This window comes from Haliotis rufescens, unplaced genomic scaffold (genome assembly GCF_023055435.1).
Source record: "Haliotis rufescens isolate VD_foot unplaced genomic scaffold, xgHalRufe1.0.p SCAF_16, whole genome shotgun sequence".
Lineage (NCBI taxonomy): Eukaryota > Metazoa > Mollusca > Gastropoda > Lepetellida > Haliotidae > Haliotis > Haliotis rufescens.
Genome location: NW_025963846.1, coordinates 18,158,216 through 18,446,573, shown reverse-complemented (window position 1 = coordinate 18,446,573; position 288,358 = coordinate 18,158,216). Strand labels below are relative to the sequence as shown.

The window sequence follows — 288,358 nt, the reverse complement described above, 5'->3', positions numbered from 1 at the left end:
GGCACGTAGGCTTCTGCATTTTTCCGATTACGACACACATGAGTTCATGGTCAGATCTAACATTTAACGAATCAAAATGAGGTATTGTGACATTTGACAAAGACAGGCCGGGCCCGAACCCTTTAAAATGATACCTTCAACATTAGGATAGGAGAGCGCGGTTTACAATCGATCGAGTCGAATCCCGATCGTTCTAAGTTTTCCCCAGTTAGTGACGAGTCTGGCCGGTCTGATCCTGTCGTGTATTGATAGCTTGGCTGAGAGTAAGTAAAACTATGTGAGTATAAAGCTGGTGTTGCGTTTCTATATCATGCGAGTATGAATGTTGATAGAGACAACTTGGAGTAAGCGTCGTTAGACCAATACACCTTGACGGAGCCGAGCCGTTGCGGACAAGGCGAGGGGCAAAGTCATGGCGTAATTGACCATGATGACCAGGAACAGCAATACATTTAGTAACTGTAGTAGGGTCGCACTTGACGCCCGAAAGCAGTTGCGACAATTCTGATTAGTTGACTTTGGTCACGTGTTATTGCATTCATTTCCCATGAATGAAAAAAATTAAGCCACGCCCACCGAAGCAGACTACTGAATGTCGGGGAATCCAATAGGACAGTCGAGGGAATTCACACTCTGCTCACGTGTATCGTCATGCACAGGACATTTAGCGAAATTCATGCATAATCATCGTCCATACAACCCTTTGGGACCGAAGGCCGAGAAAGAATGAAACAGCAAAAGTGCAGGCTCGCTCGACTGTTTTTCCCCCGCTCGCCTCGGTTCCACAACTGTCATGTCTTCGGATTTCATTAAATATTCTAACTAGCATTTTTCCAACTGTGTCTTCCCGTTCTCAGGGAACAAATTTCGAATCTGTGGGCTTACTGACCATGTCATTTGAAACAGCCGCCTTCTCCCGGACATATTTCTTCCGGTTCGTTACAGTCTGACTGCTGCAGACAGTATGTATTCCTACACCTGGAATGTTTATCAATCTCGTCATTTTTGACTGCTTTGATATAAACAACTGTTTTTGGTTAAACTATTGTATGTTTTCGTTGCCGAATGTCATCATAAGTTTTGACTGTGTACTTATTTCGGTTCATTGAGGTATGAATCGAGAAAATGATGTGCAAACTTTTGTAAGAATCAGCATACGGTTTGCACATCGGTTTTCGATTCATACCTCAATGAACCGAAAAAAATACACAGTCAGTACTTAAGTAAAATAAGTATCTGCTGAACCATTAATTTGTGGTAGTAGGCACAAGGAAGGGAAAAGCTGAGCTAGAAACCTTGTAACCTGATGCTACTGACCATATTTAACCCCCAGGCTTAGGCCATGGACTTTGGACCAGCTCTCGGTGATGCCGTAAGCTCCGCACCCACCGAAGTGTAGCTCCCCGTCGAAGAAGTAGTCGTCTGGAAGCAAACCTTGAGCGGAATGTATCATCCGGGCACCTGAGGTCCACTCTGACGTCACCTGATGGGTCTCCCATCCACGCTTTTGAGGCTGGTAGTTACTCGGGTTAGCATAGAACGTGAACTGAGAGTTTGGACCTTCGTCACAGTTGTGGAACGACTTGTCCATGCCATTAGCTTGATACCCATTGATGAAACTTTTGGAAATCAGGACTTGAGGAAGAAAACCAACAAATAGATAAGGTTGAAGATTCAAATTCATGGGTGCTGTGTAGACGGTGTGTTCATTTGCCGTGATACCAAGGGGTAAGAAGGAGTATCGGGACAGTTGGGCGAGTTTGGACACGGTCTGAGTCTCATTACTCCACTTTGCGACAACGTCGACTTCGGACTTTGTATTGTAGTGGTGACTTAGCTCTTCTGTTGTCAAACCGTCTGCAGCAGATTTGGAGAAGTAGGTGGTGATAACGCCGTTGCTGAAGCGGCAATACACTCTCCGGTTGCTGAACAACGTATACTCTCCGCTCTGGCTGGAAGGGTTGTGCAGGTAGATGTCGCGACAGGCTGGAAATATAGTAATGACTGTAAAAAAAGTACCATTCTAGGAATATTAGCTTCCGCGGTAATACGGCCGTCAGCTGTTTCAATCAGAGGGGTTTATGGTGATTTAATATCCTCTGATTGACCAATCAGCATCGTGTAATTTCCAAATTCATGGTAGAATTGTTAAATGATTCAGTGCGCACGCTAAAAACACGTTGTTTGATAGCGATAAGAGAAGGTTAGGCTCAGCTAATTCCAAGCAATTTGATTTACATCCCTTACATGACATTTTCTTCTGTTAGTTCAGCGTGTTCAAATTGTACGTCAAATTAGCAGACAACGATTACCATTATTACACCTAGCCATTAATTACAATGTCTAGACCAAAGGAATAAGCACAAGACCGTGTAGCACAGTCTACAGGTTTGACGCCGCTTTAAACAGTATTCCAGTTTTATAGACCTAATGTGTGAGGAAAGCCCGAAGTGATGCATGTCTCAGACGCTGGCCACTTTGATGAAACCAGATCAGCGAAGAGACACAGCGAATTGCGGCGCCTTGAACGACTGGACCACTCGTTCCACCCTCCCTTTAGTAGACACATGAGACGTCAATTAGACAGTAGAAAACGCGTATGTCCAGTCTAACATACATAATCTTATGCCAAATCCTAATTGGGGCGGTCGGGTGGCCTAGTGGTTAAGACGTTCGCTCGTCACGCCGAAGATCAAGGTTCGATTCCCGACATGGGTACAATGTGTAAAGCCAATTTATGGTGTCCCCCGCCGTGATATTGCTGGAATATTGCTAAAAGCGGCGTAAAACCAAACTCACTCACCCAAATCCTAATTAGCATCCTCAAACAAAAGGGGCGGTCGGGTAGCCTAGTGCTTAAAGCGTTCGCTTGTCACGACGAATACCCGTGTTCGATTCCCGACACGGGTACAATGTGTGAAGCACATTTCTGGTGTCCCCCGCTGGAATATTGCTAAAAGCGGCGTAAAATCAAACTCACTCACTCACTCACTCTAAGAAAATACTGTCGACAAACATACAAATACACAAGCAAATCTGCCGAGAAATGACTCCACAGCAACCTGCTGAATGAGGCTGGCGGTTCATTCACAGATATAGTTAAAATTTGTTTATTTTTGTTTGTTGAACGCCGCACTCAGCAATATTCCAGCTATATGACGACGGTCTGTAAATAATCGAGTCTAGACCAGACAATCCAGTGATTGACATCGTGAGCATCGATCCACGCAATTGGGATACGATGACACGTATCAACCAAGTCACGTTAAATTCTCGAATGAAGGTTTGCGATGAGGAAATATGACATACTGCGGACTTGAGTCTTTTCCAAGAGTCTATTGCCACAAACATTACCCTGCACAGAAAAAAAGCATTTGAATATCACAAAAATGATTAAGGAGCATATAAATAATAATTGATTGTTTCATGAGTTCATGGCAATATAGAAGCTTGGTATAATAATTACCCGTGGTGACTGGTATGCGCACGTCTGGTCCGGTTGACCACACCCTGAACAAACCACAACACCCTGTTGCTGACAGCCAAATGCGGTGGGACAAGGGTTCTGGCACTTCGTCTGCACACAGCACAGTACAAGAACTATGCAAGTGACAGCTAGTCTGGTGTACATCGTGGGGATAGTTGATCATCTGCAGAATGGCAACTAAAGCATTATATATATTATATATATTCACAAAACGTGTTGGGCCGTAGGCCTATTACACAGAACTATTTACAAAGAGAGGGAGAAAAAAGAATTACCACTATTTTACATATATATCCCTATCCATACGCATTCATACACATACACATGTATATAAACAAAAAAAATAAAAAAATATTTAGACTGTATGCAATGAACGAAGTCGAAAAGCTTTGTAAACGTAGACTGCTAGATTTCGTATGATTTTAAAGTAAGTGGATGACATAAGAGCATGAAATTTATTTTTAGAAGGGGTTGTAAAATATTTAGGAGGAATGTATTCAGCTCTTAAATCACTATAAGCATTGCATACAAGCATGAAATGATTACCCGTCAAGCCTTCTATAATGCTACCAGTTATCAACAACTTGGTCTACTTCAGTATATATTTATATATATATATATATATACTTGTTTTTGTGTTCATGCTCGCGTGGTACTACATTCCTTTTATCTCACCGCGGGTGTTTTCATTGATATACAATGACCACACAAACTAGTAGTTGATATTGTGAAAAACATCCCCTCCATCGGGGAGCCAAGTCACCGAGCCAACCGATCCAATGAGTCGCCTCTTACGACAAGTACAGGGTTTCAGGGAACCTCTTCTGACCCAGAATTTACATGGGTTCAAGAAGAGAGAAATAATAAATAAAGTTGAGGTCACAACCAATTGGTTGAATCTGTTTAGCTTATATTAAACAGGGATCACCGGTACACCCCGCTTTTGTCTGTCAGCACAATGCTCCTGCTCGTGGCTAACGTCAAAGACCCGGACCACAATCAGATGCTCACAAATCACACGGACACACTGTCAATAACGTCTTCGCTGATCTGTTTCTTTATGCACATGAATTTCTGCTTGGATTGGCAAAGGCAAAACAAGATATTTTGGCCAAGAAGTTTAACTTAGGCTTCAGGTATATCGGCGATCTGATATAGCTCAATAACCATCCATTTCCCTTTCATTTGATTTATCACCTGACCTAGAAATATAGGAGACCAGTGTAGGAGACACTTATATGACTGGGGTGAGTGAGTATGGTTTTACGCCGCTTTTAGCAAAATTCCAGCAATATCACGGCAGGGGACGCCAGAACTGGGCTTCACACATTGTACCCATGTCGGGAATCGAACCCGGGTCTTCGGCGTGACGAGCGAACGCTTTAACCACTAGGCTACCCGACCGCCTTGAATATGACTAGGTATAGATTTATGAAGAATAAGATGGAACGCATATAGTGTTATTATACGTGCAAAGAGCCTTTTCGACATAGCTTCTGGCAAGGTATGTTAGCTGAACCCAAATTAATCCCTCAACACGATAAGCACTATGCATGGATACTTTTTATAACAGCTTATTATTAAGAATGAATAATAATTCCATCAACATATACACGTTTGCGTCATTATGATTGTACAAAATGTTAGATACCCATGAAGATCCGGGTTAGAATTGATCTTCAGAAGCCCGTGTCTTTTTTAAGAGCCGACTAAGGGGATAGGTTGTCAGGCTCGCTCATTGGCACCTTATCCCAATTGCGTAGACTGACGCTCATGATCTCAGTCACTAGATTTTCTGGACCGCCTCCGTGGTCTAATGGTAGAGCGTCCGCCCGGAGAGCGGAAGGTCCGGGGTTCGATCCCCAGCCGCGCCATACCAAAAGATGTCAAAAGATGGTACTTTTTGTTACCCTGTCTGGTGCACGGCATTAAGGGGCTAAAACAAGGACTGGTCGGCTCTGAGTCAGTATACTGTGTCTGAGTGGGGTATTCATGTTAAACTGCGACATGGTATCTCAGTGGTCTAGCACTATAAATCGGCATCTGCCCGGACTAGTACAAGCAGCCAAACACACACATACACGTGCATGCACGTCGCTATATACGTAAGTGCAATATTCTTGGACGCGACGTTAAACCCCATTTCACCTCACTAGATTTTTTGGTCCAGGTTATTTAGGTGGAATATTGCTGAGTGCGATATTAAACAACAAACAATTAAAAAAAAGTGTGGGAATGTATAATGTATTTTCCTCGCACTCGCTTTAGAAACGATTTCATAACTTAAAAGAACACTCGTCTCTACACGGATGCGTCATGATCTCTTTCCGTTGAGGATGTCATGTTGCAACACCCAATGTCCGAATCCACTTTGTTCCTTAAGAGTGTTGTTGTGTCTGAATTGTGTATTTAGTATGTGAACATGTGATTGCAATGGGTGTAATGATAATAATAATAACTACAGATTTATATAGCGCTGGTATCCAGTTCGAAGAACTGCTCAAAAGCGCTTCATTTGCGTCTACACAAAAAAGAGACATTACACAGCTAGAAAAACACAAAGCCTCAATACTCCAAGAAAGATTTGGTGAAAAGATAGGTTTAGAGTCTGAGGGTGTGATGGAAAAAAGACCATGTTGATTTGGTTTGGTTTGGTTTTTAACGCAGCACTCAGCAATATTCCAGCTATATGACGGCGGTCTGTAAATAATCGAGTCTGGACCAGACAATCCAGTGATAGAAATCATGAGCATCGATCCACAAAATTGGGATATGATGACATGCATCAACCATCAAGACCTATTCTACCCCGGATCTTCACGGGTCCTTTTGAGGTGAGGACGAGACACAAAGAATCCTTAAAGACGTATTTCGCAGGTTTTATATTGTCATTAAAACAGCAATGAGATAGAATGTGAAAAACACAATAGCGATATTTGTCAAGGTATTTAGAGCTTTTAGGTATCTAGGTATTTAAATCCTAGATTCCGACTATATCATAAACGTGTTTAAGAATACCCATCAAATAATGAGAGTATCGTGCCCCACCCGTGGCAACAGTCACAAGGAGTCTAGTTTATTAGTTCAAAAAGGTACAGTACATATGTGTAGATAGAATATTTGAGGGCATCACAGAGCAGTTTGTTAATTCTGCAGAAGGTTGAGTCATGGTTGCCGTATCCCCTGCCAGTAAGGCTCAGTTGGGGACATACGGGAAAGGCGTCTCCGCAACGGAGGGTGAACTCGCCTGCTGTGTGAGGGGACGCAACTGATTGAGGGCATGCATACAGAACATCTAAAATACCCGTATGTCAGGTATATTCCCATGTCCTTGAGAGTGTTAAGTAGTTTCTGCCGACCAGACTGTCGACTCCCACGTTTGATGCAGGCGGATTCTGCAGAACTTACTGCATACTTATCTCTATTAATGAGAAAAAACAACGTAGATTTATTAGAATCTGATAGTCTTTGAAATGAAGGCCAACATAGGTCCTGTTGGTTGACTTCAAAAGATTACCTATGACCACTTACCTTTTTGGTTGAATTTTGATACAAACCTTTCGTCTACAATTGCATGTATGATGTGTATGTTCAATTTATTGGGCTCTTTCATTGAATATCCCCAGGAATCATATATGTTATTTGTTTAAAGACGTATCTGTGTCATGATTTGCAAAGGGAGTAATCTACATACATAGCATACAATCTTAAACAGATAATTTTCATCTCTTTCCCCTAACACATTTAGTGACCTAGATGCCGCCATTGACCTGATATTGGCCGTTCGAATGCTGAAATCGATGTATGTTTGACCGTTTTGTTTGTCGTGACCACTGCACATTCGACTAACAAAATGAAAGACTACCTGATTAGTATATTTGCAAGGGCGTTAACTGACTATAAAAGTCCAGTTTCCACCCTTGAAGATCCGGGGTAGAATAGGTCTCCAGCAACCCATGCCGTAAAAGGCGACTATGCTTGTCGTAAGAGGCGACTAACGGGATCGGGTGGTCAGGCTCGCTGACTTGGTTGATGCAGGTCATCGATCCCAATTGCGTGGATCGATGTTCATGATATCAATCACTGGATTGTCTGGTCCAGACTCGACTATTTACAGACCGCCGTCATATAGCTGGAATATTGCTGAGTGCGGCGTAAAACAACCAACCAACCAATAATCGATCGCAAGTGATATAAATCACTGGATTGTCTGGTCCAGACTCGATTATTTACAGAGCGCATCATCATGATCATATAGCTTGAATTTTGTTGAGTGCGGCGTTAAACAACAAACCAACCAACCTGTTTCCACCGTTGCCGAACTAGGCTGGAATTTCCAGGCTCGATCTTAGCGCCACCAGTTTGTACGAGTTATGTCCCTTCTATGTTCCTCCTGTTGACTAATCAGATGTCATCTCTCATATATCATTGGCTTTTGCTTCAAATAAAATGGCGGCGCCTAGTCAAGACGACCTACTCGATGATCAGGATCTATATTGTAATAAAACGGGTCCTACTCCCACGCGAAGAGCATCAAATAACCTGAGCAACTTAATTAAAAGCATGAAAGAATTTGCAAAATATCTGTCGACGCCAAGATGGCGGTACACATGTTTTGCAAATCATGCAGTCGACCGAAATCCGCACGTTGAAATCCATTTTGTTTACGAACCGGATTACGCGATTTTGATTGGACTATGCATAGACTCGTTAGTCCAGCCAGAATGTAACTCCATAATTGCAGCCTAGTTCGGCAAGGATGGAAACTGGACTTTTATAGTCAGTTAACTCCCTTGCCACAAATATTTGGTGTGTGTGTGTGTGGTGTTTGTTGTAGAACGTCGCACTCAACCCTACTTTAGCTATATATGATGTTGACCTGCACAGAATCGAGGCTGGACCAGACCATTCAATAATTGATATTATGAGCACGATCGAAGCCTCACAAGCCGACCTATTTAGTTTCCACGTGCACTTTTGACAAACATTGAGACCTATTCTAACATATCACAAATTAATCAATAACATTTAATAGTAGACACACGCAGTAACATGTACATTCATCAAGTTACATATAACGCGTAAATTTTCCTGGGAGGACCTATATGTGGTCTCTGACATGTCGCTTCTTCTTCGTTTTTAAACCCTGCACCTGTGTATTTGCCGTTATTCACTTGAAGCTCAGTTAATGACTTTATATATAGTCATATATACATGTGATGAATGTATTACATGTTATGTACTATGCACGTGGCAGCGCAGCAAGAGAGGAATTGTTAGTGGAGTTGCCAAAAATATCGATCAAAGGATTAACTGACAATATGTTGATTGATTAATCACTGTTACCTGGCACAGTGGATTTGTCAAAAGTAAATGTTTGCATATGTAGGTTTAATAAAGCAGACGGGATACACCTATATTTGGCCGATAATACGTCAATTGAGTGTTCATTATTATCCAACTCAATGGATTTTGTTAAAGTACCGTGGACAACATAGTTGTCACGTGTGCTGACCAATCAGACATATGCATGGTGTTTATTCAAGTCAAAAAGGCCACTGGCCCACAGGACATACATTGTCAATATTAAAACAAAATAGATAGTTACAATATACACGAGAGGATTAAAACAATATATATATACATAACAACAAGCAATTATTGATGAAGTGTAGGATACAGTTTAAAGGCGAAAAATATGTATTTACTTAAATTTAACAGTGTTTGAGGGCATTTGGAATTAATTAGCTTTACAAATGTTGTAACAGAAGGATGTTTATAATAAATAGGTTGAATATAAGATTCCCGGAGTTGAGAGGAGGCTTTGCAGAAAAGTAAAAAATGATATTCGTTTTCAATTACATCTATTCCATAACGGCTACAGTATGAACATAATCTGATTTCTTCATCCAATCCCATTCTTCGTCCAAGTTCAATCATAAAATTGAGGCATCCGCATCTAAATCTTGATAGTGCTTGTCTGTAAGTCCGTAAATTGATATGTGTATGATAAAGTTCGACATTTAAAACAGGTTTATAAGTAGAGTAGGAAGATAGTTTAGAGTTGCCTGTAATGTCTGCTTGCCATTGTTGAATATCTACGTTGATGATACGTTGTTTTATTTCTGATAATAATACTGATTTATTTCCAGAGTCCTGCATGATCCAAGTGTATCCAAATCCATATCTAAATAAAGTTTCTTTAACATATGACACCAACCCACGATGTAACGTTTACACTGTCCAGCCCATGTAACATTATGTACGTTTGCTTTGGAAGTCGCTTGTTGTTCATTGAGAAATCAGACATATGACACCTATGTGAAACACCTGAAACAAACTAAAGTGATCAGTTGAGAGTCGAAGACAGGTAATAATATCCTCAAATGCTAAATATATTTTAAAATATTACATTGTTACAAACACACGTGACATCCAACAATGTTCTTTGTGCAGCCTCAGACAAGGGGATACAGGCCCAATATGTGGATATTGACGGATATTATACATTCTTCGAACAAGGTAACTGACTAATATTTTCATATAACTTTTATCGGTTGCAATTACGATATTTGCATTTTGTTTTTCCTTCATTTGCTGTAGCAGGAACGCGGGAGGCCTCAACGGTGACTGATCAAATTGTTCCATACCTAAACCATATCAGTTGTTCCAAAGTGCAACGCTTATGGTTATTATTTAAATATATACGGTAACAGTTGCAACTAACATAACTCGATATTAAAATAAAGAATTTCCGATAAAATAATAGTTTCAGATACAATTCATCCGATCATTACATCAACATTCTTTGAAGTTATATTTATTGGGTATTTTTTAACCGAATCATCGGTAGATTCGTAGAAAATGTGCATACTGCAGATTGCTATTTCCAGCTTAGTTTACGAGAAAAATACGCACGGTAATAATTATGTCTGCATATAAAACAATGCCTAACAGAACAGAACAAAGTCATACAATTTAAAGAGTAAATCATCATGTCTACTCATAATGTCTCTCAAATTTCATATTGTTCTTGACCAAGTTTGTTATCGCCTGTTCGTTTACCTAAATTCTCTGAAGGGATAGTGTGTAGTTTTCTATTGTACATAATATGGTGTTGACGGATAGCGTCTCCTTTCAAGTCGTGTATGCATTAATCAACAACCAAAACACATGTCAGTTTGGATCAAGCTCTATTGTATACCTTTGTTATGATATACGGCTTCTCATTCTCCGATCCTCCGATAGGTGTCGCTTCGCGCATTCCGCTGTTAAACGTTGGGCAGCTATGGTTAAGGCAGGCACCATTCCACTTCCCCGGCACCAAACAAATTCAAGTCTTCAAGATCAGTGAAGAAAGTTGTGGCCACTGTATTCTGGGGTGCAAAGGGTGTAATCCTTGTCGATTACTTAGAAAGTTTTTGGTTTTGGTTTGGTTTGTTGTTTAACGCCGCACTTGGAAATTATCCAGCTATATGACGGCGGTCTGTAAATAATCGAGTCTGGACCAGACAATCCGGTGGTTGACATCATGAGTATCGATCCACAAAATTGGGACCGATGAAATGCATCAACCAAGTCAGCGAGCCTGACCACCCGATCCCGTTAGTCGCCTTTTACGACAAGCATAGTCACCTTTTACGGCAAGCATGGGTTGCTGAAGACCTATTCTATCCCGGAATCTTCACGGGTCTACTTAGAAAGTAAAAAAGACGATTACCTGTGCCTACTATGCTGATTTGCTTCATCGCCTGAGTGATTCTATTTTAGAAAAGCAGCGGGGAATGCTGACTGCTGGAGTTCTACTTTTTCATGACAATGCCTCTTCTCACACATCTCGACCTGCAAAGGCTGTTGTGCGACAATGTGGGTTCGAAGAGCTTACTCACCCTCCATACTCGCCAGACCTGGCACCAAACGGTTCCTAAACTGAAAGAACACCTTCGTGGAAAGCGCTATGATGACAACGATGACCTCAAAGTTGGTGTGAATGGGTTTTTTAGGATGGCTTCAGAAAACTTCTTCCTGACTGGTATTGAAAAGCCCTACTATCGATATGAGTAGTGTATTGAAAAGCAGGGATAGTATGTTGTAAAATATAATTAAAAACAATTTCACAACTGTTGTTTTGTTTGTTAGGCTTAGACCTTTTTGACCAGCCCTCGTATATTTCAAGACTTCCAAACTTGGCGTGTTGTTTCCCTTTAAAGCGCTCCCTTTTACGCGGGCTGCTTAGTACACTGTTAGTACCCGTTATTAATTATCCATGTGCAAGAACGATTAATTGCATTGAATGTATTTTATTTAACAGTTTTCATCAATCACTGGATTGTCTGGTCCAGACTCAATTACTTACAGACCGTCGCCATACAGCTGGACTATAGCAGAGTGAGGCTTTAACAACAAACCATTAAGACAAGAAAGGGACCCACAGAATGTGAGTAAGTAGGTATTTTCTAAAGTGGCTTTTAGCAATATTCCAGCCATATTACGGCATAGAACATCAAGAATGAGCTTCACTCATATTAGACGAACACTGGTCTTCGACCGTCCATCAATATCCATCTCCATATTTAAAAAGAGACAATGAAACGAGGCGGATAACCGAGTGATCTTCATAAGCTTGGTACAATTGCAGTTTACATTTTTACTGCGCCCTTTAATTTACTTAAAGGGCATTCTGAGCTCCAAAAACATATATACATGTAAAACTGCTCGACTGATGAAACTGGAATACTTCAAAGGATGACTCATAAGACCACATCATTCAAATCTTGTCGTTCCTACCGTAGTTTTTAATCGTAAAATATTTATGAATTTTAATTGATGTCTAAATTGACTACAACCAAAAGCAGCTGAAGCGATGGTGTAAATCCTGCTGTGGAACCGTGCAGGTAGCAGAAGTACCTACGGTCCCTGGTATGGTGGCTTTGGTTGCTGGTGATCTATAGCCCGTTTTTTATAATGTGACGTCTGTTGTAATCTGATCATTTTATTGTGGTGAGGTGAAATTGGGTTAAACGTCGCGTCCAAGATTATTGCACTGTGTGTGTGGCTGCTTGTACAAGTCCGGACTGATGCCGATTTATAGTGCTAGCCCACTGAGATACCATGCCGCAGTTTAACATGAATACCCCATTTAGACACAGTATACTGACTCCGAGCCGACCAGTCCTTGTTTTAGCCCCTTAATGCCGTGCACCAGACAGGGTAACAACAAGTATCATCTTTTAACGTCTTTTGGTATGACGCGGCCGGGGATCGAACCCCGGACCTTCCGCTCTCCGGGCGTACGCTCTACCACTAGACCACGGAGGCGGTCGGTCATTTTATTGTTGTAAAACTAGTTTTATAATCATAGTCTGTGATATATTGCCAGTTGTTGTACTGTCCTTCGACGACAGTTTTTATAATTATAATGCAAATGTATGACTTGGCCAAGTCACGATATGGCTGAAACATTGCCGATGTGACTTTAACTATTAACTCACTCACTCACTCACTTCAAAGGATGACAGCTTGTTCTAATCATTGTAATTTTGTTGTTTATGACAAATATATTTGAAAAATCAAATTGCACGAAGGGATCGGGTGGTCAGGCTCACTGACTAGGCTGATGCATGTCTTCGATCCCAATTGTGGGAATCGATGCTCATGATATTAATCACTGGTTTGTCTGGTCCAGACTCGATTATTTACAGACCGCCGTCATATAGCTGGAATATTGCTGAGTGCGGTGTTAAACAACAAACAAACCATTATAAATTAGTATTATTACAAGAACTTGTTTGGGGGCAAGCAAGGCAGGTCATTCATGTTATTCATGGACCATGTCAAAAGTACACAATTAAAGTCTATGCAAGCTTAGCTGGACTCCGGGGTAGAATCGATGCTCATGATATTAACCACTGGTTTGTCTGGTCCAGACTCGATTATTTACAGACCGCCGCCATTTAGCTGAAATATTGCTGAGTGCAGCGTTAAAAAACCAACCAACCAACCAACCAACGTTGGCTGAGTTTAGACATGTGTACCAAATGATAGCGTTTATTAACTGTCTATATAAATATGACTTTGTCAGACATTGCTCTGGGGTATATATCTAATGCATAGCAGTTAGCACTGACCTATAAAGAGACAATCCACTTCTATTACTAGTGCTGATGTTTAATTTGCTTTATTAGCATAGTAAAGGGTGGATTTGTGCAGATGGATTACAAATATCAAAATTAGTGAATATGTCTTGTGAAAACTCTTGCATAAAAGGAAGCTGTGCAGAAATTGTTATGCCATGCATAAACCAAGTCAGGGAACCTGACCCCCGATCCCGTTTATCGCTACTTACAACACGTATAGTCGCCATTTACGGCAAGCATGAGTTGCTGAAGATCTATTCTATTGAAATAGTTCTCGTGTTCGCAAATAAGGACACTTTCGAGGTGAGGTGGAATGGGCTTCAACGTCGCGGCCAAGATTATTGCGCTTATGTAGCGACGTACATGCATGTGTATGTGTGGCTGCTTGTACTATTCCGGACTAACAGTTCACTGAGGTACTATGCCACAGTTTGACATGAATACCCAACTCCGAGCCGACCAGTCCTTGTTTTAGCCCCTTAATGCCGAGCGTTAGGCAGGGTAACAACAAGTACCATATTTTGGTATGGTATGACGCGACCGGGGATCGAACCCCGGACCTTATGCTTTCTGGGCGGACGCTCTACCACTTGATCACGGAGGCGAGAGGGGCACGAGTCTACATTCGGCTTGTTCCGGAATGGAACGAGTTGGTCACGAATGTTCTTGGACAAGCTGTTCGAGTATCGCGAGAACATCATGCAGCACGTATGAGTTAGGGATTGGGTTAAAAGTAGCGATTGCATAGTCAAATTCAAACTGAAAACGTGTGAAATGTCCGATTGGTTTGCTTTTTCTTTGAAATATTACAAGATATATGGAAATAGTTCGCTTAGATTATATAGAGGGGGGTGTTTGATGGTAATAGGCATACATTTTCATTAGTTTAATCAGGACTCCATAAAACCGATGAGAACCGAACCTAGGTAGCGTTCAGATGTTAGGTGTCTAACAGGAGGAGGTAACTCTATTTTGCATTTGCTTATGCACCAATATTAGAGGAAAAAGTAAGACCGAAAAGACGGAACCGTTAAACATAAGGAATCACATTTTTGTGTGTGTGTGTGCTTTAACAGGGATACCCCACTCAAACACAGTAAACTTGTTTTATAAGATCCTTTATCCAATTGATAGATCTTAAGACGGCGCCAAACATCATGATAAGATTCTTCAACCAATTGATAGATCCTAAGACGGCGCCAAATATCTAGATGATTTCCTTCAACCAATTGATTAATCTTAAGACGGCGCAAAATATAATTATATGATCCTTCAACCAATTCATAGATCCTTAGACGGCACCAAACAACGTGATATGATCCTTCGTCCAACTGATAGATCTTTAGACGGCGCCAAACCTCGTGGTAGGACCCTTCAACTTATGATATTCATCCCTGTTAAAATGTGTAACGAAGATTAATAGGAAACCCGACTGGGTACAGCCAGAAAGCACTGGTTATTATTCAGATCAGAATGGCCATACTGGGGAAAGAAGGATAAGCACAAATACATACAGAAGTCTCCACTAACCAGACATCCTCACAGTATGATCAATAAACAGCAATGAAACATGCACTATTATTCCGACTCTTGCTTAAAATATGTTTGATCAGCGTCACAACACTCAAAGCCTCAGCAAATTTTTCAAAAAAACCTTAAAGGTACTTCATTTCTATCACAGACATAATGTTCCCCGTCCCCTGAAGTTCCCTATTCTGACCCAGTACACCATGGGTCAGTACCTCGGGTTGACCACGGTAGGAAACAACCCCCAGCTCTAAAAATGCTTATTGATAGAGGCAACCTAATTGAAGAATGACTTAGTTGTTTTGTGTCAGCGTATCCCGGCGGCTTGGGACGTTGCTCAAATATCAATCACTGGTTTATCTGGTCCAGAGTCGATTGTTTTTAGGCCATAAAACAAGAATATTACTGACTGCAAAGTCGGTTAAACATAACAATGTGGAGATTGACTGATGTGTAGAGACTTCTGTTATTTCTGTTGATTCGTCTCTATTACCCTCGTATGTTCTTGCATGTGTTCCTGAAAAGATCAGGTGAGCTACAAAGCCTTGTGGATCTTTTTGTTTCAGTCTCTGTATTACGACCAGGCTTCATCGATTGACCGAAAGGATGGAAATAAAAGGTAATAAGGATGTACGTGCACAGGGATTGCAGTTCAAGGTTGTATCCACAGTCTTCACGATCAACGCCTTCATTACTGCATATCATTCTCGCTAACAAAAATTTCCAGGGTTGTGAAACATAAAATCCCAATCCCGGAAGTACGGTTTTTTTTGCTCGCACAGTAAATGTAGTTTGAGGGATAGAGAGACTGACAAGTGTGATGAGGTGAGAAAAACAGGATGCTAGGTTAAACTTAAAAACTAAAACAGAAAACCATAAGAGTATTACATAAGAGTATTTATGGCCTAAGAGTGTCGTATAGCATTTCTTTTTTTTGAATATACTTCCTGATATTGTGAGTAAGCGTTGCCCAAGCCCTGCAATGTTATAAGTTTCCTTCTTTAGCCGCCATAGACACCTGATCGTGGGCTTGAATCAGAGATTCGCCCCGATTCTTGGAGGGTCATCTATTTACACTATCGGTAGATATCATCAATTTCATAACCGTTTCCGAACTTCATCACTTTGGGCTTTGGCTGTGATACATGCAACTGGCCACAGGGGTCCAAAACCAAACGCCCATGATGACTGCCCTGATAGAAGCTGTGTAAACCAGTATCAATGGGGTCATATTGTCCACGTTTCTGTTGACAAAGGTCTTGTACAGACAATGGGATAGTCAGTTACTGGTCGAAGAGGGATGGACATTGGCATTGAGCACACAATCGAGTTGTTTTTAACTCTGACATTACCGCAGGGTTTTAACTCATTATGTGCAGTTTTGACAACTGTCAAAAATATTTAATAATAATATCATAGTGCATTTCTAAAATAGTTATACTTCAGTGAGCACTTGATAATATTTTGATACACAGCAAAACATATTTAAAATCTTACTATAGCAAATACGTACTACACACTCAATCATTAATCATCAGCCATCAAAATTATGCATTGAATTTGTGATGCAGTGAACTGACATGATTGCTACAAGATATATGACTTCATCATTCTAGCCAACTGTCCCTGCCCGTCGAACAGTTACTGAGACACTAGTATATTGAGACAAGTTACTTTAAAAGCTTCTCTCAGATAATATGCATCATTGACAGGTCTGTGTCAGGTAGGTTAGCGGACGCTGGTTACATTTTCTGTCCCGGGAATAAATTATCTGTTGTTAGGCAAGAAGACAATCTAAAGGCTAAGCCTTTGTACTGCTGTATCAAATGAATATTGCCTTTGAAAGAAGATCTTTCTGGAGATGATCCGCTCGTGGCACTGGCGAAGTACTTCACACGACACACGACTTAAGGTTACATCTGCCAATTCGAATGAAAACTACACAACAGATGCTACTGATGGGGCAGGACGTGCTCTCCCGTTTCACTTAAAGGAGCACCTTGCTTCATGATCTTTAAAATTTTCATTTTTTGTCTTGTCATTTTATTTAATGTTCTGTGTGAAATTGAAACATTGTCTGCGTGTAACTAAATTATTCGTAAACTGGTTGAATTAAAATTGTGTTTTGAAAATAACCTAAATGGTTTTTGGATGACTTGGACCAAACTTCTTATTCTTTCATTCAACAACATGGTAGGACAGGACATGCTTCCTCTTTTCGCGACAACCTGGTGTCATCAATGATTTTAAGTGATCCATTCATATAATGTTCACCGATATTTTGCCTTTTACGCCCAATGGCATCCGTTTCGGCGGATAATCGAGACCGGTATGCACTGGCGTTAAAATTTTATATTTTATCACTTAGGACTTTTCTCACGCATTATTACACATTGACATAATTGAATACGTTTTCAAACAAACGTCAATTATTCGTATCCAAGTCACAATCCAAAAGAAAAATCACAAATGCAAATTCAGTAATCTGTTTATTTGTTGCGTTACGTATGGTGTCTCAGAGAGAACACCTATAATTATAAAACTGTGTTTTGCAATATAATCAGCCATGACTGATTAACCATGGTCATATGAAAGAATCATGTGTTCTTTAACTTCTTTTGAATAGTATAATATATTCAGATCTTAACCTGATTGATTTACAAAGTATTGCCAGGACTCGCCACGCGGCCTTTCCACCCTCTTGATGAGGCGACAGCAAGTGAGTTAAACATTATATGTCACTCTCAAAAATATCGAAAACGCATTCCCCAAGTTAATATTTTTGGAGGCATTCAAGGAATTGGAATGTGGGAGGGAAGCTCGAAGTGATGCCGGTCTCAGTCGTTTACCACTTTGGCGAAACTCACGAGCACGAGTATGTTGCTGACAAACCTAGAAACATAATCGGGGCGAACCGGTATCGGAACCCACAATCATAGGTTTTCGTGGTGTATCCAGGAACGCAACTCCGCACAGCGAATTGCAGCGTCTTAGACGACTGGTTCTTGTTTTAGCACCTTAATGTCGAGCGCCAGGCAGGGAAACATCAAGTACCATCTTTTAACGTCTTTTGGTATGACGCGGCCGGGGATCGAAAACCCGGACCTTTCGCTCCCACTAGACCACGGAGGGGGTCAGATTCATAATGAGTAAGGTGGGACAAATATAGTTGTTCAACACGTACAGAGCGTCTACTCGAAATAGCTTCTGGCCAAGGTCTCAAGGTTCGACATCAACAAGGAATCGCGATACACTGTTTACGTCCTAAATGGTAATGAGAAAATATCAAATGAAATCAGCTATAGCGCAAACCGTATTACCTTGTTATTAGTTTTAAAACTATTTGTTGTAGATCTGTTGATCAAAGATAATCAACAAAGCTTATATTATTCTGAAACCATTGGTCGTAACAAACTGAGTCTGCTTTACTTCTCGTTTCATTAAAGGTTTAGCCGTGTTGAGCAGGGGGGGGGGGGGGGGGGGGGGTTGGGATATAAAAAATCAAATACATCCGATGCCATTGATTTACGGCGATTCTATTATATTTTAGAAAGAAGAAGTAATACCACTGTGATTTTAAAAATTCAAAGGATTTCCTTGATTTTTTTGCAATCTAAGAAGAGTAGCCAGTTCAATTTCATCAAAACGTTTCATTTTTCAAATCTTATATATTTGTATTTAGATTTAGATTTAGTTTCATATTTAAATCTATGGATAAAGATTCAAAGTATCAAAGCTTTTGAGATAACAGTGATTTTGAGATTTCTTGCTCAAAGTTGTTTGATCAAGCTGACAACATTCAGGGCCTCAGCAAAGCTTTCATTATGTTTCATGGTAGATCTGTAGATGACATTTCCAAATTTGACATATCAATGACAAAAATAATGTCCGATGCAATTCGTTGCTTATGACATTTGGTGATCTACTGTTACATTCCAAGAGATAGGTGCACATGTACAGAATTAGAAAAGTACATTCCCAGAAATAAGTGTACAGTACTGGTAACTTACATTCCCGGAAATAAGGGCACAATATTCGTTACGTACATTCCTAGAAAAAACTACAGAGTATTCGTAACTTACATTATTAGAAATAAGTACACGGTATTCATAACTTACATTCCAAGAAATAAGTACACTTTATTGGTAACTTACATTCCTAGAAATAGTCACGCATTATTGGTAACTTACATTCCTAGAAATAGGTACACATTATTGGTAACTTACATTCCTAGAAATAAGTACACATTATTGGTTGCTTACATTCCTAGAAATAGGAACGCATTATTGGTTACTTACATTCCTAGAAATAGGTACACATTATTGGTAATTTACATTCCTAGACATAGGTACACATTATTGGTAGTTTACATTCCTAGAAATAGGTACACATTATTGGTAACTTACATTTCTAGAAATAGGTACACATTATTGGTAACTTACATTCCTAGGAATAGTCACGCATTATTGGTAACTTACATTCCTAGAAATAGGTACACATTATTGGTAACTTACATTCCTAGAAATAAGTACACATTATTGGTTGCTTACATTCCTAGAAATAGGTACGCATTATTGGATACTTACATTCCTAGAAATAGGTACACATTATTGGTAATTTACATTCCTAGACATAAGTACACATTATTGGTAGCTTACATTCCTAGAAATAGGTACACATTATTGGTAACTTACATTCCTGGAAATAAGTACACATAATTCCAAATTTACGTTCGTAGAAATAAGTGTTCCTCACTTACATTGCTAGAAATAAGTGCATAATATTCGTAACTTACATTCCTAGAAATAAGTGCACCATATTCGTAACTTATATTCCTCGATATAAATGCACAATATTCGTAATTTAAATTCCTGGAAATAAGTACACAGTATTGGTTAGTTATATTCCTAGATATAAATGCACAATATTCGTAGTTTACATTCCTGGAAATAAGTACACAGTATTGGTAACTCACATTCCGTGAATTCAGTGCACACTACTCGTAACGAACATTGCTAGAAATTAGGCCACAGTCTTCATACACTTGATTTATGCAAACACGACCGTTGCTCTTCCAGTTTGAAAACTATGTGTCATGAACAGTTATAAAACAATATCTGCAACTAGTTGACGTAACATTATCACGAAACATCATCGATCAAACGGTTGTCGTTGGCAATGTTTTCTGGTATGTCTTTTTATCAAGTTTAAGGTAAGATGGAATATTTATTTTATCTTGTCAAATTTCATGTCAAGATATAAACGTTATTTGATTCGATTAACATACTGTTACATTAACCAGTTTAACTAGTCTAGTTTACATCGTCAAAACTATCGCACATACTCAAATTACATTTATTTAATACAGTTGCTGAAGGGATATGATATGGTCTTCCTGTCATTCAAGCAGGCGTATAGGAAATGTGTGGCGTCTAGTACTATCTTTATTCATACGTGGGGAATCCGGGTTAGAATTGATCCCCGGCAACCTATGCCTGTCTTAAGAGGGGACTTAATGCATCGTGTGTCAGGCTCGGTGACTTGGTTGACAGCGAGTCAATGTACCCCGAAGGCGTGAATATTTCCCATCACTTGATTGTCAGGTCCAGAATCGATTATTTACAGACCGCCGCCATATAGCTGGAATATTGCTGAGTGCAGCGTTAAACAACTAACAGAAAAATCACAATGCCAGAGACAGGACAAGGAAAGCCCACAGGCGCTGACGTTACTTTCAACAAGCGTCATTCTTTCTCCTCAACCACACACTTTCCCACACATCTCTAACGATAAGAAATGGAGTACACAGTTTCCTTCTCGAAGACAACATATTATAACGTTTGAACTTTACATGTGTTCCTCTCGCCCCCCGGTATGGGTCAGCCGTCCGTCGTACGGCATATATTCGAGACTGATTATTCGGTGTCGTTGACGTTACGAATTTAATCATGCCTCTAAAATACAAACTCTATTATCATACTTCCATGTCAGAATGATTTGATCTGATTGGTCCACGTGATCCTGATAAAATACTGTGTAGCCCGCCTTGGAGGGGAATAAATTTCTCAGCGGGTGAATAAATTCCTTATTACCCGCCACGAGCAATACAGCCTGCACGTGGATTTCTGAGAGGCAGAATAAATCCCTTAAAGCCGCATGGTTATCCCGAGTCAATGAAAGTGACATAGTGACATAGCACAAGCTAATCTCAGCTCAATGGAACAGTTGTTTTCTATCAATTTTGAATGTGTTTTAATTCTTTTACAATGTCATCTTAAAACACGTCGGTAAGATTAGATGTCGGTAAGATGTCGTTGTAGAATGATCACTCAGGATACATGGGGTTTTATGCGTCACTCGTTAGGTTGTATACCACGAACCTCCAGCTCATGGACGCATAAAACCCCATGTACCCCGAGTGATCCTGCTACAACTTATATTATTTATGGATGTATATTTTAATCCTGTGAACCTTTCAGGGTAGAAATATTGACACTTAAGGCCTTTAAACACGCACATCGCTTGTTGAAAATAGAAAGATATCAATTAGGAAATCAGTTTTTCTTCTTGATATTATGATTATGTTTAAGGATGCTGAAATCTCACAAATATAAGAAGGACGACATAATTCCTGCTACATTTTCGTGGAATGGACTGCCTCGTAATTAGTATTCCAAAACGGGCTAATAACCCCAACCTGAACAATGCATGGAATAACTGTTTATGAAGAATTTCCAAAAAAGTAACAATGAGCTTCGTATTCAATGATGATATATACCTTTAAATCATAAGACATGTATATTTGCATTAGTCTGATGACGTGTACAAGTACGCTAAATTCATGTTTGTAACAGAACTACTCACAAAACAACATGTTTCCTCAGAGGATACACTTCTTGCAATTCCTAGAGTCGTATTATTACTAAGCTCTGTCGTCTTTGTCCTCAGCTCAAGCAGTCTCGGAAGTCGTACACGGAGAGATGAAAACAACATCTAGAACACCGACGTAGCTGGTCTAATTCTGGACTGAAAAAAAGAAATCGGATCTAGGAACGATCTTTGAAGTTGAAATTGCATTTTTGTTTACGACATACATTGTTTTCTTTGAATGGAGGAGGCAAACACCTTCACCCACACACGTTTATAAGACATTCCAGCATGTCGAGTATACGAGGACACTAATTGTTTCCAGAATTTTCGAAAACGGATGATGTTTTTCACAAGAATCACCCACGAATAATATGTTGTGGTTCCCAAATATGTTTGACGCATTTTATCACAGAAAAACATTTTTATATCTGGAAGCCACGATTGAAAGCACACTCCCGATTGGTAGCTGGTGTGCCCACCATGTGCAGTGGTCACTGTTCTACGCCTTGTGCAAGTGTATCTGAGTGCGTTTGTTGTTTAACGCCGCACGTGCAGATTTCGGTCGACTGCATGATTTGCAAATCATGTGTATCGCCATCTTGGCGTCGACAGATATTTTGCGAATTCTTTCATGCTTTATATTAAGGTGCTCGGGTTATTTGATGCTCTTCGCGTTGGGGTAGGACCCGTTTTATTACAATATAGATCTTGATCATCGAGTAGGTCGTCTTGACTAGGCGCCGCCATTTTATTTGAAGCAAAAGCCAATGATATGTGAGAGATGACATCTGATTAGTCAACAGGAGGAACATAGAAGGGACATAACTCGTACTAACCACTGGTGGCGCTAAGATCGAGTCTGGAAATTCCAGCCTAGTTCGGCAACGGTGGAAACTAGTTGGTTGGTTTGTTGTTTAACTCCGCACTCTGCAATATTCAAGCTATATGATCATGATGATGGCGGTCTGTAAATAATCGAGTCTGGACCAGACAATCCAGTGATTTATATCACTTGGGATCGATGATTGGTTGGTTGGTTGGTTTGTTGTTTTACGCCGCACTCAGCAATATTCCAGCTATATGACGGCGGTCTGTAAATAATCGAGTCTGGACCAGACAATCCAGTGACTGACATAAAGAGCATCGATCAACGGAATTGGGACACGATGACATCCCGTTACTCGCCTCTTACAACAAGCATAGTCGCCTGTTACGACATTTTGACGTACACGTCTATCGAGTCCATCCAACAGATGCTCTATCGGGTTCAGATCCAGGAGCTGGAAGGCCACGACAAGACTATGCCGTCTGAATTTTGAAGGAAGTCAAGGCAGTTCGGTGCCAAAGATTCATTTGGACGTCGGTAGACACGTTGTCTTCCAACTCGGCGTTTGATAAGAAATTATGATTCATTGTAATGAATGTTTCATGAATGAACAAAATCAACATTCTCATTATCTCATATGCGTTTCTGTTTTTTTAAGCGTCTATTTACCGTTTTCTTTCTTTTCAGGTGAACAATTGACATGCCTTTGCGTGCGTTTGTGACGGGCTCCGCCGATGAGGAAGGATATGCTCACCTTTTTGCAAACACCTGGTATCATCACTATTGTGATAGTGAAATGAAAAACACATGCCTATGACATAGTACATTGTGCAATGGACACTGTTTTTGGAAGAGACTTCTATGATTATGGCAATAATAATTTGTCATAAAACCACAGGTTTCCCAGGGCACTGCTTTAATAATTTCTGGCATTAACCCCTTCTGTCCTACATACTGACAGGGCCAGGCTTACAAGATGTCTACCCACGGAAACTGGCCCGGAGAAGTCCGAGGCAAGGAGATGGTTATCTCCTTTTATTAATTCTATCCCCTTTATTGTTGTGTCGCCTTCAGATAAATTGTCACGTGTTTTCATTTTTTTAAATCGAAATTGATAACCTAAAAGTCGATGGCAATGGCTATTCCCAAATTCCTGACAGTCAGGTATCGGTGACATTACTTCTAATTATCTGTGGGGGCGAAGTGTTTGAACTGATCATGAGTGAGTGAGTGAGTTGGGTTTAACGCCGTTTAACAGTATTCCAGTTATATCACGGCGTGTCGGCTTAATGTGGGAGGAACACCCGAAGTAATACGTTTACGACTTCGGTGAAACCCACGGATATGGTATGGTGCTGAAAAACCTAGAAACAATCGGGGCGAACCGGGATTCGAACCCACAATCATAGGTTTCTGGCGTTCCAAAGGGACGCAACTCTGCACAGCGCCTCAGGCGAATCGCGGCGCCTTAGGCGCGTACGACTGGGCCTCCCGTGCCCCGAACTGATCACATATAAGAGTGTTTAAGTCTTTCCAATACAGAAGTTGTATCCGCGTAACGTTACAGTTAAAACACAAATACCAGGTTTAGGTTGAAAAAACGTATAACCTCAAACGAAGGAATACCCCGGTCTTTCCCGAGCTCGATGACAGCGGCCATAAGAAAGATCATGTGCAGCATGCTCACAACTGAAGTCATCATGTCATGTGAGGTTGAACACCCATTCATCACCTGCATCTGGGGATAGTTGTGTTTTGAACCTGAAGTTTGCAGTGTTTCGGGGACTGTTTTCAGGATGTAACAGTTTGATAATGTTTGTAATTTTTTGTCGTGTCCAGTTTTTAAGAGAATACTATTTTTTAATCATTATGGTTCTTACCATATATCTATTCATTCTGTCGTGCAAACAAAAGTCTCGGCATATCTCGTTTTTAGTATGAAACCTTTAACATTTTTGCGCAGTTAGGCAATGACCTGAGGCAAGGTGGTACAGGAGAAAGAAACATGAAAAGATGAAATCGTTTTGTTGCCAAGATTCATCGCCTGTCTGATGAGAACGTTAACTAACGCAAGTCGGTAAATTTATTTAAGACTTTGGAAATCGATTTCACATAGAAAATATGCGTGATTGGATAGTGTCACACTGCTTCCTGTCACTGAAATATTAAGCTCTCTGTGTTTTATATTTTTTGTTTATGTGAAAGATGTTTACGTGTTCCTTTTTTAAGGATGACAAGGACATAACAATCCGACAGCAAACGAACAGAATTGATAGTCGCCGACTCTATAGGGCGCGTTTTTCTGCAAGCATGCATGTTACAGCGGTTTCGTCACGAGATCCAGGCCAAGGCCCATTGATTGTGTAGTTCCATGAACTGAAGTTTCGATAGACTATCAAGACAGTAAAGGGGGTTGGTTATAGTACCAAAATATGTGAGGTGAAGACGGGTTGATACCTGTTTTTGTTGGTTCCTACATATGATCAATCCATGTTAATCTGTGTTACCCTGTAGGGCACCAGGTTAGAATAGATCCCTGGTTTCCTTTCCTTGGAGTGAGTGAGTGGGGGTTAACGCCGCTTTTAACAGTATTCCAGTCATATCACGGCGTGTCTGCTTAATGTGAGAGGAAAGCCCCAAGTGATGCAGGTCTTAGACGTTTACCACTTCGTTGAAACCCACGAGCACGGGTATGGTGCTGACAAACCTAGAAACATAATTAGGGCGAACCGGAATTCGAACCCAAAATCATAGGTTTCTGGCGTGTCCAAGGGACGTAACTCTGCACAGCAAATTGCGGCGCCTTAGACGACTGGGCCACCCGTGCCCCCTCCTTTGCTTGGAACTAAAATATAAACTTACACTTGATTAGATACTGAGACCCCAAGAAGTGCACGTCATCGTCCACCGGCGTTGCCGCGCGTTGCTCTATTCTTTCAGACCCGTGAAGATCCGGGGTAGAATAGGTCTTCAGCAACCCATGCTTGCCGTAAAAGGCGACTATGCCTATGCTTGTCGTAAGAGGCGAGGGATCGGGTGGTCAGTATCGATGACTTGGTTGGATGGTCAGGGTCACTGACTTGGTTGATGCATGTCATCATATCCCAATTGGGTGGATCGATGCTCATAATGACAATCACTGGATTATCTGGTCCAGACTCGATTATTTACAGACCGCCGTCATATAGCTGGAATATTGCCAAGTGCGGCGTTAAAAAAACAAACAAACAAATGCTTTCTTTCAGTCACTGGGTTGTTTTAACAAGATTCGATTATCAAAAGACCACCGTGACATAGATGTAATATTGATGACTACAACGTAAAGAACCAAACAAAATAGAACTATTTTTGGCACAGGAAAACGGACTCGCTTATTTGTCCAAACCAGGAAAGCAATAGATAGCATTTACTTTTCAGTTACCCCACGTGACAAGACTGATCTGATCACTGATCACAATAAGCAACTACCAGTAGCTACAAGTGTTGTTTTTGACATTTTCATTACATTTGTGAAATCTGCCTCATCTATTCCAACATTCAGTTTGACGTGACATGACAGAACAAAATATCGACGTTCAACTTTAGAAACATCGTTCCAGCTGTAATCTTACATTGAAAATAAATTGAAAGGATTTACTTCTTTAACCTTTCTGAACAAATTGATTGGCATATCATCTGTTGCAGGTTCTCCTGGCTTTCTCCTGACCTTTTGTAAATCCAAGATTTTTGCTTCTAAGTTTCGGTATTCCCTGAAGCATCTTAGAGAAGGTGAAAAGTAAAGATATGTGGACAACGTTTATAAGTAGGGAGATTAGGTCTTATCTTACATTAAGCACTTCCTCCATAAAACTTGACACCCGCCTGTGATGAGCAGGCAAGTCAGAATTCTCAAACTTCGATTGAATTTTCTTCACCCCCCAGTCCCCCAGTACATCCCCATCCCACGCGTAACGTAGACACGCGGGAGGAGATGCAAGTGTTTATTTACCGTGCCCATTACCAATGTATGGTCAAGTTTTGAGATACGTGAGTTTCTGTGGTCGTTCTGTTGGAATCATTCAAAGAAAAAGAAAATCAAGTGTTTATAAACCACCAGGTTTTCATTGATTTTGGCATTTAACTGTGTCATAACTGGATATAGATGTTGCACTATCATTTACTAGTTCATCAGGGCCCCGTTCCACAAAGCGATATTAGCGGTAAGATGATCGTAACTCCCATGCTTTAACATAGGCTTACGGTGATCGTAGCGCTAAGATCGCTTTGTGAAACGGGGCCCTGAACATGGAAAAACATAGTGTTTCAGTCGCGTCAAATTTTAGTGCACACTTAAATATATCTTTGAGGGGACCCGAGGGAAAGAGACAGAAGGTTTGGACAAACAAGAAACCAGAGAAAGAAGTACTTAAATCAGAAAGGAACCAAAGTCTGTTATGCCTGGGGGATAAGTAGGTTTGGCGTCAGTTTTGATTCGCCACAAAAGTGCCCACCTCTTAAACCGCTTAGAAGCGTCCGTTTCAACCCGGCATCAAACACGTGTCTTTTCAAGCCAGTCCAGCAAGTACGATCACGGTAAAGACAAGAATGTGAATGTATCTGTTGCACTAATCGGTAATGTTTTTGAAGGAATATCGTGGAAAATTTTGAAATGCTGTCAAGCTCAAACAGTACTTAACAACGCATGTAGCAATGGCGGTAACGTTAATTATTATTACTCTCTCGAACTGATTTCTTCTTATTTTGATGTAATTGATCAGTTGAGTTGCATATTATAATCATGGAAAGGAAACAACATCAACAAACACCTACTGCAGCCATAGCAGAAATTATGCAGCTACAATTATCGTAAAGAAACAACACGACAAATCCCTTTACTTTGTGAACAGTGTATTGAGAATCTGGACAGATGCTGTTTGAAGAAGATTTGATCACATACATGGCAATGCTTTCTGAAGCAAGTGCACTTCTAAAAGTAGTTTTTGTTGGGAAGCGATACGTATGAAGAATACATCAATTGATGCCGAGATGATCACCTGATTTTATTTTAACGTCTACCAGTACTACTTCACTTGTATTTGTTCCCTCTTATACATAGTTTTACAGTTGGTTTCACGTGTATGAGGAAAGACATGGGATTCGATCTATGTGTAGACATTCCAGATGGTAGATATGTGTACAAGGACTTGTGACAAATGTGAAGACCTGCATTTCTATCCATATCTGTTCAACGATTTTAACCAAGGCATCAAATTGACACAGACTGTTCTCGCTCATACTTTTCGCGTTTGCCCGAATTTAAGTTTCGCCGCCGCTTACGGCAGATGTTACATACCTTGAAGGTCAAGGTCAAGGTCACCCTCTGTGCGCCTCCATTTTGTCGCCTTCTGCAACCAGCATAGGCTGCTGGGGATCAATTCTAACGAGAATCCCAACAGCGATCACTCAGAATGAACTAGGCGTCAACGTTCATCAAAAACTATTTTGTTGTTGTTGTTCTCAGTGCCTGTTTCGTACGACGTAATGAGATGTATAACAGTTTATAGGTGAATCCGAGTTGATATTGGTTGCGTCCCTTGGGCACGCCAGAAACCTATGACAGTGGGCTCGAATTCCGGTTCGCCCCGATTATGTTTCTAGGTTTGTCAGCACCATACCCGTGCTCGTGGGTTTCACCGAATTGGTAAACGCCTGAGACCTGCATCACTCCGGGCTTTCCTCCCACATTAAGCTGACACGCCGTGATATGACTGGAATACTGTTCAAAGCGGCGTTAGAACCTACTAATTCACTCACTTACAAATGGCATAGTAAAATGTATCAGACACCTTCTTTGCATGACATTGTTTATAACAACATTACCACGTACAATCGAAATGTAGGTAGTAACGATTTGTCAAGCAGTATGTCAACAGTGATGTGCGACAGATGCAACCAGCTCACGCGATAATACCTATACTAAAGTTAGGGTAACGTTAGACGCATAAACATATCCGTTGTATTGATTTATTCCAGGACATCACTGCCAGATTAATGTTTATCTGCACCGTGTAGAAACAGACATGATAGGGAGCAGAAACTATTTACTTATCCTGGCTGTGACGATCTATGCAGAACACAAATATGATACTCCCAGATACAATACAGTAAAGTACGGTTATAACGAACTCAAAGGGACTACTAATTTTAGTTCGTTATAACCGTAGTTCGTTATAAGCATATATACAGTATAACAACAGCAAATAGTCGGGACCCAAAAGTAAGTTCGTTATATCCGTCAGTTCGTTATAAGCGTGTTCGTTATAACCGTAGTTTACTGTATACCGATGCAATTATTTATTTTTATTCCTCATGTGAATAATGTATATACGAAATGCTAGTCCTTCATTATTGTCGCTTATTTGCTTAGTCCCCCATAATTCCATAATGGATTTGCGTGTGTGTAAATGTGTAGTGTTTAGAATGGTGACTGTTATACGAAAACTGCACCAAGGCGAGTTTTGTATAATTTTTATAATATTTGTCTATTATATGTGTGTCTTGTGTCATTGACTCGTCACATAATACGTTAGCAAGGGACTTTTCTCGCATGCGAGGAGGAAATTCTGGCTTGAATTCTGAATCGACACAGGAAGACAAAATAATCGTATAACCACTTACATAATATGATTTTATTCTTTTAAAATAGAAACTGGGAGTAAACTCATTCTTTATAGGGAAGCGCTTCCAGTAAATACGATGCCAAAAATAATCTTACTTGTTATGAAGACTGGTTATCAGCTATTTCTGTGCACGCTCTTAATAGCGTATCAGTACCAATCGTCAGTGGGTGTGTATAATGATGACTTGGGTCTGTCGCGATGCAGGCACAGATAGATTTTAATGACATCCATCAGTACTTTGTTTCATTACCAAATGTATCCTAATGGACATTGTTCGCCAAGTCAGACAAATCAAGGCAAAAGGGGTTTTGTTTTAAACATATTTTATTGACATATGTGGTCAAGGGATTGGGCAAAAGTTATTCAACTTAGGTGGCCCTTTCCCTAATGTATTTGTACAAACATTGATTATACATATATATATATATACACACTATTGGGGCATGGGTGGCCCAGTCGTCTAAGGCGCCGCAACTCGCTGTGCAAAGTTACCTCCCTTGGGCACGCCAGAAATCTATGATTGTGGCTTCGAATCCCGGTTCGCCCCGATTATGTTTCTAGGTTTGTCAGCACCATAACCGTGCTTGTGGGTTTCACCGAAGTGGTAAACGTCTAAGACCTGCATTACTTCGGGCTTTCCTCCCACATTAAGCTGACACGCCGCGATATAACTGTATAACTGGAATACTGTTAAAAGCGGTGTTAAACCTCACACACACACACACACACACACACACACACACACACACACACACACACACACACATGGAAAATGGATAAATATCACTATTAGAAATAAACTACCCTAGAAAAATAGTAGAAGACGCAATAAACAAGGCTTAATCACAAAACCGTTGTGATCTTTTAAAACCTAAAGATACCCCTAACGTGAGTGTTCTCCCTTTTGTTACAACCTTTAATTCCCCAAACCCGGAAATATTTGGAAGTGTTCGGGACACACTGTATTCCTTAAATAAGTGTAAAGAACTAAAACAAAAATAAACTTATTAAAAGTAAAAGACAGAGCCAAAATCTGAAACAGATTCTTACTTGGGCTTCTTTCACGAATGGAAAACTAGAATGTAAAACAGTACAAAAGTGTAACAGACCAAATTGTGGTACTTGCCCTCATGTTTTACAATGTTGTTCTTTTACATTCAAAGACGGAAAAACTTTCTGTGTCCGTGACAATATGAATTTTGCTTCGAAAAACTTGATTACCGAATCGAAAAACCAAATACATTGGACAGACAGGGGGCACCCTAAGAGCGAGAGTGAGGGTCCACCGACAACAAAAAGGGGACCCCTCTTGCCGGTGTATCCCACTCAGTCAACACATTGATCAATGTGCCGGGAATAAAACACAAAATTTTGTGATATTCCCGTTTTACAAATGTGTGACGTACGGATTTAGTATCTTACCACCTGTATCTTCACCACGTGGGTAATAAATTTTACTGCTACTACAATACTTATTTCTGTATGTGTCTATTCAAAATAGGCAGGTATCGTTGAACCATGGATAATGTTTTTTCATGATTAGGGTTGAAGGTGGATACTAGAGTTAAATTATTCCCCATATTGTTACCCACATGAACCGAATTGTACATGTCACCCCAGGCATACAAGAACTAACATTCCTTATTCACTTGCGCGGAGAGTATGTACCATCGTGTCGGAAACGGATAAAAGAGACTTAAGATTGAAAGAATTGATGGGGTATCTCAGGAAGCTAGGATATCCGCTTTGCGGCATAAATGACGCAGCATAATAACAACTTCTTTAATACTGTAAAGGCCACTTTTCGGTATGGATCCTTATACCGTTGTCAAGCAAGACATAACACTTCTTTCATACTGTAAAGGCAACGTTGCGGCATAGATCCTTATACACCTATACAGCTTGACAACGGTATAAGGATCCACACCCAAACGTCGCCTTTAGAAGTATTAGCGAAGTTGTTATACAAAATTTGTGTCTCCTTTGACATCCGTCAACTTCTACGTAATGCCTATCAAACAATTCAGGACGTCATGTGTCGAACAAAACCTTAAACCATAAATTTATTTTCACTGTAACAACTCGGCCCATACAGCGACATATATTTGTACATTCAATGCTCCATCGTGCATGCTATCTGTAATATGACGGACATCCTCCATCCGTCGTGTGGTACAGGGTGTTTCCATCTTGAATGATTCATACTTAAACAGAGACATCCGTATCTATTTGTTTGACAAAGCGAGATTTCCTGTTTTTCTGAACAATTGTAATCAGGTTTTCCTGCACATGTGTCTATGCGTACAGACGAGATTACTACAACAAACACAGCAATGTGGGACGGAACATTATCGAGAGATTTTGATTTCTGGGGACTGTCACTGGTCAAAATATCATCCATTCCAAAAAATCCAAAACTTGGAAATACCACCATTCCAATTGGAAATATGACCATTCCAATATTTGGCAAGGTCATATTTCCAAGCTTGGATTTGTTTGGATTTGTTTGGAATGATTGGAAATATTTGGATACAACATGTCATAATCATATATGTTAAACGTTTTACAACTTTTGACCTTATGTGAGATTAGTAATGACATGAAAGTAAATAATTAAGAGTATTTTGGCACTATGTACCACGAAAAGACCAAATCATGAGCAAATTTAACTAAAAGAATTTCTGTCATTTTAAGTGGCTACTCTTTATATTTAATTTCTTATCTTCCTTGTCAATAATCATATGACATTGACTATGAACTTTGAACAATTAAACAAATATTTTGATTTCCCATACCGACTTACGGTTGTCGTAGAACAAAGACCGTTTCGAGAATATAGAGGGCCTCGTTATTATAATTTGAACTAATATACATATGTACATAATAGTACTAGGTATAAATGAATTTTGATAAGTGTTCGTACAAGAATATGAACTTCGAATTATCTCGGAATTATGCGCAACACATAGGGCTGGAAATTTTATAATTGGTCTGGAACTATCTGACGGTAATTCCAAACAGGGAACAAGATTTCGTCAAATGAATCATTGAGCCAGGAATGCAACGATTTAAATGCTGACAAAATGAATAAACATATCTGGAACAGAGTAGACTGTTCATGCGGACAATTATATGCTACGTCTATTGCCAATGAAGTTTATCAACCCATGTTATAGCATTTGTTTCATATAAAAGATAGAAGCCAAATGAATGGGACAATTAGTTGTTATGAATTAGCTTTACCTCTGTGACATATCACGCAACTAAATGTGAATATGTTTATCAAATAATCAATTACAGTAATTAACCTAGTGTCCTTATTTATACACAATTTAATTACGTATTGGGGTACAATATATAATACACATATACACGGAATGTTTTCTTATTTTGTCAATTTAATCATAACACAAATCATACAAATCAAAATGTGAAAGTAGTGACTAACTTTATGATCAAGGGTATAAATACTCAATTGTATCTATTAATCCTAATAGTATAACAATAAACCCTGTGTATATACTGAGCATATTTAGATACATCCGGATCTACGACCGCAGCCATATAATCAATCAAGGAAAGTATATTAGATTGAATTACAAATGCGCTATCACTTAAACAAAATTTTTCGTTATCCACGTAAGCCTAAACCTGGGAGAAATAAAGTTCTGTTCTGTTCTGAAGACGCCGTCATGCACAGGACGAAGGAGCGTCCATTCCAATTTGGAATGAACGTTGGATTGCTTTGGAAAGATCGCTCATTCCAAACTTTCCAAAGCTTGGAAGGATCGATCTTTCCAGAAAATGCAAAATTGGATTGGCAACATTTCCAAACATATTTCCAACACAGGAATTTTTTGGAATGACTTGGAATGGTTTGTAATTGTTTGGAAATATGGTTAGAAGGAACAAGTTAAAATATGTTTTATTACTAATTTGAACAATAAAAAGACTATGAATTATTTATTGAGTTTAAACTATATATAATAAATATTATATTTATCTCAAACATTGGTTACATCCCATTAGTAAGACATCCAATTAGTGAGACACCCATTGTAAGACAGTGGAGTAGGTGGGATTAATTAAACAAACACAGCCAGTCTACCCACTTAACAATGGTCACAGCCCATGATCAGCGGATTAATTAATAAGAGTAGGCCATTAATTCTGTTTGAATATTCTCAGGAAATAAATGAGTTAGGAGCTTGTAGGAGCTTACTCAAAAAGGTGAGATGCATGTTTTGTTAAAACTTACTTATTACACATATAAATTCCCCCTAGTCTGTGAACAATTCATGCACAATCATGGCAACAATCATGTACAACAATTGGAAATTTTGTTAGAAATTTCACTGTACACAACCACCCACCAGAAGACACCAGCAGAATCCAGTTCCTTGGCAGCTTAAGGAAGAGAGCAAGAGAAGAACCAACCACTCCTATGCCAGCCCTCTACAACGACGAGGTCTTGAGACATGATCCGTAGGCTGCAGCTATATTTCCCTCCTTCAGCTCAGTCGGCGTGTTTCGGGGTGTTTCTTCCAGTGGATCCGGCGAGCTGCTGCCTTGCCTCTGCTGCCTCTTCAACAGGTTCAGGATGCATGGATTGACTCCATGAACCAGTCTCCCGATGTATCGAATGCTGACGAATTCAACGACAACATAGTCACAAACTTGGTGGATTATGAAGCCAGATTCCCTCTTTTGCTGTGGAACCATCACCAGACATTCGGCCCAAGGACCAACAACAACCTGGAGGGTTTCCACAGTCGCCTCAATGCATCACTGAATCATCGTCATCCTAATCTCTACAGGTCCATCGAGATCATCAAGAAGATTGAGAAATCTGAGAAGACCAAGCTATCTCAGTTAGACCTAGGTGCAGCTCCACCAGCAAGAAAGCGTGTGTACAAGGAGATTGACAATCGACATTCCAGACTGAAGGATCAGCTATCCCAGGGTGTCAAGACACCACTCCAGTTCTTGGATGCTGTTGGCAAACTTCTGAAGATGGATTAAGGTTGTGTCAGTGTGACAACCTCGATGTGAACTGTGATATTAACTTTAACTGAACTCTAAGTGGCGAATATGTTAAAACAATGGATTTAAGGGATGGATGAATTAAAATGTGGAATGAAAAAGTAAAAGAGGGTATCAAGCATCTTGAGTCATTTCTTTTGTCTATAATAAGACAAGTCCATTTTCATGATAGGGGTTAATTACCTGATTAACATGTGCAACCAGGTATGACATTGTTGATTTAAAGTGTCTCACAACTGGGCTGTCTTACTAATGGGAGGAGACCCAAACATTCACTGCTTGTCTGTCTAGCGAGGGGCTTTTCCCTAAGGTCGCATTCTCCCTAAGGTGAGAGAGAGACCCGCACTTGACTCGACAAGACACTAATAGGTCTCAAGATTAAGTATTCGGCTGGATGGCAGCTGCCATTTAATTACAAAACAGACAGTCGTCTAGACGGCTCACATGTAAGTGCGTAATGTGCCCAAGATCATAAAATGGACAATCTTTGGTAACATCTAATTTATTGTTGTCTCACGCCAGAGCTGTGAATAATTCTGTTCATTGAATAATTGGAATTCAGGAAGTTATCAATAATTGTTTTACTTAACATAAGATAAGATAAGTTGTTTACAACATAATATTATGATGTCAGGACGTACTACAGTCAAAACCATATATTTTAAAATCAATTTAATGACAGACTATGATTTCCAAGTCCCGATTAGCAAATCAATGAGGTATCAGTTTCACCCCATGTGCACAGACCTCCTATAGTTATATGAATATTTTTCATAACCATTCTCCAGTTAAAGTCCTATCCTCTTATCAAAAAATCTGTGAGAGTGATCATCATTAACGAAACTCATTCTCATCAAAGAATACAGAACAAATGAAGAATCAGATGCATACACTTATTGCCATGCTTCATTCATCACGAAGTAGATTTACATACATTTGTGCATAGCACTTAAACTGTGATAATGAATTTTGCCATTGTCCATATTAACATAATAATATATACATATATACAAAACAGCATTTAATAAATAATTACCATAATATGGATTTCCGAATATATAAACGACTTCAACGTTGATATTTCAGACAAAACAAAGTCTCCTGTCTTTTAACGTTCAGGGGAAAGGGGTTTGCTTTCACAATTGAACATTTGTTTTCACCAAAGGACAATCAAATCAAGCCAAAAACACGAAAAATACATATATATATGGTTAGCGACCGTCATTATACAGCGAGGGGGGATATTCGTCTGCTCTAACCGCCTTCACAAAAACATTCCAGCCCTTAATTACCGAGGCAGCTGTGACGTAGTAGCATTACATTCGCTGCGTTTGCAGCATATAAGATGTGTAATCTGTGGAGTAACTAAAGTAATATTACGGCTGAAATCTTACTTGCACGGTTGTTCTTATATAATGTTTTTAGGTTTGGTTTTTAAATTCTAGAGAAGATTTTTTATACATATAAAACTGATCGAAAATACAGCTGAACAATAGAAAATCAAAAAAGGAGTTGTGAATAGTGACAAAATTAAATTACATCACTCCGTCAATAATTATTGATTGATTCCGTCAAACAACTGTCAAACCATTTATTGCCATGTACGTAAATGTACACAAGAAGTCGGCGCTGTCGGAGGCTCCAGGTAAATAAACATCGTGGTTTTATGACGGGAGATCAGACGAACCGTGAACCAGGGCCATGTGACGTAATTACACCTAAAGGTGGTAGAACCAGGGTATTGTCTCTTGGACTGGCTAATTGACCGTACATATAATTGGTAAATATATTCGTTTTGACACCCGTGTTTCATGCGCATCCCAGCTCATAAGCAGAATACAGACAAATGAGGCCCCGTGATCAGCGGAGCGTGAACAACATGGATGCCGCCTTTCGGCCGTAACAGTCAAGCTGCGATCTCGGAACTGCTCGCCCGATTGAATCCAATTGCAAGCGGAGACAAGATTTACTTCCCTTACCCAAACATGATCGTTGCTCAGAAATGTTCAAATCTATCTTCAGTAAATCATGAAATTAATGCGAGCATGACATTTATGCGAAAAATGCGATCGACAGCCTCCGTGGTCCAGTGGTAGAAGGTCCGCCCGGGCAGAGGAAGGTCGGTGGTTCGATCCCCGGCTTCGTCATACCAGAATACGTTAAAAGCTGGTACTTGTTGTTACCCTGCCTGACGCTCGGTATTAAGGGGCTAAAATAAAGACTGGTCCGCTCGGAGTACACTGTTTTTGAGTGGGGTATTCATGATGTGGCATGGTATCTCAGTCGACTGGCACTCTAAAATCTCCGGACTATACAAGCAGCCACACACACAAATGCACGTGCGGCATGCAGGTCGCCATATAAGAGCAATAATCTTGAAGGCCACGTTAACCCTCACCTCACCTTTCGCCATGGTAGAATAGTTTTGTTTTATTTTGCTTGTTGAATTATCAACAAATAATTAGAGCTACACTGTAAATACCAAACTGGAGATATACAAAACCACTACTGAAGCGCATATCTGATCAAGAGGACAAATCCGTTAATATTTCCTTCTTAAACAATGCCCGTTACAGGCATTCGAATCATTATATTACACCAGAGACCATAAAATATAGTCTATTCTATTCTCTGATTATACTATGTGTAGTTTAAATGTAGGAGGGTTTTGAATAATATTTTTTGTTTGATTGTTGTTGAACGCCACACTCAGCAATATTCCGGCTATATAACGGTGGTCTGTAAATAATCGAGTCTGGACCACACAATGCAGTGATTGACACCATGAGCATCGATTGGGATATGTATCAAGTCCCTGAGTCTGACCACCCGATCCCGTTAGTCGCCGATTATGCCAAGCATGGGTTGCTTTGAACGTATTCCAACCCGGATCTTCACAGGTATTTTCTTTAAATAATAAGGTATCAAATTTAGTACAGTAAACTACGGTTATAACGAACTCAAAGGGACTACTAATTTTAGTTCGTTATAACCGTAGTTCGTTATATGTACATATACAGCATGACTACAGCAAGTAGTCGGGACGAAAAAGTAAGTTCGTTATATCCGTCAGTTCGTTATAAGCGTGTTCGTTATAACCGTAGTTTACTGTATAAGTAAGTATAGTTGTTGTATATATTTAAATATGTTTGTCATGAACCCAACCTTGTTTAAATTATATGGGAAGATGAGCGGTAACAATTTATGTCATTATTTCAAATCAGAATGATAGCATTGTTTGTAATAATCTGAAGGAATAACAATGACAATAATATCCTATTAGTAATTATTTCAAGATATAATACTAATCCTTAACTGAAAACGTCCACTACAGTGTACACTCGGTGAACTTTTCACATACACTAATGGAAGTTAAGTTTGTGAAGATAGCAAATGATATTATTCGGTCGAACGTCAGCCAGAACTCCTTTATGGAATTCTGAGTCTACAGTGTGGGTGCTATGTACAAGGCTACTCTAATAAAGTTCCTGACGTATTTTAGGCCAGGGGTGGACACTCGCATTAATGTGGTGACTCATCATTGCATTAATTTTCTCGATTTACAGTATTCATGAAGAATATTTTGTATGGGACCAGACGCATGGTGGAATAGAGAAAATTATGAGGATAGACTTACTAGTAAGTATTTTATGATATTCATGCCAGCTCAAAATAAACTTTGATTTATTTTTATGGTATCCACAAGATAAGCATGATTAAACTAACATCTTAAGATGACATTACACTGAATTATATTTGCTGTTTACATATCAAAGTTTCCGAAAATGTTTAACTTACAAATTGTTTAGCCACAGCAGGGCTATTCATTCGTGACATGTTTCATCTGATCTGCTGATTTATTTTCAACACTGTCAAATCTTCTTCCTTGTTTCGAGAGAAGTACTGCGCAGTAAGAGTTGTGAATAATCACTCGACCTCCGGACATGGCACATTGAAACTTGGACAACAACAGCGACGCAGATGGTACTGAATGCAACGGAAACAAATCATTGAAACGTTGCCAGAAAACGACCAAAGGGAAGTCTCACCCCTGCTCGTCCATTGTGTTATAAATCCAGGGTGTCGAGGTGAGGCCTGTGTCTTGTATGTTTGTTGCATGTATTCATGTAGCGGGATGTTTGTTGTGTATTATTGTGAAATATTAAAAATTGAATTTTTGACAACTGTGACACATATATTCCTGAATATTGACGGAACTTCCGTTGAAACGTAGCCAGTAAACGACCAAAGGGACATTTCACCCTTGCTAAATCAGCCTTTTCGCTGAATATTTGAAGAAATGACATTTGGAACTATTGCTTAGTACACCCGTACGCAACACAATATCTCATTTCGGGTCTTCAATGCACCGGGAATAACGGAAAATCGCTTCATTGTCTTGTAGATTAATACACTGTAAACAACGACCGATGGCTGGACACCTTATATTTGAACATGAATATCACTGAGATTGGCCTGATCCAGTTTCTATCAACAGATCGTCGCCATATAGCTGGACTATTGCAGGTTATGGTTTAAAATAACACATTCAATCACTCACGTATTTCACATATTCAATGCAAGAGGCTACTACGCGGGTGGTGGTGGCGGCTGTTGAGAGACTTGGTTGTGTAGCTGGAGGGAGGGTGGGGGGAGAGGTAGGGTGGTGGTGGTTGTTGCGAGACTTGGTTGTGTAGCTGGAGGGAGGGTGGTGGGTAGCGGGGGAGAGGTAGGGTGGTGGTGGTTGTTGCGATACTTGGTTGTGTAGCTGGAGGGAGGGTGGTGGGTAGCGGGGGAGAGGTAGGGTGGTGGTGGTTGTTGCGATACTTGGTTGTGTAGCTGGAGGGAGGGTGGTGGGTAGCGGGGGAGAGGTAGGGTGGTGGTGGTTGTTGCGAGACTTGGTTGTGTAGCCGGAGGAAGGGTTGGGAGAGAGGTAGGGTGGTGGTGGTTGTTGCGAGACTTGGTTGTGTAGCTGAAGGTTTGTTTCCGGTTACATCAGCTTGTATGTGGAAATGGACTAATCTGACTCTTAGTAAAAAAACTGATGCATTCTGTTTGGAAGGACATATGAGTGTTGACAGAAAAGTTTTGAGGTGAGGTGATGTGAAATAGGGTTAAATGTCGCGTTAAATACACGATTGTCCATTTTTCCGCCATCTTACCGGAAATAAAAAACGTCGACGATGCGCGCGCCGATTTCGACAAGGACCTCACATATCACTGTTGTCCCTGCGTCATTCAGCATCACTATCGTCTCCGCTTTCTTCGCTACTGGACGTATTTACGAGCTTTACCGACTACGTATTTGTACACCATGGCAGATTTGAGCGATATGAGTCTGGAGAAATTTCTTTTGTGGACTGTCACATCGTTGAAAGCATTCCTTTCGTTGCGGAAAAAGTCGGTTGAGGGCAACCATGATGAACTTGTAGCAAGGTACGTCTTCGTTGAAATATGTAGTTTTCGCTTCTGTTGTCTTATTTTAAGCATAAATGTGTGAAGTAAACTTAAGTTGTTTGTAGGAAGTTACTTATGTTATCAAATTGAGATGTTGCCAACAATCGTATATATTTAAAATATATCGTTGTAAACATGAGCACGATGATAAAATCTTTGAGTAAAATATTACTTCTTGAATGTTTTCGTTGTATATATACGTCTGATACAGATTGTTTTTCTAAATGTTATAAAATAACTTGTGTGCCTGTCGTGTCTAATTACTGAAGCTGTCTTCCACAGATGGGATGTAGTAATTTTGTACCCACAATATTCCTTGTGATCTATGTACCCAAACCAGTATGTGATTTTGTATCCATCACATTTTTTACAAAATTTTGGCTTAGTTAGTTTCAAAATGTACATGTATTTTGCTTATTCAAACCTTATTGACATAGTACAAGAGCTCAAGGAGCTTACTTGGGGCCTCTCAAAACAAAGCAATTAACTAAGGTTTAACCAGTTCTACTGGTCTTTTTTCACAACATGACAAGATGTCACTTACCTATGAAAACCAAACAATCAATTTGAGTTTGGGCAATTGGACTGGCCTCACTCAGGGTTCACAAGATGACACTTGATTGTCAAAGCATAACAATCTACTTGAGTTTTACCAATTTGACTGGTATCAATTACCATCCTAGATATAAGCATTCACATTGAATCTCTGTGTTTACATGGTGTAATCTGTGACATTTTGGCAATAAACATGTATAAGTAAATGTAAGTGTCAAAATTGTTAAGTTATTATTTGCAAAGTTCAGAATCATATTTCCTTTGTTTGTTATCAAAGTATTAAAATATAAATCATATTTCGTTTTTGGCAAGTATTAATTCATATTTCATTTCTTCTCCATTCAAATTTATGTTTACTCATCATAATATGCCAAGGGGCATAACTGCTTAGTATCGTGTATTATCTTCCATGTGGCCCTAAAAGCATGCAGCATGCATGTGAGAATGAAAGAAATGAGAAAAGGTTTTAAGGATAAAAGAGTCTAAAAACAATGGTGAGTTTGCCAAATTTTGTCATATATATTATTTTATCATTATCTACCTGTGTATAAATGTTTTAGAGCAGTTATTTAGTCATAAAGTGTTTTTCATCGTTTGTTTACATTTTGCATAGTATTTCATGTCACTGAAAGGTAGTCAATTTTATTAGGTTAATTCAATTATAATGTCATTATGATTATTTGCATTAATGCATCATTTGATCAAAATAGTAATTATTGTTTATTTATTTGTATTTCAGTCAATCTGAAAATAATGAGATTCTAGTTAAGAAAAGAAAGACATTTATCTAAATGGAAACAAAAAGAATGTAAAGAAAAGAAAGAATGCAAAACATGAAAGAATAAAGAAATCATCATTTGAGAAAGAAAGACTTCAAGTTATAACAGCATTGACATTGTTTAGACAAAGGTATGGAAGGAAAAGAAAAGGATAATGTTTTGAAACAAAGACTAAGGAAGATGACAGAAAAGGGTTTGCAGTATGCTAAGCAAACTAAATATAAGAAAATTAAGAGTTTATATAAACAATTGTTGGATGATTTTGATAAACTTTATGCCAAATCTCATGTTGAAACTTTCACTTCTGAAGAGATAGAGGAGAATAGATGTAGTCATGGAAGCTGGTTGAAATTCTACGAAACACTGTTAGATCTCCGCAAAGACTTTGCATCACTGTTGGATGAAATTGAACTTAGTCCTTTTATTGAAGAATGTGAATCACAAGACTCTGTTCTGCTGACATGTAAATCAAAGTTAGAAGCATTCTTTCTCAAACACATCCGTGAACCAAGTGAAACAGAGAAAAAGAATGTTAAAGATTCACTGAATGACAAAAGTGAAGATGAACAGAAACCAGAAGTTAAACAAACTGATAAGAAAGATATAAGTAGACAAGGTTCAGTCAGCCTGAAAAGTGTTTGTATATTTAAAGAAGAACCAGCCTCCTCTAAAGGCAGTCATTCATCACTAACCAGTCGTGTTTCATCAGCCCATCTGAAAGAAAAACAAAAGCAAGTTGAATTAGAGACAAAGATGAAAGCACTGAAAGAGAAACAGAAAATAGACTTGGCAAAGATGGAATTGAAAATGAAGGAAGAAGAGTTAGAACTGAAAACAGAAATGGAGATTTCTCAAGCAAAGTCTAAAGTGCTTCAAGATTATTTCTCTGACAGAGGTAGTGTGAAATCAGAACGTTCACTACAACCGCACGATCCATATGTCCCTGTTCCTGTGAATGAAGATGAAAATGAACATTTCAACACTGAACGTAAACGGTACTTACCTGATAACATAAACTTACCTCTTCAAGAAGACTTCAATCAACACTTGTCTCCACAAACTACTGCAGCAAGCGGTGAGAATCTTATTCAGTGTGTTGTGCAACAGCTCCGAAAGCCGCCTCCTGAAATCATGAAGGTCTCTGGGGATCCTATTGAATATCAAAGATTCAAGCGTCAGTTCAAGGTGAAGATTGTTGTCAACTCAGAAACAGAAGATGAGAAGATGTCATATCTAGAACAGTTCACATTAGGTGAAGCGCTGAAAATTGTCAAGGGATATAGTTACCTGGAGGCCAGTCAAGGGTATCAAAAGGCTTGGCAGGAACTTGATGAACGATACGGCAATGAAGACGCTATTGCATCTGCTCTCGTCAAGAAAGCATTGGGATGGCCTAATGTAAAAGTAGACAACCCTAAATCCATGGATGAATATGCCATCTTCCTACAAGAATGTGAGAATGCAGTAAGCTCCATCACAGCAGTAAAGATCCTGGAGTATCCTGACAACATCAGAAGGCTCGTTATGAAACTCCCTTTCCATTGCCATGAGAAGTGGAGGAATATTGTCATATCTATCAGGGATTCAGGAGGAACTGTAGCATTCCATAACCTGGTCAAGTTTGTGAAGAGAGAAGCAAGAAAAGCAACAGATCCAATGTATGGAAAAGATGCTCTGAGGAATGATGACAGAACAAAGACACAGCCAAAGAGAAACGCAGGAATTGCTTCACAATCATCATTCAAGCCTTCAGCACAGACATGGTAGAGAATACAACTCAGAACACCCAGTCAAGCAAACCTGAAGGTCAGCAGATCTTGTGTATATACTGTAACAGCAATTCTCATAAGTTGCAGATTTGTGATCAGATTGTTAAGAAGACTTTGAAGGATAGACTGGCATTTCTTCAGAAAAGGGGATTGTGTTTTCGATGTTTGTGTTATGGTCACTTGAGCAAGTCCTGTGAGAAGACAGTAACCTGCTTCAGATGTAACAGAAATCATCAGGGAATCCTGCATGTTGTGTATGAAACTGAAAGAAAGCTGGTTGGTGCATGTACCGAACAAGATGGAACATGTGAAGCTATGGAGGCCGGGGCAATGGAATGTACTCTTGCTATTATTCCGGTGAAAGTGTCATACAGTAACGGAGTCAAGGTTGAGTCAACATATGCCTTCCTTGATCCAGGCAGTACTGTCTCATTTTGTTCCGAATCGCTTTTGAAGAAACTTGGATGCAGTGGGAAAAGTATGGATATTACTATTGATACAATGGGGAAGCCCTACACAACTTCAGTGCAAGCAGTGAATGGCTTACAAGTGCACGACCTTGACCTCAGGAACACGATCGCACTACCTACCGTTTACTCCAAGGAACACATACCAGTTTTGAAGAAACACATACCTGTTTCATCTGACGTTAAAAAATGGCCTCACCTTAATGATATATATCTGCCTGAGATTGATGCAAGTGTAGATATCCTCATCGGGGGAAATGTACCAGACTCCTATGCACCACTAGAGATTCGTACCGGTCCTGATGGAAGTCCTCATGCAACAAGAACCAAGCTTGGATGGATACTTTGGAATGTCCTCAGACTTGCAAAAGAAAACAGATTTCCATCAATGAGAACAGACATAACAATAAAAGCAATGGAAGATCTACAGAACATTAATACTATGATGAAAGACAGCATGAACTATGACTTTCCAGAGAAAGCAGCAGAAGAAAGAAAAGAAATGTCACAAGAGGACAAAGAATTTATGAAGATTGTGACAAACTCTATTCATAAAGAAGATGGACACTATGTTGTCAATCTGCCCTTTCGAGACAAGGATGTCATCATGCCTGACAACAGTGAACAAGCCTTACAGCGTTTGAGAGGACTCAAGAAGAAATTTACAATGAACCCTCAAATACATAAAGACTATAAGAAGTTCATGGAAGACATCCTTAGCAAAGAATATGCTGAAATTGTTCCTCAAGATGAACTGAAAGGTAAACCAGGCAAAGTATGGTTTATCCCACACCACGGGGTGTACCATCCACGCAAGCAAGGGAAAATAAGAGTTGTCTTTGACTGTTCAGCAACATTCCAAGGTGTTTCCCTAAATAGTAGTTTGCTTCAAGGACCCAATCTATGCAACAGCCTCCTCGGTGTTCTAATGAGATATAGACAGGAGAACATTGCCTTCATGGGTGATATCGAATCCATGTACTATCGAGTCAGAGTGCCAAAAGAAGACAATGACTTCCTTCGCTTCTACTGGTGGCCGGACGGAGATTGTAGAAAAGAACCTAAAGTGTATCGGATGTTAGTCCATATCTTTGGAGCTGTATCTTCTGCTTCATGTGCATCCTTTGCCTTACAACAAACAGCAAGGGACAGTCAGGATAAGTTTGTCCCAGAAATTATAGAAAAGTTGACTGACAACGTCTATGTAGATGATTGTCTGGCATCCGAATTGAATGAAGAAAAGGCAGTATCAACTGTAAAAGAACTTACCAGTTTGTGCAGTGAAGGCAGCTTCAGGCTTACCAAGTGGATCTCCAACAGCTCTACAGTAATGAAATCAATCCCACCTCAAGAAAGAGCAAAGGATGTTAAAGACTTGAACTTGGACTGTGAAGACCTTCCATCTGAAAGAGCTTTAGGTGTCTACTGGTTTGTGCAATCAGACACCCTTGGATTCAAGATAAAGAGCAAGATGAAACCAGACACTAAACGTGGCATCCTGTCTGTGGTTAGCAGTGTGTATGACCCTCTTGGACTCATGGCTCCTTTCATACTCATTTCAAAACAGCTGCTCCAAAACCTGCATAAAGAACAGAAAGATTGGGATGAAGATGTTGATTCAAAGACACAGAAGATATGGCATCAATGGCTGAAAGATCTTACCTTGTTAGAAGATATCCACATTCCAAGATGCTACAAGCCTATGGAGTTTGGACTTGTAACATCATGTCAACTTCACCTTTTTGCAGACGCGAGCAATGTAGGATATGGATTCGTCGGTTACATCAGATTTGTGAATGAAGATGAGGAGATCCATTGTGCTCTGGTAATGTCTAAATCAAGGGTTGCTCCCTTAAAGAAAATAACCATACCACGCATGGAACTCACTGCTGCTACTCTAGCTGTACGCATGTCATCCCTTATTCTTCAAGAACTTCAGGTCAAAGTAGACACAACTTTCTTCTGGACGGACAGCATGTCAGTGTTGAGATGTATCTTTAACACCAATGCCAGGTTCAAAACCTTTGTAGCAAACCGGATTGCTGTGATAAGAGACTGTTCTGATATTAATCAATGGAGGTATGTGTCATCTAAAGAGAACCCAGCAGACTATGCTTCAAGAGGCATCAAGCTTGATAATGAGCACCATATTCAGCATTGGACGGGAGGACCAAGATTCCTATGGCAGCACCACAAGGACTGGCCGAAGCAATACAGCAACCAAGAACCTCAAGAAGATGATCTTGAACTTAAGGAATGTGTTCATGCAACCATCATGGAGAAGGATAGCTTCCTAGACATTCTAATTAACCACTTCTCAAGTTGGACAAAGTTAAGAAGAGCAGTAGCATGGATCATGTTAACTATCAGATGTTTGCGCCAGAGAGTCAACAAGTCTCAATCCACCAAGAAAGTGAACTACACCATGAATGTTCCAGTCCTTGAAGATGCAGACAAGCTCCTAGTCCAACACTGTCAGACACAACATTTCTCGAAAGAACAACGATGTCTCAAGCAATCTTCTGCAACAGTTGATAAATCAAGCCCTCTCTACAAGTTGGATCCATTTCTTCAAGATGACGTCATTCATGTTGGAGGACGCCTCAAGAATGCAGAGATCTCCTTCAGCGAAAAGCACCCAATCATTCTTCCCAAGAAATCTCGTGTAACACGCTTGATCATTGAAGAGACTCATAAGATTGTTGGACATCTAGGAAAGAACTCCATCTTGTCACATCTCAGACAATGGTACTGGGTGATTGGAGCAGGCTCACTGGTGAAGACAATAGTTTCAAAGTGTGTCACATGTCGTAAATATCACTCCTCTCCAGGACAACAAAAGATGTCTGATCTCCCAGATGAACGGATAACTCCTGACCTACCACCTTTCACCAATGTAGGTATGGACTTCTTTGGTCCTTTCAAAGTGATACGTGGACGTACCTCAGTAAAACGATATGGAGTTGTATTCACTTGCATGAATCTTCGTGCTATACATCTGGAAGTGGCTGCCACCCTAGACACAGACTCCTGTATCCATGCCATCAGAAGATTTGTCGCACGACGTGGACCACCCAAGTTCATCAAATCTGACAATGGTACTAACCTTGTCGGATGTCAGCGAGAGTTATGTGAAGCATTAAAGAACTTAAAAGAATCAAAGATTCACTCTGCCTTCGTTGACAAAGGGAGTGAATGGAGCTTCAATCCACCTGCAGCCTCCCATTATGGTGGATTCTGGGAGCGGATGATTAGGACTGTACGGAAAGTGCTTCATTGTTTACTACAAGAGCAGAACATTAAGCTGGATGATGAGGCGTTGAACACTTTGTTTTGCGAAGTGGAATCTATCATCAATGGACGTCCTATCACTGATCTGTCATATGATGTGCATGATTTATCTGTGCTCACTCCTAACCATCTGTTATACCTACGTTCTGGTGAAAAGATGCCTCCCGGAACATTCAAGAAAGAGGACATCTATAGCCGTCGACGATGGAAGCAAGTACAATACCTTGCAGACATCTTCTGGAAAAGATGGAAGAAAGAATATCTACCTCTCCTGCAGCAAAAGCAAAAATGGAATCAGATCAAAAGAAACCTTCAGATTGGAGACATTGTGCTAATTATGGACAATACACCACGTAATGCGTGGGCTCTTGCAAGAGTAACAGAACTCTATCATGACAGGAAAAACCTTGTGCGAACTGTAAAAGTGAAGACTGCTTCTTCAGAATTTGTGCGACCTGTTGACAAACTGTGTCTCGTTATGGAAGACAATTAGTAGAGCTGTATACAAACATAACAGAACTTTCAAAGGGATGTGCTAAGTAAAAGTGTAAACACATGAATATTGACAATTAAGTGTTTATTTAGGAGTGTTTGTGGGTTATTGTTTCTTAGTTAAGATAATTGTTTCATTTCATCCTACAATTAGGAGGCCGGTGTGTAAGTGTCAAAATTGTTAAGTTATTATTTGCAAAGTTCAGAATCATATTTCCTTTGTTTGTTATCAAAGTATTAAAATATAAATCATATTTCGTTTTTGGCAAGTATTAATTCATATTTCATTTCTTCTCCATTCAAATTTATGTTTACTCATCATAATATGCCAAGGGGCATAACTGCTTAGTATCGTGTATTATCTTCCATGTGGCCCTAAAAGCATGCAGCATGCATGTGAGAATGAAAGAAATGAGAAAAGGTTTTAAGGATAAAAGAGTCTAAAAACAATGGTGAGTTTGCCAAATTTTGTCATATATATTATTTTATCATTATCTACCTGTGTATAAATGTTTTAGAGCAGTTATTTAGTCATAAAGTGTTTTTCATCGTTTGTTTACATTTTGCATAGTATTTCATGTCACTGAAAGGTAGTCAATTTTATTAGGTTAATTCAATTATAATGTCATTATGATTATTTGCATTAATGCATCATTTGATCAAAATAGTAATTATTGTTTATTTATTTGTATTTCAGTCAATCTGAAAATAATGAGATTCTAGTTAAGAAAAGAAAGACATTTATCTAAATGGAAACAAAAAGAATGTAAAGAAAAGAAAGAATGCAAAACATGAAAGAATAAAGAAATCATCATTTGAGAAAGAAAGACTTCAAGTTATAACAGTAAATAATGTTATATATATTATACTGAAACATATATATTTTATATTTAGTACAAGGTCAATAAAGTACAACATAGTTTTGGTAAAAATTCACATACAATCAATTGCCACAGATATAAACTTAATGTGCACATTGACATATATTTTTTTTAATGCGGAAGATTGGTTGTCGAAAGTGACAAGCGTACAGTACACATATATTTTATTTGATTATCTGAACTGAAATTAGCAAAAGTTTAAAATCCACAGGTAAGCAAACATACCTTGTTTTGTGCGTCAACATGACGCAACAAAATATGTCAAGCCATATATATGTAATATTTGTAGGCTGGGTTGGTATTGATTCGAAATCTGTTTAAATAGTGTTTATTCTCATGACAATTCACAAATAGTGATATGCAACAATAATACTTTGGTTGTCATTTTGATAGTATTGTATAATGATGAAACCATATTTGATTACAGGTCTTTCATCGCCTGGGAGGAGAAAACTCCAGTGAACATTGATGCTGAGCATGAAGAGAGGAAGCTACTTTCTGAATACAAGGAGAAGCTCCTAGTGGATGGACAGGTTCTTCAAGATCCTTTTTCCTTGGATGTTGGATGGATTAGGGAAGAGGAAGGAATCAACATGTGGCCGTCAGTGTACATTACAGATATAGCCAGTTACTTGAATGAGAGAACTCCAGAGGACCTTGTAAGACAGATCATCAATGAATACAAAGTTGGTAAAGCTTATAGGTATTATTCATGTGACTGGGTGAAAGAGATTTTGTACCACAACATAAGGGACAACAGTTCATTGTGTCTACTGAAAGCAAAAGTCATGCCATCAATGTCCCTGAATTCACCTGCATATGCTGTCTGGGCTGCCATTGCAAAGGAGTCTGGAACTCAAGCTGGTGGAAGGGTCCTCAGTGCATACTGTACATGCACTGCAGGTATGTTGGGTTCATGCAACCACATTTCCGGACTTCTGTTTCGTGTTGAAGCAGCCGTCGTAACTGGCGCAACAGATAAGACGTGTACAGACAAGCAATGTGAATGGACCATTCCCAAACAGAGAGTGTCCCTCAACCCTGTGCCTGCTGTCGACCTTTCATGGACGAAGGACCATTTTTACAAACATGGCAAGACAACAAAACGTCCTGTGATAAACAAGACAAGCTTCACCCCATTGAGCAGGAAACAACAAGATCTTGTCAAGGACAAAGTCCAGATCCGAAACAAGCTGTCGGCAATTGCAGGAAGATGTGCACCAGAAGCTCGGTTCCATAAGATGATGAAAAAAGAAGCCCCAGCTCCATTGCCTGTATGCGTTCCAAGCTTGCCTGCCATGGTAGATCAGTTTTGTGCCACAACACCAGAAACATCAAATAAGACCCCTGAAGCATTCATCAAACAACTTAGTTCTTCTGTTGCTCAATGTAACCAACTAACATCGGCTACAGAGAATCAGGGAGGTGTTGAGTGGAAGATGCAGAGGAAGGGTCGAATAACAGCAAGCAATTTCCGGCGCGTCTACACCAGGATGGAGACCCTTGACAGGGACGATTCTGCCGACCGATCAGCACTGATTAATCATGTCATGGGATACAGTGAGAGCGTACAAACAATCGACATGAAACATGGTGTTTCCTGTGAGCCCCATGCAAAGTTGCGATATGCAAAAGTAATGAAAAAGATCCACAAGAAATTTAAGTCATCCGACTCTGGGATTGTTGTTTTACCCAACAAGCCATATATTTCAGCAAGCCCTGATTTAATAATCGATTGTGAATGCTGCGGTAAGGGACTTTGTGAAATTAAATGCCCAGCAACCATCAAATCCGAAATACCCTCAGTTGACAATGTGAACTTTATAGAAATAAATGATGGGGATCTATGTATTAAGACAACAGATAGATATTATGCTCAGATACAGGGTCAGATGGGAATTCTCAATAGGATGTACTGTGACATATTTATATTTACATTTCATGGACATTTGTGTGTCAGAGTACCATTTGACAAATTGTATTGGACAGATATGCTTGCGAAAATGGATAAATTCTGGTTGAAGTTTGTATTGCCAGCATTGTTTTCTAAAGATGTGAAAGGTGCTTTGGCTGTGACAGTACCCATATCTATGACACCAAAAAGCAAAAATGACACTGTGGTGCTCCTGAATGTTGCAGCAAGGGGAACCAGCTCCAAGAGAAAACAGAAGAGGGTTGATGGTGCAAGTCAGGCAAAGAGGGCAAAACGTGCAGTAAGGGCGCCACTGTTTCTCTGTCCTGTCTGTGGACAGCAGTGCATCGACGAGCCATCCAGTCGACTTGAGGAGTCCATCCAGTGCAGTTGTTGCAATATGTGGTGCCATTTAAGATGTGGTGGTGTTGTAGATGTGCCAGAGGATGATGATTCCTGGTTTTGCCCAAAGTGTATGACTTAAACATGACATTGTGAATTTGTATTAATTGCATTGTTTGCATTGTAGTTTGTGCTATACTATCAGTTAAGGGGTATATTCAATATCTGTTAATACTCAATAGGTTGATTTGTTTAAACTTGCATTAACTTTACATGTTTGTTTGCATGTGACCACGATGATTGAATTGAAACATCACAGTCATTGTAATAAAGAAGTTGTACAGGTACCGGTGTAACAGTTCTTGCTTATTCCCCGCATCTGGTTGATGTCCCATGTCCTTCGTGATGTAACCATGAGACGCAACACACTTCATGAATTTTGATGGATTTATTACTGACAACCATCAACGTTGGCTACTTTAGGATTCATGAGAGCATAATACATTGTCATACAACATACACATTGAACTTGTCATGTGAAAATGTAACGCAATCGATTTCGCAATTGTACATGTCACTGCACCTGCCCTCGCCCTCACTTCTGTTTAAAATTGACATAACTCCTCGCATAGCACTAATAATGTCATACCATAACACTAAATCATAAATCAAATCCTGCAACATTACAATGGGTGGAGAGATACACCAAACAGATGAACAGAATGTTAAATTTGGAGTAAAGCACAGGACATGTACAAAACACGGCTATAGGCATACATTAACCTACGTGATGCAGGTCTCGGTTGTTACGACTTTGGTGAAACCCATGAGCACTGGAATGGTGCCAACAAACCTAAAACCATTTTCGGGGAGAATAAGGATTTGAATCGAGGTTTATGGTGGTCCCTATGGATGTTAATCTGCACAGCAAATTGAGGTGCCTTAGACGACTGTGCCTCACATGTCCCCACTTAATAGATAGGAATAGGAAATCCAACAAATTTAAACTGATCATAATTTTTTTACAATAAATGTACAACACACCAGGAAGATATATCAGGACATATAAACAGACTTCTTAAAGTTGACAAGGGCACAACAAACAGTAACAATGTCATCTATGTGAGGCACTAGAGTGATTGGAAGCTCAGTCTTGAGCAGACGGAATGTTTTTATCTGCCTAATCACCTGTTCTACTAAAATACGTAGGTTTGCAATTCGTTTTGTCTTCCGCACTGAAGCACAAGTCATCTGGCTCTGGCCTCTCCTTCCAGGCGGAACATGTATTGATAAACACCTGTCTGCACATTCATTGGCAATATTGAAACCTTTATCAGCCATCAGCATAGAATAGGGAGGCACCTGGTCCAAATATCCACTGTTGAGTGTAACAGCCTTGTCTCCAGCTCTACCACAATACGCTTTGGATGCGAAGACAATGGTACTGTTAGGGGCTACAGCAACCAGTATCTTCAGTGTGTTGTGGTGCTTGTAGTCACTCCATGTTGCAGCCTGGAGATAGAGATCCTTTGGAGTTTCAATAAACACTTCTGTGCAGTCGATAATTTAATGGATGTCTGGAAGATGACGAAAACGATTAGGTTTGGATGCTCTTATTTCCCCGATGTCTGGCATATACACTTATGTCCCTAAAACTGTTGACATTCCTCTGATCCATGAAAAAAATATCCTCGAACAAAGTGGTGCAGAAACCCGAAATCGTGCTGCTAAGTCTTTGGTTAGTAGTCCCAGTCGCAACCTCATCAAAGTCATAAGAAACTCGTCACAGGTCCGAAGTCGGGGTTTTGGCCCACGTCGTCCAGCAAAGTGCCGGACACTCTTCAACAAGCTTATTGTCCCATGCCATCGTCTCTGAATGTAGGGGGCAACAAACTCCAACAATTCATTAAACAGTTTCTCAATACCAGTGTAAAATTTGACATCGTCATCAGTCTTCAGAAATTGCGAGGCGAATGAAGTATCTTTGCTGTCGGCTTTCATCTTCTCCACTTGAGCCACAAGACGAACTACCTTCCTTTTTTCTTCAGCCAGAAGTAGAGTGAGGCCCTGGACTTGCTTGTGTAGGGCTCGTGCTTGGTCATGGTATCTGCACGCCAACCTCCACAAGCACTGGATCAGCAGGAGAAACGCAGTGAACCAAGTCCAGTGTACTGAGACAACAGTGAGTAGGCATGGTGGCAGGTCACGTGTGGCATCCCTGGACTGTTCTGCAGAGGGGTCACCACCTAACGGGTCCAGATCTGGCTTGGAGAGAGGTACTTCAATAGACGGCATGATGAGGCATCTTTTCTTCTTGGCTGGGGGGAGATTCACCTGGTCACTGAATAGGAGACGCTTTACTTTCCTCTCCGTATCAGCATAGCCAAGGTTTAAAGATGGGTAGGGATTCTCTGGTGTTGGTCTTCCATCCACAAAGTGTAGGCTGCATACCCTTGAATCCTTCTTGGGTGACCATAGCTGACCTGATCCATCCTGTCTGTTCACCATGACCTTCCATCTCGTCCGAGCTTCTTTGTCGCCTCTTGTTGTAGGGAAGGGTTTCAATCTGAACAAAAACAAATAATATAAATTATTTTTTGAATAGATTCATTATGCAAACACTTGTCTCATCATCCCATTTCTACAGCTATAGGGTGCTGGGGGGAAGTTTTATCCTGTATCATAGTATACACAATAACCACTTGGGCATTTGACGTTTAATAGGGTTTAATAAGGAAATAATAAAGGAAGAGCATGACTGTATTTGACAATATCAGGAACAATAAACTTACTGAAAATGTCACATGATAAATAGTATTGCACGTCACACTACCTAATGAAATTTACTTTTAGATAAGTACACTTAAAATTCATGATTAGCTTTCATGGTGTGCATTCTGGAATATGTATCTGTATAACCGCAAAAGATATTTCATGCACAAAATGACAAATACAAGTTAGAAGGAAAACATAAGTATAATGACTATAAGAGAGAAACACATAGATTCCATACACCTAGTGACAGGAGTACTGAATATGAAAATTAATATTTCAAGGTATTGTTTTAACCAACACCAATTTATTTCATGACACAAAATACAAAAAAAAACAAAACGAATTTCATGTCTTATCTCTAGATACCAATATCAAATAACAATTAAAAAAACGCTGGATGAAATAGTAGCCTATATATAAATATTTTGGGAACAGAATCTTTTCATTTGGTAGACATTTTACCTGCTATTTGGACGTGATAAAATAATCATAAATATTTGACAATATGAATGGTAAAGAATGGTATTATATTCACACAAAAAAAAAAGACTGAAACGGTGTGATAAATTTAAAAACAAACATACTTGTAAGGAGAAGCACATATACACCTATGGGAGGATCTCGGTGCATCACAGTGGAAACAAAAACCTTGTCTCCATTTCTTCAACTTATCAGAATTATTATGGCATGTCAACACACTACAAGTGAGAACCATGTTGAAAGTGGTTGTGAGTGACATGTTGTCATGTGAAATGTCTTAAATACTTACCTAAAAACGGGTTGGAGAAGCTGTGAGAAGCGAGCACTGGAGAACTGTTTTCTTAACGATATCGTCTCACCGGAAGTAGCCGTTGTCGAAATGGAAAGGGACGCAACTCATGCACTAGTCGCAGTCTGTTACTATAAATAGCCAAACCGTACAACCGTGTATTATCGCGTGTTTGTGTGTGTGGCTGTTCGTACAAGTCCTTATATTTTATAATGCTAACCCACCTATATACCATGCCACAGTTGAACATCAATACCTAACTCAGACACAGTATACTGACTCTGAGACGACCTGTCTTTGTTTTAGCCCCAAAGAGTAAGGCAGGGTAACAACAAGTACTATCTTATCATAACGTCTTTTGGTATGACGCGTCCGGGGATCGAACCCCGTCCCATCCGCTCTCCGGGCGGAAGCTCTACCAATAGACCACGGCAGCGATTAGAAACGATTTTGAGCCTCACGAGGAATTCAATATATTAATGTTTTGCTGCGGACATCACATAACGACCAAGTTGCGTATCCTTGTCAATGAAGTGAATTGTTTGATGGTAATTTTATGGACGTTAAACGACTATTAAGTAGACACTTTAAAAGGTGAGGTGAATAGGGTTTGCTTGCACGGTCAATATTATTGCACTTATATTGCGACGTGCTTGCACGTGTGTGTGTGTGGCTGCTTGTACTAGTCCGGACTGATGTCGCTTTATAGTGCTATCCCACTGAGATACCATGCCACATGCAACATGAATACCCCACTCAGACACAATATACTCCAAGCCGACCAGTCCTTGTTTTAGACCCATAATGCCGAGCGCCAGACAGGGTAACAACAAGGATCATCTTTTAATGTAGTTTGATATGACGCGGCTGGGAATCTCCGGCGAACGCTCTACCACTAGACCACGGAGGCGGTCCCAATTAAAAAATATAATTGTTGTGAATAGTATACTCAACAACAAAAGTTCCTGTCACAACAATATATCAGTGTATTTTTCAAACAAGTAAAGTTTGGTTTTCAATATTGTAGTACATGTATGGAATCAAGTCACAAAATCGCAACTGCTACAGCAAAAGTATGCATTCCATGCAAAAGTTGTTTAACCATGTCTCTCGGCGATCGACTCATAATTATATTAAACCATTGACAAATTACTGGGATAATAGATCACAGTTCAAATGTCATTCTTAGTTCAGCTCAGTGTAAAAAAAATAAGTTTCAGTGTGAAATATATTGGAAAATTTGCAATGTCTAGGTAGAACTTAAGAATGATGTTTTATATTATAGAGGTTATCACGCTGTTTTGGGATCGTAAATATCCCGTATAAGGAATAAACAGTCTGTATCCAGCTTGCCAGTGCAATACCAGTAAAATAAATACATGGTATAGTTCAAATAACTTGTAAATTTGGCGTGCGTACTGTCATAATAATGACAATGATGATGATGATGATTACGACGACGACGATGATGATGCTATAAGCAGATTTATCCGGATAAAACCTCTTACTGGCATTTGCTCTTTAGAATTAACAACTGATCAATCACTTAAACTTATGTTTGCGTGTGCTCTTGGTCACAAGCAAGTTTATTCGTGTGGTTTCATGCCATACCTCAGCCCACTCGTCACAATACGCCATTTTGCAACCCGCCTGCGATCTTCGGTGAGCGAGTTATCTCTGGTGCTGGAGTTTCGATAACACTAAATTCGGCGGCTATAGAAAAGTCGATTAAAGCTGATTAAACGTTGGCGTCCAGATGAGATTCAAAAGAGTAAATAATGTCTTCTTCTGACTGTGTATTTATTTCTCGTTGTGCAACTCTACGTCAACATTTCGGAAAATGATAACAAATTTAAGGAACTTATTGATGATAAAGAGATATGACATAAAGAATTGAGGTTGGACAATAATACATGCTTAATCAATTTCTTGGAATAATATTAATGATTCTTAAAAGTTAAAAGGTTTGGGAAAGGATTTCAATTACTAAATTTGTGTATCGAGGTTCAGGCCAAATTACAACGATACAACAACAGACCTAGAGGGAATCCACACTGAGCAGGATTTAGTGTTGTTTATCAATCCAGACAACATGTCAACATGCTATTTCGAAATCTTTCACTATCTTGCATGTGTACAGTGATACATAGATAAGACACATACATTGAGACATGAATACGCCCACTTGGATTCGGGGGCATGTGGTACTTAATTATTAAGTAAATCATGTTTCATGTTCCAGCATTTTGTTGATTTTCTCTATTTTTCTCTATTTTTCTCTGGTTCATGATTCATGATCGTAAAGTTCTACAAGTGTTTTAAAAAAGATATCCCCCAAAAATATGAGAAAGAGTTTGTGTCGCCATCTGGACTTTTCATCGTGTATACATATTTGCTAACGTCTTGAGAAATTGTTTTTGAAAACAAAAACATGTGGCACTCGTCTTAGCATATTACAATCGAATTATTATATATTAAGTCTGACTTTAAAACATGATAGAAAAGGACTTTGTTCAATTTTCGATGTTTCGATTTTATTAACATTTGAAACAACATTGGCTTTTAGAAATTGACACGACAGGAAACCATGAAACCGTTCAGAGCAGTGTGTCTCTTCCTCACGTTTACTGACACGAAGCCTTTCAGAGCCCTCTCCTTCGCCTCCTTGGAGTCACCTGACAAAACCTTCACCCCCACTTCTTGTCTTTTCAACAAATAGCTCGGCGGCGGTGTTGTCTTGTGGTTAAAGCGTTCGCTCGTCACGCCGTGAAACAATTTCTGGTGTCCCTGTCGTCATGTTGCTCAAGTATTGCTGAAAGCGCTGTAAACCCATACTCACTCACTCACTCATTCAACAAAAAACGTTACATACAGCCTTCGAGGGGTGATACTTTTTGTGTGTTTACAGCTTAACTGACACAAAATCAGCATCCATAAACAGAAGCACAGGTCTCACAATGCGAAGGTAAAATATTGTTGATCTTACATTTCGTAGAGGAACGGTGAAAAGTTAATCCTTAAATACTTAAAATTTGGCACTGGCAACAACTCTCCTGTTGAAATTTCTGCCAGGAAAGATCTTAATTAAAAGGTCTGACACCTCAGTCTCACTAAGGCCCCTTAAGTTACAGATAGGCCATGGGCAAGGCGTTCAAAATCTGAAGAAAGAGAAGTCGGAGTGTCTGTGACGTTTGTTAGGGGATTTGGAAGACGTCGCAAACGCCCTTCCATATCATGCCAGTCATGTTTCGATTGGTGACAGATCTGAGGAACTTCCATGCCAGAAATCCTCACCACTCCCGTGCTGTTCCCCACAAGTTTCTCAGGATTGGCCGACTGGCTAGGTGCCTCGCACGGATGTCGTACATGGGTAGGCGTCGTCGGAAAATCCTCGCATATACGTCTCTGTTGCCAGGAGTGGCACGGACTGTGGGAGTCTGTAACCTGTTGTCGAAGATGCGTAGTTCGGATCCATATGTCTAGGCGAGCGTTTGTCACTAGTGGGCGGCCATTGCCGAGACAGTAACTGACGTGGTTGTTCTGTTGATAGATAATCTCTCCATGCGGGAGATATGGTGTTCCTGTGGAAGTTGAATGGACGTACCGTGACCGTCACTCTGAGAGGTGCCGGATTCAAGCAAACCTCAGTCATTTTTACTTGGGCGTGGCATTGTGAATTGTCATCAAAAAGACCAGAACACTATACCAAACAAAGGTATTGGCCTGGATATCGGGCCTTTTTTTTAAACCAAAAACAACATTTAAAACATTATCACCCGAATAATCGTAAATTCTTACAGCAAACAGTGCCAGCGACATTTTGTTGGTTGCATTTCTCCAAGCTTTTTCCTAAAATAATTCCCTAGTTCAAATCATAGGGTTGTAAGTGGAACAAATCTACGTCGCAATAACTTGGGCTCTGGGGTGAATACTACTACTGAAGAGCGACCTACTCATTGCCATAAACCCCGGGCACAATATGTAACGCAAGGAGACATATGAGACGGTATGACGGGAAATCATGATCTTCTGCTTGACTGCCTTTGAAGGCTGTATGTATGACTGTCTTGCTTCCATTTACGTTCGTTTAACTTTATGGCCTTACTGCATGAACAGAACGTAATCGGATACAAAATGTTTTTAATTTCTAGCAATAATGTTCACCGTCCATCCTAATGAATTAAGACTCTTGACTTCGGAATTGACTGATTTGACGTATATTACCTAACCTCGTTCAGCAAGGCATGGGCTATAAATTACCGGGCTAAATACAGAATACACCCATGTTTAATGGTGGCTACAACTTAAGCAAACTTGAAATGGTTATTCGATGGTGATGCATTTGATAAGGGTATCATAGTTGTGTTTTGGACCTTAAGTTTGCAGTTTTACGGCGACTGTTTTCAGCCTAGTCACGTGTTTATGATGTTCTTAACGTTTGGTTAAAATCCAATTTCCAAGTGTATACTTTCTTTTGCACGGCAGTGTATATCCTAGTTTATGAAATCGCATTTAATTTCACTACTATTAAGAGCAATATTGTCAAGAGGCCGACCTCTTGATATTCCGAAACTTCCCGAAAAAGGCATTTCTTCCCAGGATTACTCTCTCTAAAACAACAGCATGCAATATATTTTTAATTACCTTTCAGATTGTTTTTCTTGCCTTCAGGCACTCTGTGATAGACCTTCTGGTATTTTGTGGCGATTTCTTTAAAAATAATCCCTGGATTAATATGTTTCCCCTGGTTTTACAGCAAGATATGTAATTGACTTCGTGGGTCCCAAATATTGTATGATTCCTCCATACACGAGCATGCCCACCGGATCCCGTTACTACCATCTGTCGACAAGCATGGGTTGTTTAAGACCAATTCTTCACGAATGAGTGAGTATGGTTTTACGCCGCTTTTAGCAATATTCGAACAATATCACGACGGGGGACACCAATGGGCTTCACACATTGTACCCATGTGGGGAATCGAACCCGGGTCTTTGGCGTGACGAGCGAACGCTTTAACCACTAGGCTACCCCACCGCCCCAATTCTTTACGAGGTAACTAATACATACATTAACGCATACATTAGTAGCATCACAGACAAAATATATAAAAGATATAAAACAAATCTAGGTCATACCTACATGTACCTGTCAATCAAGTCATACAATAAACTACGGTTATAGCGAACACGCTTATAACGAACTGACGGTTATAACGAACTAACTTTTTTGGTCCCGACTATTTTCTGTAGTAATGCTGTATATATGCTTATAACGAACTACGGTTATAACGAACTAAAATAAGTAGTCCCTTTGAGTTCGTCATAACCGTAGTTTACTGTAATTTGGTTATGTTGTGATGTTTGCCACTGCCAGTTCATTCGCTTTGTTCAAAGGCGGATGAATGTCCTCGTGAAATGTAATGCTTGTGGTGACCGTTTTACTGTCAAGCCAAATGTACTCAGTCAAGCCGACACTCATCAATCCCCCAGTCACTAACTCACTCACCCCACACTGATTCCCACACTCACAGTCACTAAGTCACCACCAAGTCACTAAGTCAAACACACACACAACCCACAAACACGCAGGCATCCACAGCAACTCAAGTCACACCCACAGTCACTAACTCACCCTCACACTCACACTCACCCCAAAACTCACTCAGTCACACTCACAGTCACTAACTCACCCCCAAACTCACTCAGTCACACTTACAGTAACTAACTTACCCCCACACTCACCCCCAAACTCCTTCAGTCACACTCACAGTCACTAACTCATTCCCACACTTACTCACTCACTCACTCAGCCACCCCCACCCCCACCCACCCCAAACCCACAAAACCCACACACACGCGCGCACCCACAGCCACTCAACCCTAAACTCACTCAGTCACACTCACTAACTCATTCCCTAACTCACTCACTCACACCCCCACCCCCTCACACACACACAGACACACACACACAACCCACAGACACGCGCGCACCCACAGCCACTCAACCCTAAACTCACTCAGTTACTCTCACAGTCACTAACTCACCCTCACACTCACCCCCACACTCACCCCAAAACTCACTCAGTCACACTCACAGTCACTAACTCACCCTCACACTCACCCCCACACTCACCCCAAAACTCACTCAGTCACACTCACAGTCACTAACTCACCCCCAAACTCACTCAGTCACACTTACAGTAACTAACTCACCCCCACACTCACCCCCAAACTCCTTCAGTCACACTCACAGTCACTAACTCATTCCCACACTTACTCACTCACTCACTCAGCCACCCCCACCCCCACCCCCCCAACCCCCCCCCCCCCCCCCCCCCCAACCCACAAAACCCACATACACGCGCGCACCCACAGCCACTCAACCCTAAACTCACTCAGTCACTCTCACAGTCACTAACTCATTCCCACACTCAATCACTCACACACCCCACATCCCCCCCCCCCCCCCACACACACACACACGCACCCGCGCGCGCACACACACACAACCACACACTCTCACTCATCTCACTCACCCCTACACACACACACTCAATCAGTCACTCACACACAACCTTACTAATAAGAAGAAGTAGAAGAAAAAAAAAAGCCGCTGGGCCAAATAATCTCTTTCAGTCTGGAATGAGACAGATATTTCCTTTGAAATCCTTTAAATATCAAATTATCGAAAACAATGTTTGAAAGTACATGCACAATAATTTCATAATTTCTTATCCGAGGGATGGTCAAAAGGTTCTAAGTCTGACTAACTTTTAACTATGGGCCATAACAAAGTTAACTAGTTAATGTTGTACATTGTTTGAGTTGTTCATTACAGGTGGATTTGGTCTGTTCAGGCAATTTACATTTTAGTGACGGCTAGTTGGGCGTGATAGGCATTCAAATGGACACAGAAATGAAAAAGAACGAGTACCGAGCAGTCATCAAGTTTTTGACTTTAGAGAAAAGTACGCTCCAAGAAATTCATGATCGCATGACACCAGCGTATGGGGATAAGTGCCCTAGCCTTTGTACTGTCAAACGTTGGGCAGCTACATTTAAGGCTGAGAGAACAAGCCTTGATGATGACCCTAGGTCTGGACGTTCCTCAACTTCCATCAATGAAGATTCAATCTAGGAGGTAGAAAAACTTGTTCTGCCTGATAGACGTATTACCATTCCTGAACTAGAGGAAGACACAGGTCAAAGCCATTGATGCATTGAAACTATTATCCATGAACATTTACAAATGAATAAGATATAAGCTAGTTGGGTGCCAAAGTTTCTAAATTCTGATGTTAAGGAAAAATGAACTGACACTGCCATAGAAAATTTAGAGATAATTGTGAAGGATTTCGTCAAATTCAAATGAGATCAGCAACAGATGGTGAAACTTGGGTCTACCATTATGATCCCGAGTCAAAACGCCAATCCATAGAATGCAACCATTTCATTTCTCCGGCACCCAAGAAATTCAAGTCTTCTAGATCAGTGAAGAACGTTATGGCCATTGTATTCTGGTATGCAGAGGGCGTGGTCCTTGTTGATAACTTAGGAAGTTAAAAGACGATTACCGGTGCCTACTTTGCTGATTTGCTTCATCGCCTGAGAGATTCTATCAAAGAAAAACGGCGAGAAATGCTGACTGCCGGAGTTCTACTTTTTCATGACAATGCCTCTTCTCACCCCTCTCGACTTGTGGGTTCGAAAAGCTTACTCACCATCCATATTCGCCAGACCTGGCACCAAGATATTTCCGACTGATTCCTGAGCTAAAAGAACGCCTTCGAGGAAAGCGCTTTGACGACAGCGATAACCTCAAAGCTGCCGTGAATGGGTTTTTCATCGTGGCTTCAAAAAACATCTTCCTGGCTGGAATTGAAAAGCTTCACTATCGAAATGAGAAGTGTATTGAAAAGCAGGGAGATTATGTTGAAAAATAAAATTAAAAACACTTTCACAATTGTTGGTATCCAGCCCTCGTAATCTTGATCATGACTGTGATTTAATAGCCAACATCAATGCCAGAGATTAAATAACGTGCTTATGGAGTATTACAAGGGACGTCGTGGCGATGTCGCCCGTGGATTACCGTGAGACCTGAATTACTTCAACCTTTAATCTCACATCAGGATGATGTTCAAGTCGGCCTTAAACTCTGCTTACTCGCTCACTGCGATTGTATAATCCCACAGGACCAAATCAGTGAACACCAAGATTGGACTATTCTGCCTTTCTAGCCAAAAGCCAAAGGAAATACTGACAGTGATCTGACTTTGGGGTAAGCTTAAAATGAAACAAATATCTGAGAACAATTTCATTTATTTTAAAGTATAAAGAATATAACCCACTTTTTGTATGACATTTCTTACTCGTTGAACGAGAGTCTTTCGTTCTTCACAGTTCGAATGCTCTTTCAGTGCAAGAAAGTTCTGATGAGTACAAGATTGGTTACTTCTTGCGAGTATATGTCACAGATGCAACCACAGCCTGTCTCACGGACAGACAGCTCACACATGAACATGTCCTTGAAGGTATTGTTGTGTACACGGACTTCGGCCTAATTGATGTCTCAAGCGCAAAAGAGGCTAATTGAAAACTGCAGGTATTTTCCAAACGCTTACATTGTGCTTGTTTAAAAAAATAGTTGAAGAGATTAAACTTTTTAAGATGCAGCTGCAACCGAAGAGTCGGTAATGCATAGAAGAGGGTTCTTATACATGTAATAAAAATCTTAGAGCAGTGAATCGTGTTGAAATGGGCCCTGTGGTTATTCCTTCCCAGAGTATGTGACTAAAGCACGTGTTTGGCTTTCCACGTCACCACTCACTTCTTTCCGTCACCTGTTTGTCACGGATTAACGAACCTATCCAGTGTATAATATACCCCCATCCATACCATTATGATATTAATACACCCCACCTCCCCGGTTAGAATTGGTCTTCAGCAATCCATACTTGTCGTAAGAGGCGACTAACGGGATCGGGTGGTCAGGCTCACTGACTTGGTTGTTGCATGTCATCATATCCCAAGGCGTAGATCGATACTCGTAATGTCATTCACTGGATTGTCTAGTCCAGACTCGATTATTTCCAGGCTGCCGTCATGTAGCTGGAATATTACTGAGTGCGGCTTTGCACTCTGGACCATCCTGAGCCATCACCTGCGATCTATAGCCTGTTTTTATGATGTATTGTACAGTGAAATCTTTTTATAGTTACATGTCAGGTTTAAATACAAATCTGTGATACTTCAGTGTTTAACTGACATTGGTCAACAGTTTTTTCTTTTAATTTTAAATGTATTCATTATTAAATGTATTCATTATTATTGTAGACCCATGAAGATCCGGGGTAGAATAGGTCTTCAGCAACCCACGCTTGCCGTAAAAGGCGACTATGCTTGTCGTAAAAGGCGACTAACGGGATCGGGTGGTCAGGCTCGCTGACTTGGTTGATGCATGTCATCGGTCCCAATTGCGTGGATAGATGCTCATGATATCAATCACTGGATTGTCTGGTCCAGGCTCGATTATTTACAGACGGCCGTCATGTAGCTGGAATATTGCTGAGTGCGGCGTAAAACAACACACACACAAACAAACAAACAAACATTATTATTGCATAACATGTTCTAGTCTCTATATGGCTGAGAAATTGCCGATGCGACTCACTCCAAGCGGACGGGTACATAACACTGTCTATATCTGCAGTACGACGTATACCGCTGTTACCCGTTCCAGGAAGAGTGGACCGCCGCATCCCCCGTTTATATTACTATGTTTCCGGGGTAACTATCCCACTCAACAATGTTTTTATGTCATCCCACTCAGAGAAAAGAAAGAACGAATTTTGCATTCAAATCCTCGGTGTATTCAATCGGAAGGAATTACACGAAGGGAAGAAACGAAGCCTCTAAGCTCTTGACACCGATACAACACGTCAGCCTTCTATTGACAGACCGCCGTTATACAGCTTCAATTTTGCTGAGTGCGTCATTAACCAAGGCAAAAACAACTCAACCATATGTAATGTTTATGAGCGCATGAACTTTTGAAAAATGATATCTCGATTATAATTGTGAGCCATTTTTGTTTTTTTATCAGACCAGTAATGCGTTCATTCTTGTGACGATGTGGTATCCGAATGACAATTAGAAGCCGTATGTTTTCATTCACACATCAAGTATTGACTCTTGTTGATTTAAGTGGCTACAGTACATTATCAGTTTCCTTGTAAACGAGTTGATTGTAATTAAGATTACTTGTAAAACTTAACGCTGATTATAAGGTTCATAACAGAAACAGCCTCTGGTCTGGACAAAGCTGAGGAGTGAGTGAGTGAGTGAGTGAGTGAGTGAGTGAGTGAGTGAGTGAGTGAGTGAGTGAGTGAGTGAGTGAGTGAGTGAGTGAGTGAGTGAGTGAGTGAGTGAGTGAGTGAGTGAGTGAGTGAGTGAGTGAGTGAGTGAGTGAGTGAGTGAGTGAGTGAGTGAGTGAGTGAGTGAGTGAGTGAGTGAGTGAGTGAGTGAGTGAGTGAGTGAGTGAGTGAGTGAGTGAGTGAGTGAGTGAGTGAGTGAGTGAGTGAGTGAGTGAGTGAGTGAGTGAGTGAGTGAGTGAGTGAGTGAGTGAGTGAGTGAGTGAGTGAGTGAGTGAGTGAGTGAGTGAGTGAGTGAGTGAGTGAGTGAGTGAGTGAGTGAGTGAGTGAGTGAGTGAGTGAGTGAGTGAGTGAGTGAGTGAGTGAGTGAGTGAGTGAGTGAGTGAGTGAGTGAGTGAGTGAGTGAGTGAGTGAGTGAGTGAGTGAGTGAGTGAGTGAGTGAGTGAGTGAGTGAGTGAGTGAGTGAGTGAGTGAGTGAGTGAGTGAGTGAGTGAGTGAGTGAGTGAGTGAGTGAGTGAGTGAGTGAGTGAGTGAGTGAGTGAGTGAGTGAGTGAGTGAGTGAGTGAGTGAGTGAGGTTTTACGCCGCTTTTAGCAATATTACGGCGGGGGACACCAGAAATGGGCTTCACACATTTTACCCATGTCGGGAATCGAACCCGGGTCTTCGGCGTGACGAGCGAACGCTTTAACCACTAGGCTACCCGACCGCCCCGCTGAGGAATGAAAAGCAAAGAACGGAACCAACAAGATCCACACCTGTTACAGTAGGAGTGATAGTCTTAGTACAATGTTTATTAAAGTGGCACACGCACAACATGTACAATATAAAATTAATGCACATAAGACAAAAAGGGTATGGAGTGCATTGAGGGAAGATAGAAAAATAGGTCATTTAATAATCATGGCGACAACTGTCGTCTCTTTAACATTTTAAAAAGCTTTGCGGCAAGCAATTTTTGTTAAACGTTTGAATTCATTAAGTAAATAAATTGTTCTTCGCATATCACATTAAAAATTGTATTGTTACAAGTAACTGTGAAATGTGAAATCCAGTAACAATATGATGGACATCAATGATGCTGGGACTTCATTGAGGGGTCAGTTGAGCTCGATCAGTCGCGTCCATCAAATTTACGGATATCCAAAAATCACAAGTCGATATTGAAATTGTTGATGAAGATACTCAAACATACACGCGAAATACACACCGGACAAATTTGACGCATCAGTGACAAAAAATTATGTCCGATGCTATCCCTATTTTGACCATATGTTCCCGGGTTTTTTTTAGGTAAACAATTGAATTGACATGTGTCTGTGACGGGTGCCACCGGTGGGGCAGGATACGCTCCTCTTCTCGAACACCTGGTATCATCACTATTTGAAAGTGATTCATAAACACATGATCATGATATAGTCGGAATCGTAAGATCGAGTCTGCAGAGATATTTATTTCATATGGAAAGGGTTTCGTCGCTTTTTCTATATACAATGCTGTGCACGTAAGAAAAACAAACTATTCCCAGCCGTCAACTTAGCATAATTTATCTTGATTAAAATATTTTGTAATGTGTGCTTTGTATTCAACCACGTGCTCCCATGAGTCCCAGACATCACTGACGGTTTCGGCTGCAGGAAAGATGATGCAGAAAATGCAATGTATTCAAGGCCCCTGAAGATCCGGGGTAGAATAGGTCTCCAGCAATCCATGCTTGCCGTAAAAGGCGACTATGTTTGTCGTGAGAGGCGACTAATGGGATCGGGTGGTCAGGCTCGCTGACTTGGTTGATGCATGTCATCGATCCCAATTGCATGGATCGATGCTCATGATATCAATCATTGGATTGTCTGGCGCACCCCCTTCTACTCAGCCGTGTTTTTATAGAAATGAAGTGCGCACTATACTCTAGAAAATACGGTAATATTAATATTTGCATCTTAAATGACTGATTTTGTGTTATATCTAGTATAGAGCGATTTTCTATATTCTATTCTCTAAAATGTTTTCAGGGCAGGTTGTTTACTCAGTTTTATGAATCGACTATCCCAGCTCTCCCGTTTCTAATTAAATCTGTTGAGATAAAATACCAGCGCATTTGGTTCCCAACATCTCCTGACTGGAAAATATTCAAATTTTCTGGAGCCAAAGGAAATATTATTTGTATTTTAATCGACACCAGAAAGATCAATTAAGGCATTAAAAAATCTCCGGCAAAGTCTGAATCCAAAATGGTGACCTTAAGTCTAATTGATTTTACTTATCGATTTGTTCAAAATGCCTGTAGCTTAGGCATGCATTGTATGCGTCATCAGGAATTAATCACACACAGCCAGGGAAATATCTCCGCCATTCCTTCAATTACAATAAAACCTGACTAATACAGACGTCATGACCTTAACACTTTGCTCTGAATCGTTCCTCTCTAATGTCTACATCTAATGTCAATGTACCACTGCATGACATTAATGATATACACTTGGTTGTTCAGCTTGTGAATTGCGGAAATGTATAGTCTTTATTCGCAGCCATCAAGTCTCGTGGGGGTGGTAGTGGCGGTGGGGTGTTGGGGTAGTCCAGTGGTTAAAGTGTTCGCTCGTCACGCCGAAGGCCCGGATTCGACACCCCACATAGATACAATGGTTGAAGCCCATTTCCAGTGTCCCCCGCCTTGATATGGCTGGAATATTCATAAAAGCGGCGTAAACCCATACTCACTCACTCACTCACTCACTCACAGAGAGACAGACAGACGAACGACGGACACTCACAAACTAACACACACATGCAAAAACTGCCAGATGAAAGTCGGGATTCCCAAGGTATTAATAGGGGCTTATGGGTACAAATACTACTTCTGTAACATCATTTGTCAAAAAGTACTATGTGTTTGACATATTGCCTGCAAAAAGTACTTGATGTCTTCATTTCTTTCCCAGTTTCTTTCACAAACAAGTGCTATGGTTATTTATAACAGTGAACTCCTGGACCGTTAAAACGTGCAACAAGAGACGGCCAATTTGATTAAACAGCTAATGTATGGGCAACGAGCGTCACTAATGCTACTTTACTTCGTTACATGTTAAAATTCGGTTAATTAACATATCCACGTGAATGTCACAATTGTAGGTAGGGTTTCAACACGAGTGAATTACACACCCACAAGGAGTGACGGTGTGCCGTCAAGATGGTGACACGGGTTAATACACTGGCATGTTGGCATGCATTAGGAGTTCCCTGCCGTCTCGGTATCAGGATGTTGGGAAGGCATTTGGGGACTTATCAACTTTCTTTTACGCACCAAAAAATAAGTAACTTTGTTATTTTGTTTACGGAATTTACTATTGAGGACATTTTATTATATACTTCAGTGTGAAAGACTGAGTTTTCTGAAATTGAGAAAAGTGATATTTTCATTGCAGTGAACACAACACTTGATACTACACTGCAGTGAACATAACACTTTAACTATTGTCATGCAAGAGCTACCAAGCTCCTCACAGCGATAGCCCGTTCGCGGAGCTCTCTGAACTATCGCTGCCATCCGTCAAAGCTCCCCACTGTGATAGGTGGCTACAACCATGCTTGGGGTTGAACTCGCAGCTGACTTACCGTTATGTTTACAAACAAGTGATGACTGCAGTGACGCCGAATAGTCTTATCCCTGCTAAATTATTTTCTTTGTTTGTCAATTTGAATTTCTGTTTCAGTGTAGGATGTGATCCGGAAAGTCACGATTAGTTTTGCACGTGGGTTCGCCGCACATGCAAAACTAATCGTGACTATGAGAACCATATCCAGCGCAAAACAAAAGTCGCGGTAAAGTGCGGGGTTGACTATTTGAGGTTGTTTCTTCAAACATGGAAAAGATAGGAACAGAAACGGATGGCAGAATTCTTGTATTTCCCGAGCGAGAGCGAGGGTAAAACATGATTTCTTACACGATTTTCGCAAAATCAGTATGACACAGATAGGAATGTAATAATGTACATATAACCCACTGTTTTTTAATCCTTTTGAGCTTTTCAGAAGAAAGGTTCGAAAGTTCATCTGCCTGATGGAACAGTCGCGTTCCTTGTCCTTCTAGAATAAAATGCTTAATTGTTTTTTGTTTGTTTCATTTTACTTGTTAACAATTCTAAAGGGTTGTATTTTTATTTCCATGGACGCAACTCTACACAGCGAATTGCGGCGCCTTATTGCGTGCCCCCTTTAAGTCTAGAGACACATATATGACTTGGCAAACCCCAGTTGTTCAGGATCTCTCACTTGATTGATGCATGGAGTAAACTGACTATAAAAGCCCAGTTTCCACCCCCGCAAAACTAGGATGGAATTATGAAGTTATATATTTGGCTGGACTAACGCGTCTATACATAGTACAATCAAACTCGCGGGACGAAATCGACATTCGGTTCATAAACAACATGGCGACTGCCGTGTCGATTGCAGGATTTGCAGAGCATGTGTACTATAAAATGGACGTGAATAGATGTTCATGTTTTTAATCTAGGTACTCAAGTGATTTGATGCACTTCGCGAGATAAGACCTATTTTATTACAAAAAGATCTTGATTATCGATCAGATTGTCTGGCCTCAGACCACAATTAATTTCATTTTTTGCTATCTACAGTGACATGACAGCCATCCATAATTATTATCAGTCGTAGGCTGTTCTCCTGTTGCATGCTGACCAACCTGCCACTTGTCACTTAAAACGCAAAGTTTCGGCCAGCATTCACCACCTTGCTTTCGCAGTAACCACTGTCAACAATGCTCACCGGAAGTTTCGAGCCGAAACACACACAGCGGCCTTCAACTTGGGGTCAAATCATGGGAAGCTGGAATCAATACCTTCACAGATTGGGGCTAACAAAAGATTGACAGCAAACTACAATGTCTTATCTTTCATTTAAGCTATCACAGGTCACTCCAAAAAAATTGCCACAGGCGGAACAGCCCATTTAAACAGGGTACTATATTCTCCTATTTTCCTTCCGGTTCATGCTAAAACTTAGGGGGGATAACTGTGGTCTGAGGCCGTCTTGACTGGGCGCCGCCATTTTGTTTGAATCAAATGCAAGTGATTTAAAGAGGTAGAATATGATTGGTCAAAAGGGAGGGACATAACCTGTAATAGCCACTGGTGGCGCGATGATCGAACTACGAAATTGTAGCCTAGCTCGGCAAGGGTGGAAACTGGACTTTTACTGTCAATTTACTCCCTTGCCTGTCATATTGCTGGAATATTGCGGCGTTAAACAACGAACACAATTGCGTCATCTCCATATCATAAAGCATGTTTATAGTGCTGCACAAGTAATACCCCGTTCCACGGACCAGTGTGCTATTATGTTCCACTCTCAACTTCCCGGGGAGAGAACTCAAGTTGCAGGTCTCCCTTATCTCGTACACCTTTATGGATAACAACTTCCGGTTTATTGCATATAGCGACGTTTCGATGTAGATTCTTACACCGTTATCAAGCTGGAGTGACAACAACCAAGTGATGAGAGGTATATATACATGGCATGTTGTGATGTTGCTATATGCAATAAACCAGAACTTGTTATGCATAAAGTTGTACGTTTTTCTTACTTATCAAGAGCTTCCTTGTCTCACCAACAGTGTATCAGTTCGACGCTGGTTGACAAAGGTTGCAAACAATTAAAGAGCCTTATGTGTTGTAAGACATTCTCTTCGATGTAGTGGACAGAGCGTCTGACTGGAAGGGAGTATTGTTGGCGGTTCGATCAACTTACATCCATTAAGGCATTCCCCCACACGCTGCATCCAATAACGTGACTATGGCACTCCATTACTCGCCACATGTTCTAATGAACTTCATCAGGTTCTGTACCAACTAGGGCACTCCAGCAAACGCAGAGCCCATCCAGGCACTCTACTACTCGCCACATGCTCTAGTGAACTTAACCAGGTTCCAGGTGGGGGTGGGGGGCTGAGGGGTAGGGAGTGCGTGTGTGCGTGTTTGTGCGTTCGTATGTGAGTGCCTGTGTCTTCGTGCGTGTCTGTGTGCGGACCCGTAGCTTCAAACTTGTATGGGTCTTAATGGCCTGCAGTAATTTACATGTCGATATATTTACCACAATAACCCACAGTTTCTTAAATGAGGGAGCATGAAGAGTCTATATAGCCAGGGCCCTGCAGCTTCTAATGTCTGTTGGTCGTGATGGCCTGGCGTTTGTTTTTATTTCAAACACTGACCCCATCTCCTCAACTCTTCTTGGCGGGGGATTAAAAAACAAAACAAGAGTTTGCCACAAACGTGGATATATCCCCCGCCCCTGTTGCAGAATTTATGACATAATTAAATCTAAACAAACCCTAACCTTTTTTTAACTAAGGTGGAACTTGTCATGGAAATTGTAAAAAAAAGAAGAGTTTGGAACCTAGGTCCATCTTGCTGCCATGGAAGCGTACAAAAATAAAAAATTCTAAAATTTCTAAATAGCAAAAGGCACCAGTTTAGCATGTACCTGACAGACCTGCAAAGTTTCATGAAAAACTATTGAACGGTTTATGAGTTATGCTCCGGAAACGAACCTTTCCCTCACAGAACCTAAGTCCATCTTGCTGCCATGAAACGAAACGTGACTGACGTACGGACGGACGGACGGAGCCCGTTTCTATATCCCCCGCCAAAAGAGCGAGATTCAAACAAAGACAATGTTTTGGTGTGTTCGGTTTCATGATCTGGTGTATCAGGGAACGTACTGAATAATCTGAAACGGGTCAGCCGTAAGGAGCCTCATCTGTTTTTGTACACAGAAGGCCAGGCAGTACCTTGAGCAGGCTGGAGGGGCTTTAGCATCTGACCGCGAATTCTAAAGTTGTGTCTGCCGTGTTGAAGGGTGAGATAATTCAACTGTCATTCCTTACACCATTCATTTTAGCATCATAATCTCGTAAATCAGGTTGATAACAAAAATACAAACCGCATTATACAAGGTCGGCATAACCCTTGGGAAAGAGGTGACCTAAAATATGAGGGTGTGAATGGGTGTACAACATGGGTCGCAAAATGTATTATAATATGCACATGTTGCTTCTGGCTCGTTGTGTGTTATCGAACCCCGACTGCGTGAACATATACTTTGTTATGTCAGGTGTGGGCCTGGCACATATTACCCACTAACGTAAGGGACCGAGGCTTTAAACACTGGGCTACTGTACACCTGTCTGCGTCGTGAAAAGAGCGTCATGCAATGCCTATGTTATTCATGTAAGGAGCGAACCATTTGATACAATACTTTGATACAGTGCTTTTGCTCTTTGTCTTTTCAAGGACATGGTGAGGGTCATCCTAAAATATGACAGACACCATAGAAAGTATAAAGAAATGGTATCTAATACTGAGTGCAGTATTCTCTATTTGTATAAAAGAAGACCATTTTTACAACACCACGTGTAGCACAAGCTCAGCCATCAGTTTTCTTCAGATTGGGAGAAAACTGGCCAACTTGACATGTTTGTACTCACAACTACTCGAATATCGCTAAAAGCGGCGTAAAACCAAACTCACTCACAACTACTCGGGGAATGTACTTTGCAGTTACTAAGATTGTGGATGATGGACATAAATAGCAAAACATTAAGTAAACTGACTAAGAAACGTTACCGACCTGAAATCATGACAAGGTGGGTCCAAACCCCGCAATGGTTGAAATTCAATCGCCCAAACATAACCAAACAATTTGATGAGTGATGAACGTGCTACAGCACCCAGACCAATGGAACTTGAGTTTGAAGTGAAACGTTAGCTGCACTAATGCCAGCCTACAAAGATATGGATATAGAAGAAAGGAACGATGTACTGTTCATTCACACCCAAAACGTTGGACAGTTGCATGTTATGATAAGCCCTACAGGAGAAAGAACAAGCTGTTGGTAACGCAACGCATGATCACGTTGCAAGGAGTTTTGGCTGTAGACGGATGATAGTCACCAGGCGCATGGGATGATTCAGACGGACTGGGAGGAAGAAAGACATGCCTAGGTGTGGCAGACCCCCTGTCACCACCATCACTGTGACGTTTTAAGCTCAGTCATCCTGTCAGTCGCTAGACAGTTTCCAGAAGAATGCGTCGGTACAATACCAGAGCTTGCAGCCCACTACGAGACGTAACGCTGACACTGCAACGCTGGAACAACAGAAAGTGGCAAAGAGTCATGTTCAAAGGAGAGAGCAGGTTTAATCTGTTCCTTGCAGATGGAAGACTGTGTGTCAAACTCCGACAAGGAGAACATTGTTGCATTCCAGATTTCGAACCGATTGGAGGTGGCAGCATCTGAAGCCCTGTCAATGCGGTATCTATAGTAAAGTAAATGCGGCATCATTTGCAATGTGGCAAGTCAAGGCAGATCTGGTCATTCTATAAGGAAACAGGACAGCATTACATTGACCAACCTCTCTACCCTGTTGTACTACCATTCTTGCAACAGTACAGGACAGACCTTGTTTCGACAAGCTAACACAAGGCCGCAGACAACATCTTGTCATGGCCAGCACAGTCACCAGACGTATCACCTACAGAACTCTTGTGGGATCAGCTTGACGGTCAAATTAGAGCATGACCAGGCGGCCCTTATAACAAGGATCAGTTACCACAGGCCCAGTGAGAAGAATGGTGTTGAATCCCATTTCTTGTGTTCAGACGTATCACATCTTCTCAAGGTCGTGTTGGGGCGTGCATTGTATCCCGTGGTGGACATCACAATACTGACTGTCACTGGTGACATTCCGAAGGTTAAGATTCCAGTCTTGATAGTCGATCGAATACTGAACAACTCACCCAAACCTCCAAACTGCGGACGCAATACCTTCCTTTTTGTACTCATTCATCGTATAACTTGTAATGATGTTGATATATAATTCATGTCTTTCGACAATACAAATATGTAATTTTTACCAATTAAGTTTAAAGGAAACTTAATAGGCATAACATCACAGCGACCAACTGTTTCAGTCCTATCACAATGAGACTCAAAATCTCATCCAAATATTAATAAATTAGTGTTACAGACATACTGTCTATCATGCTCATGTCGCGATTTCAAAGGCTTTTTTACGATGCGATATTTCTTTAAGCAGATGGATGCTGATTTTCTTTTATTTTCATAAAATTATAAGCTGTGTTTTTTCTCCAGAGCCACACTCTCGTTTCCCTTTAAATTCTTCGTTGGTACGGTAGAGACCTGCAAAACCTAGTCAGATTGCATTGACTGAAATAGAAAAGACATCCTCCATATTTCTTTATATACAGGTCTTCATAGCTTGTGTTAAAATGAATAGTCTATTTCCTGAAATGTAACACATGCATTCAGTAAGCGTTCAGTCATGTGGAACTAATTCCCTAATGCAACTTATCATGTGTATTATAAACTGAAGCAGAATTAGAGGTAACCCATTCCCGAACGGCAGGTTCCTATATCAGTGTCCACGACCGGAGCCGCTGTCCCGCACTGAAGACAGAAGCTGGTTACGTACCAGGTGGTTTCAGTCGAAGCCTGTCAAATCTGGTTAGACTGGCGTCGTGGCAATTGTATACCTGACTGTGTGTTTGTTCCTCCTCTCTTTGTTTTAGATCTGGCCAGTTGTATAATAGTACTGATTGGTTACTATCAGGTTTGCAAACTTGTGACTTTTTACCTGTCAGACGGTTTAACCCTCAGCTTGGTTTAATGCATAGAAAGAATACTTAAACTTCAGTTGTGTGTATCTTTGCCAATGCGCCTGAATGCAATCGGTCTGTTTTTCTCAACGTCACGAGCTCGTACGCCATTAATAATCTTTTTGACAATTACGAGTCGGCTACTCTGTGGGCGAGGCGTTACTATAGCATAGGCTCTGAAATGATGAGGATGGCCTTGGTTTTTTTAAGCATAAGACTGAATTTTACACTAAATTATGACCTGTCTTTTGTTCGTTTTTAAAAAAACGTCCCCAAATCAAAAATGGTCTAACATGATATGATATATGACATTTGAGCTCTTTTTGTAATGACAATAACGGTTTTACATAACTCAATAGTAAGCTTTAGATTACATACACATAGCTTACTTAGAGAGATTTTCACATGAATCACGGTCGTCTATCAGATTATGTCCTCAGTCTTATAAAGGCAGTCACTGATAAAGCATTATCATTGATACCTTTATAGACGGCACACGATTACCATGCCCCCTTGAATGACAGCTAGAGAGAATGTAGATCCTATTACTGTGGAGACTCAATGTCATTACGACGAGCCGTAAAATGGGGATTATACTTCTGAAGGCCCACGATGGCTATACAGCCGTGCTACCTACCGTGGTAAATCTATTACCAGGCTTACACGTCCCTCCTTAATGTCTAAGCCCCCATGTCAGACCGGGCACCTGTTATAGGGATCCTGACACATCAGAGTAAAATCGTTATCTCTCTTTCAACACAACGACCTTGACCTTTCGGAAATCAAAATAGCCCATGATGTCGCAAACCATCTCCCTTTTACAAACTGTCTGCCAAAACCAATGAAGAATGGTTTTCAAGCAGGAATAATCTTACGCGCTACTTGTTTCTGAAGCTGAAAAAGGAAATGTCATGACAAAATGGCTTTACGTTCCTCACTTATTTTCCATTACCGAGGAGCTTATATTCACGAGACTAATCTGTTAGAGCGTCAGGCAGGTTCTCCTGTACATCATATGATTAACGTTAAACCACGAGGCCCACACATGTAGCGAGGTATGCATGGTTTGAGACGAGAGAAGTAGGGCTTCTGCGGGGACCATAGAGTCATATCACCAAATAGTATATATCTATTTATCGAGTTGTTGAGGTTCCTATTCTAACTAATACAATGTCACCAAATCGTGACCCAGTAGGGTAGCCTATTGGTTAAAACGTTCGCTCGTCACGCCAAAGGTCCGAGTTTAGTCATCTGCGTGGGTGCAACAAAGTGTGAAGTCCATTTCTTTTGTCACCGCCGATATAGTGCAGGAATATTCCTAAAAGCGTCTTCATGTACACGTCGTACCTTACCTCCACTGCTATCCCTACTGAACTCACTGTCAACACACATCAAAGGGAACAACATTCTAATGCCACTTGGGTGTTTGAAGCACCGTCTATGATCGTGTTGGTAACTCATTTTGTTAGTTGTTTCAACCCCTTACTCAACAATATTTCAGTGGTTAAAGCGTTCGATTCTGCACATCGGTACAATATGTGAAACCAATTTCTGGTGCCCCCCGCCGTGATATTGCTGTAATATTGCCAAATGCGGCGTAATACTGTAATCACTCACTCCCACACTCAAGAATATTCCAGCTATATGATAGCTGGAATATTGCGAGTGCGGGGATAAACGACAAACAAACAAACACAAGATTATATCCAAACCTTCGAAGAGATGCGTTTTCATCAACCTTTGAAATCTATAAACCCACAATATCAAAGTTTCACGAAAGCCTCTTAGCGCTTCGACCTCCTTGCCGCTACGACACGGTTAACGGCCCTCTTAAGGATCTCCTTGAGACGAAAGCGTCTTAAAGTCAATCTTAAACTGGGATGTCGCAAGACCTTATGACATCGTACTTTACATGGAAACGGGACCCGGAAGTGAAAGGGCGCCTGTCGGTTTGATCGCCTGGTGATCACTCGGCATCGTGTTTACACCGAGACAGTTCCCTTAAAAGTTATGACGTTGTTTACGAGGTCGTAGCGCTAAGAGGCTTTCGTGAAACGGCACCCAGGGCTACAACATAATGGTATGTTTGTCATCCGAGGTCATTTAGCATCAGTATATTCACAGTTTAGAAATGCACTCGTTCATATCATTGAGAGCAAATTTCATTTGAAAATATATATTTCGTTAATTAAAATGTTAAGACTTTGGTTTCAACACCACAGATTTTGCTTCCTCAAAGAGTGCACAGAATGACTGCACAGCGACGAGTGTTGGTGCTGGGGGCCGGTAGGGTGTCTGGGCCGGTGTACGAGGACCTGGCCGAGGAGAAGGACGTGCACGTCACTGCAGGTGAGATGTCAGTTCATCAACTATCTATTATCACACAAAAAATCTTAAATAAATCGACCGAACTAGGAATCGTGTTCTAACGATGTTTTGAGACAGAATATGTTTTCAGCGAAACAAAAGGAGGAAAAACACAGAATTACATATAAGAATATCCAGCAAGTCAAACAGGACACATTAAATTATTTATTTCCAGTTTTATCGGGAACAGATTAACATTTTATAACAGAAAACACTTTGAAACGTAGACAGTTCGTTGTCCATACACAATGAATACGGAATTGTAAAAATGATATAAATAAACCAGTATTATACCTAACTTTAACCTGTACTCTAGTTGACTGAGGGGGGCACGGGTGGCCCAGTCGTCTAGGGCGCCGCGATTCGCTGTGCAAAGTTGCGTCCCTTAGGCACGCCAGAAACCTATGATTGAGGGTTCGAATCCCGGTTCGCCCCGATTATGTTTCTAGGTTTGTCAGCACCATAACCATGCTCGTTGGTTTCACCGAAGTGATAAACGCCTGAGACCTGCATCACTTCGGGCTTTCCTTCCACATTAAGCTGACACGCCGTAATATGACTGGAATACTGTTAAAAGTGGCGTTAAACCAAACTCACTCACTCACTCACTCACTCTAGTTGACTGATGAAATGCACACTGACATTATGGCGATGCTTTGTTATGTCATACTATAGTCATTATCAACAAATCTTATTAAGATATTAACACACAATGCCTTTCAGAAAGTGGTCAAATGTAATAAATGTAATATTTGGGATAGCACTTACTGAAGAAAGTACAGGTTCTCGTACTTCTTGGGGGCTGAGTCCCGTCCGGGATTCGAACCCACATTGCCAGAGTGAGGCACCTAATCGCCAGCACACAAAGTCGGCGATCTAACCAACTCAGCCACCGAGGCTACCACAAAACAATGAAAGTCCAACAACTGGTAGTCTAGATCACGTACATTGTGTACCCCTTTGACATGTGTAATTTGGCACGGCTCCAATGGCCGAAAGCTATGAACACACAATGCCATTTAGAAAGTGGTCAAATGTAACAAATGTTGTATTTGGGATAACACTTTCTGATTAAAGTACAGATTCTGGTACCTTTTTTAATCTAATTAATGAGTGCAGTTGATGTTGCTTCCATGGACACCACAAGTTTGGGTGTGCGGGGGTGGGGGTGGGGTCTGGGATGGTTTTGTTTTGTTTTTTATCGCCGCACTCAGCAATATTCCAGCTATATGACAGCGGTCTGTAAATAATCGAGTCTGGACCAGACAATCCCACGCAATTGGGATCGATGACATGCATCAACCATGTCAGCGAGCCTGACCACCCGATCCCGTTTGTCGCCTTTGACGGCAAGCATGGGTTGCTGAAGACCTATTCTACCACGGATCTTCACGGGTCGTCTGGCATGGTAAAAACATTAGGCTAAATAAAACATTAGATAAAAAAATCTGGTTTTGCAGCTGAAGCTGTAAAAGTATGTAATCTCGACATTGCGCACCGTTGTAATATGGCAGCTGGACTGGTCAGAGCGGCGTTAGAATATACTTACTACTTATTAGCATGAACATCAACAAACCGGATCCCGGAACTCCGGGAACATTGCACCTTGCAAAAAATGGTTTAGTTAAGGACAGGTGATGTTTATCCGTTAGCTGACATCCCATCTTTACCAGGACCTATGACCTCCCTACAAATCGTGTTCGTGTTAGTTTTCATATAAACCTTCCCTTCCATTCTTTGAAAACATGTTACGATCGTCTAATAATGTTACAGCAACGTTATAAGCACCCCGTGGCCCCTCCATTCACTGCAGGATCCACTGCGTTTAGCTGTGTATGTCGTCTTAAATGTACTTAATGGTATATTTGTCAGAACATCCTACAAAGAAAGGATCCTGAGCACCAAACACATCAGGAGCCACGGGATACGGTGGAATATTTTACGCATTGACGGGTTCATATTCGAATCAATTCGTGACCCCTCCAGTCTCCAAACGAATCATTATGTCCGACTAGCCTACGCGTGCGCTGTATTAGGCTAAAACACTAGATCGCGGAGATCTGAGGATACCTCGACATCTTCATGTAGCTCAATCTTGATTTACATTTATCGTGGCGGTAAGGTCAGTGCGATACATCAAAGATTCAAATGTTGTTTTTCTTCTGACGAATTAGGCTTACGACGCATCAATGTTTCCTGGGCATCAAAAATTCTCCCTCTTATGTGATCAAGGGGGATAATGCATGCACTGACTTATAACCCAAATTAATGTGATTACTTTCAAAGTGTTGACATCGTTGATTAACGCCGCACGATATGACGGCGGTCTGTTAATAATGGAGCCTGGGCCAGAGAATTTATTGTTGGACATAATTTGCATCGATTCACGCAATTGGGATACGATGACATGGATCAACCAAGTCAGCGAGCCCGATCCCGTTAGTCGCCTCTTACGACAAGCACAGTCACCTTTTACGACAAGCATGGATTGATGAAGACCTGACCTGATCGGGATTTTCACGGGTTTCTTGCCATATATGGAGAGTATGCGTAGAGCATGAAGATGTCCCAACATAGAGGCGTCTCTGTGACGACAGCGTCAAGCCAGGGTAGGATGTCAACACATACAGGCGTTTCTATGACGACAGCGTCACGCCGGGTAGGATGTCACCACATACAGGCGTCTCTATGACGACAGCGTCAAGCCAGGGTAGGATGTCACCACATACAGGCGTCTCTGTGACGACAGCGTCAAGCCAGGGTAGGATGTCACCACATACAGGCGTCTCTGTGACGACAGCGTCAAGCCAGGGTAGGATGTCACCACATACAGGCGTCTCTGTGACGACAGCGTCAAGCCAGGGTAGGATGTCAACACATACAGGCGTCTCTATGACGACAGCGTCACGCCGGGTAGGATGTCACCACATACAGGCGTCTCTATGACGACAGCGTCACGCCGGGGTAGGATGACACCACATACAGGCGTCTCTATGACGACAGCGTCAAGCGAGGGTAGGATGTCACCACATACAGGCGTCTCTATGGCGACAGCGTCAAGCCAGGGTAGGATGTCACCACATACAGGCGTCTCTATGACGACAGCGTCAAGCCAGGGTAGGATGTCACCACATACATGCGTCTCTATGGCGACAGCGTCAAGCCAGGGTAGGATGTCACCACATACATGCGTCTCTATGACGACAGCGTCACGTCGGGTAGGATGTCACCACATACAGGCGTCTCTATGACGACAGCGTCACGCCGGGGTAGGATGTCACCACATACAGGCGTCTCTATGGCGACAGCGTCAAGCAAGGGTAGGATGTCACCACATACAGGCGTCTCTATGACGACAGCGTCACGCCGGGGTAGGATGTCACCACATACAGGCGTCTCTATGGCGACAGCGTCAAGCAAGGGTAGGATGTCACCACATACAGGCGTCTCTATGGCGACAGCGTCACGCCGGGGTAGGATGTCACCACATACAGGCGTCTCTATGACGACAGCGTCACGCCGGGGTAGGATGTCACCACATACAGGCGTCTCTATGACGACAGCGTCACGCCGGGGTAGGATGCCACCACATACAGGCGCCTCTATGACGACAGCGTCAAGCCAGGGTAGGATGTCAACACATACAGGCGTCTCTATGGCGACAGCGTCAAGCCAGGGTAGGATGTCACCACATACAGGCGTCTCTATGGCGACAGCGTCAAGCCAGGGTAGGATGTCACCACATACAGGCGTCTCTATGACGACTGCGTCAAGCCAGGGTAGGATACCACTTCCCTTCCACTGATACATCAATTGGAACTAAAAATACAGGAGACCAGTCAATTCGCTTAATCCGTTTCTTGTTTTGATTTATGCATATCGAGTCACAAAAGTGACAAAAAACTCCAAAAAAGACTATGACAAGAGGGATGACTTCCATTTTTCCTTATTTGTCGAGCAATATTCCAACAGCTGTACCCTCACAACTTTTCGGGGCAGTCGGGTAACCTAGTGGTTAAAGCGTTCGCTCGTCACGCCGAAGACCCGGGTTCGAATCCCGACATTGTTACGATTTATGGTGTCCCCCGCCGTGATATTGCTTGGATATTGATAAAAGAGACATAAAACCATTCTCACTCACGCACAGATTTTCAGTTACAATCGAGCATTATCTTTATACAATATTCAAGGCCTCAGTAAAGCTTTCAAAAAGTTTTATGGTAGACATGGCACTCGACTGTCGTGGGGGAAATGGATGTCAAGTCTTTCTATCGAATGTGGTTTTTTGTGTGCATCGTCAATATTTTCGTAGAATGGAATGGGCTTAGAATGTAAACATCGCCCCAAATATCATTCTGTAATCAATCATGATCGTTCCTTACAATATCGGTTAATTGGTAAATGTCCTCCACGTGAGATGCGTCTTTAATTCGACACTGTAATATATAAAAAAAACGCTATCTAGTTATCAATTTCTTTAAAGAAACATTTTTAGCATACAACATTCACCAATTAACACACATTTTATACATGCAACAAATCATTCAAACCTATATATCTCCGAGTAAATAAACTTGCCCTTCACGACGCAATCTGACAAAACAGTCTTAGTTATATGTCTGTCGTAACCCCGGGGCCGTCGGGTAGTTTAGTGGTTAAAGCGTTCGCTCTTCAGTCACCCCGAAGACCCGGGTTCGATTACCCACATGGGTACAATTTGTGAAGCCCATTTCTGGTGTCCTCCGCCGTGATATTGCTGGAATATTGCTAAAAGTTGCGTAAACCATACTCATTCACACTCTGTCGTAATTCCAGCAGTTTAACATAGCCCTACGTCAGACTATCGTATTATGAAACGGAACCAGGGTGAAAAAGGTTTGTGTATATTTCCAGTGTCCGTCCTGAAGAGCGAGCTAGAACGAGCTGTTCAGTTCTGCCCGGGGGTGAGGCTGGAATGTGTGGACATTGCCCAAGACGCTGAAGGAAGAGATAGACTGATTGCCGAACACGACGTCGTTGTGAGGTAGGTCAAGCTGTCTAGTTGTGAAAGACGATGGCGTTGGTATATTGTAGTTATTTGTTGCGCATTTTAAGCTTGGGGAATACACATGCCTTAAAAATACTTGAATCCCCCTTGGATGTTAACGGTTTATGTGTTGTCCCAGAGTGAGTGAAGTGACTAAGCAACAATCCAGCTACACCAATCGAATTTGGACAAGCAATAACTCGTCAAGGAAATCATGAGCAACAATGGCGGCTGTGTTAGGAGTTGCTGCTGTTGCCAGTGTAGTGCTTGTGTGTGATATTATGACTGTATTCGTGATACAGTAGCGACATGGTATGGTGTGAGTAGTTCACGTTGCTGCTGCAAGTGTAGTGCCTGTGTGTGAAGATTATCACTGTTTAGAGTGGACGTATAATCGCGATACACAAGCGACATGGCGGCGACATGAGTAGTTCACGTTGCTGCTGCAAGTGTAGTGCCTGTGTGTGAAGATTATCACTGTTTAGAGTGGACGTATAATCGCGATACACAAGCGACATGGCGGCGACATGAGGAGGTCACGTTGCTGCTGCAAGTGTAGTGCCTGTGTGTGAAGATTATCACTGTTTAGAGTGGACGTATAATCGCGATACACAAGCGACATGGCGGCGACATGAGGAGGTCACGTTGCTGCTGCAAGTGTAGTGCCTGTGTGTGAAGATTATCACTGTTTAGAGTGGACGTATAATCGCGATACACAAGCGACATGGCGGCGACATGAGGAGGTCACGTTGCTGCTGCTTGTGTTGTGTTTTCGTGGAAACAACACGAACACACAGAGCATGACTTTGCGATACACCAAGACACGTCATCGGTGTGGACAGTTCTCTAGTTTTACAAAGAGATTGCTATGATGTATCAAATAACAGCTAAGAAGCTTAATCAGTCTCGTTACATATGCTCAGCCTTACCAGGGACACATCTAGTAGGCTTCATAGGGTTCTTGAGACGCTAATGGAATATAGATATATCTTTCATGAACTTCAGCTGTCAATTGACTGATACTTTATAGTTCTGTTAAACTGCTTGAAATGGGATTTGCATCTTGATTATCAGCCCCTATGGAGAATTACTGGTTGTCGATATTACTCATCAGGGGCGCGGTAGCGGATTAACCCTGTTCTCGCCAGGGGGCATAGAAGGCCAATAAGTACAGAAAATACGACCTAATTTGTTCATAACGTAATTGAGTTTTGAGTTCTAAGGGGTTTTTCAAAATGAGTTTCGAAATCGAACTTCATTTCAAGTTATCATGAAAATTACTCGCCTGCAAGACACATGCTTCATGGAAGAAGGGGGGGAACGAGTTGACACTTAACATGGGAGTATTGTATTGTTATGTTTGTCCTTTCACCATGTGTACATGCAACAGTGGTAGTGACAGATGAATCTGCTGTATGTCAGGTTAAGATTCTGGAAACAATGTTAATAGCCAGTTTTTGCCCTGAGAAATTGGACTGATATATGTCGGTTCTTTTCCCATAGCCAGAATGCGGGGGTCCTTGGCGACTGATGCTGGCTTGTGCCAGAAACGTAATGTTTGAAACGTTTATAGCAGTAATGTAACAATTGAGATGTCTAAGCTACTACGAAAAAAAATTAATGATTTGAAATTTGAGAGCATGATTGTTTTTAAAGCCAAATCCAGTGTAATTCATCAAAGACGTCAAATTAACGACGCCCAATTAGAAATATTTATGAAAGTCTTTCGAGTTTTAGTCGGTCATTTTTCAGTCTCAAGGACTGTCACCATTCGTGACCAACTCGTGTTATTCCGGGACAAGCCGAATAGCGACTCGTGCCCCTTTCGTAGCCATTTTAGCGGCCGGGTTCCGTCTTAGCGCAAACGGGCATACCTAAAACAATTGTCATTTCGTTGCGTAATGGTTCACACATTTTCCCCATATATTATATATATTTCAGATGCAGTTTAAAGCACATCTGGGCGTGCGAAACTATACAGTATGATTGAACACATTTAACTGTGTCTTTGGTATATTTTTAGATGCAAGACATATGTAAAATCAAAAATTATTTCTGAGGGATTATTTGACAAAGAACTTGAAGCCATACGCGCATTCTGATTGGTTTGTCGTATTTTCGCACATAACATTCATTGATAGGGGGACGAGTCTTCTTGGAGGTTACGGAAAGAGGCGAGTGGTGACGAATGGGACTGTCTCTTTTCAATCTGTTCGTTTCAGTCTCAATGACTGTCATGTTTTCGGTCCGTGGTGTCATTTCTGTCTTTTTTCACCCTGTCGTGTTTCAGATGTTGACTTTCATTCTGTCATGGTTCAGACAATCGTGTTTCAGTCGGGCATGTTTCAACCTGTTGTGTTTCAGTCTAGTGCCGTACTCCCTGCTTCCTGACGTGTTTCAGTCTAGCGCCGTACTCCCTGCTTCCTGACGTGTTTCAGTCTAGTGCCGTACTCCCTGCTTCCTGACGTGTTTCAGTCTAGTGCCGTACTCCCTGCCTCCTGACGTGTTTCAGTCTAGTGCCGTACTCCCTGCTTCCTGACGTGTTTCAGTCTAGTGCCGTACTCCCTGCTTCCTGACGTGTTTCAGTCTAGTGCCGTACTCCCTGCTTCATGACGTGTTTCAGTCTAGTGCCGTACTCCCTGTTTCCTGACGTGTTTCAGTCTAGTGTCGTACACTCTGCCTCCTGACGTGTTTCAGTCTAGTGCCGTACTCCCTGCTTCCTGACGTGTTTCAGTCTAGTGCCGTACTCCCTGCTTCCTGACGTCGCCCGAGCTTGTCTCTCTCTGAGGAAACATCTGGTTACGACCAGCTACGTGGACGATGAAGTGAAGAACCTCCACCAAAAGTAACTCTTTGATTACGTCTGACCTTAGTAACCACCATTGACTTATGTAGTAGATGTACCACGCACTTCTTTTGTCACCAAATACTGGTAAACGGTTTGTTACTGTTCAGTATATAAGATCCCAACCTTGAATGTTGGATAAGAAAGCAAAGCATCTAGACTCAGTCTGTTTATCTGTTTATCTGTTTATCTGTTTAACTGTTTATCTGTTATCTCTTTGTTTCCAAGGTCAAGTATTGAAGATGAAAGAAGTTATTTCTTTTTTTCAGAGCATCTGAAGCGGGCTTGACCTTCCTGTGTGAAATGGGTCTTGACCCTGGTATTGACCATATGCTGGCCATGCGGACGTTCGATGACATCAAACAAAGAGGGGGGCGCGTAAGGCATTAACCGCATTTTAATCTAAGCTCACCTGACTGAAAGTCAAGGGAGCTTATGTCAAGGCCTATATGTCCGGCGTCCGGCGTCGACGTCACCACAAACTCCTGGAATAGTTAACCTGAAACTTCACATGTTTCTTCCAACAAATAATGATACAATAAACTACGTTTATAACGAACACGCTTATAACGAACTAGCCGATATAACGAACTCATTTTTTAGTCCTGGCCATTTGTTGTATATATGCTTATAACGAAATACGGTAAATTTTTATTAAATTAAACCGTTATTACGAACTAAAATAAGTGGTCCCTTTGAGTTCATTATAACCGTAGTTTACTGTACCTGAATTCGTTAAAGAGGTTTGAATCTGATTTTAGTGAGTGAGTATGGTTTTATGCCGCTTTTAGCAATATTCTAGCAATATCACGGCGGGGGACGCCAGAAATGGGCTTCAACCATTGTACCCATGTCGGGAATCGAACCCGGGTCTTTGGCGTGACGAGCGAACGCTTTAACCACTAGGCTACCCTCTGATTTTAACTATGGCAGCCACATTGAAAGAGCTTTTTGTGCCAACTGGTTAGACATTTCTGCTCACAAAGTGGTGAGTACCTGAAAATCTCAATTTGTATTTTCTCTGCAAACATCTCTGAAATTGCCACCCTAAAAAAAGATGAATTTTGACATGTAAGTTTTCCTTTTGATCGTAGTTTGTTAAAAGCATTCAGTGCTTCTTTTGTGTTGAACATTTGTGAAAACTGTATGATATTAGAAAAAGTATTCTCCCCATAAGGTAAAAGAAAAGAGGGATGTTGACATCGTACTCATCGATCCACACAATCTGGATACGATGCGTGCAATCAACCAAGTCACCGAGCCTGAGCACCCGATCCATTGGGTCGCCCCACGGGTCCAGGCAGGTGCCATCAGTGCAGGCTTTCTTTCCTCCACATATGCCTGACACGCAGCAATGTTTCTAATATACCGTAAGGTTCAAAGAGGCGTAAAAATAAATCACATTTTCACTGATTTAATCGCGTCGTATCTATTTAGCAGTGAGGTTAGTTTAACATTATTGCTCCATAGTCAGACAGACTGCACGCTTCAGCAACCTCAAATTAATTCTGATCACCATGATAGTCGGCGTCTAGACTTACTTATACGTTTTGGCTCGTTTGAGAGAAGATACGAGTTTCTACGAATGTTCTAAACAGTATACTCCGTACAGATGGAGTTGCTTTTCACTACAGATATTAAAACATAGTGCCATTAAACTGTAGCCCACATAGAGTGAGTGAGTGAGTGAGTTCGGTTTAACGCCGCTTTTAACAGTATTCCAGTTATATCGCGGCGTGTCAGCTTAATGTGTGAGGAAAGCCCGAAGTGATGCAGGTCTCAGACGTGTACCACTTCGGTGAAACCCACGAGCACGGGTATGGTTCTGACAAACCTAGAAACATAATCGAGGCGAACCGAGTCTAAAAACACAGAGCCACTCAACAAAACTTGCTGTCAACATTAGAACTGAAATATTTCTGCACAAATACAGATGGCATAGGTAACTAAATTTCACAGTGTTTCTATATCTTTAAGAATGAATTTACTGTTGTTCATATTGTCAATCACTTGTTTGTCTGGTCCTGACTCGATTATTTACAAACCCGAGTCGTATAGTTGGAATATTGCGGCGATAATTACAAAGTTAACACACAAAGAAAACAAACTGATATAGTTTATGACATCGCTGAAACCTACGACCAGGAGCCATACCGACACCCAAGGATCATATTCGGATCAAAGATAGGATCATGGCACTACAAGTAAAACCCGGAGACAGAAGTACACGATAAATGTAGGGACGTTTCAAGAATGTTTCCAATGTCAGCTCGCCCCGTGAATATCCGGGTTAGAATTGGTCTTCAGCAACCCAGCTAATCGTAAGAAGCGACTAACGGGATCGGGTGGTAAAACAAGCCGCTTACTTGATGAACGTCATCGTATCCCAATTGCGTAGGTCGATGCTCATGATGCAAGTTACTGGATTGTCTGATGCAGACTCGATTGCTTACAGACAGCCGTGGGCGATTTATACCTGTCCTGTTTTATTTGCATATTATTCGTGAACGACCTCAACGGATACCGTTTTTATCCCTTGGCTTTATCCTGCCGAAAAAAAACCTATCCATTATATGATAACTATTATTCACGTAATGATCTATGGGGGCTTTGTCTGGTCTATAAATCTCGGAAGATGAGGTAATTGCTCAGTAAGTTGGTTGACAGGCTACTGGTATGACAGATCATTGTCATCATATCTTTCTTTCTGATAAATCGTTTTCAGTCTATTAACCTTTCAACTGTCATAGAAACCAGTCTCGTTGATGATGAATGGTGATTGTAGGAAGCAGTGTTTATACAAGTTACTGTCCTCACTTTTAATTGGTTTATGGTCGAGGATTCTTTTCTGTGTTGTTTTCATCAGGATGGTCATGTGATAGATGATGCAATGAGTTACATGACTATTTTTCTTTGACCTTCAAGAAACCGGCTTCGTCATACACATTTTCATATTTGGACTTAAAACATTTAAAAACTGTAAAGTTCAGATTTATTATGTGCGTGCTGCTGAGAAGAAGTAATTAAATCCAATTATGCTCAAAATTGGTGTTATCACGTTACAATTCGTATATTTTTATGCTTTGCCCTGTTTCAGTATGCGGTTGTTGCTGTTCAAAATTTGTGTTTAACGCGATGATTGGTCAGATTAGGTTCCTTAGATTCGATCTCCCAGAAAGCAAACGGTCGGGGGTTCGATCCCCACCCGGTGTACCCAAAAGACGTTAAAAGATGGCATTTGTTGTTACCCTGCCTGGTGCTCTGCATTAAGGAGCTAAAACAAGGTCTGGTCGGCTCGGAGACAGTATACTGTGTGAAGTGAAGAGATCACCCGTTTAATATACATACAACTGTATTGCATACTGTGTAATACCAAAGCACGTGGTTATGTCCTGCGGGAACAAGTTTCACTAACAAATATTGAACTCCCCACATCCCTTGGCTTATTCAACGACACTGCATGTGGAGATGATAGATCACTGAGAGGAGCTTATGCACGCTCGATGACCCCAGATTGTAAACTTTGTGGCGCAGCGCCCAGTTCCACAAGGCGATCGTAGCGCAACGACAGTCGTAAGTCTTTGAGTAGAGGTAGCTATAGTAGCTCTGTGGAACGGACTCCTGAATTCTAAAGGTAGGCCGTTGTTTTCTTAAACTCAATAGGATTATCGCGTAGATATGTCTGCCTATTCACAAACGACAGTGGATTTTTAAAAAGGTTATAAGCGGCAAGTAAGAAATAAATACTAAACGAGCTCCCGTGTAATACCAATTTTATGAAACTCGTATATAGTTCTGGTATTACACGGTAGCTCGTTTATTATTCTATATTAAACTGGTATCTCAGTGGGCAAGCACTTTAAAATTGGCATTAGTCGGGACCAGGACAAGAGAGCGCACAATACGCAATACAGTTTCGCAATGAAGGGACACCCACTGTGTAACGAGTGCTGTCAGCAATGTATGTTTCAGGTGACGTCCTACGAACTATGGTGTGGCGGACTCCCGGCCCCAGAATGTGCAGACAATCCTCTCAAGTACAAGTTCAGGTAAGATAGGCAACACGCTGTCGGAGGATGTGCAGGAACGTTGACATTGCAAAAATCGACATAGCTGTAGAGACCCTCAGACTGTCGGGGGGATGCACACACAGGTAGATAGACATTGCAAACATCGGCACAGCTGGAGAGACCCTCAGACTGTCGAGTAGATGCACACACAGGAAGATTGACATTTCAAACATTGGCACAGCTGTAGAGACCCTCAGACTGCCGGGTTGATGCACACACAGGAAGATTGACATTTCAAACATTGGCACAGCTGTAGAGACCCTCGGACTGTCGGGTGGATGCACACACAGGAAGGTTGACATTTCAAACATCGGCACAGCTGTGGAGACCCTCAGACTGCCGGGTTGATGCACATACAGGAAGATTGACATTTCAAACATCGGCACAGCTGAAGAGACCCTCGGACTGTCGGGTGGATGCACACACAGGAAGATTGACATTTCAAACATTGGCACAGCTGTGGAGACCCTCGGACTGCCGGGTTGATGCACACACAGGGAGGTTGACATTTCAAACAGTGGCACAGCTGAAGAGACCCTCAGACTGTCGGGTGAATGCACACACAGGAAGGTTGACATTGCAAACATCGGCACAGCTGTAGAGATCCTCAGACTGTCGGGTGGATGCACATACAGGAAGATTGACATTTCAAACATCGGCACAGCTGGGTAGACCCTCAGACTGTCGGGTTGATGCACACACAGGAAGATTGACATTTCAAACATCGACACAGCTGGGTAGACCTTTAGACTGTCGGGTGGATGCACACAAAGGAGGATTGACATTGCAAACATCGACACAGCTGTAGAGATCCTCAGACTGTCGGGTGGATGCACATACAGGAAGATTGACATTTCAAACATCGGCACAGCTGTAGAGACCCTCGGACTGTCGGGTGGATGCACACACAGGAAGATTGACATTTCAAACATCGGCACAGCTGTAGAGACCCTCAGACTGTCGGGTGGATGCACATACAGGAAGATTGACATTACAAACATCGCACAGCTTTAGAGACCCTCAGACCGTCGGGTGGATGCACACACAGGAAGATTGACATTGCAAACAGTGGCACAGCTGAAGAGACCCTCGGACTGTGAGGTTGATGCACACACAGGAAGATTGACATTTCAAACAGTGGCACAGCTGTGGAGACCCTCGGACTGTGAGGTTGATGCACACACAGGAAGATTGACATTTCAAACAGTGGCACAGCTGTGGAGACCCTCGGACTGTGAGGTTGATGCACACACAGGAAGATTGACATTTCAAACATCGGCACAACTGTAGAGACCCTCAGACTGTCGGGTGGATGCACACACATGAGGATTGACATTTCAAACATCGGCACAGCTGTAGAGACTGTCGGGTGGATGCACACACCGGAAGATTGACATTTCAAACATTGGCACAGCTGTGGAGACCCTCGGACTGTGAGGTTGATGCACATACAGGAAGATTGACATTTCAAACATCGGCACAGCTGTAGAGACCCTCAGACTGCCGGGTTGATGCACACACAGGAAGATTGACATTTCAAACATCGGCACAGCTGAAGAGACCCTCAGACTGTCGGGTGGATGCACACACCGGAAGATTGACATTTCAAACATCGGCACAGCTGTGGAGACCCTCGGACTGTGAGGTTGATGCACACACAGGAAGATTGACATTTCAAACATTGGCACAGCTGTGGAGACCCTCGGACAGTGAGGTTGATGCACACACAGGAAGATTGACATTTCAAACAGTGGCACAGCTGTGGAGACCCTCGGACTGTGAGGTTGATGCACACACAGGAAGATTGACATTTCAAACAGTGGCACAGCTGTGGAGACCCTCGGACTGTGAGGTTGATGCACACACAGGAAGATTGACATTTCAAACATTGGCACAGCTGTGGAGACACTCGGACTGTCGGGTGGATGCACACACAGGAAGATTGACATTTCAAACATCAGCACAGCTGAAGAGACCCTCAGACTGTCGGGTGGATGCACACACAGGAAGATTGACATTTCAAACATCGGCACAGCTGGGTAGACCCTCGGACTGTCGGGTGGATGCACATACAGGAAGATTGACATTTCAAACATCGGCACAGCTGAAGAGACCCTCAGACTGTCGGGTGGATGCACACACCGGAAGATTGACATTTCAAACATTGGCACAGCTGTGGAGACCCTCGGACTGTGAGGTTGATGCACACACAGGAAGATTGACATTTCAAACATTGGCACAGCTGTGGAGACCCTCGGACTGTGAGGTTGATGCACACACAGGAAATTTAACATTTCAAAACTCAACAGTAAAACACAAATACACACATTTCAATCGTATTTTGAGCTGCCACGGTTGTGATGGAGGTGTGCGGTTTGCTCGTTCATACTACCAAAGTGGTGAACGTCTTAATACCAGCATCACTTTCCTCCCACATGAAGCTGATATAACAGTTTAAAGCGGCGTTAAACCCAATTCACTCACTCAGTCACTCACTCAGTCACTCACTCAGTCACTCAGTCACTCACTCGTTCATACGTTTTTTAGTTCTGTGATATATTGAGCTACTCTCGGCTACGGACGCAGCTGCACTCGCTCACTCTTTCTCCAACCAGTTGTCGACCCATGAAGATCCGGGGTAGAATAGGTCTTCAGCAACCCGTGCTTGCCGTAAAAGGCGACTATGCTTGTCTAAAGAGGCGACTAACGGGATCGGGTGGTCAGGTTCGCTGACTTGGTTGATGCATGTCATCGATCCCAATTGTGTGGATCGATGCTCATGATGTCAATCACTGGATTGTCTGGTCCAGACTCGATTATTTACAGACCGCCGTCTTATAGCTGGAATATTGCTGAGTGCGACGTTAAACAACAAACAAACAAAAATCCAACCCGTTGTCTGTAGCACGCACTCACGCAATCTCAACCACTTACTTTTACTCACGCTCATACACACTCATACGCGTATCAAGCTTATCGTTATGACATATGCGACACCAACATCACATGATTATATTCCAATATATATTTACAAATTGACTTTCACTTCATTGGAGTATGAACCTTCACCAAGTTTCTGCAGTACCTCATTCTTTCCAAACAAATCAATCATCCCAATCCATGCAGAAATGACCAATCATTTTTGGTATTAATTTTGTGTTGGTGTCGGCGACACTCTGCCATGTATTTACGATTTCACTGCTTTTGCGGGTTTTGTTTTCTTTGCAACGTATATATTGAAACACACAATTTAAAGTTTTCAATCACAGAAGCATGTCCTCATATCCCAGTTGCGTGCGTCGATGCTCAGGATATCAATGACTGGATTGTCCGGTCCAGACTCGATTATTTACAGACAGTCGTCATGTAGCTAGAATATTGCTGAGTGCGGCGTTTACCAACAAACAAACAAAATGAAATGCTTTTATTAAGTGGTTTATGAGCGTCATTTTCGCGGTCATGTGACCGGACTCTTCTAATGGAAAACCAGTAAATCGTGTAAACTTCAAATTAAAAAATATTCCAAATTAACCTGACATGTCCTCAGAGATCTAATATTTATAATACATTCGAAAAATATTTTGTTTGTTTGTTGTTTATCGCTACACTCAGCATTACAACAGCTGTAGGACGACAGTCTGCAAATCATGGACATCCTGAGCATTGATCTACGCATTGGGGATACAAAGACATGAATCAACCAAGTTCGTTAGACAATGTCTGGTTTTGATATGTCCTTGTCATTGATAAACTACATCGCATTCAGATTTAGATTCAGGTAAACTATTAATCTTGCTTTCCCGTGTTTCAGCTGGTACCCACGTGGTTCACTGTATGCGTGCTGCCGGGGAGGAGGATACTTGAAAGACAGACAGGTGAGGGGGTGGGGATATATGGTGAGGGGGTGGGGATATATGGTGAGGGGTGGGATTATATGGTGATGGATGGGGATATTTGTGAAGGCTTGGGGAAATATGGTGAGGGGTGCTGATGTTTGGTGAGGGGGTGGGATATTTGGTGAGGGGGTGGGGCTGTTTGTTATGTTTTGTAAACGGTGGGGATATTTGGCGATTGAACGGTCCTTAAGCTAATGACTGACTTCTCTGAAGCCATTTAACGGAAGTTAACGCCGTATTGAACAATATTTCAATTATGCCAGGGCGTGTCATCACAATGTAGAAAGAAATCAAAACTTGGACCCAAAAGCATGGTGAATATAATACTGACAGACCAGGAATCATTATAGGGGTTAAGATGGAGTTCGAACCCAAGACCAGCGGAGTTATTGAAATACGTTGTAAAAAGAAAATATTTCGTAACGATATATCTGCAAAACACGGTCAAATGATATTTTAACATAGGCTAACGATACTAGTATCGGAAAGATCGTTTTGTGGAACTGCGCCCCGGTGGATCGCCTCGTACCGTAGACCGACGGCGTGAAACGGACTCGTTGCTGTCACTATCAACCGCTGGTTCGCCGTGTCCAAACTGTATCTTCTACAATCCTCCGTGATATAAGTGTACGTTGCTGACCGCAGTCTAAAACAGTGTCACATGCTTCTTCAGGTTGCAGACATCCCCGAAGGGCCTTCCCTTGTAGAGTCTGTGCAAGATCTGGACTTCACCCCGGAGTTCAAGGTGGAGGGGTTCCCCAACATGTACAACCCCGCCTACCTGACGCTGTACGGAATACAGACTGTCGACAACTTCCTTAGAGGCACGCTGAGATACAAGGTACTTGTGTGTAGTTCTGTACCGAGGTACGCTAAGATACTAGGTACATATGTATAGTACTGTACCGAGGCACACTTAGATAAAAGGTACATGTGTGTAGTTCTGTACCGAGGTACGCTAAGATACTAGGTACATATGTATAGTACTGTACCGAGGCACACTTAGATACAAGGTACATGTGTGTAGTTCTGTACCGAGGTACGCTAAGATAGTAGGTACATATGTATAGTACTGTACCGAGGCACACTTTGATAAAAGGTACATGTGTGTAGTTCTGTACCGAGGTACGCTTAGATACAAGGTACATGTGTGTAGTTCTGTACCGAGGTACGCTTAGATGCAAGGTGCATCTGTTGTCGGTACCTTAGTCACAGATCTGGGGACCCTGGTGGAAAGAAAGCCAGCGTTTCTTACAACGAACGGAGAGATCTTTTCCTTGGCATCTGTCATAATCAATTCCTCTTAATGCAGGGAATTTTGACAAATTTACCGGCAATATCCATACTCTTGTACAGATTCCTAACGTAATTACAAGAGGAGGGGGTCACTTGCCACTAACAGTCGGACGTATTGACACCAATTGCAATCAGTTCAGACAAATGCAGGAACTATAAGTACAAAACAGACACGAGGTGCCTGAAGTATGTACATGCACGTGTTTTTATGGTTTCGTTCTGTTACAGGGTTTCAGCGCCCGTGTGCTTGGCTTGATGAAGCTAGGTCTGTTTTCCGTGTCCCCTTTTGGTTTGCTGCAGGCGGGATCCCGGGGAGTAACCTGGGTAGGTAGCAGCGCCCCTGTAGGGATGCCAGAATAGGCCCCCTATCCCCCAAATTGAAATTCTCCATGGCGATTTGCAGGTGCCGCACGTACGTAACTAAAGTTACCACCATTCGTGAGCAACTCGTGTTATTCCGGGACAAGCCGAATAGCTTCTTGCAGGTTACGGAAAGGGGCGAGTGTTGACGAATGAAGTTACCACGAGTCGTTTATTTCTTACATGAGATATCATTATTTACAGCCTCTTTGAGGATGATGATGAAATGTACAAGCTTTATAATATTTACCCGTATCTTAATAATAATTACTCACTCCATAGAGTCCGATCTGGTAAGCGACGCTTTGATTGGTCGGGTGAAAGGTCGTTCTGACGTGACCCGTAATGGCATGTCCTCAGATCTTTGTTAAGCGGCAGCGAGGACTTAGATCTGATTTTAATGAGATTGGTGTTCGAATCTCCAGAAATGATAGAACAATGTTTTATGGTGAAATAAACCACACTTCGTTCTTCATTGTTCTTTGCGATTTATCACGTAGCTATCTTTTATATATATAGCAGTCAATGCTTGTCGTAAGAGACGAACAGGATCGGGTGGTCAGGCTCTCATTGTATCCAAGTTGCCTGGGCGGTAGGATAGCCTAGTGGTTTAAGCGTCTGTTCGTCACGCCGAAGACCCGGGTTCGATTCCCCACATGGGTACAATGTGTGAAGCCCATTTCCTGGTGTCCCCCGCCGTGATATTGCTGGAATATTGCTAAAAGCGGCGTAAAACCATATTCACTCCCCCCCCCCCCCCCCCTGTTGCCTAGATCGGTGCTCGTGATGACAATCACTGGATTGTTAGGTCCAGACCTGCTCATTTACAGACCGCCGTAATATTGCTGGAATATTGCGGCGTTGAACTACAAACAAATGCGAAACATGGGTACCACACCGAGGAGCAGTGGTCCCCTTTGACAGATCGGCCACATCATTACTTGCCAAGGGATAATGGATAACTTTTCTTTGGCAGAGTGCGTTTAGATTAAGTCCTGGAACTGAAATGTAAACGTTAATTTATGTTTTAGAATTGCACACGTTTTTCTTTAGTGTATATCTGGGACAAACTGAAGTCATTCAAATGCCCCATTTGACACTGTGTCAATGGCAAAGTAAAATTATACAGCAGTAATGTTGATATGTATTAGAATGTTTCATATTAATCTCAGCTTCTTTTTTTTCGAAGAGGAAGTTTATTTGCAACGAGTTGGGACTGAGCGATGACGTCACGACAGAACATCTGGAGTCAAAGGTCAAGGATAAAGCTGTAGGTCAAGAAGAACTGGAGGTCATAAAAAGGTAATTTACATCATTGTATTACACTTTGGATGTTACACCAGTGCAGTGAATGAAGATGACGCCGTTTTCTGTGATGTCCAGATTATTAAGTGTATGAATTATTGAGGAACGTGGGCTCTTTCTATTAACCACTGGTACGCATGGCCAGGGTCGATCATTACAGGCCGGGGGGCACGGATGGCCCTGTCGTCTAAGGCGCCGCTATTCACTTTGCAGAGGCTTGCCAGAAACGTATGATCGTCGGTTCGAACGCAGGTTCGCCCTGATTATGTCTCTATGTTTATCAGCACCATACCCGCGCTCGTGGGTTTCACTAAAGTGGTAAACCCAACTCACTCACCCAGTCACGAGTGTGGAGAGTATCCTTGTGTAGAAATTCCTGCTTAACGATGTTTCACTGTACACCCTTTGTGTAACAAAATAATACGGGATCGATCTCAATGTCAAACTGATTATGCCATAAGTTACTTGTCAATACCGTACAGTTGATCTTACAGGTTGGGTTTACTAGAGTCTGAAGAGATCGAGGCAAAAGGCACACCGCTTGATACGCTAGCTAACTACTTGGAGAAGAGACCGGAGTTCATGTTTGGTGAGTTCCGAAATATTTGACACTGCATATTTCAAGAATGACAAGCACCTTGTGCCAGGACGAGCTGTGACGAACTCTCTACCTGAAAGTAACGTTACTCTGTACGGCATCAGGACAGGTTCCAAGTCTACCTCCATAGTTGAGCCATTTGGTGCTAACACTATACACAGCGTATTACAACCTATTTGTGTTAATAAATGGGTACGTTATGAAGAGGCATTCCTAAGCCCTCAAGAGTGAGTGAGTATGGTTTTACGCCGCTTTTAGCAATATTCCAGCAATATCACGGCGGGGGACACCAGAAATAGGCTTCACACATTGTACCCATGTCGGGAATCGAACCCGGGTCTTCGGCGTGACGAGCGAACGCTTTAACCACTAGGCTACCCGACCGCCCCCTAAGCCCTCAGGAGTAATACGAGGGGTGACTGAGAAGTTCTGAGCGTTGCTACAAAGGATGTATAGTACACCCTTATCAGTTTGCATGTATGGATTACCTACCATGCTAACAGGCTGCATTTGAACCAAACACACATCCCGGCAGCATATTTCTCCAGGGATCAAAGTGACTAGGTATTCATGCAAAGGACATGATTGACTACCCTGCATTCACCAAGTATCTTCAACTGAGTGAGTGAGTTGGGTTTAACGCCGCTTTTAACAGTATTCCAGTCATATCACGGCGTGTCAGCTTAATGTGGGAGGAAAGCCCGAAGTGATGCAGGTCTCAGACGTTTACCACGTTGGTGAAACCCACGAGCACGGGTATGGTGCTGACAAACCTAGAAACATAATCGGGGCGAACCGGAATTCGAACCCACAATCATAGGTTACTGGCGTGCCCAAGGGACGCAACTCTGCACAGCGAATCGCGGCGCCTTAGACAACTGGGCCACCCGTGCCCCCCATCTTCAACTGAATGGGCTTCAACAGCCACCCGTGTGGACATGGTGGCAACTTTAGGGAATGATGCTTATTCCTTTGCCTCTGGAAGACCTTCACCTGACACCATTGACAAGAAAAATGTTAATAAAATGCAGAATATAATTATGAGTGGACTGGCAACATGTCACGTAGCTAATGCAGAGATAGCTCAAAACTGGGCTTGAACTGGGTATGACTGGGTATGACAAAGGTTTCAGCATGCTGGGTTTCCTGGCCTCTGACTCCAGGTTCATCATGTCTCATAGGAATTTAGGTCGTTGAGCGATTTGTAACCATTGATGGGTCTTTGGTTAACCACCATCAGCCAGTGACTAAACAACAAAGCGGTGGAAACATCTAACGTCTCCTCCGAAGAAGAAGGCAAAGTATGTTCCACGAGCTGGCAGTTTTCTGTGGTTTTTAAAGGTAGCCTACTACTGGACTGACTACCTGGCCAATGGCCAATGGCCAATGTCATGCTAATCTGCTAGAGCAAGAGCGTGAGAATGTCAAGGCTAAACGTCGTGGAAGACTCACTGAAGATGTGTTGTTCCCCCGGGACAATGCATCTGTGCACAAGTATGTTGTCGCCATGACTGCAATGCATGACTTTGACCTGATCAAACATCCTCCGTATTGACCAGATTTACCACCGTCATATTATCACCTCTTCCCAAACTGGTAAGCATTATGTAAATGATGCCAACGTCATTATTGCTGTGGAGGTCGTTTTACATCACCAGTAGGAAACATCATACACCACTGGGATCCAGGTAGACTAACATCTAGTCTCTGAAATGAACATATCGTACAGAAAAAAACAGTTGTTCGGTTATCTTAATAAAAATATAATAAAAGGGAACCCAGTGACTCTCTTCATTTCCTGGTACTGCAGTAATCTAGACTTGCCAAACATTATAGTCTTGCATGGGCTGTATTTGATATATATTTGTATCAGGGTCTGTAAGACAGACTAGGATCCAGGCACTCCAGCATCACTGGCAGAAGTGTGTGGACCTCCGAGGGGATTATGTTGAAAACATTAAGTAAGAAACTCATCAAACTCATACCACCAACGCAGTCCATCATATTTTGAAATCATTGTTAGGCTCAGAACCATTCAGACACCAATCGTAACCCAAAATAGAAATGCAGTCATGGCGACACAGCTCGCCAAGTAGTTTCTGTCAGATAACTTTTATTGAGAGCAGAAACTCATGAAGGCATGAAGACCATTTCAGTTTAATCTCCACATTAACTATACACATTTGAATAATGCCCGGGTCCAAACGATAAAAACCCGAACATGTTTTTGGAATCCCCGGCGAAGTTTGACGTCGTAATATTCAACGTCCAATACTTGATTGTAAGGTATGGTTGTATGTTTTGGGGTTCTCGCCAGACTAACCTCCTAAAATATTACACATGAATGACAATTCATCGCCAAACCTCCCGATTGTCCTTCAGGTCCGGATGAACGCGACCTTGTTCTGATGCACATCGAGGTGTCAGGAAGTTTCCCCGACGGTTCCCGCGAGGACCGGAAGTTGGACATGGCGGTGTTCGGAGATGTGGGGAGACATTCCGCCATGGCTAAAACAGTAGGTCACGTGGTCGCAAGTGGAGCCATGTTGCTGTTGAACGGTAAGCAACTGGGGAATATTTGTGTCTCCATAAGTGTTCCAGAAGTCCCGCCGTAATGCATGTATCTTGTTTGCCATCACCTCTCGACACCAACCCCTATGACTCTTTACGTATATATTCTCCGTCAATGGTTTCTTGTGAAAATATATTCATGAACCAAAACCAGAAGGCTGTAACAAAATGAAAGAAAAAATGAAGAAATATCATGGTGAAGACAAAAAAATGAAAAAACATACAATAACAGGCAGTTACTGGCCAACTTGACCAATTATCAACTGTAAATGTTTGAAAATGGACGTTTTTGTGTGGCTCTCTATTATTTACAACAGACTTTGTTCCGTGTTAATGAGTTATCAGAGTATGAAAATATTAACATTATCATTTTCGATAGAGTCCATAATTATTACCCCTTTATTTTTTCAAGGGGAGATAACCGAGCGAGGAATCGTGCTTCCGGTCTCTCGCAGCATCTATAAACCTCTACTGTCGGACCTGGAGAAGAAGGGAGTCAGTTTCACAGACAGGAAGGCCTAATGCATATGTACAGTCGCATCATAGTTATTTCTATAGGAGGACAGGTTGAAGATATAACAATAGAAAACTGATTCTGTCAAAAGACATTGAGACATATTTTATTGATATTAAAAGGACAATATTCAGGTTCACGACGCGCTTTCAATAAACATATTTTCAGACAGCAGACAATATTGAAAAGTACAGTATACACCTTTTGCTTGATAGTGGCTAAAAATGAAACAAACAGGAAATTGTTAATCGATGGTGATGTATTTGATACGGGTGTCATGGTCGTGATTTGGTCCTTAAAGGGGATCTGATTCTCTGACAATTCACCGGGACTGCTTGTTACCTTTGTTATTGTTTTCCCGTAGATACCCGGATGATATCTCGTAAATCTCGACTAGTTCTCGACCTATTCTGCGCCAACTCTAAGCGCATTTGTCGCTTTTATTGACAGTATAAGGTCGTATCGTCACATTGATCAACAAAATGAAATACAGTTTCGTCTTGGAAATAATTAAGAAATGTAGGCATCCTGATTGTGCAAAGAAACATTAGTCTTCAGAGTGTATTCTTATTATGGTGAACATGTCTTTAAAAACGAGAGCGAACTTTTACTAATTGAGAACGTGTGACCCCAAATATTTGTTGCGTTTAAATACGGCCAACCTGTTTTAGGTTTGCGAGTTTGTTCAGATTTTACGACGCTTCAATCCTTGTCATGCCGAAAGACAGGCGCAAGGTAACATGTCGAAGATTTAAGCATTCCGCTGTTAAGTACAACGTATTGTTCATTTCTCTATTTGCTCCCATACCTCAAGAATCTAGTCAATGTCAATGCTGCCTCTTATTATATGAATCTGCAGCCACAGAACCAATGTTATAATTGCAAAGAAAACAAATGATAACGCATTCGGGTTCAATGTCGCTTCTGTGTCTTTGTAATTAAAAAAAACGAACATTTGTCATCCTCGAAACTATTATCTCTTTACCAAGTTCTTCTTATCCGAATTGATGTTATACGCTGTTAAGTTTTTGACTTTACACCCCACCTATTTCAATACGAATTGCGTACACAAGAACACATGCTGAAGAATTATGAACTACAACATGACCAGTGATTGTCTCACGCAAGTAGACCGCCTCCGTGGTCCTGTGGTAGAGCGTCCGCCCGGAGAGCGGAAGGTCCGGGGTTCGATCCCCAGCCGCGTCATACCAGAAGACGATAAAATATGGTACTTGTTGTTACCCTGTCTGGCGCTCGGCATTAAGGGGCTAAAACAAGGACTGGTCGGCTCGGAGTCAGTATACTGTGTCTGAGTGGGGTATTCATGTTAAACTGCGGCATGGTATCTCAGTGAGCTAGCACCATAAATCGGCATCAGTCCGGACTAGTACAAGCAGCCACACAAACACATACTCGTACATGCACGTCGCTATATAAGTGCAATAATCTTGGACGCGACGTTAAACCCAATTTCACCTCACCACCTCACCTCACGCAAGTAATGTTATGTGTTTGGTAACCATCTACACCTATTACGCTTCCGAACAATACAAAATCTAACGGATCTAACGGATCTGTATACACTGGCATGAAGGCAATATCTACCATTTCCCAAATGCTAATTGTCATGTTTGTGTACGTCTTTCCATTGGTTCTTACTCACTGGTGTTAACTAATTTAAAAAAAAAAAATACTGAAACCCACTTGCTCATTGAGATCATGGTAAGGTTACCTTGGTCTCACTATTCATTAAATATTATCCATAGAGCATACGTGCATAATACTAAAATATTACATTAATGCATTCGTAATTATCCGTTCAGTAACACTCTGGCGACATTGATTATTAACATGAGCAGATATGAAGAAACAAATGTGAATATCATCATGACACTTCTCTTATCAGTGGGGGCACGGGTGGCCCAGTCGTCTAAGGCGCCGCGATTCGCTGTGCAGAGTTGCGTCCCATGGGCACGCCAGAAACCTATGATTGTGGGTTCGAATCCCGGTTCGCCCCGATTATGTTTCTAGGTTTGTCAGCACCATACCCGACTTCGTGGGTTTCACCGAAGTGGTAAACGTCTGAGACCTGCATCACTTCGGGCTTTCCTCCCACATTAAGCTGACACGCCGTGATATAACTGTAATACTGTTAAAAGTGGCGTTAAACCCGACTCACTCACTCTCTTATCAGTGATAACAATCTCTTCTTGAGCATCATCATGCGCAGTGTTGTCAGGCTGCCAGATGTACACTGGTATTTGAATTAAAATGTATATAAAGATTGCATATCAAAGCACTATATACACCGATAAAACTGCCAGGCAGTGTTATCTATCTACATGCTCGGTATACTATTCTATTGGAGACGGGTGTTTAACAAACAAAGGGGAACATTTAATATTACAAATCAATCGGTTTGCTTTATAAATGAGTTCATTTCACAATAATGATATAAGAAAAGATAAACTTTTACAGTGATGGTTGGTTGTTTGGTTGTTTGGTTGGTTGTTTAACGCCGCTCTCAGCAATATTCCAGCTATATGACGGCGGCCTGTAGATAATCGAGTCTGGACCAGACAATACAGTGATTGATATCATGAACATCGATCCACGCAATTGGGATCGATGACATGCATCGACCAAGTCAGCGAGCCTGACCACCCGATCCCGTTAGTCGCCTCTTACGACAAGCATAGTCGCCCTTCACAGCAAGCATGGGTTGCTGAAGACCTATTCTACCCCGGATCCTCACGGGTCTGTGATGTACACCACTATACCATCACAGGGCCATGTGGTCTTTCTTATAAACATATTTATTGGGATCGCTATTAAGTAAGAGACTTCTTTCTATAGGCATTTAAACCTATTGTGAGGTTTTACTTTCCAGTCGGGTTAAATCTCATAAACCGTTGTAATGTCCCTGGGATTTTATATAATATCCCAGGGATTTTATAGGATATTCAAGTCATATTTGCTATAATATCCCAGGGATTTTATATAATGTCCTGGGTATTTTATTAATATAACTTCCGTTCAGATTGTAACATGTAGTGAAATGTAAAATCAAATGACAAATGTTTTCTTTATATTTCCGAGGATCTAACTCGCAACCTTTATATCTGTAGCCCAGTAAGTGTACCACAAGGCTACAGAGGTGTTGATAAGCCTCACTGGTTTTTAGAATGTCCTTTTCAAGATCCGTACGCCAGCAACAGATATTTTACGCGCGTTTCCTAAGGTTCATGGAAAGTATGTTCGAAACATAAAAATGTTGATAAATGTTGTTTTAAGTTTCTTTTTTCGGTTTATAAGTATGGAAAAACACTTTCCCTCGGTTTTGGTAGACAGAGCATGCCCTGGGGGTCGGGAAAAAAACGCGGGGGCTTCGCCCCCTTGCTTTTTCCCTCTCCCCAGGGCATGCTCTGTCTACCAAAACCTCGTGCGCGTGTTTTCTCCAATACATAAAATACAATGGTTGGTGTTCCTTTCTCCAGTGAAGGGACTTAAACACATCACTATCCATGACCTGAGCCGAAATGTATAAGACAAGCTGTCACATACAGTAATTGGCAGAATAATTCGATGGTTCTAGTGAGTAGATCGCAACTGTATGCGTAATTTAAACAATTTACTCTAGATTTTGACTTGCCAAACAAAAAAATTATCTCTTATGCAGAAACAATGTGCTTGAAAAGCTTAAATGTATTTCCAAATTTCATAAACACCCTTTGAATCCATTTTTGTAAAAAAAACCATATTCGTTACTTGCAGTATGGAACGGCTGACACAGTCACCTAAGGTGCCGCAATTGACTACACAGAGTTGCCTGCATTCTTTTGCATGCTAGAACCTGATGATCGTGGAGTCATATCCTAAATTCGCCCTGAATGGCCTTGGTTTATCAGTGCCATACCCGTACCAGTGGGAATCACTAAAGTGGTAACATTGGTGTCCATCGCCATCTCAGGATTTCCTGCCACAATAAACTGACACGCCGTCATATAACTTCACATTGACATAAAACACTCCCTCCCTCGCTTTACTTTCAATGTCCGATTACAGATGGCTATAACGTAAATACTAGATGAGGGAATTTCAAATTAATTGCGGTTCAGATATTTATCATTACAGTGTCAGCTACCTGCTCATTACCAAGATGGACTGAACCACCGTTGTCAGTTTCCTGAAATACAGTTAGTGATAAGTCAGGATTTATATTAATATAGAAGTTAAATTCGCCAATTTGAGGGCAACCGTCGAATCCATTCAGAGGGGAAGATGATACTAGCATTCAATATTAAACGTAAACGGCAACATACTTTCATTAAGCAATGCATAATAAACAACGAACACACCTTAGTACGCATAATTGATTTAGAAAGTAAAACACACAATGTCGTGATTCATATGCTCTATCATTGCATTTGTTGGAGTTTAAAAGGTCACACATACCTGCTCTTTGATTGCTGAAATGTATCGCTGAAGTGTGTAAGTATAACCGGATTGGATAGGTTTTTCTTGTTGAATACAACAAATCTACACTTAAATCTTCACTGTTGATCTTACGCGGAAGATTGTTACAGTTGAAATGGGCCAGGAAATATGTTAGATTGATAACGTGAAGGTTCTGAGTTTCGTTTGTACCATTGGGGAAGTAAACACTGATGAATGCATTTTCAAGTTCTGGTAATGCCACGTTTTTGTCTGCATCTGTCTGTTGGGATCCACCTCCCTTGTTTGCGCTGACAAGGGTATGTGTGCCGTGAAACTTATGTTTCCATCCAATATGCAATCGCCTGGCAGTCGATCTGGAGGTCGTTGTGATGGAGTTTCGGCCTCTCAAACCCACCTTAAAACAGTAGCGAAATTATAGTCATGAAACATAACCTTTTTCCAAAATCATTTTCAAACTAACAGGAGTAGAATGTGCTCCAAAGACTTAACAAACTTGAAATTCTCTATACGTTGTTTCAAGAAAGGAGCACAATACTAACCCAAGGTTCTTGATCCATTGTGATCTTTTTGTTAAAAACCAACTACATGTAACACTAATGTAGCTCGAAGCTGTGTTTATATGATGAATGAACAAAACAAAGAAACTGAAATAATACCCGACCTCTACATTAGGACTGAAACAACCGGCGATTCTGCCATCGACTCTGGAAAAGTTGATACATCGTCAAATCTTCATATATCATTATTTGAGATTAAAGTGACATATATTAACAATCATGAATCACGACTAGAGTGGTCTGATATTCTTACCACAAGCTAGATCCTGGTCATGACACGCCTGTCTTATGAGTGCCCCTTCCCCAAGTCTCAACTCCAAGACTTCTATTAAAGAGAGCACCTCTGTTGGACCATCCTGAAATGAGGCACAGTATTGGTACGAAAGACCACAGATCATAGACGTGCGGAAAACGTAAAAGCAAACAAACTATTCCATACCTTGTTGTCCTGGAAGTTCTTTTTAAGACTTGTCAAATTAAGATGATCGAGTATTTCGTCCATGCTGAAAATTAAATTACATTATTTCTGTCGCATAGGAATTTATCTTTTTACAATAAACTTAATTAATTTTGTTGCTCACTGATTTATGGCTTAACACAATATACGATTAAAGACTGCTTATGTACATCATTTGTTCGATTAAGTTTCATATATCACTCAATACTATCATTATCTTCTTTTGCCTTTATATATTACACGAATCTGTTATCATATATTTACATAATCTAGTTGAAGATACATGTATTTCATCCAGTTAGCCTGCTGTGCAGGATTCGGGATAATTACAACATTTCCATTTAAGCAAATAGATCGTGTAGGTTGGGGTGGAATAGCTTTATAATAGAATTACATATTTGTGCCTCGGTTAGGTGCACGGTGCTTTCGCGATACTAATTCAATATATGAGTGTGCCAACCCCATTTTCGTACGCTGGCTGTGGGGCCCAGTACATTGCACATTGCGGTTTTTTTCTTGCAAAGAGACAAATAATCACAAATAAATACGTACTCCAAAGCTTAAGACAAGCACGCATGGTCATACATTTTATGTGAAAATCCCAGTGTAATCTACTTGTAACAGTTGTGAACACCGATGTGATATATACATTGAACCCAAGTCAAATTAAATTGCATTCCAGGTGCCTAGAGAGAAGTTAATGCTTGTGTTTATCACATCAATTTAACCCCTAAATCAGTCAAAACAATCCCAGCACGTGAAAAGAATTCGATATTATAATGTTGCATTTCAATATGAAACTACTCACCCGCTTTTCTTCACTTTGAAAATGGCGACTGAGCCTCGGTTTCGGTTTGAGCATGCGCAGATATAACAACTAAAAATAGCATATCGCCATATCGCAATATCGCTGCATCGCGTTACCCTATCACAATTTCGCCATGTTGCTTTTATCGCGGTGTGGCCATTTCGTGTCGTGTTATGGCCATGCCGTGTCGTGTTGTCGCAATGCCGTGTCGTGTTATCGCTTCGTCGCGAAATCACGTGGATATATCAGGATGATATGGCGATGGCACTAATCAGTCACCATGCTAAACACTAGTTGAAAAATCTGTGTAATAATTTAAGCTTTATAAATATTATCTGATTATTGTGTGGTATAGATCTAACTGTTAAATGCAAGAGACCAAAACTAAACACATGTCTGTAATTTTCAGTTTGAACTGAAAGAATCGTGTTGCTAATTCTTATGTAACTAACCTCATTTTGGTATTTATGTATCGTTACTATTACGTTAACCGAAACTGTTGTTGTGCTGCTGGTCTGTCGTAAATATATATATACACCATAATACACTTTGGTCACAAATGCATCGAATGTGTTTATAGCGCAACCCTAAATAAGCTTCGCCCTCTGTGATTGATGGAGGCGCCGAACACGACCGATTCGAAATTTACAGAAAATTTATTGACTTATATCTAGATATGGAGCCATTTGTGGTATCCAAGGTTTGTCATTCAAGTTGATGATAAGTGATCATTACGTACCGCTAATAACCAGCCAACAATATTGGCGCTGCTGCCACTGTTCGAAACTGAAACACCGCCACCTTGCTGGCTATTTGTAGTCAGGGTGGAAAAAACCCTGTAGAAGTCAGATGTGTTTTCACTTGCATATTTTAGGCTAAATATAGTAGTTAGGCTAATATGTGAAGCGCGTTCGAGATCACCATATTCTTTCACATGGTATGCCATAGTAATATGAAAGAATCGGGTTATCCTCAAAGTTTTTGTCCCCCCCCCCCCCGGTTTGAAAAAAACGGGGGATAAAGCTATCGCCATGTCTGTCCGTCAACCGTCTCTTTTCCGTTCCCGTAGCAGAACTCCTTTTTATACAGATCCGTCGAATGGTGAACTGGTCCCTTTCATGATTTGGGATTTTGAAAAATACTATAGAGCATATATTATTTTGTTTATTCACCAGAGCGTGAGGCACGGTAACGGTATAACGAGATAGTGATGGCACTATAGCGCGGTAATTGAGCGGATGGTAGAGCTCGGCTGCGCCCGGTAAACTGCATTGTTGCCTTATTTTTTTCCTCACTGAAATAAAGCCTTAGGTATCATATGACATATTAACCAAAAGTGGGTGTTTTAGTAACCAAACTTCATTTCCGCGGACCAGACCGGGGAATGTGTGATCTCCTGATGACTCTTGTTCAGTGGTATAGCTAAATGTCTCGTTCTCCGCTTTGATGGAGATTCACTTATGGGCCGCCTATTTAATATTTCATTTATTAAGCTCAGTAACTGAATTTCTTGGATGTAGTTTCTGTTATGCGGGTAACTTCAGCAACTGGAAATCACTTTTAAGTAGCATCGTAGGAATATCTCCCCATTTATTCTACAGCGCCAGCTGATTTGCCGCCATGTTTGTTTGACATAAGCACTCACGCATCAGGAATCATTTATCTGAACTTTTGGGGGCATTATGCAATAGTTGTTACTTACTTACTTACTTTGGAGATTTAACGTGCGCTTTCCGACTGATGCGTATTTCGCACACGGGCCGGGCCAGGCCATTTAATGTGTTTCCGAAAGGGGCGAAAGTGGTCTGTGCAACCCAAGAGGGGGGTTTTAGGGGTTGCTTATATAGAATTTGGGAATTTTGAGATTTGGAATAGATGCCGATGGGGTTGGGGAGGAGAACTAAGGGAGCTGGGTATGGTGGATGTTTGTTTGTTTATGTGATTTTGATTTGGTAGGTTATTGTGTTTTTAGATGCGTTTTATTAGTTCCGTTTTTATTAAGAATACGCCTAAGACCTTGAAGTTTTCTAGTTTATTTTGTGGGTTTAGTATTGCTTCTAGAGTGAGAGCCTTGTTTAGATTGAGGGTGGTTTGTAATGCGGTTCGATGTGTTAGGTAGTGTGTGCAGTGGATGAGTGCGTGTTCTGGGATTTCTGGTTGTTTGCAGTGTGGGCAGTTACCTGTAGTGTGTTTTATTATTTTTTTTAGGTGGTTATTTAGGTTGGTGTGTCCTGTTTGGAGTTTAGTGATTACTCTGTCGATTTTTTTGGATGGATGGAGAATTTTTAGTTTGGTTAGTGGTTTGCTGAGCACATTTTTGATTTGGCTATTTGAGTTTAGATATAGATTTTGCCATTTTTTGTGATTTTTTGCTTGTTTACACTTTTAATTTCTGATTTTGAGATAGTTGTGTGTAGGCGGGGCATTCGTAGGACGACGACCCCTCGAATTTTTCCATTCGCAGGACGACGACCGCCGGTACGCCTTTGATGTGTGGTGTTGTTTTAGGAGGGGATTAACTCCTTGGTTAGTGTCAAAAACTGAAATATGAACACGAAAACTGAAATGTGTTCACTAAATTGGTGAACTCTGATTTTGATAATCTAGTGAGTACCATTTACTCAACTGATTTACTCAACAGTTACTCTGTTATAATCTCCGAAACATGGTAGTCTGTCAACCAACTAAAACCACACAATCCTTCCGACTCCCAAACAACCAATCAATATTCACGGCAGAACTAATGGGCATGGCCTCAGCCCTCCATAATCAAGAATCCAAAAAACACAAAAAAATCCTAATACTTACCGACTCCCTAAGTGGACTGCAAGCCTTCCAAAACAAAATTACCAAAAATCGACCTAAATTAATAAATCAAATACTTAAAAGCTCCAACGACCTAACTAAGGCAGGCAAACAAATAACCTTCTTGTGGATACCCGCCCACGTAGGAATATACGGTAATGAAAACGCCGATAAAGCAGCTAAACTATCCCTCAAAATCCCAGAAATAAGCTTAAACTTACCCATCTCAAAATCAGAAATTAAAAGTGTAAACAAGCAAAAAATCACAAAAGAATGGCATAACCTATATCTAAACTCATATAGCCAAATCAAAAAAGTGCTCAGCAAACCACTAACCAAACCAAAAATTCTCCATCCATCCAAAAAAATCGACAGAGTAATCACTAAACTCCAAACAGGACACACCAACCTAAATAACCACCTAAATTTAAAAAAACCAAACACTACAGGTAACTGCCCACACTGCAAACAACCAGAAACCCCAGAACACGCACTCATCCACTGCACACACTACCTAACACATCGAACCGCATTACAAACCACCCTCAATCTAAACAAGGCTCTAACTCTAGAAGCAATCCAAACCCACAAAATAAACTAGAAAACTTCAAGGCCTTAGGCGTATTCTTAATAAAAACGGAACTAATAAAACGCATCTAAAAACACAATAACCTACCAAATCAAAATCACATAAACAAACAAACATCCACCATACCCAGCTCCCTTAGTTCTCCTCCCCAATCCCATCGGCATCTATTCCAAATCTCAAAATTCCCAAATTCTATATAAGCAACCCCTAAAACCCCCCTCTTGGGTTTCACAGACCACTTTCGCCCCTTTCGGAAACACATTAAATGGCCTGGCCCGGCCCGTGTGCGAAATACGCATCAGTCGGAAAGTGCACGTTAAATCTCCAAAGTAAGTAAGTAAGTAAGTAAGGTAGTCTGTCATCATTCTCGATATGGCAAATGCGCAGTTACAGTACACGTTTCTACCAACTACACGCGGCAGTAGATACCTTTGTACTGGTGGCTACACCTACCGAGTTGGAAAAAGGAAGAGGAATGACTGGATCTCTTGGAAGTGCACCAACAAAGACTGTCGTTCCACAGTATCGACAGTCAATGACATCATGACGAAAGCGTCAAGTCCTCATAACCATGAACCAGTGAATCATGACTTTAAGGTATGCATTACGGCCTCATAAGAATATCAATATTGATACTGTAGGTAAAAAAGACTAGATTACTGTATGAGATAAACACACAGAAGAGACCTCGTCATCCCAGACTAGTTTCAGACCCTCGACGCCGGAGAGCAGTTTCTTCTTATCAACGATGGCGATGACAAGAAGATCCTTGGCTTCAGTACCACCAGCAACCTCCGAATTCTGTGTGCAGCCGACACCATCTACGGAGATGGAAACTTTTACGTGACTCCACGTCTCTTCTACCAGCTCTACACCCTCCACGCCTTCGTCGCCAACAAGATGGTGCCCCTGGTATTCCTGTTGCTGCCAGACAAGAAGAAGGAGACCTACGACAGAGCCTTCCGCCTGGTCAAGGATGCTGCTGAGAACGTAATAATATATATGACACATGTCCATATTAGCGCATATACCAAGTTTTTATTTATATTTTTCTATTTTCAGATGGACTTTGAAGCAGCTGCAAAGATAGCAGCCCTCGACGTCTTCCCCCATGCTATTGGAAAGGCTGTTTTTCCCATTACACCCAGTGTGTGTGGAGAAAGGCTCAACAGGTCGGTCTCCAGTCAGCCTATGTTGACAACCCAGAGGTCAAAACCTTTGTTAAAAGATGCGCTGTTCCTTCCATGGTTCCAGTGGAAGTGAGTGAGTGAGTGAGTATGGTTTTACGCCGCTTTTAGCAATATTCCAGCAATATCACGGCGGGGGACACCAGAAATGGGCTTCACACATTGTACCCATGTCGGGAATCGAACCCGGGTCTTCGGCGTGATCCAGTCGAAGAGGTAAATAACATCACATATCACTGAAAAAATGTTTAAACATTTAAAAGATATATTTTAAAATGTAAATAATTATATGTAAATTACTATATGGTTCACCTCAACATGCTATCGTAAATAGCATTGAGAGTAAATAAGTTATGTTTCTTATGACAATATATATTATTATTACTATCCAATTATGATAATAATATATATCTACAATATTCTTTCTGTAATTATAGGTTGATGATGTATGGCTCCAGACAATTGCTGACATGCCTTGGAACCATTTCAACAACGACGGCCCTCGCACCAATAACCACCTAGAGGGATGACATGGACGCTTAAAGAAAGTCATCGGCAAAGCCCATCCCAACATCTTTGATCTGATAAGATTTCTAGGAGCCGAACAGCAGAAGACAGAGTGTAATCTGTTACAGTACCAGGCCGGCCAGCGTCTCCCACCAAAAAAGAAGTTCTGTGATATACAACGCAGAATCGATCAACTGAAGACCAGACTGATCCAGAATGAAGTCAGCGTAATTTTCTTTGCTGACTCAGTGTCTCATCTTCTCAACTGTCTTAGTTGCCCATGACTTTTGTGAATCTTATATGTACGTCATCTTCTCGAGTTGTTAAAATAATACTCGATACCCATTGTTTAACTAGATTGGCGGATTAAAATATTCGAAGGACGACGACCTCACTTTTTGCTAGTTTGTTTTAATACGACACACGTGGTCGTCGTCCTCGAATGAACCGCGGATCACTCGTCGTCGTCATGGATGATGCGACTGACGCACGAAGTAAGGTGCAAATGAACATTCTCCGCTTGTTTATCAGACCAGAAAAAACATCTTTAGAATTTTATACCTTCTCAGTCAGAAACAGGGGGCCTTTAAGTTATTGAAACATACAAAGCTTTTTCATATGCTAATCATATGACGACAGAAATGTAGAGACGAAGATATGGAAGGGTAGGTCTGTCAAGGTGTGTAGACATATCGTGTATATAACTAAGATTATATTCTGTCTGTTGTATTGAGTCGATGAACGCGCCCCCGTGTGTATGTTCTTCAGGTGACTACTATATAAACCTCCAGGGTTGACATTCTTCACAACTAATATCTGCATCCTCCTGATCACATCCGACATCCCGTCACTGACGCCGTAAGTTGATAAAGATATATATATATATCCACATTGTCTTGTCAAGTATGACACTTAGGTAGACACAATTTTTCATCTTCGTTAAATACTGTAAAAAGCGACGTTTCGGTATAGATCCCTACTATCACTTGTCCTGTTTAATTGGCTTAATGTCCCATTGGCTTCCACCATTGTGTTCTCTGTCCATCGTGTTGTGACAGTATTATCCCCCTATTATAAACACTTACTCGTGTTATCCCACTGATGTATGCAATTGTTGATACTGTTAATTTTCCACCTACTATATATTCTGTACAATGTCTCTATACCGGATCTATACCGAAACGTCGCTTTTTACAGTATCAAAGAAGTTGTTATCCATAAAATTGTGTCTACCTTGTCATCCGTCAACTTCTAAGTAATGCCTATTAAACAATTCAAATATGACACTTATCTCACGGAAAGAATGAAAAAATGAAATGTAAATTAAATATTTTAAAAAGTTAACTTTAAAATGTTGAGCGAGTAAAATTATAAGTGAGTGAGTATGGTTTTACGCCGCTTTTAGCAATATTCCAGCAATATCACGCGGGGGACACCAGAAATGGGCTTCACACATTGTACCCATGACGGGCGAACGCTTTAACCATTAGGCTACCCGACCGCCCCAGTAAAATTATAGGGGCGGTCGGGTAGCCTAGTGGTTAAAGCGTTCGCTCGTCACGCCGAAGACCCGGGTTCGATTCCCGACATGGGTACTATGTGTGAAGCCCATTTCTGGTGTCCCCAGGATGTGAGAATCAGGTTGTCACAATGAATGTTAAATATCTCTACACTGTGTTTGCATTTGAATCAATGAACGTGTTACAAGGAGAATCAGGTTGTCACAATGAATGTTAAATATCTCTACACTGTGTTTGCATTTGAATCAATGAACGTGTTACAAGGAGAATCAGGTTGTCACAATGAATGTTAAATATCTCTACACTGTGTTTGCATTTGAATCAATGAACATGTTACAAGGAGAATCATGTTGTCACAATGAATGTTAAATATTCTCTATACTTTGTTTGCAACTAAATCAATGAACGTGTTACAAGGAGAATCATGTTGTCACAATGAATGTTAAATATCTCTACACTGTGTTTGCATTTGAATCAATGAACATGTTACAAGGAGAATCAGGTTATCACAGTGAATGTTAAATATTCTCTACACTGTGTTTGGATCCGAATCAATAAACGTAATACAATGACAGTCGGGTGGTTACAACGAATGCTAAATACTATATTTGAATCAACGAATCAACCGAATCAATTAACTTTGTCACAGTGGAAGCTGGATTTTGTTCCTTGCAGATAACAAAGAATGTCTACACAGCGACGAGTGTTGGTGCTGGGGGCCGGTAGAGTGTCGGGGCCGGTGTACGAGGACTTGGCCGGGGAGAAGGACGTGCACGTCACTGCAGGTAAGAGAATCACGTATCATAAATGCTGTTGATGGTATTTGAGAGAGTACATGTCATACGCCGCTATGTCACGTAGGGACAATAGGAATAGGCTGCCCTCCGTGGAACCATGTTGGAGAACGGATCGGCGTGACTTTAAAAACAACTTGACAACTCAAAAGCCTCGAAACTGGTATTGTAAACATACATGTATATACAAACAGTAGTTAGTTGGGAACGCCCTCTCTTCATCAACATGCACAATAAATATTGTTAAAACATATTAACCGCTTAGATAAATAACATGGGACATTGGACCAAAAGAACGGCAACTTCCTCGGCAGGGTTGCTTTCCTTAGACATGTTACGATCCCTTTTCTATCGGTATCTTACTCCATTCGGTAGGCAGCGGAATAAGCCGAGTGGATCCGAGTGCACCGTACTCGTGTTCGTAGTTTTAACAACATCGGTAAATGTCTAGGACCAAGTCTCTACACCAAGCTCATAGGCCTTGGATGTAACTCGCTAACCCACTCGTTTGCTTCATTTAACTGGTTCTGGAACCATTCTAGTTTATTTGCTTTTCGTGGCCTCTATATAGAATTAGATTATGATGCTTTCGATCGTTTTAAAGATTTCATGTTCACAATTGGTTTCCTACTTTGGGTAATATTGGTCTTTACTGCAATACATGTACGTTTTTTTATAAGTGTTTTATAGAAATGTTGGGATTCTTTGCTCTTTTCAAGTAAGTGGAATGTAGATTAATTGGTACCATTGTATATTGGTCAGGTATTTTAAAAAATATTAATGCCAGGCATATTTAGAACAATGCCGTGTTATAGATTGTAAAATCTTTCCGCAAATGTTAAAACTGATTTATGCTCGGGTTTAATGTATGCTTGATATGCTGGGTGTTTTGTTTTGTTGTTGTTGTTTTTAAATATGTATATTACTGATAAACCAGAAAAATGTATGTTTTCAAGTATTCACTAAAACCAAATCTCACTTTCAAAGTGCCAAATTGATTATAAATAATTTAAATTCCTTGATACAGCATCTCTATTTTCCAATTTCAGCAAGCAGGGGTATATTGAATTTGGAGCAAGTTCATCAGTTTTGTCCGGGAGCAAGGCTGGAATGCGTGGACATCGTACAGGACAAGAATGCCAGAGACAGGCTCATCGCCGAACACGACATCGTTGTCAGGTAGTCAGATAGTTCACGTCATCATTCTGCCCCACTGACGGAACACCGTGGGGATTCCGGGAGTAATACATCTACAGCACTGCGTGTAGCGAGATCCGACATAAATGAATCGGGTGGCCAGGCCTTGGTGACTCCGACTGAAGGGTTGAGGGGGGGGGGGGGGGGGGGGGGGGTACTCATGTCAATCAATTGTGTGTCCACCGTCAAATAGCTAGTGCTGATAAGAGGCGTCAAGCAACAGTCATGTACTTCCCGTTGACACCTGGAGCAATAGGCCAATGCTTGTCGGAAGAGCTGACCAATGAGAACAGGGGGATAGAATGTGTAACCTTGGTTGTTGTGTGTCATCGTACCCTGACGGCAAGGATCGTTGCTCATGCTATCAACCACTCGTATTCCTGAACGTATCTTCCCTCGGCATGTGTGCCCTCCAGCCTATAGCAAAGCCTAGTTTCACCCTTCCCATTTCAGGCCTACTTTACTTAGCTCGATCGTGGCGCCATCCGGTGTAGAACACGAGTTATGTCCCTTGTGAAGAAAAAGGGATACCCAACCAGATCGCTTTTTCTATTTCGAATGGCTTCACAAAGAGTACTACCATAGCAGACGACCTGGTTGATCAGTTAAGGAAAATAGTCGAAATTTCATCTCCGACAAACAAACGAAATGACAAACTACCACAATAAAGATATTTATTGCAGCATAACACGTAACACGTCGAGTTTGTTGCCTGCAAGAACGTTCTGTACGATTGTGGCTGTATCGGACCTGGCGTTTTCATGCTGATAAGGACACCACGTGGCAGTTGTTCCAGAAATGGTAGGACAGTCAGACGAAGAATGGCATCCTTGTAAGGATGAGCTGTCAAATCTACTGCCCACAAATTCTTCCCGCACCATAACACCCCCTCCACCAAACGGCACGACCTCAGCTCTGAACAGACAGACCAGACTTTCATCAGTGAAGACGGCCCTCTGCCAATCACATCGCTGCCAACGACGTGCAGTCCGGGCTCATCTCAATCTTTGTCGACGATGTTGCGCTGTCAATAACTGTCCACTTTACTGTCTGTAAGCCCTTATTCCTTGAGCCCTGAGTCGCCTTGCCGCCGTCTGTCGACTTAGCATATGTCCTAAGTCATTCGTCGCTGATGACGTCGCTGTCAGGAACCAATTCCGGAGATGCAAAGTACGCAAGTACCGGTCTTCATAGGCCTGCTTGTTCTTGGTCTGTCTGATGTCTGTCCGGTCTGTCTGAGACGCTGCATCAGGTTATTTGATACACACAGGAAAACAGTACTGGTATGTCTGTCTGATGTCTGTCCGGTCTGTCCGAGACGTTGCATCAGGTTAGTTACAGCAATACGGGAGCAACCAAAAGTTCTAGCAACGTGGGCATAGGTGGCTCCCATCTGTATCATACCCAGGCCCCGCTGGCGTTGATCGGGTTCGGATCGTGGCATTTCGGTGGTGGATCTTTATCAGTGTGAGTGTCTGACACGCCGTACGTATCATTTACATAAACTTATTTCACGTGTAGTTTCGGCTGCCCAAGCGGCACGTGTTTTTCACTTATTCGCATTTTCTTTAAAAAAGGTTCCGTGAACGTATATTATTTTCTGCACAGCGCATTGTCGGGCAACGTTTGAACTTGTGTTTTTACACTCTTTTTCTGTGACATTCAAGATATTTCATACACACAGGAAAACAGTACTGGTATGTCTAGCTGAAGTCTGGATTATTCCAAGATATAATGTATTGAATGATACCATGTTCAGTACGGATTTTGATTGTGAAACATTTATTCGGTACATGTAGGTCGAAAACAATAGCATCGTGCAGGACCTTTAAGTTTGATATGTGGTAGGTGAATAAAAATAGAAATATTGTCTGGTTTGGGTCTTTATAAAACGGCATTTCAGTGTTAAGTATTGGTTGGTCTGACAGTTGATTAAAGGGTTTAACATTAACGCGACAACCGAGGAAATTCTACATCGCCAAGGTGGACACGTGAGACAGTAAGCCATGTCCTTGTATCTGGTAGAAAATAAGATACTCCATGCATCCCAGCCGAAGCAAATGATGTTTTATACAAAAGCCTTTGATTATTTTATTTTTGTTAAAGCGATCTTCTCCCGTCGGTGGTAAAAATAAAACTTTTCATTCTGATTGTATCTATTTTGTTCTCGATTTCCAATTCTTAATGTCTTTGGATCTGTAAACTAAGCAAAATCAAATGTAAGGCCTAATGTTGGCTGCCACAGTGTGTAAGCTGAGCACGTTTTCAGTGTGTATAAATAATATCCATTTAATGGACAACTGAATATCACGCATTGTTACTAAAATCAGCTCTTGTACCCCGATACATACCCCTAGGACAAAATATCACGTATCAGTTACTGAACGCGCTGGTTGACGGTTATGGTGGTCAGTAAGGAAATGAACGTTCATGGATATTTAGTCAGAAGTTATAACGATGAACGTAATCTTTAAGAAAATGACATATCAGTTTTCTCAGGACATATCCAGATATAATGCTAAGGTAACGTTTCCATCTCTGGACTTCTATGTGGCCTCTATGGAAGGGCATATTTGGCCAAATTTCATTACGTTACATGCAACTTTCGAAATATAGTTACAGTATTGACAATAGCATTATGTATGTATTTCTACAAGAACAATATCATACACGGACTGGTCGGCTTGGAGTCAGTGTACTGTAAACTCGGTATCAATGTTCAACTCCGGCATGGTGTTTCAGTGTGCCGGCTATCAAAATGCTTACACAGCTCACAAGCTCACTCAACTGAAAATTTGAGTTTCAATGCCTCTAACAGAGCCGACTAGTACTTCTCCCAGAAACCTGCTTTCCCACGGATATAACAATGATCAAGTTGTGTGAACCGATGTATGTAGCGGAAAGTTCAGTAAAGCAATGAAAGAAAAGAGGTTTTTCAAGTTTTCTTGTCCTAGCATTTCTTCAACAACATTCATTTTATACGCTAGAATGATCCGCCAGTCCAGGACAGTCAAGAACGTTCAACCCCCATCACACCAAACTAGTTCTCAAATACTTTCGTGAAAATGTTGTCGAACGGGTTCCAACTGTGTATGACGTGTATAAGTAGTGGACGTAGTAGCAAATATTGACAGTCTTTTTACGAACTTCATGGACGGGCTCGGACGGGGAGGGTGCTCTGGAATTTTGAGTCTGCTCAAAATTTTATCCCCCTACCACCCCGTTCTGCAATTAGACGGATTGACAACGTACTTAAAACGAGAAAGACGTATTACGAACGTAAATGCCTCACTTTGAACGGAAGTGCCGTACTTCGAACCTACTGGACGTGTTACGACGTTCGGACATAAATATCAGTACGTGTGCACACCGACCGGGTCGACTTCTCTTTGGGGGCATGATGTGCACAGCTCGGAGCCCTGAACTTGAATGAAGACTGGCTACAACGCGCTCGGTATCCATAGGAGTCGGGCCAGGACGGGCCGGGCCAGGGCGCGAATACACACGCACTTGGGACGAGATGAGGACGTATTGCGAACGAGTTGGTCGGGTTAGGAATTAGTTAGAACTGGCTTGGACGTATTGTGAACGAGGTAGAACGAGGTTGAACTGGTTTAGAACGGGTTCAGAATGGCTACGGACGTGCTCGAACTGCTTCGAAACGTTGTCGGCATGAGGTGAACGGACACTTTTACACGATCTGAACTGGATACAAACGGACAGCATACTGGCTAAGAACGAGATAGACGTATTGAGGATTGCTTATGAACGAACTAGCATCGTATTTTACGCCAAACTACGCGTCAACCGTGATCACAGCCCGTTCTAGTATTTTGTTTAGAACGGGGTAGAACAGGATAGAACTACTTTGGTGTGATCGTAGCTTTAAGGTTTTTCTGCATACCGTGAATACACTCGTGTACTGCTACGGTGTCGTGGGTTCGGCGTCACTGCAGATGGTGTACTCCTGTGCTCTGTGCTCCAGAGTGTGGAGAATGCTGACACATAATATTTTATGAAAGGATGCAAGATAAGAAGATATGTCATTTAGCTTTCTATTCCTCTAATGTAATAGCCACATCAGTTTATACAGTGCTTTTTTTGTCTGTGTCTGTCATACACACCAGTGTAATTTGTCTGCCATAGCAGCTGATGTAAGTGGGATTTTTTTGTCATAACTGATATAAGTGTTTTATTGTCTGTCATATCAGGTTATCTAAGTGTATGTATTTGGCATATCAGCTGCTGTAAGTGTTATTTGTCTAGCATGTCAGTTATATTTGGTCAATATACTTACACATTGTATTTATCTGTCATAGCAGCTGATGTAAGTGTATTTGTCTGTCATATCAGGTTTATATAAGTGTTATTTGTCTGTCATATCAGCTGATGTAAGTGTAATTTGTCTGTCATATCTGGTTTATATAAGTGTTATTTGTCTGTCATATCAGCTGATGTAAGTGTAATTTGTCTGTCATATCATGTTATATAAGTGTTATTTGTCTGTCGTAGCAGCTGATATAAGTGTTATTAAAAACATTTATTTGTCATATCCACTGATGTTAGTGTTATTTGCCTTTCATAACAGCCTATATCGTCAGATGATGGACGTGTATTGTGTTTCAGTTTGGTGCACGTGTCCTTGGTACCAGACATTGTCCGGGCCTGTGTGTCGCTCAAGAAGCACCTTGTGGCCCCCTGTTATGTTGACCCGGAAGTACAGAAGCTACACAAGGAGTAAGGCCAGACGGTATCATTTCTTGATATACGGAGTTGCGTGTCTTGCGGGTGCCAGAATCCTATGATCGTGGTGTGTGATTCTTGGTATGCCAGCACCAGCCTCGTGTAAGATGGTGTAAGATCTCGCTGTGTTGCAATCAAATATATTTCTTAAACGTAATTAAAAATTATCGGTTTTATTACTTTCAATGGCGTCACGGTGTAGGTGATACACACATCAACCTTTTCAACATGCAATTTTACCCTTTTACACCATTTACATTTGTTATAGCATTGCTAGTTATGATTTACATGTTGTTACTTATGTATTTGGTCAATATACTTACACATTTTATGGGCCCTTTACACCCAACACAAGTTCATTTCCTATTCTGCGCAAGAGAATTCTGTACAATAACAGGAATTAAGGCAAATTTCAACATCTACCGTTAAAACCGCATGTATATCGCCCGCAAGTAGTCATGTGAAGGTTGTGGGCCAGGCAACACCAGGGACGGGCTGTGCGACAATGGCGTTAATCCATGTTTACAGACGAATCAAGAACACCCCCCACCCCTCCCACTGCCCTGGTGCACAGTGAGATGACATAGATTAGTTGTAGTCCTAGTTTAGGAAGCTCCTGTGCTTGGAGACACGTATGGAATACATGTGTTTGTAGAAGCCAACGGTTTGTTGTAGAGCGTCGGATGCCGGTCTGACGGTCCTGTGTGAGTTGGGCATCAACCCTGGCATGGATCATATGGGCGCCACGAGAACTTTCGATGACATCAAGCGAAGAGGAGGAACGGTATGGCGTACACCATTATTACTACTACTATTACTACTACTACTGCTACAATTACTACTACTGCTAATACTATCACTACTACTGCTGCCGCACTACTCATACATCAACACTACTACTACTGCTGGTGCTGCTGCTACTACTACTACTGTTGCTGCTCCTGCTGTTATCATTATTATTGCTGCTGCTGCGGCTACTTTTACTACTGCTACTCTACTATTACTACTAATACTACTGCTACAACTACTACTGCTGCTGATGCTGCACAACTACAACACCCTACAACTGCCACAGCTACTGTTGCTGCTGCTACTACTATTCCTTCCCCACTACTACCGTCATTCTATACAAGCTACTGCACGTGCTCTCAGTATCACTACGTGTGACGTCAGGACTACAGCCAATACTATCTGTACTTGTTCTTCTTCCGTGCAAGGCTTCATTGATCCGTGCCATCCCAGATCCGCCCGTATTCTGAGGCGTGGTGTATCACCATGCTCGCTCAACACCAATTGAACTTTGAGTTTGGACATGACGTAAACATATTTACCTCTACACTACAACTGAAACCCCTACCCCTACCCCTACTTCTACTATTTATAATTTACATTACCACATTCTTACATTATTACTCAAAAGATGATTAAAATCAAATTTGAATAACGACGGCACCAATCTCATTAAAAGAATATCTTAGTTCTCGCTACCGCTAAACAAAGAGGATATCCCATAAGGGGTCACGTCAGAACGACCTTAACTAAGACAAAATTGTTATGGATGAACTTCTTTATTACAACTGGGCGACGTTTCGGTGTAGATTCTAACACCGTTATCAAGCAAATGATGAACATTCTTGAATGGCTAATAGAACGACCTTACATCCGATCAATCAGGACGTCGCTTACCACATCATGAAAGTGACAGTCCGAATGTGATTTCGAATCATGCAACCTCGAAAACTTTAACATGGGATATTCCGAACGATAGTTACGGGCTTAACGACTGAATGCATACAATTTAGACTATCTATTAGCCATTCCAGAATGTTATTTTGTTCAGGTTTCAAATTTTTTAATATTTTTTTTTCAGAATTTTATAAATATGTTTCGACGCGTAGTCGCCAATTTGAAATTAGTGCCGTGAAGCACGAAAAAGCTACCTTCTTGTTGGCTAAGGTCGACTTCTTGTCAGTCATTCCATTGGTCGGTCAAAGTTCGCACAAGGTCAGTCTGACGTAATCCGTAATGGGGTGTCCTCAGATCTTTGTTCAGCGGTAGCGAGAACTAAGATCTGATTTTAATGAGCTTGCGACGGCTAGCGATCCTAACAATTAAGTGACAAGCAATACGAATGCAGTTGTCTTTTAAGGGGTGAGGAAGCATTCCCTCAAAGTAAGTTTCCACACGTCTTAAGAAAATAATTATAATTTTCTCCTTAAGGTGACTTCCTATGAACTGTTGGGCGGAGCTCTTCCGGCTCCGGAATGCGCAAACAATCCTCTCAAGTACAAATTCAGGTAAGCTGATCACAGTTTGGCATGTCAAGACGGCGTAAAATTCAATTCATTCACTCTTGGCAAGACAGATTAACTGAAAATAGTAAAATGATAGAATCGGGTTGTTCTTTAACTTCTTTTGAGTAGTATATGACTGTTGTGTTTCAGCTGGTGCCCCAGAAACGCCCTATGGAAGTACACAAAGGCAAGCGCCTATCTGAAAAACGGAAAGGTAAAATCGAAACCATAGACGATTTTGCGACTACGCACAATTGAGAAAGATGCTAAATATTCGCCCGAATTTACATAGACCAGAAAAAGAAGATGTATATTTTCATGAAGCAAAACCAAATATTCATGAGGTAAATTTGCGCTTTGTTTTGCAATGTGACCTCTGGTAAGTTTGATCATGATCCTAGACGCATTGAGACCACACGACTCAAATTGTTATCGTAACAATTCTTGTTGACGTTTATCTGACGAGTAACCTCGACCATCAACCTCAACCGATGATGCATCATAGTGACGATATTTTCTGAATGACGTTTGCTACTTTGTTTTTAGAACCATTGGAACTAACAAAAGACCAGAGGAATTTGAAAAGGAGTATAACCATTTCAGCGCATGCGTAGATTAATTCACTTACTACGCATGCGCACCATTAATCGAAAAGGGCGACAACGCGACATATTTTGACCTTGAAAAATGTCGCGTTGTCGCATTGTCGCGCTTTGGTGAAATAAAAAAGATTATTCAAAATGCGACAATGCGACAAATGACCATTGTCGCATTGTCGCGCTTTGGTTAATTTTGACACTTTTTTTGCTTGTGTTTGGAAGGGCGACAGTGTGACAACGCGACCATGTCCCTTGTAGTATTCCATAGTTAAGTCTTTTCATGACATCTGACACAATTGAAGAGCTTAGAGCCATAAGGGCTAATGTCATGTGGAGTCTGTTTTGAGAAAAGTGATGAAAACACATCATATTATGCATATTAATGAACTTTTTTTTCACCGATAAATTCCTAGACATTAATGCATTCTGACAGCAGAGATATAAATCTATAAATCTATAACCCTCAGGCATTTGCATGAGATTTACCATGTGAGATTGATTGATAAACTACTACTAAAAGTACAAACACATGCTATTGAAGTACTTTTAATGATTTAAACTAATGCCAACTTTGTTGAAATAGTTGAAATATGATAAAAGGTTCCAAACTCTCAAAATCTCTCTCAGACAACCAGTCTCAACCACACACGGAAATGAGAGCTTAAAGAGCCAAAATCTAACAAAGTGACTTTGGCCCTTTTGAAACTTGACTTTGGCCCTTTTATAGAATTTTAAGTAGCTATATTTCAATGAATCAATGAAAACATACAATATTTTTTGTACAGGTAGACAAGAACTCATAGATGTTATTTATGCAATAATATGCAAAAAGGGCCAAAGTGCATTTTGCCCCTTTTAGCTCTAAGCTCTTCAATTGTCAACAGATGTTGATTTTTCTCTCCCAGAAATTAAACCCAGTCCTTAGAGATAATACCAAGATCATCCAATCAACATCCAATCAGCTTTAAGGTATATAACGTTTCTTGAGATAACTCGTGAAACATCGGGTTGTTATCGTGGTCTAAAGCACTGTGTCGACACTGACACCTCTACTCCTCACCCACAGATGACGGAGCTCCCAGCAGGGACTGCCGTTATGGAATCTGCGCAGGACATCGACATTGGCCAGGGCTTCAAACTGGAGAGCTTTCCCTACGGATTCAACCCCAGGCTTCTCCCCCTCTACGGAATAGAGACAGTCCACACATTCTTCAAGGGATCTATGAGATACAGGGTACGTACATCTCGGGAAACTCCATCAACAGGGCTGAGATGAAACACGTTTAGTAAAAATGTTGTTATGGTAGTTCACTAATGTCGTGTGACGTTATCAGGTTACGTGTTACTTTAGGTCTTCCAGCCTTTTGATGTGGCTCGATGATTTCCTTTACGACCAATGGCCTCGTGTATGCTCTGTGTCAATAATAGTGGATATCCGTGGATGTTACTCTGGAAATTCAAGGGTTCCGTGGAGAGGTCTGTAGACATTCACGCCATCTGTCGTCACTCCGGCAAGCCGAGGCAACGGAAAGGTACGAATACGAGAAGTTAGGACTGATCCTCAGCATCCGGCTGTAGGAAGCAGCTGACAACCTGATTGTCACATCGAAACCACTCGAATATCCTTCGGGACAAGCCGAATAGTGAAGGAAATAGACGAGTATTATATATATTGCATTCATCAACAATCGGATATTTCTATAACCCTACAAGTACCCCTGTCCGTACCTCTCCATTCGGCTTGTCTCGGACTGGCACGAGTGGGTCACGAATGATATGTTTGCGCTGTATACCGCTAAGTTGTCGTCCCCGATCCGGATATCTGCAGATCGTTGTGGTATATTGAAACCCTGTCAATCAAGACGGTTTCCAGTTAAATTTGGATTCATGGACATGGCTCCTCGTCGCTATATATATATATACATTCCAGTAAGGGTGCACCCAAGGCGGAATTACCCCCCTTTCACTACGACCACGAATATCCCGAATCACCCCGAATCGGAAACTTTCGAAATTCGTGATGATTCGGCCAATAATGTAAACTTTCGTGGCTAATCGGGTTGAAAAAAATGAGGAATGCCAGGAATGGGTTAAGTCATCCCACTGATGACATCCTTACCTTGTCAGCTTGCTGACGGGGTTAACCTCTTTGGTCATGTGGACAAGGCGTCCGACCTCGGATCAGAAGGTCCGTGGTTCCAATCCCATCACGGGACTCGGAAATTTTATGGCTGCTACATTGGCGCCCAACGTGGGGCTGAGCACGTTCATATTTAATTTGAGTAAAATAAGCCTCAGTACCCTACTGTGCAGAGCGGGACGTTCCTTTTGTTGACGGGGGAGTATGTAGCAGGGGTCGTGGAGTCATCCCACAGATGACATCCTTACCCTGTCAGCTTGCTGACGGGGTTAACCTCTTTGGTCATGTGGACAAGGCTTCCGACTTCTGATCAGAAGGTCCGTGGTTCGAATCCCATCACGGGACTCGGACATTTTATGGCCGCTACATATGTATCATGCACGAATTGTAGGAATCGCCTACGACTAAGTTACGAATATGCCGAATGTTGTTCTTACTTAATTCTTACATGATTCGTAGTTGACTCGGGACATTCGTGGCTGTTTCGGGATGGTTTCGGGTTGAGGACAAGACATTTTGGAAGCCACGAATCGCTAAGAATAGCCAAGAATGCAAAAGAATCGATTACGAAGCTGTTACGGAACATAAGAATGAATTACGAATGGATTACGATACAGCCACGAAATTGCAATTCGGCGACCCTTCAACAAACAAACACTTTCTCGCCGACTCGACGAACTCCCGCGAACTGTATGAATGTTTAGGAATCAAATAAGATTCATTTAGGAACTTCAAGAAATAATTGTGATTTATTTACGAACATCGAACATTACTTATTCGGGGTGATTCGGGATATTCTTCGTCGTAGTGTAATATGGGCAAAACGGGGTACGGATTGACGGGGTGTAACTGTACCGCAGTTACCATTTGCCAGAAACATCGTCCGTGTTAACGAATCATTTGTATGGAGCAATCGGGAAGTACACTAATTGCGTACACAATGTTACCTGTTCATTTGACTGCGCCAAACGGAACCGAACGCGTTGCCGTCAAAATTCATCCAAGCACATGTGAACGTACGGGTATTGTTATTATTTGCGTTTAGGGAGGTATAAACGTAAAACCGGCTATATATATGACGGCGCTCAGTAACTAATCGAGTTTGCACCAGACATCATGAGCATCGATCTACGCAATTGGGATACGATGACATGCAGCGAGCCTGACCACCCGATCCGTTAGTTGCCTCTTACGGCAAGCATGAGTTGCTGAAGATAAATTCTAACCCGGATCTTCACAGGTAGCTCACGAACACGTTACATTGCTGTTTTTTGTTGTTGTTGTTAAAAGCTGCAGAAATACTTCAGCTATTTGACGACGGGCTGTAAATATTCCATTCTGGACCCGACAAGCCAGTGATTCACATCATGAGCTAAGTCCCACGCCATTGGAAACGATGACGCGCAATCAGCATTCGTGACCAACTCGTGTTATTCCGGGACAAGTCAAATAGCGACTCGTGCCCATTTCGTAGCCATTTTAGCGACCGGGTTTCGTCTTAGCGCAAACGGGCATACCTAAAACAATTGTTATTTCGTTGCGTGATGGTTCACACATTTTCCCCATTTATTATATATATTTCAGATGCAGTTTAAAGCACATCTGGGCGTGCGGAATTATACAGTATGATTGAACACATTTAACTGTGTCTTTGGTATATTTTAAGATGCAAGAAATATGTAAAATCAAAAATTATTTCTGAGGGATTATTTGACGAAGAACTTGAAGCCATACGCGCATTCTGATTGGTTGGTCGTATTTTCGCACATAACATTCATCGATAGGGGGACGAGTCTTCTTGGAGGTTACGGAAAGAGGCGAGTGGTGACGAATGGCGCAATCAGCCGAGTCACCCAGTCTGACCGCAGATCCATCAAGTTGTCTCTTACGACCAGCAGAGGTTGCTGGGGACCTAATCTAACCCGGAATCCCCACTCGGTGCTGTTCAATAATGTTTATGATAATCCAGTTATGTTTCCTTCTCAGGGGTTCTGTGCCAGTATACTGAGCTTGATGAAACTTGGCCTTTACCGTACCTCCACCCACGATCTACTGCGCACAGGCGCAAGAGGAGTCACGTGGGTACGCAATATAGTGACATACATTTGCTTTGTTAGTATTTCATATGAGCCTTTCTTGGATGAGTGATTGAGTGAGGTTTTACGCCGCTTTTAGCAATATTCCAGCAATATCACGGCGGGGGACACCAGAAAGGGGCTTCACACATTGTACCAATCTCGGGAATCGAACCCGGGCTTTGGCGTGACGAGCGAACGCTTTAACCACTAGGCTACCCGACCGCCCCTTTTCATGGATGATTGCAGGTGAATTATTTGTAGACAGTCAAGGCCCCGTTACACAAGACAACCCTAGCAAGGGATAACCATAACCACTTAGCGCAGTTGTAACGCTGCTGAACCAGTACTCGATATACTGTTAAAAACACGGCAGTTTAGGATTTCTTGGTCTTTTTCCAACACAATTTGTGAGTGCTGATGTTTTAGACCAATTTACATAATCGTCAAATATAATGTAATTTCTAAACATGAACGGTTACGAAACTATCGCTAACTTCCACTACATTGTAACAAACCTGTCTTTTAGCATGCCTACGTGCTGTTTGAGATCCATGTCTTTGACCTGAATTGAGCTGTATTTAATTAATCCTAGGTAAAATCATATAGCACAACACATTCTGGATAAACAAGTTAGTGCAGTTGCTCCTCAACTAACAAAAACATGAATCCAATCGCAAATTATCATATTTCATTGATAATGTCAGTATGTACACTTTTTCACTGCAATATGATTATTTTATTTTTCGTAGAGAAACTATATTTGCCACGAGCTGGGATTGAACTATAATGTCAAAGATGAAATCCTGAAGTTGAAGGTCAAGGACAAACTAGGAGGAAGAGACCAGTTAGACATCGTCCAAAAGTAAGTTCTCGTGGCCTCGTCTTATCCCAATGTTCAGTAGTTCTTTTACATTTAAGATGTAAATTACCCCATGTGTTCCCACTCGTATCAGCCCGGGACAGAAGACAAGGTCCGGTTTCCATCCTTGCCGAACTAGACTAGAATTATGGAGGTATTTTTTGGCTGGACTAACGAGTCTTTGCATAGCCCAATCAAAATCGCGTAACGAAATCGACATCCGGTTCGTCAACTGCCGTGCAGATTTCGGTCGATTGCAGGATTCCTAAAGCATGTGTACCACAAACTCGGCGTCAACAGATATTTTCCAAATCGTTTCAAGTTTCTAATCAAGTCATGATCAAGTGAGTTAATGCCCTTCGAGAAGTAAGACGCGTAAAATTACAATAAAGATCTTGATTAGATCAGATCGTCGTGACTGGACGCCACCATTTTGTTTCAAGCAAACTGCAAGTGAAGTGAGAGGTGGAATCTGATTGGTCAATAGGACGGACATAGGAGGGACATAACTCGTAATAGCCACTGGTGGTGCCACTATCGGGCCCAGAAATTCCCGCCTAGTTCGACAAGGGGGGAAACTGGACTTTTACAGTCAGTTAACTCCCTTGTTTCGGATAGATGGTTACGGAGAAAGTTGTGGCGAATGCAGTTAGCTATGCATTCAGTCAATAGTCAGAATTGTATGCCCTTGTTTATTGTCGTTCAACTAGTTTAGCACACTTACTTGTTCACATGTGTGAACGTTGATAGGATATAGTACTAGTATACGTTGATTAAGGATCGGATTCAACGATATATATCAGGAAGCACTGTCGTTCAAGGCGCGGTAACTCTAAGAGTTGTATCCCTTTGGTGTGCCAGAAACTTCTGATTATGTTTCTAGGTTTGTCAGCCCCATACCGGCCCTCATTGGTTTTACCAAAGCGGTAGGGTCGAAGATCACTTTGGGGCTATCCTCCAACGTCAGTCTGACACGCCGGGATATAACTGAAATATTGTTCAGAGCAGCGTTAAACTTACCCACTTAATATATTTATCTTATTAAAAAATTCTGTTTTCAATGTCATAAATCTCCGGAAGCTCTGACAGTATGACACAATAGCTTCCCATGACAGTGAACAATACGTGACAAATGTAGGACATTTCAAATGTTATTTGAATGAACTTCACTTTAACCTTATTAATTACTTTTTGTAGACTTGGTTTTCTTGGAGCTGAAGATATTGAACCGAAAGGGACCCCATTTGACACCTTCGTTTGCTACATGGAAAAACGGCGCGACTTCATGATGGGTATGTTCCGGCAATTGTATGTTTAAGAGGCACTCGGCTCAGAGAAAATGGCAGACCTAGAGAGTTTGATTCATGTCATTTAAAAGACACTGTTATTTGTCCAGCAATTAATTCCCACCATCATCTAACAGAGATAATGTCTGTTTCACAGGTCAGACCTATACTTTAGCTCAGTGGAAATTTCCGGGTTATAATAGGTCCCCATCAACAAATGCGCAGGTCGTAAGAGGCGACGTCACGCCGAAAGCCCGGGTTCGATTCTCCACACGGGTTACATGTGTGAAGCCCATTTCTGGTGTCCCCCGTCGTGAAATTGCTGGAATATTGCTAAAAGCGGCGTAACACCATACTCACTCACGTACGAGGCCAACGGGTGTTCAAGCTCGGTGACTCTTTTGATGCCGTAGCAACGTATCCCAATGACGTGGATCATTGCTCATAATATCAATCACGGGATTATCTTCTCCAGTCTCGACACTTTACAGTTCACCATTATATAGCTGGAATGAGAGAATTTAGAGATTCCTCCGCGTTGGGGCGTCGTTTGGTTACATTGCATGAACTCAGGTCCGCTGTTTATGTCTTATAATTGTTCCAGGGCCGGATGAACGCGACGTGGGCCTGTTGGTTATGACGGTTACCGGAAGTTTCCCCGACGGCTCAAGCGAGACCCGGAAGTTGGGTCTGACAGTGTACGGGGATGCCGGAAAGCACACTGGCATGGCCAAAATCGTCGGCCATTGTTTATCCAGTGCGGTCAGGTTGATACTGAATGGTAACTGGGTTGACCGTTTTGATTCGGAAACATTAGGCGCAATAACTGACAGGAACACCATCTTCTTTGGATTGTGTTGACTGGTCTCCTGTCAAGATGACCAAAACCATTCGTCACCACCCGCCTCTTTCCGTAGCCTCCAAGAAGACTCGTCCCCCTATCGATGAATGTTATGTGCGAAAATACGACAAACCAATCAGAATGCGCGTATGGCTTTAAGTTCTTCGTCAAATAATCCCTCAGAAATAATTTTTGATTTTACATATTTCTTGCATCTTAAAATATACCAAAGACACAGTTAAATGTGTTCAATCATACTGTATAATTCCGCACGCCCAGCTGTGCTTTAAACTGCATCTGAAATATATATAATATATGGGGAAAATGTGTGAACCATCACGCAACGAAATAACAATTGTTTTAGGTATGCCCGTTTGCGCTAAGACGGAACCCGGTCGCTAAAATGGCTACGAAAGGGGCACGAGTCGCTATTTGACTTGTCCCGGAATAACACGAGTTGGTCACGAATGGACCAAAACGAGTAGACGGGCGGTGGTTGATGTATCGTAGGCTGCGATTGGACAAAACTAAACACAGCATTCATTGGTCCTCGGTATCGAATGAACAAATACCGACTACGTTAAGTGTGTCTTGCTTAAAGTAACATCAGTAATTTTATCACCCAAAACTTTCGATGTGTAGATATGTCTCTGTGTTTATTTTCATTGAAGTGTGTAGAGCCCTTAAACCTACAATGGTCTTAGATGTACTTAAATTCATGAGGGGACGGAGCTTATGTGACCGCGTGAAACTTGTTTCGCTCGCACTGCTTCTCACCAAAACACGAAAGTACATCGTACCTCTGCCGAGTAGTGGGGCGGTCGGGTAGCCTAGTGGTTAAAGCGTTCGCTCGTCACGCCGAAGACCCGGGTTCGATTCCCGACATGGGTACAATGTGTGAAGCCCTTTTCTGGTGTCCCCCGCCGTGATATTGCTGGAATATTGCTAAAAGCGGCGTAAAACCATACTCACTCACTCACTCTGCCGAGTAGTGACAGCTGTGACTGAAACATCGTAATGGCAGCGATGACGCAATGACATGCGTTCGTAGACATCAACTAGTTTTGCGGAAGATAGTGTCACATCTTCAAATAAGCTCCTCCCAGGCCACAACAGATGTGCGCACCCTAAACCATATACGGGACAGATTTTAGACTAACATTTAGTCTCTGAAATCTTATATTACACAATATCCTTCTTGACTCTAAAAAAAAATAAATTCCTATGCTGATTTCAGAGTGGAATAGAGCTAGCTTGAGCTGGCTAGACTTGCTTTTGTATGCATATCTAGATTATTTTTTTAGATAAAATAAATATATTCCACGGTCATGGTGCAGGACTAGACAGATTTGTGCAACATTATTTGGCCGCCACCTGTTGACTAAAATCCCTAAGCTGGTTGTGGGGACCAACAGTGGAACTTGTTTGCAGTGGGCTATGGTGCCGAAACTGTCTGTTCAGAGTTACAGCCCTTATCCATGCAAGGATCCTCCAGGTTAATCGTGAGTTCGAATCCAAGATTCTCCACGATTGTGACAACGTCCCCATGCACATACGTTTCGCTAAAGTCATAAACATGTACGACCTGCATCACTTTAGGCATCCGCGAACATCAAGCTGATATAAGTTGTTTATGTGATAAAACTAAAATATTTTTTTCAGAGCGGCGCTGAACACAAGCAATGAATGGGTATTTAATGCCACGCTTAGCAATTTTCCCTACTGGGTATAATGTGTGAAGCAAATTTTATAATATAAGTTACCATTGCTCACTCAATGCTGTATATGTTCCAGGGGAGATAACTGAGCGAGGAATCGTGATGCCGATTACCCCCAGCGTCTACAAACCTCTACTGGCGGAGATGGAGAAAAAGGGGATTGCCTTTGTTGAGAGAAAATGATTTAAAGTTATTTCAGTAAACCCATTCAGTAGACACTCTTGGGCATAAAAAAACTTATCATCGTGTTTTAATGTCAGAAAAGGGAAAACAAACACGTATATCGTTCTTGTTGTCGAAACTTGTAAAACTGAAATTGTTCCTGTTAATGTTGTTTCCGGGTGACTAACCACGAGTGTGTCCGTCTCCTGCGGCCGTCCACGTATAAATAGCAATGCAACTGGCTTGATAACTTGATTACATTTTCCTTGAAAGTTCAGTATACCATTTATGGTCACTAGGGTCATTGCAAATGCCTCCCCATAACATCACACCAACTCCTCCATATGGGAGGACCTCTTGGATGCATCCCGGCGCGAGAGGTTGCCCTCTTCGTCTGTACACGCATCTTCCCGAGATCTTGCCTCGGGAAGATGCTGTACGCGCGGACTGTTCCATCAACCCAAAGACGTATATACGTCTTTGATCAACCCGATGCAGAGTGACGAGACGTTCGTCCATGAAGAGTACCGTCTGCCAGTCACGTCGCTGGTAACGTCGTACAGTTCTTGCGCATTGCATTTTGAGACATCGACATCGACATGGGGTCAGTATCATAATACTATTCCACGTACCAACAATCGTACGGATAACGTAACGTCTGTAACGTTAGAAAAGTGTTGATATCGTTCGTCTGGAGCGGCAAAGGGTTCTTGCGATATGTGCACCCGTGTCGCCCGCATTTGTACTATATCACATTCAGTCATTGTGATTTTAATGGAAAAACGATATTTCAGTGAGAAGTCTTTTTTGCCCGTCGGTTTAGATGAAAATATAAGACTAACCCGACACACTTAGTGTAGATAAAGGGGCGGTGGGGTAGCCTAGTGGTTAAAGCGTTCGCTCGTCACGCCGAAGATCCGGGTTCGATTCCCCACATGGGTACAATGTGTGAAGCCCATTTCTGGTGTCCCCCGCCGTGATATTGCTGGAATATTGGTAAAAGCGGCGTAAAACCATACTCACTCACTCATTCATTACTGTACTCTCCAAGGTTACATTAATTGTTACTCACTCACTCACTAGTGTAGATAAAAAAATTTGTAAAAACTAATCAATCGATACTCCAAACAAGACACCAAAATACGAGAGAGTTCGGAAATTACTACTTTATAACTAAAGCGATAGCTTACTCTAACTGTAACTACAATAAGTTTGTGAAGTTTTGGTCCAGTTGCCACAAACTATTTTTGTAACCATATCAACTCAAATACTGAATTATCTGAGTTCATATGCCCCCATGATGTATGATTCTGTTGTTGTTTTAAGAATCGCTGTATGAACATTAATATGTATGAAATGCTGTACGACAAAAAAAGTGGAATAATAAAAAAAAAGGACACCAAAATACAGAATGTGTAACTTCTCAAGCTTTTAATTTGTTTATATGTATATGAAAAAACATTTTTTTTATTAATTTAAAGTTGCTTTCCTATTCAAGGGTACTAAGATATTATCTTTAACATTTTGATAGGTCAAACCGTTTTATTGCTTTCCAGATTATTTTTGACCAGGTTTATTTATTTCAAAGTGGTTTCTATTTTTAAACACAGTTCTTTATGAAAAGCACCGGTACACGGAGATTGAAACTTTAGTCGTGCAGGATATGCCTTGTTCCTAGCACAATGACGTGACCTAATCAAGTACACACAAGCTTATACAACAAATCTTTGAAAATCAATACATATTTTACCAAGTCTCCTTCGAAACAATTTATTTCATACACAATTACACAGCCACAGATTACATTTTACAAACTGGTGCAGGAATGAGTGATGGTTAAAAAGACATAATCAAATTGAACAACAGTTTCATTTACATAAAAAAAAAAAACTTGGTATACTTTCTTTAGCCCCTCAGTTTAGTAGAATTATCATATACACCGAAATAAATTTAATATATATTTTATATACACAAATTAATATATTCAGTTTTAATAAACTTACAGGGAGATTGTCGTCGTGTGTTTGTTGTATGTACCCCAAGCAGATGTTCATATTCATGATACTGTGCTGTATCGTATTCTTCTAGATCGACAGGGGCGGTCGGGTAGCCTAGTGGTTTAAGCGTTAGCTCGTCACGCTGAAGACCCGGGTTCGATTCCCGACATGGGTACAATGTGTGAAGCCCATTTCTGGTGTCCCCCGCCATGATATTGCTGGAATATTGCTAAAAGCGGCGTAAAACCATACTCATTCACTCTAGATCGACAGCACAAGTCAATCTGAGGGTCCGAAACGTTTCTCCCGAGGGGCGTTCAGTTTCAAACTGGCAGCTCCAACTGCCCATTTTTTTCAATATTCTATGCGTTTATGGGGGTATTGGCCTTAACGTAAAAAGCGGTGTGCACACTGTGTAAATCCGCGTTTATTCCACAGGCAACTTAGGTCTGCACTGAAAATACTGTATTCTATCATGGGTAAATAAAACGCGAACTCTTTGGTGTTAGCAGATATATTTATTAGTGAAGCGGCATGGGTAAAGTCCAGTGTTTTGAGTGGGTTGTCGATCTGAAACACGGGATCACGGACCATAGAGCCTTAAACACAACAAGGCTCTGTATATATGCTCAAGCAGGATTTTACACCGTACTACTTCGCTCGAAATTATGACAGGTATTACTTCGCAAGGTAACATGAAGTGAGCACCCCTATCAAAACTAGGCAAACCTTCAGCTTGCTAGGGTTTCGCTCTACAGCGCGTCACTACTATGACGTCATATCGCTCATTGTGACGCAAAAGATATGACGTCACAGTCAAAGATATGTAACGAAAAGTAACGCAAATTTCGAGCTCGCGTGTAGATTTCTATCGTGTTTTCCACACGTGACGTAGACCCTAATACTTGCCCCTTTAGACAACTCTGTCAGACCAAGACCATAAATTAATAATATCATATGTTATATTGAAAGTAGCAGATCTTATAAATACGAAGGGATGTTTGAAACGGTTTTACGGGGTTAAAAAAAACCCAAAAAACACTATTTTAGGGATGTCAGCGGGAGATGAAATATGACTGATTAAACAGTGATATAAGATCCGATATGATATATAAAATATAAAGAGGAATATTTTCTATGGGGTCATTAAATAAATAATGAATATTCCGGGCGAAATAAATTACAGATGCCCGCAGTGAATGAAATCAGAGTTACCTGCCTTTACAAGATGGCGTCGCAGTGACAGGTTTTCGACTTGTAAAGTAAGAAAACCTTAAGTTTCGTGATCTCTGACAATAATGATGACACAATGCAAAATGTACATAGTTGGTCCAAGTGTCTGAACAAGATGCTTAGCAAATTGTCTGCGAAAAATCTATATTCACCCCTGTGGTTGTGTGCTGATTCTAGTGATAGTGAAAAGGCAAACTATCCAGGATGGGGAGCGGTCGCGCTATAGCGCGGTAATTGAGTGGATGGTAGCGATCTGGCTGCGCCGGGTATTAATTGCATTGTTGCCCAAATATGCTCAACCTGTCGCTAAATTCAAATATTTTGTCCAAGACATAAATGGATTTCTATGATCTGTTTGGGAAGCTCATCTGACTGTCGATCAGGTGTGTCAGAGTACGTGTTATAAGAAGTTATAATGTCAAATTTCTTTATTATTTAACTGAAATAAATGTAGTTCAACGTAAGAGCTAGATTCTGTAAGAAAAATGTAATTTACAAACTTTAATCTGACACACGAGAGATGTACAGGTTGGCAGTGACATCGAAGGGTACCTCAATACTGAAGCAGTCTTAAAGGGGCACTGATCTAACGCAATTCCCCGGGACTGGTTGTTGCCTTTGTTATTGTTTTTTTCCAGTGAGTACCCGGATGTATAGCAGAAATCTAGACTAGTTCGCGACCTCTGCTGCGCCATTCGTAAGCGCATTAGTCGCTTTTATGGGTAGTAATAAGGGCGTATGGTCACATTGATCAACAAAATGAAATACAGTTTTCGAGATAATAAGGAAATGTAGGTATCTTTGTGGGTAGCATCGGTAATGGTGACGAAGTTTTGATAAGTCACTTGCTTGGTAATTTTGCGATTTTCGTTTACACTATTTTGACTTGCAACACAAAGTAAATATTTCACCTGAGCATTGCTTTTTTTATAGTGTTTTTTTTTTACTGTCAAATGTGTTACAAATTTATTAAACGTCTAAATATTCAGTTATTTTACAAAGCGACTGAAAACATTTCCATCTGTATTATTATGATAACGAATTCCAAACATTTTGATGTTTAATGTCATCACCAAGAGACTGAAAATGTTACGTTGAGAAAAGTACATTTCTATGTTGTTTGGCTTCTAATCCTACATAATAATCTGTTGTGATGTTTGTAGGCCCTTTTGATCGTCTTAATCAGTCTGGACAGATTTTTTAGTCAAAATGACTGAAATATTTACACATTTTATAAATTGCCTGAGAGAATCACATTTTACAAATTGACGGTAATATATACACGCTTACAAAGGAAAAGAACTGAAAACAACGTCTATCGCCCATTGAAGAATTTCCCAACCAAGACATAGAGAAACAAGAACGAATCGGTTCAAATGAAGGAAAACAAAATGCAAATATCATAATTACAACCTACCAAATTTATGTGTATAAATTTTAGGCAGCTTCCTTGTTCGAGGAATGTATCCGTGAATATCCACACAAAGGAACAATATCCCACTCGTCTGCAGCTGTACAAAGAAACTTATTCGATGTCACGTGTCTCAGTAACAATCAAATATTTTAAAAGATATATATCGTTTCGGGATATTATAACCCGTGTTCGTTTCTCAACTGATCACTTGGATTGTTTCAGGTGTTTTACATAGGTGTCAAGTCTCACGTGACAACTATTTTCATAACGTTCACGGTTCCTAAAAAATCCATTGAGTGATAGATAACAATGATCAATCAATCAACGTATTATAAGTTAACCCTTTGAACAAAGTATGTTGTTTTTACATGTAAGCACTCACTCTTGACATATCCACTGTGCAAGATAACAGTGATTAATCAATCAACGTATTTTCTGTTAATCCTTTGATGACTAGAAACGTTCCGTTGATTTACAAAAAAATAAATCAACTTATCATTCATCTCTTGCTGGGCTGCCACGTGCATATTACATAACACACATTTCACCTCACTTCAACCCTGGATTTAGATTGAATAATTACCCCAGACACAATAAATGCCAAATGGGAACCTTTGTCAGGTAATCTAAGTGGTGCTACCACTAATTGTACCTGTAATAAATTTAAAGGGACCTTGATCTACAGCAATATTCCCTGGGACTGGTTGTTGCCTTTGTTATATTTATTCCCCATGAGTACCTGGATAAGTAGCAGAAATCTAGACTAGTTTGCGACCTGTGCTGCGCCATTCGTAAGCACATTACTCACTTTAATTGACAGTGTAAGAGCGTATGGTCACCATGGTCACACTGATCAATCAGCATATTTTCTGTTGATCCTTTGATGGCGAGGAATGATCAGTTGATTTACCAAAAAGTAAATCAACTGATCACTCCTCTTGCTGGGCTGCCACATGCATTTTATATAACATACATTTCACCCCACTACAAACCTGGATTCAGATTAAATAAATACCCCAGACACAAGAAATGCCAAATGGAAACCTTTGTCAGGTAATCTGAATGGTGCTACCACTAGTTATACCTATCATAAATTCATTAACTGAGATTCAAGTGAATCACAACAAATACACAGGTGTAGGGTTATATCAGGAAACATGGATGACAACAAGAGATATCAATCGTATTATCTGCACAATCCAAAATCCGAAAATGCTTTCACTGCAGGGATACAAAGTTCGATCACAATTTTCTCATTGTTGTTGCTGAATATTTCACTTTGGTTTCAGACTACTTCATTCGAAATATATACTTATATGAATATAGCCAGTGTTTTGTTCAACAACAAAGATATAAGATACTTTATTTGACTGGCAGTCACATGAATTACCGGTCCAAGCCAATTTTACCAGTACAATTTCAACTATAGTCACTAATAAATGCATGACCTACAATCACTAATAAATTGACATACAATACAATTTTTATGTTTTTGAAATCACAGTAAGATTGTAATTTTTTACTCTTGCCGGAAATGCAAAAAACAGAACCCTTCATTTTTTAGCTTTTATGTATTCCAGGGAGAAGTAGTTTATTAGAGACTTGGCGCTTATTGAGTTGTACGCTGCTTCATATCCAGCGCTTATTGGAGGTTGACACCTATTAAAGACCAGGACCCACTTGCACAACGCGATCTTAGCTCTAAGATGATCGTAACTCCCATACTTTAACATAGGCTTACGATCGCTTTGTGCAAGTGGGTCCTGGTGCTTATTAGAAGTAATTTGCTGACTAAGTGGTACTGGTAATGCTTACTGAGGGTAGACAGTTTGAGAGAAAACCAGTATTTCTACAGGATTTCATTTTGAACAAATGTTATATAAATATTGTCTGCAGATACTACATTTAGGGCATCTTCCCAAGGCAAGGGCATTAACTGACTATGAAAGTCAAGTTTCCACCCTTGCCAAACTAGGCTGTGATTCTAGCATTACAATTTGGCTGGACTAACAAGTCTATGAGTAGTCCATCAAAATTGTGTAACACACTAGACATCCGGTTGGTAAGCCATGTTGATTTTAACATGCAAATTTAGGTCGACTGCAGGATTTGCAAAGCATGTGTACCGCGAACTGGGCGTCAACAGATATTTTGCATGTTTGTAATCATGGTGCTCAAGTGATTTGATGTACCTCATGCAGTAAGACCCATATTATTACAGTGTAGATCTTGATTATCGATCAGATCGACTTAACTGCACGCCACCATTTTCTTTGAAGCCATATGCAAGTTATATGAGAGGTGGAACCTGATTGGTCAATAGAAGGGTCATAACTTGTAATAGCCACTGGAGGCACTATGATTGAGCCTTGAAATTCCAGCCTAGTTGGGCAAGAATGGAAATTGGACTTTTTAATTAGTTTAATCAAACTCCCTTGCCCTGCGAAGATGCATTTTGGATGATAACTACTAGTAACTAAGGCTGTAGTTAACATGCTAAGGCAGCCTGAAGCAGACAAGGTAGGGATGTAATCTGTTGTATGACTCCATACTCTGAAGCAATTGCAATGGTAACCATTTAAACATTTTATTTTTTTCAATTTCAGATAATTATTGATGGATATAGTCTGTGGCTGTGGCATCCATATTGTCAACAATGGCTGCTTCAGTGCAACATACTCAAGGGTTAGTATCAGAGTTGAATTTATCACAGTTAAGTCCTCATCAAAAGTTGTACTTGAAATCATGGTTAAGTGTCTAAGATACAGTTTTTGTCAAAATAAAACATATTTAGCTCACAATACAATCTGATACAAGGACAGAATGTCCTACTCTATCATGTCCATGTGTGAGTATTGCACATTGTGTTTTTTGCCATCAGTCATCCATTTGCTAACTGATGTTTCATCTGTTTAAGAATAAGGGCAAGAGTAATGGAATGAAAATGATTGCAGAATACTGTTTCTAATCATGATATCAGTTTCAGAACTAGGATGGAAGGTCGAGGGTCCTTGTCCAACCTTAATCATGCTTATGTAAAAGACTGAGGATTAAGATTCAAATTTTATAGCAGCAAGCTTAAAAAACCCCAATTAATTTTGAATACTGTATGTACAAAAGTTCTCAAGCCATTGTAGATTTACTTGATTAAAGCCTACAAAATATGCCTTTGAAAATGGAATATGTATCCTGATATATTCCTGTCATAAACAATATAACACCCTTGCTATTTAAATACAAATTGTACAAGCCTACTACTGTTATAGGGATTCAGTAAATAATAGGTCGTAGTACGAACTGCTGTCCATATCAATTTAGAAATCAAAATATGTCTGGTGTGTGCTTCATCAGGTGCTCATAGCATGACCAGTGTTGTTGTGTTCACTTCCAGCACGGGTCTGGTCTACGACGAGAGGTTAGCTCGCCATTTCCATGCATGGAATGAAGACTTTACCGAGAAGCCAGAGAGGATCCTGGAACCGTTCGCCAGGTGCCAGGCTCTGGGACTCGTTAACAGGTGTTGCAGGATACAGGTAAGTGGCACTTGCAAGTCTGTCTGATTCAGATGCCAGTCTTTAGGTCTCATTAACAGGTGTTGCAGGATACAGGTAAGTGGCACTTGCAAGTCTGTCTGATTCAGATGCCAGGCTCTGGGACTCGTTAACAGGTATTGCAGGATACAGGTCAGTGGCACTTGCAAGTCTATGTCTGATTCAGATGCCAGGCTCTGGGACTCGTTAACAGGTATTGCAGGATACAGGTCAGTGGCACTTGCAAGTCTCTGTCTGATTCAGATGCCAGTCTTTAGGACTCGTTAACAGGTGTTGCAGGATACAGATCAGTGGCACTTGCAAGTCTGTCTGATTCAGATGCCAGGCTCTAGGTAAATAGTTTGGGCTACTATTGTAATACAATCTGATAGTGAAAATAGCCTCAATAGTCACACCTACTAGATTCAATGTTCACCGACTTGACAAAATCAAGAACAATATGCCAATAAGTCAGAGACTTTTGAGATGCCTTTATATTTTGTCAATGCATCTCTGGTTTGTATAGAAAATTAGAAACGTCTAACTAGGAATAGATAGTCCCTCTGGGAGACATAGTACTACAGTCATACCAGTGCCCTCATTCGGGTGGCCCAGTCGTCTAAGGCGCCACGATTCGCTGTATAGAGTTGCGTCCCTTGGGCTCGCCAGAAACCTATGATTGTGGGTTCGAATCCTGGTTCGCCCCGATTGTGTTTCTAGGTTTGTCAGCACCATACCCGTGCTCGTGGGTTTCACCGAAGTGGTAAACGTGTGAGACCTGCATCCCTTGGGGCTTTCCTCCCACATTAAGCTGACACGCCATGATATAACTGGAATACTGTTAAAAGTGGCGTTAAACCCAACTCACTCACTCACTCACTCACTCACTCATTCGAGTGAACCTCCAAAGACCAAAAATAGTCCTTTCCCATCACATGTGTTGTTTATACCATGTTTACACTATGTTCAATACAACAGTATGTTCATTACACACTGGTATCATGAAACTGTGAGTTGTACACACAAGTAGAACAGCAAGTCTCTAAGATTATATTTTAATTTATTCTGCAACACAAAAACATGTAACAAGACACATTGCAACAGCTACCATGGCTACAGCTCTTGAAACATAGCCCATCAGACTTTGCATACTTTATGCATTATGTTCATGTTATAGACATGATAACTAAATACGATAATAATCACAATAGAAAGAAAATATGATAGTATGCAGTGTTGTTTGTGTTGTTGGTTGTGTTAAGAGTTTGGAAAAAATGTAGATCAACCCCCACAATGACACCAAAAAAAAAAACCACCATTCAATTCATTCCTTTAGGCTTATTGAGAAAATGTCTAGACTGAGGCCAATGGACACACTGCACTGTCAACCACTGTAAGAAGGGGTGGTACTTTTAGCCTCCGTCATAGAGAGGTCCTTAAAAAATATTGCCATTGTGATGTTTAGGCGGTTTATGATGGCAAAGAAGATCCAGGGTAGAACAGGTCTTCAGCAACCTATGCTTGTCGTAAGAGGCGACTTACAGGATTGGGTGGTCAAGCTCGCTGACTTGGTTGATGCATGTCATCATTTTCAAATTGCGTAGATCGATGCTCATGATGTCAATCACTGGATTGTCTGTTCCAGGCATGGTTATTTACAGACTGCGACATTAAACATCAAACAAACATGTTTCTTAATGACTGAAAAGTGAAATTATCAAAACACGCAGGTCATTGTATCCCAATTGTGTGGATTGATGCCCGTGATGTCAATCACTGGATTGTCTGATCCAGACTCGATTATTTACAGACCGCCGTCATATAACTGGAATATTGCCGAGTGCAGCGTTAAAGAAAAAACAAACAAACAAAATCATGATAGTGTTTGAGATTGTGTTCATTGGTTGTCAGGCCCGGCCAGCGACGGAGAGTGAAATACTGATCCTCCACAGCAGGGATCACATCCGCTTGTTGAAGGAGACCAGCTCCATGTCTGAAGAACAACTTAAGAATCTCTCGCAGATGTACGACTATATCTATTTCCACAATGTAAGTTGAAATACACATCATGACATAGAGTAAACCTCACTTATAACAAACTCAGAGGGACCCTATTTTTTGTTCGTTATAAGCACAGTTTACTGTAGCATAGCACATCGCATAGCATCTATACAGCAAATGGACGGGACCAAAAACTGTTTGTTATATCCGTCAGTTCGGTATAAACATGTTCGTTATAAGCACAGTTTACTGTAGCATAGCACATCGCATAGCATCTATACAGCAAATGGACGGGACCAAAAACTGTTTGTTATATCCGTCAGTTCGGTATAAACATGTTCGTTATAAGCACAGTTTACTGTAGCATAGCACATCGCATAGCATCTATACAGCAAATGGACGGGACCAAAAACTGTTTGTTATATCCGTCAGTTCGGTATAAACATGTTCGTTATAAGCACAGTTTACTGTAGCATAGCACATCGCATAGCATCTATACAGCAAATGGACGGGACCAAAAACTGTTTGTTATATCCGTCAGTTCGGTATAAACATGTTCGTTATAAGCACAGTTTACTGTAGCATAGCACATCGCATAGCATCTATACAGCAAATGGACGGGACCAAAAACTGTTTGTTATATCCGTCAGTTCGGTATAAACATGTTCGTTATAAGCACAGTTTACTGTAGCATAGCACATCGCATAGCATCTATACAGCAAATGGACGGGACCAAAAACTGTTTGTTATATCCGTCAGTTCGGTATAAACATGTTCGTTATAAGCACAGTTTACTGTAGCATAGCACATCGCATAGCATCTATACAGCAAATGGACGGGACCAAAAACTGTTTGTTATATCCGTCAGTTCGGTATAAACATGTTCGTTATAAGCACAGTTTACTGTAGCATAGCACATCGCATAGCATCTATACAGCAAATGGACGGGACCAAAAACTGTTTGTTATATCCGTCAGTTCGGTATAAACATGTTCGTTATAAGCACAGTTTACTGTAGCATAGCACATCGCATAGCATCTATACAGCAAATGGACGGGACCAAAAACTGTTTGTTATATCCGTCAGTTCGGTATAAACATGTTCGTTATAAGCACAGTTTACTGTAGCATAGCACATCGCATAGCATCTATACAGCAAATGGACGGGACCAAAAACTGTTTGTTATATCCGTCAGTTCGGTATAAACATGTTCGTTATAAGCACAGTTTACTGTAGCATAGCACATCGCATAGCATCTATACAGCAAATGGACGGGACCAAAAACTGTTTGTTATATCCAACAGTTCGGTATAAACATGTTCGTTATAAGCACAGTTTACTATAGCATAGCATAGCATAGCATCTATACAGCAAATGGACGGGACCAAAAACTGTTTGTTATATCCGTCAGTTCGGTATAAACATGTTCGTTATAAGCACAGTTTACTGTAGCATAGCATAGCATAGCATCTATACAGCAAATGGACGGGACCAAAAACTGTTTGTTATATCCGTCAGTTCGGTATAAACATGTTCGTTATAAGCACAGTTTACTGTAGCATAGCACATCGCATAGCATCTATACAGCAAATGGACGGGACCAAAAACTGTTTGTTATATCCGTCAGTTCGGTATAAACATGTTCGTTATAAGCACAGTTTACTGTAGCATAGCATAGCATAGCATCTATACAGCAAATGGACGGGACCAAAAACTGTTTGTTATATCCGTCAGTTCGGTATAAACATGTTCGTTATAAACGTAGTTTACTGTACTCTCCAGGGGCAGTTGGGTAGGCTAGTGTTAAAGTGTTCGCTCGTCACGCCAAGACCCGATTGATTCCCGACATTGGTACAATGTGTGAAGCCCATTTCTGGTGTCCCCCGTGATATTGCTGGGATATTGCTGAAAGCGGCGTAAAACCATACTTACTCACTCATTCATTACTATACTCTCAAAGGTTACATTAGTTGTTATTTTCACTCATCCTCAAACTACAGCATTCCCATCTGTCTGATGGTAAAACTGGAAGTCTACAAGGAAATGTCACTAGTCCTGAATCTAAGACTGATGTTAAGGTGAACACTGCTCCATGTCCTGAGATTGCTGCTTCAGTGTTCTAAGCGATGCAGGATTAGGTGATTAACACATGTCCTTGTTCACGCTACTCTACTGTGCATTTCCTTGGTACTGTTAAAAGATTACCACAATCACTTGAAACTTGTCCTATTCAAATTCCTTGCCCACTTTCCTGCTACCATTTGTTTTTCCCATATTTTCAAAACATTTCTTTTATATTTTGATTGCCCTCTTAACTTATCTAGACCTGCTCAGAGGCTTATATTTGTCCTCAATTCATATTTTGGTTTGAAAATTACAAGGGTGTAACACGAGTATGCAATCCCTTTGGGAGTAAAGTAGACGTAGTGTACTGCAGTTATATCAGTGCCTCCATTTGATTGAACAGCAGGAGACCAAAAATAGTCTTTTTCATTTGTGCTGTTATTGAAGCCTGTGTATTACAGTAGGATGTTTATTTAACAGTGGTATCTTAAACAGGTGAGTTGTAGATATAGATATGATAGCAGTTTTCAGGTACCGGTACATATTTCTTGTCATTTCCAGCATATCTACAAAAGTGCTCAACTTGCCTTGGGAGGTGCAATAGACTTGGTGGACCATGTCGTCACAGGCAGGGTATGTGGATGGATTTTAAACACATATGTGGCAGCCAAATTGAAAATGTTGCTTTTGTCTATTTTTCAGCCATTTCTGCATGTATCTTTTCGAGCTCACCTGACTGAAAGTCTGGTGGCCGGAATGTCATTCATCTTCATCTACAGAAACTACTAAACAAAAGAAGCTGAAACTTCACATATTTGTTCCAGCTAATGAAGACATCCCAATTTGTTCAAGAGATTTGAATCTGATTTTCAATATGGCTGCCATGACAGCCATATTGTAAAAGCTATTAATAGTCTGGCAGCTACGTTAACTATTTGAGGGAATTGTGCCTTTGATGATACAAGCATGGTACTCAGGTCAGCTGGGTCCTGAGTAGGACCTGGGTACCCACACGACTACCCGGACCCATGGTTAACTCGTGATATAATGTTTAATGACAAAAATTATCTAAAAGTCTTAATAATCCGTCAGTCCGATATAAACATGTTCCTTATAAACATAGTTTACTGTACTCTCCAAGATTACATTAATTGTTATTTTCATTTTGCAACAAGTGACTAATGTTCGCATTTCTTTCGATCTAGAACTTTAGAACAATTGTTTGTGACCATTTTGGAAATTTGCTACTATTGTGGCTATAGGAAAAATGTGCAATGGCCCTATAGCTGGAAATCTTTCTTAGGGCATGCTCTGACAGTGTGCCAAAGCTCATGTGTCATCAAAGGCACAATTCATTCACATATCTGTTGGACTATAATTAATTTTTGGGCATTACCACGCCAGAAACCTATGATTGTGGGTTTGAATCCCGGTTTTCCCCGATTATGTTTCTAGGTTTGTCAGCACCATACCCGTGCCCGTGGGTTTCACCTAAGTGGTAAACGTCTGTGACCTGCATCACTTCAGGCTTTCCTCCCACATTAAGCTGACACACCGCGATATAACTTGAATACTGTTAAAGGCGGCGTTAGACCCAACTCACTCACTCACTCCTCACAATTTACTGTATGCAGAAAATATTTGAATATCAACGTGGACAGCAACCTTTGTTATGTGGCTGTCCTTGTTAACATTTTAAACTATTGACTACATATCCAGGTGAGCTACACTGCCGTAGCACTATTGTTTATATACTGGTATGTGGTATGTTAAGTAAAATGGACTTGCAGTGTTTGGGTGATGCTCCTCATTCTCTCCTGCCCACCACTCCATCTCATCTAATAAATGACAGGTCTATTTCAAATATTGAGTCCCTTATTCTCTTTGTCTTCAGCTGCGAAATGGAATGGCTATCATCAGGTATGTATCATAACTATTTTACCACTGTTTTCATCATGTTAATTTTCACACAATACAATTGATGCCATTTTCTTGTGATCAAATAGTTTGTAAAGATTTTCATTTCCTGAATAGTCTGTGATTCTTTCAGCATGTTCAGTATACCTAGGGCTCCAGTTTGTGATACTCTGATTTTACTTTAAATACTATCATTACTGGTAGCAAATTAGCAACTTGAAAATATTCTGTCCTTACATTCTTAAAATGGAAATAGATCTTGTTTGAAATGAAACGCTGTATCTATGACATTGTGAACCTTCTGGTATCTTTGTGGGTACAGATGGCCCAGTCGTCTGAGGCACCACAATTAGCTGTGCAGAGTTGCATCCCCTTGGCATGCCAGAAAGCTATGATTGTGGTTTCGAATCACGATTCGACCAGATTATGTTTTTTAGGTTTGTCAGCACCATACCCGTGCTTATGGGTTTTACCTAAGTGGTACATGTCTGAGACCTGCATCACTGTGGGCTTTCCCCCCTAAAGTAAACTGACTCACCGTGATGTAACTCACTCACTCACTCTGGTGTCCTTGTCAGCTGCAACATGTAGATCAGTTATAACATGTATAGAATGACTTCTTAATATCAATCTCATTAAAATCAGATCTTAGTTCTCGCTACCGCTAAACAATGATCTGAGGACATCCCATTAGGGATCACGTCAGAACGACCTTTAATCTGACCAATCAGATCCTAGCTTACCAGATCATGAAGATGACATAAAACGGTGTATTCAGAACGATAGTTACGGGCTTAACGACTGAATCCATACAATCTAGACCATCTATTAGCCATTCCAGAATATTCTTTTGTTCAGGTTTCAATTTTTTTATCGGGAATTTGTCAAAATATGTTTCGAAGCATAGTCGCCAATTTAAATTAGTGCCCTAGAGCATGAAAAAGCTGCCATCTGATTGGCCAATGTCGACTTCTTGTCAGTCATTTCATTGGTCGGTCAGAGTTCGCGCAAGGTCGGTCTGACGTCACCCGTAATGGGATGTCCTCCCATTTTAATGAGATTGTCTAAATATGTTCTTCAAGCACTCCAGGATTCAAATCTGCAACATTTTCAGTTTCATGCTAAGCATGAAAGCACATGTGTCAATTCCATGCAACAAACAAATGGCTGTCAGGTGTATGTACCTGTTCTTGTAGTGGGGACTCTGGTGCCACAGTTCTCTCCAGGGTTAGAAATTATTTAAATTATTTGCTAGTGAGTTGCCATCTATCTAATGCTAAAAGGAGTAGTTCACACTAGTCACTAGTCCCTCCTGAATGTTACTAGTTTTTACTAGCAGATTTGTGATAATTAAAACTGGTCAAAGATGTCGAGAGATGATTCTTTTGTCATGCTGGGATCCCCTGATTGTGGGTTTGAATCCCTGTTTGGCTCCTATCTATTCATAACCATAATGTTAAATGTTAAGCTTTAGGGGTCTCTAAATCTAAGTACTGGTACTATTGCAGAACCAATTTGTTACGAGTCCTGGACCCTGTTCCTCAAAACAACCTTTGGTAGGGTTAACTTTAACAACTAAGGTTAGAACTAAGGTTACCTTAGTCGGAACTTTTCCCAAAGCAACCTTATCTCAATCTTAACTTGGTGTGCCAACCATGGCGCTAAGGTTGCAATCCTAAAGCTATATCAGATCATCTGGTGAAACCAATACTCGATATAAATGATGGTTTAGGATTTTGTTGCCTATTTGTAACACAATTTGTGATTGCAGATTTTACATTATCATCGTATGTAATTTCTAAACATACGGTTCACAGTTACGATGCCATCACTAACTTCCACATCATTGTAGCCTACCTTAATCTCATGTACGGTACATGTTGTTTGATATCCATGTAGACATGTCTTTGACTACTTGCAATGTGAGGCTATATTTCAGACCCCCAGGCCACCATGCAATGAAGGAAGAGTTTAATGGCTACTGCTACCTCAATAATGTTGCTGTGTCGGCAAAACTGGCCCTTGACAACCACAACCTCAAAAGGTAGGTTCTGCTGAAATGTATGTTCACCACCACAACAAATTGAGAAATTGAGTTGTCCTGTTTAATATTCTTGGTCTATGATTGCCTTGGTAGTTGGTTCTACCAAATTTGTAATCATCTATAAATTGTGACACTTTGGGACTTTGCCCCAAAATATTCCAGATTGTGGCATAAGAATATTTTCTTCATTTTTTTTCTTTTAAATTTAGAAATACTTTAAAGTAGAAAATTATTCTCGTTTCAAGATAGCTGTTTTTAGAATTCTTCCTAATTTAACAATAACCTGAAATGAAGAACTTTTGTTCAGGTAAGATAATCAGTGTCAACATAGTCCTCAGAAATCACTATCCTACCCAGAGTTCTATGCGGCCAGCCACAGGCCAGCACCATGTGTCAATTTATCACATCTTACACAATCCATTCAAGATATTGTGGGTGTGTTCACTGTTGTGATATTCCTTGAATATTGCCAATACCAGCATTTTCCCCAACCATGCTGACTGACTCCCTCACTGTTATGTTAAACCTCCTAACTCATTTGGGTTCATGGGTGGCCCAGTCGTCTAAGGCGCCGCGATTTGCTGTGCAGAGTTGCGTTCCTTGGGCATGCCAGAAACCTATGATTGTGGGCTGAAACCCGGTTCACCCCAATTATGTTTCTAGGTTTGTCAGCACCATACCCGTGCGAGTGGGTTTCACCGAAGTGGTAAACGTCTGAGACCTGCATCTCTTCGGGCTTTCCTCCCACATTAAGCTGACACGCTGCGATATAACTGGAATACTGTTAAAAGCGGCGTTAAACCCAACCCACTCACTCACTCATGGGTGGCCCAGTTGCCTAAAGCACAGGAATTCAGTGTGCAAAGTAGCGCTTTTAAGGTGTTGCAGAAACCTATCAGAGTTAGAAATTGACACTTGCCAAACTGCCCCATAGTTAAAGTATCATAACGACTAGTCGAAATTTGCAATTTTTAAGGGTTTTGCTATTTGTTATCATTATAAGGACTAGTGGACTGAAACTGTTAGTTTCTAACGCTGCCTATGATCGTGGGTTCGAATCCCACGATTATATTTTTAGGTTTGTCATCACCATACGACTGATCGTGAGTTTCAAGTGGTAGACACCGAAGGTCTGCATCACTTCGTGCATCCCACCGACATCAACCTGACATACAAGCAACTGAAATACTGTTCAAGCTAAAGCAGTATTATGCCCAACTCAATCATTTAAATTCATTCCCTTTTCACCCGTGACAATCCGGGGTAGAATAGGTCTTCTGCAATTCATGCTTGCCATAAAAGGTGACTATGTTTGCCATAAAAGGTGACTATGCCTGTTGTAAGAGGCGACTAACGGGATCGGGTGGTCAGGCTCTCTGACGTTCATGATGCATGTTATCGTATCCCAATTGTGTGGATCAATGCTCATGATGTCAATCACTGGATATTCTGGTCCAGATTGCTGTAATTTAGCTGGAATATTGCTGAGTGGGGCGTTAAACAAACAAACTAAGCATTTCCTTTCAAACCAGCAGTGACGTAATAGGTTACATTTTGTACATTGGTCTCCATGATTGACATGAATACTCCGTAGACTAGTTCAAGCTGAGTGTCTAGTGTTCAGCCATATAATCTGTCCAACAGAATTCTCATTGTAGACTGGGATGTCCACCATGGCCAGGGTATACAGTCTTTCTTCTATGACGATCCCAGGTACGTGACCATTGTGTATCCAGCAATGACTTTGTAACCATGGTAACACCATACCCTGGCATGAAGCATAGCGGTTCACCAACATCTTGAAAGTCATCCTTGCTCATACCCTGACCAGCTGATGGTGTGAATCGTTGCTCAAGATGTCAATAAGTGTATATATACCTATGTTGTTTAGCCCTATCCATCACTTGCTTGATAAAGGTGTTAGGATCTACACCCAAACGTCACACCAATTGTAATAAAGAAGTTGTTCATCCATAGAACTCGTCTTACTTCATCACTCCAACTTCTAACTGCCACTCAAAGAAGTTAATCGTTGCTCAGTCTATCGACCACTGGCGTAGTCCTGACTGTATGCAGACCACCATGAGAAAGGTGGAATCTCGCTAACTACTGCACAAAATAACATTCACTCACTGTTTCTGTGTTTCAGAGTAATATATTTCTCCATCCATCGCTACGAGCATGGCATTGAGTGGCCTCACCTACGAGAGTCAGACTACGACTGTGTGGGGGTGGGAGCTGGGAGGGGCTACAACATCAACGTGCCACTAAATCAGGTGATGATGGACACTTTGTCAATCTAATTCAAAGAAAGTATTTCTCTGATTCCATATTCAGGTTAGATAACATGCTTGCTGTGAAAGGTGACGATGATTGTCGTAGGAGGAGACTGTTTTGATCGGCTGGTCAGGCTCACTAACTTGGTTGATGCATATCATCATATTCAAATTGTGTAGATTGTTTAGCATGATGTCAATCACAGGATTGTCTGGTCCAGACTCAATTATTTACAGTCAGATGCCATATAGCTGGAATATTGCTGAGTGCAGCGTTAAACAACAAACAACAACTCAGATTCCATGTCTGTATTAAGATTTGACAACCATCCATTGGTCATGTCAGTTGACAATCAGCATGGAGGCCGCAATATTGTCTGTTGCACACATCTCTAAATCAGGTGATTGGAGACTTGCAGTCAGCACGGTCAGTAGGCTCGGGATAGTCTGGAAGTTTAGAGTTCCCCTGGTCATGCTAACGTTGCAGGTTCGATAGTTGATTTGTGAAACACGTAAGATTTTAATTTCAATTGATATTTTGACTAAAAATTTTAAAATATATTTAATTTAAAACCTCAAATGAACACGAGCAACAACAACATTTCAAATTGTGTCTCCTGAATCTTGGCATTTCAGCGAAAATTAGATCAGGAATAAGTCACGTCAGTCAAGCCTTAAACGATATAAATATATTTCAGATTTCTTTTAGGGGCGGTTGGGTAACCAAGTGGTCAAAGCGTTCACTCATCATGCCGAAGACTAGGGTTCGCTTCCCAACGTGGGTACAATGTGTGAAGCCCATTTCTGGTGTTCCCCGACGTGATATTGCTGGAATATTGCTAATAGCAGAGTAAAACTATACTCACTCACTCAGATTTCTTTTTCAGGTGGGTTGTGACAACTCCGATTATTTGTCCATCTTCCAGCAGATTCTGTTGCCAGTTGCATATGAGGTACGACTTTGCTGTGTTCAAATTCCTTATATTACTGTGGCAAAGGCATGATTAAAATCGTACTGCCATGGTTACAATTAGTTCTAGGTGTCTTAGAAATATTATTGATATTCATAAGCATAGATGGATAACTAGGTTTTATTCGTTGTAAGTCATCAAGACAAGAAGTAACTTGTCTGCTAGTCAGTATCTAGCAACAATGATTACCTTAACCTCACAGAGATAATGTTTTGATCTCACTGACATTGTCAATACTTTACCGGTGTGTGTATACACTGTGTCCCTCCATCACCGGATTCTAATCAGCAAATCCATCGCCTGGCTGATTCCAGTGATAGGAAAACCAGTAAGGACTCAGGACTCACACAGACGCCAGTGTTTCTCACTTGACTTCGCGTGTAACATGTGCCATAGCCTTCTGCTATCTACTCAACACATTGTCAGATAACAGTAGGGTTATGGATGAACAACTTCTTTATTACAATTAGTGCGACGTTTTGGTGTAGATCCTAACACCTTTGTCATCACTTGCTTGATAAAGGTGTTAGGATCTACATTGAAACGTCACACTAATTGCAAGAAAGAAGTGAGGATAAGAAATTTATGGATGAACAACTTCTTTATTACAATTAAGAGCGACGTTTCGGTGTAGGTTCTAACACCGTTATCAAGCAAGTGATTTACAGAGTGCAGTAAGCAAGTATATGTACACGTAGGAGGCAATGTTTATACAGTAGGGTAGATATTGTTATACTGGGGTAGAGACGCCTGTTGTGTACACACAAGGGCAGTGATGATAACCATCGGTGAAGTCAGTGCCATGAAACATATCAAAGAAGTTGCAAGAAAGAAGTTGTTCATCCATAGAACTTGCCTTTCTTCATCACACCAACTTCTAAATGCCACTGAAAGAAGTAACAGTAGGGTTAGCACAGAGTTCATGCACTCAGTATAGAATTCATTTAACACCTGTGAATTATACACATCCTTCTTCCATTAGCTGATTAAATAAAGACACACGTCACCTCCTCTACGCCTTAAAGGATTGGGTAAACATAGTGTATACAAGTCTGTGAGGTATTGACAGTGTTCCAAATACCTGCCTGCCCGACCGTCCGAGACGGGTTGATTTCAACTCGGGCTGCCAGATTTTCAAATCCCCCTGCCCGACGGTTGGGTTATATTTCATATGTGACAATATTCTAAATATTTCCCGATGATAATCATTAATTCACATGTAAAGATGAATGATAAAATGTAACCAAAAAGAAACCCCGTTAGCTTATCCTGAGAAACATATGATTATAGTGGGCAGGCAGGTTTTGGTCAGGGCTGGCAAGTATTTCAGCTAGCCAGTCCTGTGGTCTGGCTGAAATTTTTTGGGAGTTTCATACCCTGATATTGATGTTGTCTGACAGGGCACGGTGTTAATCCCTCCCCAGATCAAGGGCAGCACCAGAGTGGGGAACATAGTGTCCCATCAACAACAACTCAGTAGTGGCCTCTAGAAGTAGATACTCTCCATGGCTAAGCTTGTGTTGTCATGTCATAGGTTAACATGGTTCATTGGCTAAACCAGGATAAATATAACGTGATTTGAGTTTTGTTTGTTTTATCCACAGTTTAGGCCCGAGCTGGTGATAGTTGCGGCTGGCTATGACTCGGCTATTGGGTGTCCTGAGGTGGGTTGTTTCAATTACCCCATTTTGAAAAATGGAGGATATAGCAATCAACATGTCCGTCTATCCGCCTGTCTGTTAGTTGCTATACAGATCAGTCTAGTGATACACTGGTGCCTTTTGATGATTTGGGAGTTTTATTTTTTAATTTATTTTGTTTGCATGATGACAAGTTGGACTAATACTGAAAACGAGAGAAGTGCTCGTTTCCACATCAGAACTATAAAAATGTTGAATATTTCTGAGGAAATTTTTGAGGATTTTGGATGTTGAAAAGCACTGAACAGCATAATGTTTTTCTTCACTGAACTGAACGTATCCAATGGCAATGAACCAACAGTGGGGTATAAATAGCCATTTCCAAGTTGCACCAGATCGGGGGGGATATGTCATCTCCTGATGACTCTTGTTTCGTGTTGCATGGACTTGACACAGTTGAGTTTCCCATTGTTACACATAAAACAATCTTGCTCTCTGACTGTCACCATGTTGTAAGAACCCATAATGGCCTGTTGGCTGGTCAATACTGACATTATGACATAGTGTTTGTGGTCACCTTTGGTTTTGTAAACAAGACCATCCAGCAAGTGAAATCTCATACAGCCCTCTACTGACACATGAAAATTACATCACACCCCAGTGGTGATTCCAGGTTAAACTACACCCCCAGGAATCTATGCTGGGCATAAGAGGCAATTGACTTGGTTGGGTAGTCAGGTTTGGTGATTTGATTGAAAGCATGTCCTTGTACCCTGATGGCATGGATTGTTGCTCACAATATCAATCGCTGGATTGTCTGGACTTGATTATTTACAGGCTGCCATCATGTAGGTGAAATATCGCTAAGTGTGATGTTAATCAAGAAAGATACATAACCATGGTCACACACACCAGTAAAACTTAAATGAAAGCCTTATGGTTCTTCAGAACTTGATTGGATGCACTTTTCTATCCCACAAAAAGATGAGTCATCAGATTGTATGAAGAGAATTGACTGCTTTGATTATTACCTGAAAGATATATTCCATAACCAGCATCACACAGAAGGATGACATCCCCATCGGGATTCTAGGTTAGAATAGTCCCCAGCAACCTATACTGGTCGAAAGAGACGACCAAATGGGTCATTTGGTCAGGCTTGGACGGTGACTCGGTTGATTGTGTGTCATCATACCCAAATGGCATGGATCGTTGCTTACAATGTCTATCAGTGGATTGTCTGGTACAAACTTGATTATTAATGGGCAGACACCATATTGTTGGAATATTGATGAGTGTGGTGTTAAACAAAACACAAGGCTGACACAGTGATATAACTGAAATACTGCCAGCACAGTGTTACATCCAACTTACTCATAGATAGGACTCTAATGCGAGTCTATTGAAAGTTCTGAGTCAACATGGCATATTTCAAACACAGCCAACACACAGGTGACATTTAATTTTACCCACTTTGCACTTTGATCAACTAAAGTTCTGTACTGTAAACAGGATTTCTAACCAAGAGTTAAATTCAGTTTTTGTGTGTTGTCAGGGTGAGATGAAGGTAACACCGGCCTGCTTCGCTCACTTCATCAACCTGTTGTCACCCATTGCTGCCGGCAAGATCTGCTTGATACTAGAGGTAAGTCTGTCAGTGTTGTCAGGGTGAGATGAAGGTAACACCGGCCTGCTTCGCTCACTTCATCAACCTGTTGTCACCCATTGTTGCCGGCAAGATCTGCTTGATACTAGAGGTAAGTCTGTCAGTGTTGTCAGGGCGAGATGAAGGTAACACCGGCCTGCTTCGCTCACTTCATCAACCTGTTGTCACCCATTGCTGCCGGCAAGATCTGCTTGATACTAGAGGTAAGTCTGTCAGTGTTGTCAGGGTGAGATGAAGGTAACACCGGCCTGCTTCGCTCACTTCATCAACCTGTTGTCACCCATTGTTGCCGGCAAGATCTGCTTGATACTAGAGGTAAGTCTGTCAGTGTTGTCAGAGCGAGATGAAGATAACACCGGCCTGCTTCGCTCACTTCATCAACCTGTTGTCACCCATTGTTGCCGGCAAGATCTGTGATCTGCGCAAGTGTGCCACAGTGTTTCATCGTCCTCAAGTTTTGGCTGAACATGGGTAGACATGTCTGACACCACACTCTCCCTCGCTCGTACTCCTTCCTGTTGATAAGTCAGATTATAAAGTTTCTATCCCCATGAAGTTTCGGTTAAGAAGTGGTTTCAGCAACACATGCTTCTCGTAAGAGGCGGCTAACAGATCGGGTGGTCAGGCTCGCTGACTTGGATTGTCTGGTGCAAACTCGATTAGTTACTGACCGCCGTCATATATATAGCCGGTTTTACGTTTATACCTTACTAAACGCAAATAATAACAATACCCGTATGTTTGGGTGGTCAGGCTCACTGACTTGGTTGATGCATGTCATCATTTTCAAATTGCGTAGATCGATGCTCATGATGTCAATCACTGGATTGTCTGTTCCAGACATGGTTATTTACGGACTGCGGCATCAAACAACAAACAAACATGTTTCTTAATGACTGAAAAGTGCAATTATCAAAACACTACATCACTGACAGTGTGATCAAACTTTGTTCCATGTCTAAAGGGTGGCTACTGTACCGAGTCCCTGTCTGAGGGTGTGGCTCTATCACTGCGGGCCCTACTGGGGGATCCCTGTCCGAGGATTGAGAAGACGCACCAACCCTGTCTAAGGTAGGTTTACATTTATACATTGAATGTAGGGTTGAAATAACTGAATTTAAGAAAATTAGAACTTGAAAAGAATCCTTCATTCGGAATCCTAAATAAATCCATGTTAACTATTAAAGAGCCAAGGAGGATTTATTTGTCACGATGTGTGTTGAATGTTCCTTCAAACGATTATATACAGGTAATATTAGTTCAGAACACACTTTGTGGAGTTTAGGGTTTATGGATTATTGTTAACCAAGTATTTTGGGACAGTTGAAATGAATTTTCGTATCTAGATATCAGTTGTTTTTTAAGGGGGGTGGGGGATAAAGTTTTTGGGTCAGTTGGTTTTGTTAATACTAATTAGTCAACTAGTTGAAATGCAGGGTGTCTTTCGTTTTTACAGTAACACTTACTAATGGCTCTGAAGGTTTTGTTCTCTTATCAACAAGTTTGGAGTACCCAGAAACAGCATACATTATATTTGGTCAATTATTTTTCATTTAAAGTAAATACTTACTGTAAATTTGTGTGATTATTATCATGTTACCAGTTGTATCTTTTTGTTTTTCTCAAATATGGAGCTGACTGAAATTACAAATAAAGCATTTATTTATTAGAGTCTCTATGTTTCAGTGTCATGGAGACAATACTGAATGTTCTGAAGGTGCACAGACAATACTGGCCAAGTCTCTGTTACCAAGGAGTTCTCTCCCTTGGGGAGAAGCCCTCAATACCATCTCTACTGCGACTACCTCCAGCGTAAGTTGTGTCTTTCTTCATGATGGCAGGGCTGTATAGCTGTAATGTTTTCCTAGCAGCAGTCCACAATGTGCCGCAATCTGATTGGTTGAAAAACATGGTAATGCTGGTGAAACCTAAGTGAACTTATTCCAGTCATTCTAAATGGCATTTCTTTGCCACTTTCTTTCAGTCCAGGTATGACTTTACGCACAATCGGCAAAAAGTTGGGCGAGATGCCCCTGCTACAGGACTGTTACGATGTCACAGAGCATGACATGGTGAAGGAGGCCCTCTGTCAACAGATAGATGATCTGATACGAAGCACAGATCTGCACATACCCAAACACAAGTGAGACAACTACTTCAGTTATATTTGAATGTATTCAGTTTTATTAATTTAATATTTCATTTTGCCTCCGTCATCTTTGCTCTCGTTATCAAGACATTTTGTCTGACCATAAGACTATACTGAAATTCTATATATGGGTTGCTTTCTCTATCCACCGGTAAGACCGCCCATCTCATCAGGTTTTAGTAAAGTATTGTCAGAGGACCCTGTGGTCGAAATCCTACATGTACATCCAGGGGTCCTTGTCATAACCCCAATGTTGCTTTCTCTATCCACCGATAAGACCGCCCATCTCATCAGGTTTTAGTAAAGTATTGTCAGAGGACCCTGTGGTCGAAATCCTACATGTACATCCAGGTGTCCTTGTCATAACCCCAATATTGCTTTCTCTATCCACCGATAAGGCCGCCCATCTCATCAGGTTTTAGTAAAGTATTGCCAGAGGACCCTGTGGTCGAAATCATACATGTATTCAAATACCACAGCAGCAAATGTTAAGGACCCCCGGAATGACCTTTTTTTCAAACACTGGAAGACTGCCTCCGTAGTCTAGTGGTAGAGCGTCCGTTAAAGACGTTAAAAGATGGTACTTGTTGTTACCCTGTCTGGCGCTCGGCATTAGGGGTCGGAGTCAATATACTGTGTCTGAGTGGGGTATTCATGTTAAACTGCGGCATGGTATCTCAGTGACCTAGCACTCTAAATCAGCATCAGTCCGGACTAGTACAAGCAGCCACACAAACACATGCACGTCGCTATATAAGTGCAATAATCTTGGACGCGACGTTAAACCCCATTTCACCTCACCTCACCTCACCTCACCTCACCTCACCTCACCTCACCTCACCTCACCTCACCTCACCTCACCTCAACACTGGAATCATTTTTGTTTTGTTTCCTTTCATTCACAGTCACATGTAACCTGCAAACATTCACATGGAATGATGCACTGACCTGCATCTGTTAGAGTTCAGTGGGGCAGGATAGACCAAAATTACTCATGCTAGTCGTCGGAGCCAAATAATGAGGATGGGGTAGTTATGTGATCTGGCTGGTTGTGTGTCATCTTGCCCTGATGGTGTGGACTGTAGCTCATGCTGTCAACCACTGGTTTGCCTAGCACAGACTATTATGTTCAGACTGCTGTGATATGGCGGAAATATCCAAGACTGCGAAATTAAATAACATTTACTGCTGCCAGAGACCAAGAACACTTGCAAAAACATTTTTTGTTTGTTTGCCAGCAGTTTATCAAAACAAAAAGTCTTTTATAAATGCAGTAATTTAAAAATTGAAACTAATATGTTTTTAGTTTCAGTCTGTCATTTGCATTATATATCATTTTATGCCTTATTTTTCTTGAAGGGTAAATGGTGTCTTTTAAAAATAATTATGAGCTGAAAATATGCATTGCTTTGCAAGAGACCCATCTGTTTAGTTTGGACTTCAATATGATAATGGAACTTCTGTCTGTGCAGGGTGAGTCTTGTGTATGATGGGAAGATGTTGCTGCACCATGACACAACAAGTGGGTGAGAACCTTTGCTTTATTCTTGAACTAATGTGTTGCAAGATCATTTATCTAATGAATTATGTTTTCGGGGGCACAGGTGGCCCAGTCGTCTAAGGCGATGCGATTCGCTGTGCAGAGTTGTGTCCCTTGGGCACGCCAGAAAACTATGATTGTGGGTTCGAATCCCTTTTTTGCCCCGATTATGTTTCTAGGTTTGTCAGCACCGTACCTATGCTCATGGGTTTCACTGAAGTGGTAAACGTCTGAGACCTGCATCACTTCGGGCTTTCCTCCAACATTAAGCTGACACGCCGTGATACAACTGGAATACTATTAAAAGCGGCGTTAAACCCAACTCACCCACCCACTATTATGTTTTCATCCCTACTTGCCTCACCACCTAGCGTCCCACCTCACATCATTTTAATGCCCCCTAGTACCAAGTACAGACGAACAACATCACTCTTGTCTAGCCTCCCTTAACCCATTCTGTCGTGTAGTGGGGGGCACGGGTGGCCCAGTCATCTAAGGCGCCGCGATTCGCTATGCAGAGTTGCGTCCCTTGGGCACGCCAGAAACCTATGATTGTGGGTTCGAATCCTGGTTCGCCCCGATTATGTTTCTAGGTTTGTCAGCACCATACCCGTGCTCGTGGGTTTCACCGAAGTGGTAAACGTCTGAGACCTGCATCACTTCGGGCTTTCCTCCCACATTAAGCTGACACGCCGTGATATAACTGGAATTCTGTTAAAAGCGGCGTAAAACCCGTAAAAACTGTCGTGTAGTGGATAGAGCACAGCAAAGTCATTGGTTCGATCCCATGGCTGCGACATACCAAAAGCAATGTGAGATGGTACTTGTCATTACCCTGCCTGGCACTCGGCATCAGGGGGATAAGACAAAGACTGGTTGGCTCAGTATACTGAGTCTGAGTAGGGTATTCATGTTAACTTGCAGCATAGTATCTCAGTGGACTACCGCAGAACACATATGCATGCTCGTTACTATTTATGCAAAATTTTCTTGAACACAATGTTGAACCCCATTTCCCCTCACCTCACTCCTTCCCCTTTTTAGGGGTGGTCGGGTAGCCTAGTGGTTAAAGCGTTCGCTCGTCACGCCGAAGACCCAGGTTTCAATTCCCGACATTGGTACAATGTGTGAAGCCCATTTCTGGTGTCCCCCACCATGATATTACTGGAATATTGCTAAAAGCGGCGTAAAACCATACTCACTCACTCACTTACTCACCTTCCCCTATTTACTTGATGGAAAACACCATAAGCATAGTCCTCCCAAACATTCCTGCTTGATGTGAAGCATGTCCATCAACAGTTACTGTCCACACAAAACAAAAAATAAACAAATAAAATGCTTTATATCTCTCAGTTTTGAAGACTTTGGATGAAAAACTAAAAATTAATTTATTGTGACCTTAATCTTGGTAATTAATGTTTTGTGTTGAATTATCCGTATGTATTTAACACTCAATGTCATGATTACCTACCATTGTGACGAAATTTCCTGCATGATTTGGAAATACAATGAGCTGTTTCTTTGCAATATGTTGAATGGATGTTTATTTTCTCAAGAGGTTTTGAAGAAAATCCTGATCGGCTGATACAGATCTGTAAGAATCTCAAGGATCAGAATCTATGGGACAGATGTTTTCATGTGCAGGTGAGCTACAGAAATATAAATTTATTTTAAGGGATTTCTTTATTTTAAGGGATTTGGACAAGAGGTAAATTGTGTGGACCTTGTAGACACAATTTATGGATAACAACTTCTTTAATACTGTAAAGGCAACGTTTCAGCATAGATCCTTATGCCTTGCTTGACAATGGTATAAGGATCAAAACCGAAACGTCACCTTTACAATATTCTAGAAGTTGTTCTCCATAAATTGTGTCTACTTTGTCGTCCGTCAACTTCGAAGTAATGCCCATCAAACAATTGTGTGGATATTATTTCTAATTTCCTGGTAGGGAATCCAGGTCACGAAATGTGTCCCATGCTTCTTGTAGGCTTGAAATCATGACCTCACAAGGTCACAATGGCTGCTAAATCTGGGTTGTATGTGATTGGGTGAGTTTAAAAATCTCAGTCAGTGAGGGCCCCAACACTCCCTGCTTGTTGTAAGGGCAGACTGTTCTGGATGGTTACAATGTGTGGTGCTGACTCACTTGAAACAACAGTTTTTGTTGTTGGGCAAATAGATATAAGTTGAAACTGTTTGTATTTCATTTTCTAATCATGGATTTTTTCTCAGGTGTGTTGTATCTGTAAACCGAAAAATATAAAGATTGTGGCCTTAGCTGTTTCAGAGCTTTTTGTGCTTGCTTTGTTTCTTTGACATTGAGGTAAAATGGGCCAGCAGGTTTTAAGTTTTGGCTGTGTGATAATACTTAATGTCCTGTTATTGTAATATATGTCCAAATTGTTCGGTCGTCCGTGTTGCAGGGCCGACCTGCCACAGAGGAGGAGTTAAAGTTAGTACACAGGTAACAACAGAAAATATCATACCTCAGATATTAATATCTATTTTTGAAAATCTCTCCATCAAATTTGACTGATGCTGATTTGTCATGGGTGTATTTCATCGCAACAGGCATTATGTCACGTGTGTGTGAGTATTACTTGTGAGTATCACTTCATGAAACTGTCCCTCACTAGGGAACACATGGTTCCTCTTGAGTTCTCCCCATTGTGATTCCTTTTTTAGATTTGGTCCCCAGCAACCTATGCTGGCTGTAGGAGGGGACTGAATGGATCAGGGAGTCCGACTCAGCAACGTGGGTGATGTGTGTCATCATACCCCATAGCATGGATCAAAATATCTATCACTGGATTGTCTGGTCCAGACACAATTACTTACAGGCTGTTGTCATAGCGCTGGAACATTATTGTGTGCGACATTAAACAACAACAAAACAAAATCTGGTACTTAGCTGCACAAAAAATTGTTCTGTTTAAACGCGATTTTGTTGTTTATTGTTGTCAGGGAGGACATGGTGAAGAAGGTGAAGAAATGTCAAAACATGCAAGAAGACACACTGGCCAAATTCCAGACTCTCTTCAAGTCTGTATATCTCTGTCAGGTAGGTCCATTCCAGACTCTCTTCAAGTCTGTATATCTCTGTCAGGTAGGTCCATTCCAGACTCTTTTCAAGTCTGTATATCTCTGTCAGGTAGGTCCATTCCAGACTCTCTTCAAGTCTGTATATCTCTGTCAGGTAGGTCCATTCCAGACTCTCTTCAAGTCTGTATATCTCTGTCAGGTAGGTCCATTCCAGACTCTCTTCAAGTCTGTATACCTCTGTCCGGTAGGTCCATTCCAGACTCTCTTCAAGCCTATATATATCTTTCTTATGGAATGCTGTGAGTGAGAATTACTTTCTCAGTATATGATACAATTCTATAAACAAGTGACTGTTTATCCAAGTAATTAACGCAAATATTAAGTTATGGATTTAGTTTTAAGCTTCTGCTTCTATGGCAATTCTGTTAAGTCCATGTGACCCTTGAAGATTGGTCTTCAAGAACCCATGCTTGTTGTGAGAGGCAACTGTTCTTGTGAGAGGCGTGATCAGGCTCATTTACTTGGTGTCTTCATATCCCATTTGCATAGAGCGATGCTCTTGATGTCAATCACTGGATTGTCTGGCGCGGACTCAATTATTTATGGACCGCTGTTATATAGCTGGAATATTGCTGTTTGACTGTATTGACAAACATTCAAAACATTCAAAACCAAGAATAGGCCCTAGTGCATCATGTACCCCTGCTGTGTTTGTAGGGAACCTACGAAGCTGCCAGCTACGCTGTGGGGAGCCTACTGAACATTGTCGACGCAGTCGTCACCAGGGAGGTGAGGTGCTAATGTTTTCACTGGATTATATGGATTTTGAAAATATGTTGTTAAAGTCATTTGAAATCAAAATATCATGAAAGGTGTTGAATTTGTGAATAACTGAAGAAGACCAGGCAGATGTGATGTGACGTCTGCTGTCAGATACAATACATGGGGTATCGCTAACCCTAAGAATGTAGAGGGGCGTCACTAATCCAAAGACTGAATGCCAACAAGTTAAAGAGGTGACTGTGACGTATGAACTGGTTATGAAAATCACTGCAAAAACACAACAAAAGGGTGAATAAAAAGAATAAGGGTGCGTTTGGGTGAGCTGTTTTCTCTGTTCTTTGGGAACAGCACAGGAAGTTTCCACTACCTATTCGGAAGAGAGAGAGATAAGCAATAAGTATGAGTCAGGATAAGTATAAATGATATTTCTACTCTAAAAAACACATTTTTAGACAAGGCTCCACACACCTGACTTGGTACAGTGAAATATAGGTCATACATTCAAATAAACACTGCGTAGAGCTTGCTACAAGTTTCTGATGAGTAAGAGCCATGTGCCATGTTGATAACAGCATGAGTCAAGGTTCATTTGCCCGCCTCCGTGGTCTAGTAGAGCAGAAAATCCAGGGTTCGGTCCGGGATTCGGTCTAGGGTTTGGTCCACAGCCGTCTCATACCAAAAGGGTTAAAAGATGGTACTTGTTGTTAGCCTGTCTGGCGCTCTGCATTATTGGGCTAAAACAAGGGCTAGTCAGCTCAGAGTCTACTCCGTGGTCTAGTAGAGCGTAAGGTCTGGGGTTCGGTCCACAGCTGTCTCATACCAAAAGGGTTAAAAGATGGTACTTGTTGTTAGCCTGTCTGGCGCTCTGCATTATTGGGCTAAAACAAGGGCTAGTCAGCTCAGAGTCTACTCCGCGGTCTAGTAGAGCGTAAGGTCTGGGGTTCGGTCCACAGCTGTCTCATACCAAAAGGGTTAAAAGATGGTACTTGTTGTTAGCCTGGATGGCGCTCTGCATTATTGGGCTAAAACAAGGGCTAGTCAGCTCAGAGTCTGTATACTGTGTCTGACGTTAAACCCTATTTCACCTCACCTCAGAGAAAACTGCTTCAGTAATGATGAATTCTAAAGATAGGCCCTGCTGCCACCAGTTTAAGGCCAGAGTGTAGTATAATTCGTGGCCCTATTCCAGAAAGAAATCTTAACGCAAAGGTGATCGTAGCTCCCATGCTGTAACACTGGCTTACGACCGTCATAGTGCTATGATTCCTTTGTGGAACCGGGCCCTGGTCAGTCTATCATGTTCAGCTGGTAATCATCTCATAATAACATCAAAATCTATAGAAGATGATCCTTTTTGCCAAGATCAGGCTAGTATACTTAAAACGTTTTGGCACAGACTGTAAAGATTGTATGGTAATTTTGAATTTTGTTACATACATGTGTATTTCAATGACAGAGGGACTTATTTGCTGTTTCAGGCTGAAAGTGGCGTAGCTGTTATAAGGTGAACAATTGAAGATTCCTTCATGTCACTCCATCATGGATATAAAATTTAATTAACATAGCTATTTTTATTTTTACGTCAAATTGGAAATACTAAAGGCCATTCAATTACATCAGTGCTTTATTTATGTTTGTTTGTTTGTTGTTTAACGCCGCACTCAGCAATATTTCAGCTATATGACGGTCATCTGTAAATAATCGAGTCTGGACCAGACAATCCAGTGATTAATTTCATGAGCATCGATCTATGCAATTGGGATACAATGACATGCATCAACCAAGTCAGCGAGCCTGACCACCCGATCCAGTTAGTCGCATGAAAAGACGAGTATTTACTATTGGACGTATCACCAATACTGCTACTTCCTGTTTTTGTGTTAACAGGCCGCCAGGTCACCACGCGGAGTCTGACTCTATGATGGGTTTCTGTATATTCAACAATGTGGCCATAGCAACCAAGTATGCACAGAAACATCACAACATTGGCAGGTTTGTAAAACATCTTGTGAGCGTCATGACCTTTCTTGAAGGGTCCCACAGGATGCCCACCCAAGTTTCAGGGGGCACGGGTGGCCCAGTCGTCTAAGGCGCTGCGATTCGCTGTGCAGAGTTGCATCCCATTTGCACGCCAGAAACCTATGATTGTGGGTTTGAATCCTGGTTCGCCTCGATTATGTTTCTAGGTTTGTCAGCACCATACCCGTGCTCGTGGGTTTCACCGAAGTGGTAAACGTCTGAGGACTGCATCACTTCGGTCTTTCCTCCCACATTAAGCTGACACGCCGCAATATAATTTGAATACTGTTAAAAGCGGCGTTAAACCCAACTCACTCACTCACTCACTCATAACTAGTTGCAAGAATCTCCTTGTCATGAAGTTCAGGGTTAGAATTATGTTAATATTTTCAATAGTCCAAAAGGTTATCTGCTGCAGAGATGCCATCTTCCTTAGGGGAATAGCAGTAGTCCACAAGGAAATGTTACTCAGCTTTAGAAATCAGCACTAGGCCTGAAGTCTGTGCCAAAGTGCCCAGTAGTTAAGTATCATAAAGACTTGTAGAAATTTGCCATTTTGAAGGGTTTTGCTAATTGTTATCATTGTGAGGACTAGTGGACTAAACATGTTAGTTTCTACCCCTGTTACTAGTCTCAGACTTGCAGACCTGTTAATTTTGAATGCTGGGTTTGAATCCCACATTTACTGTTTCCATGCCTGTGGATTTCACCAAGGCGGTCATCAACTAAGATGTACATGTTTTAGCTTCTTTCTACACAAAGCTGTGACTCTGCGACAACCCGAAGTACTGTTTAGAGCATAAAACTAAACTCCCATACGTTTCTTCATTTAGGGACATTCATGTCTGGTATTATTGGTTCAAATCACCATCGGTTTCAAATGATATTTTTGGGCATCAAATAGTCACTAACACCAATTTCTGAAAACATGCGTTTATAAACATTGGAATTACCAAAACTTGAAGGCAGTTTTCAGTATCACTTTCTGTGGCTACAACTGCATTAATTGGTTCCATTAAAGGGGAAGTGTACACACAAAAATCACTTTCTATCTTTTTCTAAACAAAACGCAATTTTAGAATTAGTTAGTATCTGTGTTTGAAAATATACACTCATTTTTTTCACAGTGAAAGTAGGAAGCTCACAATAGTGTGAAAATGATATGCCGTTATGAGGCCTTCGTTTTCGAGCTAAACAGGCCTGAGTTATCCCCCTTAGATTATGACGTAATTGGTGCCAATTCAACTGGGTCCCTGTCTATTCTCAACGCAAAAGATATCAAGTACCAGTTTGTGGTAAAACAACATGGCCTACGACACACTCCGGCGCAGTGGTGACTCAGCATAACACTATGCTGGCTGGCATCTGAGACGCTAGAATCACACACCTGTACCTACACCACGTGAAGCGGCTCTAACAAAGCATGATGACGTCATAATGTTTATCACTTGGCACCAATGACGTCATATTGTAAGGGGCATAAGCCATGGTGTTTTTGTTATGGAAATAGAACACTTGGTAAATGTGAAAAATATAAATCATTTTAATGAAAAAAATATGTCAATTATTAGTGATATTTTTATATTTTTGTCTATGACACTTCTAGGTTAACACTTTTAATGTGGAAAAAGTACAAGAAAAATAGGTTCATTTCCGTGTGAACTTGCCCTTTAAGTTCGATTCAGTTGCAGTGTATAAAGGGCAATGCATAGTCCACAAAATGTCTGAGCTTTAAGTCTCATTAAACATGGTTTTTCTAACCAGTCAGATTTCTGCACACAATGCTGTGTATTGATAGCTTTTTATCTGAGTTACCTCCCCCAGCACTTGTTCTCTGAGTTATCTCCCATGTTTCAGAGTGTTGATCATAGACTGGGATGTTCACCATGGTAACGGCACACAGTCCACATTCTACACAGATCCCAGGTAACATGCTGCACTGGTAACTATACTGATCCCAGTATAGAAACATTCTCTTGTACATGTTGTATAGAAATCTCATTTACCTAGTTATAAGACTGTAGTGATACATTTGTCCCAGTTGATAATTGACCTTACAATATGATCCTTGTATCATGGAACTATGTATCTCAATGCATTCATAGTGATGCTTGAGGTGATGGACAACTACGTGATTTGGGTTGATTGGATTATTGATGCTCTGTTGTACATTTCAATATGATCGACCGCCTCTGTGGTCTAGTGGTAGAGCATCCGCCCGGAGAGCGGAAGGTACGGGGTTCGATCCCCGGCCGCCTCATACCAAAAGACGTTAAAAGATGGTAGTTTTTGTTACCCTGTCTGGCCCTCGGCATTAAGGGGCTAAAACAAGGACTGGTCGGCTCGGAGTCAGTATACTGTGTCTGAGTGGGGTATTCATGTTAAACTGCAGCATGGTATCTCAGTGTGCTGGCACTATAAATCGGCATCAGTCCGGACTAGTACAAGCAGCCACACACACGTGCATGCACGTTGCTATATAAGTGCAATAATCTTGGACGCAACGTTAAACCCCATTTCACCTCACCTCATCTCACCTCAATATGGTCGCCTGATTCGAAGAACCCTGTGAGGATTACTGGGTAGAATCAGTCCCCCGCAACCTATGCCAATGTATACCAGGTATATAATGTGGCCTAAAGCAGCTGGAAAGGAAGCTACTATGTTTTTTCCTGGACTTTTTCCAGAATAATGGAAGGATCATTTAAAACATTTTGATTATTTTTTATTCTGTGCCGTGATCCTGTTCCACTAAGCTACTTTAGTACTGTGACTGTCAGAACTCATAATTCTAAAACATTGAATATGTGGACACCTAGTGTCGGCTCCAGGGGTCAGGAAAATTGAAAATCCCAATCGGACATTTGCATTTAGGCCACGCCCCCTTCAAATAGCATATTTTGGTACGACTTTTCACACACATTACAAGTTGTTACGTATTCATAATATGATGACTCGGCTCCAAATGAAATGTCGGGTCATTGAAACAAATAATGTTAACCAACATTGTTAAATACAAAAGTTTTCTTTGAGAACTGTCACAGTTGTGAGAGAGGCCTAAAGTTTCTCTGATTGATATGATGTGATGGTGCAGTGGAGGATCTCATATGTTTCTCTGATAAGTTGTCATAACTCAACATGTCCTGCTAGCAGAATGTGAAAAAACCCAACTAGATCCAAGTTGTTCTGATAAGTATTGATCAAACTTAATATTCATATAGTGGTATCTATCTAATCTGAATGGACCATTTGGATTTCGGAAATAAAACAAATCTTATCGAGAAAAGCATTCATGGTGAAAAATCCAGTACCATTAAACCTTTGTTAAGTTTACAGTTCTACAATTGTGGCACTGAGGTTGCTGTGTGAAGTGGCTCATACTGACCACCACTTAAGCCTTAAGTCTTATGAACAGCTATGGTTGATAAAAAAAAGAAAGAAAAAAAAGTTTGAATCAATATATGTAGGTCATATTTTTAATTTATATTATGTTGAATCATTATTGTATGTTTCAGCCTACTTGTATGACCATTGTGTATTTCAGTGTACTATACATATCCCTGCACCGCTTTGAGTCGGGGTGTTTCTACCCCAATGGTGGCTGTGGGGCCCTGAACAGGGTTGGGTATGAGGAGGGGACAGGATACAATGTGAATGTCCCATGGAGTGGGGTAAGTGTCATTATCATACCACCTGATGAGATCTGATTGGTCCATGTGATCTTGGTGAAATATGAAGTTTACCTCCTTGGAGGGGAAAAAACTCAGAGGATGAAAAAATCCCTTACTCCCCGCCACGAGCAAGAAAGGCAGCATGTGGATTTCTGAGAGGCAGAATAAATCCCTTTTCCCCGCTTCCAAGCAAAAAGCAGCACGCTTTTTCCGCGTCGATGAAAGTCATGTGACATAGCACAAGCTTACAATTGCTCAATCGAACAGCTAACAATTTTGACATTTCGAGCTAGTATGTAACCAAATATTGTTTACTATAATTTCGGCAAAATCATGTACATTTCACTGCCAGGATCGTGTTTTTAAGACGCGGAATATTTAAAGATTTTTTTTTTTAAAATAGAAATAAAAACAAAATGTGCGGCAGACTATATGATGATGCAGGGGATGCCTGAGAACCAAGGCTATTATTTTTTTTAACCTAAGAAAACTTTTCTATTTCTCATGTCCTTTGCTATATGTGTTTCAGGGAGTCATGGGAGACGGTGACTATATAGCAGCATTTCAGCAGATCATCCTGCCAATAGCTTATGAGGTACAGTGATCGAGGAGTAGGGTAGATCTACTCTATCTAGTCTGTTTATTTATACACTAGTATCAAGGTGACTAAGGCACTGCATAGTGCAGTGCAGAGTTGCATCCCTTTGGTATTCAAGGATCTGCTGGTCTTGGGTTAGACGTCCACCTTGATAATGACCCTTGATCTGTCACCACCATGTCAGTGGTTTCACTAAATGAACACATCCATCACCTTCATCACTTGTAGGTTCCCTGATTTAAGCTGACATGCTGTGATGTGTGTGTATATATGTATATTTAGATTTAGAAACTGAATTAATGGTCAGCATTCTACAAATAAGCTTGCCCAATAGATAGATCAATGTGTAACAACTGTTCCAGTTTGATCCTGACCTAGTGCTGGTGTCGGCAGGATTTGATGCTACTTGTGATGACCATATGGTAAGTCCTGTGGGTTTTTTCTAGGCAGTGCTGTGCAGCTCATAGATTGCTGATTATACACTAGACTAGGAAATGCAATGCCAAACAACATTTAATGTAGTTAAACCAACACGTTGTTTTAAACAAGTCCAGAAATTACACCATTTAGTTTACATCGTGAAACTATCATATATAATATTATAAATATTTACATTGTTTCAACCTTTGCGTTTTGGCCGTGCACTTAAATGGTCTGAAAATTAATTTGTGGCTTTGTAATTTGAATTTGCCAGTCTGAGGAAGCTGAACTTTGGCAAGTTGTTTGGTCGTATTTGACATTATATCTTGTTTTAAGTCATTAGGATTTGGGGCTTGCTTTAGCCCTCATTATTCATACAGAATATGTTTGAATATCAATCGTGACAGAAACTTTTGTGAAGTGTCTGTCTTTGTAGACATTTTAAACAGTTGACTACATATCCAGGTGAGCTACAGTGCCTTGGCACTATTTGTTTACTTATTCATTAGGGCTGCAACGAATACACTATGAGGCGAATATGATTCGTATCATGAATCTAGGGTAATGAATACGAATATTAATTCATGAATACAATAACAAGTCAGCAGTTTATGTATTATTTGTCATATTCAGTGAAACAATAACAACATAAATTATTTGACATTGTTTGTTAATTATTAATATATTATACATTTATGTACTGCACTTTATCGAGGTACTAGTATATTGCTCCAGGTACTACAATACAGTAAACTACGGTTATAACGAACACGCTTATAACGAACTGACGGATATAAGGAACTAATTTTTAGTCCCGACTATTTGCTGTAGTTATGCTGTATATATGCTTATAACGAATTACGGTTATAACAAACTAAAATTAGTAGTCCCTTTGAGTTCGTTATAACCGTAGTTTACTGTACTGTCAAATTAAATATTATTAGAGTGTTGTTTTTGAAGAAACCTATGCATATAATATGTTCTTAAAGCCCCACCCTGACTATAAATAGCCCGCAAGGTGGCGGTGTTTCAGTTTCGAACAATGACTGACAATGTAAACACAACTGAGTGTCGGGAGACGTTTTTTGAAAACCATAAGGGAACCAGATCACCATTGACCGTCAAACTTCGTATCAACTTGAATGACAAACCATGGATACAACAAATGGCTCCATATCAAGATATAAGTCAATAGATTTTCTGTAGTTTTATCATAAAAAATCGAATCGATCGTGTTTGGCGTCTGCATCAATCACAGTGGGCGGAGCTTATTTACGGTTGCGCTATAAATAGCAAAGCACATGGTCATGTGTACATGTGACACATTCAATGCATTTGTGGTCAAAGTGAATTGTGTTGCATATTTTTACGGCAGAACATCAGTTTCGGTTAATGTAACAGTAACGATATTTAAATACGAAATTGACGACGCGATTCTTTCAGTTCAATCCGAAAATTACAGATATTTGTTTAGTTTTGGTCATTTGCATTCAACAGTTAGGTTTGTGCCACACAATAATCAGTTAATATTTATAAAACCTAAATTATTACACCGATTTTTCAACTAGTGTTTAGGAAGGGGCCTAATTTGAAGCACCAGAAGTTGCGCCAATATTTCTCAGCTTGACTTCCATAGATGAATATGTCACGTGTATCAACATAACAATGCACATAAGCAACTGGTAAATAAGTAACGAAATATACCTGATGTTTTGACCTACTGAAGGCGTATCCAGATAATATTGTACTTACGGTAAACGAAAACTCCAATACACATATTCCAAGACAACTTTAATTATGAATTTCCTTTTCTTTCACAGAATTTTCACACACAAAACTGAGTTTGATCATTAGATCCACACTTGTCCCATGTATTTTTTGTTCGGGGTATTTGGATACACTTCGCGCACAAGTTTTAAAATACAATCTGGGATCCCTTTCCCGTTTTGTCAACACCAATCCTTCATCTGCTGCAACGTTTAATTCCGTTTCTTCAAGTCCAAGTATCTACGATCTCTCCAAACACTTCGTTTATTTAGCTCAGTCCAGAAACAATGTGTTCGAATCGACGAATTTCTGCAACATGGTGGCCGCACCATTCCCTAACTGCGATTGCCTGTGCCGTGTCACGTATGGTTGACAAAAGAAGTGTGAACATACATATTCGGCTTCATCTGGTTCCAAAATGAAATCTAGCTGTGACACTGATTCACTAATCCCAAGAATCGGCACTGAATTTATCAAAGTTTCTGTTGCACTTGCAAGGGCGGGAAGAGAGGCGCCATCTTGTCGATTCGAGTTGTGAATCGGAATGATGTCATCTTGAACTGGAACCTTCTCCACGATAAAGTCACCAATGTCACAATCGAAATGACCTAAGGCTCCCTGATTATCTCGAACAATTCTTCGTCAAATTCGGCTCCACATGAAAATGTTCTGTTGCTTATATTGAAGACAAGCGAAATTGCAAAGTTCTTGACAGTTGTAAGCAGCAACTCGATGCGCTCATGGGGCGTGGTTGCTAGGAGATCGCGTGTTCAGAAAGGCGAAACTAAAAAGTTTTAGAAAGTTATAAAAGAAATACCCAGTGCAATGAAAAAGTACCATGTACAGGATATTTTTTAATAATAATATTCACGAAAAAAATCTTTTCTAAAAATGCAAAATAATTTATTAATTTATCCCAAGGTCGTAACCCTGATCACGTGGTGGGTATTCGGAAGGAATCTTTGCGATGACGCCGTGAATGAGGCCGTGTGTATTACATTGTTGAATTCGACTGCCCAGGAAGATTGTTGAGGCATTGACATTATGACAGATGTTCGTCATGGATGGAGAGAAAAATGTATCTGAGAGAAACATTGTTGCTTTGAGCTTCGAGACAAAACACTACTGAAGTAGCCAGCGACCTGAATGTAAGCTTGATGAAAGTAATGTTGAAACCCATTTTCACGCACATGACAGAATTAATGTGAACAAATATTTTTCTGAACATCGTTTCGTAGTCTATGAGGCTGTCCGTTTTTGAATATTTTTATCTCCATTCCGACGTGAAATAATATAATGTCTTCGTGTCTCAATTTTGCTGCCGCTGTGGAAAATTGCGCACCGATCTAATAAAAGAAATACTACTAGATCTACAATTGCACCGTCATAAAAGAACCAGGTCAACTTTATCTTTGTTCCCATGTTTATTAAAAATTCTTTTCCGAAAAAAGCGAATCGATCTACATCATAAATTAATTCATAGACTAGATTCTAGTACCAAGTGTTGAACCTTTTTTTAAATGTCATAAAATAACTTACACAATTATTGAAAGACATTTTTTTATAAGTCTGTCATATATTTTATTTCGTCCGCCCGCTCTCTGATTAATTGAGGCTTGAGGGGAGAAACACATACAAAAAATATGGATGGCCTTATGCAAATGACACTTGGCATGCCAATCAACAGGGATCTGGGTCACTGGGACCCGCCAAGTTTCACGGATCGAGTTACTTCGGCATGAGGAGCTTCATCGGACAAGTGAGACTTTGCCAAAATACATTGCTACTGGGCAATGAAAAAACGACAAGAAACTACTTTGATCACTTGAAAATATTTTTGACCATTACCAGGGTTTTTTACACGATCGTTGTCATCCAGATTCCAGATGAGGCAAGACGAACACAACGAAGAAAAACATTGTTGAAATCACCGATTGCCGTATATATTGTGAGAAGTGCTATTTGTAAACTGCAGATATACCGTACACCACAGGATAGCGATTGGTGCCCCAACACATATTATGTTTCTTCATTTACACTGCTCATATGCATCACGACAAACGTATTTCGTTCTAGAACTATAATTTGTGTGTTGGATAAATCGTGGACATTCCACGGTATCATTTTATGAAGATGTGAAGACGACATGGCAGGTAGGTTTTGAAACCAAAGACGTACGCGTTTGTTGAAAAGTCTTTGAATCGTTTGGTAGATATTTATATTACCATTAAAACTTACGTCCTTGTTGTCAAACGACCCACGTGGGTGGGTGTTTACATGACGTCACCCGTTTACGCATTAACCAATGAAATGTATGTGTTATCATGACGTCATATAGACCTGTCAAATCACTTTTATAAGCTCCGCCCACTAGAGTGCGGTAGTTACTACCGCAGATGGGGCTTTAAGGATATTTTTAGGTACAGGGTATGTAAATGCACTTGATTGGATATTCATAAATATTTGATTCTTGCGACTAGGAATAACAAATTCAATTTATGAATGGATACGGTTTGATTCACCAAACATGCGAGTGAATCATAACAGCAGTATTATTCATCCACTGAGCAAAGAGCAGGATTATGTCCAAGCGTTTTTCCCCACATTTGTCTTTTCTCATGTTGTTATTCCATTGTTGCAGGGAGGATACAGAGTAAGTGCCCCTTGTTTTGGTCACATGACTAGTATGCTGAAAGGTCTGGCTGGAGGAAGGATTGTCCTGGCACTAGAGGTACATAGCTTCTTACAAACAGGGAATTATACAGTGGCAAATTCTGGCATAGAGGATTTTGTCAATAAGAATGGTGACATACATGACAAATATAGTACTGGGTATATATTTGTATGTAAATCCATTGTAGAAATCTACCTATATTTTTGCATTGTAAAGAGATAATTTGCTAAAAATACAATTTGAGCCCCTTGTGATGTCCTCCATTACTTTCTATATTAATTTGTATTATTTGCTTACTATAGGGCGGTTACAACCTGGAGAACACATCGGAAGCATTCGCCTCTTGTGTAGCTGCTCTACTGGGGGATCCCTGTACACAGTTACCTCCCCTTACACCAAGTTCAAGGTTGGTTTTGCCAAGATCTTTTCAGTTACAAGTTATTAGGGGTGGTAGCCTAGGTGAATGGGTAGTGTGTTTACTTCTTGAACACTACACAGTTCATTCCCCACATGGCTACTATATCTCTCCATATTCTGGTGTTAGAAAATATATGGAACGAGCACAGATGGACAAGGTGTTGCTTGTAGTACGTGGCTTCGAACCCCAGAAGCTAATCTGTCAGTTTTATACACACGTTAAACATCATAGTAACTTTGAATTCTCATCTCACATCAAGTTGACACACTATACTGCTCATTGCATTCCCACTTGCTCACTGATTTGTCACCTTGTTGTCCTGAACCAATAAAAGGGGTTTTGGTGACCCTGTCGTGCTAGGAACCACAATTTACTGTGCAGAGTGGCATCACTTTGGCATGCCAGAAACCTCATGGGTTTGACTCCCAGTTTGTCTTGATTATGTTTAGGTTTATCAGCACCATATCAATGCTCGTGGCTTTCACCAAAGTGGTAAACATCTTGGCGTTCCTCCCACATCAAGCTGACACTGTGTTACTGTATATTGCTGTGTATAAGTCATATGTCGATGTGTTGCAGTGTTTGCGTTCACGGCATCCCATACACAAAAATATGCACTGCAAAAAACTGGGACTACATGCGTCCCCTTATGCGTTTTTCATTTTGAAAAACTTAAAACGAATAACTTATTGTTGTTTTGTTTCGAGTTTCTCTTGCCTTCCAAAATCCTTGTGATACTCACAAACAGACACTTAATAAAAATTTCTACATTTTTTCCCTTTCTGCAAGGTGCGGGGTGTGGAGTGTATATGCAAGGTGCTTGACACACTTGTCTGTTGTTTCAGGGGTGTGGAGTGTATATGCAAGGTGCTTGACACACTTGTCTGTTGTTTCAGGGATGTGGGGTGTATATGCGAGGTGCTTGACACACTTTTCTGTTGTTTCAGGGGTGTGGAGTGTATATGCAAGGTGCTTGACACACTTGTCTGTTGTTTCAGGGGTGTGGAGTGTATATGCAAGGTGCTTGACACACTTGTTTGTTGTTTCAGGGGTGTGGAGTGTATATGCAAGGTGCTTGATGTACTTGTCTGTTGTTTCAGGGGTGTGGAGTGTATATGCAAGGTGCTTGACACACTTGTCTGTTGTTTCAGGGGTGTGGAGTGTATATGCGAGGTGCTTGACACATTTGTCTGTTGTTTCAGGGGTGTGGGGTGTATATGCGAGGTGCTTGACACACTTGTCTGTTGTTTCAGGGGTGTGGAGTGTATATGCAAGGTGCTTGACACACTTTTCTGTTGTTTCAGGGGTGTGGAGTGTATATGCAAGGTGCTTGACACACTTGTCTGTTGTTTCAGGGGTGTGGGGTGTATATGCAAGGTGCTTGACACACTTGTCTGTTGTTTCAGGTGTGTGGAGTGTAATGCAAGGTGCTTGACACACTTGTCTGTTGTTTCAGGGGCGTGGAGTGTATATGGAAGGTGCTTGATGCACTTGTTTGTTGTTTCAGGGGCGTGGAGTGTAATGCAAGGTGCTTGACACACTTGTCTGTTGTTTCAGGGGTGTGGAGTGTATATGCAAGGTGCTTGACACACTTGTTTGTTGTTTCAGGGGTGTGGAGTGTATATGCAAGGTGCTTGATGTACTTGTCTGTTGTTTCAGGGGTGTGGAGTGTATATGCAAGGTGCTTGACACACTTGTCTGTTGTTTCAGGGGTGTGGGGTGTATATGCAAGGTGCTTGACACACTTGTCTGTTGTTTCAGGGGTGTGGAGTGTATATGCAAGGTGCTTGACACACTTGTTTGTTGTTTCAGGGGTGTGGAGTGTATATGGAAGGTGCTTGATGCACTTGTTTGTTGTTTCAGGGGTGTGGAGTGTATATACAAGGTGCTTGACACACTTGTCTGTTGTTTCAGGGGTGTGGGGTGTATATGCAAGGTGCTTGACACACTTGTCTGTTGTTTCAGGTGTGTGGAGTGTAATGCAAGGTGCTTGACACCCTTGTCTGTTGTTTCAGGGGTGTGGAGTGTATATGGAAGGTGCTTGATGCACTTGTTTGTTGTTTCAGGGGTGTGGAGTGTATATGCGAGGTGCTTGACACACTTGTCTGTTGTTTCAGGGGTGTGGAGTGTATATGCGAGGTGCTTGACACACTTGTCTGTTGTTTCAGGGATGTGGAGTGTATATGCAAGGTGCTTGACACACTTGTCTGTTGTTTCAGGGGTGTGGAGTGTATATGGAAGGTGCTTGATGCACTTGTTTGTTGTTTCAGGGGTGTGGAGTGTATATGCGAGGTGCTTGACACACTTGTCTGTTGTTTCAGGGGTGCGGAGTGTATATGCGAGGTGCTTGACACACTTGTCTGTTGTTTCAGGGATGTGGAGTGTATATGCGAGGTGCTTGACACACTTGTCTGTTGTTTCAGGGGTGTGGAGTGTATATGCGAGGTGCTTGACGTTCACAAGCAATACTGGAAGAGTCTTCAATGCAGGAGTAAGTATTCAGAAGTAGCCAGTGAACAGGGCAGCTTATTTATACACATATATAGGATCATATTTCTATTCTTGGATCTCAGAAAGGATTTGAAGAATGAAACATTTTGATTTTCCTGTTACGATGTTTGGTTTTTTTTAAGTCGCACTCAAAACTCAGTGATTGTGTATCATCTTCCCTAATGGGGGGATCATTGTTCATGTTCACAAGCCCAGAATCAATTTTTACCTCATTTACGTCATGGCCTGTTCATCTGGCACCCGGGGGCACGGGTGGCCCAGTCGTCTAAGGCGCCGTGATTCGCTGTGCAGAGTTGCGTCCCTTGTGCACGCCAGAAACCTATGATTGTGGGTTCGAATCCTGGTTCGCCCCAATTATGTTTCTAGGTTTGTCAGCACCATACCCGTGCTCGTGGGTTTCACCGAAGTGGTAAACGTCTAAGACCTGCATCACTTCGGGCTTTCCTCCCACATTAAGCTGACACGCCGTGATATAACTGGAATACTGTTAAAAGCGGCGTTAAACCCAACTCACTCACTCACTCACTGGCACCCCCCCCCCCGATAATATTTGAATCTTAAGCTGACAGCAACTTTACCATGTTCAATACAACTGTTGCCAGTTCATTCTGTTTTCGACACACCCAGTTAAACTGCAGTGCTGTGGCATTATTCATTATAAGCAGGCGTTACATATACTTCTAAAAAAACGTTAAGGACCAGCAATTCTTTCATAATAATATGGTTAGTTAATCTCAGGACAGATTAACTATAGTCAAATAGGCAAGAATTTGGTGGCCCTTAACTATTTTTGATTAGTACAGATAGAATTATGCTGACTATGGCATAACACAACATGCATTCACTGACACACTCTCCTTCATGTTTAGGGGCGGTTGGGTAGCCTTGTGGTTAAAGCGTTAACTCGTCACGCCGAAGACCCGGGTTCGATTCCCGACATGGGTACAATGTGTGAAGCCCATTTCTGGTGTCCCCTGCTGTGATATGGTTGGAATATTGCTAAAAGCGGCGTAAAACCATACTCACTCACTCACTCACTCCTTGATGTTTGTCTCTCTTCCAGCACCCCTCCCAGCATTTGATATGCTGGTCCAGCCTGAGGAAACCCCGGAGAAGGAGCCCACGTAACCTCTGCAGGACATCTAGTACATCTTGTACAACATCATCTGGATATTACTTGTACTGGAATATATACCACTCAACAGAAGTTAGCGAACACCTGATTCTTCCATATCATTATGCCATGACTGATTAACTACAGTCATATGAAAGAATTGGATGGTCCTGAACATCTTTTGAGGGATCAAATGGATCTGTTGGACTTATAGGATCATATTTTAGTGAGGGCAAAATTGACTCTGCTATTATTTTCCCTGTTAAAACAGAGGAACAATCTTTTTCTCATTCGATATTAACAAGTGTTTTTTCATTAGCTGTAGACATGCAGTTTATTTTATTGATATTAACAAGTGTTTTTTCATTAGCTGTTGACATACAGTATATTTTATTGTTAGTTCCAAGTCATAGTATACTCATTTGTGACTTAACAATTTGTTTATCTGACGGTTGCTTCGAACAATATGATATTTTGAACAAATAGAACCATCTATTTGTTATTCATGATCACTGGGCTTTACTAGACTGGTCAAGTCACTTTTGGCTTTCATGCCACATTAATCTGACACACTGATGATTACATACGAAATACTGCTAGACCCTCTGTTAACTCTGGAGTAGTTTAGCCCAGCGGTTAAAGCATTCACTTGTCGTGATGAAGGCCTGTGTTTGGTTCCCCACTTTGGTACAAGGTCTGAAGCTTATTTCTGTTGTCCTGCCATGGTTTTGGTGGAAACTTGATAACAGCTGTGTTTCCCTGATGACATTTCACGATATAACTGAAATACTGTTCAAAGCTGCATTAAGCCCAACTTACTCGCTCAGTGCATGAATAGCCAGTGTTTTTTCGGCAATGTGGTGACATGATAGGTGCTACATTTCACTTGTATTTGTTTTGTTGATGTAAAGTGTGAATAACTGGCAATCTCATTAAAATCAGATCTTAGTTCTCGCTGCAGCTAAGCAAAGATCTGAGGACATCCCATTACAGGTCACGTCAGACCGACCTTCGCAAACTCTGACCGACCAATGGAATTACTGACAAGAAGTTGACATTAGCCAATCAGAAGGCAGCTTTCTCGTGCTTTACGGCACTAATTTCATATTGGTGACTACGCTTCGAAACATATTTTGACAAATTCTCGCTTAAAAATATGAAACCTGAACAAAAGAACATTCTGGAATGGCTAATATATGGTCTAGATTGTATAGATTCAGTTGTTAAGCCCGTAACTATCGTTCGGAATACCCCGTTTTAAAGTTTTCAAGGCTTCATGATTAGAAATCACATTCCGACTGTCACTTTCATGATCTGGTAAGCGATGCTCTGATTGGTTGGATGAAAGGTCGTTCTGACGTGACCTCTAATGGGATGTCCTCAGATCTTTGTTTAGCGGTAACGAGAACTAAGATCTGATTTTAATGAGATTGGAATAACTTTCATCTGAAATATTTCTATGTTCTCTTATTTTATTCCTTCAGTATTTATACGGTACATAAGTGAACCTGGGTATCAAGGTATTTGTTATTGGATATACCAAGGGTACGTCTCTACAGACTAAAGAGTACTTGCAAAACATGCAGAGGGTATGAGGCTCTTGTTGACAAGTGTTTCATCGGCCCTCCAAGAGCCCCAAAATAGTATTACAGATGTTGGTGTAGCATAGAACATGTAGAAGCTCATGCCAGACTCCATGCAAACAGCTTGGCTCTAGATGTTTGACTCATTGTAACTGATCATTGATTATCTCTTCGATTATTCAGTGTATATCTCCTTTCTTTTATAATATACTGCTCAAAAGAAGTTAGAGAACACCCAATTATTTCATTTTATTTTTTGCTAATCTGTCAGTTAATCAGGAGTTCTTTAACTTCTTTTGAATAGTATATACCCTGGAGCCACCATAGCTTTGTTACACAATGGAAATAGACTTCCAATTAAACTGAACTGTCCATTACTGCTTGAAACAAGCAGCCATGTCACCACTCAGCACTCAGCTTTTGTGTGACATCTCACATGGAACCAGACAACTTTGTGGGATAAGAACATAACTCAGGACTTGCTTTCAGGAAAACATCTTTTTGAGCTTGATTAAATATATCAGAGTTCCCTCTCACGAATTCACAATTTTGAATGTGGATATATGCCAATCTCACACTAAATAAGTGTTAAGAGAGATGGAGCTGGTGATGACGCTTTTGTAACAAAGCTGTTTGGGCGAATACGTCCTGGGTAATTATGGTAATAGAAGGAAAATGTGATACACTGGGTAATGAAGGATGCAGATGCTGGGGACACAACCGCTTGATATGTCAAGTGTCAAGTGTCAAGTTATCATGTATCGAAAAGTGTATCATGTCGCGACCTCACATTACTATATGTGGAAGTCTTGGGGTACTGGGGGCATGGGATTCGCCCAGTCGTCTAAGGTGCCGCGATTCGCTGTGCAGAGTTGCGTTCCTTGGGCATGCCAGAAACCTATGATTGTGGGTTCGAATCCCGGTTCGCCCAGATTATGTTTCTAGGTTTATCAGCACCATACCCTTGATCGTTGGTTTCACTGAAGTGGTAAACGTCTGAGACCTGAATCACTTCCTTTCCTCCCACATGAATCTGACACGCCGCGATATAACTGGAATACTGTTAAAAGCAGCATTAAACTCAACTCACTCACTCACTCACTTGGGGTACTATATATTAGTATGTTTGTCTTTGACGAAACTATACTACTCAACATTTGACAGGGATCCTGAGATCCTGAGATATTTCATACCGTGTGTATTTATGTTCGATCAACTTGTAATGAAGCTGCACATGCTTCCTATCCAGGCAGTATTGAATACAATTTGTACGACAACAAGTTCAAGTAATCGGTCACATTCAGACCCCACCTGGATACTCCCTATCCCTTTCAAAAGTTGAGTAGTATATAATAATGTATTATCATCATGCCAGTATTAATTGAGAACATGTCCTGGATATTTTGAAAGATAACAGTAATTTGTTTTAAGCTGCTTGTTATAATACCGGTGAAATGCATTTATATTTTTCCAGGGAAGTAACCAGATTTCTATGATTGATAATGATTGCTTGAAATGATGTTAATAGCTTCAAGTATTACTACCATTCTAGTGTAGGATGGAAAAATATTTGTGCTTTTATTATAGGATTTATTGATGTAAATGCGATATATTTTTATGGTGCGTGAATATGTTCTGTTGTATCAGCCCAGATGAGTTGCAAGCCAATATTCAGAGATAACATATTTAAATAATAATTTAATGAATAATTTAATGCAGGAAATCGTTTTGAAAATACCTGTGAAGAACAAAGCCACTATTAACAAAAGTAATACAGGCAGCGCGATGAGACCAGACAAAGAGATGCCAACAACTTGTGAAGGGACATTTCATCCTGGGACAAGCGACCATTTGTTTGAGGCACCATAATTCACCATGTTGTGTCCTGTGGGGTTCCAGAAACCTATGATCATAGGTTTGAATCCCAATTAAGCCCTGATCATGTTTCCAGGTTTGTCAGCACCATACCCGTGCTCGCGGGTTTCACCGTAGTGGTAAACGTCTGAAACCTGCATCACTTTAGGCTTTCCTCCCACTCCACACTGATCACACTGATGGTCCCCAAAAGACTGGTATCATGTTCAAAGCAGTGCTCTACCAAACTCACTCTATCTGTTTCTTGATATACAGAAATGTTCTTGTCAAAAGATGTAGCATATGTAGTGATGCTGTCAAATGGCATTTCAACTACTTTCTGAATGGGTTCCAACCCAAAATAATGTACTTAATAGGAGAAATTATGCATAACCATTCTCCTTAAGGAGTAGATCTAGTGCATGGAGCATCTGCCCACAGAGTGGAAGGTCGGTGGTGTGAGGTGTTAATTGATGGTACTTATTGTTACCCTGTCTGGCGCTAGGCATAAGGGGCTAAAACAATGACTGGTCGGCCCGAGAGTCAGTATACTGTGTCTGAGTGGGATATTCATGTTAAACTGCAACCTGGTATCTCAGCATGGTGGGCTGTACAATAAAACTGGCATTAGTCCGGACTAGCAAGCATCCACACACACATGCATGCATGTTGCCAAATATTTACAATAACCTTAAACACGTTAAACATCACCTCACCTCACCTCATCTCACCTAAGGAGTATTGGTGGGTAATAGCCTATAGTGGTGAAATTGTCGACAGACCACAAGTGAAGGTGAAAGTGTTTACTCAGCATGTTTAAAGGCTATTGTTGGCATCCACTGCTGTGATATTGCTTTAGTACAACTCTCACTCCCTTTGGAGTGCAATACAGCAAGAGAACACTGATACAGAATGCATTTGAACCTTGTGTTGACCTGGAAAAAAGTTGGAGTTGTCCTGGGTTAGAGACGAGCAACAAGGTGAATTTCAGAAGAAAAAAAATCATGTATGTATGAGAATATTACATGTAGTCTAGTCATCTTTTGGAGTAACGGGATCGGTTGGTCAGGCTTGCTGACTTGGTTGATGCATGTCAGTTTCCCAATTGCGTGGATCGATGCTCATGATATCAATCACTGGATTGTCTGGTCCAGACTCGATTATTTACAGACCGCCGTCAAATAGCTGGAGTATTGCTGAGTGCGGCGTTAAACAACAAACAATACAATAGTCATCTTGTTTCTTCTACTGATACAGTACATTTGTATTGTTTATTGTGTAATGATGTGAATGTAGGATGCACCTGTAACCAGCATCAGATTACAAAAGGGGTGAAGATATTAGTGGCCTGTTCCTGTTTCTTATCTACAGGGTGCAATAATTGCTGCATATTCGTTTTCAAGAGTATGTGCTCCTGTTAAACAGGAAAATTTTATTTGTATTTGTGAAACATGTTAACCAAATACTAATCGGTTATTATTAATGATGGGAGTCAAAATGTGTATGTGACCAATGTGTAAACTCCAGTAGTCTTGGCTAGATACATGTGTATGCACAGACAGGTGGGATGGAATGGATTGACTGTCTTTCATAGAGGATACTTGTGCAAGATGAAATATATTTCTGTTATTCAATACAGGCTTTGTATTTAACAGATAAGTAGCAATGGAATATGTTTCATCCTTAAAAAGAAATAATTTATTTATCAGATTTATTTTTAAATCAAGTCAAAGTCCCCCCAGGGAATATAATTGTAGGTTCATTAATTAAACTCCTTAGAGTGAACATTGTATGGCATCCCACAGTTCTTTTAACTCATGGTGGGAATAGTGTTACACAGTACCATCCTATTCAAACACCAGCTTGACATCACCTGTTAGAGTTGGTGTTCAGCAACCCATGCCTGTAAGAGGCGACTAATGGGATTGGGTGGTCTGGCTCGCTGAACTGGTTGATGCATCTCATCGTCTCCCAATTGCGTGGATTGATGCTCATGATATCAATCACTTGATTGTTTGGCCCAGACTTGATTATTTACAGACCGCCGTCATATAGCTGGAATATTGTTGAGTGTGGCGTTAAACAACATCAAACAAACTGGTTACAGCTGTAATTACGATTTCTTTTTCTATCAGCACCAGTGTCTCAGGCTGATTTGATGATTTCACCACGATATAATCTGTTTACATGGTGGCATGGTACATGGTACTGTGTGCAGCTCACAGGTCACAAAGGGGAGGTCGGGTAGGCTAGTGGTTAAAGCGTTCGCCCCGCCATGATATTGCTGAAATATTGCTAAAAGTGGCGTAAAACAATACTCACTCACTCACAGGTCACAAATCAGGTGAAGTCAAGCAAAGTCAGTCACAGAGAGAATGACTTGAGAAGCTTGACTAGTGAGAGTTATTATTATTGAAAAGTTGTTCAAAATATTTTGTCATGTTATTATTATTGAAACGTTGTTCAAAGTATTTCGTTCACTCTAGTACAGGAAAATGCACACATGATCCTGCTAAGATGATCGTAATTCCCATACATAACAGAGATATACAGTAGTCGTAGGGCTGAGATGTTCGTAACTCAAACACTTTCACCTGGACTTGACGATGGTAGTAGTGTTAAGATTTCCTTGTGGAACAGGATTCATGGATGTCCTACATTTTTTCATGCATATTCTAATAAAGAAATATTCGAGCAAAACACTCAATCTTATTAAAATAAAAACATTTACTGCTTGTCTAATTCATTGCTAAACTCACCTGCCCTAGTTCATTGATGTGAATATTGTATGTGCTCAGCAGGTATATCTTAGTCTGTATCAGGAGGAGAGATTATTATTTGGGCAGTACAAAAATAATTTTTAGATTTTCATCCCCAACCACCTCACTACCAGTCACTTTACGTCACATGTATTGTTCTCAAGTACCTACACACAAAGAATTTGTCAGTGTGTAGTATTGTTTCTATATTAGATGACATATCATATACTACTCAAAAGAAGTTAACAAACACCCACGAATGGCAGGCTATGAAAGATCAACTATTGACATGTGAAACATTATTCTTTATCTTCTTTTGAGTAGTATATATATATATATATATTGGAACATCGTCTTACAAAATATTCATAGCTGGTGTACACAGATGCCTTGAGCAAGGTTAAGCAAAAACTAAAAATCTCCTATTTTGTTTTAAAAATCAAATGAAAATCTAATAGTTAATTTGTTGTGGCCTAACCGATACAAACGTACTTCACACTCAACCTGAACTAGAAGAAAAACAAACTTTTTTAGATGTTAGAGTTCTAAGCTTACATTGCTGTATTTGTGTCAAATATATATAGGAAATGATGTTTTTCAGAATAAACATATGACTCCAACATGTTGTGTGTTTTTTATTTAATATGATACATAATATCGTACATCAAGAAATAAAATGAAATGTTCTGAAATAACAGATACTATGATAAACAGTAAAATGTCATAAAAAAAATTAATTTCATTGTCCTCAGACCCTATTTCTGATCACATCCATTAAAACACAATGTCCCAAAATGCATGGTGAGCAGTGTATGTAACCCCTTTCACTTCAACTGAAAATGACCCCCTCACCGCATATCAAACTGAAACGGACAGAATCCACTCTCCATTGCTAACATTCATAGTCTTTCATTATGCTGCTTAAATCAAACTGTCAACCAGATAGTGGCAAATACTATTTTTCACATTTCACTAGCTTCTCAGACCAACAAAGCTGTACGTGTTTCTTTTCACTCAAGTCTCAGTAATCTATATCACTCCTATTTGTCTCCCTTTGCTCTTTTTTCGTCAGTTTCATAGACACAAGAAACCATTGCTCCTCACACCACATGTACAGTAGTTGTCTCCCCTTGCTCTGTGGTGGCATTGATAGTCATCTTCTGTGCAGTACAAGAGGCCTGATCTCTTGGGCTTTGTCAGTCTCAAACCAAATCCAGTAGTTGTCTCCCCTTGCTCTGTGGTGGCATTGCTAGTCATCTTCTGTGCAGTACAAGAGGCCTGATCTCTTGGGCTTTGTCACAGTCTCAAACCAAATCCAGTAGTTGTCTCCCCTTGCTCTGTGGTGGCATTGCCAGACATCTTTTGTGCAGTTATCTTCCCTTGGTTTGTGGCAACATTGATTGCCGTTTTCTGTGCAGAACTAGAGGTGTCTGATCTCTCGGTCTTTGTCACAGTCTCACAGAATCACGTAGTTGTCTGCCCTTGCTCTGCTGCAACATTGATGGCAGGTTTCTGTCCAGAACTAGAGGTGTCTGCCCCCTTGTTCTTTGCCACCGTCTCACCGAGACCAGTCATTGCCTGTCCTTGCTCTTCAGCGACATTGTTGGCAGTTTTCTGTGCAGAACTAGGGGTGTCTGCTCTCCCAGTCTTTATCACAGTATCAGTAATTGTCTGCCCTTGCTCTGTGGTGACACAGGTGTCGTCTGCTCCTGATTGCTCCTGACCGTCCTGCTGGGAGAAGTCTGGCACCTCACAGCCAACGTAAGCACCATTGTCCACATAGTGCCGGATCAAGGAACGCCACTTGTCATCCTGCAGACATGCAAATCTCATTTCAAATCTTCAGATACATAGTTACTCAAAATCAGATAAGATACATTAAGTTTGTCAGTCTACTACTTGAGAATATTCTTGGCTGAAAGCTTGAATGAAATGAAGCCATATTATTTTATTCCTTCAAATTGGGCTGCCCTGTAGCAAAATGATTCACGTCATTTAAATCCATGTAAAAACCTCATGACGTATCAAACCAGCATTTTTTCCACCCTAATATTTCACAGGGATAATGTCTCAGTTTGACACACATCACAGTCAGCCATAGTCTACTTCCCACTTCCACATTCCTGGAGAAACCCCTGGAAATTGCCCACCACAAACAAATACAGAAGCATTGTTGCTGATCACTAAGATGCTTTAATTTTAACTTCCACATTTTTGCACACATTGTAAGACTTTGACTGCTTGCCTCTGATGGTATAGCCTTGCTACAACCCATCCATGTGAACAAAACTAATAAATACACACCCTAACAATCCTTTCAGTCCGTGCTTAGACTGACAGGCTCAGCCAACAACATTCTACAGCAATCTCTGAATTCCTTCAGTATCCATATGACATATCTTTATAATCACCTTTGAATCATCGACCAACTGATCAATGATGACTAACACAATCACCACAGGTTCACTGACAACTTTGGATATCTCCGTCACGTTGATCGTGTCGGCCATGTTGATGGCCTGTATTTGAAGTTTGCTTTAAGATGGCGGTTTGTAAATAATCAAGTCTGGACCAGACAATCCAGTGATTGATATCACGCGCATCGATCCATGCAACTGGGATACGATGACGTCCATCAACCAAGTCAGTGAGCCTGACCATCCGATCCCGTTAGTCGCTTCTTACGACAAGCATGGGCTGCCGAAGACCTATTGTAACTCAGATTTTCACGGGTAGTATTTGAAGTGTATGTATTACCTCGCACTGTCTGACTTACTGAGTAGTTCTAAACAGACCTTTCTTATCTAATGGTATTATGTAAATCCATTTGTTGTAACCAAACTACTGGTACATGATGTTCATGTAATGGGAACTTGTGGGCTTAGCCCTCCATTGGGTTCAACAGGAGTGTTTACTGATCGAGATCGATACATCCTCTGTTATCCAGGGCCATATATCTACATTTTATTATGATAGTGAGTGAGTGAGTGAGTGAGTTTGGTTTTACGCCGCTTTTAGCAATATTCCAGCAATATCACGGCGGGGGACACCAGAAATGGGCTTCACACATTGTACCCATGTCGGGAATCGAACCCGGGTCTTCAGCGTGACGAGCGAACGCTTTAACCACTAGGCTACCCGACCGCCCCTTTTTATTATGATAAATACCATGGACCAATTCACAAGAACAGATCTGATTTAATGATATGACACAGAAAAAAGGCCATCCAATCAGATTACACTTATGAGTTATGAGCAAGAGAAATTCTGTGATAAGTTAAAGATAAGTTACTTCCGAATGAAGCTTTGGTAGCGAAAAGGTCCAGGGCCCACTTGCACAAAGTGGTCTTAGGGCTCAGACTATCGTAAGCCTATGTAAAATATGGGAGTTACGATCACCTTAGCGATAGGATGTCTTTGTGCAAGTGGGCCCAGGGTATCATAATCCAATGGAGATATAATACACTGGATCATCGAGGATGGGATCAGCAGTGCTGGATGGTTCCTCTCTTGTCCTGATGCATGTGTCTTGTTCCAGGGAGACACTGTCAGCTGCGTTCAGGCATAGCCGAGATACACTCACCTGACACAGCACATGAGGGTTTCCAACAATGATAAGCAAGGCCTGGGCACGCGTGATGGATACGTTGAAACGTTTTGCATTGCTGAGGAATCCCAATGTGTGACGCACGTCGAAGCCTATCAGTCTCTCATTGGCACGCACCTGTTTGAATAGAACACAAGAAACAATGAAACATGGTGGAAGGATTTCAGAATAATGAGTGAGTTGGTTTAACATCACTTTGGGATCACACGATGTCAGCTCAATGTGGGAGGAAAGCGTGAAGTGATGCAGTTCTTTGATGTTACATCTTTGGTGAAACCCATACTGACAAAAGAAGGATCATAATCTAGGATTCGAACCATGATCACAGAATCCTTCCTTGCAATGGGACTGAAATAGGTGAGCTTTATACAATAAGAGACATCTATTTTTTGAGAGACCTGCGAGTGCCTTCCTTTAAAATCTTTAAGAAATCTGATGAAAAGGTAGGTCCAACAGTTTGCGATGAACGGTTATCTAAAGGGTATGAACACTCTGCAGGTGACTTTATGAACATTACACTCACAGTTGATATGATGATGACTTGTCTCTCCTGTCCTTGAAACTCCTCCACCGATCCCACCTTCACCATGTCCACATCCAGTTTGTCTATCATTAGACGGATCTTCTCAACCTGAGGAGAGAGGGTATAAACTCAATATCATCACCTTCGCCATGTCCACATCCAGTTTGTCTATCAGTAGACAGATCTTCTCAACCTGAGGAGAGAGGGTATAAACTCAATATCATCACCTTCACCATGTCCACATCCAGTTTGTCTATCAGTAGACAGATCTTCTCAACCTGAGGAGAGAGGGTATAAACTCAATATCATCACCTTCACCATGTCCACATCCAGTTTGTCTATCAGTAGACGGATCTTCTCAACCCGAGGGGAGGGTATAAAGACAATAAAGTCTGTATGATGAACTCACCTGTTTCCTGTAGGGTGTGATAATTCCTATGTCGTCCACTGTCAGTCTATACTGTGGATTGTTCAGCAGACTCTGGAGATACTGAACAACCTGGACGGTTTCCATAGGGTTGAACCAGGATGGGCTGTCTGTCTCACGCATGTCCTCTCCCTGTTGATTAAAATAAAATGTTGGATCATAACTTACTTTTTTGCAAAAAAAACTGTTGGCTATACATGCCAAGATTCTTATAGGTCACTAATTGGTCACAAAGCTGACCCAGCCAATACATTGTGTGATTTGGAGCTTTTAATTAAAAAAATAAACTTCGATCTTTGCATACTGGGTATTTATTGTTCAGTAAGTAATTTAATGTAGAACCAACAAGCATAGTCCTTGGTATCTATTCTACCCTTGAATCCCATGGGGTGCTGTACAGGCCCAAATTGTACTCATCAACCAGTGGTTGATAGCATGAGCATCAATCTGCAGGATCAGGGTCTAGGTTCAACAAAGAAATATTAGTGCTATGTTGTAATTCTGTTTTAAAGTATGGGAGGTATTACTGTCTTAGCTTTAAGATCTTTTTGTTGAAAGGGGCCCAGGCAATGATCACTGGTGACACAATCATGCATGTCACAGTAATGTTCCGATTAACTAGTCAGCTGTTACGCTCTAAAAACTCTGGAGTAGGATATCAACGAACTTGAGATGCTCTCACCCTGAGTCCGTGGAAGATGACGGGGTAGTTCCTCCGGGGCAGGCTGTCCCAGTCGCACAGAGCGTGAGTCAGGGCCGGGTCAGATACCACCTCCAGTTGGTCAAAGTAGAACAGGCGGGACGGCAGCGCCAGAATGGCAGGATGGGATCGGTAGTTCTCAACCAACATGGTTACCTAGGTGACAGACGTTGTTATGGTTACCCAGGTGGCAGACATTGTTAAGGTTACCTCAGTGATAGACACAGTTACGGTTACCTAGGTAACAGACAAAGTTTGGGTTACCTAGGCGACAGACAGAAATAGCCAAAGGAGTGCCTTCGGGGCTAAAACTGAATAAAACCATTTAATTGGAGAGAGCGAATTATGAGAAGTAAGTGAGCGAGTTGGCTTTAAGGCCACTTCAGTATTTCAGTTTCATCAAGGCTTCGAGAGGAAGGAAAGTGATGCAGATTGTAGATGTTTACCCCTTTGGAATAAACCCATGAGGTCGTTGACGTATGGCTGCAGAAACTGTCTCTTGCAAAACTTTCAATTTTAACAAGTGGCAAAACCATCCTGCATACATCAAGTATATGTAAAATGGGCATACCAGGATGGAATCAAATCCACCATGATCTGCAAACAGCCTCTCATTCCTCATGTACAGCGACCTGTCCATCAGCCTCTCAAGGAAAGACAACTCAAGCCCATACATCTTGGAATACTTGGACATGAGCACTGGGCCGAGTTGTTTGGGGTCTCCTGCCAATATGATCTGAAAAAAACATAAAATGTTTCCTTGAAGCTACATTATTAATGTCAACAATTACTTTGTTTGGTTTGTTTGTTTGTTGTATAACGGCGCACTCAGCAATATTCCAACTATATGACGGCAGAGTGTAAATAATTGTGTCTGGACCAGACAATCCAGTGACTGATATCATGAGACTCGCTCCACACAATTGGGATACAATAACATTCATCAACCAAGTCAGCGAGCCTCACCGGATCAGCTTTCTGATCTGGGGTGTGATATCACCCAGACAACCAACTCAACAGCTTACACAGTGTCGTCTCACCTGTCCGTCTGCTCTCTACAGTTTAGACAGTGTCATCTCACCTGTCCGTCTGCTCTCTACAGTTAACACAGTGTTGCTTCACCTATCCATTCTTTTTACAGTTTACACAGTGTCGTCTCACATGTCCGTCTGCTCTCTACAGTTTACACAGTGTCGTCTCACCTGTCCGTCTGCCCTCTACAGTTTGCAGTGTCATCTCACCTGTCCGTCTGCTCTCTACAGTTTACACAGTGTTGTCTCACCTGTCCGTCTGCTCTCTACAGTTTACACAGTGTCGTCTCACCTGTCCGTCTGCTCTCTACAGTTTACACAGTGTCGTCTCACCTGTCCGTCTGCTCACTACAGTTTAACAGTGTCGTCTCACCTGTTCGTCTGCTCTCTACAGTTTACACAGTGTCATCTCAACTGTCCGTCTGCTCACTACAGTTTAAACAGTGTCATCTCACCTGTCCGTCTGCTCTCTACAGTTTACAGTGTCGTCTCACCTGTCCGTCTGCTCACTACAGTTTACACAGTGTCGTCTCACCTGTCCGTCTGCTCTCTACAGTTTACACAGTGATGTCTCACCTGTCCGTCTGCTCTCTACAGTTTACACAGTGTCGTCTCACCTGTCCGTCTGCTCTCTACAGTTTACACAGTGTTGTCTCACCTGTCCATCTGCTCTCTACAGTTTACACAGTGTCATCTCACCTGTCCGTCTGCTCACTACAGTTTAAACAGTGTCGTCTCACCTGTCCGTCTGCTCTCTACAGTTTAGACAGTGTCGTTTCACCTGTCCGTCTGCTCTCTACAGTTTAAACAGTGTCGTCTCACCTGTCCGTCTGCTCTCTACAGCTTACACAGTGTCGTCTTGTCTGTCCGTCTGCTCTCTACAGTTTACAGTGTTGTCTCACCTGTCCGTTTGCTCTCTACAGCTTACACATTGTCGTCTCATCTGTCCGTCTGCTCTCTACAGTTTACACAGTGTCGTCTCACCTGTCCGTCTGCTCTCTACAGCTCACACAGTGTCGTCTCACCTGTCCGTCTGCTCTCTACAGTTTAAACAGTGTCGTCTCACCTGTCCGTCTGCTCTCTACAGTTTAAACAGTGTCGTCTCGTCTGTCCTCTCTCTACAGTTTAAACAGTGTCGTCTCACCTGTCTGTCTGCTCTCTACAGCTTACACAGTGTCGTCTCATCTGTCCGTCTGCTCTCTACAGTTTAAGCAGTGTTGTCTCACCTGTCCGTCTGCTCTCTACAGTTTAAGCAGTGTTGTCTCACCTGTCCGTCTGCTCTCTACAGTTTACACAGTGTCGTCTCACCTGTCCATCTGCTCTCTACAGTTTACAGTGTCGTCTCATCTGTCCGTCTGCTCTCTACAGTTTAAGCAGTGTTGTCTCACCTGTCCGTCTGCTCTCTACAGTTTAAGCAGTGTTGTCTCACCTGTCCGTCTGCTCTCTACAGTTTGCAGAGTGTTGTCTCACCTGTCCGTCTGCTCTCTACAGTTTACACAGTGTTGTCTCACCTGTCCATCTGCTCTCTACAGTTTAGACAGTGTCGTCTCGTCTGTCCGTCTGCTCTCTACAGTTTACACAGTGTTGTCTCACCTGTCCGTCTGCTCTCTACAGTTTGCAGAGTGGTGCCTCACCTGTCCGTCTGCTCTCTACAGTTTACACAGTGTTGTTTCACCTGTCCATCTGCTCTCTACAGTTTACACAGTGTTGTCTCACCTGTCCATCTGCTCTCTACAGTTTACACAGTGTTGTCTCATCTGTCCGTCTGCTCTCTACAGTTTACACAGTGTCGTCTCACCTGTCCATCTACTCTCTACAGTTTACACAGTGTTGTCTCATCTGTCCGTCTGCTCTCTACAGTTTACACAGTGTCGTCTCACCTGTCCATCTGCTCTCTACAGCTTACACAGTGTTGTCTCACCTGTCCGTCTGCTCTCTACAGTTTACACAGTGTCGTCTCACCTGTCCATCTACTCTCTACAGCTTACACAGTGTTGTCTCACCTGTCCATCTGCTCTCTACAGTTTACACAGTGTTGTCTCACCTGTCCGTCTGCTCTCTACAGTTTACGCAGTGTCGTCTCACCTGTCCATCTGCTCTCTACAGTTTGCAGAGTGTTGTCTGAACAGTCCATCTGCTCTCTACAGTTTGAACAGTGTTGTCTCACCTGTCCATCAGCTCTCTACAGTTTGCAGAGTGTTGTCTCAACAGTCCATCTGCTCTCTACAGTTTACACAGTGTTGTCTCACCTGTCCGTCTGCTCTCTACAGTTTACACAGTGTCATCTCACCTGTCCATCTGCTCTCTACAGTTTACACAGTGTTGCCTCACCTGTCCGTCTGCTCTCTACAGTTTACACAGTGTTGTCTCACCTGTCCGTCTGCTCTCTACAGTTTAAGCAGTGTTGTCTCACCTGTCCGTCTGCTCTCTACAGTTTGCAGAGTGTTGTCTCACCTGTCCGTCTGCTCTCTACAGTTTACACAGTGTTGTCTCACCTGTCCATCTGCTCTCTACAGTTTACACAGTGTTGCCTCACCTGTCCGTCTGCTCTCTACAGGTTAAGCAGTGTCGTCTCACCTGTCCGTCTTCTCACTACAGTTTACACAGTGTCGTCTCACCTGTCTGTCTGCTCTCTACAGTTTACACAGTGTTGTCTCACCTGTCCGTCTGCTCTCTACAGTTTAAGCAGTGTTGCCTCATCTGTCCGTCTGCTCTCTACAGTTTACAGTGTTGTCTCACCTGTCCGTCTGCTCTCGACAGTTTACAGAGTGTTGTCTCACCTGTCCGTCTGCTCTCTACAGTTTAGACAGTGTCGTCTCACCTGTCCGTCTGCTCTCTACAGTTTAGACAGTGTCGTCTCACCTGTCCGTCTGCTCTCTACAGTTTACAGTGTTGTCTCACCTGTCCGTCTGCCCTCTACAGTTTACAGAGTGTTGTCTCACCTGTCCGTCTGCTCTCTACAGTTTAGACAGTGTCGTCTCGTCTGTCCGTCTGCTCTCTACAGTTTACACAGTGTTGTCTCACCTGTCCGTCTGCTCTCTACAGTTTGCAGAGTGGTGCCTCACCTGTCCGTCTGCTCTCTACAGTTTACACAGTGTTGTTTCACCTGTCCATCTGCTCTCTACAGTTTACACAGTGTTGTCTCACCTGTCCATCTGCTCTCTACAGTTTACACAGTGTTGTCTCATCTGTCCGTCTGCTCTCTACAGTTTACACAGTGTCGTCTCACCTGTCCATCTACTCTCTACAGTTTACACAGTGTTGTCTCATCTGTCCGTCTGCTCTCTACAGTTTACACAGTGTCGTCTCACCTGTCCATCTGCTCTCTACAGCTTACACAGTGTTGTCTCACCTGTCCGTCTGCTCTCTACAGTTTACACAGTGTCGTCTCACCTGTCCATCTACTCTCTACAGCTTACACAGTGTTGTCTCACCTGTCCATCTGCTCTCTACAGTTTACACAGTGTTGTCTCACCTGTCCGTCTGCTCTCTACAGTTTACGCAGTGTCGTCTCACCTGTCCATCTGCTCTCTACAGTTTGCAGAGTGTTGTCTGAACAGTCCATCTGCTCTCTACAGTTTGAACAGTGTTGTCTCACCTGTCCATCAGCTCTCTACAGTTTGCAGAGTGTTGTCTCAACAGTCCATCTGCTCTCTACAGTTTACACAGTGTTGTCTCACCTGTCCGTCTGCTCTCTACAGTTTACACAGTGTCATCTCACCTGTCCATCTGCTCTCTACAGTTTACACAGTGTTGCCTCACCTGTCCGTCTGCTCTCTACAGTTTACACAGTGTTGTCTCACCTGTCCGTTTGCTCTCTACAGTTTACACAGTGTCATCTCACCTGTCCGTCTGCTCTCTACAGTTTACACAGTGTTGTCTCACCTGTCCGTCTGCTCTCTACAGTTTACACAGTGTTGTCTCACCTGTCCGTCTGCTCTCTACAGTTTACAGTGTTGTCTCACCTGTCCGTCTGCTCTCTACAGTTTACACAGTGTCATCTCACCTGTCCGTCTGCTCTCTACAGCTTACACAGTGTTGTCTCACCTGTCCGTCTGCTCTCTACAGTTTACACAGTGTCATCTCACCTGTCCGTCTGCTCTCTACAGTTTACAGTGTTGTCTCACCTGTCCGTTTGCTCTCTACAGTTTACACAGTGTCATCTCACCTGTCCGTCTGCTCTATACAGTTTACACAGTGTTGTCTCACCTGTCCGTCTGCTCTCTACAGTTTAAACAGTGTCATCTCACCTGTCCGTCTGCTCTCTACAGTTTACAGTGTCGTCTCACCTGTCCGTCTGCTCTCTACAGTTTACACAGTGTTGTCTTACCTGTCTGTCTGCTCTCTACAGTTTACAGTGTTGTCACACCTGTCCGTCTGCTCTCTACAGCTTACACAGTGTTGTCTCACCTGTCCGTTTGCTCTCTACAGTTTACAGTGTTGTCTCACCTGTCCGTCTGCTCTCTACAGTTTACACAGTGTTGTCTCACCTGTCCGTCTGCTCTCTACAGTTTACACAGTGTTGTCTCACCTGTCCGTCTGCTCTCTACAGCTTACACAGTGTTGTCTCACCTGTCCGTCTGCTCTCTACAGCTTACACAGTGTTGTCTCACCTGTCCGTCTGCTCTCTACAGTTTACACAGTGTTGTCTCACCTGTCCGTCTGCTCTCTACAGTTTACACAGTGTTGTCTCACCTGTCCGTCTGCTCTCTACAGTTTACACAGTGTTGTCTCACCTGTCCGTCTGCTCTCTACAGTTTACAGTGTTGTCTCACCTGTTCGTTTGCTCTCTACAGTTTACAGAGTGTTGTCTCACCTGTCCGTCTGCTCTCTACAGTTTACAGTGTTGTCTCACCTGTCCGTCTGCTCTCTACAGTTTACAGTGTTGTCTCACCTGTCCGTTTGCTCTCTACAGTTTACAGTGTTGTCACACCTGTCCGTCTGCTCTCTACAGTTTACACAGTGTTGTCTCACCTGTCCGTCTGCTCTCTACAGTTTACAGTGTTGTCACACCTGTCCGTCTGCTCTCTACAGCTTACACAGTGTTGTCTCACCTGTCCGTTTGCTCTCTACAGTTTACAGTGTTGTCTCACCTGTCCGTCTGCTCTCTACAGTTTACACAGTGTTGTCTCACCTGTCCGTCTGCTCTCTACAGTTTACACAGTGTTGTCTCACCTGTCCGTCTGCTCTCTACAGCTTACACAGTGTTGTCTCACCTGTCCGTCTGCTCTCTACAGCTTACACAGTGTTGTCTCACCTGTCCGTCTGCTCTCTACAGTTTACACAGTGTTGTCTCACCTGTCCGTCTGCTCTCTACAGTTTACACAGTGTTGTCTCACCTGTCCGTCTGCTCTCTACAGTTTACACAGTGTTGTCTCACCTGTCCGTCTGCTCTCTACAGTTTACAGTGTTGTCTCACCTGTCCGTTTGCTCTCTACAGTTTACACAGTGTTGTCTCACCTGTCCGTCTGCTCTCTACAGTTTACAGTGTTGTCTCACCTGTCCGTCTGCTCTCTACAGTTTACAGTGTTGTCTCACCTGTCCGTTTGCTCTCTACAGTTTACACAGTGTTGTCTCACCTGTCCGTCTGCTCTCTACAGTTTACACAGTGTTGTCTCACCTGTCCGTTTGCTCTCTACAGTTTACACAGTGTTGTCTCACCTGTCTGTCTGCTCTCTACAGTTTACACAGTGTTGTCTCACCTGTCCGTCTGCTCTCTACAGTTTACACAGTGTTGTCTCACCTGTCCATCTGCTCTCTACAGTTTACACAGTGTTGTCTCACCTGTCCGTCTGCTCTCTACAGTTTACACAGTGTTGTCTCACCTGTCCGTTTGCTCTCTACAGTTTACACAGTGTTGTCTCACCTGTCCGTCTGCTCTCTACAGTTTACACAGTGTCGTCTCACCTCTCCGTTTGCTCTCTACAGTTTACAGTGTTGTCTCACCTGTCCGTCTGCTCTCTACAGTTTACACAGTGTTGCCTCACCTGTCCGTCTGCTCTCTACAGTTTACAGTGTTGTCTCACCTGTCCGTTTGCTCTCTACAGTTTAAGCAGTGTTGTCTCACCTGTCCGTCTGCTCTCTACAGTTTACACAGTGTCGTCTCACCTGTCCGTCTGCTCTCTACAGTTTACACAGTGTTGTCTCACCTGTCCATCTGCTCTCTACAGTTTACAGTGTTGTCACACCTGTCCGTCTGCTCTCTACAGCTTACACAGTGTTGTCTCACCTGTCCGTCTGCTCTCTACAGTTTACACAGTGTTGTCTCACCTGTCCGTCTGCTCTCTACAGTTTACACAGTGTTGTCTCACCTGTCCGTCTGCTCTCTACAGTTTACACAGTGTTGTCTCACCTGTCTGTCTGCTCTCTACAGTTTACACAGTGTTGTCTCACCTGTCCGTCTGCTCTCTACAGTTTACACAGTGTTGTCTCACCTGTCCGTCTGCTCTCTACAGTTTACACAGTGTTGTCTCACCTGTCCGTCTGCTCTCTACAGCTTACACAGTGTTGTCTCACCTGTCCGTCTGCTCTCTACAGCTTACACAGTGTTGTCTCACCTGTCCGTTTGCTCTCTACAGTTTACACAGTGTTGTCTCACCTGTCCGTCTGCTCTCTACAGTTTACACAGTGTTGTCTCACCTGTCCGTCTGCTCTCTACAGTTTACACAGTGTTGTCTCACCTGTCCGTCTGCTCTCTACAGTTTACAGTGTTGTCTCACCTGTCCGTTTGCTCTCTACAGTTTACAGAGTGTTGTCTCACCTGTCCGTCTGCTCTCTACAGTTTACAGTGTTGTCTCACCTGTCCGTCTGCTCTCTACAGTTTACAGTGTTGTCTCACCTGTCCGTTTGCTCTCTACAGTTTACACAGTGTTGTCTCACCTGTCCGTCTGCTCTCTACAGTTTACACAGTGTTGTCTCACCTGTCCGTTTGCTCTCTACAGTTTACACAGTGTTGTCTCACCTGTCTGTCTGCTCTCTACAGTTTACACAGTGTTGTCTCACCTGTCCGTCTGCTCTCTACAGTTTACACAGTGTTGTCTCACCTGTCCATCTGCTCTCTACAGTTTACACAGTGTTGTCTCACCTGTCCGTCTGCTCTCTACAGTTTACACAGTGTTGTCTCACCTGTCCGTTTGCTCTCTACAGTTTACACAGTGTTGTCTCACCTGTCCGTCTGCTCTCTACAGTTTACACAGTGTCGTCTCACCTGTCCGTTTGCTCTCTACAGTTTACAGTGTTGTCTCACCTGTCCGTCTGCTCTCTACAGTTTACACAGTGTTGCCTCACCTGTCCGTCTGCTCTCTACAGTTTACAGTGTTGTCTCACCTGTCCGTTTGCTCTCTATAGTTTAAGCAGTGTTGTCTCACCTGTCCGTCTGCTCTCTACAGTTTACACAGTGTCGTCTCACCTGTCCGTCTGCTCTCTACAGTTTACACAGTGTTGTCTCACCTGTCCGTCTGCTCTCTACAGTTTACACAGTGTTGTCTCACCTGTCCGTCTGCTCTCTACAGTTTACAGTGTTGTCTCACCTGTCCGTCTGCTCTCTACAGTTTACAGTGTTGTCTCACCTGTCCATCTGCTCTCTACAGTTTACAGTGTCGTCTCACCTGTCCGTCTGCTCTCTACAGTTTACACAGTGTCGTCTCACCTGTCCGTCTGCTCTCTACAGTTTACACAGTGTTGTCTCACCTGTTCGTCTACTCTCTACAGTTTACACAGTGTTGTCTCACCTGTCCGTCTGCTCTCTACAGTTTACACAGTGTCGTCTCACCTGTCCATTCTTTTTACAGTTTACACAAAGATGTCTCACCTGTCCATCTGCTCCTGCCACAAGTCCTATAGAAATCAGACACTCCGGCTCTGTTGCCTGCCCAGCCTGAAACAGAAATACAGTACTTTCAGGTCTCTACAGATGACAGTGATCATATTTCCACTGAGGCTATATTAAAACACGGCACTCCACCTGCCTCAACCAAATAGGTGAAATGTCAGCCACCGCTGGAAGGAAGCCATATTGGAAGTAGTATTGTTTTGTAACTAGACTGTCACATGACTCATCCCAATCTTGCAAGAGTTGTGACCTCGTTATACATGTTAAAATGTTTTTAGGTATTCTATACCTTACCTCAAAATCAATGTGTATAGATAATTTCTGTTCAAAATTGTCAATACCGTCATAAAAATCTTTGAGATCTGGCTGTACATGGATTAAAATGAAGCAGTGCAACATCACTGCTTCCCTGCTGGGCCTGTTAATCTGTGTCACATTGTCAGATTAGAAATGTACAAATGACAAATGTATGCCAATGGCACATGGCTATGATGTCATTGAGGGAAGCCACCTTGGCTTTTCTTATGTGGTTTCCAATTAATCTTTTGTTCCCTTTGCTAGTACCATATTTTCATGAGTATAGTGCAAACTTTAAAAAACAAAATCACCTGTAAAAAGGGGATGCACATAATACATGCAATAATGAGTCAAAGACATTACCATGGACACGGAACACCGGAAATACCATGTCAACAAATCTGTACTGAGGTATGCAATTTAATCATGTAATTACACAGTGTTCGAAATACCTGCCTGCCCGACCGTCCGAGACAGGTTGATTTCAACTCGGGCTGCCAGATTTTCAAATCCCCCTGCCCGACGGTCGGGTTATATTTCATATGTGAAAATATTCTAAATATTTCCTGATGATAAGCATTAATTCACATGTAAAGATGAATGATTAAATGTAACCAAAAAGAAACCCTGTTTGCTTTTAGACAACCTACGAGTAATTTAGCGATGCGCCTCTACTACAACGGACCGTCTATATACACGATAGTGTGCAGATACTTGTCCTCATGATATGTATGCACACAGTGGCACAAAGCAGCAAGGTGAGGTGAAATGGAGTTCAACATCAAGATTACTGCACTTATATAACGACGTGCATGCACATGTGTGTGTGTGGCTGCTTGTACTAACCTGTACCAATGCAAATTTTATAGTGCTAGCCCACTAAAATACAATGCCGCAGTTAAACATCAATACCCCATTCAGACACAGTGTACTGACTCCGAGTCGACCAGTCCTTATTTTAGCCCCTTAATGCCGAGCACCAGGCAGGGTAACAACAAGTATCATCCTTAACCGTCTTTTGGTTTGATGCGGCCAGGGATCGAACCCCGGACCTTCCGCTCTCCGGGCAGACGTTCTACCACTAGACCACGGAGGTGGTCAGCCAAAGCAGTGTGATGTACTGAGAGCATGCCCCCGACAGTCACCACTGATCGGTAACGCCCAATCATCAATCGTCCAAGTCAATATTTATCACAAGGCGCACAATGTGGGACAATTCGAAGGAACTGTATCGATACATTACATAATTACATAATTATTAGTACATTATTTGTATTGTGACAGTGCATAGTAAATTTGTTTGTGTTTTTTAGAGTTTGTTCACAATGAAGGGCATATCGTCTTCGATGTCATGTTAGCTGAATTTCCATAAAAGTCATGGACCTGAAAGTTCTGTTATGTTAAACCTTCATGTATCATCTAGTCATTCTTTCTTGATCATGAAGCACAGAGGTATCTCACTCACTGTCATGATACCAATGCAATCTCATTAAAATCAGACTCTCGCTATCGCTAAACAAAGATCTGAGGACATTCCATCACGTCACGTCAGACCGACCTTGCGCGAACTTTGACCGACTAATAGAATGAGCAATCAGAAGGCAGCTTTATCGTGCTTTACAGTACTAATTTTAAAATGGTGACTACGCTTCGAAACATATTTTGACAAATTCGCGATTACAAATTTTAAACCTAAACAAAAGAACATTCTGGAATGGCTAATAGATGGTCCAGTTTGTATGGATTCAGTCGTTAAACCCGTAACTATCATTCGGAAAACCCCGTGTTAAAGTTTACGAGGCTGTATGATTAGAAATCACATTCCGACTATCACTTTCATGATCTGGTAAGCGACACTCTCATTGGTCAAATGAAAGGTCGTTCTGACGTGACCCCTAATGGGATGTCTTCAGATCTTTGTTTAGCAGTAGCGAGAACTAAGGTCTGATTTTAATGAGATTGGATACGAATCTAACTGCAACTGTGTATATCACCCAAGCCCTACAACGCACCTCGTCTACAAACGCGTGGGTGAAGTGTCCCGCCTTCAGCCCCAGCGTGTACAGTGATCCAGCAGAGTTGCACGTACACACCACCACCCGGTACCGCGATATTATCTGAAGGTCATCTCCATAGCGACAGTACTTCTCTATCATCTCAGCGACATTCTGAAAATCACAAACCGATGTACATTAATGCACTAAGAAACAAACATTTATTATATCGAAGTTCCACCAATCCACATATACTCTTTGACATGAAAATATTTTAATATTTTTGTGGTAAAGCTGCCTTTTTATATGAATTAAATAGAAAGGGGGCCACAGAATCTCTTAATTTCAGTAACTGGAAAATCTAGACTTGCCAAAGTGACGGTTATGTAAACTTGCTTGGGATGTTTCAGACTTTTGGTTTCAGGTTAGGTATGAGAGACAAAGTTCTACCATAATATACTATTTACCGGTAGGCCTCTTTGTATTTATCAGTTTTTCAAAAGAATTGTTGGTGAATAATGGAAAAATATGTGTATTTTCTATAGGGAGACTGTCATATTTTGAACGTTTGTGAAACTCAACACAATTATTTGTATGACAACAGGTCCAAAAAGTCAGTCACATTCAGTCCCCACTCAATATCCCTGTCCAATTTTGGGTAGTATTCGAGGTATTTTCACAGTAGATAAGACCCAATAAAAAATACTATCATCTGGTTCTGATAAGACTTAATATCAAATCAGGATCAGCTGGAAGGCTTTTTCTCTTTTATTTTTTCAAGCGAGCCTCCAACTGGTTGGATAACTACTGTAAAGTTAGTAGTGTTTGGAATCTATTTTCCTGTTGAGTTATTTCTTTACTGGTAAGCATCTCAATAAAGGTCCAGTCTGATTAATCAATTTCTTTTTAGACGTCACTGTCTCCATCGTACCTCCAGGCTCCTGTTGAATGCATTCAGTCTCACCAAGTCGGACTCCTTCACCAAGCCACTGGCCACAAGTCTCTCCGCCTACACACAAGACAGAGTTCTCACAAAACTAGTACATGGGCTTCATGACTTTAGACACGATCTACTAACAAACATCATTGTGCTTCCTGATTACTATCTTTGATCATTCATTGTATACTACTCAAAAGAAGTTAAGGATCACCCGATTCTTTCATATTGGTAAAGTTAATCTGTCATGGCATGAGAATTAACTATTGTAATATGGAAGAAGCAGGTGATCCTTAACTTCTTTTGAGTAGTATATTACATCCCCATTCTATTACGATAGTTTAACTGAGCCCCTTCACAACTGTAACGTCATTTCAGAAGGAACCTCCCCATCTCCTTCATCACCATCTGAGCATGGACAGCCAACAGCCAACAGGTGAGGTGAGGTGAAATTGGGTTTAACGTCGCGTCCAAGATTATTGCACTTATATAGCGACGTGCATGCACGTGTATGTGTGTGTGTGGCTGCTTGTACTAGTCCGGACTGATGCCGATTTATAGTGCTAGCTCACTGAGATACCATGCCGCAGTTTAACAGGAATACCCCACTCAGACACAATATACTGACTCCGAGCCGACCAGTCCTTGTTTTAGCCCCTTAATGCCGAGCGCCAGACAGGGTAACAACAAGTACAATCTTTTAACGTCTTTTTGTATGACGCGGCCCGGGATCGAACCCCGGACCTTCCGCTCTCCGGGCGGACGCTCTACCACAAGACCACGGAGACGGTCCAAACAGCCAACAGATATACAGTTGATACACATATTGGAACACTAAAATTCAAGGATTTTCAACTGTCATTTTCAATTCTCTTGCAGTTGGGTTATTAACCTCAGTCTGGCAATATATATTTAAATCCAGCATACCATATATTAATCGTAAGACCTAAAAGGCAGTATGATCATCACAAATTTTCAAACAAGATTTGTTTTCACAACCCCAAAATAAAATATAAAATGTCTGTCATGAATGTTTATACTTTGTACAATTCAAGGCTTTTCAAACTATTTTGGTGATTTTCAAGGCTTTTGACTTTAAAAAATCAAGGGTGGCCAGTAAAGTTGTTAAGCCTGTATGAACCTTGACAGCTATTCAGCACTCAGGCATTCTAACAATGCTATGGTTCAGAGTTGACTTGTAGTGTAAAGTAAGGTACAAGGGGTACTTCTAAGTAGTACCCAACATGATGACCCCTTCAGCGTCGACCCTCAACCTCTATCTCATCCCTGGACTCACAAGAAGGTCTGCGGCACTGTTGGACGGCGTGGATGCTATGATCCGACTGGCGGGGATCTGGGAGAACACCTGGAGGATTGCCTCCACCATGGTCATCGTCTTCCCTGTACCTGGACAACAACGTCTACAGTGGAACAGCTACTATATACTAGTTTTTGTTTTTGTTTGTTTGTTGTTTAATGCCGCACTCAGCAATATTCCAGCTATATGACGGCAGTCTGTACAATAATCGAGTCTGGACCAGACAATCCAGTGATTGACATCATGAGCATCGATCCACACAATTGGGATCGATGACATGTATCAACCAAGTCAGCGAGCCTGACCACCCGATCCCGTTAGTCGCCTTTTACAACAAGCATAGTCGCCTTTTACGGCAAGAATGGGTTGCTGAGGACTAGTACTTATATGAGGAGATTAGGAGGAGATAATGCTGGATCAAGCGATACTACAACTTCTGGTTAATACTGTATGTGTTAAAACTACTCTGAAAACATGGCCCTCCATTTCTGTGAAATAAGGTATTCTGACATGTTTCCCCAAGTACTGGGCCATTTCACCCTTGATATCCAAATCCAGCTGATGCTCTGTGTGTGTTAAAGCACATTTGATTCCGTCCCACAAATACAAGTTTCTTGGCCTCCTGAATCAATATTTATGATGTATACCAATCTAGCATCTAATGATAACCCTTACATTGAGACTGAGGCAGAAAGTGGGCACCAGAACAGCGAACATGTAATGAAAAAATAAAAATTCTTTTCTTTTATGACATACCGTATTCGACATAATAAGTGCCCAGGGCGCTCTCATAATTAGAAAAAGGTGGCTCTTATTAAAATATTATTTTGGTGAAAAACAGAGTTGAAAGATAAATTTTGTTGGTTTATGCTGACAGCCTGAAATGTTTATATACGACAGATATATTTTTCCAGAATTTAATTGCCCACAATTGAGGGTGCATATTACACACAATTGCGTATTATACACGAATAAATAGGTCTTGTGGACATTGATCAATCGGAAGGGGATGCTAATTGGGATTGTTCACTAGCCAATATACTAGCAAATATCGCAGTGGGCGCTTATTAGAGCGGAGTGCTTATTATGTCAAATACGGTATTTTTTTATCAAAGATAACCAAATTCATCCATACCAGGTGGGCCAAATATAACATAGGGTAACGGTCGACTCTGTCCCAGGAGAATTTTGATGACAGCAGCCTTCTGCCTGTTGTTTAGACTCCCGTTGAAGAACTGGATTCTGTCCTGTGTCCATGAGTTGATGCTCGGCAGATACTGAGATTTACCATTTCCGTCACCTTTCTCTTCTGCAGAATGTTTCGATGTGTTTTGAGGAAGACTGTGACTGTTATTTTGGTCGGCACTACCAAAGCCAGTGTAAGTCGCCTGGAGTTTGACAACATCTCGTGCAGCAGACGGCTTTGATAGTTGAATTTGTGGCATCTTGGTTTCAAGAGAAGATGGAAACAGAACTGAAATTGGAAAAATGTACTATCACCAAACAATGTGTCAAAAGCAGACAATACAAATCTGTGCTAAAAGCAGTGTTCAGGTGTCCTATACTCTTCAGAGTATTGCGTAGGTATTGTTAAATGTACATGATAAAATCATATTCCCCAATTAAACAATATGACCCATGATATGACCAATATGATTTTAAGTCACATCGGCAATATTTCAGCCATATTGTGACTTTCAAAGGTCATACATAATAAATACATGTAAACTATAAAAACCTGTCAACAAGGGACAGTAAAAGAACTAGACTTATCACACATTATTATTTAAAACTAGCATGGAACTATAAAAATACATCACTAGACAGAACAATACATTATAAAAAGAGCTATAGATCGCCAGCAACTGAAGGTAGATCACCATACTGGGGACCATTGGGACTTACAGTACCTTTGCTACCTGCATGGACAAGAATCAAAATCAAACTTGTTGCCATGGAAACAGGACAAAATTAAATTAAATTTCCTAAAAAGCTAAAGGCACCACTTCACCTCCTGATTAATACATGTACCAAGTTTGGATGAAAAATTGTGAAATAGTTTTTGAGTTCTGCTCCAGAAACGAATACGGATAGAAGGACGGACGCACAGACAGACAAGATGTGATTATATCCCCCACATTATTTAAGACAGAGAGAGAGAGATTTGCATTATGGTGTGCTAGGCACACTTATCATCTCCACTACATCAATTCCACACTTACATGGCACGTATGAGGTACTGTAGGCATGAACATCTGTTGTAAGCTGTAGGTTTTGGAAACAGAATGCAGCTACATTGGATACTTTCATAATTATAATATCAGTAAAGTTGTCCAAGTTTTTACCTGTGTCCTTGAGATGGCGGACAGCCAGGGTGATGGCCTGGTGACATCGGCGCAGTGAGGTCCTGCATAAATACAATACAGCCATCACATTATTTCATCTCCCTCAAACACTGTTTTTACAACTAGGAGTGAGTGAGTGAGTTGGATTTTGCTCCGCTGTGAACAGTATTCCAGTTATATCACGGCGGGTCAGCTTAATGTGGAGGAAAGCCCAAAGTGATGCAGGTTCCAGATGTTTACCACTTCAGTGAAACCCACAAGCACAGGTATGGTGCTGACAAACCTAGAAACATAATCAGGGCTAACCAGGATTCGAACTCACAATCACAGGTTCCTGGTGTGCCCAAGGGATGCAACTCTGCACAGTGAATTGTGGCACCTAAGACAACAGGGCCAACTGTCATCCCTAGAAGCTCCTGCAAACTTTGTCATGGTTGGAAAAGAAAGAAAGAACACAAAGTCTGTGTCTGAAGAAATACTGTTTGGAGTTTCTTTCCATTACTTCCTGGGGCGGTCGGGTAGCCTAGTGGTTAAAGCGGTCGCTCGTCACACCGAAAGACCCGGGTTTGATTCCCGACATGGGTACAATGTGTGAAGCCCATTTCTGGTGTCCCCCGCCGTGATATTGTTGGAATATTGCTAAAAGTGACGTAAAACCATACTCACTCACTCACTCCATTACTTCCTGTTAATAAAACACCAATTTGTTTTGCTGTGCCTTTAATTTAACATCTCCTGATTCCACTGACATCTGTGATCCAAGAACCAAGAAATACTGGCTTAAAATAAACTTTGCCTGTTAAACGTAAACTCCACGTTGTAATCCTCTCCATTGTACTTTCCCTGGAACTCAGGATTGAACTTCAACAGCACTTCGCTACTGTGTATCTGTAAAACAAACAACTGCCTTCAGTCGTCTTCCAATTAATTCATTTCACACATAACCAGGCATAGATTTAACAACAAATTTGTTTTGCATTTGTTTGTTTGTTGTTTAACGCCGCACTCAGCAATATTCCAGCTATATGACGGCGGTCTGTAAAATAATCGAGTCTGGACCAGACAATCCAGTGATTGACATCATGAGCATCAATCCACGCAATTGGGACCGATGACATGTATCAACCAAGTCAGCGAGCCTGACCACCCGATCCCGTTAGTCGCCTTTTACGACAAGCATAGTCGCCTTTTACGGGTCATTGTCATAGCTTACCTCTGACAAAGGGCAGTTACACTAGCGGACAGACTGATGGATTGCCACGAAAGGTAAGTAAAAAGAATTGTTGTTTTACGTATATGTTGCTTTGCCACTGTATAAGAAACAGATTTTAGTTGGAACTATATTGGCTACTGTCACTGTCCGACTGACACATCAATTACCCTGTGATGCAATAAATACTAATGCGCGCATTCCAGGAAAACTCGCAATGTTTCGGTAAGGTTTGTGAGAGAGAGAAAGCGATTTTCAAGCACAGAATAAAAGAATGACATCATATGATAAAGAGGTTATCACGCTTGTGTGTTTGGGGATGGTTAATTTCCTGTTTTAGGAATAAACACTATGTACCGGGGTATTTAGCTCGTTGTTTTTAGTAGTAGAATATTTGCTACCAATACTAGTAAGTGAGTTGGGTCTGACACCACTTTGAACAGTATTCCACTTAAATCACAGCATGTCAACTCAATGTGGGAGAAAAGCCCAAAGTGATGCAGGTCCTAGATATTTACCACTTTGGCGGTACTCACGAGTACAGGTATGGTGCTGACAAGCCTAGAAACATAATCAGGACGAACCAAGATTCGCACCTACAATCATAAGTTAATTTGTGCGAGATCCCATCATATTATCACTAATCACAGACTGACTGAAGCAACTCTCACTTCATGCACAAAACCCTCATAGCATGGTCCATCAGGGTCCCCTGGATCAGTGAGGATGATCTTGTCCCCGATGAGAATAGAAGGTCGACCTTCAGCCAGGCCAGGGACTTCAAGGGCCAGGTACACCCCACATCGACGTAAACACACCTACAACACAGGTGATTAAATCTAACAATTGCAATGAATGTTTTCAGTTCTTACAATTGTATTTCATTTATCATTCATCTGAAGTGGATATAGTTATTATCAAAAACTGAGGTTAAGTGTTCAGTTGGTTGGTTGGTTTGTAGTTTAACGCCGCACACAGCAATATTCCAGCTATATGATGGCGGTCTGTAAATAATCGAGTCTGGACCAGGCTATCGAGTGATTAATATCATGAGCATTGATCCACACAATTGGGATCGATGACATGCATCACCCAAGTCAGTGAGCCTGACCACCCAATCCTGTTAGTCGCCTCTTACAACAAGAATAGTCGCCTTTTACTGCAAGCATGGGTTGCTGAAGACTTATTCTGCCCCGATTCACAGGTCGGTTTAGTTTTTGAAATCACTTGTCAAATCTTTTCAAACCTTGAAGAAAGGTACAGATCGCTATCTGAATGAGTGAGTCGAGTTTTATGCCATTTCTCAGCAAGGGTGGCCCAGAAGTCTCAGGCACCACAACTTGCTGTGCAGATCAGGGTTAGAACTATACTCAAAAGCATTACCAGCCCAGGTGAAGATGAAATTCCCTTGCAATGTTAAAACAATGGGGAATTTTTTAAATTTGTACTATCCCACAGGAATTCCGGGCTAGAGGGCTAGCGTTAATTTCTAACCCTGGCAGAGTTGCTTCCCTTTGCTCTGCTTGGACTCTTCTCATTAAAAGCATAGCTGTTTGAATATTGTGGTTTTATGCCACACTCAGCAATATTCCAGGTATACGATGGAGGCCTGTAAACAACAGGATGGACCAGACAATCCAATGATTGATACAATGAGCAACTTCCTATGCTAACAATCAACCAAGTCACTGGCCTGACCACCTTCTGTTGAGTCGCCTCTTACCAGAGCTGAGGCTATAGAGCTATCAGATGACCAAACTAGTTCCAGTTTCTATCCCCAACTACAGCTGGCTATGCAAGGAATGTAAGTATAGAGACAAAACCATTTAGGGTAACCCCTGAAACACTGTCTCACCCTGTGGAGGTCAAACTGCCTGATGTCAATCTCCTGCTGGATTTCCTCCAGGTGCAGAAGAGTAGAAAACCTCTGTACATAGTTGCCCATTGTCAGTACCTGCCATTTTAGCATTTGTATATCAGTTATCACATGTTCAACCCCAAAGTACACCTCTGTAGAGGACAGGTGCACATTATTCATACATGCAAACAATGAGTTTTGACACTTTTTCCCCAAGAAAAATATTAGTGTCGACACTAAATGATGCAAAAAATAACTTATGTTTGTTGTCACCTGTTTGTGATACAATGTAGATTTGGACTCTGCATTTTTCACAAGGCTAAAAAAATAGTCTTGGTTCTCAGGCACCGCCCGCATCATCATAAAGTTTGCTGCTGGTTTCGTTTTTATTTCCATTTTTTTTTTAAATAAAAAAATCCTTAAATATTCCAGTTGTGTAACCAAATAAAAAGTTGTATACAATCAACCTGGGAAAGGGCCTCCCTTCATAACTGTATTCCTTGATGATTTAAATACTGGAATACAGTATTTGACTACCGTTGGACTTGGAATTATTAATGAATTTTGTTTTTTTTCTTAAAAACGGAAATAAAAACAAAACATGCTGCAAACTTTTTGATGATGCAGGACTACCATTTTTTAAGCCTTAGTGTAGCAGCTTTCATTTTGTGTGGTGCAGAAATAAAGCTGAATCATTGTAGAAGGCTGACAACTGATTTGCTGAAGAACCCATGCATTCTACTTTTCTACAGCATGGTCAAAGTTTACTCCATGTTACCTGACGCAACCTATTATGGTAGTGTTCTGAGATCTTGAAGCATAGAAGTAAAAGATCTGATTTAAATCAGATTGCATCGACATTATGACAATAGTACAGACTAGATAATGTAACTGTAACTGGTCAGTCAGACTGCTAGATTTCTAGACATAAGTCCCTATGGCAATCTACTAAAGCTGAGGGTTGAGTACAACCTCTGCTAGTTCAGGGACGAGTTGGGTGAGCTCTCCGTCACACCAAACACAGTCACGTAACCGCTCAGGAACTGGAAATGATGGCAGTTTCTGGGGCAGCTTCAGTTTGTTCTGAAACCTAGAATACATTAATGTTACTGCACCGTGCAAACAACAGACACCTGAATGCTTCTCTGTACAGTACTTGTCTAATTAATTTCTTAACGAATTTGTTCATATTATAACTATCAGTGCGTAGCCAGTTTTATAGAAAACAGTTTTATTTGAATGAAGTTGGGGACAAGTGATACTTGTACAAATATTTGCCCCCCCCCCCCCCAGTTAACTACGGCCTTGAACTATTGGGCGAACAATACACAAACAATATGTCTGTTCTTGAACAGATTTACAATAGTAGTTCATATGACTGTGTATTAGTAAAACGGGGGGCAGTCGGGTAGACTAGTGGTTAAGGCGTTCGCACGTCATGCCCAAGACCCGGGTTCGATTCCCAACATGGGTACAACGTGTGAAGCCCATTCCTGGTGTCCCACGCCGTGATATTGCTGGAATATTGCTAAAAGCAGCGTTAAACGATACTCACTCATTATTAGCAAAACTAATGTGTTGCAATCTTTTACGATACAGGTAAACTGGACAAGACAGTTACCATGATGATACAGAAGTATCCATTGTAACCAAATTATAAATATCATGACCTCTCACCTCTGTGGTCTTTGACCTGGGATGACCCATCCACCTGACCCTGCAGCTTTGTAACAATTCCCTTTGTTTGGGTTAGATCTGGTTAGAACATGAATGAAAGTTACCAATTTACATGACATTGTGACATCATAAACGGTACCCTGCTCCCTACATTGTCAATACTTCACAGGCTTGTGTCCACTACCCTCCCCTCCCCCCCACCCAACCCCATCACCCGTGAATGCATATGGCTGCTTTGAATCAAGCCACAGCCTGCTTAAGAATAAGAATAAGATTAGAGATTATTACACAAGCATCTGTGTCATACTGATTTCACGAAACGAGTGTCAGAATTCATGTATTTTCCAAGTGAGAGCGAGGGTAATACATGAATTATTACACAAGTTTTGCATAAGTATGACACACATATGAGTGTAATAATATCTGTATTACCCATTATTTGATAATCCTTTTGAGCTCCCATTTAAAACACTGCACTGATCATGACCGTAGTCTTAGAATGCCACAATCTTCAGCAATGACGTTGCTTCTATTATGAAGTCATTCCTCACCATATCTTTCATCACAATAAGAATCAAATGACGTCAACAATGCTGTCCTGATGACGGAAACAATACGCTGGTGTGCGAGAATTGATATTTGCACTAGTGCACATACAGTTTTTATGACCTCAGTTATTTTAAACCCTATGGGTAAAAACTATCAAGCTACATACAACTACATAACGCTACATACTATCCTCAGTGGTGTGACAAGTAGTCTCACTACTATCAGCATTTGTGTATGACGTCATTTGTATAACGTCATGTGTATGACGTCACAACTCGGGGTGTACCGCCATCTTGCCACACTGTTTGTGGTGTATTATGGAAGCCCCTTTGTCTCAGACAGACATGAAGACTTAAACAAGTGGCACTTACAGAAAGACATGACAAATACATCAAAGAATATTTGTTCTTGTTGTAAAAATGTTTGATTCTACTATTTCTTCTAGTGGATTTATTTTCATGGAACAGTTGTTAATGAGAAAAAATGTCCATGGCTGGGGATTTTATCTCCCGACATTTCTGTAAGTGATTGAAGTCTGGTATAAATTTCCTCTTGAAAATGTTCCCTCACCCTAACCCTAACATATCAATGTAATCATGTGACCTTACATTTGCAAGTTTTAATCACTTTGAATCACTTTGAATCACTGAAAATCTGTTCCGTGTGGAACTGCTCATTGTGGACAAATACAAGTGACTCAGTCACTGAACTTGTGTAAAGAAAAAGGTTGACATTAGGAGGAATCAAGAGAGTAAGTGATTTTATTTGTTTCACCTAGAGTTATATAGAGTTCCAGAGCTTATTTTGGTGTATTTTGAATTTGTGGAGACAGAAAACCTGCGGGTGCCGTACGGCCTTTGAAGTGAAGACATTTGGTCGCCTGAGGGAGTCCATGCAGCCACCGTAGCTTTTTGACAAATACCAAGGTAGCCGCAAGGTAGCCGCAAGGTAGCCACAAGGCGGCCACAGGGGGACCATACAGGGCCATGCGGGCAGACTGACGCCACCGCTACACAGGACAGCCACACAGCAAACACAAGGCCACCGTACGCCCTATGTATGGTTGCTGTGTTGCCATGTCTAATTGCTACAGCAAACCTAGAAATTAAAAAAGGTATAACTCCGCGCTATAATCCCACGGCGACCCCTACAGCCTGTAAAAGATAGGAATATGCCCTTAACTGATTACATAAGTTTGTATCATGTCTTTCACATACCGTATTCAACGTAATAAGCGCCCCGCTCTAATAAGCGCACACAGGGATATTTGCTGATATATTGGCTCGTGAACAATCCCAATTAGCACCCCTTCCGATTGATCAATGTACACAAGACATATTTATTCGTGTATAATACGCAGTCGTGTGTTATATGCACCCTTAATTATGGGCAATTAAATTCTAGAAAATATATCTGTCGTGTATGACACGCACATACTTTTCTTTCGCTACAGCTAAACAAAGATCTGAGGACATCCCATTAGGGGTCACGTCAGAACGACCTTACATCCGACCAATCAGAGCGTTGCTTACCAGATCATGAAAGTGACAGTCGGAATGTGATTTCAAATCATGCAACCTTTGAAAACTTTAACACGGGGTATTCCGAACGACAGTTACGGGCTTAACGACTGAATCCATACAATCTAGACTATCTATTAGCCATTCCAGAATGTTCTTTTGTCCAGGTTTCAAATTTTTAATCGAGAATTTGTCGAAATATGTTTCGAAGCATAGTCCCCAATTTCGAAATTAGTGACATAAAGCACGAGAAAGCTGCCTTCTCATTGGCTAATGTTGACTTCTTGTCAGTCATTCCATTGGTCGGTAAAAGTTTGCACAAGGTCAGTCTGACGTGACCCTTAATGGGGTGTCCTCAGGCCTTTGTTTAGCGGTAGCGAGAACTAAGATCTGATTTTAATGAGATTGGGATACACCAGGAAACATGGACAACAAGAAGGGAGTAGTAATTGTTGCACTATATGCAATTTGCCTGAAAATAAGGGTTGTTACCATGGTTACTATTTTTTAGTATATGAAATGAACTTCATTGTTGCCAAAATATTATGTACAAGTACTTGCTGTATATTAAACTACATGACTGTACAAACACATTTACACACACAGACGGATATTACAAGGCGAAAGACTATAGTAACATCATCCAATCAAATGCGAGGATTCAAGGAGATTCCCCTCACTGTCAAGAGGTCCCCAATTGTCCCCTCACTGGTCCGAAGACCCCAGTTTGTGGGGTTGCTAATGCTGACTGGCATCTGGTGAATATGAGGGTTAATTAAAACGGCGCCAGCTTGACGACTGAGGGTTGGAGTGTTGTTTCTGTAATAGAACTCGCTCCCTAATGTACGTCAAACATTATTATACAATGTATGCTCCCTCTTGTAACAGCATGGCGATCAATCTGGTGATCAGCAAATATACATGCAAACATTATGAAGTACATAAACTGTTCTAAAGACTGACAGTGTTTGTTAGGTGGAGTTAACACATAAACTGGCGACGAGGAGTTACCACATAAATTGGCAACGAGGAGTTACCATAGTTTCCCTTTATGCTTTATTAACCAAACTACATAATTAATCCTTGTGATATGAGATTTTACTTACCGTATTCGACATAATAAGCGCCCAGGGCGTTCTCAATATTAGAAATCGGGGGCTCTTATTAGAATATAATTTTGGTGAGAAAAAAAAAACAGAGTTGAAAGATCATAAATTTCGTGGTTTATGCTGACAGCCTGAAATGATACAAAAGAAAAGTATGTGCGTATCATACACGACAGATATATTTTCCAGAATTTAATTGCCCATAATTAAGGGTGCATATAACACACGAGTGCATATTATACACGAATAAATAAGTCTTGTGTACATTGATCAATTGGTAGGGGTGCTAATTGGGATTGTTCACTCGCTAATATATTAGCAAATATCGCTGTGGGGCTTATTAGAGCCGGGCGCTTATTACGTTGAATACGGTATTTAGACTAGTTTATGCATCCATGTTTTACCTTTGATAACTATATTGGACCTGGGTGAGCCTGGTGCAACAAGCTTTTCATGTCAACATGTACCTGGTGCAAGTTAAATCCAAACATCGAGCCCTGCACCTGACTAGATTGTGTAGCGTAACATTATGATAGTGTTAAGCATAGCAAGGTAGCTAGAACATTTAAGAATTTATGTCTGTGACAATATGAACATTGACAGCCTATTTCCAGACTGAATGTTCCATGTTGTCACAAAGAAGTAGGCTGTTATCATGGTCACCTACCTCCCTCCATCATCACTGGAACAGGGTACGACATGTGTGGCTCGCCAGGAGCACTTCCCCTGATGACTCTCTATAGCAGTCACTTTAACCTTATCCCACCTCCTGGGCCGGTAGTTGTTGACACACACCTCGGGGGTAAAATACACCTCCCCATCAATATACCCATGATCCTCCATCGCAGCCGAAACATCTCCATCAAACGTCCATTGACGTAAAGGCTCAACATTGACTGCTGATACTTTTTCCTCATCTTCCGATAGTTTTAATGTTTCCAGCTCGGCCGTTACCCAGTCACCTCTACAGGGTTTGAAATTCTCAACACAGTTTTCTATTTCGAACTCCATTTCACTGTTAATCATCCCAGTCTCTTTCCCAAGCTGTGTTATTTTACCAACACAGGCAGATTTACGTTCTACTTCGGTTTCTTCTTCCTCATCCTCCCATGACTTGGAAACAACTGTTATTTCTTCTGCATACCAGCCTCCATCTTCATACTGTTGCTTAGCAACAACGGAAACAGCATCACCAACTGCTGGCTTATGTTGCCCGTCTAAAGCGAAATAGATTTCTCCATCAACAAGCCCATTTTCACCAAACACATGCGTAACTTTGCCATCAAAACGTCTAGTATTGAAAGCCTGAATCTCTTGCTCCTTGACGATAAATGAGGAATCTGGCCATTTCGATTGTACATTATCTGTTCTGGTTTCTGAGTCATCGTCTTCATTCTCTTCTCGATTAAAGAAGTAGTTAAATACACTTCCCAGAGCAGAAAACATCTCTGTTCTATATCAGTGTTGAAACTGAAAACAGACAGGGTTTTGTTTGACATTTTCTCAACCAGTTACTTCCTACAGAAAAATGAGAATGTTAGAAGACCAGTTGTAATCAAACTGTAAAATTGGTGGACGTTCCATGTCATGAAATTCCATCCTCTGGGGGAATTCAACAACAAAATCAATCTAGTCTTTTAAAGGAATTTAGAAGTGATAGACAAAAGGAAGAGAATTTATGGATGTCAACTTCTTTATCACGTTTATTATGAGGAACAGCGTTTCGGAGTATATGTGTAAGAGTGAATATTATCCTACCCTATTTGTTATACCGAGGATGAAATTCCCTAGTGTCAGGATGATTCTCCCTAGTGAATTTGAACACATACTAGTGTGTTTAATCCTATCCTATACTCTAGAGTAAAACTTTCCCCAGGATAATATTTAGGTAGGATATAATCCTTGCTTATATATGCTTACTCCTTCATAAATACTATGAGGCAGAGAACATATATATGTACCTGTAAGAACAAAGATATAAGATGACAAAGGTGGAAACTTAACAAGGGGAGCAAACAGATATTGGCACTGATAGGTGATTCGCAATGGACAAAAGGAAGCCAACACTTAACTTAGCACTGATTGGTAACAGGCAATGGACAATGGGCAAACAGAGGCCGGGGGTAATTAACACTGAAATCTAAGTTTATACTCCGAAACGTTGTGTTCCTCACAATTAAGAAGTTGACATCCATAAATGGCCAGACTACATTTACCCAAACCAGAGACCGATTAACGATTTCAATATATGGTCTCTGACCAAACACAAATGTCGATAGTGACCTATCTCTGTGGGTATAAGGAAATCATGAACCATATCCCTATCAATCAGTGTATTGTATGTGTTTGGGGAAATAACTGATTTATAGCCAATGACATGAGAATTGAGAATACTCTCCTGAAATTGTAGGACCTACAGTGTTAGAGAATGTCACCACAGAATGCTCGTTCCATGACACAAGGACAGCCCCATGGTCCAGTGGGAGAGCGGAAGGTCGGCGGTTCGTCATACCAAAAGACGTTTGATGGTACTGGTTGTTACCCTGCCTGGTGCTTGGCATTAAGGGGATAAGGATTGCTCGGAGTGGGGGACCCGAGTTAAAACTCTGGCATGGCATCTCTGTTATAAGACCTGGCATTAGTCCGGATTAGTACAAGCAGAAACACACTAACCCAGACAAACATGCATGCACATTACTATGTAAATGCAATGTTAAACCCCATTTCAACTCACCCTACCATGACACAAATCCATGTCTGAAAAAGCTGGCTAAGGGACAGAGGCATCTTAAGTGAACAGGCCCTGTAATACTTAATCCTATCCAATGATGAAATGGGGTTAAAACGTCGTATTCAAGATTATTGCTCCATCGCAATGTGCATGCACATGTGTAAATGTCACTGCTTGTACTAGCACAGACCAATGCCGGTTTTATAGTGCCAGCTAGCTCACTGAAATACCATGCCACAGATTAACATGCACAATATCCCTTTCAGACACAGTGTAATGCCAAGGACCAGGCAGGAAAACAACATGTCCCAACCATGCCAACTTTAAACATCTTTCGGTATGACACAGTCATGGATTGAACTACTGACCTTCTGCTTTCCAGGCAGGCACTCTATCCACTCGAACACAGCCCGAGGCAGTCCTGACTTTTGAAGTTTTTTTAAAGACTCCCTGCCTTTAGAGCCTTTATCCTTTGAACCTTTATTACTATTTAATGACTTTATATCAATGAGAGGAAGTCGTGATTAGGGATAAGTGTATGGCGTTTTACAATTTTTCACGTTTATGTAATTCATTCCAGGATGTAATCGTCTCTGTGGGTCCTTCTTCATTATACCTGCTTCGTGTTAGGGTTTTGAAGGGAGATAAGTGTTCAAATGCACTACGTGTGTTGTGTAAAAGTAACTGCTTGCATCTCTGTTTTAGGCTAATTCTAATGGCTGACAAAAAAAATCACAACTGAAATACACACTCCAGTTGTTAGAGAAAAGAGTAAGGCAAACTAAAACGTTTCTTACAAATGATCAAAACATTTCCGGAGCCATATTTCTTTGTAGCTGTCAGAGAAGAAAAACAGCTGATAAAACACAATGAATCAAATGGCCATTCGTCCGTGCACATCCTTCCAGTCATCAGCTGTTACGACATTTCCACATGCGAGTTGAAATGCAAGGGGAATTCCCGCCTTCCCAGACTTCCGCATAATTTACAACATCCGGAGAACTGTTACTATAAATAGAATATAGCCATCGGTTGTTTTGGTAAAGAAACTATTCACTGATTAATTATAATATCGAAGATATTTTTTATTTATTCATTGCAATTTCATGAGATAAAATTTGGTAATGAAGTATGTGACTAAAACGTAATATAATAATGTGCGTCACTTCCGGTTGTCGAGATACTCTTTGTTGGGATTGATGAAAACATTGGCACACTTGCACAATCTTCCAAAAAGGTTTGTACTTATGAACGTCTTCACGATTAATTTCAGCTGAGTACTTTCTTAACACTATGGTGTATCTGTTCAATCGGAAGTTTGTTTGATAAAGTTCCAAAACATATTTTAAGAGTAGATATTTAATGTCGATGACAGTCATCTGTTTTGTGAGTCATGAAGAATATATTGGCCTGACCATCACAATACAAATAGTTTTCAAGATCCAATATTGAGCAAGTTTCTTCGGTTCGAACAGTAAACACTAGAGAAGATTAATTGTCTTCATGCTGTCATAAATATCCTTTCTAAGTCAATAAACAAACTATTTTAGCATTTCTTTTTCCTCAACATGCTCAATGGGCTCATCATTATCACAGAAGAGGTTGTGGGTCTGGTATCCAGCAATGGCAATCTATGTAGCATGGGTATTGGTGACTCACATTATGATGTAAATTATGAAACAACCCAGCTATCTTCAATATGAACTCATGTTAGATAAAAGTGTACATTTGTTCAAATAAACTGAAATTATGTCAGCATGGTTAGTGAAGTTTTGGAATTGTAAACATTGGCACTGGTTCTCTTTATCATTATTATTCATTCATTTAGCCCTTTGTAATTTACATGATGGGAAAGACTTCCACCCATATCCCCGACCTGAAAGTTTTATTTGTTGATTGCGCTGCACAATCATTTCCAAGGGAAACAACACTTTATATATCCAGGTCTGGTGTGGTGAATGTACTGTATGTTATGTAGTATGCACAGCAAGAGAGGAATGATCAGTTGAGTTGCAAAAAACGTGGATCAAAGGATTAACCGATAATATGATTATTGATTAATCACTGTTATCTTGCACAGTGGATTTTCAAAGTCTTTTTGACTGTTCATAATATGATGTTGACTAATCAGCTAATAGCGTCACCGTTTCACAATGTTTCAAGTCTTGTGTACACTAATTAACAGATCAACAACAAAAACACACGTCAATTTGGCTGCAGCTTTTTATTTTATATCCTTATGTTATGATCACTGGTTCCTTGTTCTTCGATCCTCCAATAGCTGTTGCTTTGCACAGCGCAACAAGAATAGCCTCGAACACAAATTAAACCAGTCGAAAGATCAGTGCATAATAAGCAAATATAAAATAAGCGGGGAAAAAATCTCCATATTTTAATACTTTCAAAGTTGGGATGTTGTTTCCCTTCAAGTTAGAAATAGGATCGATGGAAATCACTGGAAAGATAATATAGATAATGGGCGATGGTTGAGACATTGCTTATTTTAATCTGAATAGGTGTTTGTTTTGCTACAGCAGAGCATTAACAGAGAGTTTATTTATACACATATATCTGCAAGCCAGTTTAGTTCAAGTAGGTATTTACCTGAAGATAATAATCTGTTAGTTTTGCTGACATGGCTGAACCGAAAATCTCTGACCCCAAGACATTGCTAGAGGCTGAAGGTTAAACGTGCAGACTGGTTTGCTTAGTCTAGTCATACTTGCATAATGTTGCTAGGATCTGTAATATTGATGATGGCCTCAGCCCCAAACACCATCTGCTCTCACACATGCTCTCACACATGCTCTCTCATCCACTCTCTCACACATGCTCTCTCATCCACTCTCTCATCCACTCTCTCAAACATGCTCTCTTCTCTCATCCACTCTCTCACACATTCTCTCATCCATATCTCCCATACTCTCTCACACACACTTTCTTATCCACTCTCTCACACAGCTTCTCATCCCCTCTCTCATCCACTCTCTCAAACATGCTCTCTTCTCTCATCCACTTTCTCACACACTCTCTCATCCATATCTCCCATACTCTCTCACACACTTTCTCATCCACTCTCTCGCACAGTTTCTCATCCACCTGCACTCTCAACCATACTTTCACATACTCTCATCCCCTCACACTCTCATCCAGTTTCTTACATATTCTCTCACTTTCTCACACAGTTTCTCATCCACCTGCACTCTCATCCATACTCTCATCCCCTCACACTCTCTCATCCATTTTCTCACATACTCTCTCACTAACTTTCTCATCAACTTTCTCACAAACTTTCTCATCCACCTGCAGTCTCATCCATACTCTCACATACCCTCATACCCTCATACCCTCATCCACTCCCGTCCTTTCTCTCACATACTCTCTCATCCACTATATCACTCTCTCTCATCCACTTTCTCACACTCTCTCCTCCATTCTCTCACACACTCTCTCATCCACTCTCACACATGCTCTCATCTTATCCATTCTCTCACACACACTCTCACACGTGCTCTCATCTAATCCATTCTCTCACACACTCTCTCATCCACTCTCACACATGCTCTCATCTAATCCATTCTCTCACACACACTCTCACACATGCTCTCATCTAATCCATTCTCTCACACACTCTCTCATCCACTCTCACACACTCTCTCATCCACTCTCACACATGCTCTCATCTAATCCATTCTCTCATCCACTCTCAGACATGCTCTCATCTAATCCATTCTCTCATACACTCTCAGATGCCCTCACACTCTCATCCGCTTTCATACATTCTCTCATTCACTCTCACTCATGCTCTTATCCATTCTCTCACAAACTCTCTCATCCATTCTCACACAATCTTCCATTCTCACACTCTCTCACATACAATCTTCCATTCTCACATGGTCTCATCCATTCTCTCACCATGCTCACACACTCTTCCACATAGATAATGTTCATGAGCATGCTACTAAGCAATGCTAAGTGGTTTGTATTTAACATGTTTAATATGTTGTTGTTTTCCTTCAGTTCATGTTAATGTTTGTATGTGAAAGTGAAATATATCATAAATGTGCAACAAATAATGTACCAGTGCCAGTACCAGTAAAGTTTCTTAGATATTTGTTTAGTTATCTGCAGTAGACCATACCCCTATTGTCACATGATTGTGTCACCCTCAACTTCGTTTGGCCATGCTGACTACATGTGTACCTCAGAACAATAGATGACAGTGCAGTGAGGGGGTGCCATGTTTATATCCTACTCATAAAAATAGTGTTCAGAGCTCGAGATAAGCTTTTGGTGTTGTGGGTATTTTACCCATGTATTTTAAAATCTTTGGGTATCAGTAATTCTATCTGGGTATTCAAATTTCTGTTACCCACTAGTTTTTACACATGTGGGTATTTAAGTTAAATATTTAAAAACACTATTCATCTAGTCCCTGCAAACTGGTGTCGCGTGGGTTCAAGAGCTTTATAGGACTAAAAAATACCACGATACTTCCACAAGAAAGTGTGATGGCAAATGATCCTGATGTAACTGTCATCGCTTATCTGTAATGTTCGTTGCGTATTTGATACACTTGGATTCTATTTTACTGCATATTTCTGCATTTCTGATGCGTATTTTACGCAGATACGCAGCTTATCTGGAGCTCTGAGTGTTTCCATTATGTCCATACCTCTTCTACATATTGTATAGGGCTGAGACTGCTAACTTGGGTACTCGGGTCAGGTGGGTCCTACGTAGGACCCGGGTACCCACAGGACTACCCGGACCCGTGGTTAGTCACATGATATCATTCTTCCCGCTGGCGTTTGAAACAGCCAGTCCACCAGGACTGGCAACTCTAAAAATTACCAGTCCCACCTAATCTTTGTCAGTCCCAACTTTCAACCAAATAAATAAATGAATGAAAACATTGCCTGGTTTTTATTCTTTCAACATCATGTTCAATGCAATGACATTATCTCTGAAGTAACTTAGTTAGATCTACATGTCATAATTTTCCCTTTTGTTTTTGAATATTTCGAGACTAAGTCACTGCAAGTATATATCTAACCTCAAAGCAAAGCAAAATGTTATTTCCTTGCACTAAAAATAGACAAGAGGAAAAATATACTTATATGAATATCAATTATTTAATATTTATAAGGTACTTTATTTGCCGGTCCACAGGGATTGGTAGTCACATGAATTACCGGTCCAAGCCTAATTTTACCGGTAAAAAACTGGTAAATACTGGTAAACAGGAACTCTGGATATCTTTGGACTCATCCCAGCCTAATCATGCTAATTATTGTATACATGGTATATTCTTTAAGAAAATAGTACTTTCATTTCATTTTGATAATATTTTGCATGTTCCCTTATCATGCTTATACATTCAGAGCTCCAGATAACTTTTTGAGCAATAGAGTTTTTACTCTAGGGTTTCTATTTTAATTGGGTTATAACATTTTTCACTGGGTAACCAATATTATCATGATTATTTCACTCATTCTTTCAGCACTCTGTTGGGTTTTTCCCAAAACTAGATTCAAGATTCAAAAAAAGAAATCATGTTTTAGATGTATATAACTGTTCTAAATATATAGGTTTGACTCAGAAAGTAAATTAGCTCATAATTGTGTTTCGGAAATTAGCTCTGTGTACGCATGCTGAACAAGTTTTATTGGGTATTTACGTGAGCTGTTTTGAGTTTTTCCTTTAACATTGTTTAATGCACACATTTTTGAAATTAATTGGGTTTTGAATATTTTGGGGGGGTATTTTAGCTGATCTTTGTATCAATACCTGACCTTACGATATCATACATGTACCACTATACCAAATGTTTGATGATTTGTTAAACATCCATAAGTTAACGAAACTATACTACTCCAAAGAAGTTAAGGACCACCTAATTCTTTCATATGCCATGACTATAGTAATATGAAAGAAATGAGTTGTCCTTAATTCATGTTAATTTATTTGAGTAGTATATAACCATGTTAACCCTGATCAAAGCACGAATGAAGTATCTTGATTTGTGTCTCTCGTGACTCAAGTATCACAGTGTATCAATGCTTTCTGAAGGTGGGGGCACGGGTGGCCCACTCGTCTAAGGCACCGCGATTCGCTGTGCAGAGTTGCGTCCCTTGGGCATGCAAGAAACCTATGATTGTGTGTTCGAATCCCGGTTCACACCAATTATGTTTCTAGGTTTGTCAGCACCATGCCCGTGCTCGTGGGTTTCACCAAAGTGGTAAACGTCTGAGACCTGCATCACTTCGGGCTTTCCTCCCACATTAAGCTGACACACCGTGATATAACTGGAATACAGTTTAAAGCGGCGTTAGACCAAACTCACTCACTCACTTTCTGAAGGTGTATAGTGAAATGCCTAATCGTGACCAATGGATATAATTATTTGGGTGAGCTATTTCTTGGGTGATTTAATTTCCTTAATTCCAAATTGTTTTTTATGCATGTGTTTCTGGAGAGAGATGCTACTTTTCTAATCAGACATCTTTTTCATGAAATGTTTTCTTCGTGTCGTACTGATTTTACGAATCGTCTTTTCCAGAATAGTCATCTAAACCTGTCAACCGCAATGTCAACAGACATGAAGAGCCAGAACTCGGAGGAGTCGGACTACAGCGACCAGTCTGATGGCATGGAGGACGACGATGATGAGGATGAGTATCAGGATCTCCATGATTATTATAACGAAACAGACGACCTTGACCTTGAGAAGCCAAAGAAATGTGACGACCCCGAGTACTTTGAGTACGAGCTGCTCCAGATGGAAGACGTGGATAGGCTACTGAACGAGGAAATAGAAGCACTATGTACCCCTCTAAAGGTAGGCTGAGTTGGAGAATAAGTGTACATGGTTGAGAGGTAACTCAGTTTGTCACAGGACTTTGCTGTACACAGTTACTTCCCTTTGCAGCCAGGATCCAATTGTCTAGTATTATATCTTGCCTTGTCCTTACTCAGTTATTTACAGATTACCATTACAGCTGGAATATTGCTGACAGTGGCATATAACGAAAGAAACCAAGCAAAGTGGGACCATCTAAGACCAGTGCCATTAACATGTTTAGCTTTGCCTCCCACATTAAGCTGATCCATCAGATGTTAATCCCTAACTCAGTCTCTGTTGGTTTGGGGGGCACGGGTGGCCCAGTCGTCTAAGGGGCCACGATTCGCTGTGCAGAGTTGCGTCCCTAGGGCACGCCAGAAACCTATGATTGTGGGTTCGAATCCCGGTTCGCCCCGATTATGTTTCTAGGTTTGTCAGCATCATACCCGTGCTCGTGGGTTTCACTGAAGTGGTAAACGTCTGAGACCTTCATCACTTTGGGCTTTCCTCCCACATTAAGCTGACACACCGTGATATAACTGGAATACTGTTTAAACCCAACTCACTCACTCACTCACTCACTCACTCACTCACTCACTCACTCACTCACTCACTCACTCACTCACTCACTCACTCACTCACTCACTCACTCACTCACATCTGTTGAATGTAGATGATTACTTGGGTAAAATATCATCCCGCCCACTGGCCAGTGGTAGAGGAGACAGTTGTTTACCACTTGACTCATACAATATTCAACACAACTTTCCAAGGACATAAGCCAAACTATTTCATTGCTGCTTTTCTTCAGATTACACCATCACTTGCCAAAATGCTGCTACTAACCCACGACTGGAGGAGAGAGTACATCCTGGACGGGTAGGTGCCCTACACCACGTTCCCCTTCACACAACACCTTAACTTTTGTCAGGGGCACAAGGGGCAGTGGGGTAGTGGACTTACGGCAGAACACATGTGCATGCAAAATTTTCTTGAACACAATCTTGAACCCCATTTCCCCTCACCTCACTCCTTCCCCTTTTTGGGGGCGGTTGGGTAGCCTAGTGGTTAAAGCGTTCGCTCGTCACGCCGAAGACCTGGGTTCGATTCCCAGCATGGGTACAATGTGTGAAGCCCCTTTCTGGTGTCCCCCACTGTGATATTGCTCGAATATTGCCAAAAGCGGCTCTCACTCACTCACTCACCATAAGTCCATAATTTCGTTCTTAGGGGCTAATTTTCTATCCAAAGTCTTCATTTCCTGGTGTATTTCACTGATAACATGACCATTAAAAATGATAAAGACAATATTGTACTCGTGTTTGTCGGATTCATTAAAGGAGTAAATATGTACAACCTGTGTCACACATGCTTTCAGGTTCCGTCCCACTTTAAGCATGCATGTTAAGCTGTCATATGGCTGACATACTTTTCTAAGCAGTGGCTATCCCAGCATAGTGGATTATATTGTTGCATTCAGTTAGTTCTGAAGTGGGCATCAAGTTGAAGATGTATATTATCCAGCTCTTACTCCATTATTTGGTTAAGAGATGCTGCATAATGTGTACTCTAAGTTTGAACTATGGAATCTGCAGATAATTTGTCTTGAACATGTTGAGCTTTGGAAAATGATGCCATCTTCCAATTTGTTTTTGTTCTGATCATGAGATAATGAAAGACTATCAGGAAGGTAATTATATTTCAACAACTGGTAACCTAGTAACATAACTTTTGTCATGATTGTTGTTTCTTTCTGTTTCCAGACATCAAAAGGATCCTGCTCAACTTCTTGTCGACTCTAAAATCAGGAGTTCCAAAAAATACGATGTGAGTACCCATGCTGTTCTGTATCAGCTCTGTATGACGAGAACATCAGTGCTACAAACCGGAACTTACCTCCCAGAATAAACTTACCTGTGTTCTTTGTATCTGTACTTGACAGAAGAATACCATAATTTCTTGAGTATAGTGAGCACTTTTTTTCCAAAAAACACAGCTGTGTAGAAGGGGGTGCGCATTATACACGAATTAATGAGTTTTGATGTTTTTTCCCCCATGGAAAGACATTACCGTGAGCACGTAACACCGGAAAAAACATGTCAACAAATCCATACTGAAGTACGCAAATTAGTCATGTAATTGCACTGTCTGGCTATAAAAAGTGTTCTTTGAATATCTTGACTTATGTTTGTAACTTATTTTATTAATTTTATTTAAAGTTCCTTTTAATTTTGTTTTGATTAATTTCGGCGAAATCGTGTGTGAAGCAATCGGAAGATCGCACAACTCACAGCAACCACGGTCGGTTACCGCTATTGACGCCTTGAAACGAATTTTAGTTGACAGAGAATGGATACATATATCATAAATGCCATACTATGAGTCGTTAAAAGTCATATTTGTTTTTGTTGGACGATTCTATGTCAACACGATACTCGCGATCACACGATCACACGATCACATGCACGGGAGCCTTGACGGTGACTGGTCAGACTGATTCCATGTAAAAAATAATACCCGGCAATAGTGATCAGCTGCTTCGCTTAGGGTTATTATTATTTTAAATATGTTTAGTAAAAGCTGCATCTAAATTAACAAGATATTGGAATATATTATTCCTGATAAAAATATAGTTTCAGATACAATTTTTGCCGATCCTTGCATTAAAATCCTGTAAAGTTATATCGTTAGGTGTGACTTGACCGAATCACCGGTAGATTCCAAGAAAACGTGTGTACAGCTGATTGCTGTGTCCGGCTTAGTTTACGAGAAAATACACATGGTAATCTTAATCCCTAGATATAAAACAATGCCTAGCAGAACAAAAAGTACAATTTAAATGGTAAATCAACATGTCTGGTGATTTTTTATCTCGAATTTTGAATTTGTACTGACCAAGTTTCTCATCAACCGTTCGCTTGCCGGACTTCGCTTAAGGGGTGCGGTGTAAATCTTTTATGCGCTTGGTATTCAAAAACATTTTCCAAAATATTGAATGCGCTAGAGTGGGGTGCGCATTATACATGGTACGGTACTTTTGGAGTTTAGTTTTGATGTTCTTATCAACATGATGAATGTTTAATCGTGTGGCCAGAAATATTATTCATAGTCTAATACAACTGCATCAAATGATGATCATAAGTTATTGAAAACAGCTGTCTAACAGAAACAGTGGGCATGTTGTGCATTGTCACTTCTCAGGCAAATGGTAGGTTGTTATCAGTTGTCTTTCAAATGGTACTGTATGCCATTTTTATCAGTTGTCCGACAAGTAGCACTGTATGTCAGTATGGTTTGCCAGAAAAAGGGGGCAAGGGTGGCCCAGTCCTCTAAAGCGTCGCAATTCACTGTGCAGAAATCTATGGTCATGGGTTCGAATCCTGGATTGCCCTGATTATTGTCTCTAGGTTTGTGAGAACTGTTCCCTTGCTTGTGGGTTCCACCAAAGTGGGACTTGAATCATTTCGGGCTTTCGTACCACATTAAGCTGGCATGCTGTGATATAACTGGAATACTGCTAAAACCCAACTCACTCACTCACTCACTCAATGTTCGATAAAGAGTACTGTACATACTGTCAGGATTGCTAATTACTCTCTTTGAATTATAAGACACGAAACTGTCCCAAAGTTGTACATGAGAGGTGTTGCTTTCCTTTGAGAAACTGCCATCTTGGTTGTTACTATGCAAGCAGACAATGTTTTTAAGTTTTATTTCAAGTCTTTGAATAATTTTGATTTCGAAGCCCTCATCATCACTCATTACATACTGTGTGTCATTATCACTTGTCAGACCAATGGTACCATAAGATGTCAGGTAGAGGTTTATTAATTTCATGCCCATTATTTTCCCTCCCATTCTTTCAGGAGATGATGTCAGGCAGCTCCCATGTCTGTCGTGTGTGTGTGTGCCCGAGTCCTAAGGAGAACTTCCACGCCCTCAACTGTGGCCACGCCTTCTGTGCTGATTGTTGGGACATGCATTTCCAAGTCCAGATAAAACAGGGAGTCACTATAGGTGAGTACAGATGGGGGGTCACAGAATCCACATCTCCTTGTGCAGAATTGCCTCCCTTTGTCATTCCAGGAGTCTCTGAATCAAATGGGACCCAGCCGCATCATACCAAAAGACGTTAAAAGATGGTACTTGTTACCCTGCTGGCGCTCGGCTTTAAGTGGCTAAAACAAGGACTGGTCGGCTTGGACACAAGGAAACTTGAATAAATTAAATAGCAACACACATATGGGATAGCACTATATATCACATCTCAGTGGGATAGCACTATATATCACATCTCAGTGGGATAGCACTATATATCACATCTCAGTGGGATAGCACTATATATCACATCTCAGTGGGATAGCACTATATATCGGCCTCAGTCCTGACTAGTACAAGCAGCTCCACACGCATGCACGCACACACGCACGTGTCACTATATAAGTGCAATAATCTTCGACACGATGTTAAGAATCAAATGTGTCAAAGTTGGAATTTTTGAATTTAGTTGGGTAGGGGTCTACATCACATGCAGACAATGATACACACAGATATTTCAATAATACGAAGTATATATTTGGGGGTTTTGTCATGCGGGCCATATATTTGTTTGTGTGTATGTTCCAGGTATCGAGTGCATGGGCAAGGACTGCCCTGTGCTGGTCCCAGAGGACTTCCTGTGCAGTATACTTAGTGATACAACTCTCAGGGACAAATATTCCATGCTCTCCTTCAATGATCTCGTCAAGGTGGGTCCCACTGGTGTCTGTAGCACGTCGTCTAGTTCAGGACAGAATATGTTAGTAATAAGAACTATGATTCATCATTGTCAAGGTTGTTAATGCATTCCAGTGTGAACATGTGAATGTCCTGACCTTGTACTCTTGAGAATTGATCCTCCTGAAGTATGTTTATTAATGGCTACTCTCCATGTGTGAGTGTGTCCAGGATGCAACATTGGTTATGTTGACAGATAAATGTACCGTATATCGCTGTGTATAAGACGACCCCCCTGTACACGCCTTCAAAATCAACCCAAAATCCTATACTCCGTGTATAAGGCGACCTGGAATGAAGCACATCACAAGTTTACTTACTTACTTACTTACTTTGGAGATTTAACGTGCGCTTTCCGACTGATGCGTATTTCGCACACGGGCCCGGCCAGGCCATTTAATGTGTTTCCGAAAGGGGCGAAGGTGGTCTGTGCAACCCAAGAGGGGGGTTTTAGGGGTTGCTTATATAGAATTTGGGAATTTTGAGATTGGAATAGATGCCGATGGGATTGGGGAGGAGAACTAAGGGAGCTGGGTATGGTGGATGTTTGTTTGTTTATGTGATTTTGATTTGGTGAGTTATTGTGTTTTTAGATGCGTTTTATTAGTTCCGTTTTGATTAAGAATACGCCTAAGGCCTTGAAGTTTTCTAGTTTATTTTGTGGGTTTAGTATTGCTTCTAGAGTTAGAGCCTTGTTTAGATTGAGGGTGGTTTGTAATGCGGTTCGATGTGTTAGGTAGTGTGTGCAGTGGATGAGTGCGTGTTCTGGGGTTTCTGGTTGTTTGCAGTGTGGGCAGTTACCTGTAGTGTGTTTTTTAAATTTTTTTAGGTGGTTATTTAGGTTGGTGTTTCCTGTTTGGAGTTTAGTGATTACTCTGTCGATTTTTTTGGATGGATGGAGAATTTTTGGTTTGGTTAGTGGTTTGCTGAGCACTTTTTTGATTTGGCTATTTGAGTTTAGATATAGGTTATGCCATTTTTTGGTGATTTTTTGCTTGTTTACACTTTTAATTTCTGATTTTGAGATGGGTAAGTTTAAGCTTATTTCTGGGATTTTGAGTGATAGTGCGCACACAAACCTTATATATGCAATAAAAATATGTTTATCTTGCGTTGTTTTTTCTACAATGATAGGTCGCGTGTGTAACTCCAGCACACGTCGCCATTTTGTGTTTACACGGTACGACACCAAATTGGTGCCCGTAAAATAAAATTCATTTATGAAGTAATAACATATAACAGACAATGGTGAGTAATTTAATCGCCAATTAACTATGTTGTAACTAACTAGGCTTATGTTTGCTTCACATTCAGCGTGTTTATTCCACAATCACTTGTACACACCGTCTCCAACACTTGTTAATACAACTGTAAAAACAGCGGGAATTGATTTCAGCTTCACCGGTTATCACATGTTAGGTCACATGTGCAATATGCAAATGCTTACCGGTACTTCCGGCTCTCTCCTCACGGATGTTGATTGTTTTACTGTGTCAGGTGGTTTGACCATCTGCATCGAGGCGAGGGTCATTTCAACTTTATTTGCAGAAATTATTAAACTTTATTCAAGGAAAAGAGATACAAATCATGTTTATGTATGGAAATAGTTATTGGAACAGTTATTTAGGACGAAATGCGAAGTTTTATTGTCAAATGCTGGGCTGGCTATCGGACGCCGGTTGACATCGCGAGTGGAAAAAAATGTGAGATCTTCGACTCCGTGTATAAGACGACCCCCCTTCTTAACCCCCTCATTTTAGGTATGAAAAACTCGCCTTATACACAGCGATATACGGTACCTACATTTTGGATCTCCTGACACAGGATGAAATTAGTAGAAAACATTATCTGTGTGCTTCATTTGAAGGTCTGTAATTGATAGATTGAAATATTGATGTATCAAGATAGTTTGTCTTCCAGTTCTGTCATTCACAAAAAGTACACAAAACAAGTAAGAGGCGACTAACGGGATCGGGTGGTCAGGCTCGCTGACTTGGTTGAAGCATGTCATCGATCCCAATTGCGTGAATCAATGCCCATGATATCAATCACTGGATTGTCTTGTCCAGACTTGATTATTTACAGACCGCTGTCATATAGCTGGAGTATTGCTGAGTGCGGCGTTAAACAACAAACAAACAAACAAATACAATTACTACACCTTGAACATTATGAGGATATATGCTGAAAATAGCATGATATGAAACGTTGACATGTTTTAAATCTAATAATTTTCCTCTATTTTACACTACATGGATTAATACTGCAATTTCATGTGTACCTACATATGATGCTTTTGTCTAATTAGCTTATATCTGTGTTTACCTGAAGTGCTCTGTTTACAGAACCACCCGCAATTGAGGTTCTGCCCAGGTGCTAACTGTTCGGTGATTGTTCGTGCCAAGGAGTCCCTTGCTAAGAAGGTGCTGTGTTCCCAGTGTAACAACTCCTTCTGGTGAGTGAAGAAACATGTTACATGCTGTCTGCCTTGGTTTTTGTCTCTTCCTGAATAATGTGATGCCCCTGTCATATAATGCTCCAGAATTGGCTGTGCAGAGTTGCATCTCTTAGTCATGCCAGGATCTGCTGACCCTGGTTTGAATACCAGATTCAAACTGATCATAAAAGCAATGCCAAAAACCTTGATCATGGGTTCGTATCCTAGTTTGCCCAGGCTATGTTTCTAGGTTTGTCAGCACTAGACCCGTGCTCGTGGGTTTCCCAAAAGTGGTAGCATCTGAAACCTGCATCAGTTTGGGCTTTCCTCCTACATTGAGCTGACACACTGTGATATATCTGAAATTCTGTTCAAAGCAGCGTTAAACCCAACTCATGCACTCACACCTATATATGGTTAAAAATTCAAGTCTACACACATCCAAAACTTATCAACACTTTGACTGATAATGCAAATGTTGAAGGCAAGCAGGAGGATGATTTCTGTGTTTGATTTCAGTTTCCGCTGTGGTAACGAGTACCATGCCCCCACCGACTGTGAAACAATCAAGCGCTGGCTCACAAAGTGTGCAGACGACTCTGAGACAGCCAACTACATCAGCGCCCACACAAAAGATGTAAGTGTCCATGCTTGTCCAACTGTGGGGAGTCTAGGGCAGTGTAGATCCCCAGTATCCATGCTTGTCTCTCTGTGGGGAGTCTAGGGCAGTGAGATCCCCAGTATCCATGCTTGTCTCTCTGTGGGGAGTCTAGGGTAGTGTAGATCCCCAGTGACCATGCTTGTCTCTGTGGGGAGTCTAGGGCAGTGTAGATCCCCAGTGACCATGCTTGTCTCTCTGTGGGGAGTCTAGGGCAGTGTAGATCCCCAGTATCCATGCTTGTCTCTCTGTGGGGAGTCTAGGGCGGTGAGATCCCCAGTACCCATGCTTGTCTCTCTGTGGGGAGTCTAGGGCGGTGAGATCCCCAGTGACCATGCTTGTCTCTCTGTGGGGATGCTAGGGCAGTGTAGATCCCAAGTACCCATGCTTGTCTCTTTGTGGGGGTTCTAGGGCAGTGTAGATCCCCAGTACCCGTGCTTGTCTCTCTGTGGGGATTCTAGGGCAGTGTAGATCCCCAGTGACCATGCTTGTCTCTCTGTGGGGATGCTAGGGCAGTGTAGATCCCCAGTGACCATGCTTGTCTCTCTGTGGGGATTCTAGGGTGGTGAGATCCCCAGTGACCATGCTTGTTTCTCTGTGGGGATGCTAGGGCAGTGTAGATCCCCAGTATCCATGCTTGTCTCCCTGTGGGGATTCTAGGGCAATGTTGATCCCCAGTACCCATACTTGTGTCGCTATGGGGAGTCTAGGGCAGTGTAGATCCCCAGTATCCATGCTTGTCTCTCTGTGGGGAGTCTAGGGCAGTGTAGATCCCCAGTATCCATGCTTGTCTCTCTGTGGGGAGTCTAGGGCAGTGTAGATCCCTAGTACCCATTCTTCAGTGTGGTTTACCAGTACCTCATGCTAGTATTGCTAGACCCATGGTTTTCAGTGATATATCAATAATCTTTTTTGCGAAAATAAGTAAAAAATCGTGAATTTGTGAATGTCATATTACGGTCACATTATACAATATAATACATATGGCTTCATCTTGTCTCATTCACAGTGTCCAAAGTGCCATGTATGCATAGAGAAAAATGGAGGATGCAACCATATGGTAAGTTATCAGTGATCATGGTTCACCGGCATCGACAATGGGGACATCCTTGACGTGGTAGAGTTTCTAGATGAAAACAACCATACTGATAATACTCATGATACTTGGGGAATTTGAAAGTTCTGAATATCTGAAAATATTCATAGGTAATATGCCATAAGAGATTTCTCAAGTCTGACTATGCAAGTCATGGTGTTCGAAATGAAACATTGTCATCATGGCCGTCGCCCCAAAGTTAAAAGTTTAAGATATAGGTGTCCCTTGGTTGAAATACTGTAGCAGCAAACCTCAAGGCCCCCCTTCAGTTAAACACTGACAATATATGGGCTATCTGTTCATATTTCATCCTAGTATTCACCTTTATTAAGCAAGATTAGTCCTGGGGCCTTTTCCACAAAGAATCGTAACTCTACACCTGCTATATCGCTTGTCATCCATTTTCAGCAATGTTCCAAATGCAAGTATGACTTCTGCTGGATGTGTCTTGGAGGTGAGTAATCTTGTGGGTAGATTCGTAATGAAACCTTGAAACACCCCGGTTGGTATTCCGGACTAGATGCTGGTCATAAGGTGTGACCAAATGGATGAAATGGTCAGGCTCAGTGCCTTGGTTTATTGCATGACATCATGTCGTCATGTCGTCATACCCTAATGGTGTGGATCATTGCTCACTATATCCATCGCTGTATTGTCTTGTCCAGTTTCGATTATTTATAGGCCGCCATCATATGGCTTGAACATTGTGTGGCAGAACACACACTCACCCACACAATACAAAAAGACATACAGGAAAAAGTAGTTGGTCATCTAAACTTACCCTCTTGAAATATGGCGTTCCAATTCCCACCTTATTCTACGTGATGCTGTTCTGTATATCATTCAAGAAGTCTGGACGTTATTTACACACCACAACACAACACAACAAACACACTCACTTCAATAGGGGTTCACCAAACCATGAAGTCACATCATCTTAAACTATGTATCGGCTAAGTGGAGTTTTGATGTTTACTGTACTGTGCTTGTTATGGAGTGATTGGCTATGCAACAATATAAAGGACTGCTTCCGTGGTGTATCGGCTAGAGTGTCTGCCCGGAGAGCGGAAGGTAGATGGTTTGATCCCTGGTTGCATCATACCAAAAACTGTTACTTGTTGGTACCCTGCCTGGCCCTCAGCATTTTGGTGATAACAAAGGACTGGTCAACTCTGAGTCAGTATTCTGTGTCTGATTGGGGTATATATGTGAGTGAGTGAGTGTGAGTGAGTTGGGTTTAACGCCGCTTTTAACATTATTCATATCACGGTGTGTCAGCTTAATGTGGGAGGAAAGCCCAAAGTGATGCAGGTCTCAGACGTTTACCACTTCGGTGAAACCCACGGGCATGGGTATGGTGCTGACAAACCTAGAAACATAATCGGGGCTCCGGGATTCGAACCCACAATCATAGGTTTCTGGCGTGCCCAAGGGACGCAACTCTGCACAGCGAATCGCAGCGCCTTAGACGACTGGGCCACCCGTGCCCCCTTATATATGTTAAGCTGCTTCTGTGTTACTGCTGTCACCACTACTGTGTCTGTCTCCCTAGACTGGAAGGCCCATGGGAGTGAGTACTACGAGTGCAGTCGTTACAAGGAGAACCCCAACATTGCCAACGAGTCTGTGCTGGTGCAGGCCCGGGAGGCGCTGAAGAAATATCTGTTCTACTATGAGCGGGTGAGTCATCTGTCTTCATTGACACAGCATGCTTCTTGTCTATCTGCTCCATGTCCACACAGTAGGTCACTGTGACTGAGTTAATGGTCATTTCAGCTTTCATGTTCCCTTGGTGAGAATTTTTGGCAGATAGCAGCCTGACCCTGCATTCACTATCAGAAGAGGTGGCGGAAGTGAGGGCAAAATCATCCTCTATATCTCCATGGCTCACATTTCACATTTCAACCTACACTCACTCCTAGATCCATACCCTTGGTTCTTGTGATCTCAAATAACCTGCCATTGATTTTCATTATCCAATTTGATTTGCTATGCTACTCAGACTAAGGGACCAATCAGAATGCGAGTTAGAAATCAGGCTCAATGTTGGGTTGGCGATATCAACAACATGGCAGTCAGTCCCATGATTCCAAAAAAAGTGACTGACACACAAAAGAAAGCCTTCAAACATCTTTCTAATGGAAAGGATGTCTTCATGTCCATTAATACTGGTAGTGCTTTTGTCTCTAGGCAATACGAGTGATCTCCCTTACCTATTTCCATTTTCCTCGACTCAACGTTTGATTGGTTGGTAAACAGTTATTGAAAGTTAAGGGCGGGTAATTTGAGATGGCGAATACAACAGGAATGGATCCAGGGGTTAGTGTTGATTACCAAAATGTGAGCCATGGAGATACAGAGGATGGGTCAAAACTTGTGACTTGGTTAAATTTGACAGCATTGACAAATTGTTAAGAATGGACAATCAGTCAAAACCAGGTTCTTGCCTGTACCACTTGTTGAGTCCCGTTAAATGCTGCTTCTGTCTGTTGGACTCTTAATGATTAGAGAGTGTCTGAAGTTCTTTATTGTTACCATGGTTACCTGTTCACAGTGGGAGAATCATGCCAAGAGTCTGAAGCTGGAGGAGCAGACGTTGATGAAGATCCGATCTCGCATCCAGGACAAAGTGATGACGAACGAGGGCACGTGGATAGATTGGCAGTACCTCCTTGATGCAGCCACGCTGCTAAAGAAGGTCAGTCTTAAACACATATCCTTTTGACAGTTGCAAGATTCAAACTGTGAACATGGTGAAGATACGGCTGAGAATACATGGAATAGGTCTTCAGCAACCCATGCTTGTCGTTTTTATTTTCATTTTCAAAAAAATGTAAAAATCCTAATACTTAAACACAATGCACAAAAAAATGGAAACAAAAGCAAAACGTGCAATGAACTTAACAGTGCTTAATGATGATGTGGGCAGTGCCTGAGAACCAAGACTATTATTTTTTTAGTCTTATGCTCAAGATTTATGTTATTTGTAGCAACCTATGTAAGCAGTTTTTTTGTCCTTCTGGGGGCTGAAATAGGGTTAAAGTACAGGCATGGTTGGTGGCCTAGCAGTAAATGTATGCACCAGTCACGCACAAACTCGGGTTTGATCGCCAATTTATGCCAAGCCCATCTGAAAGTGGTGAGACCAGACTTATTCATCCTCTCTCTCTCTAATGTACACTGATGGAGGAGAATCCTCTGTCCCCCAATACAAGGTGTGTTATCTTGTTGTCTGCCTTCCAGTGCCGATACACTCTGCAGTACACGTACCCCTACGCATACTACATGGACAAGGGAGGACGCAAGCAGCTGGTAAGATGATTTGTACAAACAGTGTCTGTGTAATAGAAACTAGTAATTATTAGGGATGGGTATTGGTGGTTTAAAGTGTATCACAATATTTTGCGATACACAAGGCCGTATTGCGATAAGTAACGATATATTCTATAATTCCAAAATTTGAATTCAGAAAAATCTGAAACATCAATGTATGGATGGAAGTTCACACATAGAACAAAAAAGGATGCTGGTACAACAAAATGTTTACTCATTTAACAAATATGCAGCCATTTTGAGGCCCTGGATGCATGCTCCGGGGCAGCGAAGGTATTTGTCAAGTGTATGACATGAAACACATGATAAAAGTCGCAATTTCAAATCACCCGATATACTGAGCATGAAAAGAATATATTGTGATACGTATCGAGGAAAGAATGATCCTCAATTTACCGATATACCAGTAATACCCTGCACCCTTAGTCATCATTGTATCTTAATTTTATTGTTGTAACCTCAAATGATCTTTATATTAAAGAACAGAAGTAATCCCATTTGAAAAGAGAATCTGTAATCCCACCATAACATAGCATTATTGAAAAGATACATCATGACATGACTGAAAGCGGCCTGCAAACTGTGTGTGTGACATTGTGTCTCTCTCTCTCAGTTTGAGTACCAGCAGGCACAGCTGGAGGCGGAGGTGGAAAATCTTTCCTGGAAGGTGGAGAGAGCTGAGATTACAGATAGAGGGGTAGGTAAACCAGTAACAAAGGTGTCACATCCTGGGAAGGAGCTTGCCAGTACAGCAGGCTCCTCACAGTGATAGCCCATTCGCGGAGCTCTCTATACTATCGCTGCCACCAGTCAAAACTGGTAGGTGGCCCCAACTATGCATGGAGTTGAACTCGCAACCGAATGACTGTTATGTTTACAAACAAGTGACGATTGTCGTGACGCCGAATACACTTACCCCTGCTAAATTACTTTCTTAGTTTGTCAATTTGAATTTCTATTTCATTAAAACTATCATATAATTGATAAATTATGAATGTAAGGGAGAAGTTGGTTGATTTTCCGTTATCTCGAACCAATCTGATTATACAAACAACAAATTAAATTCATCTGGAAAACGAAGCGATGTTACCAAAAGTGTAACAAAGGCGTCAAGCGCTGGGAAGGAGCTTGCCAGTACCAATTAGGGGGGGGAGATAACCCAGTACATATAGAAGGGACATAATCCTGTACAGATTAGAGGGGAGATAACCCTGAACAGCTAGAATGGTTTGGTTTTAGAGTTGCTTTGAACAGTTTTTCAGTTCTATCACAACATGTCAGCTTTTTTGTATGCAGCTCTTAAATGTATACAGTGAGCAGGGGTATGGTGCTGACATATTCAGGGCAAATCTTGGATTTGAGCCCCACAATTTCTATAATCAAAGGTTTTTGGAACATCGAAGTAACTCTGCACAGCAATTTGCTTAGACAACTGGGCCACCTGGACCTCAGGACCATATGTACTGGTGTTCTTGCTTGCTACACGACACAACTACAATAAAGATTGAATGGTTACAATGTGTGATGCAGCTGAAAGAGCATCAACTCAACTGGTAGAGGTGTGGTCAGATAATCTAGTGGTAAAGCGTGCGCTCGGCAGGTCAAAAGGCCGGGTTTGATTGCCCACATGGTTACAATGTGTGAAGCCATTTTCTGGTTTCCCCCGTTGTGATATTGCTGAAATATTGCTCTTAGTGGTATTAAACCATACTCACTCACTCACTGACACAGATGCTCATGCTGTCAGCCACGGGTTTGCTTGGTCAGTCACATGTTCATGTGTAGTCAGTCTTATACAAACCTGTGGAGACAACACCAGCTTTTGTGGTTGTATTTCCCACCTTGTATTGTGTACAGTATGTGATAGTGATGATTTGATTGTTTCAGGACCTAGAAAACCAGATGGATATCGCAGAGAAGAGGAGGCTGACCTTGCTAAAGGATTTCCTTCAAGTTGCTTAACAAGGGCTACAAGTTGTTTTATGTTATTTAAGTCACCTGTAAATCATAATCACTGAATTGTCAAGCTGTTCATGAAAGTTGTCCTCATCTTCCTCACACAAATATCAGAAAAGCGTTAGAAAGTACTGTCATACACAAAATCAAAATAAATCCCAGATTTTCCCCAGGCTGCTTAGTCACCTTCAGGCTATGGTCACGGCTTTCATTTATTGGTGTAATGACTTCGAGCTTCCTCTCACGAAAATACTATCACTGCCAGGATCTCGCTGTCATATAGAATGCAATTTGCAAAACTGGACTTCCAAAAAAGATGGATCCTCTTTAAAGGTGGTTGTACTTCAAGGCTTCTGTGTTAACAAGCCGTCTGTATTATGAGGTGTCTGCATTACAAGGTGTCTGGATCACAAAATATCTGTATTACAAGGTGCCAGTTTTACACACTGCCGCTTTTATGTGTGGTCTGTATTACGTGGTGTTAGTGTTAGAAACTGCCTGTATAACGACATATCTGCATTACAAGGTGCCTGCATTATTGACTTTCTGTATAACATGGGGTCTGCATTACAAGGTGCCAGTGTTACAGACTGCATGGGGTTTGTATTACTAGGTGTCTGCATTACAAGGTGCCAGTGTTACAGACTGCATGGGGTTTGTATTACTAGGTGTCTGCATTACAAGCTGCCAGTGTTACAGACTGCATGGGGTTTGTATTGCTAGGTGTCTGCATTACAAGGTGCCAATGTTACAGACTGCATGGGGTTTGTATTGCTAGGTGTCTGCATTACAAGGTGTAGATATTTGTGGTGGAAGATGAGGGTTGTTGTTAGTTTTGTGTGGAACGAAGCAGTGTAAATACTGATGTAAGATATTGTGTTTCTGTATCCAACATGCTGCATGGATGTGCTGAATCCAGTACTGATGGATGTTTGACTACTTTGTTATATCAGGGATGCAGATGTTTACTTTATAACCTCAGATGTGACCTGGTCTTAAGGGGAGACTTTCCCCACATTCTGCCAACATGGTTACTTTATAACCTCAATTACAGTATATGCTTGTCTTAAAGGGAGACTCCCTCACATTTTTCTTAGATTTTATGACCTCAGTTACAGTATAAACTTATTATAAAGGGAGACTTCCCTACGTTCTTTGAAATCTTTATGACCTCAATTACTGTACAGACTTGTCTTAAAGGGAGTCTCCCCTTACATTCTTCCCAGGTTTTATAACCTCAGTTAAAGTATGGATGCATCTTAAAGGGAGACTTCTCCACATTCTTCCAAAACTTATAACCTCAATTACTGTACAGACTTGTCTTAAAGGGAGACTTCCCCACTTTCTGCCCAGATGTTTACTTGATGACCTCAATTACAATATGTTCTTGTCTTAAAGGGAGACTCACCCACATGCTGCCTCAGTTACCATGGTTACATTATAGATTAGTCTTAAAGAGATACTGACACCTGCACCTGTAGCCTGCATCGGATGAGCCCCACGTTGCTGTAAACACAAATACTCAGCTTTCCAGGGTGAAGGATTGTCTCCCTTTCAGCTGATTAGTATGGTATTAGCTATGGTGAAACATGTTATGCTACACAGGAATATTCCATTGTCCGCAGATACCATTGTCTGACCATGAGTGGTTATGGGGTGTGTTTTCTAGACTTGTTAATTCCTTGTAGGTATTTATCATTCAAACAAAAACTTTGTAATATACTACTTAAGAGAAATTAAAGAACATCCAATTCTTTCTTATTCCTATAGTTGATCTGTCATGGCATGTTCGGGTGTTCTTTAACTGCTTTTGAGTAGAAAAAGTTTAAGAACTCCAGATTCTTTCATTTTACTGTAGTTAATTGGGGGCAGTCGTCTAATGCGCGCCAGAAACCTATGATTGTGGGTTCGAATCCTGGTTAGCCCAGATTATGTTCCTAGGTTTGTCAGCACATGGGTTTCACCACAGAAGTGGTAAATGTCTGAGAGCTGCATCACTTTGGGCTTTCCTCCCACATTAAGCTGACACGCCGTGATATAACTTGAATACTGTTAAAAGCTCACTCACTCACTCACTACTGTAGTTGATCTGTTATGGTAGGACAGGGATTATTTCATATATTAGAAAGCTAACCTGTCATGGCATGACAGATAAACTTGTTTAATATGAAAGAATTGGGCTTTCTTTAATTTCTTTTGAGTAATATAGATAAACCTAGGCCCTTTTTTAGTTATCCAATATTAATTGCAGGTGAACCTAAGACGTTAGATGTGTGGTGTTTTGTTTTGTCGACAAGGCGCAGTGAGCACCACAGGTCATACTTCCAGTACCACACACACTCCTGACACACAGTTATATGAAGGGCCGACCGTTGGATATTCTGGGAGGTGCTTTGGATTTAGTATGGAGACTAGATATTCTGGGAGGTGCTTGGGATTTAGTATGGAGACTAGATATTTTTTCACCTGCAGCTGCAAAACCAGATATATTTTTTGTAATTAAACTTTTAAGCCTGAATATGTTTATAAGAATATCACCTTGCAAAAAAGTAGACAATTTCTCTTGAACAGTTGAAGCCTTATTGTTTTTCACGATTTTTCGGGGACAGTTTTTTTTTATGAAGTTCCACGCGCTCCTTCTTCTATTCTCCTCCCTCCCATCCAGAATATCAAATGGTTGGCCCATAACTCGAATACTGTTCTAAGTGATGTAAAACCTAACTAACTCACTCGTAGGTTTACAGGAGTACTTTGGTTTAAACAGATATCCTGCATTCCATGGAAGTGAATTTCAGTTGTTAGTTACAGACTTGTTGAAATTATATTTCTCTGTACTTTGTTCAGAAATATTAGCATGCATTTGTTCTGTTTGTTTAGTTATGTATTGTGAGTTTATATCATTGTAGATAGAATTGTACAGGATACCATAGATCAATATCCTGCTGATATGTATAAATGCAGAAAAAAATGCCCCCACCCCACCCCAAAAATGCCATCGTGACGTATATAAAACATTAAAAAAAATCTATTGAATTTATGAGTCAGCCATTTCTGTAGCAAGTGTTGAGGTATCTAAACTCTTTCTTCAGCGGTATGCCATTCAACCAAAGAAAGACAATTCATCATCTTTATTTTCAAGATCTTCTGTCTCTGTTCCTGTGAGTGAAGAGTGGAAGAAAGTGTAAGGGAATACAAGTTTCACATTACCATGATGACTTTCATGTGTAAACAGCTACTCACTTTGAAAGTATGTTTAGCTAAATGACGGCTACTAACTAGTGAAATATGTTTAGCTAAATGACGGCTACTCACTAGGGAAATATTTTTAGTTAAATGACGGCTTCTAACTAGAAAAGTATGTTTAGCTAAATGACAGCTACTAACTATGGAAATATTTTTAGTTAAATGACAGCTACTAACTAGGGAAATATGTTTAGCTAAATGACGGCTACTCACTAGAAAAATATTTTGCTAAATGACAGCTACTCACTAGGAAAATATGTTTGGCTAAATGACAGCTACTCACTCGGGAAATATTTTTTGTTAAATGACGGCTACTAACTAGGAAAGTATGTTTAGCTAAATGACGGCTACTAACTAGGAAAGTATGTTTAGCTAAATGATGGCTACTAACTATGGAAAGTATGTTTGGCTAAATGACAGCTACTCACAAGGAAAGTATGTTTGGCTAAATGACAGCTACTCACAAGGAAAGTATGTTTGGCTAAATGACAGCTACTCACTAGGAAAGAATGTTTGGCTAAATGATGGCTACTCACTAGGAAAGAATGTTTGGCTACATGATGGCTACTCACTAGGGAGATATGTTTATCTTAGCTGTGTTAAACCCAACTCAAGATTTTTCAAGTCTTATCAGGACACTTTAGCTCTGAATGTTTAAAATATTCAAAAGAATGATTGTATGTTTGTCGTTGTGTAAATATAATCCTGAATTTCTTACCAGCATTATAGACACTGCTCTTGTAGCCACTTGAGTTGCTCTATCTACTGTACTTAGCTTATACTGCCACAATGAGTGTACTTGCTGAACAGTGGATGTTACGTTACGTCTCATCCGCCAAGGGAATGGAGAACCGTCAAACAGTTTGGACAATCATATGTTGATATATTTTCTAAAACAGCCTTGAGAACTGGAGTCATTTCTGTTACACAGGAAGATAAAAATGTAATTTGACTTGGTTGAAACATGCCTCAATGTCAAATAGCATTTGGCAACCACCATACATATATTGAGAGGAGGGGGATGGGATTTTTGAGAGACAGGACAATTATTTAGGTTACTGCTTCGAAACATACATTTTCTGAACAGTTATATTTTTCACAAACACTTATTTTTAGGACTTCCAGCATGTGTGAAAACCTGAGTCAAAGTGGAACAAATTATTGTTTTCAGAAATATACCAGTAACCCCCGAAATATGATATATTCCTCTTACTGGACTGGGGGGCACGGGTGGCCCAGTCGTCTAAGGCGCCGCGATTCGCTGTGCAGAGTTGCGTCCCTTGGGCACGCCAGAAACCTATGATTGTGGGTTCGAATCCCGGTTCGCCCCAATTATGTTTCTCGGTTTGTCAGCACCATACCCGTGCTCGTGGGTTTCACCGAAGTGGTAAACGTCTGAAACCTGCATCACTTCGGGCTTTCCTCCCACATTAAGCTGACACGCCGCGATATAACTGGAATACTGTTAAAAGCGGCGTTAAACCCAACTCACTCACTCACTTACTGGACTGTTAACACATGGACATTGTACATCCAGAAACATGGGGATATCTAAAAATGGGCAGCTGATTATCAACCAAGCTGTAATTGGGACGACAAATATGTTGGTCCTTGTGACGGAAACATACAAAGAAGGACTTTATGGCTATCTCTGCTTGCCTTTTTTTCCTCATATTTGTTTTTTCATCGGTGAAGTGCTGAGGCAAGTTCCAAACAACATAGTTTCATATGATTCATTGATGTTGCGAACCTTTTAATTCAAAAAGGAATCTTCTCAACAGTATTGGGCATTTGGGTAGCCTGGTGGTTAAAGCATTTACTCATCGAGCCAAGGTCCGGGTTCGATTCCCCACGTGTGTACAATGTGTGAAGCCCTTTCTGGTGTCCCTACCGTGCTAAAAGTGGTGTAAAACTACACTAAATCACTCACTCAGTAGTACGGATGATACCCAGGTCGTAGGGTGGTTACAGTGAATTGATTACCTCTGATCTGAACTACTCTGCATTCACTAGCTGCAACGTACCCCACATCATCATCACTGGCTGCAACGTACCCCACATCATCATCACTGGCTGCAACATACCCCACATCATCATCACTGGCTGCAACATACCCCACATCATCATCACTGGCTGCAACATTTCAGTGATGAACTGTAGTTAAGGGTTGAGTGTTTGAAAACGATGAGTTTTGTGGGCTGTTAAACCAACAATCTTCACATATTCTCCCCAATTTTTCATAGAAACTTTCCTCATTTAACACCTTGGCTTTGTGTACAAAAGTAGCTAATTTCAAAATAGAATTTGCAGATATTGAAAGGTATGTCTTGTGCAAGTAAGGATTTTAATTTGTGAGTTGAGATTTGTACGAAAATGTCAGAAAAAAATCTAGAATGAATCTAATTTCAAAATGTTGAGTCTTTAGAAAGTGAGAAATTTGAACTGTGTATATATTTGGATATGTCTCATTTCTCATTTGATTTGTTTTTCATAATTATCGGTAATGAATATATCTAGAGCACATGTACATTCTTTTAATGTATTTATACAAACGTGTCAAAACAGATTTGTAAAATCTGGTTTAATATCAATTCTGTTGAATTAATAAACTGTGAAACGAAACAAGCACCTGTTTTCAGAATGAATCCCATGTAAAAGGAACATCTGCATTGACCAGCCTGTCTCTTGATGCAGCCTCACACTAGCACACCGAGGTGGCCATTGATAATGACTTGGAATACAGTATCATACCTAGTTTGTCTTATGTGTTGCCTCAAATACAACTGGGAATGTCTTGTATAATTAATAGCCAAGAATGAGAATTTTCGGCCCATCCATGTAATTCCATGGATTTTGTTACATCAAGGGTAGCTTTTGTTTGTTGTTAAACACCACACTTAGCAATATTCCAGCTATATGACAGTACTCTATAAATAATCAAATCTGGACCAGACAATCCAGTGACTGACATCATGAGCATTGATCTACGCAATTGGGATACGATGACGTGCCTAAACCAAGTCACCTAGCCTGACCACCCAACCCTGTTAGTCGCCTCTTACAACAAGCATGGACAGCTGAAGATCAATTCTAACCAGGAATCTCCATGGTTTTTTTTAGGTTTCTTCAAGATAATAACTTTTGTAATACACGCCATTACAATGTACGCACTTCCCTTCACCTCTTTTATCTCAGGGAAACTTCTTTTCCAAGGAAAAGTATATTTTAACCTCCCTTGATTCCATCAAATTGATATCAGCAGCTCTTTGATATATTCAAAACTCCCAATCAAAGAAAGCAGTTTGACTGGTTGTCCAAAATTATGTTTGTTTGTTGTTGAATGCCGCACTCAGCAATATTCCAGCTATATGACGGCAGTCTGTATTTTTTGGTTATGACGGCAGTCTGTATTTTTTGGTTTGGTTTGTTTATCGCCCCACTCAGCAATATTCCAGCTATACGACGGCGGTCTGTAAATAATCGAGTCTGACAACCCAGTGATTTACATCATGAGCATCGATCCACGCAGTTGGGATACAATGACATGCATCAACCGTCCAAACTAATGAGAGAGAAAGTCTGTACTAGGTCATGGAGAAGAGAGATGGTTATGTCACTTCCAAAATGAGGCGTTGGTGGCGAATGAGTCCCATCATAATAGAAGGGAGATATAATACACTGGATAATCGATGCATTCCACCTCTCTATCATTTCATCCAGATGTGCACAATGTACCTCCATTACAACTAGCATAGGATACTGGGACAAACTTTACCCACAATCCAATCATGTTTTCTCTCAATGTCTTGGTGACAGTGATAAGTAAGTGTGGACCAGATATCCAGTGATTGATGTTACCGTATTCGACGTAATAAGCGCCATGGCGATATTTGCCAATATATTGGCTAGTGAACAATCCCAATTAGCTCCCTTCCGACTGATCAATGTACACAATTTGTGTACATTTATTTGTGTATAATACGCACTCAGGTGTTATATGCACCCTTAATTACGGGCAATTAAATTATGGGAAAATATATCTGTCGTGTATAATACGCACAGACTTTTACTTTTGTATCATTTCAGGCTGTATCATTTACGATCTTTCGACTCTTTCACCAAAATTATATTCTAATAAGAGCCCCCTATTTCTAATTTTGAGAGCGCCCTGGGCATCCCACACTGTTTGTACAGTACAGCCCATTACAGTAAAGTTCAGACCAGCACTACACGGTACAATGTTTGTTTCTTGTTTGAAGCCACACGCAGCAATGTTCCAGCTATATGACAGCCGCCAGACCAGACAATCCTGTGAATGATATTATGAGCAACAATCTAAGCCGTCAGAGTATAACAATGACAAACAATCAAACAAATCACTGAGTCTGACCACCCATTTCACAATGGGAAACTTGGCCCAACTGCCATCAGTGACAATACAGACAAGTGTAATAGTTGATGTTTTTATTGCTCTAAGAGTAAGTATACATTAAGTGAAATGAAACATGTTGAAAAACTTCTTGGATTATCAGTTGTGCAAATATTCTTGTGGCAAAGACAGTCCGTATTTGAGTTGACATAAAAAAATAATCACATAAACCACAATGCTCTCTGGCCAATCAGGTCTCCTTTCATGAGAACTTTAGATATTGGACATCGCAATCAGCATGTCTTAACATATAACAAGCATTTGACATTAAAAAAACTGCAATGAAAATAAAATAAACTTAATATCAACAAATCTGGCCTTTTTTTATAGTAAACAGATAGGCAATACCAAACAAAATAGTGTATCTTAATCTGTCAAAGTCATGGAAGTATTTTTGTCAAAGGGAGAATTCGTAAGTGTTGGTTGTCTTCGATAATTGAAACATGGTATGTCAAACAAATGCACAGCAATGCAATAAACACATCAAATATCCTAGATCATAAACTGTAACCATGGTTATGGCACCTTAACAAAATACACACTTTTCCTGAAAAATGTTCATGTATGAATTTTAAAGTCTCGTGGACAAAATAATCAATGGCTTTGTCTGATCCTGACATGACTGCCTTGGTACTGGTGAAAAAAATCGGCAAATTGATTTATAATTTACTCAATCTCCAACCAAACAAACCTATTTCATCACAGTACCATGTAATTTTATACTGGGAATAGAAACACTTTTGCATTGGCCCAAATTCAACTGAGAGACACATTGAAAAGATTTCAATTTAAAATATATTGATACCAAATCTGCCATTAAAAGTCAATGAAAGGAAATAATTTTAAACAAACTTTCACATTACAAGATGCATCATGGAGAATATATACATATATACAAGTAAGGTATTATCACCAACCCTAAGCTTAATAAGCCGGCAATATCTGAATGAAAGCATCATATCAGTGACAAATGTCTGTGTCAAGAAATATTTTGGGACATCACTTAGTCATCCCATTCATCATCATCACATTCATCGTCTTCATCATCATCGTCATCTTCATCATCTGAAAAAAGATCATTCATTCATTTACTGGTACTTTATCATGTTAATACTGACTCGTGCACTAACCAAACTCAGGCTCTCTCCATCTTCCTGAGGCAAGGGAGTTAACTGACTATAAAAGTCCCGTTTCCACCCTTGCCCAACTAGGCTGGTATTATGGAGTTATGTTTTGGCTGGACTAACGAGTCTAGGCATAGTTCAATCAAAATCGCGCAATGAAATCGAAATCTGGTTCGTAAACTGTCATGCAGATTTCGGTCAATTACAGGATTTGCAAAACATGTGCACCGCCAACTCTTGGTCAACAGATATTTTCCAAATCTTTTCATGTTTTTAATCAAGGTGCTCACGTGATTAATGAAATCGTCTTGACTGGATGCCAAAATTTTGTTTGAAGCAAATGCAAGTGACACTGAGAGATGGAATCTGATTGGTCCATAGGAGAGGCATAGAAGGGACATAACTCATAATAACCACTGGTGGCGCTACGATCGAGCCCAGGAATTCCAGCCTAGTTCGGGAAGGGTAGAAACTGGACTTTTAAAGTCAGTTAACTCCCTTGCCTCGAGAAGATGGGCTGACTCAGAACAAATGAGAAAGGAGGTCATAAAAGAATGTTTTCATAAACATTTCATCATAATAATGATAAAAGTAGGTCATCACCAAATTAAATCTACAGAGTCAAATGAGAACCATGGCTGGTCTGCAAGCGCATACCCACTGCCCCATCCAACTCTAGCCACAAAGACGTTTCATGATTGTTTTAATGCCATACACTGCATTAGTCCAGACATATGATTGCGGATGGCAAATAATCAGGTCTGGACCAGACAAACCTGTGATGAGCAACACCCCACACCATCAGGGTACGCAATCAACCACGTCACCTAGTATGTCCAACCAATCCATTTAGTCTACTTGAGCAGCATGTACATCTTCCTGGGGGGTTTCTAACCTGAAATCCCCAGCTCGGTCTAACCTCAAGCACATCAATGAATGGGCAGAGAAAGAGGGTGACCATTTCATCCTCAGCATGTTCAGATGTGGGGTATCAGACATCATTCTTGAAACTCATGCAATTATTTTGGCAAGACGGAAGATTCTTAAATTTAATCATCACACTGTCAATATCTTTTGACAATTTCTTTGGGGTATAAAAAAATTACCATATTATTTTAATCCGAAAACATCTGCCAACTTTTAGGAAATATCAAAAACCTTGGCCAAGTTGGAATAATGTGTAATGGTCAGGGTGTCCAGATGAAGGTCAGCAGGGAAACGGAAAACTCACAGGTTTCGTTACGCATCCAAACAAAACAAATGTCAGCACACCTAGGGACTGAGATTTGTCTTGATGGTTTCCCCTGGAGCTATAAATACTCATGTGAAAAAAAAATAAATGGGTTATTTTTGTTTAATGCTGTATCAGCAAATAAAAGAATGAAAAATGAGGTCATGGTATATCATATGTATATCATATGTATATCATGGTATATCCCACCTGATCCATGGATATGTTTCTGTCTGTTGGCAAGGGCACGTGCCAGAGCTCCCACAAGACCTGCACTGTCGTCACTCTGGGCCTGCTTCTCATTCTGCTCCACCTGAACACAGACAACACACATACAGTCTTGTTACTATAGCAACACCAGACCTGCACTGACATTACACTCGGCCTGTTTATCAACCTGCTCCACCTGAACACAGACAACACACATACAGTCTTGTTACTATAGCAACACCAGACCTGCACTGACATTACACTCTGGGCCTGTTTATCATTCTGCTCCACCTGAACACAGACAACACACATACAGGTTATCTCAAAAGCAAGTTTTTTTTATATCTAATTATTGTTTCCTTGTGCGAAATTTTGTCTGCTTAACATGTTTGAATAAAATAGTTTACACATATATTATGTACATAATATATATTTATTGCTAAAATAAATTATATATATTTTTAGAGAACAAAAATCTTATCCGCATGACCAGTACAAAAACAGAAATCTTATCTCCACTAAAATCCCAAAACTACATGTACCCTACTCATACACAAGTTCCAAGAAGGGGCACGGGTGTCCCAGTTGTCTAAGGCGCCGCGATTCGCTGTGGAGAGTTGCGTCCCTTGGGCATGCCAGAAACCTATGATTGTGGGTTCGAATCTCGGTTCGCCCCGATTATGTTTCTAGGTTTGTCAGCACCATACCCGTGCTCGTGGGTTTCACCGAATTGGGAAACATCTGGGGCCTGCATCACTTCGGGCTTTCCTCCCACATTAAGCTGACACGCCGTGATGTAACTGGAATACTGTTAAAAGCAGCGTTAAACCCAACTCACTCACAAGTTCCAAGAGGGGCAGATCAGAGGAAATTGCTCAGGCAACCTCTCAAACACTTAAGCGAAGAAGAAGGATATATATTGTGTGTGTAATTGCTAACATATTTGAAAAAAGAAATCTCATTTCTCCAAACCACAACCTCTGTGGATTTGCTTATTTTGGCATGTCTTGATGGCTTCTACTTAAACTTACCCTCTTGAGGTTGGCCCCACCCTGGATGGCCTTCAGAAGGTTCCCACGGGCATCTGAAGAGCCCCCACTTTTCTCATTTGAATCCACCTTCTTCAATGTGGTTCCCTGGTGAATCTGGGACAACAGGCCACCACGCCCACCCCCTGGGCCTGCCCGGGGTGGGGCATCCATGCTATCATTGCCAGGTGGCGGTGGCGGCGGCGGGGGTGGGGGAGCACCTGCTGGGGGAGGGGGTGGTGGTGCTCCTGATGGGGGTGGAGGCGGGGGTGGCGCACTGCCCATTGGGGGCCGAGAAGGAGCAGGTGCTGGAGTAGGGCGTGGCGGGGACATTACTGGCGCTCTAGTTGGTGGGCCCTGGCGGCCTGGGGGCGGGGGTGCTTGGGACCTGGGAGGGATTCTCTGCGGGGGTGGAGGTGCTCCTTGACGTGCTGCAGGCGGAGGGGGAGGGGGAGGTCCAGTGTTTCTGGAGGGAGGGGGAGGGGGGGCCCCTTGTCCTGGTCCTGGTCCTGGTCTAGCTGGAGGAAGAGGTGCTGAAATGATATGCGTGTTTAGTAGTTTTGTAACTACATGTACTGAACATGCTGAACAGAAGGAAAAAAAATAAAAAGTCACTTTAGTTGCAACACAGATAGCAAGCATCGTACAGTATCTATAGCAGGGCTGAGATGCTATACTGAAGTCACTCTATGTACAATTATTACTGCTATACTTTACATTAATCAGAGGAAGGTTGAATGAATATTTTCAGAAACACAAAAACGAAAAAATATTTTCTGAAATCACTGATAAAGCCGAAATGTAGATCCAAACCAATCGAAGACTTTCTGATGTCCACATGATCACCCCAACTTATGACATGGTGCATATTTATACAAAAGGATGTGTACAGCAAATCAATTCAGCATTCGTGTCTACACGATATCTTACAGTGAGATGTCCACTATCAGTGTTGGTATTAAAAATAAATTACAAGGCCGCCATCAGGACCCACAGACTTTAAAAGCTGAAGGACCTGACTAAACTCTTCAGGCCCTCATATAAAAAAAACTGCAGCTTATTGTGACAAATAAATTGACAAGTAAATATTCTGCAGGTCATAAGGACCCCTACAAATTTGAAACTATGGACCCCAGAGCTTCAGATAAGCTTTTGGTGTTGTGGGTATTTTACCCATGCATTTTAAAACAATTGGGTATCAGTAATTCTATCTGGGTATTCAAATTTCTGTTACCCACTAGTTTTTACACAAGTGGGTATTTAAGTTAAATATTTAAAAACACTATTCATCTAGTCCCTGCAAACTGGTGTCGTGTGGGTTCGAGAGCTTTATAGGACTCAAAAATACCACGATACTTCCACAAGGTAGTGTGATGGCAAATGATCATGATGTAACTGTCATCGTGGAGTTTGGCAAGGTTGACGGAATGCCCGTTTATAATTTCAAAATAAGTTGCTGATTTGCTAATCGAATACGCAGGGTTACTTCACAATATTTTGATGATACACACAAGTTTTATTTTTGAAGCATATCTGTAATGTTCGTTGCGTATTTGATACGCTTGGATTTTATTTTACTGCATATTTCTGCATTTCTGATGCGTATTTTACGCAGATACGCAGCTTATCTGGAGCTCTGGACCCGACACAAGATTATCTGCCACAAGCCTACGGGCAGGTGCTTATTTCGAACACTGTCAACTATCAAGACTGACATATTTGATATAAACAAGTCTCTGTGAACAATAAACACTGAGCATTTCATTTACTCTGAATGTCCAAATCTGAATTTTGTTTCAAAATACAACATTAATAATAAACATTTAAAAAACCCAACTGAATTTGAAGCAAACAGTAAAATGAAAAACTCACTGAGACAAATCATAATAGTTTCCAACTGTTTACTGTCAGTCCAAGACATCTTGTTATCATGAGCACAACATAAACAATGATACATACATACCACCAGAGCTGACCACCTTCCTGCATACTAAAAAACTATAAGAAGCAGACGCAACAGAGAGAGAGAGATGATAGGTGCGAGGGAAATGTGCAAGGGGAGGTAATTCACACAGGGGGAACAACTCTGTATTTTAGCATAGTTCAGAACAAAATGAAGAGCACTTGGTTCTCAAGTAACAACTTTCAAAACATTTGATACGGTTGTTTTGAAGTTTATTGCTCCTTGGTTAGATTTGATCTTTTTATCTAAATTCAGAAACAAAGTTTTTGGCACCAGATGCTTAGCCAATTTAAAACTAGTATAGTTTGTGGGGTCTGTAGCCATGGTTACACATATAACAAACTAGAATATTTTCCAGTGCCCAAATAACACCCTTCCTTCATTTAATGCTGGCATCTCATCTGTCCACAAGGAGAGGAAAAGGCTACAAATGAAGCTTATTCTTGAAAATAAAAACGTGGTTTTGTCATAAATGAAGGAGGTTATTTGACACTTAAAATTAAGATATCAAGTACAAATATTTTATCTATCAACCTCAATACATATATAATGACAATGACACTTACATCATGTCCACAGAAGACTCTCATTATGTATGATAAACCATGGTATGACCATCATCCATCCTCTTCAACAGCTTGCCGGGGGCACGGGCCCCCCCCCTCTGTGGTCTAAGGCGCCACAGAGTTGCGTCCCTTGGGCACGCCAGAAACCTATGATTGTGGGTTCGAATCCCGGTTCGCCCCAATTATGTTTCTAGGTTTGTCAGCACCATACCCGTGCTCGTGGGTTTCACCGAAGTTGTAAACGTCTGAGACCTGAATCACTTCAGGCTTTCCTCCCACATTAAGCTGACACGCCGTGATATAACTGGAATACTGTTAAAAGCAGAGTTAAACCCAGTTCACTTACTCACACTCAACAGCTTGCCAAATACACTTTTATAACGGCACAACCTAATAATCTTAGCATAAGCACTGTTTATCATGTTCATTAGTATATTGTTCTGTTTTAAATTTCCATTTTTAAAATATAAATTCAGTTAAAATTGTCAGGTGTGAAATAAAGAAGAAAGGAATTTTACTTCACTCTTTTGTGAAAGAATTTTCATTCTGACTGAAAAGGTATCTAAATTTTAGAATTGTTTTTAACCAACTGAAGATACTTGTTTGTTTGTTTGTAGTTTAACGCTGTACTCAGCAATATTCCAGCTATAAGATGGCTGTAAATAATCGAGTGTGGACCAGACAATCCAGTGATTGACATCATGAGCATCGATCCACGCAATTGGGATACAATGACATGCATCAACCAAGTCAGCCAACTGTCAGATAAAGAAAGACACGTTTCTCTTACATTCGTTTGTTTGTTGTTTAACACCGCAGTCAGCAGTATTCCAACTATATCACAGTGGTCTGTAAATAATCAAGTCGTGACCAGACAATCCAGTGATTGACATCATGAGCATTGATCTATGCAATTGAGCTACAATGACTTGCATAGACTAAGTCAGCAAGCCTGACCATCTGATCCCATTAGTCATCTCTTAGTAACAAGCATGGGTTGCTGAAGATCAATTGTAACCTAGATATTCACAGGTATTTTCTTTTGCAAATGATGGTGGTTTGAAGTATCATACTTGATTCTGATTTGGAACGTAGACCTATGTCGAACCCTCATTTAGAAGAGGTATTTTGATTGGTTGTCTATTTCAAGGTCATAGCAGCAGAAAACCTGTGTTTAGCTGTGTAAGAGGTGGCGATGTCACTTCCAACGTTAATGGTGTTCATCATAAAAGATCGAGGATAAGTTGCCCCCCAAACAAACTTTCCTTCTTTTTTTTCCGACACTACTTTTGTGGATTCTAGTGTAAGGCAGAAAGATGAATACTTAGCATATGTGAAAATACTCAAGTTTGAGCTTTGGAGGCTGTGAGTTAGTAGACCAAACCATTATATTTGCAGTATTAGTAGGCCAGTGTCACAAGAAACGACCCTGTTGCACAAAGCTATCTTAGCGATATGACTTTCATAAGTGTATGTTAAAGAATGCAGTTACGACTGCCTTATCGCTAAGATTGATAAGCGGAACAGGGCTGGACAGCAGTGCCTCATGCTATTACTTCGCCTCACCCACTACAACTTAAAATGAACTAAAATACAAAGTTGCGGATAGATATGAAGCAGCAAAATAAACAAAACGTCGGACTCTAACCAACAGAGGCAGGGGGTGGTGGTGGTGGTGCAGGCCTACCAGCCATTTCTTTTCGGACAGCTTCAATGCCACCGTTCTTCTCAACAAAATCATAGATGAAGTTGAGAGTCTCCTTGTCGACTTGGTCTTCTGGCTTGATTCCCACCGACTGGAACAACATCTTCATGTCTGGTTCCAGGTTATTCATCTGAAGATCAAACAGGATATTTATGTGTGATGTATGACATGCCTGAGTTAGATTTATTGCCACTGTAGCAGTAGCAGTTCATATGTGTTAACATTGTAATCTAACACTGCATTCAATACGAAGTAAAAGTAAACATGTTCCGCTTTGGTCCAATAATTAGGTGACAAGTGACTTCTACAAAGCCTTAACATTAGTTATAACTAAAACAACATGAATATTGGGACATTTTTCTTAGGAATAGGAATTTGTACTGATATTTGGTGCAGATTTGGGGATGAATATTGGCCCCTGAGCAGACCTAGATTATTGGAATCAGTCCATGGGGTGGGGTGGGGTGGGATGAGGAATCAGTCCATGGGGTGGGGTGGGGTGGGGTGGGATGAGATGAGGAATCAGCCCATGGGGTGGGATGAGATGAGGAATCAGTCCAGGGGGTGGGGTGGGGTCGGATGAGATGAGGAATCAGTCCAGGGGGTGGGGTGGGGTGGGATGAGATGAGGAATCAGTCCAGGGGGTGGGGTGGGGTGGGATGAGATGAGGAATCAGTCCATGGGGTGGGGTGGGGTGGGATGAGATGAGGAATCAGTCCAGGGGGTGCGGTGGGGAATTAGTCCATAGGGTGGGGTGGGGAATTAGTCCATAGGGTGGGGTGGGGTGGGGTGGGGTGGGGTGGGATGAGATGAGGAATCAGTCCAGGGGGTGGGGTGGGGTGGGATGAGATGAGGAATCAGTCCAGGGGGTGGGGTGGGGTGGGGTGGGAAATTAGTCCATAGGGTGGGGTGGGATGAGATGAGGAATCAGTCCAGGGGGTGGGGTGGGGTGGGGAATTAGTCCATAGGGTGGGGTGGGATGGGGTGAGGAATCAGTCCATGGGGTGGGGTGGGGTGGGTTGCACCCTGGTCAGATAAATTTATCAAAGTTGAAACACAGGCCAGTGTTCTTACAGTGTCAGTAAATTAATCACACACTGCTGTAAAACATTGCAGGAACATGTGCACATAATGTTAAAGTGTTCACAGTTTGATGATGTAAACATGGTAAAGTCCATCAAAACATGACAAATTACACATAACACTAGGGTAAGTGATATATTCTGGTAAATAAAGCTTAGCGGTATTGTGTTCCATTTCGATGCTGTGAGGACAACCAAGGGTTAGTCACACACATATTATTCCTTTGACATGCACATGGTGCATGTAGTCATAAACACTAGGTTGCATTTTTCAATAATAGGTTGCACTTGTGCATGTTTTATATAGCTAGATCGAGCCCAGGTTTTGTTACCCAAGTTGAAACTTGAATATGTATATTCAAACAGTGATACTTACATCAAATCCCTTGTCTGGATCCCAACCAACATGGCTGACATGTCTGCAAAACGATAAGGTCACCAATAGAACGCAATTACATCTACTAGTGTAAAATGAGATTACATCTACAAGTGGGAAAGGAGAAGATATATTCCCTGGCTAAATACCCATTCCCACCAAAGTACTTGTGAAATACCAATCTCATTAAAATCAGATCTTAGTTCTCGCTTCCGCTAAACAAAGATCTGAGGACATGTCATTACGGGTCACGTCAGAACGACCTTTCGGGAACTTTGACCGACCACTGAAACGACTAACAAGAAGTCGATATCAGCCAATGAGAAAGCAGCTATCTCGAGCTTTACGGAACTCGTTTAAACCTGCCAAGTTCCACTTCAGACTGCGCTTGAAATATATATTGACACAGTTCTTGATTAAAATTTTGAAAACTGAACAAACGGACATTCCGGAATGTCTAATATATTGTGGAGATTGTATGGCAGTGTTTCCCACGTACTGTGCAACGACTCCTCCGTTCAAATGTTTATCCCATGGAAGCGAGAGATAGATGGTAATTTTGACTGAATTAATCATACGGGCCATAATAGTCGTTCAGAATACGCTGTTTTAACGTTTTCGAGGTTGCATGATTAGAAAACATATTCCGATTGTAACTTTCATGATCTGGTAAGGGACGCTTTGATTGGTCGGTTGAAAGGTCATTCTGACGTGACCTGTTATGGGATGTCCACAGATCTTCGTTTAGCGATAACGAGAACTATAAGATCTGATTTTAATGAGACTGGTGAAATACTAAACATTTCGACAGGTTTCCTGTTTAACACAGCACTCAGCAGTATTGTTCCAGCTGTGAGAGGGCAACCTGAAATCAATCAGTCTGGACAAAATGCTGGACATCCGACACATGAGCGATATTATGAACAAAGCCCCTCAACACTGGGGTACGATGACATCAGCCAAATCACGGAGTCTAGCCACTCAATCCATTCAGTCGCCTCTTACGACATGCATAGGTTGTTCGAGGCCTATTCTCACCCATAATCCCACTGGGGATGTAAGCTATAGCTACAAAAGCCACTGTACATGTAGTTTGACAGTACCTGAAGTCCGTCGGGGTACTAATGTCCTCCTTGGTCAGTTTCTTCGGGCCTCCTTTTTTGTCTTTCTTATCTTTGTTACTTTTCTTGGATCCGTTCTGCTTGTTGGAGTCCACGATGTTCAGCGTTACTGGAGCGTTCGCTAGAACAGGGGTGCAGAAAGTAGTTACAAGCTATGTATTTCACCAATAAAGTTTTCAAAAATAGTAATGTATCATTGTCACTTTTTCACCACTCATTCTTTGCAAATTAGCATGCACAGTCCACCCTAACTTTGTTCTAGCAGGTTGTTGGTTTGTTGTTTACTGTCACGCTCAGCAATATTCCAGCTATATGATGGTTGTAGATTATTGAGCCTGAACCAGACAATCCAGTGATTTACACCATGTACATCAATCTCCAGATACGATGAGTGAGTGAGCGAGGTTTTACGCCGCTTTTAGCAATATTCCAGCAATATCACGGCGGGGGACACCAGAAATGGGCTTCACACATTGTACCCATGTCGGGAATCAAACCCGGGTCTTCGGCGTGACAACAAACGCTTTAACCACTAGGCTACCCGACCGCCCCCTTCGGATACTGTCATGCATCAACCTAGTGACCGAGTCTGACCACTCGATCCTGTTATTCGCCTCTTACAACAAGCATGGGTTGCAACAATCCTCTATAAAACTGCAGGTGCTATGACAGCAATAACCTCATGAACCTCTTTGTCAGTCGAACCACATGGAACATGAAATAGTTCATGCAAAACTGTAACAAATTGTGAATCGTATTATGTCTTGTATCACCAGAGCAGTATAATAACACCTTTGGTAATTTCACTGCTGAAGTCAGTAAAATAAAATCAGCAGGAAGGAAATTATTTTTTGAAAATCTCAAATATATTCCACGTCTGTGACACAAGCATGAGTTGGACTCTGCTAGGACTCTTGAGTAGCTAAATGTTCACACATTAATAACCTTGGCGTCATACCTGGAGCTGGTCTGTTTGGCTGAGCAGGTGCCCCTCCCGGTGGCGGAGCTTGTCTGGCACCAACCGCACCCGTGTTCCTCTTCTTCTGGGTCTTCTCTATAATAAAGACCAAACATGATGAAATTCATCTTAAACACATAGAATGCATTTCTAACTCTAGCTTATTTCCCAACAATCTAATTAGTTTGTTAATCCTATTTAAGGTGAGGTGATGTGAAAGTGGGTTTATGCACAAATGTCTAGAATAGATGCAGAACTTTTATATATTGCATCCCGAGGGACCCACATTAATATGTACCAACTTCTTGGAAATAAAAAAACGTTCCTGCAATTAAAGTAAGTATCCAAATTTTCCAGAACAGTACACTACGTCATTTACAGAACCCTCATATTTCTTGTTTGTACTCTTGAAATTAATTATTGGGGTTCCCCTGGAACCCCTAGTTTTGTATGTCATGGTCACTGTAAGGTAAAAGGGTTAGCGTTGCGTTCAAGGTTATTGCACTTATACAGCGACGCCCATGCATGTATGTGTGGCTGCTTGTCCTAGTGCTTGTATAGTGCTAGCCCTCTGAGATACCATGCCACAGTATACTGACTCCGAGTGGAACAGTAGTTTTAGCCCCTTAATGCTGAGCGCCAGACAGGGTAACAACAAGTAACATTTTTTTCACATCTTTTGGTATGACACGGCTGTCGATCTAACCGGTGACCTTCCACTCTCCGTCCAGATGCTCCATCCAGACGGCTCAAAAATAATAAAGAGAAGCTGGGTGTGGTCTTGTTTAACTCATCCCCGAGTGACGAGGGTCAGAGACATTTACCTCTTTTGCAAAACACAAAAACATGGGTATTGTGCTGACAGAACAAGTGTCATTGTCTGACAAATATGGGATTTGTACTCGTGACTAGCAAATCCTGAACGGCAAAGGGATGCAACTCTTTATAATGAATTGTAGTGCCTTAGCGCCATCAGTAAAACTATTTGTTTTTCAATTTTTCTGTCTGGCTTACGCATTTTACGATGGTGTCTCTCAGCCAACTTGTTCTCCACGGCATTCTTGAACTTCAGAGCTTCATCTTCACTTGCAAAATTAAGTCCTGCCTGAGAACTCTGAAACAGGAAGTTGGTTGGTTTGTTGTTTAACACCGCATTCAGTTATATTCCAGCTATATGGCGGCGGTCTGTAAATAATGGAGTCTGGACCAGACAATCCAGTGATTGATATCATGAACATCGATCCACGCAATTGGGATCGATGACATGTATCAACCAAGTCAGCGAGCCTGACCATCCAATCCCGTTAGTCGCCTTTTACGACAAGCATAGTCACCATTTACGGCAAGCATTGGTTGCTGAAGACATATTCTACCCCGGAAACTTCACGGGTCTGAAGCAAGAAGTAGCAGGAACACTGTTCAAACATTGTTGTTACCATTCCTCATTGTGTCAACCACTAACATGGTCAGCATCGTCAGTGTTGGTAAAGGCTTCACAGCAAACTTAAGTTTGCCGATTTACGTTTCAAATATGTAAACATGTGGCCATTCTCTAGAACATGAAAATGAAAGAAATCTTGGATGCACATGTTGTCAATGATTATTCTATCAATACAGTTATTACAAAGTTTGTTTTTTGTGGAAACTCACATCTGCCTCAAAGGTATGGAAATACTCTCTTGGACACTTGTAGCGGAACTGATTGTACAGCTCTTGTTCCCATAGCAACTGTTGTTTCTGGAAAAGGTGACTATCATTTACAAGGAATCACAAATTTATGATAAAAAAGCCTCTGTTCAATACAGAATGTCAAGAACATTGTCAGCTTAAGAAAGTACATGAATTATTTTTGTATTTCGTCACCAAAGGTCACGTAAACAGGGTAAAGACAAATGGACAACAAGGATAATACATCATCATGACTGAAATCTTTAACAACTCACCAACAAACCTAAACAATGCTAAACACTGCATAAAAGTTAAAACATAGTACATCATGATATATATGTACTTTAACACAAGTATCCATGGAAACAATACTGACATTTATCAATATGACAACCCCCATGTTATCATTCTCAGTACTCTGACTCCCCACCTTACCCTGATATCATACACTCGGATGAAGTAGGAACGCTTGGTGTTGTCTTTGACAAACGACGCCACGCCAGAGGAGCGCTTGTTCCATCTTGACTTGTCTGGGGAGTCTGACAGGTACAGCTGCACTACCCCCGACGCCAGTGTCTTCAACAAAAATATCATTGGTCAAATCCACAAAAGACAATAATTTGCATGTTGGGACTTTTTTCTTATTATGCCATGAGACTGTAGCTCACTTAGTGAGTGAGCATTGCTTTTTGAAATGAGGCATCACGCTTAAGAACGCTTAGAATCCTATTTGTAGATTCTATTTCCATCTTGTGTTCTATTTCTAGGGTGTTTCGCAATGGATCGACACGAAGCTTTCCAGTGTCGCCTAATAAAGTCAAATTTCGCCCCTTTTTATTTATCTGAAGACAATATGACACAAAGACGAAAGTATATGAATTATGGACTTTAAAATAAAATGTTGTAAGATGTCAAGCAGACTCAAATCGCATAAGTTTTCAGTAAAGCGGCGTGTACATAATACCATACTTCACACCCAATTATCATCACTATTGAAAAAAAAAATCGCCTCCCACTTGAAATGACCAATTTCTTTGTCTTACCGTACAGCCGCGTCCCAGACATCCAAGGAGTAAATCGTTTTCAGCATTACTAAGCAAAATACATGTACTGTTGCCAGGTCTTTGTCGATTTTGGACCGACATTGTAAGATTCTTTGCATTCAAGTCGCCGAACTTGTCCCAATAACTTCCTGGTTCAGGTTCACGTCATCAAAACTCCTTCCGGGTTTATCGGCATTTTCCGGACGTATCCGTGAAACTAAACGAGTTCAACGAATTCGTCACCACTCGACCCTTTCCGTAAGCTACAAGAAGATTCGCTACGCGGCTTGTCCCGGAAAAACACGACTTGAATGAAAGAATCAGGTGCGCATTCACCTGAGCTTCTCACAGCATTTACAACTATTGGGAGGTTACGATAGTGACACGCGCTGGGATAGATATTGACAAGCTATATTGTTAGAAAGAGTCCAGTCAATAAAAAAAACAAAACAAAAAAAACACGCATCTAAAGAAAAGGACGAAAATATGACAGGAAGGATGAATATCCCATGTGTAATGAAACAATATACTCACAAATGGAATGAACCAACAGGAAATGGCCAGTAAATAAACATATATCCCCTATATAAATATAAGTAGTTATATATAGGGGGTATACATTTTTATTAAATACTTCAGTGTGAAGGACTGAGTTTTCCGAAGTTGAGAAAAGTGATATTTTTATTGCAGTAAACATAACAATTGATATTTCACTGCAGTGAACATAACACTTTGACGGAAAAATTGTCATACAAGAGTTACCTCCCCTTAAATTGACTAGCCCGTACACAAACTGTTGAGGTTCATTTTACGTTAGGTTCACATTGACAGGGCAAAATAATGATAGACGGTCGTTTATGGAGTTAATACCACATCTTTCCGTTTGTTATTCTCTCAAAAATGATTCCTTATAAACTGCTCATTTCTCATTTTACTCGTCAATCGAGACTGTTCGATTTGCAATTTTTGTTACTTGACCAGCGTATATTCTTTTGCTTCCTACAGCGGTGTCCTAGTTTTCAAGAATAATTTTTGTTACAGTTGATTTTGTATATAATCATATCTAAATGTATGATAAAGAATTTTCGCGACCCTAAATAGGATAATCCATCTGTCGAGTGAAATATCATGTTTCTCTCAACGAGTGACGGAGGAAAGGAGATATTTTCACGATACATTTTCACCCACAGGAAATCGCCAGAAAATAAACATATACATCCCCTATATATATGACCAATAACGAATTCCTTTGAATGAACCCGTGAAGATCCGGATAAGAATAGGTCTTCAGCAACCCATGCTTGACGTATGAGGCGACTAACGGGATCGAGTGGTCGGCCTCGCTGACTTGGTTGATGCATATCATCGTATTCCAATTGCATAGATCGATGCTCATATGATGTCAATCACTGGATTGTCTTGCCCAGACTCGATTATTTACAGATCGCCGTCAAAAAGCTGGAATATTGCCGAGTGCGGCGTTAAACATCAAAGAAACAAACAAACCAAAATAGAATGAGAGAGCAACACTTTAATATAAGAAATGATTTTCCGTTTCAACTAGAAAATGTATGAGTCAAGAACATGTTTAAAATTTAATTGATATCTGTAAAAAAAAAAGTAAAAAAAAACCAATATCGCAGTTAAGCGTGTTTGCCATATTCGTTTAAAATGTCACACTGAATACCCAGAATATCACCTGCATTAAGCGTCCAAATTGCCTTGTAAATATGGAAACCTCCAACAGTGCTAAAGGTGCAATATTGGTAAATATTGGCCATATGGAAACGTGCTACAACATATGTTTAAGTGAGTGAGTGAGTGAGTTTGGTTTTACGCCGCTTTTAGCAATATTCCAGCAATATCACGGCGGGGGACACCAGAAATGGGCTTCACACATTGTACCCATGTCGGGATTCGAACCCGGGTCTTCGGCGTGACGAGCGAACGCTTTAACCACTAGGCTACCCGACCGCCCCACATATGTTTAGGAATATCCGCCATGGGCTAGCAATCAATTTTTCAATATATATTGAGCCCATGGGCTTAAAAGCGTTATATTTTTCCGATTTTAAGCCCATGTGCTAAACAACGAGGGGTTTAGATACGTGCAGTCCCGGTAAACGTGTTGTACGTGTCTGTGTATTACAAGACTTAGTGTTGTCACAGTTTCAGGTGTCCTTTGAATCAGATTTTGAAACATTTTCAGTTCGGATTATTTTAAACTTGTGCGTATTTTTGGTGTCTCCCATTCGTATAAATTGTTTAATTGAGTTTAATTGATTAAACACTGGTTTCTCTGGTCAAGATTCGATTATTCACTGGTGGAATATGTTTCTATAGACGACCAATGCATCACAGATTGACCTTGTAAATATACTCACTGTCAAAAGAAACGCGAATGCCATTTTTACACACACACACACACACGCACGCACGCACACACACACACACACACACACACACACACACACACACACACACACACACACCCCACAGTATGTACCCATGAAAACAACATGTTTAATTTTGGAAATACCTCTGACTGAGACAGTCCACAGCATGGCGAGTTTCTGGACAAATGGGTTTCCAGAATTAAATTGGGGCATGTTAATGTTGGTTAATATATTAATATTACTCATATTCAAGAGATATTAGATTGGGTCGGTGCACAAACGAACATACTGTTATGTTGTGTGAACCGACGCTCATGCATGAACGCGTCACATGTGACGTCACAGATCCTTGACTCGAGATGCACCATTTGTCTTGTGCAGGATTAGCGTGAAAAGTTAGGAAATCACGTGAATATCGTGATTATAACAAAGACACTTTGTGGTTACGCTACACTGATTGTAAGTTTTGTCATTAAATGGTACACATTGGAAACATCTCTTTTTAAAATATACTTCTCAACATGTTTCTATGGGTCGCGTTTCTTTTGGCGATGAGTATATATATAGTCTGTTTGTTTCGCAATGAGCCCTTACATAGCGAGAACATTGCCGAGTGTTTGTTTGTTTATTTTTTGTTAACGCCACATTCAGCAATATTCCAGCTATATGACGGCGGTCTGTAAATAATCGAGTCTGGACCAGACAATTCAGTGACTGATGTCATGAGCATCGATCTATGCAACTGGGCTGCGATAACATGCATCAACCAAGTCAGCGAGCTTGAGTACCCGATCACGTTAGGCGCCTCTTACGACAGGCATATTCTACCCCAGGGCACATTGGCGAGTTCGACACAAACAACAAACATCCTAGAGCCTGTCTGAAATGTACTATCATGGGCTGTAATTGTGTTGTCTACGTAGATAAACACAAAAACAAGGCAAAATAAACACAATTTATTAAAACATGTAAATACATTGTTGTTTTGTTAAAAGACAAGTTCATCCACGATGTTGACATTTGTTTACAGTGTGTATTAGCATGTTTGTGAATGAGTTTGCCACCAGGCATGAACAAGACACTTTTCCCTCGGTGTTTATAGTCGTGAGTGAGCGGATCGCCGTTTAAGGCCGCTTTAAACACTCTTTCAGTTACACCAGCAAACCCAAGGTTACCCCGAATGACAGCGTTTACCACTGACAGGCCAAGATTCGTTATTAGGACTAATTGTAAAATGCCAAACCACGAACAGCGGATCGTGACAAGGCCAAGGGAAACAGTTCTTAGGCTCCTTGAGCACCCCTCCCCCTCCCCTATTTATTAAAAAAGACTAAAAGAAGAAAAGAAACGATTGGTGCTAAATATAAACACACAATTAAACGCTTAAAGAACGCTTCCCCATTAATGGCGTCATGACGTTGTAACAAATCGTACAATACAAAAACTTCGTGTTGTTCATGAGACAGTTTGGTGTTAACATTATTTAGTACTATGCGGTTGGCAATTGTATCATACACATGTCCTCATAATAAATATTACATGTCGTCTTCTTCCCAGTCAATGTCATAGGCTTCAGCGTCAAACTCGTCGTCATCTGAAACTAAAGATTCCTAAATAAGCAAACAATAAGTTGCATACATAATTAATAATACAAAATGTTGCGAGTATGAATAAAAAATTAAACACCAAATATTCCAACCACATTATTAAAAAAATGTATAATCAGGCGTTTCACGTTATGTAAGTATTTGTATTTCCTACGTAAACCATTCTTTGCTTATAATAGGGGTCTTTCTATAGCAGACCCGCCTCCCTGGTCTAGTGGAAATAGAGCGTCTCTCCAGAGAGCGGATGGTCGGTGGTTCGATCCCCGGCCGCGTCAAACCAAAAGACGCCAAGAGATTATATTTGTTGTTCACCCTGCCTGGCGCTCGGTATTAAGTGGATAAAGCGGTGTCCGTCCTGGAGCGTCATTTTTGATATTTAGGAGGAAAACTCATTGACACGGGATTTGGCTATCCCCGTACTAGGCAAATAGAACGAGAACAAATGAGTACGGCTCATTAATTTCACTACCGCATTTATATGCATGTTAAGTTGAAGTGTTTAAAATGTTGAAATGTACATAATGATATTTAGTCCAGGCGAGAAGCTCCGAACCATAGTTTGTATAGTCATTGTCAGACAGATGGTGGTTGACGAGGTCGTCCTTCAATGACCTGAGGCGGGCGTCGATCTGGCGGTAACGTCGTTCACGGGGAGGTGCAGATGGATTGACGTTCAACCTCATGGATGTGGACTTCGGTGTTGAGTTGCTTTCTCTGGAACATCAGTTGCACCACCTCGTAGATGTGAGGGTTGCTCTGCCTGGCTAGCTGTTTTATCCTATGGTGCCACCCTTCAAGATTAATGTTTGTTTGATGACCAGAGTTGCCAAAATGGTTCCAGTTGTCAGGACTGAACTGCCTCCCTTCAACCCAAGATGTTGTGACGTAGTCCACGAAGGCGGTGATCATGGGTCCTGCAGGGCTATTGGCAGTCGTCTCCAACCACACATCTTGTACCTTGTCGAGTGGCACAAGGGACCGGACAGCGGCGGGCCTAACTACCTTCTTCACCTCGGGGTCTTCCTTGTAGTAGGGCGCCAGCCCTTCTTTCTGTACACGGCTCCAGATACATTGTGTTTAATGGAAGACACACCCTCTGACGACAGTGGTTGGTGGAAACAGGCTACGAACGGCATTTTGGGCAGACAACTCGAAATGAAGTTGAACAACCCTTGGAGTGAAGTCTTAAGTTCAGGTCATGTGACTTCTCACTCAAATATTCGAATACCCGCACATGCGTATAGCTAGCTCTCTTACTGAGTTGGAGTCCGTAAATCAGGGGGTACTTGCGTCCTTGAACACAGCACCAACCACATATTGTAAACCTTAACAATTAGTTGAATATTATTTTCTTTATGTTTGACGCATTCTTGAGATACATTACCATTAAATACAATCACTTAGGCTTAGCTTACCTGGTCCCTGAATGAATGTTTTTCTTTTATTGAGTGCACGGGAGAGCGCGTCTAGAATATTGCTACTGTCGTCGGGCGTAACCAGCCCGTCTCCCTGCGACTGCCTCTGAAACACGAACATATATAATTGAGACAGCATCTTTGACGGATAAATATATGGACAAATTGTATCAGTAAGTGGTTGGTGGACACCACAACATTCTGAAGCTCTGGTTAAAATAATGAAATTGTATGTTTTTTTCACAGGGAGTATTTATAAAACTTATACAGATTCTCAAACACCCTCTCAAACAACTGAAAAAGAGTTGGTCAAGCCAAACTCACCCTCTTGAAATTCGACGTTCCAACCTCAACCTTATTCAAAGTGATGCCATTTTGTATGGCATTCAAGAAGTCTGGACGTGATTTTTCGGGTAGTGCATCATTACCAGGAATCGGCGCTGGAGGTGGGGGTGGAGCCATGGGTGGAACTGAAGGCGGTGGGGGTGGAGCCATGGGTGGAACTGAAGCAGGCGGGGGTGGAGCTAGGGGTGGAATTGAAGAAGGTTGGGGTGGCGCTTGATACGCTACAGAAGGGGATGAAACGGGTGGAACAGGTTCTTTCTGGGGTGGTTTTTGAGCAAGTGACATTTGTTTTGGTGGTGGTGGCGGTGGTGGTTTTTCAGGGCGCCCTGAAGCAAAGGTCGAAGATGGGGTGGCTTGGTCCTGTTTGTGGTATGGCGCTTGTGCTGTTTGAGGATAGGGTGGACCCGTGTTCACTGGGGAAGGTTTGTATGCAGCTGACGGTGGGCGGAGGGGTGATGCTGGGGGTCGGGTAGGATCGCGTTGTGCGCGGTCCGTATATGGATACGAAGACGGAGAGTACGTGGGTACCAAGGGTTGGCGAACAGATGGCATCAGCGGTCCCTGCTGTACGGTAGGGGGAGGAGGAGAGGGGGGTTCACCGTATGAAGATTGAGTACGTCGGGGAGGGACACGTGGACCCTGCTTTGGTGAAGGCGGTGGTCTTTGGTCAAGTTGAGCTCTACGTTTGGGAGGCGGTAGTCCATGGTCAGAACGACCTGAGAATGGGGACAATGGTTGCGCTGGAGGTGGTCGTGTTGGGGGGCCTGACCTATATCCTAAATAAACAGAGAATGAATTATAAAAATACAAATGCAGGAACTGTGATGAAATAAGAAATGGAGGCATTCGTCCGGGAAATTATATTTTAATACTAATACATTCTTCTTCTTCTATCTCGCATTCATTTTGGCCGTGGGTATACATGTATCCTGCATGAGTGAGTGACTATGGTTTTACACCGCCTTTAGCAATATTTCAGCAATATCAGGGCGGGGGACACCGGATAATGGGCTTCGCACACTGTACCCATGTTGGGAATCGAACCCGGGTCTTCGGCGTGACGAGCCAACGCTTTAACCACTAGGCTACCACACCGCCTTTGTATCTTGCAAGAAGGGTGTGTATGAAAGTAAAAGCACTGACCAGAAGGGTTGGTTGATTTGGACATGTTGGCCATTGCCTCACGAATGACATGCATGCCGCCATTACGCCCAACAAAGTCATAGACGAACTCAATGGTGTCGGTGTCTCTTTCCGTAATGCCGACGGTCTCCAGCAACCTTTTCATTTCCGGTTCTACGATATTGGTCTGAAAAATAACCACAGCGACGGTTAAGATTTACTACACTTGATTCATATACGCCATGGATAATAAGTAGACACACTGATAAGTCATCTAAGTGAGATAATGCTGAGTAATATACCAGCTTTACGAAGGAAAATTTGAAAATTTTGAAAATGGATCTGGGTCAGAAAAACCAGAGGTTGACAGCATGAACAGCAGTACACGTCATAGGTATACGATGATACGCAACCAGGGTACACGAGTCTGCCACGGCCACTACCTATCGTCATATATCAGTGAAACACATATTGTCTCGGATGGTCAATCTTAGCACATATGCTACATTTCGTCAATCCTATTTCTATATGAGGAGTGGTAATGCGGTTTATATAGCTATAACATGATATAACACATGCCGTGATAAACGGGGCACGGCTGGCCCTGTGATCAAAGAAGGTGCACCTTTCAGTGCAGAGTTACGCCCTTTAGCCGTGCCAGGATCGGCTATTCGTGGGTTCGAATCTTATCTTCGCACCGATTACGATCATTGGTTGGTCTGAACCATACCTGTGCTCATTGGTGTCACCAAAGTGTACGACCTGCGTCAATTTTGTCTAAATCCCATATCTTCAAGTTCCTGGAATACTGACCAAAGCCCCATTAAACTCAAGCCAGCCTCTCCCTCTGTGTCCACAGTATGTGATTATATTAAAGAAATCTTTATTTGTTTTGAATACTCACATCATAGTTGCCATCTGTATCAAATCCAATATGCTGGACACGCCTGAATAAAATTGTAAAAGTAAATAGTATCAATTAATATTTTAAATTGAATTGCCGCCTCGCATTTTTTTGGTATGTATTCATCATTACGTTCGATAATAATATTGACTTATCGCCATTGAAATCATCATTAAAAAAACGTCATCGACAGTAATTGCATTCACCTCATCGTCGACGTGATGATGAAACTCCTCGTCAGCATCTTCATCAGTAACATAACCATTATCCCCCTCATCTTCAACTGAACGTAACCATCAGTAACTTACAAAATATCAAATGATTACAATAGGCTCTAATAGGCCCTGACTTCTACAGGCCCGTGAGGATCCGGGGTAGAATAGGTCTTCAGCAAACCATGCTTGCCGTAAAAGGCGACTTTGCTTGTCGTAAGAGGCGGTTAATCGGATCGGGTGGTCAGGCTCGTTGACTTGGTTGATGCATGTCATCGTATCCGAATTGTGTGGATAGATGCTTATGATGTCAATCACTGGATTGTCTGGTCCAGACTCGATTATGTACAGACCGCCGTCGCGAAGCTGGAATATTGCTGAGTGTGGCGTTAAACAACAAATATACAAACAATCTGGCTTCTACAAAGCTGTCGGACACTGCCCACTAGGTCTTGTCAGCCACCCTGAGTCGAGCTACCATCGTCATCGTAACATCATCGTTAACAACTATGCACATCAGTTCCATTCCTCTCCTCACCTGAAGTCTGTTGGCGAACTTATGTCACCTTTGCTCAGCCTCCTGCCGCCCTTGGTCGGTTTCGTCTTGGCGACCTTGACGTTCGGTGTCGTCTGCTTCATGTTGACGGTAACAGGCGCGGACACTGAAGTCAGACAAGCACAGTGCGAGTTCTAAATACCTTGAGACAATATTTTGTAAGCTATTTTAATCATGTACAAAGAACATGTCCAGTCTATATCAACCACCAATTTAATCATTCTTTTATTATTTATCATATTTAAATAAACACGTTGTGGAACGCATCTCTGTTTTCAGATATGGGCGTGTTCAACATTCTCTAATATCGTGTATGAATAAGCCAGTCAACTGGCTCGATCATGTGGGGACAACATGTCTTCAGCGCCCATTGCTGAGGTGACAAAAAGATGGGACCCGTGAAGATTCCGGGAAAGAATAGGTCTTCAGCAACCCATGCTTGCCGTAAAAGGTGACTATGCTTGTCGTAAAAGGCGACTAACGGGATCGACTTGTCAGGCTCGCTGACTTGGTTGATTTATGTCATCGATCCCAATTGCGTGGATCGATGCTCATGATGTTAATCACTGGATTGTCTGGTCCAGACTCGATTATTTACAGACCGCCGTCATATAGCTGGAATATTGCGGCGTTAAACAACAAACCAACCAACGACAAGAAGATGGTCGGGCGATCAGGCTCAGTGGCTTGGATAATTACCGGTTATCGTGGCCCGACAATGTGGATCGGTGTCCGAGTTTTCAGGCACTGGTTCGCCTTGTCCAGACTCGTCAAACAACACTCACTCACCCAACCACTGTGCGTCATGTGACACTCAACCACTGTGCGTCATGTGACTCTCAACCACTGTGCGTCATGTGACTCTCAACCACTGTGCGTCATGTGACTCACCTGGCCTCGGTCTGTTCGGGGTGTCAGCGGCACCCATTTGCAGCTGTCTCTCTTTCCGCCCTAAATAGTCAATGTAAACAACTTTGTAAGAACACCTTCAATTACCTTCACATGATAATAAAGCACAACAGTTAACTCGGTCATCCTCAAAAAACGTACACCATGCAATACCATTTTTTAACCAAAATGAGGAAATGTGACGTCTGCCGCTGTCTTCCAAGCTGACGATGTCCGACGGACATTCATTCCTGATATTGCGAGAAGGACTTTGCTTTCTAAGCAGACATTGGTTCCTTGGATTACTTATTCCTAGGACATTCGACGCTAGGTATCATTGTACGGAACTATTCGAGGGTACAGTGTTGTATCTACGACACCGGTTCTGTGTGAGCCATACTAAGGCAATGGGTATTTCACATTTCAGGGTAATTTTCAGCAACAAACCCGAACTTTCTGCTGTGATGAAGCAATGCACCACCTACTGTACCGACACACACAACCCTTTATACTCACGCTGTACAGTTCGCCGGCATCTCTGTTTTAGTTTTGACACAATCGTCTCCCCAAACGTCCGCGCTTCATCTTCATTGGCAAAATTAAGACCTGCCTGACTCCACTGAAACACGACAGGAAAATGGATAGTTATAAAAATTGAAAAATAAAACATTCGGTGCCGCCATTTCTTTTATATTTTAAGGTGAAAGAATAGGTGAGAGGACCCAGTCTTACTCAGTGTGTGGTAGTGGGTGGATGATCATTAATGCCAGTGTTTATTCAAGATATTTGACGGCCGTCTGTCTATAGGCGAGTATGGACGCGAGTCTAACCAATCAACCTAACTCTTTAATCGAGTGTGGTGGGTTCGCCGGGTGGCATTGAAGACGGGTTCGAATCCCCACTTGGATACAATGTATGCAGCCCATTTCATGACCTCCCCACTACCTTTGTAGCTCACTCACTCACTCACTCACTCACTCACTCACTTACTCACTCACTCACTATATCCATCCTACTGTCACGTACGAAACCCGCCGTTTATATCAAAATAAGTTTAAGTGCAATTCTTACTTCAGCTTCGAAAGTGTGAAAGTAATCTCTTGGGCGTTTGTACTGGAATTGCATGTATAATTCCTGTTCCCATAGCAACCGCTGTTCCTGAAATTAAACATTGTGATGTCATGGTCAAATCATATTTTCAAGAAATATATCAAGGATACAACATAGACATCAACAGCAGGGATAAACATTGTACTCCGCCCCACTGAAGGACGGACCATTTGATATTTGTGCGCGTGTTTTCCCAGCTGGCCTCCATACAAAACCCAATGTGGATGTGTTATTCAGTGTAAGAAAAGACTAAATGGGAAACAATATCTTTTCTTGATCAGGGCTCCTCGGAGCTTTAAACATTCAAACTTGCCCTATTTCTTTGCAAGTGAGATGGCGAAAGTGACATGTTATTGTAGCCCACCTGTATGTCATACACCCGTATGAAGAATGACCTCTTGGTGTTGTCTTTCACCAGACAGGCCACCCCACATGCGTGTCTCGTCCACCCGGAGTCATCAGACCTCACCAGGTACAGCTCTACCACACCAGACGCTATGGTCTGTAACAGAGACATACATGATCACACGTTGTACAGGGATAATACCACATATGGCATGACTTTGATAATAATAATAATAATAATAATAATAATAATAATAATAATAATAATTGCAATATTTGTGATAATTATTGTTATGAATTTTGCTAATTAATCTATCCATCTATCTATCTATCCATCTATCTATCTATCTATTTATCTATCTGACCTTACCGTACAACCTCGCCCAAGACAGTCAAATAATATCTATCTATCTATCTATCTATCTATCTATCTATCTATCTATCTATCTATCTATCTATCTATCTATCTATCTATCTATCTATCTATCTATCTGACCTTACCGTACAACCTCGTCCAAGACAGTCAAATAATATCTGGTTCTGGGTGTTGTTGAGCAAAATGCAACCCACGTTGTTCTCAAGCTTCCCCATCGCGACTTAGGCGTTCCTGCTGCAGGGATCAACCTAGAACTGTCACAGTTTAAATAACTGCGGGAGTATTTAAGTGCCAAGAGACCATTTATATTTGTAGATCAAAATAGAATTTCCCTGAAATCCCAGACGAGTCGACATATTATGAAATGATCTATTTCTAGCGATATATCTACGAACTACCTAAGTCATATGATGAATCAGTCTTCTAAAGAAATCTATCTTTAGCGCGACTCACAAACTCGTCACGTACTGCATTGTGCGATGTAGGATTGTGCCTTTGGGATTGTTGCTCTGTCAGAAATGTTATATGGTATTGTCCTTTACAAGTTTTGTATACATTAACACTAAGTCCATGATATGATCCCGAATACTCGCGACCCTGCCAACGGTACGCTAGGTAAGGGAGCGGATAGAATTAAACGGTGGCGACGTGGATAAAATATTCAATGCTCACTATCAAGCGGTGGGGTAACTTTGTGATGAAAGCGTTCGCATATCAGGACTAAACCCCCTAGTTATGATTGTGGGTTCGAATCCCGGTTCGCCCCGATTATGTTTCTAGGTTTGTCAGCACCATAACCGTGCTCGTGGGTTTCACCGAAGTGGTAAACGTCTGAGACCTGCATCACTTCGGGCTTTCCTCTCACATTAAGCTGACACGCCGTGATATAACTGGAATACTGTTAAAAGCGGCGTTAAACCCAACTCACTCACTCACTCATGGAACGGGTCACGTCTGACAGGTGTGTCATCATCGCACCTGATTCCGACGCTGATTATATCGATCACGAGTTTGTGTGCTCCGTGCCCGACTTACTCCTTGTGGTCGTGTACGGCAGGCGATCTTTCCACAAGGGAAGTAAGACGCTTTCTTCTGCGAGAGGTAAGTTTGCAATTAATAGCATTCATACCAAAACCTTTTCAGTGCAGTCAAAGCAAAGACATCAAATGGCTTTGTTGCGAAAATATCAGCCATTTACTCGCCAAACTATTGATAACCGTCTGAAAAACAAGCCATAGAATTTGATTGCATTATTCGCCAATTCATACAAACTTTTAGCATTCAAAGTGTATTAAGACATTTACATAATTCTTTAAAGAATACTTTTAAGAAGTATGACGTTTTAATATTTGACGGTTATGGTTATGAAATTATTAACTCTGAAGGACCGCCACCCCAAACAACCCATTGAACGCTTTCTGCTCCACATGTCAAACTCTTTTCACAACGAACAAGTTTTGCTGGTGAACGCTTTTCCGAGAATCTATTTGTGTTGTGTAGCTTCTTAAACTTTTAATATTTTGTGTTGTTACACATTATGAAGTCTGATATTGCAAAAGCCTCCATGAATATATGTAGAACTTTTCTTAGGAGAGGAAATTCTCTGCCCTTGTAATGGGCAGGTAGTGTTGGGCAGGAGCAGGGGTCTGGAAAATTTAAAATCCCAATCGGACATTTGCATTTAGGCCACGCCCCCTTCAAATAGCGTCTTTTCGTACGACTTTTCACACACATTACAAGTTGTTACGTACAGTGTTCCCTCGTTACTGAGCGGTTCGGTTATAGCGCGGTAAAGCATGGCTCCCAAAATTTACTAACCTTTTTAGTAAACCCAAGTTTTCAAATGACACGATGTTCAGAAAACATTATCAGCTGATCACCGCGATCACGTAACACCGGAAATACAAGTCAACAAATCCGAACTGAAGAACGCAATTTAATCCTATCATTATATATATCTGGTAATAAAAAAGTTGTTCACTGTTTATCTGGAGGAGTATATTTCTTGGATGATATTTACGATACCGGTTAATTGCACAGGGGACACTGACAATGTACTAAATAACTGTACATTAGTAGCGGTTCAGTTTGTGTTCGCGGGTTTCACCGAAGCGGTAAACATCTTTATAATCCTTTCATCACTTGGGGCACTCAATGAATATTTGTGCCGACAATAAAACATTAATTCTTATAGATGGTTGGGTAGGAATCAGAGTTTTTATCATGTATATCTGTCAAGCTAACTGAAAAGTCAATAAACACTTGTTCTGTGTCTACTCATTTGAGACTTTTAACCCTCAAACTGATGTGACGATATCTACCTATACTAACTGGTGTGTGACTAGTGTCGTGCGCAAGGTCCCAGGCGTCACATATTGCTGTGATCATGGGTTTGAATCTAAGAATCACTCTGATTACCAGGGGGAATATGTATGAACACAATTATATATACATGTAGTTTACAGTGTATCATCCAACTGGGGCTCACGAATCTGAATCTGAATCAAGAACTATCATTTTCTATAGCCCTTCTACCTGTATTGAGTAGTAGCTTGTTTAAGTCATTTCAGCTTAATCGTAAAATCATCAACAAAGAGTATATTCTTCAGTTAACAATCAAATATTCAATACATGTATGTCGTGCCTTCATATTTTATAATTTGTAATAATTAACCCGTAGCGATTGAACATTAATGAACGTTTAATGATCTAATTCTTAATTCTAGATAGTAATTATGTCATTATGCTTCATTTCAGTTGTGGAACTTGATAGCCAAATTCAGTTGATTGTCATGACAAATGCAAACAAGCATTGCCTTACTATGGCTAACCAAATGGATCAATATCAGGTCACAGCTTAAATATACTGTTATTTGAATTTGGTTTTAGATGCGTGTGTGTTGGTTTTTGTTGCCAGATGAGTTTCATCCCTCAGCCACTGATTTAGCCTTGATTTTGTTCATGGTTGTCGACAACGTACCCTGAGTTTAAATGAACTTTGACAAGGAATAGATTTGGACAATATTCAGCTGAATCTATGACAGATCCCTGCTGCAATGTCTCTAAAATTGTTCACAGAATTCCGATCCGATTTTGAACATGACCACTACAGCAGCCACACTTAGAAACTCATTAATGGCTATTAATCGTTCATGTTGTTTTTTTCAAAATATATCATCATTTGGCATAGGTGTAGTTGTAGTGGGAGATAACTTATTTGTTCCATATTTTGCGATGTTATGTATTTTGAATGGGGACACGTATTGGCTAAACTAGCAGAATATTTTAAGCACCGGGTTTTGAATCATTTATTGTTTTAACCGATTTTTTAATTAATTTGGTGTTTGACTGATGTTGAACAGTTTCAGTTTTCTGATCATTAGTATTTCATGTTCGCGTGAGTTAAAACTTAGAATTGAAGAAAACTTGTCACGTTTCATTTCAGTAACGACAAGAATTCGTCTTGTTTTACTTTCCTGCAAAATTAGATATGTTCTAAGAAAGGATATATAAACATTAACTTGTCGAAAGAGTACGGAAGGGAAGAGTGCACCACCGCTTAACTTGCTTTTTTCGTAAGCGTAAAGGATGTAAATCTAAAGAATTTTCTGTTTATATTAATCATAACACATAATTGCAACTAATTTCAGGGAATTTTTAACCCGATGACATTTTAAAAGCCATAGTCCTCTGCAATTACTAGCAAATAATTAGGTTTTAGCTCACGTATTTTCGTGTGCCTCCCTTTATTTTACAGCATTGAATTTTTTTCTTATACATGCACAGAACTCGAGAAATATTGGAAAATGCCATACGGAAACGATGTTTGCAAACTTACCTCTCGCAGAGGAAAACGTTCACTTCCCTTGTGGAAAAGCACCTGGCGTACACTATCACATTGGTGCGACTACCTCATGAAAAATACAACTGCAGCTTGAACTCTTTTATGTGAAGGTACTGCTTACTGCACAACGTTATACTCTTCTTCCACAATCACAGTCACACAGTGTGCGGTTAACTCCTGAAAATGACTTCTTACCGTTTAATATTATCCAAATCAACGTAGAAATCGTTCAGCTACAGGACCGCTGAAAAGTAGCGTGAGCCCGCTGCGGCTAAATATTCACATGCTCATATTATACACAAGGTGAAAAAGGGTACAATGTGCACTGACATCTATTCTAAATGGTATGGGTAAGCATTGTCTGTCAATACTTCAATTCAAAGTGAGTATTGTCGTCTTGCATTTAACTGCACTGCTTTATTCAATATGAATTTCAACACCTTAAAAAATTGAGAATAGGTGTGTCGCGTTTCCAGCTTACACAAACACACCAGCTAGCTATAGATAGATGAGCCCTACTGCCAGTGACGAATTGCCAGTGAGCATGTCCTTCTGGCGAGTTGCTGTGTCGCCCACGCTATGTGGCTCTGTCCTACTAGAGACTTGCAGTGCTCCACCAACCTATGTGGGCCTGTCCTATTGATGTGTCCACCAAGCTAGGTGGGCCTGTCATATTGATGCGGGAAACCAAGCTAGGTGGGCCTGTCCTATTGATGTGTCGCCCACGCTATGTGGCTCTGTCCTACTAGTGACTTGCAGCGCTCCACCAACCTATGTGGGCCTGTCCTATTGATGCGGGAAACCAAGCTAGGTGGGCCTGTCCTATTGATGTGTCAACCAAGCTAGGTGGGCCTGTCCTAGTGATGTGTCCACCAAGCTAGGTGGGCCTGTCCTAGTGATGTGTTGCTGTGTCCACCAAGCTAGGTGGGCCTGTCCTATTGATGTGTCAACCAAGCTAGGTTGGCCTGTCCTAGTGATGTGTCCACCAAGCTAGGTGGGCCTGTCCTAGTGATGTGTCCACCAAGCTAGGTGGGCCTGTCCTAGTGATGTGTTGCTGTGTCCACCAAGCTAGGTGGGCCTGTCCTATTGATGCGGGAAACCAAGCTAGGTTGGCCTGTCCTAGTGATGTGTCCACCAAGCTAGGTGGGCCTGTCCTAGTGATGTGTCCACCAAGCTAGGTGGGCCTGTCCTAGTAATGTGTTGCTGTGTCCTCCAAGCTAGGTGGGCCTGTGCTATTGATGTGTCCACCAAGCTAGGTGGGTCGGTCCTATTGATGTGTCCACCAAGCTAGGTGGGCCTGTCCTAGTGATGTGTTGCTGTGTCCACCAAGCTAGGTGGGCCTGTGCTATTGATGTGTCCACCAAGCTAGGTGGGTCGGTCCTATTGATGTGTCCACCAAGCTGGGTGGGCCTGTCCTATTGATGCGTCCACCAAGCTAGGTGGGCCTGTCCTAGTGATGTGTCCACAAAGCTAGGTGGGCCTGTCCTAGTGATGTGTTGCTGTGTCCACCAAGCTAGGTGGGCCTGTCCTATTGTGTTGCAGTGTCCACCAAGCTAGGTGGGTCGGTCCTATTGATGTGTTGCTGTGTCCACCAAGCTAGGTGGGCCTGTCCTATTGATGTGTTCCTGTGTCCACCAAGCTAGGTGGGTCGGTCCTATTGATGTTTCCACCAAGCTAGGCGGGCCTGTCCTATTGTGTTGCTGTGTCCACCAAGCTAGGTGGGCCTGTCCTAGTGATGTGTTGCTGTGTCCACCAAGCTAGGTGGGTCGGTCCTATTGATGTGTTGCTGCGTCCACCAAGCTAGGTGGGTCGGTCCTATTGATGTGTCCACCAAGCTAGGCGGGCCTGTCCTATTGTGTTGCAGTGTCCACCAAGCTAGGTGGGTCGGTCCTATTGATGTGTTGCTGTATCCACCAAGCTAGGCGGGCCTGTCCTAGTGATGTGTTGCAGTGTCCACCAAGCTAGGTGGGTCGGTCCTATTGATGTGTCCACCAAGCTAGGCGGGCCTGTCCTATTGTGTTGCAGTGTCCACCAAGCTAGGTGGGTCGGTCCTATTGATGTGTTGCTGTATCCACCAAGCTAGGTGGGTCGGTCCTATTGATGTGTCCACCAAGCTAGGTGGGCCTGTCCTATTGATGTTGCTGTATCCACCAAGCTAGGTGGGTCGGTCCTATTGATGTGTCCACCAAGCTAAGTGGGCCTGTCCTAGTGATGTGTCCACCAAGCTAGGTGGGCCTGTCCTAGTGATGTGTTGCTGTGTCCACCAAGCTAAGTGGGCCTGTCCTAGTGATGTGTCCACCAAGCTAGGTGGGCCTGTGCTATTGATGTGTCCACCAAGCTAGGTGGGCCTGTCCTATTGATGTGTTGCTGTGTCCACCAAGCTAGGTGGGTCGGTCCTATTGATGTGTCCACCAAGCTAGGTGGGCCTGTCCTATTGTGTTGCAGTGTCCACCAAGCTAGGTGGGTCGGTCCTATTGATGTGTTGCTGTATCCACCAAGCTAGGCGGGCCTGTCCTAGTGATGTGTTGCAGTGTCCACCAAGCTAGGTGGGTCGGTCCTATTGATGTGTCCACCAAGCTAGGCGGGCCTGTCCTATTGTGTTGCAGTGTCCACCAAGCTAGGTGGGCCTGTCCTATTGATGTGTTGCTGTATCCACCAAGCTAGGTGGGTCGGTCCTATTGATGTTTCCACCAAGCTAGGTGGGCCTGTCCTATTGATGTGTTGCTGTATCCACCAAGCTAAGTGGGTCGGTCCTATTGATGTGTCCACCAAGCTAAGTGGGCCTGTCCTAGTGATGTGTCCACCAAGCTAGGTGGGCCTGTCCTAGTGATGTGTTGCTGTGTCCACCAAGCTAAGTGGGCCTGTCCTAGTGTTGTGTCCACCAAGCTAGGTGGGCCTGTGCTATTGATGTGTCCACCAAGCTAGGTGGGTCGGTCCTATTGATGTGTCCACCAAGCTAGGTGGGCCTGTCCTATTGTGTTGCAGTGTCCACCAAGCTAGGTGGGTCGGTCCTATTGATGTGTTGCTGTATCCACCAAGCTAGGTGGGTCGGTCCTATTGATGTGTCCACCAAGCTAGGCGGGCCTGTCCTATTGTGTTGCAGTGTCCACCAAGCTAGGTGGGCCTGTCCTAGTGATGTGTTGCTGTGTCCACCAAGCTAGGTGGGTCGGTCCTATTGATAGTAATAATAATACTCCAAAGCATTTATTCAACAACCATAGCATACAATCTTCTTATGCATCCAAGTTTCACACCACTGTCATAACAAGAAACTTGAATGTTATACACAAAGATAAACCTTTGATATGTAAATATACCAAAATGCGTGTTAACAGGTGTGATTATCAAGGGCACATTGACGGGGAACATCATGTTCAAGTCTTATGCAATTATGCAGCTCGGAATCATAGCCCAACACAACAATTCCACACTGACAGTAATTTAACAACTTATCCGAATCAACGGAAACAGTCCAGCTTAATTGTAAGGCACATTCATTGACAGTATGTAACTATTTCATGGACAGAATTCTACATTATGGAAAACAATAAATCACACTTTTGGAGCCGTTCACTCCAAGCCAAGGCACATTGGACGGACGAGCCTTGATTAAACATCCGACTCCTCTTTAAAGTTACAGGCTTTATGGACGACGTCCATGTCAACAGTCACAAGTCCAGCATCTTTGACGGAGTTGATCGCATTCAAGAAAACACGACTCGTGGCTTTCTGGGCGTTTACCCTGACCCATTCTTTTAGTACGCTGTACATCTTCTGTTGGGTGGTGTTGTCGCCGTTGGTCAGCTCTTCCTGGCAGCAGATGCCGAGTTGGATACTCAGAGACTGCCAGTTGTCGCCAAACGCCGTCGACAACGTCATCAGTTGGCCTTCCGTCACTGTCAACATACAGAGGAAATGTTATGCAATTGTGATGTATTTGACACGGGTTTCATAGTTGTGTTTTGGACCTTAAGTTTGCAGTGTTTCGGCTACTGTTTTCAGATAGTAACGTTTGTAATTTCTTTGGTCAAATCCAATTTTCAAGTGTATACTTTCTGTTGCACCGCAGGCACGCAGCACACTACACACCGTTATTTGTAGCTTTACCTAGATCATCTAGTCGATCGTGTGTGGCTTGATCTGCGGGACTGGCAACAACGTCCGTCTTTTCGTTCGGCTGAAACATACCAAGAGGTTTTATTGTCTCAGGCTGGTCTCTGGGCGGACCAAAAGTATGGAATTTCTATGACAGTATTTCGTCTTCCGAAATATCCGGACCAAAATTATCAGTATTTTTAAACAGATAAGACAGACGCTTGTTCAAGATTACAGTGTCTAAATGATCAGAAACAACGCTTCCGCGTTTATTTAAAAATTACCAAGTTTTAAATATCCCAGGAATGTGGAAGTACTCCGTCACTGTTTACGTCATTTCAAGCATACTGTTTCGTGAAATATGTATCAAAATCAAAATGTCGTCCATACGCTTGTGAACGTCAGTCAGTTTCACGGTCATGTGACCGGTTTCTTGTCCAATGGAATACTTCTCTTTCTCAGTAGTGAGCTAGATTCCGAGTATGTCTAAACGGTCGAAATGTCCTGTTTTACCTGTGACGGGACTTGTGAGGAGACATGTGATTGAACCTCTTTTGGGGACTGTGACGTCATCCCTTGTGGCGCCTGTGACGTCATCTCTTGCGAGACCTCTGACGTCAAATCCTGCTCCATGACCTGTGATTGAACCTGGGACGGGACCTCCTGCGGGACCTGTGTGAATAAATTTTCCGGGACCGGTGTCGGTGTTTCTTGCGCGTTCAGCGCCAACATTTCTTGTGGGGTCTGTGAAGAAATGTTATGCGGGACGAGGGTCGGGACCTGTGTCGGGGCCTGTGGTAGAACATGAGACGGGACTTCCTGTGGCAATTCTTGTATGATTTCCTGTAGCGAGATGTGAGGGGGGATGTAATCGGGCAGCCCGCGGGGGTGGGGCGGGACGGAGGGGAACGTCCACTGTTCCCTTTTGCGGTCCACTGTCTCTTTAAACGCCCTAGCCTCGCTTTCGTCAATAAAATTTAGGCCAGTCATTCGATTTTTCTGAAACAAAAGGTTTGGCGTTCAGATTTGGAGCCATCATCGATGAAAACACAATTTCAACACTAAGGCACTACGTACGTGTGCCCTAGCAATAGTAACATGAAGCTTCATGAAGACATTATCAGATTTGAGGGTTGAAACAAAGGAATGCTTGAACGAATGGCGCTCACACATTAGTTAGCTATATGACAACTATATCACGGCGGCCTGTCAGTGTGGACCAAGGCCCACTTGCTCAAAGCTATCTTAGCGCTACGACTATTGTAAGCCTATGTTAAAGCATTGGAGTTACATAGAGAATCTCACCCGAGTGTCTTTTAATATCAAATATATCAACACGAGTTGATAAAAGTGGAAAAATTCCGAGGCTTGCCGGGGATATTTGCCACTTTTATCAACGAGTGTTGATATATTTGATATCAAAAGACACGAGGGTGAGATTATATTTATCATCCAACATCATTCTTCCAACTTTTTCAATTTGTAGACAGTAATTAGCAGTGTCTTCAATGTAAAAAATACTGCTAACAGCTTCAGTAGCAGAGCCATTAGTGATGTCATTTGATTGTGACGTCATGGTAACCAGTGATGTCACAATCGTCTGCAAAGCATTGTGATTTAACTTCATTGCAGCGATATCTACAGTGTAGATATCGCTTGATCTCATCAAAGCGATATCTCCTGTGGGAGCCAGTTTTTGATGATAAAATCATCTTAGCGCTAAGACCGCTTTGTGCAAGTGGGCCCAGGTGGACCTTTGGGTGATAGTGTACATAACGGCGTTGGGCTACAGCCATACAGTGGGTCTGGTCAGGACTGGAATCCAGACATGAAGACAAGCATGGGAGTTGAATAATTATTCTGTCCCGGAATCTAAACAAGAATACCTACTTTTGGAAATATATACGTCAAAGAAACCTCCAAAGTAAACATGTCAACAACTATATAAGCAACTCAATGCAGCACTGAAAATGTTATTGCAGAGCTGCATTCAACCATGTTTATGATGTTACGTCTGACAGAATATGCATACATCAAACATTGGTATCCAGAATGGGGAAAGAATATGAACAAACATGCTTGACGTTGTCAGATTCAGTGGGATAACGGCATTGTGTTATCCCTACGTTTAATTGATGTGGAACCGGTTGCATAAACCGATCTTGGCGCCTTGTTCGCTTTGTAGAACTGAGCCCCTGAAGTTACCAGCGTGCCGTGATGCACAGAATAGAGACCGTATCTGTGTGTGCAGCGACGAGATGTTCCATAGTGTTTTCCTAAACGATCCCCGGTTCGGGACAAACTGCACTAACAGCCTTGCCATAATGTACAGTCATGAATCAGAACCCCACAAGAACTGTCCCACGATTCGCTTCCAAAAACACTTCAACTATATTTATATATATATTCGATCATGCAAATTCATCGAGAGGGTACGGCTTACAATCTCTACAATATAATTTTATATATATTGTAAGACTATTTGAAAATATTAGTAATCGTATTTGAAGGCATGTGTCTTGAGAAGGGAATCATGTTTCATTTGTTAAATAACGACCATGCACTTTGCTGAAGCATATAAAGTGTGATGCAGATTTGGATCAGGCATCTTTAGGAAAACACAATAGGACAGTCCGTAGCTCTGTTTAGCCTCAAGACAACATCAAAATCGTTCAGAGGTGAGGTGAAATGGGATTTAACGTCGCGTCCAAGATTATTGCACTAATATAGCGACGTGCATGTACGTATGTGTGTGTGGCTGCTTGTACTAGTCCGGACTGATGCCGATTTATAGTGCTAGCTCACTGAGATACCATGCCGCAGTTTAACATGAATACCCCACTCAGACACAGTATACTGACTCCGAGCCGACAAGTCCATGTTTTAGCCCCTTAATGCCGAGCGCCAGACAGGGTTACAACAAGTACCATCTTTTAACGTCTTTTGGTATGACGCGGTCGGGGATCGAACCCCGGACCTTCCGCTCTCCGGGCGGACGCTCTACCACTAGACCACGGAGGCGGTCATAGAATAGTTGAGAGGGGAGGCGCAGAGACTCGGTTACTGCAGCTAATTATAAGTATAGAGGTGGCTCACCGCTCCCGTCATGTAGTGAAACCGATCACTTTTTTCTATGTACTTGAACTTGTTGTTGATAGTGTGCTCATGTATTTCCTGCCTCGTCTGAAAGTAGGACAAAGCAAGGATGATAAGACTGAGTATGTTTTTTTACGCCGCTTTTAGCAATATTCCAGCCATATCACGGCGGGGGACACCAGAAATGGGCTTCACACATTGTACCCATGTCGGGAATCGAACCCGGGTCTTCGGCGTGACGAGCGAACGCTTTAACCACTAGGCTACCCGACCGCCCCCAAGGATGATAAGAATTAAAATATGTACATACATAAACTGACCTGAAAAGAAAGTATACACTTGAAAATTGGATTTGACAAAACTTTATCAAAACGTTACTAAAAAAGTACTTTAAGCTGTCTCCTAAACACTGCAAACTTGAGGTCCAAATCACAACTATGATGTCCGCATCAAATACATCAGATCGAATTCTTTATTTCATCTTTAGCCACCATCAGACATGGATGTATACTTTCTTTTGTCTGGCCGTTTATTATCGGAAACAATAGGTTACACTTCTTTGTCCAGTACTACTATGATCGAGGCATATCGTGTCCGTTTGGTTGAGGGACAACGGGTCAGTAAAAAGTATTCAGAAGAACAGGAAATTCATTACCACTCCTAGGAGTGGTGAGTGGGCTGGGTTTAACGCCGATCTGAACAGTATTTCAGTTTTAGAACGGCGTGTCAACTTAATCTGGGAGGAAAGACCGAGGTGATGCAGTTCGTAGATGCTGACCACTTGGTTATGGTGCTGACAAACCAACTGTAGCGTAGAAAAACGGAGTACATTTTGTCGTAAATTTAAATGTAATTTTCACATAAGGATAAGCATGTTATCTTTATTTTCTGGCGGTTTGAAATGAAATGACGTTTGGGATTATCTGCCCTTAGGCAGAGGTGAAGGCAAGCTCCTCACAGCGATAGCCCGTTCGCGGATCTCGTTCGCGGAGCTCTCTATACTATCGCGATGTTACCGATAGTGTAACGAAGGTGTCACGCGCTGTGAAGGAGCCTGGAGGTGAAGGTTGAAGAGAATAAAATATGGCGGCAAAAGAACGGCGTCTTGTTGTCTGTGATAGCCAGAATAATTACAAGATGTAGAAGACAGGTCCCACAACGCAACATAACCATGGGTTTCTGATTTCTGAGATTCTGACACGAATCTAGGATCATTTGATTTCGAGACAACTAAGGGACGCAACTCTGCATGTAATAGACACAGTAAAGTCGGGAAGCCTTCTCTCTCGAGAGAGCTCGAGAGGAACTCGATGATACCGTGTATAGAATATATTCGTACAGAAAAGAAATCACACTCCTCTATGTACATATAGTCTATATGTATATAGAGGGGTGTGATTTTTTTTCTATACGAATATATTATGCTATACACGCTATCATCGAGTTCCTGTGTGTTCACAGTACTACATTGGGTGGTGAACACGTTTGGAACAGTATTTCAGTCATATCACGTTGTGTCAGCTGGGTGTGCAAAGGACCTATACAACTTTGGTAAACTCGCGAGCACGGGAATCGTGCTGATAAACCAAGAATCTGGAATTCGAACCAACGATCATGTTTCTGGCACACAAAAGGGACGCAACTCTGTACAACGATTTCCGGGAGTCCCCTTGATGGGTGAATCACCCATGCCTCTTCACTATTATCAATCATGTAATATATGTGGAAGCTATACAAACATGGGCGACCCGTGAAGATCCGGGGTAGAATAGGAAAAGAGGACTATGTTTGTCGTAGGAGGCGACTAACGGGATCGGGTGGTCAGGCTCGCTGACTTGGTTGATGCATGTCATCGTTTGTTATAAAGAAACAACAAAAAGCATCCCTGGTCACGCCAGAAAACTATGATCGTGTTCGAAACCCGGTGATGTTTCTAGGTATGTCAGCACAATACCCATGCACACGAGTTTCACCAAAGTGGTAAACGTCTGAGACCTGCACCACTTCGAGCTTTCCTCCCATATTAAGCTGACATGCCGTGCTACAACTGGAATACTGTTCACAGCGGCGTTAAACTCATCTCTCACTCACTCACTCCATCGCTTTACAGGAATCAAATAAGAGATGCAAACACGAACAGCACCAATATGCACTAACCATGAGGTTAAACGCCTTGAAGATGTACTGTTTTCCTGGATGATCCTTGATGAAGCACATGACCCCATATCCCCTGTGTGTCCACGTTCTTGAGCCGGCGTCAGTGACGTCCGCCGTCAGCACCTCGACCACTCCCGCAGCCCTGATCTGCAGAAGCAACGCCACACAGACTGATCAATGCCTGAATACAATAATACCAACACCCCGTCGCACACATGCTCCGCCATTAATTACTTCAACTCCGTTCTGTTATATACTTAATGTCGATCATGCTTTTCTTTATAGTACAGATGCGCTATTCTTAGCTGCTAGGAAGATCGGGCCTTTGAGCGATGACAGTAAAGGATGTGATTTTCAAATGTGACTGACAGTTCCGACGTCAACTACGTGGTTATGACGTCGGCATGGACTACAAAGGTGTCACATGACAATGTATGATGTTGCGTGTTTATTCAATAACGGCAGAGTCAAGTTGGGAAGTAATGGGGAATTAACGAGAATTAACAGCGAAGAATACATGTTGAGAATCGCATGGGCTGTTCCATTGTCGAGACTACTGTCGAACCAGGGTACCACACTAATATCTTGACTGCAGTCATCCTGCATTTTCTCATAGACCCCAGGGCGTATATTTAATAAAACGCACCCCTCCACCCCTCACCACCCCCAGCCTCAACCACTCACCACCCCACCCCACCCCCGTGTCCCATTCAGCAGCCTGTATTCATATCTTTTTCGGGGGGGGGGGGGGGGGGGGGGGGGGGGGGGGGGGGGTTAGCCTAGTGGTTAAAGCGTTCGCATGTCACGCCGAAGACCCGGGTTCGATTCCTGACATGGATACAATGTGTGTAGCCCATTTGCGGTGTCCCCCGCCGTGATGTTGCTGGATTATTGCTTTAAAACGGCGTAAAACCAGTCACTCAATACTCGAAGGTTTCTTAATGGATAACATAACTATATTTCTGGGACTGTATGTTAGTCTAATCATATCTTTGTCGACCTGGCTACAATACTATATTACTTTAAAACCTGCCACTGCTACTACTACTAAAATATGCTTTCGATTTTGATTCTATATTAATACAGTATTCCAGTTATATCACGGCGTGCCAAGCTTAATGTTGGAGTAAAGCCCGAAGTGATGCAGGTCTCAGGCGTTTATCACTTCGGTGAAAACCACGAGCACGGGTATGGCGCTGACAAACCTAGAAACAATCGGGGCGAACCGGGATTCGAACCCACAATCATAGGTTTCTGGCGTGCCTTAGGGACGCAACTCTGCACAGCGAATCTCTGCGCCTTAGACGACTGGGCCACCCGTGACCCCCTACTCAACATTAAGTTACCATCTGGTAGATTCGGTGGTCTTTAACTTTTAGTTTTATAATTTTAATAGTATATTGCTTAGTTTAAATCATTTTGACCGAAAACGACATATCTCTTCCTGTTTCCGCATGCGTCATTTGTTTCCTGCGTCTTTCCGGTGTAAAGAGGCGAGAAACAATGTAGAGAGAAACAGTACGAATTGTCAAGCTATTGTTTGTTTTTTCGTCTTTTATTTGTTGTTTAACGCCGCACTCAGCAATATTCCACCTAAATGACGGTGGTCTGTACATAAATAATCGAGTCTGGGCCAGACAATAGAGTGATACACATCAGGCGCATCGATCCACGCAGTTGGGATACGATGACATGCATCAACCAAGTCAGCGAGCCTGACCACCCGATCCCCTTAGTTGCCTCTTACGACAATCATAGTCGCCTTTTACGGCAAGCATGGGTTCCTGGAGATCTATTCTGACCCGTATCATCACGGGTCCTTTCCGCCTATAGACAAGTAACTTGTCGCTGTGCAAGACATAGGCACAAGTTTACATACCGTTATTTCACAACATACTCGATCCATATTATACTCTTCGCGCTGGCATAGTGTTATTTTACAGCATACAAGATCCATAACATAATCCCACATACTGGCATAGCGTTATTATGCAACATACACGATCCATATTATACCCTTCATGCTGGCATAGCGTTATTCGCACAAGATCTATGACACCCACCCACATGCTAGCATAGCGTCATCTCTCTCTCTCTCTCTCTCTCTCTCTCTCTCTCTCTCTCCCTCTCTCTCTCACACACACACACAGTCGTCATATAAATATACCAAGTCACGATTTCTATATGAGAAGTGATATAGATCTTGACAAAACGGCTTTGGCCTAGATATCGTTCTACCTCTGGTCTATATGACAGAAACGATAGAGGCCGTCACTTATCTCCCCAGTGTAACTGTGGATGTACACAACTATAGATAGCACACCTGTCCACATACCTCACGGCGGCGTCCTACAATGTACTTCAATATGTCGCACTGGGCCGTCGTCAGGTGAGAAGAGCTGATTGTGTGAACTTCAATCATGTCGATTTCAAGCCACATCAAACGCTGTTCATTTCAGGTGTTGAACATGATGACAGTGATGTCAGATCGTCTCGTGCAAAACGCCACGATCCACTTCCTTGATTGAGTGGGTTGTGTTCACGAAGATGACACGAGCAATGTCGCGATGAATGGGGGATTCCCCGTCACCAATGTCGTTATGAAATCTCGCACCGAACGCTGTCTGTGAAGGGCTTGGCATTGAAGACTCGGCGGCGTCAGGTGTCGATAGCAGACTATCGACGTGTAATCAACATCCTGTACAGGTTCATTGTATATCATCGAGTTTCTGACAACGCATTTGCTGAATAAATTATAAACCTGATAGTCGTGCATGTGTTGCCAGTGAAGCGTTGCGGGGGGTGTCATACATGTTTTACAATGTCTTACTTAGTCATCTGGAACGTGAGTTTATAATAAACAACTTGTTTATCGATTTCCTGGTGATGTTAAGCTTTAAATACGTATATAAATAGAATAGTATTATCAATAGAATAGTCGTCGCAATGGTCATCATCATATTAAACATCAACATCATCATCATCATCATCATCTTCATCATCGACCCGTGAAGATCCGGGGTAGAATAGGTTTTCAGCAACCCATTCTTGCCGTAAAAGGGGACTATGCTTGTCGCTGACTTGGTTGATGCATGTCATCGTTTCCCAATTGCGTGGATCGATGCTCATGATGTCAATCACTGGATTGTCTGTTCCAGTCTTGATTATTTACAGACCGCCGTCATATAGCTGGAATATTGCTGAGTGCGGCGTTAAACAACAAACAAACAACAAACAAACAGACATCATCATCGTCGTCGTCGTGTTTTGTACTTATATATATTTTGTTGTATTTGTGTTGTGACTGTCTGTATTAACCTCATATATGTACTATTGAAGGAAACGACACAATTATGCAGCCACTATATTAAATACTGTTGAGACGTGACAGGGTGTTACTCATATGATGAAAATAAAACGTACCACGTGTTCATGAATATTCATTAGGCAATTGGATTATGAATATGCATAGACGGCAGTGTATTTTCATGAACAACAATAAACTCAGTTTTATGTTTATTCATGCTTCTATGCATGGGTCATGGGCATATAAATTTCAGCGATATTGTTGCTTCTTGCCCGTCCAACTTACAGAACGCTATACCCACGACACAAAACACACCCTCACACATCGCAACCTACAGATGCTATACCCACGACACAGAACACACCCTCACACACCACAACCTACAGATGCTATACCCACGACACAAAACACACCCTCACATACCACAACCTACAGATGCTATACCCACGACACAAAACACACCCTCACACACCACAACCTACAGATGCTATACCCACGACACAAAACACACCCTCACACATCGCAACCTACAGATGCTATACCCACGACACAAAACACACCCTCACATACCACAACCTACAGATGCTATACCCACGACACAAAACACACCCTCACACATCGCTACCTACAGATGCTATACCCACGACACAAAACACACCCTCACACATCGCAACCTACAGATGCTATACCAACGACACAGAACACACCCTCACACACCACAACCTACAGATGCTATACCCACGACACAAAACGCACCCTCACACACCACAACCTACAGATGCTATACCCACGACACAAAACACACCCTCACATACCACAACCTACAGATGCTATACCCACGGCACAAAACACACCCTCACACATCGCAACCTACAGATGCTATACCCACGACACAAAACACACCCTCACACACCACAACCTACAGATGCTATACCCACGGCACAAAACACACCCTCACACATCGCAACCTACAGATGCTATACCCACGACACAAAACACACCCTCACACATCGCAACCTACAGATGCTATACCCACGACACAGAACACACCCTCACATACCACAACCTACAGATGCTATACCCACGACACAAAACACACTCTCACACATCGCAACCTACAGATGCTATACCCACGACACAAAACACACCCTCACACATCGCAACCTACAGATGCTATACCCACGGCACAAAACACACCCTCACACATCACAACCTACAGATGCTATACCCACGACACAAAACACACCCTCACATACCACAACCTACAGATGCTATACCCACGACACAAAACACACCCTCACACACCACAACCTACAGATGCTATACCCACGACACAAAACACACCCTCACATACCACAACCTACAGATGCTATACCCACGGCACAAAACACACCCTCACACATCGCTACCTACAGATGCTATACCCACGAAACAAAACACACCCTCACACACCACAACCTACAGATGCTATACCCACGACAAAAAACACACCCTCACATACCACAACCTACAGATGCTATACCCACGGCACAAAACACACCCTCACACATCGCTACCTACAGATGCTATACCCACGACACAAAACACACCCTCACACATCGCTACCTACAGATGCTATACCCACGACAAAAAACACACCCTCACATACCACAACCTACAGATGCTATACCAACGACACAAAACACACCCTCACATACCACAACCTACAGATGCTATACCAACGACACAAAACACACCCTCACATACCACAACCTACAGATGCTATACCCTCGACACAAAACACACCCTCACACACCACAACCTACAGATGCTATACCCACGACACAAAACACACCCTCACACACAACAACCTACAGATGCTATACCCACGACACAGAACACACCCTCACATACCACAACCTACAGATGCTATACCCACGACACAAAACACACCCTCACATACCACAACCTACAGATGCTATACCCACGACACAAAACACACCCTCACATACCACAACCTACAGATGCTATACCCACGACACAGAACACACCCTCACATACCACAACCTACAGATGCTATACCCACGGCACAAAACACACCCTCACATACCACAACCTACAGATGCTATACCCACGACACAAAACACACCCTCACACATCGCAACCTACAGATGCTATACCCACGACACAAAACACACCCTCACACATCACAACCTACAGATGCTTTACCCACGACACAAAACACACCCTCACACACAACAACCTACAGATGCTATACCCACGATACAAAACACACCCTCACACATCACAACCTACAGATGCTATACCCACGACACAAAACACACCCTCACACATCGCAACCTACAGATGCTATACCCACGACACAAAACACACCCTCACACATCGCAACCTACAGATGCTATACCCACGACACAAAACACACCCTCACATACCACAACCTACAGATGCTATACCCACGACACAAAACACACCCTTGCACACCACAACCTACAGATGCTATACCCACGACACAAAACACACTCTCACACATCGCAACCTACAGATGCTATACCCACGACACAAAACACACCCTCACATACCACAACCTACAGATGCTATACCCACGACACAAAACACACCCTCACACATCGCAACCTACAGATGCTATACCCACGACACAAAACACACCCTCACACATCGCAACCTACAGATGCTATACCCACGACACAGAACGCACCCTCACACATCACAACATATACACAAGCGCATCGTAACGCAGTGAACTGTAACAAAATCCCTATTTTAATCATATTCCATTTATAGTTTAAAATGTATCGTAACGAATATCATGTATGTTGTTCATGTGTGAAATGATCGCGTTTCCAAGGTAACAATTGTGAAACTGATCCGATGTATTTCTGAGTCCGCCATCTGTTCTCCCTGAATCAATGTTGCCCGTCCATGGGTATATGTTTGCTTACACGTTTTTCGCGCATTTACGCTTGCACTATTTATTGACTTCCTGTGAATCTATTTTTGGATTACAGGCCTTCGTTAGACATTCTTTTCGCGCGGTCAGGAGGACGCAGGTTTATGTTATACACACGCTGATGTGAGTTAGTGAGTGAGTGGGTGAGTTTGGTTTAACGCCACTTTTAACAGTATTCCAGTTATATCGCGGCGTGTCAGCTTCATGTGGGAGGAAAGCCCGAAATGATGCAGGTGTCAGACGTTTACCACTTCGGTGAAACCCACGAGCACGGGTATGGTGCTGACAAACCTAGAAACATAATCGGGGCGAACCAGGATTCGAACCCACAATCATAGGTTTCTGGCGTGCCCAAGGGACGCAACTCTGCACAGCGAATCGCGGCGCCTTAGACGACTGGGCCAGCCGTGCCCCCTCACGCTGATGTAAATGAACACATCAATGCAAACAGGAGTATGCATCCTCTGTTATACAGTGTAGTATATCTTCATTCTGTTACCCCATGGGGATTCCGGGTTAGAACAGGTCCCAACCAACTTATGCTGGTCGTGTGTTTGTTTGTTTGGTTGGTTGTTGTTAAATGCCTCACTCAGAAATATTCCACCTATATGACGGCGGTTTGTAAATAATCGAGTCTGGACCAGACAATCCAGTTATTGACATGAACATCAGGCTATGCAATTGGGATATGATGACATGCATCAACCAAGTCAGCGAGCCTGACCACCCGATCCCGTAGTCGCCTCTTACGACAAGCGTAGCCGCTTTTTACGGCAAGCATGGGTTGCTGAAGACCTATTCTATCCCGGATCTTCACGGGTCTTATGCTGGCCGTAACAGGCGACCAAATGGATCGGGTGGTCAGACTCGGTGACAAGTGAGTTAAGATTTAAC

General features: G+C 41.5%; 11 protein-coding genes across 17 annotated transcripts in view; 5 read left to right on the top strand and 6 right to left on the bottom strand.

Moving 5' to 3' along the window:
- Positions 1 to 3,684, bottom strand: part of LOC124121499 — a 4,483-nt gene extending 799 nt beyond the window's left edge. The window contains exons 1-3 of one of the 2 annotated variants that reach the window (XM_046484509.2): positions 3,467 to 3,676; positions 3,310 to 3,355; positions 1,318 to 1,986 (exon numbers count right to left, since the gene is read on the bottom strand). In XM_046484509.2, coding sequence (XP_046340465.2) covers positions 1,318 to 1,986; positions 3,310 to 3,355; positions 3,467 to 3,631 — 880 coding nt within the window. In that variant the 5' untranslated portion in view covers positions 3,632 to 3,676. Of the gene's footprint in view, positions 1 to 1,317; positions 1,987 to 3,309; positions 3,356 to 3,466 lie in introns of both variants that reach the window. The other variant, XM_046484517.2, reaches the window with a different exon arrangement.
- Positions 3,685 to 39,503: 35,819 nt separating this feature from the next.
- LOC124115889 lies at positions 39,504 to 50,853 on the top strand. Its single transcript, XM_046477048.2, has 2 exons — positions 39,504 to 39,984; positions 48,667 to 50,853. Exons 1-2 carry the CDS (start codon positions 39,863 to 39,865, stop codon positions 50,633 to 50,635), a joined length of 2,091 nt encoding a protein of 696 aa, XP_046333004.2. The 5' UTR covers positions 39,504 to 39,862; the 3' UTR covers positions 50,636 to 50,853.
- A 105-nt stretch (positions 50,854 to 50,958) lies between these two features.
- On the bottom strand, positions 50,959 to 54,194 carry LOC124118438. Its single transcript, XM_046480548.2, has 2 exons — positions 54,038 to 54,194; positions 50,959 to 53,059 (listed from the first exon to the last, which is right to left on the bottom strand). The coding sequence occupies exon 2, from the start codon at positions 52,999 to 53,001 to the stop codon at positions 52,135 to 52,137; it is 867 nt and encodes a 288-aa protein (XP_046336504.2). The 5' UTR covers positions 53,002 to 53,059; positions 54,038 to 54,194; the 3' UTR covers positions 50,959 to 52,134.
- A 16,984-nt stretch (positions 54,195 to 71,178) lies between these two features.
- On the top strand, positions 71,179 to 99,913 carry LOC124121455 (alpha-aminoadipic semialdehyde synthase, mitochondrial-like). 2 transcript variants are annotated; one of them, XM_048396948.1, is made up of 14 exons: positions 71,179 to 71,284; positions 76,327 to 76,453; positions 81,365 to 81,494; positions 83,862 to 83,885; positions 84,256 to 84,342; positions 84,612 to 84,720; positions 88,315 to 88,391; positions 92,224 to 92,287; positions 92,982 to 93,149; positions 93,833 to 93,928; positions 95,154 to 95,266; positions 95,764 to 95,858; positions 98,250 to 98,426; positions 98,851 to 99,913. In XM_048396948.1, exons 2-14 carry the CDS (start codon positions 76,354 to 76,356, stop codon positions 98,958 to 98,960), a joined length of 1,350 nt encoding a protein of 449 aa, XP_048252905.1. In that variant the 5' UTR covers positions 71,179 to 71,284; positions 76,327 to 76,353; the 3' UTR covers positions 98,961 to 99,913. The 2 variants fall into 2 exon arrangements, with proteins under 2 accessions (XP_048252905.1, XP_048252906.1); XM_048396949.1 differs by lacking the exon at positions 83,862 to 83,885 and having other exon boundaries at positions 84,232 to 84,342.
- An 11,074-nt stretch (positions 99,914 to 110,987) lies between these two features.
- Positions 110,988 to 132,517, top strand: LOC124121475 (alpha-aminoadipic semialdehyde synthase, mitochondrial-like). The gene is made up of 13 exons (XM_046484487.2): positions 110,988 to 111,178; positions 112,516 to 112,625; positions 113,684 to 113,813; positions 118,458 to 118,568; positions 119,250 to 119,358; positions 120,795 to 120,871; positions 121,019 to 121,082; positions 122,534 to 122,701; positions 125,594 to 125,689; positions 126,435 to 126,547; positions 127,742 to 127,836; positions 128,435 to 128,611; positions 130,466 to 132,517. Exons 2-13 carry the CDS (start codon positions 112,526 to 112,528, stop codon positions 130,570 to 130,572), a joined length of 1,347 nt encoding a protein of 448 aa, XP_046340443.2. The 5' UTR covers positions 110,988 to 111,178; positions 112,516 to 112,525; the 3' UTR covers positions 130,573 to 132,517.
- Positions 132,518 to 133,764: 1,247 nt separating this feature from the next.
- On the top strand, positions 133,765 to 177,025 carry LOC124121438 (histone deacetylase 6-like). 3 transcript variants are annotated; one of them, XM_048396947.1, is made up of 30 exons: positions 133,765 to 133,810; positions 137,802 to 137,880; positions 138,587 to 138,728; positions 140,637 to 140,774; positions 143,352 to 143,423; positions 144,685 to 144,710; positions 146,647 to 146,751; positions 148,396 to 148,464; positions 148,901 to 149,027; positions 149,915 to 149,980; positions 151,603 to 151,662; positions 153,194 to 153,283; positions 154,269 to 154,375; positions 154,991 to 155,116; positions 155,289 to 155,447; positions 156,926 to 156,979; positions 158,553 to 158,640; positions 159,424 to 159,464; positions 159,965 to 160,241; positions 160,760 to 160,831; positions 162,304 to 162,329; positions 162,713 to 162,817; positions 164,702 to 164,770; positions 166,389 to 166,515; positions 167,045 to 167,110; positions 167,476 to 167,535; positions 171,942 to 172,031; positions 172,277 to 172,380; positions 174,816 to 174,883; positions 175,967 to 177,025. In XM_048396947.1, exons 2-30 carry the CDS (start codon positions 137,852 to 137,854, stop codon positions 176,029 to 176,031), a joined length of 2,628 nt encoding a protein of 875 aa, XP_048252904.1. In that variant the 5' UTR covers positions 133,765 to 133,810; positions 137,802 to 137,851; the 3' UTR covers positions 176,032 to 177,025. The 3 variants fall into 3 exon arrangements, with proteins under 3 accessions (XP_048252904.1, XP_048252902.1, XP_048252903.1); XM_048396945.1 differs by lacking the exons at positions 174,816 to 174,883; positions 175,967 to 177,025 and adding an exon at positions 173,544 to 174,262; XM_048396946.1 differs by lacking the exons at positions 174,816 to 174,883; positions 175,967 to 177,025 and adding an exon at positions 173,544 to 174,259 and having other exon boundaries at positions 159,965 to 160,061.
- A 5,625-nt stretch (positions 177,026 to 182,650) lies between these two features.
- LOC124121420 (RNA helicase Mov10l1-like) lies at positions 182,651 to 214,839 on the bottom strand. Of its 2 annotated transcripts, XM_046484422.2 has the most exons (19): positions 214,672 to 214,839; positions 211,811 to 212,613; positions 207,969 to 208,046; positions 207,264 to 207,381; positions 206,289 to 206,387; positions 205,105 to 205,251; positions 204,020 to 204,111; positions 203,224 to 203,285; positions 202,014 to 202,352; positions 200,858 to 200,967; positions 199,555 to 199,632; positions 198,642 to 198,797; positions 196,312 to 196,377; positions 188,042 to 188,206; positions 187,453 to 187,626; positions 186,753 to 186,902; positions 186,344 to 186,451; positions 185,797 to 185,937; positions 182,651 to 184,025 (listed from the first exon to the last, which is right to left on the bottom strand). In XM_046484422.2, exons 2-19 carry the CDS (start codon positions 212,587 to 212,589, stop codon positions 183,678 to 183,680), a joined length of 3,210 nt encoding a protein of 1,069 aa, XP_046340378.2. In that variant the 5' UTR covers positions 212,590 to 212,613; positions 214,672 to 214,839; the 3' UTR covers positions 182,651 to 183,677. The 2 variants fall into 2 exon arrangements, with proteins under 2 accessions (XP_046340378.2, XP_048252901.1); XM_048396944.1 differs by lacking the exons at positions 182,651 to 184,025; positions 185,797 to 185,937; positions 186,344 to 186,451 and adding an exon at positions 186,509 to 186,706.
- A 157-nt stretch (positions 214,840 to 214,996) lies between these two features.
- LOC124121407 (potential E3 ubiquitin-protein ligase ariadne-2-like) lies at positions 214,997 to 237,508 on the top strand. Of its 2 annotated transcripts, XR_006859024.2 has the most exons (16): positions 214,997 to 215,111; positions 220,437 to 220,715; positions 221,530 to 221,597; positions 222,482 to 222,545; positions 224,585 to 224,735; positions 225,345 to 225,466; positions 227,840 to 227,949; positions 228,451 to 228,568; positions 229,599 to 229,649; positions 230,094 to 230,139; positions 231,238 to 231,365; positions 232,240 to 232,383; positions 232,929 to 232,997; positions 233,632 to 233,715; positions 234,906 to 235,713; positions 235,769 to 237,508. XR_006859024.2 is itself a non-coding variant. In XM_046484406.2 (15 exons), the coding sequence occupies exons 2-15, from the start codon at positions 220,464 to 220,466 to the stop codon at positions 234,978 to 234,980; spliced, it is 1,482 nt and encodes a 493-aa protein (XP_046340362.1). In that variant the 5' UTR covers positions 214,997 to 215,111; positions 220,437 to 220,463; the 3' UTR covers positions 234,981 to 237,508. The 2 variants fall into 2 exon arrangements, 1 of the variants encoding a protein (XP_046340362.1); XM_046484406.2 differs by having other exon boundaries at positions 234,906 to 237,508.
- Positions 237,509 to 242,666: 5,158 nt separating this feature from the next.
- On the bottom strand, positions 242,667 to 256,924 carry LOC124122609 (neural Wiskott-Aldrich syndrome protein-like). Its single transcript, XM_048396942.1, has 11 exons — positions 256,722 to 256,924; positions 256,114 to 256,254; positions 255,661 to 255,747; positions 255,025 to 255,124; positions 254,011 to 254,106; positions 253,035 to 253,173; positions 251,932 to 251,974; positions 250,417 to 250,603; positions 246,243 to 246,772; positions 245,212 to 245,314; positions 242,667 to 243,711 (listed from the first exon to the last, which is right to left on the bottom strand). Exons 1-11 carry the CDS (start codon positions 256,821 to 256,823, stop codon positions 243,650 to 243,652), a joined length of 1,590 nt encoding a protein of 529 aa, XP_048252899.1. The 5' UTR covers positions 256,824 to 256,924; the 3' UTR covers positions 242,667 to 243,649.
- Positions 256,925 to 260,060: 3,136 nt separating this feature from the next.
- Positions 260,061 to 268,767, bottom strand: LOC124121397 (neural Wiskott-Aldrich syndrome protein-like). Its single transcript, XM_046484398.2, has 11 exons — positions 268,123 to 268,767; positions 267,641 to 267,778; positions 267,238 to 267,324; positions 266,683 to 266,785; positions 266,170 to 266,229; positions 265,261 to 265,384; positions 264,511 to 264,553; positions 263,628 to 263,793; positions 262,464 to 263,260; positions 262,140 to 262,245; positions 260,061 to 260,717 (listed from the first exon to the last, which is right to left on the bottom strand). Exons 1-11 carry the CDS (start codon positions 268,210 to 268,212, stop codon positions 260,653 to 260,655), a joined length of 1,779 nt encoding a protein of 592 aa, XP_046340354.2. The 5' UTR covers positions 268,213 to 268,767; the 3' UTR covers positions 260,061 to 260,652.
- Positions 268,768 to 275,029: 6,262 nt separating this feature from the next.
- On the bottom strand, positions 275,030 to 283,939 carry LOC124121383. The gene is made up of 6 exons (XM_046484385.2): positions 283,525 to 283,939; positions 281,190 to 281,336; positions 279,033 to 279,119; positions 276,450 to 276,935; positions 275,949 to 276,018; positions 275,030 to 275,737 (listed from the first exon to the last, which is right to left on the bottom strand). The coding sequence occupies exons 1-6, from the start codon at positions 283,627 to 283,629 to the stop codon at positions 275,451 to 275,453; spliced, it is 1,182 nt and encodes a 393-aa protein (XP_046340341.2). The 5' UTR covers positions 283,630 to 283,939; the 3' UTR covers positions 275,030 to 275,450.
- Between the last annotated feature and the right edge of the window lie 4,419 nt (positions 283,940 to 288,358).

Coding starts and splice junctions, on each gene's coding strand:
- LOC124115889 (XM_046477048.2), top strand. CDS start 39,863: ATGGCAGATTTGAGCGATATGAGTCTGGAGAAATTTCTTTTGTGGACT. Junction 39,985..48,666: donor CATGATGAACTTGTAGCAAG/GTACGTCTTCGT, acceptor ATTTGATTACAG/GTCTTTCATCGCCTGGGAGG.
- LOC124118438 (XM_046480548.2), bottom strand. CDS start 53,001: ATGGTGAACAGACAGGATGGATCAGGTCAGCTATGGTCACCCAAGAAG.
- LOC124121455 (XM_048396949.1), top strand. CDS start 76,354: ATGACTGCACAGCGACGAGTGTTGGTGCTGGGGGCCGGTAGGGTGTCT. Junction 81,495..84,231: donor GAACACGACGTCGTTGTGAG/GTAGGTCAAGCT, acceptor GACGTGTTTCAG/TCTAGTGCCGTACTCCCTGC. Junction 93,929..95,153: donor GATCCCGGGGAGTAACCTGG/GTAGGTAGCAGC, acceptor TTTTTTTCGAAG/AGGAAGTTTATTTGCAACGA.
- LOC124121475 (XM_046484487.2), top strand. CDS start 112,526: ATGTCTACACAGCGACGAGTGTTGGTGCTGGGGGCCGGTAGAGTGTCG. Junction 113,814..118,457: donor GAACACGACATCGTTGTCAG/GTAGTCAGATAG, acceptor ATTGTGTTTCAG/TTTGGTGCACGTGTCCTTGG. Junction 125,690..126,434: donor GCGCAAGAGGAGTCACGTGG/GTACGCAATATA, acceptor TATTTTTCGTAG/AGAAACTATATTTGCCACGA.
- LOC124121438 (XM_048396945.1), top strand. CDS start 137,852: ATGGCTGCTTCAGTGCAACATACTCAAGG. Junction 148,465..148,900: donor TTCTTCTATGACGATCCCAG/GTACGTGACCAT, acceptor TCTGTGTTTCAG/AGTAATATATTTCTCCATCC. Junction 155,448..156,925: donor CTGCACATACCCAAACACAA/GTGAGACAACTA, acceptor CTGTCTGTGCAG/GGTGAGTCTTGTGTATGATG.
- LOC124121420 (XM_046484422.2), bottom strand. CDS start 212,589: ATGTTTTCTGCTCTGGGAAGTGTATTTAACTACTTCTTTAATCGAGAA. Junction 204,112..205,104: donor ATGAGGGTTTTGTGCATGAA/GTGAGAGTTGCT, acceptor TTTGTTTTACAG/ATACACAGTAGCGAAGTGCT. Junction 202,353..203,223: donor CCGCCATCTCAAGGACACAG/GTAAAAACTTGG, acceptor TTCCAATTTCAG/TTCTGTTTCCATCTTCTCTT.
- LOC124121407 (XM_046484406.2), top strand. CDS start 220,464: ATGTCAACAGACATGAAGAGCCAGAACTCGGAGGAGTCGGACTACAGC. Junction 221,598..222,481: donor AGAGAGTACATCCTGGACGG/GTAGGTGCCCTA, acceptor TTCTGTTTCCAG/ACATCAAAAGGATCCTGCTC. Junction 225,467..227,839: donor CCTTCAATGATCTCGTCAAG/GTGGGTCCCACT, acceptor CTCTGTTTACAG/AACCACCCGCAATTGAGGTT.
- LOC124122609 (XM_048396942.1), bottom strand. CDS start 256,823: ATGTCGGTCCAAAATCGACAAAGACCTGGCAACAGTACATGTATTTTG. Junction 254,107..255,024: donor GAGACACCATCGTAAAATGC/GTAAGCCAGACA, acceptor TCTTTATTATAG/AGAAGACCCAGAAGAAGAGG. Junction 250,604..251,931: donor ATCCAGACAAGGGATTTGAT/GTAAGTATCACT, acceptor TTTGATCTTCAG/ATGAATAACCTGGAACCAGA.
- LOC124121397 (XM_046484398.2), bottom strand. CDS start 268,212: ATGGGGAAGCTTGAGAACAACGTGGGTTGCATTTTGCTCAACAACACC. Junction 262,246..262,463: donor GAACGTCGAATTTCAAGAGG/GTGAGTTTGGCT, acceptor TTCGTGTTTCAG/AGGCAGTCGCAGGGAGACGG. Junction 260,718..262,139: donor AACATTCATTCAGGGACCAG/GTAAGCTAAGCC, acceptor AGGAATCTTTAG/TTTCAGATGACGACGAGTTT.
- LOC124121383 (XM_046484385.2), bottom strand. CDS start 283,629: ATGTGGCTTGAAATCGACATGATTGAAGTTCACACAATCAGCTCTTCT. Junction 281,337..283,524: donor TTGTAGGACGCCGCCGTGAG/GTATGTGGACAG, acceptor TTGCTTCTGCAG/ATCAGGGCTGCGGGAGTGGT. Junction 275,738..275,948: donor CGATCGACTAGATGATCTAG/GTAAAGCTACAA, acceptor GTATGTTGACAG/TGACGGAAGGCCAACTGATG.